General features: G+C 47.6%; 11 protein-coding genes and 1 long non-coding RNA gene across 19 annotated transcripts; 5 read left to right on the top strand and 7 right to left on the bottom strand.

The window, feature by feature from the left end:
- Positions 1 to 10,898: 10,898 nt before the first annotated feature.
- Positions 10,899 to 33,821, top strand: LOC136581162 (inositol-tetrakisphosphate 1-kinase-like). Its single transcript, XM_066582145.1, has 10 exons — positions 10,899 to 11,086; positions 13,520 to 13,544; positions 17,935 to 18,057; positions 18,196 to 18,313; positions 20,093 to 20,188; positions 26,843 to 26,883; positions 31,754 to 31,919; positions 32,163 to 32,230; positions 33,351 to 33,510; positions 33,598 to 33,821. Exons 1-10 carry the CDS (start codon positions 10,992 to 10,994, stop codon positions 33,819 to 33,821), a joined length of 1,116 nt encoding a protein of 371 aa, XP_066438242.1. The 5' UTR covers positions 10,899 to 10,991.
- A 287-nt stretch (positions 33,822 to 34,108) lies between these two features.
- On the bottom strand, positions 34,109 to 49,059 carry CCER2 (coiled-coil glutamate rich protein 2). The gene is made up of 6 exons (XM_066581935.1): positions 48,889 to 49,059; positions 48,023 to 48,069; positions 45,269 to 45,362; positions 44,740 to 44,808; positions 38,135 to 38,892; positions 34,109 to 34,762 (listed from the first exon to the last, which is right to left on the bottom strand). Exons 1-6 carry the CDS (start codon positions 48,932 to 48,934, stop codon positions 34,688 to 34,690), a joined length of 1,089 nt encoding a protein of 362 aa, XP_066438032.1. The 5' UTR covers positions 48,935 to 49,059; the 3' UTR covers positions 34,109 to 34,687.
- A 7,810-nt stretch (positions 49,060 to 56,869) lies between these two features.
- Positions 56,870 to 85,039, bottom strand: SARS2 (seryl-tRNA synthetase 2, mitochondrial). 3 transcript variants are annotated; one of them, XM_066581932.1, is made up of 16 exons: positions 84,794 to 85,039; positions 83,325 to 83,420; positions 82,892 to 82,921; positions 80,612 to 80,752; positions 74,231 to 74,285; positions 71,730 to 71,793; positions 71,217 to 71,322; positions 70,643 to 70,690; positions 65,110 to 65,218; positions 64,952 to 64,997; positions 64,759 to 64,846; positions 64,570 to 64,682; positions 60,662 to 60,755; positions 60,349 to 60,441; positions 59,007 to 59,072; positions 56,870 to 57,073 (listed from the first exon to the last, which is right to left on the bottom strand). In XM_066581932.1, the coding sequence occupies exons 1-16, from the start codon at positions 85,034 to 85,036 to the stop codon at positions 56,945 to 56,947; spliced, it is 1,521 nt and encodes a 506-aa protein (XP_066438029.1). In that variant the 5' UTR covers positions 85,037 to 85,039; the 3' UTR covers positions 56,870 to 56,944. The 3 variants fall into 3 exon arrangements, with proteins under 3 accessions (XP_066438029.1, XP_066438030.1, XP_066438031.1); XM_066581933.1 differs by lacking the exon at positions 70,643 to 70,690; XM_066581934.1 differs by lacking the exon at positions 83,325 to 83,420.
- Positions 85,040 to 85,276: 237 nt separating this feature from the next.
- MRPS12 (mitochondrial ribosomal protein S12) lies at positions 85,277 to 90,276 on the top strand. Its single transcript, XM_066581931.1, has 3 exons — positions 85,277 to 85,348; positions 88,165 to 88,234; positions 89,734 to 90,276. The coding sequence occupies exons 2-3, from the start codon at positions 88,186 to 88,188 to the stop codon at positions 90,111 to 90,113; spliced, it is 429 nt and encodes a 142-aa protein (XP_066438028.1). The 5' UTR covers positions 85,277 to 85,348; positions 88,165 to 88,185; the 3' UTR covers positions 90,114 to 90,276.
- Positions 90,277 to 94,378: 4,102 nt separating this feature from the next.
- Positions 94,379 to 114,828, bottom strand: FBXO27 (F-box protein 27). 4 transcript variants are annotated; one of them, XM_066581929.1, is made up of 7 exons: positions 114,741 to 114,828; positions 109,510 to 109,566; positions 103,566 to 103,964; positions 98,750 to 98,861; positions 98,585 to 98,680; positions 96,800 to 96,938; positions 94,379 to 94,690 (listed from the first exon to the last, which is right to left on the bottom strand). In XM_066581929.1, exons 2-7 carry the CDS (start codon positions 109,511 to 109,513, stop codon positions 94,538 to 94,540), a joined length of 903 nt encoding a protein of 300 aa, XP_066438026.1. In that variant the 5' UTR covers positions 109,514 to 109,566; positions 114,741 to 114,828; the 3' UTR covers positions 94,379 to 94,537. The 4 variants fall into 4 exon arrangements, with proteins under 4 accessions (XP_066438026.1, XP_066438023.1, XP_066438027.1 ...); XM_066581926.1 differs by having other exon boundaries at positions 114,657 to 114,791; XM_066581930.1 differs by lacking the exon at positions 109,510 to 109,566.
- A 2,181-nt stretch (positions 114,829 to 117,009) lies between these two features.
- On the top strand, positions 117,010 to 145,006 carry ACP7 (acid phosphatase 7, tartrate resistant (putative)). Of its 2 annotated transcripts, XM_066581924.1 has the most exons (14): positions 117,010 to 117,108; positions 126,652 to 126,756; positions 128,793 to 128,996; positions 131,562 to 131,744; positions 133,952 to 133,977; positions 134,572 to 134,669; positions 135,889 to 135,951; positions 136,032 to 136,146; positions 137,262 to 137,375; positions 137,903 to 137,960; positions 138,708 to 138,775; positions 139,875 to 139,946; positions 141,110 to 141,247; positions 142,503 to 145,006. In XM_066581924.1, exons 2-14 carry the CDS (start codon positions 126,657 to 126,659, stop codon positions 142,548 to 142,550), a joined length of 1,287 nt encoding a protein of 428 aa, XP_066438021.1. In that variant the 5' UTR covers positions 117,010 to 117,108; positions 126,652 to 126,656; the 3' UTR covers positions 142,551 to 145,006. The 2 variants fall into 2 exon arrangements, with proteins under 2 accessions (XP_066438021.1, XP_066438022.1); XM_066581925.1 differs by lacking the exons at positions 138,708 to 138,775; positions 139,875 to 139,946.
- Positions 145,007 to 147,324: 2,318 nt separating this feature from the next.
- PAK4 (p21 (RAC1) activated kinase 4) lies at positions 147,325 to 187,549 on the top strand. 2 transcript variants are annotated; one of them, XM_066581923.1, is made up of 9 exons: positions 147,325 to 147,476; positions 168,539 to 168,756; positions 171,801 to 172,448; positions 173,620 to 174,042; positions 175,631 to 175,764; positions 176,807 to 176,933; positions 177,028 to 177,153; positions 177,232 to 177,366; positions 184,484 to 187,549. In XM_066581923.1, the coding sequence occupies exons 2-9, from the start codon at positions 168,553 to 168,555 to the stop codon at positions 184,637 to 184,639; spliced, it is 1,953 nt and encodes a 650-aa protein (XP_066438020.1). In that variant the 5' UTR covers positions 147,325 to 147,476; positions 168,539 to 168,552; the 3' UTR covers positions 184,640 to 187,549. The 2 variants fall into 2 exon arrangements, with proteins under 2 accessions (XP_066438020.1, XP_066438019.1); XM_066581922.1 differs by lacking the exon at positions 147,325 to 147,476 and adding an exon at positions 158,818 to 158,977.
- Positions 187,550 to 187,980: 431 nt separating this feature from the next.
- Positions 187,981 to 203,257, bottom strand: LOC136580975 (uncharacterized). The gene is made up of 3 exons (XR_010787038.1): positions 203,185 to 203,257; positions 192,148 to 192,291; positions 187,981 to 190,087 (listed from the first exon to the last, which is right to left on the bottom strand). It is a non-coding gene; the product is annotated as an uncharacterized lncRNA (long non-coding RNA).
- NCCRP1 (NCCRP1, F-box associated domain containing) lies at positions 201,267 to 212,665 on the top strand. Its single transcript, XM_066581921.1, has 6 exons — positions 201,267 to 202,823; positions 203,268 to 203,342; positions 206,587 to 206,683; positions 208,894 to 208,989; positions 209,111 to 209,249; positions 210,297 to 212,665. The coding sequence occupies exons 1-6, from the start codon at positions 201,296 to 201,298 to the stop codon at positions 210,432 to 210,434; spliced, it is 2,073 nt and encodes a 690-aa protein (XP_066438018.1). The 5' UTR covers positions 201,267 to 201,295; the 3' UTR covers positions 210,435 to 212,665.
- A 6,845-nt stretch (positions 212,666 to 219,510) lies between these two features.
- On the bottom strand, positions 219,511 to 219,906 carry LOC136581161 (syncollin-like). The gene has a single exon (XM_066582144.1). It carries the CDS (start codon positions 219,904 to 219,906, stop codon positions 219,511 to 219,513), a length of 396 nt encoding a protein of 131 aa, XP_066438241.1.
- An 8,247-nt stretch (positions 219,907 to 228,153) lies between these two features.
- LOC136579849 (syncollin-like) lies at positions 228,154 to 228,700 on the bottom strand. The gene has a single exon (XM_066579903.1). The coding sequence runs from the start codon at positions 228,697 to 228,699 to the stop codon at positions 228,304 to 228,306; it is 396 nt and encodes a 131-aa protein (XP_066436000.1). The 5' UTR covers position 228,700; the 3' UTR covers positions 228,154 to 228,303.
- Positions 228,701 to 231,621: 2,921 nt separating this feature from the next.
- IFNL2 (interferon lambda 2) lies at positions 231,622 to 251,356 on the bottom strand. The gene is made up of 6 exons (XM_066582143.1): positions 251,251 to 251,356; positions 238,383 to 238,546; positions 236,973 to 237,035; positions 234,189 to 234,323; positions 232,544 to 232,606; positions 231,622 to 231,856 (listed from the first exon to the last, which is right to left on the bottom strand). Exons 1-6 carry the CDS (start codon positions 251,354 to 251,356, stop codon positions 231,650 to 231,652), a joined length of 738 nt encoding a protein of 245 aa, XP_066438240.1. The 3' UTR covers positions 231,622 to 231,649.
- Between the last annotated feature and the right edge of the window lie 1,868 nt (positions 251,357 to 253,224).

Raw genomic sequence — 253,224 nt, 5'->3', positions numbered from 1 at the left:
AGCACTACCACAGAAGATACTTAGTATTACATATCACCCATTTAAATCAATGGGTTACACATGCGGTGCCCTCCGAAGAGGGAAACCCTTTCTTGCAGCCACGCTTCACTCCACTATATTAATGGGAACCATAAACTGGGCTATAGTGCTGTTATGGGACGTGACAAGAGCCGGCTGATGTATTTGTTATACGTACCCCGTCCTGTGATCCAGTTGTGTCCCCCTCTAAAGTCGGCACAGATGTCTAACTCTTGTCAGAGTGCCTGAAGTTATGGCGCAAAACACAATCACATTGGGGGAGTCGCTCATACACTCCACATAGACAGATCCGTGTCCGACAGGTGGAAGGCGGCTTCATCACTAAACACCAAAGATTCCATGAAACCACGTCGCCACGCCGGAGCAGCGGTGGAACCTGCCGACTGTTGTGTTTTTTTCATTCACCGCACTTATAAATTCTTAAACGTTTTTCAGTACATTATATGGTGCAAATAAAAAGTACAACTCATTCCGCAAAATAGAAACCCCATATGGTCGATGGAAAAATAAAAAAGTGATGATTTCTTTGAAGGTGAGGAAGAAAAAATAAAAAACATCCGTGTCTCCAAGGGGTTAAAGTACTAGGAAGGACATTCTGGAAAATCCTGAAACAATCTGCATGAATGTATACATATTACCTAGAGAGGCTACTTGAAGTGCAGTAATGAGGGGGTGATACGTCCAGCAGGGGGAGCTGTGAGATCAGACGATGCCTGGAGTTCTGCAGTTCTAGGTTATATATGTATTAGTCCCTATCTCATACATAATAGCGACCCTTTCTAATAGGCTATTACTTATTAGGTCACCTTGAAGGTTCTGGACCTATTGTGTCATATCCCGCACCAACCGTGTGTCACTCATACAACTGGTTCCTTATAATTAAAGACTTACCTTCACCCCCCTCCATTAATCTAGGTGTGTGTGGCTATAGATCTTGTGAGTACATAATGATAGACATTCCTATGTCATAAATGGAATGATTCCACAGAATCCCACTGTGAGACAGAACGCTACATGATGCCAGCCGCAATGTGTTATAAGAGTTCGGGGAAATCCAATCTGAGGCTTTAGAAATAGAGGGAAACAGAGCGATTATATATAATTGGGTCAATAAACTTGAATTTGAAGTCATAGATAGGTGAGTCATTTACAACAAGTTATGATGGCGTTTCATTGTGCGGACATGTGGGTGTAGTCTATATACTCTTGTAGATATGGATTCCTACAACGGCTGGAATTAAAGGGGATGGCCACTGATACCACTTCAGGTCCATTAGACTGGGCACCTGACGTCTTAAAGGGGTTGTCCCGAGGCAGCAAGTGGGTCTATACACTTCTGCATGGCCATATTAATGCACTTTGTAATGTACATTGTGCATTAATTATGAGCCATACAGAAGTTATAAAAAGTTTTATACTTACCTGCTCCGTTGCTGGCGTCCTCGTCTCCATGGTGCCGACTAATTTTCGCCCTCCGATGGCCAAATTAGCCGCGCTTGCGCAGTCCGGGTCTTCTTCTTTTCTGAATGGGGCTCCGTGTAGCTCCGTGTAGCTCCGCCCCGTCACGTGCCGATTCCAGCCAATCAGGAGGCTGGAATCGGCAATGGACCGCACAGAAGCCCTGCGGTCCATGAAGACAGAGGATCCCGGCGGCCATCTTCAGCAGGTGAGTATGAAGACGCCGGACCGCCGGGATTCAGGTAAGCGCTGTGCGGGTGGTTTTTTTAACCCCTGCATCGGGGTTGTCTCGCGCCGAACGGGGGGGGGGGTTAAAAAAAAAAAAACCCGTTTCGGCGCGGGACAACCCCTTCTTAAAGGGGTTGTCCCGAGGCAGCAAGTGGGTCTATACACTTCTGCATGGCCATAATAATGCACTTTGTAATGTACATTGTGCATTAATTATGAGCCATACAGAAGTTATAAAAAGTTTTATACTTACCTGCTCCGTTGCTGGCGTCCTCGTCTCCATGGTGCCGACTAATTTTCGCCCTCCGATGGCCAAATTAGCCGCGCTTGCGCAGTCCGGGTCTTCTTCTTTTCTGAATGGGGCTCCGTGTAGCTCCATGTAGCTCCGCCCCGTCACGTGCCGATTCCAGCCAATCAGGAGGCTGGAATCGGCAATGGACCGCACAGAAGCCCTGCGGTCCATGAAGACAGAGGATCCCGGCGGCCATCTTCAGCAGGTGAGTATGAAGACGCCGGACCGCCGGGATTCAGGTAAGCGCTGTGCGGGTGGTTTTTTTAACCCCTGCATCGGGGTTGTCTCGCGCCGAACGGGGGGGGGGGTTTAAAAAAAACAAAAACACGTTTCGGCGCGGGACAACCCCTTTAAGGCTCTGTCACATAACCAACCAGTTGGCACATAGCATTGAGGTGCAATAAGTCTAATAGAAGTACCCATAAGGCTTCCTGCCAGTGCATTGTATATGCAGTTGTAACAGGCAATTGGAAAATACATATATACTCTGAGAGACGCCAAAGGTAGTTGTGGTGTACAGCTAAGTAACCATATATACAAATATCCTGTTAGGTGACTGCCAGAAGCAGTACTGTAATAAGCCTGTTCGTGACGCCAAAATTGTACACAGGGCCGAGGGATAAAACTATATACAAATTTTCTTGTTACCTGTAACAGCAGGCAATGATGGGGGTAGCAGTTGTCAGTTCGTGATGCCACCGTTCCATACAGCGGCATTCACACTTGGCGCATTAATGACACTGGGCAAGTGCATAGTACCTCGGGTCCTCAGGAACGGTGGAGGCCCAGGAAAACTTTACTAGTGACTTCTCTTGAAATACAGCAGACTTCAGAATGCAGAGTTTACAGTGCGGGAAAACTTAGTACATATTCAGCAATACTTGACATGAAAGTCAATAGCCACAGAATGGCAGTAACTGTATACACTTCTTGATACTGGCAGGGTAATTACTCACTACGGCTCCCTCTTGTGGTAGGACTTTGTGGGGAAAACATTTAGGCTCACTCACTCCCATGCGCTTCACATACGGTCCGGCGGTCTCTCCTTCTCCTCCATCTTCAGCTGCACAAGGGCTGATGGTGCCCTCATGCCCTCTGTGCTAGCAAACCCTCAGGTGTTAGGTGGGCACTCCGCGGCAGCCTGAAGACAAACTCGACTCTGGAACCCAACCACTCATACTTATAGATTCATGCACACCACGTCACATGACATAGCAATATAGATACACTTAACATGCAACCAAACTCACAGCAATAATTTTAATGTAATTAACCCTTCAGACGCTGCAGCTGTGCAACACACATATAGGAAATAGACATGACAACTTTGTACAGTGCATCCACATAAAACAAACATGTATGACAATTATGGAGGGGTCCAGAATGATGTTCTGGGACACTACAGTACCCCCCTACTTAAAAATAAGCCGAACCCGGCGCCTCTAAAACAGAGTGTATACATCCGGAGACGTGCCATCTTAAGTGTATTACTTCACTAACACTAGAAAGATTCTGCGCAGTCGAGGATTGTGCAAGGCGTAACCTATAAACACAATTTCTATCCTCTGGTTACCACCTATATCTAAGGCTTAACCCACCGCCAGTGTACTAGTGACTAAAGGAAGTGTCATTGTATATTACACATTACCTATATATGACTATACGATACTAAGAATATGTCAATTGACTTTAAGAATAATGACTTTGAGAAAAATTACATTAAGAAAAGTTTACTTTAAGAGAGCACAATAGTTATATAACTTTTTAAACTTTCCCCTTCTTAAACTCCCCCCAGCACACATTCCTAAACGTTGCCTCTCTGTATAATACTTCGCAGTCTCTGGTGCGTTGGAGTCTTTTGTTTAAGTATGGAAAAAACATTGAAAACTATGAAAACACATAAACAGATTGATGTCTCTTACATAAAGAGTCTATTCTTTACTGGGAGCGAAAATCATCATTTAGAAATGTCCTTCTTCCCAACTCATACCACCGGTTCTCCCTGTTTTCCACATCAGCCGCACCTGCTGCAGCACCTCCTGGCAGCAACTCATTGTTGTTTTCCAGCTCTGGAAGACTGGTTGTAGATGAGGTGGAAGTGGTGTCCATACTGACCGCTGGAGACACAGTGGGTTTCCTCCACGATGTCTGAGGAAGTAAACAGCCAGGATTCTGCCTTTCTCCCATGAAGTAAAAACTGAAATTTGCGTCCCGTACATTATAATAAATAGATGCAGCAGTTCTGGAATGTATTCTCTAACAACTCCGTTACTCCGGTGTATCAGGATCCGTACCGGGTGGGATGCCTGAACAGTCACTCCATTGCTTCGGAAAATATGCTGCGTTGGGGCCGGCCCCGTAGAGCCTTCAAAGTCCTCTGCAGCAGCGAGGGTAGGCAGCTTTATCATCTGCAGGTCCTTCTCCCAGTACCCAGGAATCCTCCGAGGAACCGGCTCCACTGTGGCTACTGGAGTCCTGCACAGTCTGTTTAATCTGGATGTGGGTTCCATTTTGTTACTAATCCGTCCGATAATGCTTTGGGCCCAGGAGTCTGCTGCTGCAGTTAACTCCTCCAGAAGTAGGATTCCACCCCCCTACTTTGCGCCAGCCCAGGGCGTTGGCTTTTTGGCGCCAATTGTGTTTGGCGGGAAATTGTTGGCGGGAGTGAGTTTTGGGAGAGCCATAAAGATAAGCGCCATCGTGGTTGCGCCCAATAAAGTTTCTACCTTGCCCTCCGTGAGCCTGAGCCCGATCATCTTCTCCTCCAGTAAGCCTGAGCCCAGTTATCTTGTCCTCCGTGAGCCTGAGCCCAGTCATCTTCTCCTCCAGTAAGCCTGAGCCCGGTCATCTTCCCCTCTGTGAGCCTGAGCCCTGTCATCTTCTCCTCCATGAGTCTGAGCCCGCTCATCTTGTCTTCTGTGAGTCTGAGCCCAGTCATCTTCCCCTCTGTGAGCCTGAGCCCGCTCATCTTGTCCTTCTTGAGCCTGAGGCCGGCCATCTTGCCCTCTGTGAGCCTGAGCCCAGTCATCTTGTCTTCTGTGAGTCTGAGCCCAGTCATCTTCCCCTCTGTGAGCCTGAGCCCGATCATCTTCTCCTCCAGTAAGCCTGAGCCCTGTCATCTTCTCCTCCATGAGCCTGAGCCCGCTCATCTTGCCCTCTGTGAGCCTGAGCCCGCTCATCTTGCCCTCTGTGAGCCTGATGCCGGTCATCTTGCCCTCTGTGAGCCTGATGCCGGTCATCTTGCCCTCTGTGAGCCTGAGCCCGGTCATCTTGCCCTCCAGTGATATAGCGGGTCTTATACAATTCAGGACTTCTCTGTTTGTTACTCTCGCCATCCAGGTCATACGCAGAGGCTTTCTACAGCACCACAGCTCAAACGCATCAATCCTCCTTCTATCGGCTTCCCTCGCAGTCCGACTTTTACATCTATACATGGCTTTGGGGAAATGATGGTTTGCACCATCCTGTGTTTAGTTGCTATGCCGATAGCCCTACTTTACCAGATTTCTCCATGTTTAGCATCGTGCTTCGCCCCAATGCTGTCCTACATTTTATCTCTGGCATAGATTCTCCATCCTGCTCAATTTTTAAACCAAGGAAGATGAAGTCTCGCACGCATTCTATCACCTCGTTGGCACTTTAAATGCACATTATATTGTAGTAGTTCAGATAGCAGACAATGAGCCCATATGTTGTAGGCTTCATTCGTAAACTTTAGACTTTACTCTGCGCTAATAAAATGTCTGGTAATATCCAGTCCTATCCAGTCATTCACTTTACATGGCATCATGTGAACATACTGTTATCAGGGGAATACCTGTCTGCAGCCGGCAATCACTACCCAGCTACACATGGAAATACCGCTGCTGTCTATGTGGGATACTTATGGGAAATGTGTAGGGTGGGGGTTCCCATTAAAGGAAGACACTCTCAGATCAGACCAGATTAAGCCATGGCACAAAAGCTAATTGGCTGTGGTCATTGTTAAGGCCCATTTAGACTCAACAATTATCACTCAAAATTTGTTCAAAAGCCATCTTTTGAGTGATAATCATTGCGTATAAATGTGCCCATCTTTCACTTTTCTGCAGAATGATTAATTTCAGTTTGGTGTGAAATCCATCATTCAGCAGAACAGCTGATAAGACGGACCGCATGCTGTGTTCTGCCCGGGGAACACTGATTACATTGTTTCAGCTGCCAGCCCCGCGGCAGAACAAAGGGAATGTATTCAGAGAACAGCAGGTGGTCTGTTCCCTGATTGCAGCTCCCAGCATCTCACACGCTACTAATTGGTACTAATAGGCATTAGTATCAAGTAGTAGTTTATGCTAGATGATCGCTCAAAAGCCATCTTTTGAGTGATCCTGTTTGAGTGTAAATGCACCTTAGGAGGCACAATATACTTGTTGGTTTCAGTTACACACAAGGTGGCACTATCGCTTAGATGTTGCTAAACCTAATTGAACAGAATACAACACATGTTCTATTCCACTCCACAGGAGCCATACCCAAGGACTGTGTTACTTCATGCAGACCATTACTGCCCAATCACCTTCCACCAAATGGACATTTTTCATAGCCCAGACCTTTTCCTCTAGAGCCATGTTACTTTTTCTCAGGCCCTACCTTCCAGAGTCCCATTCCTCCTAAGACGCTGCTCTGGAGGGTCTATCTCACATTACCGCTCTTTATGGGTAAACCCGTTCAGTCTTGATAAGCTCACAAGTAACCCCAGTAGGTCGCACCTCAGGCCTGCAAGCCTCCACTATAGCTGCTTTGTACTCACCTGTCACCACATATCACAGCCCTGAATGGACCCAATGATAGCCTACCTCAGGTGTGCAATATATGGAGTAACCCTCTGCTCAGCCGTCCTCAGGCCAGCGTTATAGCTAGCAGCCTTCAGTCTACTCCCGATCCTCAGTAGTCAAGCTGTTTCCAGCCTCCGGTCCACCGCCATCCCTACTGTTCAGGTTTGAACCGGCTTCCAGGTGGAACAAGCCTGCAATAGTAATAGGAAAATTGGTGTAAATAACTGTACTCCTTCACTGCCCCACATGTGATAATCATAGCATGATCACTAATGACCCAGGGATGTGTTAAATGTTCTGATCGATGGAGCAAAGCATAATAATAATTGTTAATCATCTTTTACCTATATACCGTGTTTCCCCCAAAATAAGACCCTGTCTTATACTAATTCTTGCCCCAAAAGAGGCACAGGGTCTTATTTTTGGGGGATGTCTTATACTCACCTAGTAGGCTCTGACCAGAATTTGAAAACCCTGCATCTGAGCTCGAGAACCAATCAGAGCTATCTTTTGCTAGGGGCGGGGTTTTCAAACCCAGTTACCAGTAAGCGATGTTCTGTCAGCACTGGCAACTGCACATAAGCCTGCCGAATCGCAGCAGGAGTGACCTGGATGGTGCTTGCTATGTGAGTATTGCTTTTTTTTCTTTTCACATAGTGTAGTTAGGGCTTATTTTCTGGGTAGGGCTTATATTTCAAGCGCATCTCAACCCAGAAAATCAGGGTAGAGTTTATTATTGGGGTAGGACTTACTTTCGGGGAAACGGGGTAGTTACCTTACAAGGGGTTGATCAGGTGAAGACTATTTTTGAAAAATGGATGCAACTGTGTTAAAACAATACAAGCAGCCATGCTCGCCGTTCATCCCCAGTGATCCAGTGCTGTAGATTCAGCGGTTCTCCGTGTTTTTGTTTACAAATGACCCTCAGCTGACCACCGCAGCCAATCAGAGCCCGCAGCGGTCATGTGCCAATCTTCAGTATGTTAGCTGTGATACCAGGAGAATAGTATGTGACCCCTGCAGCCGCAGCTGGTAGCTGTTTGTTGAAAACAGGCCAGGAAGCCTGTGGGAGCTGCAGCACAGGGCCATCGGGGCAACCGATAGGTAGGTACGGCTACTTTAATTGTCTGCACCCATGTTTAAAAAAATCGTCCACACCTGAACAACCCCTTTAAGTGGGCAAATTTACGCAGACTGCAGGAGGAACAGCGGGAATATAAAGTATATGCAGTCTCTGTGTTTGCTAGGGCTCCTTCACATGGGCGTATCTACATGCCCAGTATGCAGAGAAGAGAACCCATTTATTTCAATTGGTTCGTTCACATTTCCATATTTTGAGCGCAGCATGCTCTATTGTGCTGCAGATTTGCACGACCAAAGATCCTCATAGAGGTCAATGGGGCTGCTCAAACATGTGCGCAATACGCAAGGAGATGCATAATACGCTGAAGGAGAGAAGACATCTGCAACTCATTAAACTAATTAGTAGAGATGAGCGAGCATTGCCCTTAGCGAGTACCTGCCCGCTCGAGAGACAAAGTTTGGGTGTCGGCGCGGGGGAGCGGTGAGTTGCGGCAGTCAGCAGGGGGGAGCAGGGGGGAGAGAGAGATCTCCCCTCTGTTCCTCCCCGCTCTCCTCCGCCGCTCCCTGCGCATCGCTGGCACCCGAACCTTGTCTCTCGAGCGGGCAGGTACTCGCTAAGGGCAATGCTCGCTCATCCCTACTAATTAGACATTTCAAGCCGCGCGTCTTTGTTTGCCGCGTTCAAATGAATCTGAATAAAATATGCCGATACGTGCGCAAAAAGGCAAAGTTCGTTCCGCAAATACGTTGCGCTGAGGCGTGCATGACTGCACATACGCTCGTGTGAAGGAGCCTTAATATTCGGCATATAGTTATGCACTTCTGTGTTTTCTGGTATCTTTTCCCTGCTGGTTTCGCAGGGCCGCCTGCTGCCGCTGAGCTACTTATGACAATGCTGTCTGCATGTTGTCTCTGCTAACAATAGCCGTGGCCACAGGGGGCGCTGGACGGAAATGCTACCCAGCGGTTATTTCTCAGTATCTACATTGTGAATACTGGGTGGGCCGCCGCCCCACCTGGCCTTGTGTCATATATTTGCTCTTGATCACCGCATAGAGCCTTTTGTCTGCATCATCCCTTTCGGCTTGATACCTCCTACACAATGACAATAGTCCATGACCTCAGTCATCACAGAAATAAAGCTGCAGTCTTAAAGGGATTGGCCGGCTCAGAAAACAACTTAAATAAAAATGAGAGCCTCCAGCTCGGGATCTCCATCCATCAGCCAGATCAGAGAGGGGTTAGAATAAGCATCACCCACCATGGAGGACTTAGATATCTGTGGAGCAAACAGAGCCCACTGATTACAATGGGACCGTGTAATACTTCATTTGCCCTGTGGTGGTGCTGCAGTGACATTGCACACTTGGCAAAGATTGACATTGTGGATGGGCTGCGGGTGCCCGCATCATCGCCTAGTAAAGAAAATCTGTACTGTGCATGACCGAGGGCGAGCGTCTGCGGTCATCGGCAATACAGAAATAGCAGTTACACCGGGTCACCAGACGGGGTCACAGACAGATTCTGCTACGGGAACCCGCATCTGGATTGTTCGCGTTCAGCCACCCTAAGACTTGTCATCTGCTCTGATGGGATCCACAGCTTTCAATGCCAGCCACAGCAAATGCAACTGCAATCCATGCATGGCTCAGCCCATAGTAAGCAATGTGGCCATTCCTGTCTAGGTTGATGAGACCAAGAACAGTGTTGCTGGATGCCATCCTGCAGGAGGCAGAGGTATCAGTAAGAAGGGGCTAAGGGGCTATTAACTGCTCTGACCTGGGGTTGTTGTGGTGCTACAAGCATTGCACCACCGTGTCTGCAGGGGGATTGAGGTGCGTGCAGATAGTCGTGTGTTTGGTGCCTCTGGTGAGTGTCTGCAGTAAGTGCATGTGAGACCTGCTAAGTGACTGGGTGGGAGGTTTGAGATTAGACAACCCCCGCGGAGCGCACTGTTGGGTTGAAAATGAGAGAGGTGAAAGAAGTGACCGAATCTCCATTTTACCTATGGCAATAAAGGTGCATCACTCACTTTTTCTAGTTAGCACTGCAGGCAAATGGGGTATCGGAGTGTCACACAAGGCACTCAGGGCTCTGATCTTCAATAAGCTCTTTGGACATATTAATATATGTATATTTAAGGTCAGTGGTGAGTTTTTCCAGGACCCAGAAGGTGAGCCGATGCCTATTGTGGCACAGCTGAGCGCTAAAGTTGGAGAGGCAAGATGTGGGAAGCCGATCGTCAACCAACGTGCGTAGAAAGGGCATCGAAGCTTCAGTGCTTCGAAAGAAGACCAGCAGAAAGTAAGACGGGTCCGGGACCTTTAGTCTGGATAGAGAAATGGCTACTGAAGCCACCGATACTGGAGAGATGCCAACTTTCACCCGCGTTGTTCCAGTTTGATAACTGGTGAATAAAGAAGTTTACGTTGTTTTAAAGGAACTTGTGGAGCTTTGGTAATTCTGTCCAGTCGGCCCCTCAACGGCCTCGCAACCGAGTGTTTTTCCAGAACTTCTCCGTGGAACAGAACCCTTGGGCTTGTTCTGACTTTGAAAGAGCCAGAGCAATGGGTAAGCCCAAATAGCCCAGTGTCCCTACAGCCTATGCCTGACAATGGCAGGGCTTGTGCCAACCCTGAACCTGCATCAAATACATTCTTGTCTTCCAGATCAGAAGGGGTTATTTTACAGTAAGTTTTGCTTTCCCCGGGGCCAATAAAATGGAAAGTGCCTTGGTTTAGCCTATAGAGCTACATACTCCTTACATATACATGTAGTCCGTGTGACCACTGTTATGGATCCTATCGCTCAGTCCTTGCTGCTGCTCCTTACAAGGATAGTCCTATACCATATCACTGGTGACTGTGACCTAATCAATGTTGATGTCAGACAGCTGAATGACGCCCGTCCCAAACCTTGTGTACTCTAGTCAGCACTATCTTAGTCATCAATACCGGGGAACCCATCCTACTCGAGCAAGCAGAATGCAGCTATGAGGTCGAAGGTGACTGGAGTAGACGGGTGTTACTTGGGCGAGCGGGTGCACAGCGTAGGGTCTGCTAGCAGGTACGGTGATCATGCCTTCGCTGCACACTACGAAGAGGATTGGGGTCTGTCTGAACGAGAACAAGAAAAGGAAACTTAATTTTCACCTATTTGAAGAACTCTGCAGGTCAGTCCTACTCCATGTAGATTTCATGCTACCTGTTGGTGTTTGTACAGGTGTGCTGCTGGGCTATATACAACCTATGGAGTGATCTCTAACACTATATTACCAGGGTTCTGTATTACGGTTTTCATTCCAATATGTAGCACACGGTACACCCAGTTATAATGTGCAGTCCTATGTAAAATCGCGCACAATGAAATCATATTACGATGAGTAGAGTCACATAGCAATCTGATAATATGTCACTTCCATACATGCCTATTCCATGTGATGTGCGGTATATACATTATACTAAATAGATATAATGTATCCCAGAGTATTGGCTCTTGTACGTTTGGGGTATTCTATAGGTAAAGAAAAACAATTTCCAGATATTTATTGGGGAAGTTTGAATTAATAAAGGGGAGTTTATGGGGTTCTGGAATCTCATCTGTAAAGGGGGTCTCTCACTGTGGAGGACCCGGCGGGCCTATCCATGCATTACACAGACAGACCAATTCAATAAAAGGCCTGTGAGCAGATCATCCTTGGGGGATTCCTCTAACAAAATGAAGTTTTCAAAGTGAACGACCCCTTTAAATATAATATCTTGATAGATCTTCCTTCATCTCAGGATGGGAGTTGAACTCATATATACAAGTAGAGGAGATTCCAAGTAAAGAAGTTTCATTGATGGGTAGCTTAATCTTAGAGCACAAAGTATTGTATGGCAATCCATTATTACACAGCAGGGGTATAGTATCTACTACTTGGTTATGATATTAGTGTGCATGCCCACTTTCTGCCAATGCCAAGACCTGTATTATCCTTTGCAACCTTAACTGCTGCCAATGCCAAGAACTCTATATCCCACCAGCACCTTAATCACTGCCAATGCAAGAGCTATGGTATATCACCCGCGATCACCTTAATCACTGACAACACCGAGTCCTGTATCACGCACCATCAGCTTAAAGCCTGTGGATACTTTGGGCAAATGTTTTTTCACTTAAATGCATGTATAAACATTTGTGCAATAGGGTTTAATTAGAGATGTTGCACCGTTTATCTTCTGCATCTTCTACTTATCACTGTATATAGAAACTGCAATGTAAGTGTCAGTAGGAGATTGGCCAGTGAGGCTGGTGGCTTCGGATACCTTTACACAAGCCGTCCTGACAGCTGTCCTATGGGCTTCCGCCTGACTGTCACTCCTATGCTTTACGCTGGAGCAATAGTCGTTCAGTAAATGGCGGCACAATGGGGGGGGGGATCGTTCCGGCCACACGCCTCCATTCACAATAAGCAGGAGTCGCTCAAACACTGAGCAGCTCCTGTTTACAGAGGCCGATAGTCGCTTGGCTTTTAGCTCTAGTTCTCGCTCAGTTCCCCCGTCGGGGATGATTATCGCCTGAATTTGCTTCAAGCAAGACATCCGGTGATAATCGTCCCGTGTGAATGTACCTTTAGTTTTGCCCCCTCTCTCTCCTCTCCTGCACTCATCATAAACTATTATTGACAACCACAAACATAAACTTTGTTGTGGTCATAAATGAGCTGATAAGAAAGTGCAGGAGAGGAGAGAGCGGAGGAGACTAAGCCGTCAGCCTCACTGGCAGATCTCCTATTGAGACTTAGACTGCGATTTCTATATACAGTGATATGTAGAAGCTGCAGAAGATAAACGTTGCAAACTTTTTAGCTAAACCCTATTGGAGAATTGCTTGCCAGCCCAAAATATACTCATAGAAGTTAAAAACTGCTCTAAGGGTGTCCAAAACCTCTAAGTAATATGTGGCCATCAAAAATTTAAAAAATTGGGGAATTTTTGATACTGAGGAAGTAGGATTGACTGGAACAAGAGCATGTAGTGTCCAAACATCACAATGAGTGAACAGACCTAGTCCTGAGATCATCATGCTACTATACTATCCCCATACCAATCTACTTTATAATCTGACTGTAGATCAAGCACAGGTCAGGCCCCAAAAAGTCAGTCTTCTGGGAAGTACTCTTCAGACTACAACGTCGATTCTTCCTGTTTCGGATTATTTACAACATGGTGCATTGTTTAGTTGATAAACCTTCCTGTCGCTCCATAACTATCTGCATGGAGTCCCCGGACTGATGTGTGCGGCTGCAGAGCTGCGTTACGACTTACATCTCGGTGTCTGGCTCTTTAGCTTTTCAGTTCCTGCGTGACATTACTGGCATCTGTTAATATAAAGTGGCTCTAAGTGCAAACTTCCCATCCATAATCATGTCCGCAGTCACCCATTCAGCAGAACCATCCTTGGGTCATCATCTTGATCCGTTTTGGGTTATCCTGGCCCAAGCATTCTCGTACCCCGTCTATTCATCTATAAGTGCATTGCTATATACTATCATACGGAGGGACTGTTCTGCGCTCTTTGTGTGTCATTTCATCCTGTTTCTTGTTTTGTGTCTGTATTTCAGGAATCATGGATATGATGTAACAGAGGTAAGAGTTCATAGGAATTTCCTCTCTATTATGATATGACATCGCGGCCTTTATTGTGATTCCCACACCCTTCCTCTATGGCAGCTGATAAACCTCAATAATGACCTAATGTGGCTTTGTACAGGACGATAGAGCGAATGTAACAACAATTGTTTGTGTAAACGGGGCGCAAAACAGGTGACAAGCCAGAATTCATTCATTAGTCGCTTTGTTTCTGCTCACCTGATTAATGATCATCTGGTGTAAACAGGTAATTGTTGTCTTTCAACAACTGGCGAATCGCTTTGTAGGGCAGTTTGCGTTTGTTCAGCGGTTGCGTCCCCCCAAATGTTGATTGGCTCCCACCTTTTTTTGAACTCCTATTTTACGCTCGTTGAGCTTTGAAAGCACATAAATATATGGAAGTGATCCTCGATTGGACGATCCCCGCTGGTCTTTGGAAGGACACTCTCAGCTAGGTCTATGACTAGTCTTAGTCTTCAGGTATATACTCCCTGCTGCATCTTCTTGCTGGTTTGACCTTTGATGGAACACAGTGCTGAGGCTTCTGGCAGCAGCGAGTGTTCACTTGTAGACCGATCACATGTATTTATGTGCGTTCAGTGGACTCGGCAACCAATGAGCGTGCGCTGGGGAGAGGTTGGAATCTCAAATACATGTCCACAAAAGAACCTCACGCTCCCCTAACTAGTAACTTCACAACCCCCTAAGTAGTGACCTCACAACCCCCTAACTAGTGACTTCACGGTCCCCTAACTAGTAACTTCACAACTCCCTAACTAGTAACTTCACAACTTCCTAACTAGTAACTTCACACTCCCATAACTAGTAACTTCACAACCCCCTAACTAGTAACTTCACGCTCCCCTAACTAGTAACTTCACAACCCCCTAACTAGTAACATCACGCTCCCCTAACTAGTAACTTCACAACCCCCTAACTAGTAATTTCACACTCCCCTAACTAGTAACTTCACGCTCCCCTAACTAGTAACTTCACACTCCCCTAACTAGTAACTTCACGCTCCTCTAACTAGTAACTTCACGCTCCTCTAACTAGTAACTTAACAACCCCCTAACTAGTAACTTCACGCTCCCCTAACTAGTAACTTCACGCTCCCCTAACTAGTAACTTCACGCTCCCCTAACTAGTAACTTCACAACCCCCTAACTAGTAACTTCACGCTAACCTAACTAGTAACTTCACAACCCCCTAACTAGTAACTTCACACTCCTCTAAGTAGTAACTTCACAACCCCCTAACTAGTAACTTTACGCTCCCCTAACTAGTAACTTCACAACCCCCTAACTAGTAACTTCACGCTCCCCTAGCTAGTAACTTCACGCTCCCCTAACTAGTAACTTCACAACCCCCTAACTAGTAACTTCACAACCCTCTAACTAGTAACTTCACACTCCCGTAACTAGTAACTTCATGCTCCCCTAACTAGTAACTTCACACTCCCCTAACTAGTAACTTCACGCTCCCCTAACTAGTAACTTCACGCTCCCCTAACTAGTAACTTCACAACCTCCTAACTAGTAACTTCACACTCCCCTAACTAGTAACTTCACGCTCCCCTAACTAGTAACTTTACGCTCCCCTAACTAGTAACTTCACAACCTCCTAACTAGTAACTTCACAACCCCCTAACTAGTAACTTCACGCTCCCCTAACTAGTAACTTCACGCTCCCCTAACTAGTAACTTCACAACCCGCTAGCTAGTAACTTCACGCTCCCCTAACTAGTAACTTCACAACCCCCTAACTAGTAACTTCACAACCCCCCTAACTACTAACTTCACGCTCCTCTAACTAGTAACTTCACGCTCCCCTAACTAGTAACTTCACAACCCCCCTAACTAGTAACTTCACGCTCCCCTAACTAGTAACTTCACGCTCCCCTAACTAGTAACTTCACAACCCCCTAACTAGTAACTTCACAACCCCCTAACTAGTAACTTCACACTCCCCTAACTAGTAACTTTACAACCTCCTAACTAGTAACTTCACACTCCCCTAACTAGTAACTTCACGCTCCCCTAACTAGTAACTTCACAACCCCCTAACTAGTAACTTCACGCTCCCCTAACTAGTAACTTCACAACCCCCCTAACTAGTAACTTCACGCTCCCCTAACTAGTAACTTCACGCTCCCCTAACTAGTAACTTCACAACCTCCTAACTAGTAACTTCACACTCCCCTAACTAGTAACTTCACGCTCCCCTAACTAGTAACTTTACGCTCCCCTAACTAGTAACTTCACAACCTCCTAACTAGTAACTTCACAACCCCCTAACTAGTAACTTCACGCTCCCCTAACTAGTAACTTCACGCTCCCCTAACTAGTAACTTCACAACCCGCTAGCTAGTAACTTCACGCTCCCCTAACTAGTAACTTCACAACCCCCTAACTAGTAACTTCACAACCCCCCTAACTACTAACTTCACGCTCCTCTAACTAGTAACTTCACGCTCCCCTAACTAGTAACTTCACAACCCCCCTAACTAGTAACTTCACGCTCCCCTAACTAGTAACTTCACGCTCCCCTAACTAGTAACTTCACAACCCCCTAACTAGTAACTTCACAACCCCCTAACTAGTAACTTCACACTCCCCTAACTAGTAACTTTACAACCTCCTAACTAGTAACTTCACACTCCCCTAACTAGTAACTTCACGCTCCCCTAACTAGTAACTTCACAACCCCCTAACTAGTAACTTCACGCTCCCCTAACTAGTAACTTCACAACCCCCCTAACTAGTAACTTCACGCTCCCCTAACTAGTAACTTCACGCTCCCCTAACTAGTAACTTCACGCTCCCCTAACTAGTAACTTCACAACCCGCTAACTAGTAACTTCACGCTCCCCTAACTAGTAACTTCACAACCCCCTAACTAGTAACTTCACGCTCCCCTAACTAGTAACTTCACGCTCCCCTAACTAGTAACTTCACGCTCCCCTAACTAGTAACTTCACGCTCCTCTAACTAGTAACTTCACAACCCCCTAACTAGTAACTTCACGCTCCCCTAACTAGTAACTTCACGCTCCCCTAACTAGTAACTTCACGCTCCTCTAACTAGTAACTTCACAACCCACTAACTAGTAACTTCACGCTTCCCTAACTAGTAACTTCACAACCCCCCTAACTAGTAACTTCACGCTCCCCTAACTAGTAACTTCACAACCCCCCTAACTAGTAACTTCACGCTCCCCTAACTAGTAACTTCACAACCCCCTAACTAGTAACTTCACAACCCCCTAACTAGTAACTTCACGCTCCCCTAACTGGTAACTTCACAACCCCCTAACTAGTAACTTCACAACCCCCTAACTAGTAACTTCACAACCCCCTAACTAGTAACTTCACGCTCCCCTAACTGGTAACTTCACAACCCCCTAACTAGTAACGTCACGCTCCCCTAACTAGTAACTTCACACTCCCCTAACTAGTAACTTTACAACCTCCTAACTAGTAACTTCACACTCCCCTAACTAGTAACGTCACGCTCCCCTAACTAGTAACTTCACGCTCCCCTAACTAGTAACTTCACGCTCCCCTAACTAGCGCACACATGATATTTCGGTCCGTATAAATGATCCCTACAATTTGCTCAATGCAAGTGAACAGCAATCACTCAGTATAAAAGCGCACAAACAACCGTCGTTCACAACTATTTGGAGTGACTATTCAGACCATAGTTGCCCGTGTAAAGTCACCCTCAGATGGTAAATGAGAGGTGTGAAGGTTCCTGGTTCTACTATGATGAGGCTCCAATTCTCCAATGTCTCGAGCACTGAGGAGATGGAGGCTGATTAATGGAGCCTTTTCTGCCATATTTGTGGCGTAATTTGCGCTAGAATAATGGCTACTATTTTTGCAACATATTTACAACTGAGTTGCACCAAAAGGAATGAAAAGTGATGAATAGCTCAGCTAATTATTCTTTCTTACGAATTCGGGGGTGACCTCTGTGTGTCGGATGTGACGCATTTAAGAAGCTGAATGTCAGAAAACTGGTGCAAAGAGTAAGCACAGATGACTTGGCCCCATAGTGTCTCGTACATAAGATTCGAGATGATCCTTCCCTTTAACGTGTTAATGATACATTCCGTACATCATCTTACTCTCTGAGGTCCGCTCCTCAATGAGAGACGGGCAGTTCAAAGCTTATTTCGAGCTTGTGCATGGATGGCTATAGTTGGAACCTCCATCCACACTCAGGCTATGGCTCTCATTATTTTTCCATCAAGGGTCATTAGGCCAAACATATCCAAGATGGTGAACGAAATTGGAGTGCACATTGTTTATATTATACTCCTCTTCACCTCACCATTACTTCGCAGAACCGTTTCCATAAGGCTCATATTGTGTCCTCTTCAGGTTGACCTCACCAAATGTCTCAATAGCCAAGGACCATTTGATCTTATTATCCACAAGTTGACGGACCTCTTGGTAGAAGCGGGTCAGGATCTGGCGTCCCATCATCTTGTCCAGAGGCTGCAGGTAATACCACAAAAAAGGAGACCTAGGAGTAGTGTAGTCAGGAGCAGGTAACTGAAATCGGAGCATCTAGTAATGGCAGTGGCTTCATCTGGGTGTTGATAATGAGTAAGCAGATTATGTTTAGTTTTTTATCCCAAGGTCTATCTGGACACTCATCCATTCACCATCCTTCTGGACCCCCTCCCGGCTCTGTACACACTACTTGACCGATTCCAGTCACATCACCTTCTACAAAGCCTGGAGACCCGACAGCAAGGTGAAACAAAAAGCTATCAGACATCACATCACATGCAGTGCCCAGTATCCGTCCGTGCAGATTTAGATTATAGGTGATATTACGTTCATGCTATGAAATAGTCAGTCTTGTCTGAAGTCAAACACTATGCAGAACTAGCAGATTGGTCATGTTATGGAAGTAACTCATACATCATACATTTGGGGATATTTGTAGATCCTGAGTCACTGGCGTGGACACATAGTGGCCATAAATCAGCTGATATCTCCTTCCAACACAGTAAGATGGTCCATTCTTGGACTCCTTGAGCAGTAAATACCAAACTGTATAGCAAAGGAAAGGTGGCTGTTCATTACATGACATTTTCCAATATGGACTATTTGGTGCTGTTTCCCCTCCTAATCTAATGACATTTGCTGCAATCCAATTGTCTTCTATTGGGCTGCCTTCTACAGACTTTATACATTGGACTACCCCCATGTTCAGATGTAGGAAGAGTATTGTGAGCAGCAAGGCTAAAGCTATAGTAGCAGATCCTGGTTCCTGAGGAGGCCCAAAGGCTCTTCTGCTACATACGACACCAGTATTACGAGGGTTGCTCTGTCAGAAGCGGATGTTGGCGGTATGGCAGTACGGTATGGCAGTACGGTATGGCAGTATGGTTTGAACCTTCTCCCCAATACCTGATAAATGTTGTTGTTGTGGGACAGATGGCCACAGAAGAGCAGTGACGCCCATCAGTGCTTGCCGAATGTTTAGGGATCCCCAACAGTGAGTGTTAGCTCAGTGAGGCGGTGGTTGGTGCATTCCAACAGCAGTAAATGTGATGTCAAAGATAAGCCACGTTCCAGACCGCCATGCACATCTGTCACACCATCAGAAGAAGAGCATCCAGTCCGCTCATCTGTGTGAATCGGCGGATCATTGTTTCCTACAGATTGAAGCTGATATCCAACATCTTGCACAGTTCTCTGGTCGAAATCTGCCGATTTACGCAGATGAACTAATTGAGACACTCTTAGTTTTGTGGTGGGACAGCTGTGCATGGCCGCTCCAAACATGGGTTGTCTTTCACTCTATTGCCACCGTTGGGACACCCACCACCTCGCTGTGCTACATCCAATGTCTGGGCTCCGTGAGCGTTCAGCGATCATCAGTGAATGTCAATGGGTGCAATTCTTTCTGCCTGGAGGACTTCACTTACACGCTTCTGTTTATACACATTTTATGTCAGATGCTATTCATCAGATTGCCCCTTTGCTGCCATCAGTCGCACAGCAGCAAAATTTACCAGATATTCGCAGGAAGGTTCAAACGTTTTTACCCTACTGCCAACATCCGCCCATGATGTTCTGTGCCAACATAATAAGATAGGAGGCAGCAGTTTTGGAGTGACTCTTGTATATCTGGCACAGGGGAGGTGGGGGAACTTTTACAAAAATTGCATTGGAGCTCAAGAGCTGCAAGATACGGCTCTGAGGACCAATGACACGGCTAAACGTCCGGCGCCCAAGCATTTTAGGAGATTTGGGATCTAGTTAGTTCCTTTGCTGTACATGTGGCACGGCTTCTCCAAATTGAGTATTCTGCATTTAATTTTGCTTAACTTTGATTTAAGATGTCCAGGAGAAGACCAGCGTAAAAAGGGCTTCTCTTCAGTCTTGTTGATGAAGTCCTTGATGAGCTGCTATCTTTTTACATAATCCAGTAAAGGGTAAATCAGGCCAATAATGCAAATCTGGACAGTGCCGTTTGTATTAACTATTAACCAGCCTGCATGCTTCCTGTTTTGTGTTGCAGGGGTCAGTGCCGTGTTCTCCCCTCCATGTGTGCAGCTGATGACCAGACGCAGTGATACGGTGGCTTTGGTCAGAGACCACCTAACCTTCCCTATTAGTAAGCCTATCTATTCATTACAAATGGTCTAGTGCATGGATATAGTTTTCGAGTGAGAACAAAGATTGGTCCTAAAGTTCCACCATTATTTCTGGCTTGTCGGCCACGTTGATGAAGAGCCTCACTGAGTAACAAAATGTAAATGGGCTACTAAAGATAAGCTCCAGAGATAAGGCTCGTGTGGCCCATTTACACGCAAGGATTGTCGCTCAAAATGTGTTCCAATGAACGACAGTGAGCGCCAATCGTTGGGTGTAAACGTGAAGCCATCCTCCACTTTCTCTCCACTTGTCGTTGGCCGCTGAGTTTCAGCCTGCATAAAAATAGTCGCTGGTTTGTTCGCTGGTCGTTATATTTAAACAGCAGTTGTTCAAACAGCTCGGGGGATGGGTGATTGTTTGTCAGGGTCTACTCTCTGCCCCCACCGACTCGCTGCATTCACCGGATCATATTCATGTTTTTATGGGCATTTTAGTTATGTTTGTTACAGTTTTTCGCACAAAAGCGAATACTTCAACAAGTTTTTCTCTTTGCAGTAATTTATTTACGCCCGGCTAAACAAAGTGCCAACCCACCCGCTCTCACAGCAGACAAGGGCTATTTCTTCACACTAATTAATAGACCTCCCACATAGAGATTCTTTCAAAAGCCAATCCACGTATTTGCACAGAACCAAAGTTTTTAATGCGCTATACACCCACCCATCTGAGGATACAATCTCCACTTATCTGTATGTGTAAAAACTACCAAACGGCCCGGCGAAGGAGGGAGATGGCCAGAATGTCAAATGATTATCTTTACGTGTAATCGCTCATCGTTTGAAAGCAAAAAAGTTGTTGAGCCGATCGTTTGATCAAACAACCGTCGTTGCGTGTAAATGGGCCTCCGTATATTGATACCTGTTTACACAGACGATACTAACTTGGTTTTAGGTGAGCTAAAAAACCAAGCGACTCTGACAAGTGAGCAATTCTAGCTCATTTGCCCCGTCGGGTCCATAGCTTACACGGGACGACAGTCGTCCATAATTGCTCTTTTAGGCTATTATTTGGGCAACTATTGGCTCGTGTACAATGACCTTTACCCAAGAGTAAATTGCTAGTAACAGGGTTTTATCCTCGTGCCAAGGTGCAGTAATGCTATGATATCCCTGGTGCCACTAGTGTCCAATATCTAGAGTCATGTGTTCTCCAGCGACTGATTGGTGAAGACCACCATAGATGAAGCCTGAGCAGTGATGGGGTTGGTAGACTTGGGGCTGCCTCAGTCCCCTTCCCCGTTGGCAGGTTAAGCGTCTACCAAGCTCTAACCCTCCACAGACACCACAACATAAGTAAAGAAGGGACATCGAAAATGACCTGAACCGTACACAGCTCTGTAGCTTCTGGGACCCCAATGCAATATCAGCCGCAGGACCCCACAGCTCTGTGTTACTTATAATGCTGTGCCTTCCTACGTGTCAGAGGGACTGTCTGGGCCTCTCAGGTACCAGGGATTGGGCGTGATAGATACCCTTACACCCCTGTAGTTATGCCCCCTGCAGTCCTTCTCTCCTACAAGGATGGAAGTATTCTTATAAACCAGTATGTGGGGGGGTCATGGCATAAACTTTATTTTTGCTATTCCGCCTATTCTCCTCTCTGTGTGGCTCAGAAGAAGACCGTATTTCTCTCTTTGTCATCAGGTGTAGCAAACTTTACCTTAACGTGTTAAATGCACTGTTGTAGCAAACTTCAAGTTGACACAACAACAAAAAAGACATTTAAAAAGTCAAGTTAACGTTTGCTGCATCTGTCGGTGTCTTAGTAGTCTTCCTGTTTTCTTCACAATATTGGTGTAGAGACAATAATAGCCGAACTACAAACATACAAGTACATAACGTTCATCATAAGCTAGACAGGGAAGGGTTAACTCTACGATAATTGAGGAAAGGTCAGATGAGGTAATAAAGCAAACATTGCTGTGCCGGCGGTGACATCTCCTGCCGTCCCCGTGTAACAATGCCTGCCATCTCCCCATAGAGGCTTCTATCATCTGTTACAGACTGGGGACCTTTCATGCCGGATGGAATAGGCTGCACGACGCGCTGCAAACCGCGGGGAATTCCACACCAAAATCCGCAGTTAGACGCGCAAATTGTGATGTGGAATTCTGCAGCTGCGGATTTGGCTGCATCCTGCGGTGTAATGCCTTCCCATGTAAAGGGTTCCTGGTAGTGTTTGCTGTCCTGTGGATACAAGGTGGTGGCTGTCTCCTCCCTAATTGAATTGGTCATTATCTCTTGGCATGGGGTGATTTGTGTCATTCAGCCCGAGGGTGCAAAGTTCTACAGGTGTGGTCCATGCAACCTACTGCTTTTGTCATAGTATCGTAGAATGGTAGAGTTGGAAAGGACCAACAGGGTCATCGGGTCCTCCAGGGTCATCGGGTCCTCCGGGGTCATCGGGTCCTCCAAGGTCATCGGGTCCTCCAAGGTCATCCGGTCCTCCAGGGTCATCGGGTCCAACCCCCTGCTCAGTGCTGGATCACTAAATCATCCCAGACAGATGTTTGTCCAGCCTTTGTTTGAAGAGCATTGAAGGAGAACTCACCACCTCCTGTGGCAACCTGTTCCATGCATTATAGCAGTATAAGGGCTCTTTCACACGAGTGTAGGCATTTTTACAGTTTATCGTCCACGCCGTCTATTGGTGTGGATGGACGTTTTTCCGTGATCACAGCCAGCGTTTTCTCGCCCATTCACACGACCATGAGCGTAGTTTTTAGCAAAAAAATATGCCGCACCCCAGAAAACCCCTCGCTCTGCAAAATGTATTGTGATGCCTTCCCATGCCTATAGAGAGGCACCTGTAAGCTTTTCGCATTGTTGGACGCTGCTAAACTCCCTCCCCCTCCCTTTCTTTGTCCGGCTTCTATAGGAGTCTATGGGAGCCGCCGCCGTATATCGGGCAAATGATAGCTCCAGAACCATGTTCTTGCCCCGCCTCTGTGCGGCGGCGCGTTCTTCAGTTGGTTATGTTCCATTTTTCATGGTTCTATGTTTTTGCGTGCCGTATATTCACCTGTGTGAGCGGATACATTGGAAACCAATGCCTTAGATGGTCGCATATATCAGGCGGGCGTAAACATGTCGCCGTTTATGCGCTCGTGTGAATGAAGCCCAAGGAGCTTTCATACACGGCTAATCCCGCTGCAGGTTGGGATGCAGTTGTTTTATTTAACTAAAGCCAGAAGTGGATCCGGCGGGATGAAGCGTGAGGGGCGGGTTCACACGGGCGATTTTCTTGCGTGAGTTTTGCGTGTTGTGAGACAAAAAAAACAACTTGCACAGAAATTGACCACATTATTTGCATTGGGTGTGATTACAGGGGCGATTTTTCTCCTGATGCTGCGAGATAGCAGAACCGCAGCTCGCTCTATTTTTTGGCAATATCACCAATATTTTTCACGCCTTTTTCAAGCTTTAAAGTACAAGTATTTTACTCTTCAAAACCGCGTCGCTGAAATAAACGTGTAATGATCCCCGGCCCGGAGGAATCCCTCAGTCCTGGGCCCCTGCAGCGCGGGGTTAATCATCCTCCAGGTAGCCGGTATACCCCACAAGCATGGTGGATCCCGGACAAAGAGGGACTTCTACATGCCATCCTGGACCAAGGGTGCCGAAGGGTTGTCGCTGGGTAGGGTTAACCCTTCACCTGCCATGCTCCATATGTTTTGATTGGAGACATCATTGCTTCATCAGGCGCATTCTTACCTTCTGCTTTTCACAATTTTTTCTGTGAGAGGAAACAAATCCCGTAGTCGTGGCGCGGCGTGCGGACGGGACCTTCACGCTGGGGACATACGGTTTATCATTTTTCCTATTGAAACAACATGCAGTTTTCAAACACGTGAAAATCGTATGTACCGCGATGTGATGGGTTTTTCTCGCAAAACACAACGCACTTGAATAGAAAATCGCAGCTTTATGAGCGCAAATTTCTCAGACCGATGTCGCACTCGCCTTCCTTATTCCTTCTGGATCCATTTCTGGCCTTGCCTCATAAATCTGCATCACAAACTGAAGTGACGGCTTTAAAGAAAACAAAACCCCGGGGGCATTCATAAAGGAATTGATGCCAGTCTGTGACCTAAAAAAGTTGCGAAATTTTGCACAAGTCGGATTTGCCCAAAAATTTGCCATTTTTTTGATGTCTGCGCTCCCAACTGCCTGTTTTAAATGGGGGAGTGGCTTGTCAGACATGGCTGCCGCAGACCGACACATTTATGGATAATTGTTCTTTTTAGTGGGGTCATACTCATGAGCGATTGTTCTGCACGTCGCACTGTGATGCGGGTAACAAATCGCGGCATGTCCTATCGTTGATCGCGCCCTCGCAACGCACATTGTTCTTAAAGGGGGCGGCAGCCTAGAAGCTCTAACTCTGCTCCTGTTCATGTGGGGATACAAGTTGCACAGTTGTCAATATTTGTATGCAGATTCCATGGAGATGTTGCTGCCAGGCAGGTACATGTATATATGTCACGTGTGTCACACACAACAGTATACACCTGATGGCAACACAACAGACCGCTATCACATTACAGGATCATTATATCATCAATCCCCAATTTCAGTGACTGTTGGAAACTGCACATTCATTACACACTATCCTACCAAAGGTAGTTGGACACCCGAGAAAGAATCAAAAGTAGCATTCATTTCCATATGTTGATGCCTAGTGGGGCTCATTTGGCCCTAATGACATCGGATACCATCCGTGAGATACTTTCTTCTAACATCTGATACACTTCACTGGTATTTCCCTCCATTCATCCTGCAAACATCTGGTGAGTTCTTTCAAAGAAAAAGGATGCTGTCATTTCCTGACCCGACGTTCTAGTTCATCCTAAAGATGTTCAGTAGGTTCAGGTTGGGACTCTGTGCAGCCGGTCCAGTCATGGAGCATCCATATCCTCAGACCAACATAGAACAGCGTTGGATCTGTGACGAGGCGCATTGTCTGGTTGGAAGTATGGCTGACCATTCCCAGAGTATTACCACATTGTTGGCAGCCCATTACTGTGTAGGATGTCAGGGTCCACCTCCATGGTCATGGTTCTTAGCACTACAACCAACAGACCGAGACCATGCCACGTAACACATCCACAGAACGTCTACTGTACCTCAGGTAAGAGGTGCTCCCCAGACATCAGGGTATGTATAAGAGGCGTGATACTCTGCTACAAGTGGAGGGTTGATACTTTGATATAACAGGGATGATGTAAGTTGGGGGACTGCTAGGACACGGGGTTGTCACATGTAGGAGGACACAGGCCTTGCAACTTACCAAACATGGATCTTTACTTGATGCGGAAAATGGATGTCCGGTAGTCAACTACGCTATTCTATAATACAAGTATAACGGAACTGAACAGAATCCTCGTCAGACACCAAAGGGGTTACTGTTTTACCAATGAAAGTGGACGGTTCGGTTCGGAGGTTTCACTTGGCTGTTTTCAGTATTTTGGTGACGGACTTCTGAGACGGAATCCCATAGTGTGGGAACGCACACTTACTGTGGAGGTGCTTGTTCACTCTTACAATGATACAACACTATAAGAGGAGTGGTACTCTCATATAACAGGGGGGGGGGGGGGGGGTACTGTGCTATACTGTGACATCCAAGCTGGACGCAAAACCCCTCATCCAGATCGGATGTAATATGTGTACATACAGTATACTAATGCAGAGAGCACAAGATATTTAAACTGAAACCCAAAAGTGGGCAACAGGAAATCCGACCCTAACCTACTAATGCGATGAGACCCTACCTAAAAGCGGAGCACCTACCCTGATGAGGGCAACCCCACATCAGGAACCTGAGGCGACCATCACTTTTTCTAATTGGAATCAGGGATAATGCTTGTCACAATAAATAACAATCTAGATGTTTAAACAAACATGCCAGATGAAATACCAATGCAGGGATAGTAATAAGTCAGCAGATAGATGATGCAACACCCCAGATATCTTTAACACCAAACAGACTTATCTCATAATAGAACAAGACAGGAGCTGCCACCTTGACCTGGGACACCTTCCGACTAGAAGTATAACCTCAATGAGGAGGAACTGGAGTAAATGTGTACAGACAAGTGCTGATTGGCCAGCTGGGACACATGCCTCCCAGCCAACCAATCCAACCACACACCAGCAGATAAGTGCTAATGTCAGTGTCCGATGCTGAAATGACAGAGGTGCGTGGATCACGTGGGCTGGGCCAGATGCCATGACGTCACCCTGGTCCTAACTTGACACAGTCAGCGAACCGTGACATATATGTAGCGTCATAGTCTGCTATAAGCTGGTGTGAAACAGGGCAGTATGATAGGACATGCATATTGCCCCATGATACCTGTTATTCTGTAATAACCGGGCTGTTTATGTAGCCTGTTCAATAGTAACAGTTGGTAGATTGTTGGTAAGAACAGTTATGCTGGCCATACTAATCCGCTTCTTAAAGGATTGGACAATCCCTTCTTGTTAGTAGAGCCCCCTGGAGATCCGTTGATTGCAGGTTTCCCTTTTACTTTCTCTGATGCGATTCCTGAGATCAGAAAAAAATGTTATTATCACCTATTAATAATAATGTAATTTTCCTTCCCTTGTAGTTTGCAAAGCTCGGGTGGCTCACGGACTGCGCTCACATGAGGTCTGTCATATGCCGTGTTTGTTAATGTACCATTTATGGTTGTTTAAACATTATGACTCTCTAATCTCTCGAATACAATAAATATATACATTGATACCTATATACAGGGTTAAGAGTGCCTCGGGTTACAAGTAGAGATGAGCGAACGTACTCGGTAAGGCCGATTTCGCAATCGAGCACCATGATTTTCGAGTACTTCACTACTCGGGTGAAAAGTACTCGGGGTCGTCGGGGGGCGGGGCGTGTCAGAGCGGGGGGTAGCAGCGCGGAACAGGGGGGAGCCCTCTCTCTCTCCCTCTCCCCCCCCACTCCCCTCTGCAACCCCCCGCTCACCCACAGCGCACCCGAGTACTTTTCACCCGAGTAGTGAAGTGCTCGATTGCGAAATCGGCCTTACCGAGTACGTTCGCTCATCTCTAGTTACAAGCTTTTTGACTTGAGAGCAGGCTCTCTCCCGAATTTTTGCTCGGATTTAAGAGCAAAAACTTGGGTTAAGAGCCTTGCTCTCAATGGAGCGGCCGCTGCTGCCGGCAACTCCTGCAGTGATTTTCGGGGAAGGGCTTTAAATATAACCCCTTCCCTGAAAACCATCCCTAGCATGTGTAAAAAAATATATACTCACCTGTCCGCTGCTGCCGGATCTCAGGCGTGTCTAGCCGCCGCTTGTTCTCTCTGCATTTTTAACCCTTTCCAATCCAATGTTGGGCCTGCCACGACATCATCATTTCCCTCCACAGCTCCGATGTTGGGGCAGGCCCGACACTGCAGTGCAGGAGTGCATCTGCACCCGATCGTCAGACACATCGGGTGCAGATGCACTCCTGCACTGGTCCTCATCAAGAACCCCCGAGGAGAAGGCAGAAAGGGTTTTTAACCCTTTCTGCCTTCTCCTTTACACATTACATAGCGCTCAATTAGCGCTATGTAATGCACAGAGATTCCGGCCGGCGATCATGTGACCGCCGGTGTTACCTGACCCCCAGCGGTCACATGAACGCCGAGCCGGGAGCCTGCACCATGGGGGCACCTGCTTACCTGTCCGGCATCTTCCGCATTCTCCCTTCTGCCTCCCAGCCCGGCAATCATGTGACCGCTGGGTGCCACCTGACCCCAGCGGTCACATGATCGCCGAGTCGGGAGGCAGAAGGGAGAATGCGGAAGACGCAGGACAGGTAAGCAGGTCCCTCCACGGTGCAGTGAGCACTTGCACCCTCCTGAACACTTTCAGTTCAGGAGGGTGCAGGGAAAATGTATTTTTTCTCATCCATTCTCCCCAGCTCCAATTTATTTGGAGCTGGGGAGAATGGATGAGAAAAAATAGATGGATTGGAAAGGGTTAATCCCTACCTGCTGAAAAGCTTCAGAGCAGTGCAGGGAGAACAAGCATCGGCTAGACACGCCTGAGCCCCGGTAGCGATGGAGAGGTGAGTATATATATTTTGAATTTTTTTACTACAGCTAGGGATGATTTTCAGGGAAGGGCTTCTATTTAAAGACCTTCCCCGAAAATCACTGGAGGGGTTGCCGGCAGACCATTGCAATCAGTGGGAGAGCTTTGTGATCCGGAACGGATTAATGGCTTTTCCATTCATTTCAATGGGGAAACTGGTTTTGAGATAAGAGTGTTTTGGGTTAAGAGCTCCATCACGGAACAAATTAAACTCTTAACCCAAGGCACCACTGTATAAAATAAGCTGCAGGGTCAAAACAATGATGACATGACTAAGGCCATTTCGAATAGAGCACAGTTGAGTCTGAACTGGTTTCCCATTGGTTGCTCACACTGGTGGCAGTAGCTCCCACTGCTTGAACTCCCAGTAATCAGCTGTAAGCTGTTGATGAACCTGAAAAGAAGTGTTCAATTTGCCTGTAGCACCTCAACTGGGGAAATGAAGTCCCCAGACCTGAGAACGGGTGTGGTGGAGGAGAAGGCACTCTTCTCTCTTCACAATGTACCTTCCATGTCATCCCCCCAGTACCCTTCACTCACATTCCTCTCCTCATTTAAGGTCTACCCCCTTAGACTCTTCCATCCATTGTCCTTGTGACTGGTGGTCGTCTACCACCCATGGGTCCTTCCAGCCAGTTTCTGGATCATTTTGCCACCTGGCTTCACCACATCTTATCTTGTGGAATTCCAACTCTCATCCTGGGTGACTTTAACATTTCTATTGATTAATCGATTCCTCTATCCACCTCTCAGCTCCTATAGATAACTTCCTCCCCAGGCCTCTCATAGCTTATAGCCCTATCTAAAACTGAACTTCTTGTGTTTCCGCCATCTACTGACTGACCTAAACCTGATATCTTAATCTGTGGTACCACCATAACTCCTTGGCAGCACACCCACTGTCTTGGGGTCATATTTGATTCCGACCTTTCCTTCACTTCCCATATTCAGTCACTTGCTCCCTCATGTCACCTGCACCTCAAAAACCTCTCCAGAAGCCACCCTTTCTCTTATTGTCGCTATTTTGCACTTTCAGCTTGATTACTGCAACTCGCTACTGATCGGTTTTCCCCTCCCTAAAACTCTCCACTCTCCAATCCATCCCGAATGTAGTAGCCGGGCTTATTATCTTGTCAAGCTGCTACACTGATGCCTCCACCCTGTGCTAGTCATTGTACAGATAGCTCCAACCTGTGCCAGTCACTCTACTGATGCCTCCATTCTGTGTTAAGGCTACTTTAGACGCAACGATAATCGCTCAAAAGATGTCGCTCAAGTGACTTTTGAGCGATCATCGTTGTGTCATTTACAGCTGTTCCCCGCTGCGAGCGCCCAGCTGTTATACAACCTGGCGCTCAGAGTGGAGGATGCAGAAGACAAACGGAGTGTCTCCGCTTCTCTTCTGCATACAGCTGTTCTCCGCTCCGAGCGCGCGGCTGTTATACAGCCGAGCGCTCGGAGCGGAGAATGCAGAAGACAAGCAGGATGTCCCCGCTTGTCTTCTGCATCCAGATGTTTTCTGCACGGAGCGCCTGGCTGTTATACAGCCGAGCGCTCCGTGCCTGGTATGGAGAACAGAGCTGGACCGATCTGTTCTTCATACTCAACCTGTTATCAGGGAGCGGGATACAGCTGAAACAATAGTATCAGCTGTATCTCGTTGTGAATCCTTGATAAGACTCATTGTTGTCTTTCAGGATGCTAAAAGACAACGATGAGCGACGGAATAACGAAAACTGCACGATTTGTGTGCAGTTACACGCAACGATTATCGCTCAAAAGACGTCTTTTGAGCGATAATCGTTATGTCTAAATGGGCCTTTAGTCATTGTACTGATGCCTCCACCCTATGCCAGTCACTGTACTGATGCCTCCACCCTGTGCCATTAGCTGTACTGATGCCTACACCCTATGCCATTTGCTGTACTGATGCCTCTACCCTATGCCAGTCACTGTACTGATGCCTCCACCCTATGCCATTTGCTGTACTGATGCCTCCACCCTGTGCCATTTGCTGTACTGATGCCTCCACCCTATGCCATTTGCTGTACTGATGCCTCCACCCTATGCCAGTCACTGTACTGGTTGGCCGTCAAATATAGAATACAATTTAAAGTCATCAGTCTCATCCATAGAGCTCTCCACAGTGCTGCACTGCCCTATATTTCCTCTCTCTGTCTACCACCCATGCTCTCTGCTCTGCTAATGACCTTAGGCTAAATTCCTCTCTAATCCGAACCTCCCACTCCCATCTACAAGACTTTTCCAAAGCTGCACCAGTCCTCTGGGTTGTGCTTTCCCAGACAATCAGGTTAATTTTGAACGCCCACAACTTTAAGTATGCCCTAAAAACACATCTTTTTAGGCAGGCCTAGCATATTGCTTAATCTAACTCTTCTCCATCTACCCTGCTTCTACACTTCCCCTGGGAAACCTGAGCCCCTTCTTCCCACTGTACTCCCCAACGCACCCCCCCCCCCCCCCCATCCATCACACCTCTTATCTGCTTATTCACAAACATGGCTGGTGATCCCCTCACACAGCTTTATGTATGTATATATGTATATTATCCTATGTGTATACTTCCTGATAGTCTTTAAGCTCTTGCGAGCGGGACCCCCACCCCTCTTATTCACGATGTGCTTTGCTTTATTACTAGATGTTATGACCTAGAAACACTTGATGTAGCCTCGCTGACTAATAGGCTAGGGTCCTGAATGAGATAACCCCTCTATTGATTTAGAAGTCTACCGTGGTATTTGAGAATGAGTTGTGTAAACCAGACAGTTCCTATACGGTATGGCTGCTTTCATAAAAAACAGTGCCACACGTATTCACAGGCTGTATATGGTATTGCAGCTCAGGCCTATTTACTTCAATGGAGCTGAGCTGAAATACCACATACAATCCATATACAAGAATGGCGCCGTATCTAGAGGAAAGTAGTCATGTTTATCTGTACAACCCCCAAATGGGCGCATTATTGCAGGTCCCTGTAGGTAAGTGCTCTCTATACTTTTATTGTGCGGCATTATGCATGATCAGCTTTTTATGACATAGATTACTTGTACAATAAACATGTCTACAAATATGACATATGACACACGGACTTGGAAAAAGTACTATTCTCCTTGGCAAGGTTACCACAGACTTTGGTACTGTCCAATTATGGCTGACAGTTTCAGACTGTGTGGAGACTTCTTATTTACCTGGGAAATAGTAGCGCCCCATTAAAAATGTATCATATATTTCCAGGAGGAATAACAGAGGGACAGTACAGTGCAGCGTTCTAGAAGAAACCATGCTCCAGAATTATTTCATGGAGAATACAAGCATTTAGCAAAGCGAACGTGTCAGGCGAGATGCCTCTGGTTAAACCCATTCTGTAGGTCATCCAATCTCTGCCTTCCTGTATTGCAGATGTCGCTGATATTCAATGAGCAGGCCCTGAAGGACGTGACGCCCCCGTGCCTCCTGCAGAGCTTCATCAACCACAGCGCCACGCTCTATAAGATCTTTGTTGTGGGGGCCCAGCACTTTGTTGTCAAGAGACCATCCATACGGGATTTTCCTCTAGGGGAGACAGGTTGGTTCTAGAACATTCAGCTCTGTCCCCTAGTATTCGGTACAGTAGAGGTCTGATATCCCAATAATTCCAGTCGTCTAAACGGCGGATTATTGGGTTATTGGATTTTCCAGGTTACTAGTTCCCATTTTCCAGGGTGATGTTCCCCAACTGGTGCTGCTCCAATGGTCGCACTATTACCGTTCTCATCCCCCCCGACAGTCTGCAATATTCTTCCAACATCTGTATGTTTTTTACCTACAGACCAAAAGACAATCTTCTTTAACAGCCACGAGGTCTCCAAGGCCGAGTCCTGTTCACACCTGTCCCAAGTGAGTGCAACACTGGGTTCACTTACCTTCATTTTTTACATGTTACTGATAATGTATTAGAACTGGTACCGGGGTTGTAGTGCCATGTAGGGCAGACAGTGGGCATGGCCAGCCTGATCTACTTGTAACCTCGATGATGTTCTTCCTCAGTGTGGCAGCATCTTGGGGAGCTACATGAATCATCCTCCTCCTGGCTCTGTCCGCTCCCCTCTGATGGTCGGAGGTGCTGCTGTCAGCATATCACCGATCGCTCTTGCAACATGTTCTTTTACTTCTACTACTGTATTTATGTTAGGAGCTTGGTTATTGTGTCATATTTATGTTTGAAGCTTTGTTTTGGGGTTGTACTTATGTTATAAGCTTGGTTCTGGTGCTATCTTTATGTTGTGAGCTTGGTTCTGGTACTATATTTATGTTGTGAGCTTGGTTCTGGTACTATATTTATGTTATGAGCTTGGTTCTGGTGTTGTATTTATGTATTAAGCTTGCTTCTGGTACCTTATTTATTGACCGAGATGTTCTGGTGTGGCTATGCTGCCATCTTGCTGCTTTCTCAACAATCACTGCAATATATATGATTTTTTTCTTCTGATTGGGGGGGGGGAACCAAAAGAAAATTCTGCACAGGGTGCCTGTAAGCGGGATCTGCAGACACAAAGCAGATGCCTGTAATCATGCACACAGTAGTGTTAGATATATTCTGCTGTGTACCTGTAGCCATGTAACTATAATAGGCCTAGAGGTTATTGTCATACTTGGCCCAACAGGCCTCTTTGCCCCATATGAGAAGTTTAGTACATTAATGACATGATCGTTGGGGGTTCCAGGGTCTTTAGGTTACACCCCTGTCTACCCATGTGCATTTTATACTGGCGTTACCACATTTCTCCCCATAAATTAATACAGAATCCATTCTGAGGAAACCCCATCTTTAGGCCTCACTAACTGGATAGAGCAGACTGACTGCAGCTCTCTATGGCCCTAGATGTACTCTTCAGTAGTTGAACAGCCACATGCAGAAGAGTTTTGACAATTCTGTTCTTCTAATGTTCTACTACTTTGTCTGTATTGGCAGGGTCTTCACACGACGGGTTCTAAAGATGTTCTTCTCTCTTTCCAGGCTCCTTTGTATCCAGAAGTCCTACCTCCATCAGATGAAGTAGTCAGACAGGTGGTCCAGGGTCTTCAGGAGGCTTTGGGGATGTCTCTTTTTGGTGTGGATTTAATTGTGGACACACAGAGTGGTCGTTGTGCCGTTATTGATGTCAATGCATTTCCAGGTATGTGCTTGTCGCACTCCACTTATACTGTAAATGGTGTTCCTTCTACCCATGGATCCCAACTGCATACATTCCTTCTTTTCTTAGGCTATGAAGGGGTTACTGAATTTTTCCCAGCTTTACTTTCACACGTCAACAAAATACTCAAAAACAACAAAGAATCTACCTCTACCTTGGAAGGTTCCTCTGATGTCCCTACATGTGAAGATCGCAAGATAGACCTAAGATCTCTCCCAGAGCCTTGTAAAAGACAAGCCAGTGGCACGTCTTATTTTACAATGCATACCCCAGCCTATTCTGCTGATCGGTGACATAGGAGATAACCAAACCAATAGACCTTCCTATAGCAAATTAAACCTTGACAATGGCCAACCTTTCATTATAATGAGATGATCGTTACTGGAACCAGATGACATTCTGCAGTCCTGTCTACTATAGTGTAATGACTAGAAGAAGATTGCCTGAGGAACATGGACCTCTAGTAATGAAGACTACCACCAATATCCAGAGGAACATGGACCTCTAGTAATGAGGACTACCACCAATATCCAGAGGAACATGGACCTCTAGTAATGAGGACTACCACCAATATCCAAAGTATATTTATACGTAGACCCTGAATTCGTCATTTTTATTCAGTTCTCACAGCAAAACATGAAAATTATCACAGGACAGACACTGCAATTACATCCATGATCAACGGAAGATGTAGTCGTGTAGATAACTCCCATGCCAACAAGGACCTTCTGTGTTTGCGCACATTCATTGCTTCTCTCGAGTGAATTGTAACTTAATTAATGAAAAAAACATCTCTAAAGTAAAAATCGTAAGATAAAGAAGAGGAACAAGAATATTACTGCTATTATTGACACTCAGTACAATGGAGCAAACCAATTCTCCTTGTTTTTGTTTTGAGGTACCATCACGATGAAAGACAACTCTGGAACATACGGACATATGCAATCTTGTTGACTTCGAAGCCAAGATCGGTTCTGAGCGCATTAACAGGCCAAAGCTTTACTTTATAATATAGCCACAAAAACACCGTCCCGTTCTGAAAAAAACCAGTAGAGAGCCAAGTGTGAAAGAATTGTGTATATACAGGGTACAAGAAGACGTGCAAAGCATTGGCAGGTTAGAGTCTGGAAGACAGAAGATTGGGGCCCACCCTTCTCTCTTAGCCCTGGTGAAGCTCCTGCAGTCGTTCTGCTGCCTTCCTTAGCTCTTCTTCTACTGCTTGGATGTCCTTCTCCTTAAAAATACACACAAAACAGTAATATAAATGAACAATCGATTGGTGTAATACGTTTCTACATTTTTTTCCCATTGAGTAGACTAGAGGCAGCATGTCTGAGTAGCACAGCATCCATCTATAATGGAGGCCATGTACCAAAGAAGTCCAATTGCATCTGAACACAAAGCTAGAACAAACTTTGGGTCGAAATGTCTTTTTCAGTTCATAGTATGCCAATATCTTAGTTCGAGAATGGAATTGGCTCACACATCCAGAGAGCCGCTGCTTCTAATTGCCACATATTTGAATCAAAGTGTATGAACCCATTGCCACAACATGGTAACTTCCTATATTTGGATTCCTACACAAGCATAGAAAGAAGGACTGCTTTAAAATAACATAACATGTCTGCCATGATGCAATACCCAAAGAGGGTCTCTGACTCAACAGCACAGTGGTCCCCTAAAAAAACCCCAAAAATGGGTCTGAGACATATCCTCTGCAGGCACAACCTCACAAGTAACCAATCCACCAAACAGCCCCCTCCTATCCATGTGAACTGATCAAAAGTTCATCTCTCTACTTGCGAGTAAATTGTAATATTTTTAAATGTTTTTAGAATTTGGATGTGTGGAACAGTTTTTTTTTACTTTTTTTTTAGACATAGTTCACAATATGACTATCTTCATGCATGAATAGTGATGAGTGAACAAAATTTCGGTTGAGCTGGTCCAATCAACTCATGCAAAAAGTTCAGTTTGGTTTGAATTAGTCCAAACTGAACCAAAAGTTCCCCCAAACTCCTAAAAGGGGTGTATAACACTGTCTAAGAGCCATAAAGCCCTGTATAATACTCTCAGTGTTATACACCAGTGAACAGGACAAGTGTTGAGCAAACAGAACCAGTAGAACCTTTTCTCAGGTAGAACTTTGCTAAAAGCTCGGTTCAGGTTTCTGTCAAACTAGACTTTTAGCAAAGTTTGACCCGAAACAGGTTTCTACTGGATTGGTTTGCTCAATGTTACCCATGATATATGGTTTCCTCCATTTACGAATGACTAATCCAACACTTGGTATGTAGGGATGCATGTAGACGCCCTCGAATCTTGTCTGGTTCAGGTAACTCTCCTCGGGTAATGTAAAGCTGACTGCAGACTTTGGAATTCAAATAAAATAGCATTTGATAAGTAGTCATAAAACCGGATTACAGCACACAGGCAGCAATATCGCTAACATTGATATTGGTTTTATCTTTGCCCTGTAATAAACCTAAAGGGAGAGAAAGAGAAGTGGGCAAAGCCCTGAGGGAGGGGCACAAGAACACTAAAACAGGGTGCTCCAGAGTCACCGAGCAGAAGAAAGAAGCGGAAGAGGCTAGAACTGCTGTGCAACCCAATGGCGGTGAAATAAGCCCTACAAGGATATCAGTAGTAGAGTATGAATGGACACTTTGTTTAGAACCGTAATGCGTTTCGAGGCATACGCCTCTTCATCAGACAGCTGGACAAAATATTTGGCTGAGAACTGGTCCATCATAGTCCAAACGGCTAAAATAATTCTAACCTGTCATATGCAGCTGTAAACCTTCATGACTATTTCTATTATCCGACCACGGTGAGCAGAGGTGTAACTTGAAGATTCGGAGCCCCAATGCAAAATCTGTAACAGGGCCCCCCAACTATAATGCTTCATTTTTACTACTAGACTCCCTGTACAGGAAAGATAGGCCTTATGGGCCCCCTAAGGGTCCTGGGCCCGGGTACAACAGCACCCCCTATAGCCAAGCCCCTGCTGGTGAGGCTGTGGCCATGCCAGGCCATGCAGATGGAGAGGAAAGAGTGTGAGGCAGACAGAGCAGGAAGGGGAAGCTCTAGGTGGGATATCTGCACGGTCTGACCTGTACCTTGACATGGCCACAGCCTCCCCAGGGTTGGATAATAGATATAGTCATGAAGGTTTACAGCTGCATATGGCAGGTTAGGATTGTTTTAGACATTTGGACTATGATGGATTAGTTCTCAGCCAAATATTTTGTCCAGCTGTCCAATAAAGAGGCGTATGCCTTCGAAAAGCATTACCGCTGGTTCCAAATAAAGTGTCCAGTACGGGTCACCCAGAGGGTAACGTCAGCAGTGCCCTTTCTAATTTGTCCAAATGCGCAAAGCATTTACAACGGCCCCAAATATACACCACGGATATACTCCATGGATACACGGACACAATGCTGCCGTGCAGGCGTCCTCGTAACAAAGGTAGCGTAAGCGCCAAACATGCTGCTCAGGTCTAGGGTGCATTTACACATTGCAATTTCGCAGCCTTTTTTGCTGTGATCATGTGCAAATACACCCAACGAAAAGTGGTATTGTTTTTGAGGCATGACTGAGTAGAGCCGGAGACACACAATAGCCCAGTGTCCACCTCCTCTTCAGGCCCTTTTACATGGAATGATTATCGTCCAGGTAATTGCTGAATAGTGCGGAATGGTAATGGTTCAGTGTAAGCACAGCCGATGATAGAAGGACAAATGCCCATTGCTTCACTTATTTTAACTATAATCGTCCCATGTAAACAGGCAGTTGGTCATCTATGAACGGCTGCCTGTTTACTCCAAATGGAGGTGGGTGGCCGGAAGCGATCCCCGACGCGCTCCACCTCCACTCAGTGAGCAATTATTGCTCTTTTGTGGAAATTCAAGAGTGATATTGTTGGGACAACTGCTGGGCACTTAAGCACTGGACGGTCGTCCCATGTAGGACCCTGATCTCCACTCTTGACTCTGGGGACTACATGGACATGAATTCAGTGTGTGCATGCCTGGTTTCTGAATGTAAGTGTATGGGTGTCTCAGGGTCTCTGTTGCAATACCTGCTGCACATTCCATACTTCGAGGGGTTAACCAGCACTCAACATTTTTTTTAACCTGCTCAGGCTTGTCTTTAAGCATAAAAAAGTTATACTCACCGTATCCGATACCCTACCACTCCCTTTCCACCCTGCTGCTCTCTGCTTCCTGCTACAGCAATGACATTATCTACACCAAAACCATGTGACAGCTGCAGCCAATCACTAGCTCACATGGCCCATTGTTGGGACGCCACTGCAGAAGAGAGTGGAGACCAGTACAGGACTAGGCATGGCAGAGCAGGAGCAGCAGAGATTGGATGAGGTAAGTATGAATTTTTTTTTCTATTTTTCCATACCCATAGCAAGTTTCAAAAAAGCTTTTGGGGCGTTATAGCCCCTTTAAGCTGACTGCATATGTACGGTCCTAAATTACCAGTATTTGCTATTGCCGCCGGGCTGGTGGTCTACTGGCCTGGGGAACACCCTGCACACAGGGCACTACAACCTACAGATGCTATCAGGAGGTGAATGCCCTCATCATCTCACCTTAGCTCTGTGTTCTTCACGTTCTTCCATTTCTTCCAATTCCCTCTCCTCTTCCTCCTCTCTATGATCATGATTTCCAGGCCTTCCATTATAATGGTGCCTATCTCTTCCCATCTCATCTTCTTCTTGACCATAATAGGCCCTCTCTCTGTCCATTTCATCTTCTTCTGGGTGGTGGATATGCCTCTTGTCTTCCCCAGGAAAACCATGCATATGGGTCTTGGCGTTGAAGTATTTCATGCCTCTATCTTCAGACTCAAACTGGGCTGTTTCTTCCTGACTTGGGTCCTCTGCCATCCTTCTTTGTGAAGCTCTTTTTCTTTCTTCCCACTCTTCATGGTTCCTGTGATACCAGCCATTGTTGGCCCCATGGTAGCCCCTTTCATGATCTTGTTCCTCTGAGCTGTCTTCCTCACTCTCATCACTAAAGTGCTTTTTGTCTTTTGTCTTGGTGGCCGCATCGCTTCGCACTTCTTTCCCATCTCTTTTCATCCCAACCTCTCCTTTCTTAGCAGGGACGTCCCTTTTTTCCTCTTCTTCCCGCAGTAGCTTGTGAACCTTCTCCTCAGCGGATGTGCCATGTTCCTTCTCCTTCACCTGCACCTTCTCTATTTTCTCAATCTCTTTGGATTCCTCATTCTCAGATCCTCTTTTGGACTCAACATTTCTTTTGGGAGGAGGGACAGGAGTTTCACTGGTTCTCTTTTTAAGCTCCTCTTCCTCGATACTGTTCCTTTCTGCATTTAGCCGTGACTTTTCTAAGGACACAATGTATGCAAACATGTTAACTTGTGCATTACTCATGCAAACATATCCTGATTGAAGCCATGCAATAGTACGATGCATACAGATATACCCAACTACAGCCCGTGCCAACCATGGGGTCGGGTGGGTATTTGATCACTGGATATAGCCTTGAAGATTCCAGAATTCTGACAGTCTGCCTTAATAAAAGGCTATGCAACCAACAACATATCTATACATGGGCAGACATACTGAAGGAACCGAGCCTCAATGGTGGGGAGCCAGATGAGTGGAGTGAAGAATGAGGAAGTATTGACATAGTGAATAGCATGGAGATAACGAAGCAGAAGGAAAGAATGATAAATGGGTAGAGCATTAACATTAGGGCAGACCAGAAACAAAAGTCATAGTAACACAGTCAACAGTACAGCGGAGAAAGGAGACAGCAATGATTGATCGGGTGACACAATATATGTAAGTTACCTTCGCTCAGAAAAGTTGTTGAAGCGTGCGAACGGCAGTCCTTCATTTGCTTTCATGCAGAGCGATGATTGTTCATTAGTTGTTTGCCAACATATCATTCATAGGGGCATCTCCAGGCAAAGATGTTCACAAGACATTCTAATACGAATGACTGTGACTTTACACCAGAGAACTTTTTGATCACCTTATCACGGGTCCCCTACTGGTTGTCGTGGTTACACTAAACAACTATAGTTTGAATTTGCTCTTTCGAGTGATTATTTGGCCGATATTTGCCCCATGTAAAGGTACCTTAAGAGACTCTGTGCACAAACATATCAGACTAGACCAAATAACATCAGCATATGTCTCTAGCATTCAACCGGCCCACCAGAGATCCCGAGGGTCCTCCACTGGTCGATGACACAATAATGGGCCCAGGAGCCCAGCGGAAGACAACTCTACTTGTTGTGAAGAGAACTTTGTGATAGCAAATACAAACCGCAACCACGGGGAAGTTGTGTTGGCGTTTGCTGCAACAACCAATGGCGTGCATAATAGAGATAGGGCCCCATAGCAAAGAGTTAAATAGACCCCCCCATTACAGGGTAGCATTTTTCCACCCAGGACAAAAGTGCCTGGTGCTTATATCCCATTCTCTAACACTGGGCCCATTATACTACCTCCTGGTCCCTCTTTGGAGGAAGCTTATATATATTCTCACTATCCAGTAGCGGAGGATGCCATCAGGGCAGGGCCCGCTCTTTCCAACGGCCCTATAGCGGTTGAGTAGTCTGCCTCTATGGTATTGCACACTTGGCAGCGACATACAGTTATGCCCAAATTATTCTTCTGCTGGTATTGGGCCACTAACAGTCTGTGGTGAGATGATTGTAACTTGATCAGCCGTTCATCAATCATGGCGCTTACAGAAAAAGTATGTTAAACTACATAAAGAGTACATAAAGTACTCTTGCATTGAGGATTGATGAGGAGGGAAGCTATATCGCAGTAAGGCCGAATGCACACGGCCGGGTTGGATCCCGCAGTAGAATCTGACCCGGTGCCCAGCCGCTGACCGCTGCGTACCTGCCGGATTCTTCAGAATCTATATTGCGGATGTGCCGGCCAGCGCACGTATCGTACAGATTATGCTGCACCATTGCTAGGTGATGACGCAGATTTAGCGACAGGCAGTAGATCAGACAGCTTCCATTGACTTCAATGGAAGCCGTCCATGCGGAATCCACACTGAAATAAAACATACTGCGATTTGCCCTCCGCTTGCGGACATTGAAAAGCGATTTTTTTTTAACAGTATGTTTATGGCCAGGATTTGCTGCGATCCGGATTCCGCAATGTAAATACGCCCGTGTGCATTGGGCCCGATGCAAATAAAAGAGCTCTTACCCACTTGTGTTTTTTAACGCTGTGATATTGCCGCGTTTTTTTACGCAATTGTCAATGGGACTTTCTAATGTTAAAAACTCATCACAAGTCGGAGCTTCTGCAATTTTTGTGCGATGCGTTTTTAACATTAGAAAGTCCCATTGACAATCGTGTATGACGGCTTCAACTTGGGGGACGAGTTGGCGTTTTTATTTGTAGCATTTCATTCTCTTGTGAGGCAGGATGATCCGAATCAGTCAGTTTGGGATTGTCTGCGGTTTTTAAAATAAAACCAAACCAAAAAAAAAAACAAAAACGAATTCGCCGTCCCGGATAAGTCACACGATCATTTTACAGTCCAGGGTATTATCTAACATTGTCAGTTCATCCCTGACATACAACCATCGGCAACCTATGATCAGGTCGAGCAAGTGCCGATGCGGAGAAAGAAGGAGCCCTCTCCGAACCCTCTAGATGCTGCGGTCTACAAAGACAGTGGCATCTAAAGGGTTAAGTCGCTGGGCTCGGAGCTAAGCTCCATTCTGAGGTTGCAGTGGGACCCTGACTTCACGTTGCAGCTGTGATCCCGCTCTGATTACTTGGGGCTCAGCTACTGATTGTACACGTGCGATGCGGGAACTGCTGGCCCAACATGCCATACATATACGGCGCCTGTTAGGAAGGGGTTAAAGGGCTCTACCTCCTTGGATCATCACTGCTCAGTAGAAATGTTACCTGCTGGAACCCTAAAGGCCCATTTAGACACAACAATTATCGCTCAAAATTTGCTCAAAAGCCGTCTTTTGAGCGATAATCGTTGTGTCTAAACGGTCGGCCATCCTGCACTGTTCGTTTATCGCTGATATCTAGCAAGCTAAAAATCAGTGATGCACTTAATCAGCACCGTACCCCGAGTGCTCAGCGGGATACCAGCTAATAGCATTCTTTCAGCTGGTATCCCGCACGGAGCTCTCAGGGATAGCTCAGAGAACAAAGCAGCTGTATGCAGAAGACAGCGCTCCCGCTGTCTTCTGCATACAGGAGGAGCCTTCATTTACACACTAATTAGCTACTTAAGAGCTATGCCAAGTGATAGCTTAAAACTGTCAATTTTGAGCGATCATCTTGCTATGTAAATGCACCTTAAGGCTGCGGTCACATGGGGTGTAAATCCTGAGGAACTCTTGCGGAATGACCGCAGCGGGACCGCATGGAAATTCCGCAAGATTTTCGCAGCAGAAAGACAGCCTCAATAACCGCGGGTTTTGAAGTGGCTTTGCCGCCTGTATTCTGCTGCAGCCATCTTTCCCCATAGAGAGTAGAGATGGCCACAGTGGAAACAGCGATACAATTGACATGCTGCGGCTTTGAATTCCGTGCGGCAGGTCAGTTTCAGCGCAGCTTGGCCGCAACGGCTTTTCCACAGCGTGTGGATGAGATTTCTGCAAATCTCATCCACTTTGTGGCTAAGGCTCAAATTTAAGATTGCCGGAGGAATTTCCATCCGGAAAGTCCGCATGGAAATTCTGCGGCAATTTCGCCCCATGTGAACCCAGCCTAAGTGGTCAGCTATAATCTGTTGGGAAACCTGCTAGGTGTCCACTTTCCCTACAGCGCCACCACAGGGGAAACTAAGCATTACACAGTGCCCCTTCATATCAATAGGTTTTCTAAGCAATGCAGGACACCACAGGTCCTCCAGAGCGACAGATGCTCTTTGTAATGTCTTTCCACTCGGGCCAAGAGAAGAGGAACCTAAACAGAACCCCCCCCCTTTATTAATGCAGAATTCCTGCATAATTAGTATGAAAATGTGTGTTTTAAAGTAGACGACCCCTTAAAGACCCTCCTAGATGCTGATAAATGTAATTCATGAAACTGAAGACACAGGAGGAGGACTCATTGGTGCTGGTTATTGGTTACACTTACTGGTTATCTATAAGCGAAGCAATCCTCCATGTCGAGCAGCCATTGTAAATGTTAGGTCATAAACAGGAGATTAAGATCTGTGATTCTACGGTTATTATATCGCCCTGCCATAAATTCTTATCTCATCTTGAATATGGGATGCAGTTAGGAAATGCAATAAAATGACAGTTATTTTATAATATTCCTCTAACTAAACCACAAAACATCGATTTTAGTAAATACGACTTTCGAAGGGGGATCTCATCTGACACACTTCTAGCAAATTCACAGGATATGCCATATGTGCTCGATAGATATGGGGCCCAGCTTGAATATCCTAATCTATATGGAGGATGGGGTGTCCGGTGACCCCTTATTTGTCAACTCTTGGCTGCTGCATTCTCCACTAAGTTCCATGGAGAAGTGGCGGTGTGCCACCATAACTCCCACATACTTCAATAGAGAGAGCCACCCTGGCAATGAGCTAGGCATAGCGTGTGTGCGGGGTCATCGGGCTCCCTACTCCTGATAGTTGAGATCCCCAGAGGTGATTAAAACAACCCTCTGGTTTGGGGACAAAATTCTGTTCCGGGGCCGGAGGACAATTCGCTGGTTACGGGCCCCATTTTCAGCTCTTTTAAGACGGCTGCCGAAATTTTTCAACTACCTTATCATTGTGCGCTGCTCTGTCATTTGCCAGCACTGATCACGTGAGCAGTGATGGCCAATTAGAGAGCAGGTACAGTGCTTTGATGGTCAAACACTAGCAATGCACTGTGGGGATTAGGTAGTCTGAAGATTGCATCGGCCATCTTGGATGGCCAAAAATGGGACCCGTAACTGGTGCATCAAAGGGGCAGCAGAAAAGGACAACATATACCCTCTCCCAAAACCAGTGGATAAACATCCCTTTTATGCCTGGGGCATGACCCTGTACACTAGCTTCTATGTGATATGTAAGTGATAATGTGAAGTTATGGCATGGCAGTTGGATATAATGTGGTTCATTGTTATATTGGAAGAGCAAATTGCGTAGACAGGATGAAGGACATCGAATTTAGATACCATCTTGGCTCGCAGTGCAAGAGCCACAACCTGATTCCTGCAAACAGTAAATGAGCCGGAGGGTAAATCTTCTTGCGCTGTGATACAATGGAGGATGGTGAGAGAAGTCATATATTGTATAGAGGAAGCAGCAGGTACAAAATAACATCTTTTGTTGGTTTATACTACTCTATTATGAGTGTCAGGAGAGAATCCCTGTGCAAAGGCTGTACGGAGGACCTCAGCTCTCCGCAGCCAGTCCCACCATCCCTACTTAGGTCAGCAGAGCTTCTTCACACTTCAGTTCTATACAAAAGTAAGTGGCAACCCCTCGAGGTTCAATAGGGTTTGGTTGTCAACTTTTTAAGGGCTCCCTGTTCTGTAAGCCCAAACCATTAATAGAATCAGTTCTGTGGGTTGGAAGTGTTATCTAGACTAAAAGGGCTATCCAGGACTTTTACTATTAATGACTTGTCCTCAGGATAGGCCATCAATAGTCGATAGGCGAAGGTCTGCCGTTCAAGATCCTAAGTGATCGCCAGGCCCACTGTTAGTGCAGTCAGCTCTGAAGGCAGATAGGGCTGTCTGTATCAATGCAGCCCAGTTGGGTACAGCAGGCATTGAATTCAATAGGAGCTGTACCTGTAATACCAAACCAGGCCGCTGCAATGTTAACCAAGCTACCGACTTCCAGCATGGTCTACAATGACAGTGGGCCTGGAGATCAGCTGGTTGGTAGGATCCTGAGCGACAACCCCGTTGATCGACTATTGATGACCTATCCTGAAGATAGGTGATCAATAATAAAAGTCCCAAAAGTCCAAGACAACCCCTTTGAGATGAGGAGTCCCTTATTCAGGACCGTCAAGGTCTGATCACTAGCCCATCCTAGTCTAAAATGTAAAACCTAAACCCAGTATGAATTAATTCCTACTAAAGTCCTACAGTCCAGAATGATTTGTAATCGGCCAACATTTTGCTGATTTGCTTAAGAAATTTCTAGCGTCATCAGTAAGAATTATTTTCATATTTCCTTTCGACTGGCACTAATCAGTTACCTTTATGAGTCAGATCCTCCAGTTCTCTGAGTAAATGTTGGTGCCGCAGCATGGAGATCAGCCGCTCATCTGCAAAAACCCAAACATCCTGCCTTTAACAGAAGGTCCATAGATGTCCGCAGAACAGCCACATTCACAGCATGCTCTTTGTAAGTCACAGCCACATTAAGACATGTTATTCCTCCTTGACTTACTTAAAGGAACAGTTTCCCTGAACTACAGATCCTACAAGTTTGCAAACATCAGGAGGGTAACTCTAGGGGATGCAGATGAACCAAGCCCTGATTATTGAGGGAGCCCAAAGGTTACTCTATCAGATAAGAAGACACTAGTATTATAAATGGCGCACGCTTGTTGGAGGGTCCTGCCACAGATTCTGCATTGTCGCCCAGAATCTTCAAGACACAGCTCTGGGAAACATACAATTGAAGACCCTTACTAAGAGAGTCTGAGGAGGATATCACAGGGCAATCAACATGGATCAACAGGGAAAATAGAAGAGCAGGAATTCTAAGAGATAGCTCCCCACCTTCTTTAAGTATTCGGATGCAGCCACTGCTGACCCTTTCTGGCCCAGATGAAGACAATGATTCTGCTAGGACCTCCATGATACATCTTGTGACCTAGAGAAACAAAAGGGCATCATGAATCTAGAGACATAGTCCAATTTACAGTCATTACTGTGTTCTGTTGATCCAGAAGAAGACAATAACAACACCCTAGTGATTAATGGTCAAAGAGCAACTCCAGTTACAGATGAAAATCTGTTCCAATGCATATTGTGATCCTTGAGGGTGGGATTATAGTTCAAGATATTCTTAGTTGGTCAGGCCAGTGGCTTTATGGTCTTAAAGGGGTTGTTCAGGGTTGGATAAAACATGGCTACTTTCTTCCCAAACCAGTGCCACTCTTGTCCACAGGTTGTGTGTGGTATTGCATCTCAGATGATTCACTTCAATAGAGCTGAGCTGCAATACCAGAGACGACCAATGGACAGGTGTGGCCTTGCTTTTTGAAGTAAGCAGCCACGTTTTTCTAATCCTGGACAACCCCTTTAAAGGGCTTATCCAAGATTCGAAAACAGGAATTTTTTTCCAGTAACAGGGCCATTCCCGCCGATAGGTTGCATCTGGTACTGCAGCTCAGTTTAATTCCCTTGAATGGAGCAAAATTTTAGATGCAAAAATTCTGCCAAATGAGAAGAAACCTTTAAAGGGTTAATCCGGGATTTTAAAAAATTCTGGTCACTCTTTTTTTCCCACCAGAAACAGCGCCACTCTTGTCCATAGGCTGTGTCTGGTATTACGACTAATCACTATTTATGTGAATGAGGTTGAGTTACAATACCAGACACGGCCAATGGACGAGAGTGGCGCTATTGGTAGAAAAAAAAACCTTTAACTGCGCAGTTATGTAATATTGTAAGTGTAACCAATATAGGAAACAATGCTAATCTATCTGAAAGCTCCCCTCGGGGTCGGCTAAAGAGCTCCCGCTCACACAGCACTCGTCATACGTCAATATGTCAGACTGTTCGCGGTCTACAGAAGGATTACGTTACTAATTAAGCCGGAGTAAATCGTGTTGCCTCGGCTCTGAGAGTTCCTCTTATCGATAATATTGAACAGCGACCTTCTGTTTGATTTCAGGGAGCTCAACGACCTTTTTTCGATTGTGACAACCCAACAGGAGTAAGATGATTAATTAGGGTAGTTGACAGCACAGAGAAATGCAAACACCAGAATGTGGGAGAAAAAGCTTCCTGGACCCTGAAGATCTGTTAATGAACTAGACACTAAAGGCGGGGTACAAGATTCCAGAAGCAGCGCCATAGCTGTCCATTGGGTTGTGCAGCAGACCCAACCTGTGGCACCATTTGTGTAAGCTAATAGCCATGATTGTCTAATCCTGTACAACTCCTAAGTGAAGGCTATCCCCATTGGATACAAAAGGTTTTGCACACGGGGGGGGGGGGGGGGGGGGTAATTACCTGCTTTCCAGATCCCTCTCCCTGGGAAAGCACATATTGATATTTAACATTCCCAATTCTTCTTTCCCCCTATGTTTGGCATGAGAGGAATGTTGGGTCACCACTAGACCAACAATTACCTTATGTCTATGGGTAGTTTTATTCTTTGTTCAGCCAGTAGACCATCGGCCAGTAACGACATGAAATAAAATAGTAGTCACCCAGAAAGCAACCAAGTGGTCACTAAATGACCTGACCTAACCCACTAGTCATGACACAATGCCACCATCCTTACCTTTCTTCGGAGTTCGAAATATCCGGAGATGAATGGTGCAAGATGACCAACTGAGAAGAAAAATGACTTTGCATTCTTCTGCTTTCCTGACATAGTAACATGAAATCATTTTTTTTGTCTAAGTTGGTCATCTTGCACCACTCATCTCGGGATATGTCAAACCAAGAGGACAGCTAAGATTGGACTCATCTGGAAAATGAAGATCAGTAGAGTGGATTAGACTATATTCTAGATGGAAACTAGGGGTTGGATCGCTAGAGAAGACTTCATTGACTGCTGCGATGTAACGTGAGGTCATACCCATCCTGGTTTATCAACCCAAGGCAACATTAGGACCAGATGTGACCAATGTATTAGGAGATATCGAGCAGTTCTGATGATCACAGACTTCTATAACATGAAGGAAAATCTGTGAAAACCCTTCCATTTCTCAAAGCGTAGCGAAGTATGGATCTCATCATGCTTCAGTAGGGGTCCGGGGTCTGGGCACTTGTGGGGTCTTATATGGCTGCCCTAAGGCGTATCATGTTGACATTTCTATATAATGGCATTCCACAGAGATTGACTACTTGCATTAATTATTTTATTGTAATGTTTAATGCTCAAATGGGAGAAAATAAAAAAACAGTGGTTACCCATCATAGAGAAGTCCGAATTCCTTTTCCAACCTGCGCTAGAAGTGAAACTTGAGACACCTAAGCTTTATGAGATATTACATGTAGAGTAGTTCTGTAGATCAATAATCTCCAACCTCTAGTTCTCCAGTTGTTCGGAAACTACAACTCTGAGTATACCCTGACAGCCTCAGGCCAGGAGTTGTTGCTTCCTAACAGTAACAGGTTAGATAGTGTCCATACTTTACACATATATTAACCCCTTTAGTGGCACGCCCGGAAAAGCGCCTAAAAATCAGTGTTAAAATGTGCTGAAGACCACCTAAACCTGCCACTGAAGGGGTTAAATGAGACATGTATAACCAGACCATGCATGTATAGCATATATGCATCCAATGCCCTCACCTTTTCTTCTTCTTCGGACAGCTGGCTGGACAGGGGCATGGTGGAAACTAAGAGATAAAAGGCAAAGATGAATTCTTTAAAGTAGATGACACTTTTGACTCTTCATAGAGCGCCCAACAGCAGCGACCAGTCGGGAGACCCAGTCATTAGTCTTCAATAAAGGAGATGATGTGTGACCACATCAACCTGAAGCCACCATAAATGACCAGTCTGAAGTTTATCTTCTATCGCCTGAAGACTCACAACTCATAACAAAAGGTAAATCTACAGAGAACTGCTTAAAGGGAAGAATCAGAGAAAAGACAACAAGATGGATGGAAACAATCACAAGTACCAAGAACACGGCACCGAGAAGACCCCAACACTGATATGGTCACCAGACGTTGGGGACACCATAATAATGAATGTGTTATTAGAAAAGCAATGGTTCCTGATCTCTTAGGAAAGTACAACTCTCAGCATTGTCTGCATTAGGGCATTAGAGCTGTAGCCACCGCCTCAAACCCCTACTGTAAGATCAACTTCTAATATAAGGTATCGATGGCGGCATTCACCTCATGTGACATTTGGTGGTAATAACCTAATTAGCGGTGTGAAAGACGATAACTCCAGGGATTATAATGACATTATCGGACTAGATCATGTATAATTTATGACTTTGAATGAGATCTAGTAATAGGATTGATGTCCCTGGTGAACGTCACGTATTTGGAGTTGGACTGCAGACTGATTTGGTATAGAAGGCATCGATAACTTCTTATTGATCAGGATCCGTCTTGTCATGTAGGATTGCAGATCCGGCTCTCACCTTGGAGGGGTCTCCACTGACAGCACAGGAATAACACTTGGCAGACTGCAGATCTTACCTTGCATGCAGACAGCTGCAAGCAGTAAACACTTCACAGGACCCATTGTGGATGTGCTGATGATGATGATGGTGGTTGTAGCAATCCTCCAGCCCCGGCTCTGATGAGGCAGATACAGGAAGGATGCAGATAACCTGAGCCCCAGGCTGGACCACAATTTGCACAGTCTGTCTGTAGCTGCAGAATATATAGCTGGCAGAGTGCACGGGGAATGTCGTCACATTGACACCCCCTCCATCTGCCTGCTCTTTACCTGTGGCTCGGCTTACACCCCCACCCATGCAGGTGGCTCCATCCAGCAATCCCTTTAGGAATATGGATTATATAAGCCTTCTAGCGTAGCGACTGCAGGAAGATACGTAGTATGACATGTAATATATAGATCAGCTACATTATTAATCTATAGGAAATAAGCAAAGCTGTAGAAATACATAAAGTTACATTAAAAGGGAAACTCCGCTAACATACTCCTTCTGTAATCATTCATTAGGAAGTTATATTTGTAGCCGCGTAACTTGAAGCTCCTGCAAAATTGTATCAAGGGAATTAACTAGCATGTGCCATTTATATGGTAGTGGTGTCCTCGTTAGTGGTGCCTGTAGCCGCCAGGGCCTGGGTGCCACTGCTACTTCTGCACCCCCTATAGCTAGACCATTTGCTTAGCAACAATCATAAAGTGGCCCATGGGAGACAATCTCGTTAGTCTTGTGCAGATCCAACATTGTCACTCCACACACTAGCAGTAAGGCACCGCTGAAGGTCTTCATGCCTGAGCTCCAACACGTAGACCTCAATGGACTCATTGCCTATGAGGATTGGGCTAAGATTCCTCAGGAAGCGGACTGGCTATACATCATGTTTACAGCAGGTCGTAACAGCAAAGGGCCGGGGCATAAGTATATGGGGGGCACCAGGCCCAGAGCTCTAGGGGGCCCCATAAAGTCTCTCTTCCCCACGCTGCAAACCAATGCCGTCTCTGAAGCTTTATAGTTGGGCGCCCAGTTCCAGATTCTGCACTGGTGCCCGGCGGCTGCAGGTTACGCCTCTGGTAGAAGGTGATCTACTAAAGTACTGAAGACTCTTGCCAGGAGGGGTGAATAGTTCTGAGACTGCAGTAGATGTTAGAAGTGACATGAAGAAGCCGCTCGTCATATTAGTTGGGTTCCGCTATTTAAATTGCAGGTTTTTTAAAACATTTAGTTTGCAAAATAGGCAAATTAACCTAAAATGCGATGGTGGTTGAATAATTCTCACTGGAGCGGTAGAGCGAGTATGACGGCTACTCTGAGCTCAGTCATTGGCGTCTTTACCCCCTTCCCTATGTGTGCCCGCTTATGGAGTCGGCTCAGGAGCAAAGTCCGCTATACATATACACGCAGCGGGTGTTGGCCATCCATCAGAGCTGACATCCACCCGCAACGCCCACGATCGGAGATAACTCCGACAGCCGTTAACCCTTTAAATGCCACTGTCAAGTCTGAGAACAGCATTTAATTAAATGTCCTAAAGCCCCCCCCCCAACAATGAGATCTAAAGGCCCCCCATCGCTGCCATGAATAATAGTCTATAAGAAGTGCCTGTGGCGCATTGTGATCGATCGCCTGCCAGAATACAGTTAAACAATACGATGGTCGTCGAATCAAAGAAATAAAAAGACTTAAAAAGAAAATAAATTGGCATCGCTGCATCTGCCAAACATCACATGATGAATGCCAAACGGCGAACGCCATCAGGAAAATAGATGCGATCTAGAATGCGCTTTTTTCTTTTTGTCCACGCTGCAACCAAGGGAAAATCGAATGAAAAGCGATTGAACAGTCATATGTATCCCAAAACGGTACTAACAACTATGGCTCCGCCCACTTGTGTTATTTTAATGCGATTGTCAATGGGACTTTCTAATGTTAAAACTGCATCGCCCAAAAATCACAGAAGCGCGAACTGCGATGCGTTTTAACATTAAAAAGTCCCATTGACAATCGCGTTAAAAAAACGTAAGTGGGTGCGAGCCGCTACAGGTCACCGCGCAAAAGATGAGCTCTCCAAAAAAATGGTGCAGTTGCAGTTTTCTCCATTTCTCGATATTGAGTCTTTCAGCACATTATATAAGTGCAATAAATGATAAACAATCATACAGCGAAACATAAAAGCGACGGCAAAACGAAAAAGGGCCGCAGCGGGAGGGGTTAATGATCCAGCTGGAATGGACACCGCTCCAGAAAACCTGATAAGATGCCCCCCAAACACAACAGGGACCCACCCGAGCCTCCAGACAAACACCTACCTGCCGGCTCCTCTGTATTGGGTCTTAACTCCATTGTGGTAAATCTCCCTTCACCCCTCAGGGTTACATGTTGTTGGGGCGGCTGGCAGGATTACAGCTCCGTACACCGATAACAGAATAGGCCCCTCGCACCCGGCGTTGGGGTCAGCTCAGGGTTTCCTTCTCTCTGCTCCATTTTTGGATGCCAGAAACTGAAACCAATGGAGAAAAAAAAATAATGTTTTTTTTCTCTATTGGTTTCAATGGAGTTTAAAAATTACGGAAAGGCTTCCATTTTGTCAGGTTTCTATTTTTTTGGGATGGAAAATGGAGGCTGCAGACTGCGCCACTTTCCTGTCCCAAAAACCGGAAGCCTAAATAGAAACAACCTGAAGCCTTTCCATATTTTTTAAGTGAATGGGGAAACAAACAGATCCGTTTTATTTCAGTTTCTCTCCTCCAAAAAAGGCGCAAAGAGACAGAAATCCTGAACGGACGCCAACGCAGGTGTGAGAGCGGCCGTGCAGCCATTTATGTCCGTCTCTAATTTCATATGAATCCAACAGAAAAATGGTGGAATGTTCCATCGGATGGATTTCGGTTCTATGCTTCTAGGAAAGAATAGCTTGTTTTTATGGACAGCGCCCCGCGGAGCCTCGCGTCTACCGAATTGCGGTTTTCTTGCGTGTGGAAAAAATAAAAATAAAAAAAACACAAGAGCTTTCAATAGTTTCAATGGTGATAAAAAAAAAAGAAAATCCCATTAGCGTTGCAGTTGTACGGCGAGTGCAATGCATTTTTTAACGCTCCCATAGAAACGTATGGGCGATTCCTTGCGCGTCGTTTTCACGTGTCGGATTGTAATATGGATGGAACGCGCTGGTGACAATCTGTGCGTGAATCCAGCCTAATAGAGACACCAATGGAGAACAAAGCAGGAGGACCGCCGGCAGGGCCACATCGCTGCGGCCGTGACGAGTCATTACGTTAGATCGCCTTCGCGTTGAATCGCTGGATCGTCCCTTTAAAGGGGCTTCTGGGACTTGAAGAAAAACGAACCTTAAAATATCATAGAATAAAGAAGCATATATACTTCTATACTCCAGCGGCCGCCCCTCCAGGGCGGGAAGCCCTTGAAACCCACCGGCCAGTTAGATGCCATACATTGTACATGTGACCGCTCAGCCAATCCCAGGATTCCGCGGCCATTGAAGAATCCCCCCTGGAGCTTGGGATTGGCTGAGGGGTCCCACACACAATAAACTGCACATGACCGTCCACCGGTCCCTACAAGGGGAGCAGACCAGACCTCCATCACTGGATGGGGAGCCGCTGGAGGAGGAGAGTATCTTTATTCTTCTTTATTTCACGCCCCTTTAAGCTTCTTGTGTTTAAAGGGGTTTTCAGGATTTAAAAAAGTCAGTTTCTATAAAGATGTTTCAATAGTGTAGAAAAAAAAAGATGTTTTCTATAAACAGCACCCCTCTTGTGCAGAGGTGGCGTCTGGTACTGCAGGTCAGCCGGACACCAATCTGATAAAACTCCCTTAAAGTCCGTTTTACACCAATTATTGTTCAAAAACTTGTTTAGGCGATGAAAAGGACCGGTAATAATTCAGAGAAAACGCAGAAATGATCAAATGGCGAACCATAAATCATTCGCTAATCGTCGGTTTAAATAGCGATCATTCAGTCGTTCTCATTTCCTTATACAGTGAATGTGAACGACTGAATGATTGAGTGACCGGGCCAACCATGTATCTGCCTGTATAGACAGGCTGACGGGCGAACATGGTCGTCATTCGCTTGTTCAAGCGCTAAGTGGATAGGTGTAAAATCCGTAAGTCAGGCTCGCACATCCCGTCCGTGCTGGGGGGGGGGGGGGGGGGGGCGAGGTCCATGATCATTCGTTTAAAGTGATCGGTTCCATAACCTTTTCCGTTGCCAGGCATACGCTGCCTCACAATGGCGCTGATATTGTGCGAGGCACCAAGGGTAATAATACGGGAGAGAATTAATGGTGTTCGTGGCAGACCTGCAGTTATTGTATAAACAGTCGCTGCTCCATCCGCCTCTTACTATTGTTCCCCGCAGATCCCTGGCAGGTGTCCTCCTCGCCATTGTGTCCGCCTTTGTTTGTAGAGTGCTAGCTGCAGGGGCCGCTGCCTGCCACCTGCTTGGGGATGGAAACAAGCCTGGAGCCACTACAAGTGTGGAGACGGAGGGTTAGAGAGCGGCACAAGCCATTTACTAAGGAACCTTATTGTAAGGCTTCCAATGATATGACATTATGTAGCTGTAGGAGCGATTAGCCCCGGCTGATTACCCTCCCTGCACAAGGACCACACATGCCAATCAGTCCTGCCAGGAGTACATGCTAACAGAGCCAGGACTGGCCGGTGCCCGCCCACGGCTGGAGAGTCCGTTGTCCAGATTGTCATCCTCATACATGTTACTGAAGATATACCTTCTATTTATCCCTCCGCTTAAATCCTCTGTGCTGCTTGCTTGCTGTGAATTGGGTATTTTGCAGTTCATCTGTTTGCATTGGTACGTTCATCTATTGCTAAATGAAACTTTACTTTTAGTCACCTCTGCCATCCACCTCCCCCAAATGGCATCTTTCACCCATCCTTGTTGAGATGCTTGTCTTATCTAAGGAGCGCAATAAATCCCCCCCCTCCCTTGCGGTCATTAGGTTTGCAATGCTAACGTCAGCTGGCCAGTCAATTGGAACCTGATTAGCCACTCCCAGCTGTTTCCTAGTTGTATCTTTTAACTTTCACTGTAATATCAGTGTAAGCATGCATGCCACGCAAATATAAGCTGTATTAAGTATGGCTGGATGAAGTATGATGCGCTTTGACCATGGCAGTTCATCAGGGTAGGAGACAGGTAGGCCACAAACTCTACCTAAAGGCTTTACACTTTAAAGCTATCGCTAATGCTGTCACCTCTGTTCTCATTCTTGCTCTCAGTTTCAGAACTTCTTTCACGTGCCCACCTCTGGGGCACTCTATTCACATTAGCCCCTCTCTCCTGTCCTCCCCTACGCACAGCTCGCATGCACTCTTTACCTTCTTGCTTAGCCTCAAACCCCCTAATGCCACTAACAAAAATAACAGTTGCCCCCATAAATCTCCTAACCATCTGCTCACCTTTGCTATCCTGCTGCTACTAGCTGCTGGGGATATCTCTCCGAATCCTTGCCCACCCTCCACTGCTCCTAGCTATTACCCCCTACCTGACTCACTACTAAAATCCCCAAGCCCAACAGCTAGCCCATGCATAGCCTCCCCTGACTCCTTTAAATGTGCCCTCTGGAACTGCCAGTCAGCATGTAATAAACTCCCCACCATCCACGACTTTTTTACTGCTAAATCCCTAAATCTGCTCGCTCTCACAGAAACATGGATCCAGCAGTCTGACACGGCCTCCCCTGCTGCACTGTCCTACAATGGCCTGCAGTTCTCCCATACCCCGAGATCAGATGACAGGTGAAGGGGAGGAGTAGGTGTGCTTCTCTCCCCGAAATGCACCTACCAGGTCATCCCCCCTGTACCCTCACTCACTTTTCCATCATTTGAGGTACATATGCTACGGCTTTTCCGCCCGCTGTCCATGCGACTAGCAGTTATCTACCGCCCCCCAGGTGCTGCTCGCCTGTTTTTGGAACACTTTGCTGCCTGGCTCCCCCACTTCCTATCCTGTGAAATTCCAACCCTCATCTTAGGTGATTTTAACATCCCCACTAATGACCCCAACTCCCCATCTGCCTCTCAGCTTCTATTGCTCACCTCCTCCCTTGGTCTCTCACAACTCACAGCCTCCCCCACTCACAGGGATGGCAATACTCTGGATCTGGTCTTCCTCCGTCTCGGCTCTGCTGCCAACTTCACTAACCCCCCTCTCCCGGATCATAACCTCCTCTCTTTCTCAGTCACGCTCCCTAACATCTCTCCAGACCCACCTACCTACCGCACTTACAGGAAACCTTCAGGCCATTCACACCCAGGACTTTGCTGAATCCCTACAGTCCTCTCTGTCCCCCATCTCTCTCCTCTTCTGCCCCCACCTAGCTGCCGCTCACTACAACACCGCTCTCAAACATGCCCTGGATGAAGCGGCGCCCCCAGGACCCGAGCCATCCGATGTAGAACGCGGCAACCCTGGCTCACGCCTCAAACGTGCTTCATCCGGCGGTGCTCTAGAAGTGCTGAACGGCTGTGGAGGAAATCACAAACGTCCGCAGACTTCCTCCACTACAAATTCATGCTCAGAACCTACAACCTCGCCCTCCACCGCGCCAAACAAGTCTACTTCACCTCTCTAGTCTCCTCCTTACATTCATGTAAGTGAAAAGAAAGCCTACCCTCCAAAAAGAGGTCCAGAACCTTTAAAAGGGGTTTCCGGGTTCTTGTAAATTAAACTTAATCCACATTTAGATGGTCATAATGTGTAATTATGACCAACAGACCCAAGACTCCTGCAGCTCAAGTACACTGTCAAAAAAGAAAAAGCAAGCACCTAAAAGTTGTCTTTTTGCTACAAAATTTGGCATGCAGCTCCATCCCAGGCAGATCTGTAAATGAGAGCTGTGGTGATTAGATGAACAGTTTTGCCACCTGATGCCCTAAATATGGTTCCCCCCTTGTCCTATAAGAGGCTCCTTGTGTGTAGTGACCTCTTCTTCCCTTTCTGTAGAGCTTGTTGACCACTAGACGCCTCTACGACACAGTGGAAGAGATTTCACCCCGTTACCAGAGGGGGGCGCATTATTGGGATGGGAGAAGCTGGATGGTCGTATCGATGAATTGTCCCCCACCGGGCCGCTCTGATCAAACTGTTAGGAGGTGCTCGGACCAGTGGATTGGGGCACACAAGGTGACGAGGCTCAGGCCGCCCCCTACAGACCACCAGTAGAGAGGAGCGTCTGACCAGACTGTTAGGGGGGGGGGGGGTTTGGACCAGTGGATGGGGGCACACAAGGTGACCGGTCTCAGGACGCCCCCTACAGACCACCGGAAGGGAGGAACGTCTGACAATGAGTGTAAATCGAAGTTTGATTACCTGAATACCCAGTGGTGAGCTACGTTTGGTGGCCTGAGTAGGGGGAATGTGGTGGCTGCGATATAAATGGCAAAATGCAGCTCCATCCCGGCTGTCTGAGTGTAGGCTAAATGTGTGTTTAATTAACAGTTCTGAAGCTTCCTAATATATTCGCACTTACATTTTTTCTAATGTTCAATTTCTCTTCTTACTGTTGGTAATAGGAAAGCCTCCTCAGATCTGGACATTTCCTACAATGTATTTTGTCTAGGCGATCCTCAGTAAGCTAAACATGTTACTACAGCAGACTTTGGATTAAGACTGATGTCTGAAACACGAATCTTAGTAAATCTCCCCCATTGTCCACCACTACGTTTTTAGGTCCACAATTTTGTTTGCATCGTCATAATACAGTAAATCTGGAGTTAGGCCTTGGTAAAAAGATTTAATGTTGGCTGCTTACAGCCACCACTAGGTGGAGCTAAGCACATATGGATTTATACAGCTAGCTGCATTCAATGGTAGCTGTATACATATGTATGCAGAGAGCTCCCCCAGTGGTGGCTGCAGGTAGATACTATGACAGTGCATGAAGCAGCAGCTCAGCGTGGGGCATCTTGCACTTGCCTCCCTGGTAGGTTTGCCACTGATTAAGCCTTCTGAGGACACATAATTTATTAGGATTTATTTACAAAACATAAGATGTAATGAAGGAAGGTTCTCAGAGTTCACTATTCATCCCGGCTTACGGCTTCGTGGTTGGTTTCTTTTTTTGGTTTGGTCCGATATATTTCTGCGGAGTGTATGGTGGTTTTTCTATGACATCAGCGCCCATGAATGGCTGTAAGACCTCAGGAATACGGACGCGGCCATCCTAAGGAGAAAAACCATAGGAGAGAAAATACAGCATGCGGTTAATGAAGGTATCTGCACATGGAAAGGACTACAGCCCTCATCATAGACACAGCTTTACACTCATGCCTCCATAGGAGATGCAGACTCTGCATGCTAGAGAGTCACTGAACGGAGAACTCTTCCTTCACCACCAATTTGGGCCGTAAGGAGTTCAGTGGAGGATCTGCTAAGCCGCCCCCTTGCTGGTCATAGACTTACATAGATTCCCTTACAGTTTAGATGTATATGACATCAGTCTCATAACTATAGAGACAACCTGGCTGTACCCTCATGAGATTAGGCATGCACGAGTCGCACAGGGCACCGGCCACCAGCTTGTAGAGGAGGGGGGCACCGAGTGCCTGTAGACTGTGGCCGATCACCTCCTTTAAGTCCGCCTGGTCAGATCTTCTTCCTCTGTGCAGCAGCATCTCGTGGAGCTCTGCGAGTCAACCTCCTCCTGGCTCGGTCTCTTCCCCTCTGATGTTCCAAGTCATCGCTGTCAGCCCATCGGCACCCTGACAACGCCAATCGCTTAGTCCTTCCACTGTAGTGATAATCTTGGGCAGGGCTGCATTACAGTTGTGGCCAAAAGTTTTGAGACTGACACAAGTTTTAATTTTCCCAGTTTGCTTCTTTAGGCCTCATGTCCACGGGGAAAATCAGATCCGCTGCAGATTCTCCATGTAGAATCTGCAGCGGGTCCCTCCTGCCCCGCGGACATGAGCGCTGAAAATAGCAATTTAAAAGCATTTACCTATCCGTAGCGGCCGGCGAAGCTCTGCTCTTCCTCACGGCCGGATCTTCATTTTCGGCCGGCGGATGAATTCCTGTCGACGTGCCGCGCGCATGCGCCGGGCACATCCGCCGAGCCGAAGCAAGGGAGATGCGGCCGTGAGGAAGAGCAGAGCTTCGCGGCCTGCTGCGGGTGAGTAAATGCTTTAAATTCCTATTTTAGGTCTCCCGCGGATCCGGACGGCTTCCATAGGCTTCAATAGAAGCCCGCGGGAGCCGTCCCCGCGGGAGACCCGCACGAAAATGGAGCATGGTCCGGATTTTTTCATGCTCCATTTTTTTTTAAATCGCTTTTATTGACGATCCGCGGGTATTTATCTACCCGCAGGTGGTCAATGCATCCCTATGGGGTGCGGATCCGCGCGCGGGAGATCCGCTGCGGATTTTAAATCTCATTTTGCCCGTGGACATGAGCCCTTAGTGTTTTTAGATGTTTCAGTCTGATGTTTCTACAGTTCCTCAAGTTCAATCAGCAGCATTTCATCTGGTTTTTAAACTTATTTGTAAATAAGTCACATTTAGGCAAAGACTCAATATTTATAGTTAACCCCCCCTAAAGGCTTCTGCAATTCACACCGGCATGATTGATATCAGCTTCTGGGCCAAATCCTGATGGCAACCCAATTTTTGCCTAACCAGCACTTGGGAGTTCATCATAATTTGTATTTTTGTCTGTTCACCACAGGTTTTCTTTATAAAATTAAAAGACCCAAAGACACAAGGCTCCACTTCCCTCTTCTGTTCCCCTTGCAGCTCCATCCGCCCGTCTCCACTCCCTTCTGGTTATTGCCAAGACCTGTGAGTGCTGCAGCCGATGACTGGGATCAGCCACAGCGGTCAGGGGCTTAGAAGGCACACAGGAGCAGTCGTTGGGAATCGAGCGCAGACCGGGGGGGGGGGTCTAGAGGGACGGCAGCCAGAGCGGTAGAAATATGAATCCATGTGAGTGCTGCTGTTGCCTTTATTATTCATTGGCAACCAGAGCGGTGACCGCTGTGAAGGAGGAGTCTACAGGCGATATTTTACAATGGTTTCCCACTTTAAATGGACGGCACAGGATTAGAAAAACATGGCCGCTCTGGAACACAGAAGGAGGGGACCAAACTGTCAGAACTCACCTTTAACTGGTTGGATTCCAGGATGGCAATAATGAGTCGAGGGACGGCACAAGCGGTGCCATTAATCTGCAAGTACAAAGAGACAAAGTATGTAGGGCCACAGTACAGGCGGGGGCCAAGATATGTGAGCGCAGGACCAGCAGGCTGGATATTGGTCCCCGCCATCCTTTCTTGTCAGGTGATCATAATTTGTGTCACCGCAAGGGGTGGATTAGTTTACTGACTGCCTCTTACTGCAACTGCTGATGAGCCGACTATGCAGGAGGGGGTGACGTAACGCACCGTCTTCACCCAAGGAGCTGGAATAGCTGTATGATGAAATACAAACGCCAGCCCCTTGCCATTTACTGCTGCCATCTCCTCCGCTCTTGAGGTCACACGGAGTCCTGCTTGGAGGGCAAGATGGAGAGATCAGGAGGGCAGGAGATGGCAGCAGCCCAGGAGAAGTACAAGAAAGGACGCTTGGGCTTGAAGTCTTTCATTGTGCGCTGAACGACTAAAGACCCATTTACATGGGACGATTATCGTTGTGGTTGTTCAAAACGTTGCACTACCGTGTCGTCGTCCTGTGTAAATGCGTGCAGAGACTGAACAACTGAGCCAGAGTTGCTCAGTCGTTCGGGTTTCAGCATGCTTGAAAACAGGATAACAAGCCGTCCAGTACGGAATCACTGTCTGCTTACAGTGAATGGAGAGGGACTATCCTCACTCTCCTCCAGCCACCCCGCCTTCCTGCTCACCGCGCTATGAGCAATCCAGTGATACTCTCGCCTCTGTAACAGCATGGGAGCGAGTCTACATGTGGATGAGTGGCAGGCATCGTTTGCCCGACATTCGTCCCGTGTAAAAGGGCCTTAAGTGTCACCTCCAAACTGCAAGTATATCAGTGGCATGGGTGCAGGCGTGCTGTCAGAGCTGGAGACAGATAGCGCTGTCTGTATTGCTGCAGCCGGGTTTGGTAGTGCAGGTTTTGAGCTCAATGGGAGCTGTGCCTGTAATACCAAATTGGGCCACTGCAGTGTTAGCAGTGCCATCTGCTTCCAGCACTGTCCACACTGGCCGGAGGATCAGCCGATTGCCTGGGATCCTGAGTGGCAGTCCCCCACTGATCGACCATTGATGACCTATTAACAGGACAGGTTATCAATAGCAAAAACCCAGGAAACTCCTTTAAAGACTCAAATCCAACATGTGACCCCATTCATAAAAACTACTGGAAAATCAGTGTTGCCCGCAGAATCCTAATTGATTCCAGATGCATCTCCAGATTCCCATTACAACATCGAGCAGACAACTAACTGGATATAGTGGCACTAGCAGTTCTTTGGCCTGATATACTCACGGTGTGGGCATGACGCAGCTCACCATCAGGTCTCTGGTACATGATGCTCAGCCTTCGGCTCTGGAAGTCGGTGCAGTTTGATGCACTAGAAATCTTGGGAAGAGAAAAAAGAAATATTATTATTATTAATAATAAAAATACTATTATATTATATTATACACTAAATGGGAATAAAGTACATTGTACGGCACCCTCTGCTGGCCAGGCTCTGGTACAACATGGACAGGCTGATCAGACCCGAGTTCTACATGTAAAGACGTTCCCCATGAATGCTGCACCACAACTATAGTAAGTATTATTGTGGGGGGTGTACCTCTCCGTAGGTCCCTCGTCCGGGCATCCAGGCCTCTAGGTCACATTTCCTGTAAGCAGGGAGTCCAAGTTCCTCACTTGGCATTTCCAAAACACTGGAAGACAGAATCACCATCAGAAGAACGCTTCTCTTCACATACAGATCTGTGTATTGTGTCACCCACTAATTTACAGGATACGGCAGTCTTTGCTAAAGTGAAGGGGCATACAGAATAAGGAGACCTCCGGCCATACAGGGTGTGATGGATCCAGGCTCAGGACATTTAAAGGAACGCTCCAGACAACAGCCATACACTTGTGTTATGCCTAATGCTCCCTGATGGGGCGGCACAGGACACAGAGGTTCAAAAGGCACCAAAGAGAATCCCCAAGCCCTAGACATAAGGGCCAATTCACACCGGCGTATTTCCGAGTCAAGCCCAACCCAATATTGTTTACACCAGTTGTGTTCCTTTAAACCCTTCCTGCTGCAGCGCTTCTTGTTTTTGTCATTTTCAATTCATTTGTAAAAATCATACATTTTTTTAGACGTTTTCCAGCGACACGAGGGCTGATGTTTCAGTGGTGCCGTTTACATATAATGTGTTGGACATTAAAAATGTCTAATTTGGGCAAGAATGGAAAAAAAACGCAAGTGCAGTAAAAAGGACCTTATTTTGTGGGTCAGCGGGCGCTTTACATTTATTTATTTTACTTTTTAATGATGGCGGTTAAACCTTTGATTTAGCTTCTTCTGTATAGGGCCGGGCTCACACGGACGGAAGCGTAAAACACCGAGCGAGTCACGCAGCGTCTTACCGCTGTGCAGCTGCTGGTGACCCGGCCTATTGTCCCGTATGGCGGCATCTCTCACTCATCTCACACACGCCGCCATGCGCAGGCCATCGCTTTATTTACTTTTTGTTTACATTTGCCACGCTGACGCTTCGCCATGGCACGAATACGCTCAGCACGTATGCAATGTAATTGTGTATGGGGAGTGTTCATTAAGTGCCTATGGAGTACATTGGGCGGTCGTGTGTAATATGCAGCAGAATAGAACATGCTGCCGTTTTTTTGCGCTAGCATATTACGAAATTCCTACGTGAATGGGACTGCATATGGCAGCGTGTTTGACTGGCTGTGAATTACAGGGTTATCCTACGTTCGTGTCGGCCCGGCCTAAAAATAAGAAAAAAAAAAAACAGACACACCCACACACTTTATAACTTGAACTTCAATCATTTGAGCGCTCATACAGAATAGCGCAATACTACTGAACGGCGCCTCGCGATCATCGCAGAAAGGCCAATCGGAACCTTGTAAAACCTACTGAGGGATTTAAATGCCTACATGAGCCGCCGATCCCCTCCATACCAACCCGAACGCACAGGATGTAAATGTACGACTGGCGTTATCTCTGATAGTAACTGCTGCAGGTGGGTGTTGGCTGTCAAAGATGGCCGTCATCCATAGTGTAAATAGTGGGCTTAGCTCCTGAGCCATACACAGACACGCAATGTGCGCCATATATGTACGGCGCATGTCGGGAAGGGGTTAAGGAACATCATGGAGTATTGAATTAGCAGCCATCTCCCTATATTATTACGTCGTCCTCGTCATCATCCCCCGGCAGGCAGGAGGTGGGCCGTGCTCGGTGAGTGGAGCAGGTGGAGTCGCTGCCAGGATGTGGTTCTTGGCACGGACTAGTCACAGGAGGACTAGCTGCAGGGAACGTGATCGCTCCTACAGTCCTAGGCTAATTGTTGCAGTTGCTCCGGTGTGTAAAGGGATAACAGATAACATTAAAGCAATGCCTATGAGGCAGAAGGGAATATGCCGCTGCCAGAAGCCTCTGCTAGTAGTTCGTCTCCGGCAGGAACGCAGCTTCGGGCATCTTCAGATTGAACGTGGTGGATCCTTCTTCCTCCGACATTTATCAATGGAGACAATATTACACCATCCTGCCAAACGTATCTGGACATGAGAAGGCATTGTGATGGACGCTTGTGTGCAGCGGCATACCCCGTATATAGGATGGCCCGAAGTTCCCGTTGCACGGTGCTGCCAAGGACTTGGTTTCCGCTTGCTTGCAGATTCTCAGTGCGCTCCTGGATAGCGGCAGTGAGCGCCGCCATCAATCCCTCCCAGCGGCCATTAGGCCCTCTCTGTTAATATTTTAGGTCGTCCGGTTCTTGGTTGATGCGCGGTACGTTCCCTTCTCCACCTTGTGATCTCGTCACTCAGTTGATTTGGTGACTTGGGCTTTAGCAGAATGTCACAAACCGATAGTCCACTAATGTGACAACCAGCAATGATATTATGGGTAAAGGCTAAGCTCAACGGACGAGCCACGCTGAGCGCAACAAACCCCTCTGAGGGTCGGCATCTTGGGTAGCATGGTTCAGGACAGATAAGATGCCAATAAGACAACCCCCTCTAGTGTTACGGGGCTCCAGATACTGTTGGTAGGATAGTAGAACTCTGTACAGCTAGTCACAGTTTAAGGCTTCATTCCCACGAGCGTATAATCGGCCGCGCTTTTCACGCCCGCTGATATACGCTGCCCATCTGATGCATTGGTTTACAATGCATCAGTTCAGATGGGCGTGTTCTTGCGGCGTAAAAGCTCCCGGCCAACCAAGATAGCACAGAGGAGCGCATTACAGCCGGGCGCTTTTACACCGGCCAAGAAAGATAGTTTAGGAAGTACCTCCCTGGCTGGAATATGGGAGCTTATGGGAGCTGCCGGAGAAGGGAGGTGGGAGGGAGTCTAGCAGCGTGTCTACTAAACTCCCCCTCCCTCCTCCTCCCCCTCCTCTCCGCCGCCTGTTTGCAATGGGAGGGGGCGGGAGCTAGTTGCTAAGCTCCCGCCCCATCCCATTGCTAACAGCCAAGGGGCAGAGAGGGGGTAGGAGCTTAGCACACTAGGTCCCGCCCACTCCCCTTGCCGAGTGTCGGTGAGGGACGGAAAGGTGGAGGCAGTTTAGCATAACTAAGCTGTCTGCACCCAACCGATGGCATTCCGGGCTTGGCGTATATGCGCCGGACCCAGGCCGTCTGAACGGGCGCACAAACGCCAGATTTGTGCGCCCGTTCATGTGATTTTCGGTCGCGCTGTGGTTGTAACATGGCCGACCAAAAATCACTTCGCTTGTGTGAAAGAGCCGAACGCAGTTCATTTAATTCAATGCAGTTTTCTGCAAGTTCAGTCCTTCTTGGTGGAAATGCGGTGCAGAGCGTCCGCCGTACAACAACTTGCAGCGCCACACGTGTTAACGAGATCCTGATCTTAGGGAGCTTTTAGACGGAACGATTAGCTTTCAAAAAAAATAGACCAAAGCTCCCCGGATCACATGACTGATCGATAATGGTTCCATCGTCGGCCATGTTTACCGCTGAACGATATTGGTTTGCTTATTGTTCATTTCATGCAGGCGTGACAATCAGGGTCGACTCGTTCGCTAATCATTCAGTTTAAACACCGATCATTCAGTTGTTCTTACTCACCGATACAGAAAATGTGAACGACCTGCGAGCGAACTACTAGTTATCTGCGTGTCTAAACAGGCGGCATGACCCAACGCCATCATTGTTCGCTCGTGCAGACGATAAATCGCTCATTCTGAATGCGCCCCTAGGGTCTGTCCTATTACCATCTACCCCGATCTTCTCAGGCCATGTTCACACCTGCACCGCCTCTTCCAGCAGGGGGCTCCACAGTGGATTCTGTCACTTAGGATGCACCATGTTTGCCATCAACACAGAAATCCTAATGAATCTCCAATTCCCCTTGGGGTCCACAGAAAGTTGTTTGGATCAGTCGTATGATGAATTCGGCACTCTAAGTGAGCTTAACCTAAACCTTCCCCTTCTGATACCCCTCTGCTCTCCGCAGTGATAGTCCGGGATCTAGAAGGATCTACTTACTGAAAGTGTAACCCCAGATCTGAGAAGATCTCCTTCTGCAGGTCCATAAACTCCTGGAGCATCTCCTGGCTCTCCTTACCGGTCTCATTAGCGGTGACTCCAAACATCTCCACCTGCAGAAGGAACATGGCGATGGTCAGCAGCGCTCTGCACATGGGACGGTGGCCCGCCCTGGGAAAGACATCGCACCTTGGTAAAATGGTGAACTCGGTAGAGACCCCACGTTTCCCGGACGTTATCAGTTTCTGCTCGGTAACACGTGCTGCAGCAAACGGTCCTGCCAAAGAAGACATCAGATTATAGAGAGGAAGCGGAAGATCACACGGAGAAGAAAAGCAGATGCCGATAACACTACGATGTTCTGATTGGAGGGGAGACTCACCTAATGGGGAGGTCTGACAACTGCACTACATGATCCATAAAATACCCTAAAAATGAAGGACAGGCTGTAAAAACAAATGTGACCAGTGATCACCTGCAGAACAGAATCTACTGGAGGGTTCAGGATGGCGCTGACAATGCAGTATAATGTGGCTTTACCTGCGATGCCAACCTCGGAGGTCCCAGCTAGATGCAGGTCGGGGTGTGCAGATGGATCCAGGCTGTAGACCTGCGAGCTGTGTGCAGTCGGCTGCATGCCACAACCTTCCTGGGACATGGAGGGAGCAGACAGGTCAGGTAGAGGCAGACGAGCAACAGCGTTATGAAAACAGCAGAATGACGAGAAACGCTGCAGACAGAGGAGACTAAAGCCTCATATACTACATACCTGCAGGGTGCAACGGGAGGCAGGCCTGACCGCAGGGTGCAACGGGAGGCAGGCCTGACCGCAGGGTGCAACGGGAGGCAGGCCTGACCGCAGGGTGCAACGGGAGGCAGGCCTGACCGCAGGGTGCAACGGGAGGCAGGCCTGACCGCAGGGTGCAACGGGAGGCAGGCCTGACCGCAGGGTGCAACGGGAGGCAGGCCTGACCGCAGGGTGCAACGGGAGGCAGGCCTGACCGCAGGGTGCAACGGGAGGCAGGCCTGACCGCAGGGTGCAACGGGAGGCAGGCCTGACCGCAGGGTGCAACGGGAGGCAGGCCTGACCGCAGGGTGCAACGGGAGGCAGGCCTGACCGCAGGGTGCAACGGGAGGCAGGCCTGACCGCAGGGTGCAACGGGAGGCAGGCCTGACCGCAGGGTGCAACGGGAGGCAGGCCTGACCGCAGGGTGCAACGGGAGGCAGGCCTGACCGCAGGGTGCAACGGGAGGCAGGCCTGACCGCAGGGTGCAACGGGCCGCAGGCCTGACCGCAGGGTGCAACGGGCCGCAGGCCTGACCGCAGGGTGCAACGGGCCGCAGGCCTGACCGCAGGGTGCAACGGGCCGCAGGCCTGACCGCAGGGTGCAACGGGCCGCAGGCCTGACCGCAGGGTGCAACGGGAGGCAGGCCTGACCGCAGGGTGCAACGGGAGGCAGGCCTGACCGCAGGGTGCAACGGGAGGCAGGCCTGACCGCAGGGTGCAACGGGAGGCAGGCCTGACCGCAGGGTGCAACGGGAGGCAGGCCTGACCGCAGGGTGCAACGGGAGGCAGGCCTGACCGCAGGGTGCAACGGGAGGCAGGCCTGACCGCAGGGTGCAACGGGAGGCAGGCCTGACCGCAGGGTGCAACGGGAGGCAGGCCTGACCGCAGGGTGCAACGGGAGGCAGGCCTGACCGCAGGGTGCAACGGGAGGCAGGCCTGACCGCAGGGTGCAACGGGAGGCAGGCCTGACCGCAGGGTGCAACGGGAGGCAGGCCTGACCGCAGGGTGCAACGGGAGGCAGGCCTGACCGCAGGGTGCAACGGGAGGCAGGCCTGACCGCAGGGTGCAACGGGAGGCAGGCCTGACCGCAGGGTGCAACGGGAGGCAGGCCTGACCGCAGGGTGCAACGGGAGGCAGGCCTGACCGCAGGGTGCAACGGGCCGCAGGCCTGACCGCAGGGTGCAACGGGCGGCAGGCCTGACCGCAGGGTGCAACGGGAGGCAGGCCTGACCGCAGGGTGCAACGGGAGGCAGGCCTGACCGCAGGGTGCAACGGGAGGCAGGCCTGACCGCAGGGTGCAACGGGAGGCAGGCCTGACCGCAGGGTGCAACGGGAGGCAGGCCTGACCGCAGGGTGCAACGGGAGGCAGGCCTGACCGCAGGGTGCAACGGGAGGCAGGCCTGACCGCAGGGTGCAACGGGAGGCAGGCCTGACCGCAGGGTGCAACGGGAGGCAGGCCTGACCGCAGGGTGCAACGGGAGGCAGGCCTGACCGCAGGGTGCAACGGGAGGCAGGCCTGACCGCAGGGTGCAACGGGAGGCAGGCCTGACCGCAGGGTGCAACGGGAGGCAGGCCTGACCGCAGGGTGCAACGGGAGGCAGGCCTGACCGCAGGGTGCAACGGGAGGCAGGCCTGACCGCAGGGTGCAACGGGAGGCAGGCCTGACCGCAGGGTGCAACGGGAGGCAGGCCTGACCGCAGGGTGCAACGGGAGGCAGGCCTGACCGCAGGGTGCAACGGGAGGCAGGCCTGACCGCAGGGTGCAACGGGAGGCAGGCCTGACCGCAGGGTGCAACGGGAGGCAGGCCTGACCGCAGGGTGCAACGGGAGGCAGGCCTGACCGCAGGGTGCAACGGGAGGCAGGCCTGACCGCAGGGTGCAACGGGAGGCAGGCCTGACCGCAGGGTGCAACGGGCCGCAGGCCTGACCGCAGGGTGCAACGGGCCGCAGGCCTGACCGCAGGGTGCAACGGGCCGCAGGCCTGACCGCAGGGTGCAACGGGCCGCAGGCCTGACCGCAGGGTGCAACGGGAGGCAGGCCTGACCGCAGGGTGCAACGGGAGGCAGGCCTGACCGCAGGGTGCAACGGGAGGCAGGCCTGACCGCAGGGTGCAACGGGAGGCAGGCCTGACCGCAGGGTGCAACGGGAGGCAGGCCTGACCGCAGGGTGCAACGGGAGGCAGGCCTGACCGCAGGGTGCAACGGGAGGCAGGCCTGACCGCAGGGTGCAACGGGAGGCAGGCCTGACCGCAGGGTGCAACGGGAGGCAGGCCTGACCGCAGGGTGCAACGGGAGGCAGGCCTGACCGCAGGGTGCAACGGGAGGCAGGCCTGACCGCAGGGTGCAACGGGAGGCAGGCCTGACCGCAGGGTGCAACGGGAGGCAGGCCTGACCGCAGGGTGCAACGGGAGGCAGGCCTGACCGCAGGGTGCAACGGGAGGCAGGCCTGACCGCAGGGTGCAACGGGAGGCAGGCCTGACCGCAGGGTGCAACGGGAGGCAGGCCTGACCGCAGGGTGCAACGGGAGGCAGGCCTGACCGCAGGGTGCAACGGGAGGCAGGCCTGACCGCAGGGTGCAACGGGAGGCAGGCCTGACCGCAGGGTGCAACGGGAGGCAGGCCTGACCGCAGGGTGCAACGGGAGGCAGGCCTGACCGCAGGGTGCAACGGGAGGCAGGCCTGACCGCAGGGTGCAACGGGAGGCAGGCCTGACCGCAGGGTGCAACGGGAGGCAGGCCTGACCGCAGGGTGCAACGGGAGGCAGGCCTGACCGCAGGGTGCAACGGGAGGCAGGCCTGACCGCAGGGTGCAACGGGAGGCAGGCCTGACCGCAGGGTGCAACGGGAGGCAGGCCTGACCGCAGGGTGCAACGGGAGGCAGGCCTGACCGCAGGGTGCAACGGGAGGCAGGCCTGACCGCAGGGTGCAACGGGAGGCAGGCCTGACCGCAGGGTGCAACGGGAGGCAGGCCTGACCGCAGGGTGCAACGGGAGGCAGGCCTGACCGCAGGGTGCAACGGGAGGCAGGCCTGACCGCAGGGTGCAACGGGAGGCAGGCCTGACCGCAGGGTGCAACGGGAGGCAGGCCTGACCGCAGGGTGCAACGGGAGGCAGGCCTGACCGCAGGGTGCAACGGGAGGCAGGCCTGACCGCAGGGTGCAACGGGAGGCAGGCCTGACCGCAGGGTGCAACGGGAGGCAGGCCTGACCGCAGGGTGCAACGGGACGCAGGCCTGACCGCAGGGTGCAACGGGACGCAGGCCTGACCGCAGGGTGCAACGGGACGCAGGCCTGACCGCAGGGTGCAACGGGACGCAGGCCTGACCGCAGGGTGCAACGGGACGCAGGCCTGACCGCAGGGTGCAACGGGACGCAGGCCTGACCGCAGGGTGCAACGGGACGCAGGCCTGACCGCAGGGTGCAACGGGACGCAGGCCTGACCGCAGGGTGCAACGGGACGCAGGCCTGACCGCAGGGTGCAACGGGACGCAGGCCTGACCGCAGGGTGCAACGGGACGCAGGCCTGATCGCAGGGTGCAATGGATCCCGCAATCCCCAACAATCTCCCCCAAAGACCTAATAGAGCAGGGTCAGCTCCCTTCAGCTAATCAGTAGCGTCACGACACCAGGGCTCATGTCATGTGACACGGAGGCGATCGCAGGGATGGACTTATTTTCACTACCTCAATCCTACACTTGTTGCAAAATGGGGCATAAATCCCACCCCAACGTGGTCCTGACCCCCCCAAAATGCTCAGTACCAGCGCTGACTGTTATACTGTGAGGCACTGTACCCACACTGGATGCATTAAAGTCTGCACCGGCCCCCATCCTGGAAATCTAGACCGCATGGATGAGCCATAACGTTAGTTAGTACTTTCAGTTCATCTCCTGGTGGTCCGGAGACGGCATCAGGCCGCTGTGTATCTGCTAACACAATAGGGGGCTTACAGAAGCAGACTATGCCAACAGACCATCCTGGTTCGCAGGAAAGGGACAATGGAAGCGAAGTCACCTATTCAGGACTTGGCCAGGAAACTAAGGACTATAAAACATACCTCAAGCCGCATTCAGGATGTAACCAAGAACTCAATAAATATTAACGAACCTCAGAGACCGGATGGGCAACGCCATATCATACCAATGTCATCATACCCCCATAAGAGGCCGGAGGGGTGGGTCCCATCATACGTCCATGCCAGTAGCAGCAAGAGGGGCCAAGCTCCATGACCAGGAGAGGGTTAACGGTTCCTGATGACATAGTAGTCGAAGGGGCAGGAAACTGCCTCACGTGCACCTATTAACCCCTTAAGGACCAGACACTTTTTAGGGATGTTACCCATGTGGCGGTTTTACTGCCCTTTTTTTTCCCTTCAGCGACCACAATTATTTTTGCTGACATAAGGGGCGATTTGTTCAATATCTTTTTCACTGACTTTTTTCCCCCATTTTTTTAGTTTTATTGGGGGTGAAAAGCTAAAAAAAAAAAAAAAGAAAGGGATTTAACATTTGGAGTCTTTTTCTTAATTAGTATATTTATGCTACAATGATACGGGCTCCTCTATTTGTTTTGGACGGTTTGATATATATGGTTTGGGATTACAGGGCGCGGCTTTTTCTCTTATGTATATATTGTTGTTTTAATCTGTAATTCTGTTTTTTACTATCTGTGTCCCTCATGACCTCATATAAGACCTCTGGGGGACAGTCACAGTTTGTTTTATTTGACACTTTCCCACTGTATCTGGGGCATCCATAGGCGTCGCAACCATAGGAGCCTCAGTTACAGGGGAAACATTCCCTGTAGTGGAAGTTAAACTTCTGCTGTGTGATAACAATAATAATAATAATAATCAACTTTATTCGTATAGCGCCAACATATTCCGCAGCGCTTGTACTCGGAGAAGGAAAAGGCAGAAAGGGTCAAAAACCCCTCCTGCCTTCTCCTCTGGGTTATCAGCTGTCACTAAGAGCTGACAATCCATTCCAGCCTCTGATTGATTGCAGAGACAGGAGGCTTAAATCCCTGCCATCATTTTACTATCGGTGGGGCTTTAAGCCCAGGACCAGCCGCTGTATATACCGGTCCTGGTCCTTAATGGGTTAAATGCATCCTAAAAAGGACATTTACCCTCTTTCTTGGTTAATCGGAATATGCAATACCAGAGGTCATGTTACTATTTCCGAGACTTGGCCATGACTGTCAGACACCTGAGAAGTATGCTTGGCCATACAGAGTTGTGTCTGGTAATACCGCCCCGGGCAGGAAAAGAAGTGCAATGAGTAGACTCACAAATACGGCTCCTCTCAGCATGTCCGGCACAGACAGTGCAAGAAACCCCTGCAGCGGGAAGAAGGGAAAAAGAAGAGGGTTGTCAAGAAACAAAAAACAAGAACACACATGGTTGCCTTCTTCCAGAAATCATGCTGACCCGTCCGTGGGCTGTGTCTGGCGATGCAGCTCAGGTTCACTACAATACATAGAACTAAGCAGGACCTGTGACCGGTGTGGCACTAGATCTGGGACTGCCAGAGATGGTAAAGTTCAAGCCCTCTCATCTGCGACAGCCCCAGTGCAATGAATCACGTGGTGGTGAGCATGTGTGACCACTCCATTCATTTGGGGACCCCCCATTTTCATGAATAGTGGGGATCCCAGCTGTTGGACCCCCTGCTGATCAGATCATTGTCTCCTATCCTGTAAGTAAATGATAACTGTTTTATGGCACAACCCCTTTATGAGTCCAGACAACGGATTTCATAGTGTTGTCCTATCTGGACATCATAAAGGGGGTCCGCCGTCCTCTGTGTGTTACACTGCAGAACCAGGGCTCCATTAAATACAACAGGCCGGAGCTCTCCGTTACCTTTTTCACAAGTTTGGTGATTGTAAAGTTCACCAGTGCGTGCTGCAACATGGCGCCGGCTCCACGTAGGTAATAACAGCGGTTACCGGAGATGTGGGCGAGACGTCTGAAGGAAGACAGAACATATGTCAGATACACGGTCATCAGCAGGAGAGGATTCTCCACATATACAGTACACGTCCCTCCTGTGACCGCACAAAGCTTTACCCCAAGGCCACACGCCTCGTCCCCATCTGTGAGTAATTATCTGTAATTGGCGTGAAGACCGTAAAGGCCATAGACGCCGTGGCAACAATAAATAAAGCTGCCATCAATTCCTGACAGACAGGATCCCCCCACATTATATACAGACAACGCAGGAGCGGAGGATGGAAAGTGCCTCGGGCCAATGGGAGAGGTGTAGCGTGCGAGCGGCTGCTATACAGTGCTGCGGTCATACAGGAGTGAAGCCAGTGCATCAGGGAAAGACAGGGACGGCAGAAGAGACAGGACCCTACGGGACCACATCGGTACCTCTGTCGGATGATATCCAGCTCCTCCCCGATTTCCAGGTGACCCAGAACATTAAAGTCAAAATCTGGATGCAGAACAAAATCAGTAGAAAACAGAAAGTTAGTTTAGATTTTTCCATGTATTACCAGGACATATTGGGCACAGAGGCACAGGGGCACAAATCACATGCCAGTCAGGAGGCCAGAAGAGGCAACTATGGAGGACGGCCTCTTCCCATTTCTTAAAGGTTGTATCGTGATTAAAGGGGTTTTCTGGGACTAACAACTATTAATGACCTAGTCTCAGGATGTCATCCACAGTTGATCACTAGGGGTCTGCTGCTTGGAATCCCCACCGATCAGCTGAACGAACCATCAATGATGGAGTGAGCGCCGCGGACACTTGTGTCATATCTGGTGCAGAAGATCAATCCCATTCACCTGAAGGTGTCAGAGCGGCTCTTGGGCCACAAGTGATAAATGGGACTTCACAGGCCTGAAAAAAGGGCTTAGCACTCATGAAAGTTCCACTAACTCTTCATACAGCTGATCGTCAAGGATCCTGAGCAGAGGACCCCCAAAGATCAACTACTGATGAAAGGTAGTTTAGTCCTGGGAAATCCCTTTAAATATGATATTCTAAAACTAAGATTCTATTTTTAACCCCTTCCTATGTGTAGATGGTGCCAGTACATACTTGTTATGGCGCCCTCTGGTGTCCTTTCGATTCCCCCTTAGAACGTCCAACTAATATTTCCAGTGCTGGTGGTCTCAGTAGCCAAGTTCTACCAGCTGGACCCTCTTGTACACGGGTGGTGGAGTGCAAATAATAATCAGCGCACTAGAAGCAGCTTCTTCGCACCGACACTGGAGACATCAGGTGGATGTTCTGAAAGAGTATCAGAAGAACACCAGGGGGCATCACAACAAGAACAGTAAGATCTACAGAGGGGCCCGTTCTTTAATTATTCCAAGAATCAGGGCCCATTCATAATTCGTCAAGGCCTCCTTTGCTGGGTTCTGTCAAGCTCTCGAGCAGGAAGCAATTTTCTGTCATCCAAACTGCAAACTGTGATGGAAGCCAGAGATGTGGGTCGTGACAAGGTGTGAACGTGTCCTCATGTTTTGCACGATCACAATTAAATCATAGGACAAACCTTTTAGGCCCCTTCACACAGGCGATGTCGTCATGCGATTTTCTTGTGATGCGACAGTGCTACAAACCGCATCTATGTGAAGCCCATGCTTTCCTATGGGTTCCTTCACATTACTGATGTTTTGTAGCATGAGATATTGCGGTTCGGAGTATACATCACCTTAGAAGGGCTGTCCGGGGCTCCACTGCAGCTTCTTCCAGGTCCCTGGCACTGCTCTTCTTCATATCTTCTGGCTGGGAATTAAAAAATCCCCACCTCCTGGGAGTGCTGCCTCTGATTGGTTCATCATCGAGTGCTGACTCAGATTGGCTAAGCTTCAGCCAATCAGAGGCAGTGCTTCCAGGAGGCGGGAGTTTTTCAATCCAGAAGAGATGAAGAACAGTGCCGGGCACTGGGAGGAAGCTACAGCAGAGCTGGACTGCGCTTCTAGGTGATGTATACTCGCCTTCATGCTGCAGTGCTTTCAGCAGTGCCAGCGATATGCACCCCTGTGTAACATGTAACAGCACAGGGGCAAGCTTCACTGGGACGAGTGTCGGGCTCATCCCGTCTGGAGACAGAACTCAGCCTGTGTAACTCTGTGCATGAGCGCTAACGGCTTAGCGATGATGTCAGCGCTCATGCAGTGGTTTACCCAACTGTTGTCTGTGCTGGGATGACGGCGCAGGTGCCTACAGAAAGGGCTCCCAGTGCCCCCTCGGGCACGCATGCCATAGGTTCGCCACCGCTGTCCTAGAGAGACTTTGGTCATTTTGTCCTGACTCATTAAAGCGACCCTCCAGTTTCGGGGCAAACTTCTGTCTCAGGACAAGAGGAAGAGGGTATTTTAGTAGATTTGAGGGCTGGCGGAGAAGAACTCCACATAATATTTTTTGGGCCCCGTTTTCGACTGTCCAAAATGGCTGCAGCAATTTTAATATTCCACTAATGCACAGTGCACTGCTGATTGGCTACTGCTAATCAATGAAAAGGCCTGCGGCCAATGAAAGACTAGCAATGCTCTTACACTACCAATGCGCTGTGGGAATTAGCCAGTCTGAAGACTGCATCAGCCATCTTGGAGGGATGGAAATGGGAAAGCAGCTGGAGAGATAGAGAAGAACACCTGACGGTAAGAAACCCCTGACCCCACCAGTCCTAGGACAGAGTCGCCTCAATGTATCTCTGATGCCCGAGATCATATGTTCACCCAGGGGTGCAGACGAAATCACAGGCCTCTGGGACAGAAGAGGAGCTTTAACAAACAAGTTGCATCAGCTTCTCCGACTGCGAGTTTCTATCGTACTTTTTGGTGTGTTTTTAACCACTTCATGGCCGGGGTATTCTCAACCATCTGTGAATCAATCCATAGAACTAGATTCCTTACCAGGCTTCTCTCCAACAACCTCCAGCACCCGAGCGTGGCTTTCATCCCCAATAGGCTGTAGAGGAAACGAGAGAATGTGAGCGACCAAACGTTATGTCCCCATCAGACAGCTGTATATGCAGGCCGGGTGCCGTCTGTATTCCGCGGACAGCGCATCGCCTCATAATGGGCCATGATGCAGAATCAACACAGACCGATGCAGCAGGTTTTCCTGTTACACACGGCCATGTCCGATTCTCATCTGTGAAGAGTACAGAAGGACATGCAACGTGCAGAGACTACGGAGATCAGACTGATGTCCACGGCCGTCCGCTACAACCTACACGCCAGCTTCCCGGGCGCAGCAAGCATATGGCGGTGTGGATCCAGCCTCCGGTCGCTGTCAGACTAGCAGATCTCACTCCATATTTGGTCCGTGTTCCGCTGACCGTAATATGGAGCCGATATAAATCTATTAACATGGCCGTATTATTCACAGTCCCGGCCGTGCGGCGTCGGCGGTTTCTGCCTCAGTATTCGCATTTGTTGGTATTACTTTCTACTGGGGAAAACAAGATTTTGTAAGAACTTACCGTAAAATCTCTTTCTCGTCTTGTTCATTGGGGGACACAGCTCTGACCTTGGGTACAGCTTCTGCCACTAGGAGGCGACACCAAGCACAAAAGTGTTAACTCCTCCCATTAGCTATACCCCTCCTGCAGGCATAAGCTAGCTCAGTTTGTATGCAGGCAGTAGGAGAGGCCAGTAGGATACAACATAGATAATAAATAACAATACTCACGAACTGTAACTCATTCCAACCCGTGTGTGACTGCACCGCGGACCCTCCCCCAGGGAGTATACGTCACAGCTCCGATACCAGACTGGGTGGGTGCTGGGTCCCCCAATGAACAAGACGAGAAAGATTTTACGGTAAGTTCTAACAAAATCTTGTTTTCTCGTCTGTTATCATTGGGGGACACAGCTCTGACCTTGGGACGTTCTAGAGCAGTACCCAAGGGGGCGGGAAAATATAAGAAGCCGCGTGTGTAAGGAAGCAATCTGTCCTTCAACTGCGACCAGCGTTAATGGATGGCTAGGTATCCCGCATGCTCAGACCGAGCCTAAAGGGGCCTAAATAACAGCCCCATCCACCAACTGAGGGAAGAAAAAAACAGAACCCAGACAAGGAGCTTCCGACGGGGCACACGGCTTCCAAATAATATGGCCTGAGAATATGACCTTGCTGGCATAGTAACCCTGAATTGCTGCAAGGCAGAGTCATTGTAAGGAGTCCACTCTGGAAACGCAGGGATCCAGTCGGAGTTGTCAGGATTACCGGCAGCGCGCCAGCGTGACTGAAGCGTGCCACCTGCACGAGATACTCTGGCGTAGTCAACCGAGAAACCTGCCCTGGAGCGTTCCTTGGGACTACCGAGAAGGTGCCCACCGATACCTCACCGAAGTGGATCCTGATACCGGCGGTAGGCCATACGGCGGGTAGATAACAACCATTTCCTGTACCATCCGCACAAAATAGGCATCCGAAGATGGAGCTGTGGAGCCATAGGCACCAAACATGAGGGTTGTGGGCCTTCTGCCAGGCGACTTAGTTGTAAGTCAGGTCCCGTATACCTCCAGGTATTCGATCTCACCTACATCATCCCTCCGTCATGAAGGGACATTCGACTCCAGACGCCAGTGGAGAAACGACCTGTTCAGATATGCAACCGTCTGATGCTGGAGTCCCGTGTTGCCCACGGTTGGAAGGCCTGCCGTATGACCTTGATGCTGTATATGCTGACAGCCTCCGTCCATGGCGTCGGCTGTCTGATTAGCTGTAACTTGAAAAAGGGTCGTGAGAGGAAAAAGTTTGGTTCCATGATTCTGCAACAATGCCCACGGCGTCCACCTCTGCATGGCCCCATGGGCATCCGAGGACATCTGCCCATTTCATGATCAACTAGGGCTGGCCTGGTGCTGGGATGCCATGTAACCGTGTGACTCCACTGGGTACAGAAAACGTGACCGCACAAGGCAGCAAGGGTACACTGGTCCGAGACTCACTGATCCCTTTGAGGAAACCTCCACAGTAGGGCTGGAGGAACCCTAAAATTGCCGACAGTACAAGTATGGACTGTCTTACACTGTCCTGCAAGTCATAATGCAGGGAGAGCAATGCAGGAGGATCGCAGCGAGTCGCTGGATCTGTCCGCCTTAACCCCATTGGATGTTTTACCTTCCTATACAATCAGTCTCGCAAGCGACTAGGAGGGCCTAGTTTGCTGAGGATCAGGGCCCTACACCTGAACCGACACTAGCGACAGTTTAGAATACCGAGCACTCCTACGGTCAGTCTCCCCATCCCCAATGGGAGGAACGTGGCCTGTTCTGCACCCCACCAGGGTCCGCAGGAGCTCTGTCTCCTGCAGAGAGCTATCCACGTCCTGGTGACACGGCTGTAGAGCTAGCAGTCCATCATTCCTAGAGAGTACACATGCCTTGTAGTTCAGAGAACGCCCAAAAGAAACGAACTCGGCATTACAAAGCGCCGCCGGAGGGACGCTCTGCGCCACTTCCGTCTGTGGCGGGGGCATAAAAAGTATGCGGCTCTCCTGTCATCGTAGATCGCCCTAGGTTGCCTGTAGGAAGCTGCAGGTGGGAACTCCAGGGAGGCTAGCCGTTAGGAAAATGTCTGGAGCGTAAGCTTCTGTGGGGTGGAGGCGAATACCACGTGTTCATAGAGCTCCTGAGAATAGTATATAGCTCAGAAGGGTACCACAAGACTTAGCCAGACCGAAGGAAGCCCAACGGCTGTTCAAACTCCTTAAGGGTTTTGGGCTGCATACTGCTGCCTTAACACCCGGCTCTACACAAGGCCCAATACATGTTGTCCATAAGGTGACTAATTTTTGGGGGAATGCTACTCTCGTACAATAGCAAGACCCCATACCGATGTGGTACTAGCCGGGCCCTGTGCGTGCAATCCCGGCATCGGACATAGCCGTCTGGTTGCCTGCAGGGAAAAGCGGGGGGCTAGCTAAGGCCAGGGCAACCCGGTCAGGCCTAACATCAAGGCCGGGGTACCGCTGATAATCAGCATGTAGACCAGCAGATAGCGCACTTGATATGCGGCTCTGTCCCGAACTGCAACTCAGGGTGCAGGAAACTACTGAGGGGACAAAGCTGACCCCTGCTCAAACCAGTGAATGCGCTGCTTCGGGCATGGAAGTACCACCGGTCTCAGCCGCCTGGGGTACCGCTGACAAGCAGCTTGAACCCTGTTGTACGTAAGGCAAGATATTCTCCGGCTGGATGCAGTCTCGTTCCTTAACGAGCGCGCACATAGTATGTGACCCTTGCCGGCCGCTGTCATCGTGTCCTCCTGGACCCGGACACTGTGGTGCGATTGTCTGTAGAGGAGTTCAACCGGATTCAGGACAGACGTGAGGAAAAATGAGTCCAGAGCCTCCTGTGCGAGTACTGACGAGATCGCATACTGTTATCTGTAAGACGAGATTCTCTCCGCTTAATCCCGAACTACAGCGCGGGCGCACCTGGTATGTGGCTCTGGCCGCCCCGCCTGCATGTCCTCCTGGACGCGGACACTGTGGTACATGTGACCGTGGGGGGAACCACAGGGGAGCTGCCGACATGTAAGGCTTAACCCGGTGCGGAGCCGACATGGGGAACGATGAATCCAGTCAGCGAGCCCAGAGTAATGCTGACCAGAGTTCACACGCTGCTGTCAGTATATATAGAGCTGTAGCAAGAGCACATCTGGCATGGGGCTCTGGCTGACCTGTCCGCGTGTCATCCTGGAATTAGACACCACGGTGCTGATTGCTGCAGGGAACTGCAGGGGGGCAATGGGGGAGCTTCCGTCAGGCACTGCTCAACCCGGTCCGGAGCAGATATGGGTAGCTGTGCGGTACTCCTTCTGTATGGACGGGGTAATAGGGGCACTATCAGCGACCAGGGAGCCACCGATAGCCTGTGTGTAGTACGGAAGGGGTCCCAGGATTGCGCATGGAGTGGTCAGCTGCTGCCTGCGGGCAAAGCGGGTTGCACAGTAGCATTATACGCCAGCCTATGGTAATCAAAAGCTCGAACGTCGCGAGCTACGCAATCTGTTCAGCAGCAAGGCAATGGTGGCCGTGCGACACGGTTATCCACCACCCGTCCTGACCGGCAGCAACGCATGCAGGAAACGTGCTGTAGGGGGCGGTGCTGGTGCACAACCTCTAAAAATCGCGGCCGGGAAGAGAGTAAGGCATACCCGTGTGCCGGCATAATGGACGCTGGGTGGCCTCCAATCCCTAGCGCGAGGGAGCAGTAGGAGGCATACACGCGTGGCGCCGAGAGCGTGGCCGCTTGGAGGTGATTTTAAAATGTCCCTGCGCAGACACGTGGAGTGGGGCCAGCAAACCGGCTGTGCGGCGCTACAGAAAGAGGGATGCGGGGCGCCACAGGGTAGTTGCCCGTTTGGCGAGAAATCCAAGCGCCCGCTAGGCGGGAATAAATTCAAACGCCCGCTAGGCGGGAATAAATTCAAACGCCCGCTAGGCGGGAAAATACATACGCCCGCTAGGCGGGAAAAATTCCACTACGCCCGCTAGGCGGAAAAATGCAAACGCCCGCTTGGCAGGAAAATGCAAACGCCCGCCTGGCGGGAAAATTCAAACGCCCGCCTGGCATCTGCATGCCTGGCCGACGGCGCAAGGAGCCCCTGCACGAAACGAGCAGCAGGCATGCATCGGGTCCGCGGCAACCTCAGCCGCGGACAGCCGGCAGCGCAAGCCGCGGCCAACAAAAAACAGCCGTGGGGAGGCCGTGCCATCAGCCGCGCATCAATGATGCGCGGCCGTCACCCACAGGCGCGGGCGGCAGATCAGCCGCGGCCGCATAAACAAGTAGCCGCGGTCGCTCACAGCAGCCGCAGGGGGAGACATCGCGGGCGGCCAGTGGCACATCAGCTGCGGCCGCCTAAAAAGTAGCGCAACGCACATCGGCGGCAACAACAAAACAAACCCACATACTTACCTCCTTCCTGAGGTAGGGTGGCTCCCGGGCTCCCGCAGAGCTTCTCCCCATCATCGCCTGCCTTTGGTGGGGCAGTGGATGCCGGACCATAAATAAGGGGGGCTCTATGGCTGGCGGGTCACACTCAGTTTGGTGGCCGAGTGTGCCTCCTTTTCTTCAGAGGGGGCCTGGCAGACAACAGAGGGCTACATATCACCTCTGTTCGCCGCCCTCGGTGGGTTAACGGGGGGAGTCCTGCCTCCTCATTATGCCCTGGCCTTCCGGAGAGAAAACTGATAAAAATAAATAAAAAGTAGTCTCAGCAGGAGAGACCGTCCTGCAGGAGGGGTATAGCTAGGGGGAGGAGTTAACACTTTTGTGCTTAGTGTCGCCTCCTAGTGGCAGAAGCTATACCCCAAGGTCAGAGCTGTGTCCCCCAATGATAACAGACGAGTAATACAGATCCCTATAGATCCGGTAGAAAATAAAGCCGATCGCAGCAAATATGGAGGCAAAGAGACGAAATCGTGACGAACGGCTGCTGACTGATGGCTGCCAGGTCAACTAGCACATCCGTATTACGGACCGGTACTACAAAGGTGTGACCGAGCGCCTTACGTGAAACTGGCCTGATGCCGAATACTGAAGGCATCACAGAGGCTCACATTCCATTCAGCTGGAAATAACATGGCGGAGGGTCTTTTACGCGGGACGACCGGCGCCGGATCACGAGGATGTGAGCGATTTGTCTGGCCCAAGTAATGATTGATGTTCAGGTAATCTGCTGGTTCAGCTGACATGTACCCGAAGTGTAAAGCCAAGGGGTAGTAGAGGATTAGGAAAACATGGCCGCCTTATCAAAACAGCGGCATACAGGTTGTGTGCGGTACTGCAGCTCAGCCCCATCCACCTCAAATGAAGCAGGGCTGCGAAACCGGCCGTGTCTTATAAGGTGCGACGCTTGCAGCCGTCGCGTCCGGTATCGCAGCCGTCGCGTCCGGTATCGCAGCCGTCGCGTCCGGTATCGCAGCCGTCGCGTCCGGTATCGCAGCCGTCGCGTCCGGTATCGCAGCCGTCGCGTCCGGTATCGCAGCCGTCGCGTCCGGTATCGCAGCCGTCGCGTCCGGTATCGCAGCCGTCGCGTCCGGTATCGCAGCCGTCGCGTCCGGTATCGCAGCCGTCGCGTCCGGTATCGCAGCCGTCGCGTCCGGTATCGCAGCCGTCGCGTCCGGTATCGCAGCCGTCGCGTCCGGTATCGCAGCCGTCGCGTCCGGTATCGCAGCCGTCGCGTCCGGTATCGCAGCTTAGCTCCATTCACTGGCACAAGTAAAGGAAGGAGGGAAGCTTCTCCAATCCCAGAGGTATTCCCTTACTACTCACGGTGTCCGGATGGGTTCTGTTAGGCAACTTAAACGCTCGAATGTAGAAAGCTTTTTCTAGCTCGGTCTCCTGTTGGTAGAGCGGAGTCACCCGGTGACGGATCTCCTTTCCTCTGGTCCTTAGTTTCAGGTACCTGGGGATCTAGATCACATGGATAGGACCGGTAAGAGAGGGAAATAGGACCACAGATACAAAATATCCATTACGGGGATAACAGCCCACCTAGATGTGTCCCAGATGACACTTGTGCCAGCTGTAGGACTACTGGCTGCAGCAGGAGCCCGCTGCCACTGCCCGGCTATAGCAGATCATTAACCCCTCGGCCATCGCATTGGGCCCGATTCACATGGAAGATTGTTTTCACCTACTTGAGCAAATTGGGACAGAGCTCTCACCAATCTCAGGAAGCCGTCCCCGCGACCATCCTGTCTGCACCACATGTGGCATGAAGCGGGACAGATCTGCACATGCAGAGGCATACCTGTTATTCTCAAATGCTGTGGCAGCTCGGAATAAACACACTTTAACCCTTTCCAATCCTCTGTCTGACGTCTTCCTACACTCTGATTGAAGCTTGTACAGCTCCAATGTCAGAAGACGTCCGACAGGGTATTCTTACCGTCTATTGCCAGCCACTCCTCTGTCGGAGCCGGACACACACACAGACACACACACGGACACACTTTAGCCAGCAGATGGCACCGTTGTATAACAGCAAAAAGAGAAAGCCTTTTAGGAAACCCTGAATCCAAAATTGGATTGGAAAGGGTTAAAGTTGGACTTCAGAGCTCTGTGCAGAGGCGGGCCGTGCCGGCTTCTCCCTGACCGCAGCGTGCCGATTGACTGTTCCTCCCCATGCTTGTGTACAGGAAGAGTTGTCAGCATGCGGCAGGCGCGGATAGACCGGCAAGGCCCGCCTCCTTGACTCCAGAGCTCCGTCCCAAGTCAAACTTTAACAAGTGTGTTTATTCTGAAACGCTGTAGTATTTGAGAAAAGCACATCCACGGGGGTCGCGGGCAGATCGGCCCAGAGTCCTGCTGCCTGTAGAGCGGGACACATGGACCAGGTGACAGGTTGCTTTTAAAACTAATGGGACTTTTCAGACAAGTGATCCATCGCACGGACTGATCGTCCATGTGAAAGAAATCCAAGTAGGTCCTAATGTAATTCATTTTCATGGACAAGAACAATCCATGCAACATGTGGAGTCTGAGCAGCGGGGACGGCACACCGGCATGGGGTACTATTGTATCTTGACGCCACCAGGAAGTCCTGGCGGAGTAAAGAGTGACAGCTGGGTGATGCCCCCAGTAGCTGATTGGCTGTAAAGAAGGCTCCGCTGCAGGTCCTGCCAGGCCACTTACCTTCTCATGTCCTGGCTCCCGGCCCAGAATCAAGGTTCTCGCTGCTGTCGTCATTCTGCCCGGCTCGCCAGATGTGTCTTTCCGGAACACGGCCCCTCTCCTCCACTCCCTGCTACTGCAGGTTCATTCCCCGCCGGCTGTGCCGTCCTACCTCCGCTCCTTGGATGTGCGGTGCTGTCGGGGGTGCGTCTCCTCATGCGAGGCAGCACAGAGAGCCTGCGGTCGGCACATCTCTGCGCTCCTACCATCCCAGCGGCTCGTGAAGCACAGTGGGAGAAGGCAGCAGAGAGACCCGGCGGTCCCAACATGTCACCGCTACTTACCGCCGCTGGCCCGCGCACACCTCTCTGAGCCGCTGCGGTGGGCTGCATAGGGGAGGACATGGTGAGCGGCGGTGGGGTGGCTAAAGCAGTGGCAGAGAAGCCAACAGCCAGACCCGGCGGACCATGTCGGCGCTGGGGAGAGCCGCTGCAGTTGCCGGCCGCAGAGTACTGCTGGAGGAGGACAGCGGGGAAGCCATACAGTGCAGGAGGACAGTCACTCAGTGCCGCAGGGAGGCCACAGAGGCTGGGAACAGTTACTGACAGCCGCCGGTGTCTGACAAAAATGCATCCAATGACCTTCCAGGACTTTAAATTCTTGCACCAATTGGGAGCTAGGGGTGTGACAGGGGCATTCCTCCATGGAAGTCCTGTCAAACCCCTAGCTTCCGGTGGTGACAAGATACAATAATACCCTGGCGTGGTGGGTGGGCGCTCTTTGATGCAACATGTAGCCGCAAACCTCGAATGCAAGTCGCACTTGGACGTCTAAATGCAGTATTGGTGTCCCTTCATTACTCTTGTAGCATTAAAGATAGTTTTCCCATCCCAGCAAAAACAGAATATTCCAAGAGGAAACACGGGAGATACTTACAGACTGCAGCACCTGCTGATCGTGCGTCAGCTGGGGGGGACAAAAATGCAGGATGAGTAAAACAGCAAGAGGTTGATAGCAGCCCATCCTCCCTCTAGATTACGTCCCCGACCCCCCTGCATTGTATAACTGCCTTGGGTGTGCCAGTCCAAATATCATAAGAGCGACACTTTCTTTGCAACATGTATGACTCTCTCTGCAGTGACTGCCCCCTAGTGGTGGGGTAGGCAGTCAGACTTTGAATGGTGCAGCGGTTGAGCATGTGCGCTGCTGCTTCTGAGACTAATAGACAGCCAAGTAGTGATCAGCTGTTTCTGTCAGAGCTTGAATGTGGGACCCCCGTTCCAGTGACCATGGGGGTCCTAGTGACCTGGTACTAATCCTGTGGACAGCTGATAGGTGTGAAGGGCGTCTCATACAAGCCGATGCTCACCGTCAGCTCCTTGACTTCATTGGCCACTTGTGACTTCTCCTCCTCCAGGCTGTGGATTTCTTGCCTTAGCGCCTGCAGTTCTCCCCAGAGGCTGACCTGTGACGGCATCAGAGCTGCGGTTACATGCGGACCCCCGTAGGACAGACTTGTGAACAGGCAACATCCATATGTGCAATCTGCAGCCCGGATCCGCGGTAAGAGATGACAGGTGACTTTTTGCAACTCCAATTTCAAGTCCCAAACACACGGAGGGGGCACAGACGGGGCGCACTCTAACGGGGCGCAGAGTGCCAGCGGTATGGTCTATCGCAACGGGGAGGTCACAAGAAATGGAGTCAGTTATCTGATCAATGGGGGTCTGCCTGCTGGGACCCCAACAATCCTGAGAACGGGGGCCCAAAACACTCTGAATGAATGAAGCAGTGGTCACACATGCAGACCATCAATCCATTCATTTGGGGACCCTACAGCAGCGCCCCCAACAGGTCGTGAGGGGTCCCTCAGGACTGGAGATGAGGCACACTGCTTACAGGACCCCCGTTCTCTAGAGCGGAGGAGACCCCATCGATCACATAGTAAGCCCATATCCCGTAGATGGGTGATCAATTCATGCTGCGGACCCCCTAAAGAGGCCCAACACCTAATCAAAGGAAAATAGCCCAATTCAAGATCTCTGCTTATTGTCAGTGAACAGATGCACCTTAAATTCTGTACAGACCTAATTGTACTCGCTGAGCTGAGGGTTTGTTACAATGCATCAGTCGGTCTTCTCTGAAGTGGTTTATTTTCCATCCTGGACTCGGGGCTGAGAAGTTTCAGGGCAACTTCAAACGTTGCATTTACTGCAGCCATTTTTGTTTTTTGCAATCGGTTGCTTAAAGCCCACAAATACCGGGAGAGATACGGACTATGGGGTTTACCTGGAAGCACACCGGCCGCAGGTTCAAGCAACCAGCCGGCCAAATCTATAAATCCACCCCTCTCTGCACCATAAGGGGGTCCTATAGACCTGTTAGAGGGGTCTCCCTGCATGGGAAAGGGATTAACTAGCTGATCGGTGGGGGTCCCAGCTGTCGGACCTAAATCAATCATGAGGGGTCCCGTCTGCCCCACTTCTAGTTGCTTCTGCAGGGCAGCTCCAACTGGAGTGATGGCCATTTCCGTCAGCTGCATTGATATGAATGAAGCGGCACTGGGCCAGCGGTCAATTCACTCCAGTCGGGGCAGCGATACTGCTGTGACCACCAGGGGGAGGCAGTGAGGAGCTCTGTGTATATATGGGACATGATGGGATCACACGTGATGATGAGATATTAGGAGCAGATCTGGAGTCTAACCATTATTAGTGTTTCATTGCTGCACTGTCCCTTTAAATCAGCTATTGCCAGACGCAACAGCGACACCTGCTGGTCACATGGTAGCACTACACCACTGGTGAGCTGGAACGCCAGCTACGTCTGTTCTCTCACCAGCGCCCGCAGTTCTCCCTCCTGCGGTCTCCCCGGTCTCCTTTCCGACAGTTCCCGCTCCGCAGCATCTATATCCCGGCTCAGGGCCTCCATGTCCAGCTGCGACCAGCTAAGATTCCCCTCCCGCATACACTCATACAGCCGGCTGGGGGGCGCCGACTCCCCGGTGCAGAGAGCTCGCGTCCCTGACAACCCCCGGCATATAGAACGGACACATAACCGGAGCAGCATGCGAGCCGCCATCTTCCCCAGTTGTAAATCGAGCAAGCCAATCACAAAGCAGAACGGAGACACATTTAGGGCAACTGACCAACCAGAAGACCGGATGATGCTAGAGTATCTAGCATTGACCAATCATCAGACTAGATGAGACTTCTGCAACAGGAAATGACCAATCGTGAGCCAATACCATTAAAAGCAACCAATGAAAACACAAGAACGAGCTGCTGTCACTGGAATTGACCAATCAGAGCTAGAGGCGAGGTTACAGGCGATCAGTGTATGACCCGGAAGTGGCTGCACGTGCGGCAGTGTGCATCATCCGGGCTACTCAAGGTGAGTGAGGATCTGCAGCAGGTTATGCTGGGACTAGTGGTTCTACAGTGCAGTGATGTAGTTCAGGATGCAGCACGCTGTGTAGCTGATAACTACACAACCCTCGGGCTGGAGTGCTGGGAATTAAAATATCCACTTTTCCCCCCAAAATGTTCTCAATTATTGATTTTAATATTAATTTTCTTGTTAGTTTTTTTACATAAGAGAATTTCTGGGTGTTCTGATCATCAGCAGAACCCGGCGAAGTGCTGTCCGTGCGCCAATGCCGGTGACTGCTGCCGCTCGGAGGTCACAATGCTGCTTTTGGCGCCCGTGACGTCCGCGCCAAACTGAACCTAAAGCCCCGGGAACGCTCCCAACGTTCACCTGTAGGCAATTGGTGCAGCAAAAAACACATCAAACTCCGCAGCAGATGTCGCCCCTTTAGTGAAAAGAGTGAATCTGCTGCAGATCCACGGCGAAAACCGCGGCAGGATCCCCCAGATGGCGCGAATACACCGCGCAAAATATGCTGCGGATTGACATCCAAATCCGCTACTTGTGAGCGCATCGTCACTGCGCGGGCCGCTTACCGTGTATACAAAAGAATGGAGGTCAAAGTAAGGTACTACCCCTCCCCCAACTTATCAACCCCCCCCCTCAGACATCATAACCCCCCTGCGGGGTCTCTCCTGCATCCTGTCCATAGTATGCCCCTCCCCCGCAGCAGTAATATCGTCCGCAGTGCCCCCACAGCAGTGGCATTGACACCGTGCTGTAGAGCTGGATGGCCAGGATTCGGCCAATCAGCAATCAGCTTCCTTGCAGCACTGTGTCCCGACTCATCCTGCACCGTTCCCTCGGCCTAATATTAACCCCACCAATAGGGGGCGGGCTAATAGCGATTTCACAATTCAGAGAAACATCTGAATCTGCGGCCTTAAAGCGGCAAATTAATTCAGTGACTCGCCCGACACTGCGCTACGCTGTCAGAAGTAATTGGTGCCAGAGCAAGAATCAGAAGTGGTACTTATCTCCTCATGTTAATACGTAGTGGCGCCTCCTTCAGCCCTAATGACATAGGATACCCTCTGTGACATACTTTCTAACACCTGATACAATTCAGCTGGTATTTCCCTCCATTCATCCTGCAAATGTCTGATAAGTTCTCTCAAAGAAGATGCATCAGCCCTTGAAGAGTGTTGTAAGGAGCGTTGTCATTGGACAGTTCAGCAATGGAAGAACGTTCTGTGGTGTGACGAATCACACTACTCCATCTTCACATCACATGGACGTACCTGGGGGTGGAGGAACCTGGGGAACACCTACCTGAGTGTGTTGTGCCAACAGGTAAGTATGATGGAGGTTCTGTTACAGTCTGGGGATGTGTTACGTGGCATGGTCTCGGTCCGTAGGTTGTAGTGGCAAGAACCATGAGCACGGAGGTGACCCTGACATTGTAGACAGTAATGTGCAGCCGACAATGTGGCAATACTCTGGGAATGGTCGGCCATACTTCCAACCAGACAACGCGCCTCGTCACACATCCAACGCTGGTTTATGTTGGTTTGAGGATATGGATGCTCCATGATTGGACCGGCTGCACAGAGTCCTGAACCTACTGAACATCTTTGGGACAAACTAGAATGTCTGGTTAAGAAATATAAACCGTGTCCATCTTCTTTACGAGAACTCACCAGACGTTTGCAGGATGAATGAAGGGAAATGCCAGCTGAAGTGTATCAGACGTTGGTAGAAAGTATCCCACAGAGGGTATCTGATGTCATTAGGGCTGAGTGAGGCTCCGCTAAGTATTAGTATATGGAAATAACTATTACTTGTGCTTCTTCCCAAGTGTCCGATTCCTTCTCCTACATCGTTCTTATTGCCCCGGGGGAATGTTTAACTACTGGAAGAGGGCGGTGACCTTTCTTTTCCCCAGATGCAGGAAAGTTTGTAACAATATACATATAAGACCCGTTCTCAACAAGCGTATCATGGGCGCATGTCCTGGTCTGACCGCCGGTCTACTGACACATCATATAGGACACTTGTCCATATTACGCTCATCTCAAAGTGGCCTAGCTTGTGTTCGAGCCGCTGTTAGATTTCACAACAGACCTGTACGCAAGAAGGACCCCCGACGGACCCCGTAAGTCATTGAGGTCTGGTGAGATCTGTCATATGACAAATCCAGCGCCTTTTACTGGTTTCTCTAATGATTTGCGGACATAGATCATTGCCGTCCTTCTAGTGTTACCAGTAATTATTAGGACATTATAGTCCCAGTGTTTCTGGTGGCACATCACTCACAGCAGCTTGATTACTACACAAGAGACACACAGCTTGGCTCCTCCCACAGCAGTGACATCAGCGCAGGTCCTTCAGCCCACGGGATCTCTGGGGTGGTGGTAGGTCGGTGTCTCCTGTCAGGGCTGCTGAGTTGTGTTTTCTGAGATAATAACGGCTTAGTTGTATTCTTAGTGTGTTATTTTTGTCCTCCCCTTCCAACTGTGTTGTTCTTCTGTGTTTTATATATGTTGTAGGACCTTCGATGGCGTCACCAGGGGGCGGAGCATGAGAAGCACTCACACACAAACATACAGACAAGTGGTCGTTAGTAGTTTGATTAACAACTGCACAATATAAAAGCTGCTGTGAAATTGTGTTTCGGTCGGTTTCTCACATATATAATGTCCATAAAGCAAACATCACATCTTACATGATGGGAAGATTACCGGGCGTTCCGGTCAGATAGTGATGTCCTCATATATGTCTGTATGTATGTGTGTGATGGTCTACAGAAGGACACTCACAGGAGTTTCTCTCTCTTGCAGGTGATGACTGTCTGATCCACGATGTCCTTTGCAGGGATTCGGAGCCTTGTCTCCTTGCCTTGGAGATGGGGTAGGTAGACTTTTTTGTTTTTTCTACGTCCAACACTGCTTTGAACTGCGCCTCAGGCCGGGCTCACACGACCGGATGGTAATACGCTGCGTTTTACTGGCATGCGGAACTGTGTGTTTTTGTGTTTGAATAAGGACAGAAAATGCACCCGTGTGAATGGGCCCTGAGGGCGTCCTCCCAGGGGCGTCACTTGGTCCCATTATGTGGCCTTGATAATCACGGCAGTATATGGGGACGAAACAAAACCGCGGTATTAGTACGGGTGAGAAGAGGTAGGACGTACCCTATCTTGCTCTAGTATTACCTCCGTGCAGGTGAGACAGTGCAGGACCGATCTTCCCGTTGTTTTATTCAAACATGTGCACTATAGCGCGGAGTTTTATTACTCCGAGGGGGAAAAAAACCTGTTCATGCGCCACTATGTTCCGTAGCAGTGAGCGTAGTTGCGGACGGACTTTTTTTTCGCTCTAAGGGTGGTTTTACATGGGACAGCTGTTGTCCGACTAGTCGCTGGATAGAGTTAACGTAAGTGACAGTTTTACTGTGTAAGTGCGGCCACCAACCAGATGATAAGCGAGAATTCATTCCCTAGTTGCTGGTCTGTTTGTTTCAGCTCTTCTAGAAATTAGTTGCTGGTTGATTGTCTGGTGTAAACAGGTAATTGCTATCCTTCCAACAACTAGCCAATAAGCTTCGCAGGGAGGTGTGCGCTACTTCGGCGTGCACCGCTTACCAATATGCTGATTGCCTCCCATTTTATTTTTTTACATTTAGCTCTCCCACTTAATGCTCATTGCTTCCCGAAAACACATAAATATGTGACCCTCGACTGGGCAGTCCCTACTGCTCTCTGAAGGAACACTGGTAACAAAAAGTCCTTGCGGGTGAGAAGAACGAGAGGCCGGTCCGACCCGCGAGAGGATTTTCCAAATGTATTTATGTGCATCCAGTGGACTCGGCCACCAATGAACGTGTTTTGGGAAGGGGCTGTATTTTTTAGCCCCACTGCAACTTCATTGTAGCAATTGATAGCGGGCACAGCGGCCATGCTGTGGCAGACCCGGCATTGATGCAGTATACCACCAATGTCTACAATGAGATAAGCTCTTTAAAAGGTTGTTCTCACCTTTGCTTTTCATAGCCTAGATGGGAAGCTGCTGCCGTGCTTAGCAGCCACCAAGCAGAGCCTATGGAAAGAGCTGATTGCGGAGCTCTCATTGAAGTGAATAGGAACTACGTAAACGGCGTAGCACAGCATACTACACTGCAACGCCCTGTTATGGAAGCAGCATGCTGTGCTATTCTGTTTTTGTAGTTTCCATTCACTTCAGTGAGAGCTATGGGAACAGCCCTTGGTTGAAGCTCTTGGGTTTTTCCAACAGGTGGTCTTCACAGAGCTCAAGGTCTTCTCATGAAAGGCCAAGAATGGAATACCCCTTTAATTATGTGCAATATGTTCTGAATGGACTCCCTGTCTGTCCTGTCGTCTTTTGTTTTAGGTTCTTCACTTTTCCGTACTTCTGTTCCTTCACTGGTGGATTCTTGTAGTATGGCTACATTGAATCAGATGCACCGATCAGGCCCACCCAAGAAAAAAATACGCAAACCGGGACCTTTGGATGGCAACCCTCAACTCAAGGGTGTTGTTTTGAAGACCATGATCCGTAAACCTAAGAAGCCCAACTCTGCCAACCGTAAGTGTGCCCGTGTGCGGCTCAGCAATGGCAAGGAGGTTGTGTGCTTTATACCAGGGGAAGGCCACAATCTGCAGGAACATAACATTGTCCTGGTGGAGGGCGGCCGCACGCAGGATCTCCCTGGGCTCAAGCTGAAAATAGTCCGTGGAAAGTATGACTGTGCCCATGTGAAGAAGAAATGATAGCATGGCTTGTGTGCACTCCCAAGGCCAGCAGCAGACTGCACCCCGGGGGCCGGTCGTGGCCCGATGATGTACCGTTATCGTCTCACCTTGAGACTCATTCCTGCTTTCATGGAAACTTGATGCTTTTTATTTCTTATTTGCCATTAAAAAAATAAACTTGTGGTTTGTATATTAATTAGGAATCTACATGAAATAATGCTGCCACATCTACTGCAGGGCCTTTTCTTAGAAACCTCATTTAGCCTTCATCACTGCAGTAATTCATCATGGGGGAGAAATCACTCTACAGGAATACCGGCCCCTGCGGACAGGAAGCTTCTTGTAGTTGCCTCAAATGATATGGTGTTGCTGACAGGAAGGGGTCAGCGATTCATGCTGCTTGCACCAAATTCTGACCTCCCGTCAGTACGGTGCAACAGAAATGTGGATTCATCAAACCAGATTATATTTTTCTTAAACTGTTCACTGATCCACTTTTGCACTTGCCTGCAGGGTCGATGCATCAGAATGATTCTGGACGTCCTTGGACCCCTTTCATTGACAGTAAATGTATGAACAAACAGTGAGGGCCTTTAATACTGAAGGCAGAATAGATAAAGCAATGAGTTTGGAATAGAAGTGACATTTATCCTTTCGTATCCGGGGGTGTGGAAGGGCAGTGCTGTTAGGTAAAGATCCCCTCCTCAGATCCAGGCAGATATTCAATGAGAAACTGCAGAACCGAGTAACCAGCACTCCTTCCAATAAACCTGATCTCTTGATGTGTTTTGGGGATGTTACAAAGTATCCCCTTCATCAGGAACCAACAACATACCGTATATATTCGAGTATAAGCCGACTTTTTCAGCACATTTTTCTGTGCTGAGAAAGCCCCCCTTGGCTTATACTCGAGTGAATACGGTGCCAACCATGCTGCTTACCTATTCACCGGTCTCTCCCGTTCGTCTGGGTGTGCCTGCAGCCTCTGTGTGTGGTGGGATGATATCGCCGTTCTTCATTTCTTCTGCACGCCGGCCACCGCTGTGTTGTCCGTGCCGGAAGTGGTGTGTGTAGCCAGGTGACGCCCCCAGTGGCTGATTAGCTGCACTCACCACCCCAGCGCTGCAGAGACTTCTTCCTTTGTGGCTGTGGTAAGCTTCTGCGCCTTTGCTGCTCTGTCCCCTGAGGCGTGCAGGGCCTCCCGTGTGGTGGCACTCCCATCCTGTTTCTTCCGTCGGCACGGGCCCTGAGGAGGCAGGGGCAGCGACGATGCAGTTTGGGGTGGGATGGAGGGGCGGTGACAATGCAGTTTGGGGTGGGATGGAGGGGCGGCGACGATGCAGTTTCACCTGAGCCCTGACAGCGGCAGAGAGGTGAGTATTTTTGTTATTTTTTTACGCCTTAGGGATGATTTTCAGGAAAGGGCTTATATTTAAAGCCCTTCCCCAAAAATCACTGCACGCATCCCATTGCTTTCAATGGGCCCACCGGCAGCAGCAGCGGCCCCATTAAAAGCAATAATGCACAGACCTCACTTGAGTATAAACCCACCCTAGGCTTATACTTCAAGTTTTTTGGGGGGGGTAAAACTTGGTGCCTCGGCTTATACTCGAGTAAATACGGTAAGTTGTGTCTTTTCAGGTTACTAACATTTATAGTTGTAGCAAAGTTTCATGTGCCACTCGGCGGCTCCGCGATGACTGTCCGGCAGAAGATTCCATCAGAACCTGGAAGTAGTCATAATAGGAAGTCAACCCTGCTGGAAGTAGTTGGGCGATGGACAGATAGAACGCATAGAGAAGAGGGGGCTCAGACCGCCCCCCTCATGGAGTAAAGCATCGGACACGGGCGCCTCTCCTCTATCAGACAGTAGCAGTATGATTCCTCCAAACAATAGCTACCACCTAAACTGACGCCGGGCGTTATATGTATACTGAGAAGTAGCTCTGATCATGGCTCACAGATGACTGAAATACAAAAAGTCTGGATCGATAAGAGGCGCTCCCAGAATATAATGACCGAAAGAGAAGGGAAAAGGTTAAAAATACTATAAAAAGATAAAAAATACTCAATGCAGAATCGAGGATCAATAACTGCTGCAGATGTAGGAGAGCGAGCCGAATAACGAGGGCTGACGCCTTATGTATTAGTCAAAGCCAGGAGTGGAACCTACAGGAAGTACGAGGGAAAGCCTCGCATCGGCTCACAAATAATAATGAAGAATACTGACCGATGACTGCGGTGTTAATGAGGCCCGAGACCTCCTGTGCGGATCGGACTCGGTACGCGGGAGCTCGCAGCTGGATCAGACCCTGTCCGCGGCTGACGACACTGATTACCTGCGTCTTCTATTTTCTTCACTGCCGATGGGTGTGGAAGCGCCGACCGCGGAGTGGAGTTTTTTTTTTATTTTTAAACTCCTGCTTTCCTGCGTAATCTGCAATTCATTTGCGTACGAGCCGCTGATTGACTTCAATGGAAGCCGTCCGTGCAGGAACTGCACTGAAGTGGAGCATGCTGACATTTGTTTTCCAGACCAAAAGGTCCGCAAAACACATCCGCATGCTTTATTTCATGTGCGGACGCGCATGCTTCCCTATGGGCGGCTTAATGCACGGGTGACCTGTGCGGATTCCGCAAAGCAGATCTATCCACTGGATCACCTTTCACTGCAGGTTTATTTTTGATCACACCATATACTCCCCACAGCGCTGCATGAGACACCCCTACAAGGTGTGCAGGGAGATCCTCGCCCCGGCTAGTCTAGCACCGATGGCCGGGCCGTGCTGCAAGTCATTCAGATATCTGGATTTTCCATCTAATGTGGATTCACACTGAAACTGATCTGAAGAAAACTTGACACATGATTTAATGCTGCATAAACAATGGCCAATCAGCTGATCGCTCAGTGTTAATAGCGGCCGTTCAGTACTGAACGCCGCTGTGTTATGTCAATGGAGAGGGGTGGGGGAGCAAGAGGAGAGAAATCTCCTGCAGCCTCCCCACTGAGACCCAATGCAGGTGCATGGGAGCTAGTATGTACGGGGACGTAGTTTGCCCGACACTCGTCCTGCCTAAACCAGCCTTTAATCCAACATGCCAATTGCTTCATGGGCATGTCCAACTATTAACCCCTTAGTGACCATCCTATAGTGTTTTTACGTCCTGCAGCTGCAGGACGTGTATGGAGGGAGGTAGCACCGCTATCTCCCTCCATACAGTGCGGGCGTCAGCTGTTTATTACAGCTGACACCCGCGGGCAATAACCCGCAAAGTAGTGCATTATTTTTCCTGCACGGTGAACGTCGTCCGAAAAAAAAAAAAAAAGAATGCCAGAAATACACTTTTTTAGTTACCCTGTCTTCCAGAAAAAATGCAATAAAAAGCGATCAAAAAGTTGTATGTATTCCAAATTAATACTATCGGAAACCACAGGACATCCCGCAAAAATTGAGCCCTTGCACAACTACGTCGACAGAAAAATAAAAAAGTTATTGTGCGCACAAAATGACGGCAGAAAATAATTGAAAAAAAATCTAAAAAAAAAAAATACAAGAACTACAGCAAAAAAAATAACTATCTAAGTTTGGTATCGTAGTAATCGTACCGACCCAGAGAATAAAAATATCAGGTCATTTTTGTTGCAGTTTGTGCGTCGTAGAAACAGGACGCACCGAAAGATGGTGGAATGTCGTTTTCTTTTTCCATTTCTCTCCGCTAAGAATTTTTAAAACGTTTTTCAGTACATTATATGGTGCAATAAATAGTGCCATCGAAAAATACAACTCGTCCCGCAAAAAACAAGCCCTCATACAGCGACGGCGATGGATAAATAAAGGAGCTACGATTTTTTAAAAGGGAGTAGGAAAAAACAAAAATGGAAAAAAGCTCCGTCGCTAAGGGGTTAAACACACTATAAGCTACCTAATAAGTTGAATACTTATCTTGGACCGATCCTGCGTTACAACCTGTATTAATACTCCAGAGCTGCATTCACAATTCTGCTGTCATTTGAAACAGTCAACGAGCTTGTTGGCAAATATCCCTCACCACTTTAGCTGAGCTCCTATAATGGACGGGGACGGTTCTAGGACAAACTATCAGATTACTGTGCAGCGCCTCATGGAATGATGACAATCCTAGAATGTAGGTCACTAGAACAGGAAATGCTGGAAGATTGCAGCTCTGGTAGGCAGGATCACCTACCTATACACTGTACGAATATCAAGGTTATTCTAAATGGATGATTTTAGAACCCGTCCAATAACCGCATCGACACAATCTTTATAGTCCGACTGATCTGTTCTTTTATTTCCATAATGCAGGAATATAGAATTATAAATTATTACACATATGTAGCGCGATAAATGTCCTCAGGGCCGGCGTAGTCGGCAGGTGTAGCAGAAGCATCCGCCGGCTCACGCTGGTATGTTAGGAGGTCTTCAGCACGGCTCGAGGTTCTTACACTCCACGATGACAGATGAACCCGAGATGCGGGCACCGTACCATCCCTTCCAGAACTGCGTGTCTCTTCCTTTATGAACAAAAGTCACATATCGTACACCAGGGCCATAGTGGCAGAATTCATGATAAACCTGAACAAACAGTAAGATGACAAGTCAGCGGTCATTTCTAAAACAGGAGATAAGAAGCCACACAGAGGATGACCCAACAAGGGGCCTGAAGTTGGACAAATGCATTTTCATGATGGTACCTTTAAAAAGCTTGTGTCCCCCCCTCCCCCCATCCAATTTCGGCACGTCTTGGTAGGATATGCCATTATGAATAGTGGGTGCCCCGCCTGATGAAAGAACCTAAGAGGAGTGCAGGGAGAAGACGGCTACACGCGGCTGAGCCCCGACAGCGGCGGATGGGGGAGTATATATATTTTCTTATTTTTTACACTTGATATGGATAATTTTCAGGGAAAGGCTTATATTTAAAGCCCTTCCCAAAAAAAAAAAAAATCACTGTGCGCTCCGTGTGGGGTAGGCAGAATACAGCTGGACCGCTCTGTTCTTCATACCCCGCCTGTCATCAGGGAGCGGGATACAGCTGAGTGCTCGGAGCGGGGTACAGCTGAAACAATAGTATCAGTTGTATCCCGCTGTGAGCTCCTGATAAGGCTGATCATCAGCATGCTGGAAGAGAACGATGAGCGATGGCTTAACGAAAACTGCGCGATATCAGTGCAGTTACACACAACGATTATCACTCAAAAGACAACTGCTGTACTGCGCATGCGCCAGCCCTCCATGAGGATCTGGAGTGGTAAGTTTGGGGGGGGGGGGGGGGGGGAGCGCCGTGGCAGACTCCGCTGCGATCTTTTGCTGGCAGAGTCCGCCACGGCTGTGGGCATGAGCCCTTATACTGTATGATGAATGCTGTTACAAAAACAAACAAACAAGCTAGAATTGTAGATTTTGGTAATCTTGTCACTAGGCAAAAATGGAATAAAAAGCAATCAAAACGTTATATGTTCCCAAAAACTGGATAAATGAAGACTAGAGTTCATCCCGCAACAAAACCAGGCTCTTATAGAGCTCCGGCGATGGAAAAATCAAAATGCTACGGCTCTTGGAATGCAGCGACACGAAAGGAAGTCCTTAAAAAAGGATTATGTGTACAGAAAAAAAAAAAAAAAAAAAAAAAAAAGAGTAGAACATAACCCCCCCACCCAAAAAAAACCTATAAACTTGGTATCGCCAGGATCGGGCTGACCCAGAGGATAATGTTCTCATTTATTTTGCACACTGATTGCTGTAAAAATAAAATCCAATAGACAAATCGTCCTACAAAATAAATAAATAAATAAATAAATAATAAACGCTAACAGGACATTATATGTACCCAAAAATATATAAAAAATAAATAAATGAGTCGGTCATTAAGGCACAAAGCGGCTTTGTCATTAAGGGGTTAAGGTGCATGTCCTGCTTCAGCAGTCCAAGATGGCTGATGCAATCTTCAGACTACTTAAAGGGGTTGTCCCGCGCCGAAACTGGTTTTTTTTTTCAATAGCCCCCCCCGTTCGGCGCGAGACAAACCCGATGCATGTTATACAAAAAAAAAAAAACGTCCAGTACTTACCCGAATCCCCGCGCTCCGGCGACTTCTTACTTACCTTAGTAAGATGGCCGCCGGGATCTTCACCCACGATGCACCGCGGGTCTTCTCCCATGGTGCACCGTGGGCTCTGTGCGCTCCATTGCCGATTCCAGCCTCCTGATTGGCTGGAATCGGCACGTGACGGGGCAGAGCTACAAGGAGCAGCTCTCCGGCACGAGCGGCCCCATTCGGAAGGGAGAAGACCGGACTGCGCAAGCGCGTCTAATCGGGCGATTAGACGCTGAAATTAGACGGCACCATGGAGACGAGGACGCCAGCAACGGAACAGGTAAGTGAATAACTTCTGTATGGCTCATATTTAATGCACGATGTACATTACAAAGTGCATTAATATGGCCATACAGAAGTGCTGAACCCCACTTGCTGCCGCGGGACAACCCCTTTAATCCCCATATTGCATTAGTAATGTCAGACTACCAATGCAATATACGGGCTCTCTAACTGGCCAGAAGCGCTCGAACAGTGCAGTGTATTGGGCAGTTAGGATAGTGCTGCAGCCATCTTGGAAAGCCAAAAACAGGGCCTGGATTGGAGGGGTGACTCCAGGTAATGTATGTATACAGATGGTATCGTACCTGGAGATAACGCGCGTCGTTCCATTGGGGGATGGGATCGGGGGTCATGGTAAACTCCTTTATTACAGTTTTCTTATCAGCAGCCAAGAGCTGAACTTTTATTTGGTACTGACATCCACAGTCATTGCGCCCAGCGTACCTACGAGACAGGATTCGGACCGCGGTAATTACACTTACAATGGTTTCCCACCCTATATATACACACAACATTAGGCCTCATTCAAACGGCCATAACCTGGCCCATAGTCCTAGCCCAACAGCAGCTATACAGCCGGCCAAGGGAGTGTGGGGTTTAGGGGGAAAGGGGACGCGAGTCAAAGTAAGCCAACCCATTGGTGGTGTAAAGTGAGACAAAAAGTGTCTTCAAGAGTTGAGAAAGGTGCCTCAAATTTATCATCCCGCGTGAAGCACTATGATGAACTTGGCGCACCTTTTGACTGCTTGGTCCAAGCTTACACTGCCTAAGTGCCGGAGCTGCTCTGGATCGCTGTGGGATGAGCCGATCAGCAGGGCTGCTGTTATTGTTTTAACACAATTTGAGGCATTTTTAAAATATTGTCTACAAGGAGAGACCTATCAATAAAGCCAAGCTGGCCAGGAAGAAGGGGGGAGGGGGAATTGGTTAGTGAACATTTCTCATGCTGCAGTCTTTAGCTTAATGCAGCAGGAAAAGTATAAAGCTTCCCATTAGGATGAATGAGAGTAGACTTCGTAATTCCCAGTCAAGGGCGATTTATAGAATTGCTTTTAAAATTCCTCTTCCAATTTACCATTACCCTATTCTGCCAGGGTGTCTCATGTTCAAGGGTAGCTACAAAGAGCATCTCTCACTTTGGGGGACTGTACGGACAGCTTTAATGAGCAGTGTGTAATACCTCATTTCTCCTGCGGGGTTGCTACAGGGAGATTAAACACTTGCTGGTTTTCCAACAAGATGAAAAATTCCTAAAGGAATGTGCAGCAGGACACCTTTTACCAAAAAGGGATTTTAAGCCCTTTAATAATGGCTTATTAGCTCCTTAAGGACAAGGGTGTTTTGGTCCTAAAGGACCAGATGCTTTTTGGTGATTTTACCCAAGCGGTGGCTTCACTGATCTATATTTTCCTTCACCTACCAAAACCATTTTTGCTGCCTTTTTCCCCCTGGGCTATTTTTTTTATAATTCTTTTTTCACTGACTTATTTCTGTTTTCTTTAGTTCTATTTGGTCACTTATCTTTATACCATTTTTTAAAACTTATTTTAGCGATTTTGTTTTTTAACATTTATGTTCCTCATGAAGTCAAATAATACCTCCGGGGGTCATTCACAGTCTTTTTATTTCATACTTTTCCACTGTAGCTGGGGTGTTCATAGGAACCCCAGTTACAGGGGGAAACATCCCCATGTAGTGACAGTAGTCGCTAACAGAGCTGATCAGGGTCTGCTAGGACCCTGCAGCTCTGCTATGCTATGCTAGGGGGCACCTGGAGGTCATGTGATCCCCAGTCAAATAGCGGAAGCAACATTTCCGCTTTTTCCCTTCACTACATAGCACTCATTGAGCGCGATGCAGCCTGCAAAAGAAAAGGCAGAAGTGGTTAAAAACTACTTCTCCTCAGGGTCCTTGGCTGTGACTAACAGCTGAGGACCTGACCTGCTTTGGTTATAATGCAGGATCATGAGCTCTAATCCTGCACCGTATTGCTGCTATCGGTTGTAATTAAAGCCCAGAACCAAGCGCCATAAATTTACTGGTCCTTGAGGGGTTAAACCTCTGTACATAAAGCTAACATAACAACCCACCAATCAGATATGCAGATTACAGGCTGGTGGACGTCCAGAAAATGCTCCCACAGTCCTTCCTGTAGAAGGTCTATGACTTGACTCTTCTCACACCACCTGTAGAGAGGCAGAGGGTTAGTAAGGTCGGACACAGAATGAGCAGCACTCTGCCTACTGGTGACTTACTCGAATGAGGTGACAAAGCAGGTCTGGCTCTCCGCACCTTCTAAGACCGAGTGATTGTCCTCCACCCTCCATCCGTCCCCTCCGTGTACAGCGCTCCAGTGATCAAGTTGTTCTGGAAGAAATCATCAAGTTTACTCAACAAGCATTGACGAACCAATCCTCCAATCCCGCCTGACGTCACCGCCAGCTCATTGGCTCGCATGCAGCCCGTTTAGACAGGCAGATCTATTGTTGGCTCGTTAAAACGAGAATCACTCAGTCTTTCACATTTGCTGTACAAGCCAATAGCAGCACTGAACGAGGATTTTTTTCATGCCTGAATGAAAAGTGAACAATTCTAGTTCGGCGTTCACTCATTGGCTCGCGGTTAGACCGAACAATTATTGTCCACTTTTGCTCGTTTGAACGATAATTGTTACATCTAAAAGCACCCTTACTCAGACACCGGGCCAATGATGACTTCCTTGCTCTGCCACCAGGGTGCATTCTGGGCAGAGCCAACAGAAGATGCCTTCAATAAGTTGCCATGACCTTCACCTTAGAATCCAAATTATATTTGGGGGTCTAATAAAAGTCATATGCACTTACTTGGGAACGAAGAGCATTTGTTTGGGGTCGTTGTTCATATAAAGCAAGTATACATAAAAATGATGTGCTCCAACTGCAGTGGACTCTCCGGGAAACAGACCGGGTCAGATGTATAAAATAATGCAGTGTGACAGTGCAGTTAGCAGAATGACCAGCAGAGGGCTCCAAAACAGTCATTCTGCTAAAGGGATGAGAGAGAACCCCTGTGTGGGTGTGGCAGGAAGGGGAAAAAAAAGCCTTGGTTCCTGCCACACTCAGGGCTCCTGAGTTTTTCTCAAGGTTGGAGAAGACTGCTCTCTCTGGGATGAGGGCATGTTAGATCCCAGGGAGAAGCATATAGAGACCTGCTGCCCCGAGATAACTCCTGGAAAGGATAATGATAGACTGTGCATAACGTGCATGCTAGGAGGGTAACAATAGCATGAAGCCTGTACTGGTACCGCTCTTATGTTCACAATAAATGGACTTTGTTTTCACCACAAACTGGCACAGATGGGGGTTTTTTTTGAGTGCTGCCAACTGTCTCAGGGTGGAAGACAGCGGTCCTGAGCAGTGATAATCCCCCAGGTCATCACAGCAGATAAAGTCCTGCCGGACGTTTTAAAGCGCTGCAGAATAAGTTGGCACCATACAAATACAGATTATTATTATTCTCCTCACTGATCTTCTCCTGTCTCCTGCAGTCCCCCGGGGTCACATCACCTCCAGCCAGCCGAATCCTCTTGTTTTGGAGCGTCCATTCTCTGCAGTCTCCTTCCAGCAGGTCAGTGTAGGTTATGTCACTAGTGACATAGCAATCACAGCCTAGCAGGGAATGCTGAGCTATTGCAGAGACTGCGCATGCGTGCTATCTCACGGCAATACAACGCCCATGCGCAGTCTCGGCAATAGCTCGGCATTCCCTGCTAGGCTGTGAATGTTACGTCACTAGTGACATAACCTACACTGACCTGCCGGAAGGAGGCTGCCAAGAATGGACGCTTCGTCACCAGAAGAGGAGGATCTGGCTGGCTGGAGGTGATGTGACCCCCGGGGACTGCAGGAGACAGGGGACGGGAATAATAATCATCTTTATTTGTATAGCGCCAACTTATTCTGCAGCGCTTTAGGGTGAATGCACACAGGCGGAAATTCCGTGTCGAGATTTCCCGCAGAATTTTCGCCTGTGCCCGCTGCCATAGGATTGCATTGGTTTATGTAATCCCATGCAGACAGACGCAATTTGATCGTGTGAAATCTTGCACGGTAAACAAATCGTGACGTGTCCCATTTCTGAGCGAGCCTCGCAGAAGCCCAGCCAGCACATCGCAGAGCAGAGAGAAGACGCCGGAGGAGGTGGGCAGCGGGTCGCATCCTGCTGCGAGTATTCTCGCAGTGAGGTCCGACCCGGCCGTCTGCATTCACCTGGTGAGAAGGCTGACGGGGGAGGAACAGGTAAGTTTTGATTTGTTTAATGACAGAACTCCTTTAAAGCCTATGCTCCAGGAGCGGCTCGGGTTGTCAGCTGTTATGCCCAATGTCCACGGGCGGATTTGAATGCGGGAGATCAAGCCGCCCATAGGGATTCGCCTCCGCAAAGCAGCTAAAAACATGCAGATATGATTTTTCCCCCTGGTGTGCGGATCGCACGTGCGGGAAGAGATCGCAGCATGCTCAGCTTTCCTGCGGATCACGCAGGGATGGCTTCCATTGAAGTTAATAGAAGCCGTCTGATCCGCGGCCCGGCCGCAGCCGACACTGCAGGCATGCCGTGGATCTGGGAAAAAGCAGGAGAGTCAAAAAAAAAAAAGGTACTGCACGTGTGTGTGGACACATCTGCCATGCTGAAGAAAGAAGATCCGGCCACTACGGAGGAGACCCGCGCTGGATCCGGAGAGGTAAGAAACTGTCTTTTTCTCTGTTCATAGTTTTTCTCAAGCGCCGCGTCTCAGCCAATCAGAGCAATTGCTTGCTGGAGGCGGGGTTTTCAAACCCCATTACCAGCAAGTGAACTTCTGTTGGTGCAGAGAAGCCTGCTGGAACTCTGGAGATATGCACGGAAGCCTGCCGGATATGTGAAGACCAACGAGCGGGACCCGGACGGCGCCTGCTAGGTATGTATTATAAGGCATCCCCTGAAAATAAGACCCTGTGCCTCTTTTGGGGCAAAAAACTAATATAAGACAGGGTCTTATTTTCAGGGAAACACTGTACTACTATGGCTACTATGAGGGGCGCTTTTACTACTGGGGCCACTATGAAAGCACTATTACTCTACAGTCTTACAATCGGCCCTTTGAAGGCAACCATAAGGCTGATGTGGCCCTCGGTGAAATGGAGTTTTTTACATCCCTGTACTAGGAGACTTGAACCTACAATTGTTTGATCGCTTTTTACAATATACTACAATACTTCAGTATTGCAGTATATTGTATTTTTCACATTCACATATTAAGTCCTGCCATAGGCTTAAAGGGAACCGGTCATGTCTGATAGGCGCCATGAATGAAGTTGCGGTGCTTATAAGACAGGGAAAGTGTACTTGTACTTACCCAGCTCCCTGTTCCCTTGCTGTCACCCCTGGAAGTCGGCACTCAGTCTGCGAGCATGCCCCCCCCCCCCCCCCCACACTCCATTTTCTAAGTGAGTTCACATGCACTGACTGAAGAAATAAGTCGTGCTCACAGACCAAGTGCCGATTTCCCGGAGTGACTAAAAGGGAACAGGGAGCTGGGTAAGTACAAGCACACCACCCGTCCTCGATGTTCTCTGTCCTAGAAGCACCGTAACTTAATTTGGTGCGGATTATACTTGACGAATTTTATGTTAATGTTTTAATACACGTCAGCACTGCAAGCTTTCACTAGACCCAGGGCTACCATGGCAACCATCGGCACCCCCAATGACATCACAGGAGGACCAATGGTAAGTTGGAGGGGGTACACCCACCCCTCCTGGTTGACAGTTTACATCCCATGGTCAGGATTGAGCTGGTTCTGACCGCGGCTGTTTGCAGCAGGTGTCAGCTGTCAGAAACAGCTGGCACCCACTATATATGCTTCGTATCCACCGGCACCTCTGTGATGTACATGCATGTCACAGAGGGGGAAGGGGTTAAATGGTCACTTACTTTTGAAACAATTTGTGCTTATATGATAGCCAGTGTGATAAATAAAGTGATTTGTCATTTTGCTAGTTATCTAAAATTAATGTAAGGTGCTGGCCACTAGGGGTCTCCCTTCTTTCTAATTTGTTGGCCACTCATGCAGCCCATAGTAGTCTATTGAAAGAAGAGGGAAGGAACCAGAGACTCACACAGATGTGGCTGCTGCAGCTAATGTTCAGTGATTTGCTGCCTTACAGCTACTGGAATCACATCTACACTGCTCAGCACTTCTCTACCGTCCTTCACGATACAGTTATTTCTCTGTGTGTGCTACAGAGAGTTAGGGAACATAATCTGCTGCTTTCTCCATGAGCCGTGTATAAAGACATCACAGCAGCAGTCTCCACCCACAAGCTCAGAGAAAAGTGAGAATGAGAGATTGAGCTTGCAGAGAGTAAAACCGGTAATAAATGCAGAATACAAATCCTATACTGCCCAATATGGTGTCATTTCTCATGTTCGCACACCTCAGCTTATTCAGAAAAGTCATGCGCACTTTTAAACAGGATTTGCACTGAACAGACAACAAAGGTTGATTGCAACCAAACCTGGAGCAGTCATGTGGCATAAATATGTCCTAGCAACATGCAATATAGGCAGACAGTTCTGGGGTTCTTTAACAGACCCCAGACTGTCCATTCATACTAGTCATGGATGTTAATTCCATCATATAGATTACCTGTGACATGATCAAAGGGACATTCCCCCAGTTTCTCCCTTTCAATTAGTGTTGATCACAGCACTCAAGGGGTTAAATGGTGGAAATCAGAGGTTCCTCTGATCTCTACTCTTAGATGATGGCTGTGCATTACAGCACTGGTCAGCTTCTGATCATACATGCCCGATGGTAGAAGCTTCACGAGGAGGAGGAGTATGCGCATCATCACACAGCAACTGCCTGCATGCGCATCATCACACAGCAACTGCCTGCATGCTCATCATCACACAGCAACTGCCTGCATGCTCATCGGCGGTCCTGAAGGGGTTACAAGTGTGATTCCAGTATAAGCCCCCCATTAGAAAAATACTGAACGATGGTGAATTACTAACAGTGGCGCCGCTCTCCAAGTCCTATGCCCTCACCGGTGCCACACGGATTACGCAGCAGGTTCCGAGAAAATGGCTTCTTCAGATAAACTTTGGGCCAGGAGAAGTCCTGGCACATTTCAGCAGCGCGGAGCATCTCTCTCCGATGTTCTCGCTCACACTTGATCCTCCATAGTGAGGGGGAGTCGACCAGACGCTTCCATCGCTGGCTCACGCGCCTGCAGCGGAGGAGCAGGTCTCGTGCCGGTACAAAGCTGAGGATCAAGAGGTGAATCTCATCTGGGAATGGCTCCAGGTCCATAAAGAAATAAACCTGTCTTAAGGAAGGTAAAGAGTGCTGGGATGTTCTTGGTCTTAAGTCCCGGGCTGATGTGGGACGTGGTGATGGCGGTGACTTCTGGGAACCCCCCTGACCCATTTTAAGGTCATCAAAGTCTACAAGAAATAGAAGAAAAAAATATCATAAGCCCAGAAAGTAAACCAGAGTACAATATTTAGGCAACGTATTTAAAGGGGTTGTCCCGCGGCAGCAAGTGGGTCTATACACTTCTGTATGGCCATATTAATGCACTTTGTAATATACATCGTGCATTAATTATGAGCCATACAGAAGTTATAAAAAGTTTTATACTTACCTGCTCCGTTGCTGGCGTCCTCGTCTCCATGGTGCCGACTAATTTTCGCCCTCCGATGGCCAAATTAGCCGCGCTTGCGCAGTCCGGGTCTTCTCCTGTTCTCTTTGGGGCTCCGTGTAGCTCCGCCCCGTCACGTGCCGATTCCAGCCAATCAGGAGGCTGGAATCGGCAATGGACCGCACAGAAGAGCTGCGGTCCACGGAGGAAGAGGATCCTGGTGGCCATCTTCACCGGTAAGTAAAGCTTTCTTTAGGTCCCTGCATCGGGGTTGTCTCGCACTGAACGGGGGGGGGGGGGGGGTTGAAAAAAAAAACAAACCCGTTTCGGCGCGGGACAACCCCTTTAATTTAGTGTCTGCTGCCCAGAATCGGGCTGCTGCTGATCACAAGGTTTAATCATCATGCGTATGCAGAGACTCGTGCCCTGTACAGGATCCTAGGCAGACTGGACCTGACTGCTAGCAGGCAACAGGAGCTAAAGGCTCCTCGGGGGCTGTCCTCCAACAATTAGGTACGGGTGAGCCTGGCAGCAAGTGTTCAACTTCTCCACAGCACCACCAGAGGAGTAATGGAGTATTACATGGTTCCAAATGAAACCCATCACTGTTAATGGGGTTTCCCTAGGAAACACACTTATCTTCTAGGGTTCCACCTCTGGGACCTTCAGCGATCCCAACATCTGCACATCCGAATGCCCTATGTGAATGGAGTAGCAGGACGCATACTTTACCACTGGCTTCATTCATTTTTATAGGACGGATGAAGATTACCAAGCACAATGATCTCCCTCCATCCCACAGAAGTGGCCTGCTGCTCTCTTCACATGGGGCATTTGTAGTGCCAGATCTCAGGGTTCCTGGAGGTCCCAGTGGTCAGACTCGCGGTAAACAGACATTTATCCGCTATCCTGTCGACAAGGGATAAACGCTGATATTCGGAAAAACCTTAACCGCAGACGTTTTCACAAAAAACTCCATAAGATTCCGGATGTTCATCTAATAATATGCCCGCCATAGATGCCCTCATACGTAACCCAGTTGTACCCCTATCCTTCTTGCATCAGCAGGGGCTGAGATGTGGAATGTCATTTGGAACTTGTCTTTTTAGGACTTCTGCATCTGGAATGGTGACGGGACTCAGGAGGTGCGTCTGCCCTTCTGTATGAGATACCCCCAGTTCCAGAAGCATAAGATCTCCATGAAGGAGGGCGATCTTTAATGTCCACATGCCCCTGACAGAGCTATGAGCCTACCTTACCTGTGAACATGTTCTGTACCCCCAGGTTTCTCCAGAAGATCGGAGATGACTTCACGGATGCTACATGGGTAGATTGCAGGCTTTCGGATCAGAGAAGTGGCAGAACCTCATCAAGAGCCTGATCAATCTTTTTTTAACTTTGTTTTATTTAACAAAATACAGAATCACGGTACATAGCATATTTGCATGAAGAAAATATTATACATGACATTGATTGTATTTGTACAAATATCGTATATATACGTAAAAGTACATTTAATGCTGAACTGCACCTGTATAAATTGGTCAATAAAAAAAAAGGGGAGAAACAATGCTTTTTGTTTTGTTTTGCTTAGTTTCAAGTCAAACAGTTGAACAACAGTAAAAAAAAGGGGGGAGAGAGTGCCGGGCAGCCGCTCAGTACCTGGCAGAAAAATGGGAAATGCATTAAAGATGCGGGTGGGATGTAGGGAGAGATGAGGGAAATATGAGATCCCCAAGAGGGAGGGAAGGGGTGGGAGCCCGGATAGAACTCACATTGATGATAAAGTTTGTCGGTTGATGAGCCAGAGGCCCCAAATCTCCTGAAACCTTCCCGGGCATCCTCTATTCTTATAGATGATTTTTTCATATGGAGTGACATCGTTTATTAGTTTTATCCATTGTGATAGTAGGGGTGGGTCTGCAGCCATCCAGTGCAGTACCACCACTTTGCGGGCCAGAAACAGTATTTTCTTGAGGAAGGTGCGTGTGTATTTGGGCCATTGATCTTCTGGCAGTAGGCTGAATAAAATTACTTTGGGATCCATTGATATGTTAAATGGAGGTAGTAAAAGTGCGTTTGTAAAGGCTGCAATGTCGGACCAGAAATTGTTTACTGGTGGACAGTCCCAGATTAAGTGCCAGAAGTTCGCCCCAGGTTGATGGCATCTGTGGCATGAATTTGATGGGGCGTTACCCATTTGGTATAGTCGGTTAGGGGTGAGATAAGCTTGATGGATTATATAAAGTTGAATCAATTTATTATTCACGGCGGGCGAGACAGACAAATGGGATTCCATGATGTCTGTCCAATCATCAGTTGTGAGAGAAGGGATGGAGAGCGCCCATTTATTAAAGACTGGAAGTGGGTGGAGGTTTATTTTGGCTGAAAGTAAGTGTGTATAAAGTGCCGAGATCAAGCCCCTGGGTCCTTGGGATTTAAGGATTCCGATGGTAGGGAAGTTGGATATCTGAGTAGAGTTGGGGGGAAACTGGGTGGTCAGTGCGTGCCTAAGTTGAAAAAACCTGAACAGTTGGAGGTGCGGGGATTGTAACAGATCGCGCAGTTGAGTGAATGTAGGGAATACACCGTCCTTGTATATATCTTTGAGTGAGGTGACCCCCAAATTCCTCCAGTATTGGGGGTCTGGGACTGTCTGCAGAGCCGTCAGGCCTGGGTTATCCCAGAGAGGAAGATCGGATACTGTATCGTCAAAGCTCTGGATAGATTTTGTCTCTCTCCACACACTCAGCGCCAATCTGTGGAGTGGTAGTAAATCTGAGGGGTTTGAACATTCGGGGAACTCCAAGTACACCAACAGATTGTTGCCTTTCACTTGATGTTCCAGGTATTGATCTGTGATGGGTTTTACTGTGTTTTGGAACCACGGACGAATATTGCGGAGTTGACCAGCTAGATAATATAATCTGAGGTCTGGGAGGGACATACCCGCCTGATTTTTGGGTCTCTGTAATGACATTAAACTTAGTTTGTGTCTCGATGAGCCCCATATAAATGAGGAGATGTGGGAGTTTAGGGATTGGAAATACCGTTTGGGGACGATCATAGGCATGTGCTGTAGTATATATAAACATTTCGGTTGTATAGCCATTTTGACTAGGTTTATGCGACCTGCAACTGATAGGGGCAACCTGGACCATTGTTTAAGTTTGTGTCTTATGGTCTCAAATAGAGGGTCAATATTTTCTTCTAGGGCTCTATTGTGGTTTCGGGTTATGTTTATCCCTAGGTATTTGAACGTTGATACCACCGCCAGGCCATATCTAGCCACTGAGGGGTCTGTCACAGGGTTATGGTCCATGTATAGGATCGTGGATTTGGACCAATTTACTTGTAGGCCTGAGTACTGGGCAAATTTATCAATGTGTTGTAGGGCCTGGGGGAAAGAGGTTTCTGGATTTGACAAGAACAGGATCGTATCATCCGCGTAAAGGCCCACCTTGCTCTCCAGGCCTCCCCACTTGATTCCGGCTACGGCCGGAGTGGCTCTCAAACGGATCGCCAGCGCCTCTATGGCTATGGCGAATAAAGCCGGGGATAGTGGGCAGCCCTGGCGGGTGCCCCTGGTCAATGAGAAGTCGGCTGATGGAATACCGTTTAGTTACATTGGCGCTTGGGGATTTGTATATTATTTTGATCCAGTGTATAAACTGGGGACCGAAACCGAAGCGAAGAAGGCATGCCTCTAGAAAGCTCCACTCCAGGGAGTCGAAGGCTTTCATCATGTCCAGTGATGCGAGGGCCCAGGGCATATTAAATTTGGTACCAATCTGAATGGCGGTTTGGACTTTTCTTATATTGATCGTTGTGGATTTCCCTGGCATGAAGCCGGTCTGGTCTGGATGTATAATAGAAAGGATGACTTGGTTTAATCTGGTTGCTAGGACTTTGGTTAGGATTTTGTAGTCTGCATTGACTAGCGAAATGGGTCGATAGGAGCTACAGTCCAACGGGTTTTTATTGGGCTTTAGTAAGACGATTATGGTGGCTTTATAAAATGAGGGGGGAAGGGAGTTACCTATTTGGGCTTGAAGTAGTGTTTCGTGCAGTAGTGGGGTGAGGTGTTCACTATATTTTTGGTATACTTCAATGGGGAGGCCATCTGGGCCTGGGGATTTATTCAGTGCCATATCTTGGATGGTTTGCTGAACCTCCTCTAGGGAAATAGGGGCTTCTAGAAGCGCTATCTGTTCGGCCTCGAGTGTTGGGAATATCAGATCCTGGAGGTAGTTGAGGGTGTCTGAAGTGGTTTTGTTAGTAGAGGAGCTGTAGAGATTGGCATAGAATTCTCTAAATCGTTCTGTGATGGACTGGGCATCGGTTAGCGTCTCGCCTTGTGTGTTTTGAATTTTGAGGATAGTATTAGAGTGGCTCTCCCGCCTGATGAGATTAGCCAGAAGATGGCTGGATTGGTTCCCCAGTTCGAAGTAATATTGTTTGGTGAAGAATAATTTACGTTTGGTTTTTTCATGGATTTGAATTTTATGCAGGCGGGACATGCCAAGCCATGCCACTTTGTTGGAGATGTATAGTTTTTCCGCCTCCGTAGCTCGGGCCTCAATGTCGCGGTCAGACTGGGATGTGGATTTTTTAATGTGAGTGATGGTGGATTTAAGACAGCCTCTGAGGTAAGCCTTGAGGGTATCCCATTTCAGGGCATAGTGGGTGTTGTTGTTGTGGACGTCTAGAAAGGTTGATATGTGGGCGGGTGTTTGGTCGTCGGTATCAATAAGTTTAAGCCAGAATGGATGTATTTTCCAGTTGGGGATGATTTTATTTTGGGGGAATTTTAAGGTTAATAGAATCGGGCAATGGTCCGAGACGCCCCGTGGGCAGTGTGTTATATTGGAGAGATAGATTGCTAGAGATGGGGAGCCGAATATGTAGTCGATTCTGGACAGGGTGTTATGTCCCTGGGAATGGCAGGTGTATTCCTGGGTAGTGGGGTGACTGATGCGCCAGAAATCCACCCATCCCACGCTGTCAGTAAGCTGTTGCAGAGAGGATTTAGCAGTGGTAGGGGCTGTGGATGGTGTATGGAACCTATCTATATTTAAATCCATTACTTGGTTAAAGTCCCCCATACAGATGACGCTTGCTAGGGGGTATTGGTGGGCAAACGCGATGGCCGCTTGTACGGGATATTGGTTGTTATGGGGTGGGTTGTATATACATAAGATGGTATAGGGTTTAGAGTCTATTTCAGCATATGTAAAAATGAATCTCCCTTCAGGGTCTCTACGGGTGCTAATTGGGTTCCATCTTACTGCTTTGTGAATAAGGAGTGAGACTCCCCTGGAGGAGGAGGTGTGATAGGAGTGGCTTACCCATTGGACCCACGGTTTTTTGAGTAGTTCGGCCTTTTCTGAGGTGAGATGAGTTTCCTGTAAACATACAATGACAGGATTAAATTGTTTAATGCATGAAAACACAGCCTTGCGCTTGGCGGTGGTACCCAAACCTCTCACATTCCAACTAAAACATGTTAACGCCATTTAAGTGGTAAAAAGACCCGGTAGTTCACGGGTAGGGCGTTTAAGAGCGGCGGCAATTTGCGTGTATTAATGGGATAGTAGCACCGGCACGGACTCTCCGGGGATTTAACAAGAACTGAACTATAATCACATAAACAGTCAACATGTAACATTCCGTTTAACAATTATAACGGAAATGTCAAGAGGAAATCTTAAAGTTACGCTCTATCAAGAGAGTAACGGTTGTTGCCAATAGGGGAAATTCCTGTGGCCTTAAGGGAAGTGGTGGCCTCGACTGAGACTAGTAGGTTTTGTGTCTTGAGGTCCCAATGAGGGGCTTATTGAATATTAATTGCCCATTGTTCCCAGTAGGCCAGGGGAATTACAGAGTAACATTACACATAAGATTTAGAGTATAGCTACGGCGTGTTCAGGATCCAGCGTCCGCGGATGGTGTAGGATGCATCTGGAGCCATTCCATGGCTTCGGCTGGTGATTGCATGAAGAGGGCTTTCCCGTCCGCTACAATGCGCAGGCGGGCTGGGTAGGCCATGGAGTAAGGGATATTCCTGTCCTTGAATTTTTTCTTGACCTCTATGAAGGTGGCTCTCTGCTTCTGTAAATCCGCGGAAAAATCAGGAAAAATGGAGATTAGCGAATTGTTGTATTTAAGTGGGCCTTTAATTCTGGCTTGACGCAGTGCGGTGTCACGGTCTCTGCAATTTAGAATCCTTGCCAGAAGGGGGCGCGGGGGGGCACCCGGGGGTGGAGGTCTAGTCGGGACACGATGGGCTCTCTCTACGGTGAAGGAGGCTGAGAAAATGTCGTTCCCCAGTATAGACTTTAGCCAGTTCTCCGTGAAAGACTCCGGATGGGAGCCTTCTGCTCGCTCCGGCAAGCCGATTATCCGTAGGTTGTTACGGCGGAGGCGATTTTCCAAGTCATCCATCTTGGACTGGCAGAATTCTGATTGTTTGGTAACTTTGTGTATTGCTGCCGGGAGTGGTTTCAGGGAGTCTTCAATGCTGGAAACGCGGTCTTCCATCTCACTCATTCTGCCTCGCATGTTTTGTAAGTCCTGTCTTAGCAGGGAGACATCTGCTTTGATTTCGTCTATTTTGCCCGTGAGGGAGGATTTGCAGATATTAATGGCTTCAAGAAGTTGCCGCATAGTGGGTTCCGGGGGTTGCCCCGGGTCTGTCTCGCTCTCTCTCGCCTGGGTGGTACGTGCAGGCCGTGGTGTGTGTTCAGGTGTCTCTGTCCTAGAGAATTCTTTAAGTTTTTCGGCCGCAGTGCCACCCTTGGCTCGGGTACTCATGTTGAACAAATATTAAGCGGGGAGGATGATTGGAGCTGTCGGAGTATATCTCCGCGATGTTATTGAGAGAGAATGTATAAAGCTGAAGAAAGGCCTTGCTCGTGTTGTTAGTGGAGCTGGGTGTCTTGAAGCGCTCAGCGGTGTTAGCTGGACACAGCCGGCCGTTAGGAATGTAGGCCCTTGAACGTTGTGTAGGGGCCTGGACTGCAGACCAGTCGGTCTAGCAGGAGATGGTAATTGGAGAAGGCGTGAGGACTAGGCCTCAGGGATTTAATGTGGGTCCTGTAGTGGCTCCTGGGGAATAGCCCTTGGGTCCCAAACAGATAGATGATTTAATGGGCTTGTTGTTTCGGCTGCCTTCACAAGCGCCGCTTGTCGGAGGTTATCCCGGGTGCACGGGTTTGTGAGGGGTTGCGGTGCTGTCTCTATTTTCCTTTATGGAGTGTCCTGCTAAGGGCCTTATCTGGGGGTGCTCCCAGTATTGGGCGACCCCCTCCTCGGGCGCAGCTTATGGGATGTCAATCTCCCGGGCAGTGACCCCCCCCTGACTTTACTCACAGTTCGTGGTCCCTCAGAGCAGGGGCCCAGCGGTGGATGAGCTCCGCCACGGATCTTATATGTCGGCAGGCAGGTCGGTATAATGCAGCAGCGCTGCAGCTCCGGTCGGCGTGCCGCCGCTCTAAAGGGTCCCGTCCGGCAGGAGAAGAAGGCCAGCCCGTGACGCGCTCAGGGCCTGCAGGGAGCGGGTTCGTCCGGGGCTCGGGCGCCTCCGCTGAAGTGTCTTGGCGGTGACCGGGAGATGGCCCCTCCGGGGGCACGTGTGTCTGCACCGCTCGCGGGGGGGGGGGGGGGGGGGCCGAGCGATATGATGCAGCGCGGCCGCTTGCGCGGCCGATGGTCCCGAGCCGCTGCACCGCTGGCTTCAGGTGCCGGGAGCCGGTCCCTCTGGTGTGTCGGGGCTAAATACGCCCGGAGGTTCTGTCGCACGGCGCCGCCGGGTCGCGGCCGAGAGTGCCAGCAGGGCGCTGGCAGGTGGTCGCCTCGCGCTCCGTTCCGAGTCTCCCGCCGTCCAGCGGGAACCCAGAAGCGCCGCTGTTTCTTGTTCCGTTGCTGCAGCAGGGTAAGTAGGTCCCGTCGGTGCCTCAGGGAGGTAAGTGGAGTACTTTAGGCCAGGATCGTTACAGGATAATAAAAATCCCCTGGGGAGCTACACCTAAGTGCGACCGGCCATCTTGGTCGCAGGCCGATGAAGTAGCCTGATCAATCTTGTCCGAGAGGTTCCTCAATAGGACTGTGAACTGGACAGGTAAGGTGGTGGTGGCAGCAGGTGCAGGGGGAGGGGCGAGAGGTGTGGGACTGGATCAGGTGTACAGCCACACAATGATAAACACTGCCAGGGACAGATAAAAGGGTTCTCCGGGCTTCAAAGGGAACCCATGACCTCCGAACAGCATCCTAAACTAAGGTATAGTGCTGTTCAGAGAGTAGACAGTCCAGGCACGGTCTGAAATCAGACTGCTGTGTGCACACACCTCCATAGGACAAAAAGTAATCTGAGTGGCCCTTTAAAAGAAAAAAAAAACATATAAAAACCACTTTCTTTCTTGTCCACACTAGGGGGCATTGATACCTAGAAGGGCGGCTTCAGACAACCGTATATTGGCTGGGTTTTCACACCCGGCCGATATACGGTGTCCTTGTCTGCAGGGGGAGGAGGCTGGAAGAGCCAGGAGCAGGAACTGAGTCCTGTACTCACCTCTCCTGCACCGCCGCTCCTGTTTGTTTATAGGCTGCAGTCCCGCCTGTTTACAGGACGCCACAGGCTGCTGCAGCCAATGATCACCGAGCTATGCCATTGGCTGCAGCAGCCTGTGGCGTCCTGTAAACATGAGGTCATGGGCAGATCTGCAGCGGCAGCACGAGGCACAGTGGGGAGAGGAGATTATATTTTGTGTTTTATGGCTGGGGGAGCCGGATTTTATACGTAAAAAAACAAAACCCTTTTCACAGCTGCAATACGATTAATCTCCAATCGTGCCATGTGTGCAGCCAGGCTCTCTGCATACCCCCTGCCACGGGGAAGGGGTTAATAATGGGGGCCTATCCTTAGGATAGATCATCGATATCAGAAAGGAGGTCCACAGCCCCTTCAATAAGCTGATCGGTGGGGGGGGCACGACCCCAATAATCAGATATCGATGACCTATTGTACAGACTGGCACCAATATCACAGTCCCAGAACAGTCCTTTAAAGATGGCCCATCCCGGCTCCTGACAGCTCTGTTCTAGAGCAGCTCTTCTTGGAGCTCTTTATCTGCTGCCCCTCTGTTACTCTTCCTGGAAATGTATGAATAAGTTGACAACTGGGGGTTACCAATCCCCTGGTCAATAGGGTGTGTCCTGAAACAGTTGGGCACTGCCAGCTCTCTTATCAAGGAGGTGTGTGCTGACATTGTCCAAGGGGAGCGGAAACACCCTGTTGTCAGTTTATTCATACGTTGTCAGGAGGAACAACAGGAAGAACGGCACATCGCAGGGTTTCAAGAAAAGACTCATCTGGAAATGTAAGTATTTGCTTAAAGTCTTCTACATATTCTGTTCAACCATTCGGTGGGTTTATCCTCTCCTGGGAAAGCTGGGTGACGATACAGTCACTACAACTGCCACAGCGGGCATCACCCAACGGTTCTATATGGTATACCTGCCAGGTTATGGCGGCAGCTGGCAACGCATCAGTGCATTAAGAGGCAGAGGCGTCATTCAGGACTTCGGGAAAGTTGGGTGATGCCACCGGGAAGGGGGGGGGGGGGGGGGGGGGGGGAGGAAGCCATTGTTATCAAGTAACTTTGATCTGGTGCATTCAATGGCACCGCTGTGAAGATCAAGGACTGTCAGGGCAAAGTACGCTGACCGCGGTACGTAACACCTGCGGGGCGCCCGGCTGGACACTATGGCTGTCCTTATAGGGGCACGGACAGCTTATAAGGCCGCCCTCACACGGCCATGTAGAAAAGTTGGGTTGTTTACGCAGCGTTTTATTGCGTGCAGAGCTGCGGTTTTAACTGCAGTACGATGTCACAACTCCCCCCCCCCCCCGCTCCTGTTGACATAGCAACCTGCGCAAAAAAATGAAGAAAAATTACGTATTCAATTGCGTATTTCCTACATTTTTTACAGACCCGATACATTTTAATGGGTGATTTATACGCGCGAAAACGCAGCAAATAGGACACGCTGCGTGCGTAAAATACATGGAGGAACGACGCTAGCGGCCCTACTGAATCCCCGGGGGGTTTAGGCGTATAGCGCGCAGCAAAGAAACGCTGGTGTGAGTGGCCCGAGGGCCGGCTAATGGGCAGCACACAGCTCCTACAGAACCTCGCAGAGCGCAATTTTTAAATAAAACGTCCCCCTGGTCTTATAGTGAGCGGTGAGCGCCGTATTAACGTGCGGACGTTTCCCCATTTTTTACAGGAGTCATCGTAACGAATCTAACAAACTTTACGTAATCCAGCTATACGTATGGCGCCAATATATGATGGCACAAAGGTCGCCGCGCACCAGTCGCTAATCTATACAGTCCGCGACGGCAGCGAGCGAGGGCGCCGCGGCGCTAAATTGTCAGAGCAAAACACGTCAAATGTGGAGCAGAGGAGCAACAAAAACATCCCTTTCTATTTACCATGGAAACTCCTGCAGCTGTGTGGCGTGGTTACCATGGTAACAGCTGTCATGGCGGCAGGAGCAGCTCCAATGTGGGCATTACCTGCATAGAAGAAGCAAGGAGGCCGCCGGGGTCTCTCCAACCAGTAGGGGCATCAGCTGACCTCCTAGGAAAGGAAACTAGGCTGACGTCATGTAACCACGCCTATATATGGGCGGGACACAGCGGGTGATTTTTATAAGCAGGAAGTGTAGGAATTCTGGGAGTTGTAGTTTTTAGACTGAACTACAGGGGGGATATAAACCGAGAGATGCCCTCTATAGATGAGAGGGAGGAGTCTGAACTTGTGCTCATAAGTCCTGACACGCCTCCCAGCTTCTGAACCATGAACAGTAACATACATACATACTGCGCCCCTGTGAAACTAAATGACCCCCCTTCTGTCCCTGCACATTGGGGCCACTTTCAAACAAGTGTATTTTTTACTCCATATATAGTCTGTGCCGCACATACCGTAATACGGAGCGAATGTAAATCCACGCATCTATTCACACGGACGTCGTTTTTTACATGCGCTAATTTTGTCCATATTTGCATTCATAGGTATTATTGTCTGTTGGGCAAATCCAGATCTTTATTACGGGTGTGATATCACGCTCATCTGATATTGGCCTAAGGTTGGTTCACACAAGCATATTCTAGTCGCATTTCTGCGTTCAGCCCAACCACGGGGTTTACAGACCCAAATTTGGATCACACGTCTGTATCATGGACACAGAGATGCCGCTGTAATACATCCATGTGAAACCAGCCTAATAGTGCCCACTAGTGACCCCTCAGAATAACAGTGCCCCTCCGTGACCCCTTTCACAATAATAGCCCCCCACAGAGCAGGGGTATACCTTTAAATAATGGTGAGACACCATTTCTACACAGTGATAGTGATTAGAGTGCAGTTACCCCCAGTGAACACAGGGGACATCTACTCTGGTAAAAGTCATCCATCTTTGTTTTTCTTCTCTATCCGGGCCCAGACCACCATGATGACTTCCTTCAGCAACGACTCCGCACACTCTCTCCATTCTGCTGCTATCCTCTGCTCCTCTCAGTAGCCACCTTAGTAATAGTCCCTCCTCTGTGACCCGCATTGGCTTGTCCTATTTCTCATCCATGACATGGACAGGCATCGGACATACAATGTGTGTTACCAGGCAGACCATGAAGAAACGGCCATGTGTATAGGGATTACACGGACAGCGCAGACTGTTTATGGTACGGACGCACCTTCCGAATTATCGGATGTGTAAAGCGGATCCAGAAAGGGTTTCAGTTACAGATGTCGGGCCCCCAGCACGTTATTTGTCACAAGCCACCATCTGCCTTGATGCACTCCTGTTAAAATGCCTATTCTGCCACCAGCAGTACCCACAGGTTCGAACTCGGAGTCTTCTGTAGTCGCCAGCCCTCCAGCTCCATACCTGCCGGAGGACCCGACCTCCACCTAGGGGCCCCTTTCACCAGGACTGAAAGGAGGAGGATTTCTATTGGCTAATGTTGTACCCTTCCAGGTTCAGCTGCTGATGCCCTTATTTTCGGGGCCACATGGATTCGTAGACTACCTGGGCACTCATGGTACATCCGTAGTCTTGGACATTGCATACTGATCTGATTAACCCCTGCTGTCCACATGAGCAGTGCTGGCCAATCAGGAAGCAGCGTGTCCGACTATGGATGACCATGGCATTAAGAAGTGGCAGGAGTGCTGTGGTCATGATAGGCGTATGAAGAAGGGCCCCAGGAATAGGCGGATTGGCGATGGGACCGGGAGAAGGTCGTTATTGGGTAACACATTCCTCCAGTCCCTGGATGAGACGTTGCTTTAACTAATGAAGAATGCCATCTTATCAGGATGGCTAAAGGTAAGTCCTAAACACCAAGGCTGTTCCAACCACAAGGGACTCCGACCCGGCATCCTCTCATCCAAGGTCAGACACCATTAGGCCACACAGTCTAACACTGCGGCTGTGAACATCTTGGGAGGCTTACAAGGGTCTCTGCAAGCTGCACTGAAGTCCCAAGAAAAAAAAATCAATATTTACAAGTCCCTAAATATCCATCTTCTTACAAGAATGACGGCTTTTGAAAATGTTCAGCAAATCTAAGTGGGATTGTCTAGAATTGCTTTAAAAACATAAAAAATGTGCTGTAGAGTATGCATTTTTGGCGCAAGTTGTGCTAGAATTCCGGCTGCTTGGGCTTAGTGAATCTCTGCACCATGATTGGTTTTGCAGTGATGCCTTACAGGTTTTGACCACAAGGGGGCAGTTGTACTGCGCACAGGATGCTCCTTTCAAGACGCCCCTTTTGTTTTGTTTTGTTTCCGGCTTTTCCGTGTGTTCAGCAGAAGATTCAGCGGCTGTTTGCTGACTTACCTCCAACTGCGCTAGAAGCGGTTGTTTTGACTTCTTAGGTAAGTTCTACGTTCTCCTTATAGCGTGTCTATAGATGCAATTCCGTGACAACTTCTTATATTCCTACAATAAACAGGCTACAGGTTGTAGCTACAAATATAACGACGCCCAATAACGTTCAGAGAAATCACATTATTAGTACATGCAGTATCCAGGATATATATATACCATAGTGTGGACCGTAAAGGGGTTGTACCAAGAAACACTAATTCACAGGACAGGTGACAAAAGCCTGATTGGTGGGGGTCTCACCACTGACCGCTCCGCACAGTGCCGCTCTATTCATTTTCAATGGGACTACTGGAGATAGCGCTGGGCTATTTCCATCAACTACATTGAAGTGAAAGCATCCCCCCAGTGACGAGAAAAGGAGGACACAGGACCCCTCGTTTTTCAGGATTAGTGGTGGTCTCAGCACAGATCAGACTTAGATCACCAATCCCATAGAGAGGTGTAAAAGTGTATTTTGGTACGGCCCATTTAAAAGTAAACTGTCAAGTACTTTATGCTGCCAATGCTGAGGGCAGCATGAAGAAGTGACAGACATGCTAATCACAGCGATCGGTTATTTATGGGGTAAGGTTTAGAAGCTTCCGAGCACTTATATAGCATATTGGCCGATATACCTGGCTTCGCCCGAGTTAATTTGGTCCAGGTGTTTGCCTGTTGTTCACCTGGAAAATTTTATGAAGTCAAGGTTACTTCAGAGTAACCGAGGAATAAAAAATGTATCCACATAGAGGAGCGTGCACTGCTAGCTGATCGGTAAATACAAGCCAACCTAAAAATCGTCCTGTGGTCTTATCAGGAGTTCTCCGCGGGTAGTGCTGATAGCATTGTTTCAGCTATTTAACCCGTCAGAGAACAAAGGAGCTGAAAGTAGATAAGAGCCCTCCTGCTATTAACTGCAGTCCGCTAAGGCTTCATTTGCAGACATAATTGCTGTTAAGTAGCTGAGTAGCTACTTAATAGTTATGCAAAATGCTCGCTCAAAGCTGTCACTCAAACTGTCGTTTGAGCGATTTTTGAGCTATTATCGCTGCGTGTAAATGGGCCTTAAGATTGTCCTCAGTATATACACATAGAGGTGAGGTAGATTCTCCTCAGTATATACACATAGAGGAGCATCAGATTCCCCTCAGTATATACCCATAGAGGTGAGGTAGATTCTCCTCAGTATATACACATAGAGGTGAGTTAGATTCTCCTCAGTATATACACATAGAGGTGAGTTAGATTCTCCTCAGTATATACACATAGAGGCGAGGTAGATTCTCCTCAGTATATACACATAGAGGCGACGTAGATTCTCCTCAGTATATACACATAGAGGCGAGGTAGATTCTCCTCAGTATATACACATAGAGGCGAGGTAGATTCTCCTCTGTATATACACATAGAGATGAGGTAGATTCTCCTCAGTATATACACATAGAGGTGAGGTAGATTCTCCTCAGTATATACACATAGAGGTGAGGTAGATTCTCCTCAGTATATACACACAGAGGTGAGGTAGATTCTCCTCAGTATATACACACAGAGGTGAGGTAGATTCTCCTCAGTATATACACACAGAGGTGAGGTAGATTCTCCTCAGTATATACACACAGAGGTGAGGTAGATTCTCCTCAGTATATACACACAGAGGTGAGGTAGATTCTCCTCAGTATATACACACAGAGGTGAGGTAGATTCTCCTCAGTATATACACATAGAGGTGAGGTAGATTCTCCTCAGTATATACACATAGAGGTGAGGTAGATTCTCCTCAGTATATACACATAGAGGGGAGGTAGATTCTCCTCAGTATATACACATAGAGGGGAGGTAGATTCTCCTCAGTATATACACATAGAGGGGAGGTAGATTCTCCTCAGTATATACACATAGAGGGGAGGTAGATTCTCCTCAGTATATACACATAGAGGGGAGGTAGATTCTCCTCAGTATATACACATAGAGGGGAGGTAGATTCTCCTCAGTATATACACATAGAGGGGAGGTAGATTCTGCTCAGTATATACACACAGAGGTGAGGTAGATTCTCCTCAGTATATACACACAGAGGTGAGGTAGATTCTCCTCAGTATATACACATAGAGGGGAGGTAGATTCTCCTCAGTATATACACATAGAGGGGAGGTAGATTCTCCTCAGTATATACACATAGAGGGGAGGTAGATTCTCCTCAGTATATACACATAGAGGGGAGGTAGATTCTCCTCAGTATATACACATAGAGGGGAGGTAGATTCTCCTCAGTATATACACATGGAGGGGAGGTAGATTCTCCTCAGTATATACACATAGAGGGGAGGTAGATTCTCCTCAGTATATACACATAGAGGGGAGGTAGATTCTCCTCAGTATATACACATAGAGGGGAGGTAGATTCTCCTCAGTATATACACATAGAGGGGAGGTAGATTCTCCTTAGTATATACACATAGAGGGGAGGTAGATTCTCCTCAGTATATACACATAGAGGGGAGGTAGATTCTCCTCAGTATATACACATAGAGGGGAGGTAGATTCTCCTCAGTATATACACATAGAGGTGAGGTAGATTCTCCTCTGTATATACACATAGAGATGAGGTAGATTCTCCTCAGTATATACACATAGAGGGGAGGTAGATTCTCCTCAGTATATACACATAGAGGCGAGGTAGATTCTCCTCAGTATATACACACAGAGGTGGGGTAAATTATTCTCAGTATATACACATAGTGGTGAGGTAGATTCTCCTCAGTATATACACATAGAGGTGAGGTAGATTCTCCTCAGTATATACACATAGAGGTGAGGTAGATTCTCCTGAGTATATACACATAGAGGTGAGGTAGATTCTCCTCAGTATATACACAATGAGGGGAGGTAGATCCTCAGTATATACACACAGAGGTGGGGTAAATTATTCTCAGTATATACACATAGAGGTGAGGTAGATACTCCTCAGTATATACACATAGAGGGGAGGTAGATTCTCCTCAGTATATACACATAGAGGTGAGGTAGATTCTCTTCAGTATATACACATAGAGGTGAGGTAGATTCTCCTCAGTATATACACATAGAGGTGAGGTAGATTCTCCTCAGTATATACACACAGAGGTGAGGTAGATTCTCCTCAGTATATACACACAGAGGTGAGGTAGATTCTCCTCAGTATATACACATAGAGGTGAGGTAGATTCTCCTCAGTATATACACATAGAGGTGAGGTAGATTCTCCTCAGTATATACACACAGAGGTGAGGTAGATTCTTCTCAGTATATACACATAGAGGTGAGGTAGATTCTCCTCAGTATATACACACAGAGGTGAGGTAGATTCTCCTCAGTATATACACACAGAGGTGAGGTAGATTCTCCTCAGTATATACACACAGAGGTGAGGTAGATTCTCCTCAGTATATACACATAGAGGTGAGGTAGATTCTCCTCAGTATATACACACAGAGGTGAGGTAGATTCTCCTCAGTATAAACACATAGTACCGACCCACAGAAAAAAAGTATTGTGTCATTTGTGCTGCATGATTAACACAAAAAAAACCCACAAAAAACAATGGCAGAATTGATGCGTTTTCTCTCCCTGCGATCATAAAAAAATTATAAAAGTTTTACAATATAGTCTATGCACCCCAAAAATGGCACCAATAAAAACCACTGTTTGCCACACAAAAAACAAGCCCTCATACGGCTGTAGAACGTTTGTAGAACACAGGAAAGTTAGAGAATTAGTGATGAGTCAGTCAGTTAATCAGTGAGTCAGTAAGGGCTTTCGCCTTTATATATAGAAGCTGCTACGCCTGGTGAGAGAGGAGTCCAAATTATTAATGAGATGCCATTAACCCCATGTGATTGATACTTTTCTCAGTATGTAGGGTAACTGCTAGAAAAGTGTCAAAAACATCAGATTGGCGTGGTTAGCGGTGCCTCCTGAATAATCTGTACGCACCTCTCACCGGACACAGCGACTTCACTATGTAAGTGCTCAGAAGCTACTAAACATTACCCCATAAGTGGCAGACCACTGAGATCCGTGTGTCTGTTACTACTTTATGCTGCCCTCGTTAAGGCAGTATTCCTAACGTTACCATTTATGTCTAATAGCTGCAAGTCCCAGCGGTGGGATCCATCTGAAAAAGTGGACTCCATGCCAGCTCACCTTCTCCTGCCTAAGGTGGCGGAGCCGAACTGGTCCTTCTTTGCTGTTTCTTCACTTCCAGCCACTGGTGACCACGGTGTATGGGCTGCTGGGCCCATCTCAGCCAGCTGGTCCCATCTCAGGTTTGCTGAGTTGCTGGTACTCCTTTCAGGTTCATAATAGGACAGTTCATATGACCCATCCCCTAAGTTACCATAAACCTGTTCTGGTCCCCCATCTGCACAAGCACCACAACCCCCAGCAACCAATGGAGAACTGACCCTATCTCTTTGGTCCTGCCAAGTTCATCTCCTAGAAGGGAGGAAGAGTTTTATGAAAAGAGGGGGGTTTGGTACTGTGTTAGCCAGTAGAGCAAAGCCTGATGAAGGATCGATAGAAGAACCCAAAAGCTCGCTGTAACATCATGTCTTTTTGTTGGCCATTAAAAGGTCTCATATCTACAAGATGACTTGGTTTGTCTTACTAGGAACAATCCCACCGAGCTTTATGAAGAACATACTACAGGAGTATCTCGTGTCCTGAGAGGGCTGTGGTGGCATTGTAATTTTTGCTTTGAGGTCCCCTTTCTTCAGTGTAGACAGGTTACTAGTGACCCTAATAGTGTGGATGTAATTGTCTATATATCTGTAGGAGATCCGCAGGGATGGACCTTCATATGTCCATCGCATTAGGACTAATAATGCTGAATACTGAACTTCTAGAAAACAAATCCTCTTTCCATTATTCATCGTTCCTCTAACCCGAACCACCAACCACTTCGCGGTGTCAGGATTCCTCTCTATGACCCAGATGGTGACTTAAATACAGTGTAGGATGTGGAAACTGATGGAACAGGGATCATGGAGTGGGCTTCAAGGGGATGTGTCATCACAAAATGAGGATTATACAAGTCACATTTTTGTGCTAAACCGATTTCTTAAGAACATTTTTTTAGTATTTTCAGCCACAATCTGTATTTAAAAAAAAAAACTAAAACCCTGCATTTCTCACACTGCCCACAGAGCCTAATACTAGCCTGTCACTTCCTGATCTGTGGAGACAAGTAGTCAGCAGTCATCTCCCTAACATCACAGGCTGGATTACACGCAGGGGTAACACCTATATGTAGAGAGCATGGGCTCCACCAGTCTCAATAAGTATAAGCTGTGACTATCTAACCTCCTCCCTGCAAAGTGACCTCGGCACAGGCCGCAGAGCATATCTAGAACAGTCTCCATAGAAGTCAATGGGTCAGCTCCCTAATTAATACAGAAAAAAACCTTTGGTGATCCAGTCCCTTTAAATACTTGTTAACAGATCCCACTGATTTTATCAGGATCCAGTCACCAACAGTCCATTGTAGATGGGGCAGCGGACTGTTCCGGACAACAGGGAGACACAAAGGTCGGACATCATGGATGTTAACCTGTCTGATCTTCTGTTGTCCCATGAAGTGTCTGTTATCTGCATCCAGCTATTACATTAATCAGCATGCAGCCAGAATGTGCATGTTTGTAGGTCAGTTATGGAGATGGCGTTTTGATTACACAGGCCATAGACACTAAATATTTGTAGAAGGGCCCACTTACATTTCATGGGATCTGGTGAATATCTATTGTCTGTGGTGGGCCATAAATATGAGGTTACTAGCCAAAAGAGCTGGATCGGATACTAAATAGCTATAGACTTGCCATATGCATCAAAAGAGTTGTGCCAAGTTAACTTCTATCCACAGGATAGGGAATAGCTTTATAACTGCTGGGGTTCTGAATGCTGGATCCCCACCATTCCTGAGAGTGGGGGTCTGGTCTGTCCCCAGTGAATGGAGCAGAGCTTGTGCAGGTGCGCTAGTACTCCGTTCTCTGCAATGACAGCAATGGAGGTTGGTAATCTCAGGCGCTGTCTTTGAGGTGAATGGAGCAGCGGTGCCCCTGTGGGACCTGCACTCCTTTATTCACAGCCGTTCTCGGGATCGGTTGGGTTCCCAGTAGTTGGACTCACCAATCATGAAGTTCTCTCCTATTCTGTGGACAGGGGATATTTTTATAGCTTGGCTCAACCCCTTTAATAATATTCTTTATATAGTGCCAATATATTCTGCAGCACTTGACAACTCAGGGGGTACATGGCTAAATAAAAGACTTTAGAGAGCAACAAACTAAAGACCCTTTTAGACAGAACGATATGGTTTAAAAAACTTATTTAAACAAGCCAAAGTGAACGATAATCAGTCATTTTTAGTTTTTTTAGGCTTAAAAATTACCGTTGGGTCGTTCATTTATCATTCGGTTTAGATACCAATCGTTCAGTTGTGTCATTCACTTATACGGTGAATGTGAGTGACTGAATGATTTCTTGTTTGTACGAACCAGTGATGTATCTGCCTGTATTAACAGGCCGCTCAAGCAGACTCTGACATCGCTCACTTGTGCAAACGATAAGGGTCTGTTTTGACGAATCGACTTATAAACCATTCAAACAATAACAGTGAGGGTCCTGATCACAAGAGCTTACAATCTAAACAGAGGGTCCTTCTCTATGGAGTGAGGGGGTCCATCACATACAACAGTCGGCCCCCCCCTATTAGTTGTACGAGGGACAATGACAGCTCAACGATATGTTCAGGACATTCTGCAGCCACGTGTGTTCCTCTCATGGTGGAGCTTCCAAGAGGTAACAACAGGGTACTAGAGCCTCCATGCCTGCCTGTATCACATCTTATATCCAAGCTAGAGGTGGTACAACAGGGTACTAGAGCCTCCATGCCCGCCGTATCACATCTTGTATCCAAGCTAGAGGTGGTACAACAGGGTACTAGAGCCTCCATGCCTGCCTGTATCACATCTTGTATCCAAGCTAGAGGTGGTACAACAGGGTACTAGAGCCTCCATGCCCGCCTGTATCACATCTTGTATCCAAGCTAGAGGTGGTACAACAGGGTACTAGAGCCTCCATGTCCGCCCGTATCACATCTTGTATCCAAAGTAGAGGCGGTACAACAGGGTACTAGAGCCTCCATGCCTGCCTGTATCACATCTTATATCCAAGCTAGAGGAGGTACAACAGGGTACTAGAGCCTCCATGCCCGCCCGTATCACATCTTGTATCCAAAGTAGAGGCGGTACAACAGGGTACTAGAGCCTCCATGCCTGCCTGTATCACATCTTATATCCAAGCTAGAGGAGGTACAACAGGGTACTAGAGCCCCCATGCCCGCCCGTATCACATCTTGTATCCAAAGTAGAGGCGGTACAACAGGGTACTAGAGCCTCCATGCCCACCAGTATCACATCTTATATCCAAGCTAGAGGCGGTACAACAGGGTACTAGAGCCTCCATGCCCACCCGTAACACATCTTGTATCCAAGCTAGAGGAGGTACAACAGGGTACTAGAGCCTCCATGCCCGCCGTATCACATCTTGTATCCAAGCTAGAGGTGGTACAACAGGGTACTAGAGCCTCCATGCCTTTCTGTATAACATCTTGTATCCAAGCTAGAGGCGGTACAACAGGGTACTAGAGCCTCCATGCCCCCCATATCACATCTTGTATCCAAGCTAGAGGCGGTACAACAGGGTACTAGAGCCTCCATGCCCGCCCGTATCACATCTTGTATCCAAGCTAGAGGCGGTACAACAGGGTACTAGAGCCTCCATGCCCACCCGTATCACATCTTATATCCAAGCTAGAGGCGGTACAACAGGGTACTAGAACCTCCATGCCCACCCGTATCACATCTTATATCCAAGCTAGAGGCGGTACAACAGGGTACTAGAGCCTCCATGCCCGCCCGTATCACATCTTATATCCAAGCTAGAGGCGGTACAACAGGGTACTAGAGCCTCCATGCCCACCCGTATCACATCTTATATCCAAGCTAGAGGCGGTACAACAGGGTACTAGAGCCTCCATGCCCACCCGTATCACATCTTATATCCAAGCTAGAGGCAGTACAACAGGGTACTAGAGCCTCCATGCCCGCCCGTATCACATCTTATATCCAAGCTAGAGGCGGTACAACAGGGTACTAGAGCCTCCATGCCCACCCGTATCACATCTTATATCCAAGCTAGAGGCGGTACAACAGCGTACTAGAGCCTCCATGCCCACCCGTATCACATCTTATATCCAAGCTAGAGGCGGTACAACAGGGTACTAGAGCCTCCATGCCCACCCGTATCACATCTTATATCCAAGCTAGAGGCAGTACAACAGGGTACTAGAGCCTCCATGCCCGCCCGTATCACATCTTATATCCAAGCTAGAGGCGGTACAACAGGGTACTAGAGCCTCCATGCCCACCCGTATCACATCTTATATCCAAGCTAGAGGCGGTACAACAGCGTACTAGAGCCTCCATGCCCACCCGTATCACATCTTATATCCAAGCTAGAGGCGGTACAACAGCGTACTAGAGCCTCCATGCCCACCCGTATCACATCTTATATCCAAGCTAGAGGCGGTACAACAGGGGTCTAGAGCCTCGCTACAAGGGGTCAGTTTTCCACAATAAATTCCCCTTTTGCTCTGATATTGTAACCACTGGCTTATAACAATGTTACAATCGCACATAGAAGTATCATTTGATTCTGACGGCTCCTCCTAGGGGAGGGATTTGTTTTTTAGTTTCAAATAACTTTTATTAAATAAGCATATAGTGAAAAGTATATCCTTTTACAGCGAAGATCCCCTCGCAGGGGGCATAACTTTTAGGGCTTATTTAGACTAACGTATATCGGCTTGGTTTTCACGCTGTCCTTGTCTGCAGGAGGGGGTGAGACGGGGGCGGAGCTCCGCCCCTGTCCCGCCCCTCCCATTGCAAATAGTGGTGAGGGGCTCAGTTCCTGCTCCTGGCTCTTCCATCCTCCTCCCCCTGCAGACAAGGACACCGTATATCGGCCGATATACGGTCGTCTAAATAAGCCCTTAAGGTTACATTCGGTATGGCAACAAAACACTTATACATATATTTTAGATAAACCGAATCTCTTGTAATCTCCTTCTTCTTTATTAGTTTCAGGATTTATTTGTTTTTTCCAGAGATTTAAATATTTACTGTATTTACCTTTTTCAGTAGTAACAATAAAGAAAACAGAAACATTAAACCAAAGTCCCACAAGGTCGTCTTTTTCTTAGAACTCTTTTCTCGTGAAATTCATTAGTTTCCTTCATTCGGCGTATCTTTATTTTGGGATTAGTTTCCTACAATGAGCGTACCCTCCCACAATCTCATGGACATTGCAGAGAAGGCTACATAATGCTCTCCTGCAGCGGGTGTTGGTCTGTTGGTGGGGGTTCTATCAGGAGCCAATGTGGTTTTTGTGAAGTGTAATTGTATAATTTGGGGAATGTGGTATGTTTGCTATAATGATCTGTCCCTCTCCATCAGGCAGGATGTGGGGGTCTACTCTCCCCCTGTGTGTGATCATCATGTCTGTAAGCAGCGCCAACATTGCTTGGCAGCAACCTGAGCAGGTGCATCTCTCCTATACAGGTAAGCCCCCCACCACAAATGGCCAGTAAATTCTTATCCATATGGAATGCTTTCATGCAAATGTTACTTCGGAAACTGCGTATATTTTGCACTAATTCACATAAAATCTCGCAGAATCCACAGATGTGATCCAGATTTCACCAATGCTGATTGGACTGTATGGAGATACCTGTGCAGTGCCGTCTCTGGCCTCAGGGAGATGCTCTTAGGACCTTTAACACGTGCGGAGTATTTCAGCAGTACGCACTGAAAGAGACCGCTTAATCTGCGCCTGCGGGTTTCCGCTCCATAATATACACATGCAGCTTATGGAGCGGACGATGAAGCTGCATCTTTAGGTGCGCTCTGCTGAAATATTCCACAGCTGTGAAAGGTCCCTTATAGTAATCTCATTGCCAATATCAGGACATTAGGCAATGACTGCAGACCTACCAGTCAGGAAGGGTGAAATGTCAATGTGAGCTTGCCAAAGGAAACCCCCCACCCCCACACCAACCAGGTAACGAGGGTCCCCATTATGGAACAATTTTCATTAGAAAGTATCTTAAATGAAAGAGCGGGCGCTGCTGGGAAGCGTGAGAACTAGAATAATGTGCAAACTAAGCCAAATAGTGGAAAAATTAGAGAAAAGTGTGTAAAGATGCACCAACTTTATCATCTCTCATGAGAGCCTGTGAGAAATGTGGCTTTGTCTAAGTTTACACTGTAACTATTAGAAAAGATTAGTACATCTGCCCCATTGTTCCTTTGCATAGGACTGCATGAACATTCTTGTCCTAGGCCGCTCTCACACAAGCGTTTTTTTGCTGCCCACTGAAATTAATGGGCTGTGAAACTCCCCAATTGCACGCATAATACTGCATTTTTACGCATGTTGCAATGTCACCGGGAGGAAAAAAAAACTTGTGACACCAGCGTGCTTGCAGAGAAACGCAGCGTAAAAAATTCAGCGTTTTTACATACGGCCGTGTCAGAGCGGCCTTATAGTTTAATACTTGGTTAATGACTACTTTTCCAGAAAATGTGGAATCATAACTAGTCATTCTATTACCATAGACCTCCTGACAGCCGATCACTACTTGCTGGAAGGGCCCCTTGACAATAGGTTGCTCACTACCTTCAGCGATCAGATGTAATCTGTGGGGAAAACTGACAGCAAGGGCTTATTCACAAGTCAGGAATGCAAATCTTCCATAATACTTTCCCTCTGCACGTTCCACTCCTGATTTTGGCTTACAAAGTACTGATAAAAAATACTGGCATGTGAATAAGCCCCGAGTGTTCAGTTTTCCTGCAGCGCCATCACAGGAGAAACTAAGTACTACACAGTGCTGATTCATATCCCTGTGTCGTCTGTCAATACAGGACAAGCCAGGTCCTCCAGAGGAAGAGATGCTCTTTGTTACCACTTTCCACTCCAGCCAAGAGATTTGCATCCTGAATAGGGGAACCTCTCTCCCCATTAACACCGCGTTCATTAATACGGCAGAAGAGAATGGCTTAAAGGGAACCTGCCTAAAGCACCATAAACTAACTTATGGCTGCTAGGCGAGGTGACGGGGAGTCAGGTGGTGTATTTTTTTTTATAGTCACCGATTTTCTGGTTTCAGCCGCTGAAGTCCACGTGCCGCACGAAAACATGACTCTTGTCGGAGTCCTGTGTGTGCACTCACCCATAGACTTGTATAGGAGAGTGCGTGCATGGGACTCTAAAAAGAGTCCGATTTTTGTCCGGCGGACGGACTTCAGCAGTGGACACTCCGGGAAACAGGAAGCAGTTGAGTATAAAAAATACAGTACAATACCCAGCTCCCTGTTACATCGACTTTAGGGAGGTTCCCTTTAAGCCATGCAATTTGCACCAAAGTCAGGTTATCCTCTCCTCTATGGACCTTCCAACATATCATGTGGCACACATGGTTGCCCTCAGTTCCTGCTGCTGCTGGGTGAATCCATCCCTGATTGTCATTCTATCCACCTAGGAAAATGTCTAGCACAGAATTAAATATTATTTATAAATGTAATTTGTCAATCAGGTCGTCCGGCAACTATGACAGTGACATGGACTACCTTCAGCTGGACCCCATCTGTAGTGGAATACAGTCCTCTGCCCGGACCCCCGTCCTTCAACCTTACCGCTTACGGCAGTGCCACCCTCTTTGTCGATGGAGGACCAAAACATAGAAGGATGTTTATCCATCGGGTTACTCTGGAGAATCTAAATCCTGGTCAGAGATATGGTAAGACAAGATGAAGGATAAAATAAAGTCTTCAAGAAAGGCAGGTTGGTCAGATTGGGCTTTCCCCATATTTTTAACCATCCTCTTATACGACTTATTTGTATGCATTTTGGGCTATTACTTTATGTTGTATATGGACTTTGGTTAGCCATATAGTTAAATACTATTATATACACACATATATTTACAGTTGCAATCAAAATTATTTAACCTCAGTTGCAAATTATGTTTATTTGTCAAATTTACAAACTTTGAGCTGTTTGCGAAAAAACAATCAACAATTTTAAATAGATCAACACAACTAATATAATAAGTGGTTTCTCCAAATTCAAGACAAAATGCTACTTTTAATGACTACTGCAGTCTCAGAATTATTCCATACCCTGAATAGAAGCTCTGATAAAAGTACACATTTTCAAATCAGGTGTTGCCTCAAGCACACCTGATGCAACTAATCAAGGGCTTCATTAGTTGTACCGGGTGTGCTTGAGATAAAACACACTGAATACCTGGACTGGTGAGGGCTTCATTTTCTGGATATTTAATTACGTTAGAAATATGGCTAAGTCAAGAGGATGGTTCAAGAGATCATTGTATTGTAGTAGCAAGGAAAAGGATAGAAAAAGATATCAGAGGTGCTGAATGTTCCCAGAGATCCAGTTGGAAGCATAGTTTGCAAGTTCATAGTTAAAGGAACACTGGCTACATTACCTCAACCCAGCAGAAAGTGGAAGCTATCACTGACTACTACGAGATCTCCAAGGATGCAGATAGTCAATAACCCTTTGGCAGCAGACACTGAGGTTTCCGTTTCCCCAGTAAGTCCGAATTCACATTAATATATTTGCGCAGCGTATTATGCATAAATAATTTACAAAATGGATTCAATCAAATATCAGGAAATCCTAGGGGAAAACATCATGTCTTCTGTGAGGATGTTGACGCTTCATTGGAGCCTCATTAAGGCAGCAGAAATGCAGTCCTAAGCTCTCGCTCGCGACCTGAAGGTTGGGAGTTCAATCCCCGTGTGGTTCAGGTAGCTGGCTCAAGGTTGACTCAGCCTTCCATCCTTCCGAGGTCGGTATAATGAGTACCCAGCTTGGTGGGGGGTAATAAATAAATGACCGGAAAGCCCTGCGGAATAAGTTGGTGCTATACAACTAGCAAGATTGGACCTTTCAGCGGGACGATGATCACAAACATACTTCATGCTCCAGCGAGGCTTGGTGTCAGAATAAGTCCTAGAAGATTTTGGAGTGGCATGACAGGCACTTGACTTGAATCCCAAGGAAAATCTTTTCTAGGATGTGAAGTAGGAGGTTGCAGCACACAAACCCAATGGGGGCCATTGCCTATGAGGAATGGGCTAAGATTCCTCAGGAATCTGTCAGAAGCTGCTGTCTGGCTATGCATCACATTGGCAGCAGGTCATAACAGCAAAAGGTGATTACTGAGTATTAGAGACTCTCGTCATGAAGAGGTGAAGAACTCTGAGACTGCAGTAGTTGGTAAAAGTGGCACTTTGTGTAGAACTTGGAGAAACTTCTTGTTAATGGGGTTGTGTTGTGCTATTTAAATTGTTTTTGCTTGATTGTTTCTTGCAAACATCTGAAGGTTTGTACATTTGGTAAATAAACCTGCTTTTCTCCGGGGGTTGATTGCAACTGTATAATTTGATGGCGACTGTATAGGTAACAGATTTCATTATTATACAGTTGTTGAGGCTCCAGTCTACTACATTATCTCAACTCAGTGGGATATCAACCCATAAAGAAACACTTCAAAGACAAGTTCAGCTCGGTGACATCTGTACTTGGGATTATATTCTTTAGTGTTGAAGGCTTAAACTGAGCAAGACAAGCTGTTCCCCTCTTCAGTTCCTCGTTGCCTTTTACTAATCTGTAATCTTTTTATCGTATTCATTTTTTTGCTTTAAGCCTCTTCTGGTGGCATTTTTGATTGTGTAAATCCCATCAGCCAGATGTTAATAATATCTGACTTTCCAAGTCTACGGAGTTTCTTCAATTCAGCAGAATCTTAGGTATTATACATCTTAGGCACAAAGTCAGTTCATTACGTGTTTGACCTACAAGTCCCTTTGCCATCAGCGTTAGAAGTCACATCTATTGCAAGACGTTCACATTGGATGATGGGCTAAAAGGCCAACTTTAGATGCCCTGTGGCAGCCTGTCCTTCTGTACGTAGTAAACTTGGGCACTACCGGCTGGCATACATTTATTGGGGTATTTATGACTGTGGTTGTCTCCTATGCAAGAGGATTTCCCAATCATGCATGCAGTAAGTCGACCTTTTCCTTATATGCCATTAGAGCATATAGAAGACATATAGGGGGCCATCACTAGGGTCCTCCCGTTTATGAGAGCTGTTGAGTTTCAGCAGATCCCGCTCTAGTGGACATTCGTATACTGCATGGACAAATATTATAGACGGAAGTTCTAGACATTATATGGTCAGTAGAACCACAACTGCACACGTCAGTGTTTTACCTTGTATGTATCGCTGTTGTCCTGCTTCTCTCTCATGTTCACAATTCTTGTCCTTCAGTTTATCACTGCGGCAGTGTTCTTGGTTGGAGCCCCCAGTTCTACTTTCGTGCACTGCAGGTGGGCTCATCCTGGGGGCCACGCTTGGCTGTATTTGGAGACATGGGAAACGAGAACCCTCAGTCCTTATCAAGGCTCCAGAAGGAAACACAAATGGAAATGTATGATGCCATATTTCATGTCGGTACGTACTGACACATTGGAGCTAAAATTATTAGGGAGTTGCAATAAATAACAATTCCCCCCCAAATGATCAGAATTATCATATTTAACTTATGTTATTCATGTACTGAGGGGCATCTGGGTAAATCTCAGAATACCCCTTATCTTCCCTGTATCAGCAGACTGATTTATAACAGTCTGTAATCTGGCTTGTCTTCACAGATTGTAGACTGCTGTAAACAGCCATTGGTTATGTGTAGTCTGCCATATATCCATAATGTGATTAGGATACGGAGAGGATCATGGCAATGGATGGTGCAGTCTTTGGTTCCTCACTTTGTGAGCACAATCTCTTCCTATTCTCCACAGAACGGTCACCCATAGTGCTCCATACAGTAATAATACTCCTTTTGACCCCATACAGCTTTATTACTCCTGTTTTGTGCCCCACACCAGTACCTGAGCTCCCCTTATTGCATGATGCAGTTATAGTGCCCCAACACAGTAAGAATCCCCCTTCTGTGCTCTTTATACAGTAATGCCTTTGTGTCCCTTTTGTGCACCAATGCAATAGTCATCTCTTCTTTGTGTCTGCACATAGTAGCAATGTTTCCACTTTGTGCCCCAAACAACAGTGGTCCTCTTCTGTTTGCCCCATATAGTATATGTTCAGCCCTCTTAATGCCCGTTTACATTAAGAAAAACAAAAAATGGAAACCCCCTAAACCCATGTCCATGACGAGTGGCTAGGTCCTTTCTTGCTGTCTGTAGCAGGTGGCTGGATACAAAGGGGTCATTGTGCCATCTGTGCAGGACGCTAATATCCTCAACATGCTGCGGATCTCTTGTAAGTTACAGACCTAAAGCAGCCTGTGGTGTGCAAGAGTTAGTGGTGAAGCAGGGATAACTTTGTCCCCTGCCATAATTGTCAACTGGAACCATGCCCTGACATGCGGATACATTTAAAAATGGCACTTGCCTGGGCATTAAGGGCTCTGGTCTTGGTTACCACCCCTGATCATGATTGTTACACTACTGAGTCTCATGAAGACAATCCATATATATATATATATATATATATAGACTATCATTGGCAAGAGTTTGTTCCTTTTGGCATACATTTAGTCAGTATAAGGCCGAAAATAAAAAAAGGAGTTTTTTGCAATTGCAAGACGCGCAGACCTTGTGTGTTGTAATAACCCACTATTTTCAATTGGTTCAGTGCGAAGAAAAGCCATAGCCTTCTGCCGCATGAACAAAAAAGTAGTCATTGTGTTTAGCATAGCAAACATGTGTGATTGTTCTCAGTGCAAGAAACCAAGTAATCTTGTAGATATGATACCTTTTAATGGTTTAATCGTAAATCAGTCCACTGAGCTCAGGACAGTTTTATGATGTGTCTTATCTCTCCTTTAAGAATGGAATGAACCTCAGCCCGGCATTCTTGCATAAGTGGAAATTATAAAAGGTCTGAAGGATGTCAAGCGTGATGTCCTCCTCTGAATCATAAAACTTTATTTTATTATTTTTTTTTCCTTTTGCTTTAAAACTTCATAAAAATTCAGAGCTTGCCTTGTAATAATGTTGCCATCCAATAGGTGGTGCTGCATCTCCTTCCATGTGCAGGTTGAAGGAGAGATAAGACACATCATAAAACTGTCCTGAGCTCAGTGGACTGATTTACGATATATGTCTCCACTCTGTTTGTTTGTTGTTTAAAGTTTTGAGTGCAAGTCTCAAACTTCTGTGTGTGAACATTTATTTAGATCAATAGGAATGTCGCCCCCCCCCCCCCCTGCATCTGTATGTTATAATTATGTGCCATCCAAAGTAGTTTCATTCAATAGCCTGACGAAGGGGGCGATATCCCCGAAAGCTCGCTGTAACATCATGTATTTTTGTTGGCCATTAAAAGGTCTCATATCTACAAGATTACTTGGTTTCTCTCACTGAGAACAATCACATTTTGCTCTACTGAAAGACGAAACGACTGAACAAATGTCATTTAAAGTAAACAAGAAGCGAACAAACTAATGTAGGCTGTAACTCAGCGATAAATGACAAGTGAGTGAATGGTGCATGATGGCTGCGCCTTCACACATAATGATCATCGCTCACTTTAACTCCTTTGAATGAATTTTTCAGTGATAATTGTGACGTGTAAACGGGCCTTATAGCCCGAAGGTCTCCAGAACACAGTTAAGTCTTTTTTGTTCCTTTTTCTTACAGGTGATTTTGCGTATGACATGGATGAGGTAAAGGATTGCTAACACCTCTTACTAGCTCTAGTTCTAGAGATTGATGCATATTCAACACATTATTAAAGGGGTTGTGTAGGATTAGAGAAACATGGCAGCTTTCTACTAGAAACAGCGCCCCTCTTGTCCATAGATGGAATTACAACTCAGCCCCACTGTAATGATTCCTTTGTGAAGCTAAACATTCTAGACCTTATCTACTGTGATACAATGTAGCAATCTCCCAGGAGAGGAAATAGAGCTAGTGGCTATTGGGAACACAGAGGATAGGGTGGATTACATAGAATTGTAGCAAACCCTTGAGAAATATTAGTTCTGGACAGGATTTATATCCACTAGTAACACGCAGAGATCTTCAGAATGCTGAGGAATTGAAAGACAAAAGTACATTAGAAAGTTGCAAAAATGTTAGAATACAGCGATTACTAGAATATCCGGTGATTTATTAGCATTCGCTAGAAACCAGAGATCTGTACCGATCGTGTCTTATATACAACAGTGTCAGTGCTAGATGAGACATTGGTGTTCAGTAAGGCAGAGGGGGTTTACTTGTTATTTCAAGGTCAAACCCTTACCTTTCCGTTCTTCCAGGATGACGCTCAAGTTGGTGATGAGTTTATGCGCCAGATCGAGTCGGTGGCGGCCTATGTTCCATATATGACGTGTCCTGGAAACCACGAGGAGGCATAGTGAGTTGTAGAATACATACAGGGTAGATTTTCCACAGTAAGTCCACTTGGAGTTCCGCAGTGACAAATGGACACAATTATGCAAATTGTGCCGCTGCAGATTGGGATCCCCCGACCCCTTCCCCCCCCCATTACTCTTAACTTCTACCTCTTCTCCCCACTTCCTCTGGTTTTGCTTGCTCCTCTGTCGGTCTCTCCGACTGATTCGACTCTTGCAGCCAATCGGTTGAGATGGCAAAAGAGAGCAGCGGGGGAGCAGGCAAGACTCTTCAGCGGAGTGGGAAGCAGATGCAGAAGGTGAGTATAATGTTCTTTTTTCTAAATTTCCACAGTTGGTGATTCCACTAACAAATATGCACTAAAACGGTGTGGATTTTTCGCTGTGGAAATTCAGGCAAATTTTCCATAGAACATCTGCCCAGTGCACGGGTGAACATACAGTAGAGGCAGACCATGCAACTGTAACGGGGCCCTAGGAGAGAGGGGGCCCCAGCTATGTTTGCACCATCCCTTTTTCTACTGAGTAGCAGGATCTTTCTCCAAAGGGGATACTGCATTGTTAATAAACAGGGTGGAGAATTTGCTCAAAGGACATTTTAAAGGTCATGGAACAGAAATCCAACCCTGGACCCTCTGGCCCTGGGTGGCGAAACTAGACGTCATAATGGGGGCCTCATCACTTCTATATACGCCACTGCTCCTATGAACCTACACTAAGGTGGGTTAGGAGCTCCGAACCCTCTAAAGTTATTTCTATGTGCTTAGTTTGCCATTATTCCAGCAGCACCATAAGTATTATGTGGTTGCCAGGCTGTATAATGTCACCTATCTGGCTTTACATGTTGTTTGGGCTTATTCAGACTGGTGGTTTTCATGTCCAGCGGACTTCACACAAACACTACATAGACCCATTATATTCATTGTAGCTATTCAGGCATGTGTGTTTTCACACACATGATGGTCAGAGCAGCGGATTCCATCATGGTCCGTTCTCACGGACGGAATAGCCGATGCAATGTTAAGAGTCCATGTGCTGTCTGATGTTTGTGCGGCTGATTTTGCCGTCAGCACTTGGCCTCATCCATGTGAAGAAGTCCTTATTTTTACAAGCATTTGACTTTTAGACGAGGTTTTTAGGACTTCTGCCATCTCATTATGAAGACTTGGTTGTACTAAACATCCCACATTGTTGCACCCTCTCCCCACTCTTGTGTTTTAGTAACTTCTCTAATTACCGAAATCGGTTTTCCATGCCGGGGAATACAGAAGGCTTGTGGTACAGGTGAGCTGACAATCGTGATGCCGTCACAAACATCCATGGTGGGATGTGAGACATTAAATATTAATGTGTTGCTTTAACAGCTGGGACCTGGGACCGGCTCACATCATCTCCTTCTCCACCGAAGTGTATTTCTACCTGAAGTACGGCCTGGAGCTGGTGGCAGAGCAATATCTTTGGCTGCAGAAGGATCTTCAGGTCAGATGCAAAATGTAATCCTCCTTCAATAGTTAATATAATCAATTTTAACTTTCAGGGGTCTCTAAAGGCCCCCAGACTCATACGCGAAAAGTCAGCCCAATCTACCAATTTTGGAGCAACCAGCGGACCATGGTAAGTGTATGAGAGCTCCTTGATTCTCCCCTGATCAGGCGTGTTGACTTTTAGAGCCCAATTCTTTTGTTTTTAGGGGAAGTAAGTCGCCACCATAGTGGAGCTGCGTGGTCCGCTCTCGCAGAGCATGCATTTATATGGGGGGAGTTGGTTGTAAGGAATAGCTGTCGGTTGACAGCTGTTGGAGGTGTACAGGCCTCTTAGAATAGTTTTCCCAGAAAATCCCTTTAAGGCCAGGTAGAAGGCTAAATAAAAAAAAAGCGGAGCTGTACCCACATATTAAAGGGCCCCCTAGTTTAGTACAGCTGTTTCTGTCCTGGAAGCTCTTGCAATGGTCACATGCTTATCACTGTTCATGTGACTGCTGCCGCCAATCACTGACTTCAGTGTTCTTGTTGTTGCATTTAAGCCACACCCCCTTGTCAAACAAGGTGCAGTAAATTATTCTTTTTGGTGGATTTGTTTCATAAACAGGTCTGAAACTTGAAGCAACATTGAAGAGAATTATCAAAGGCTGTGTGGTGGCTTTCTGACAAAAAGTTGCATATTTTTGTGCAAGTGGGGTTTTGCCCAAAAAATGTGCAACTTTTTGCTATTTTCTTCTTCTCTTTAACCATTCTCCAAAGAAACTTAAAAGAAGGGTGTTTGGTTTGTGCAGCGTGAGGCTTTCATCCAGATTTAAGAATTGTAATTCTTTAAAATGTTGCAAAATCTGTGACAATCTCATTCCAGGTGACGTTAAAAATCATTCCACCTCTCTAGACATATTTAAAAATGTGACTGATTTGTCATCAGCGTATGACCCTGTGATTTATCGCAAATAAGGGTGTTGCCTCCTTCCAAATGTACTTTGAAAAAAAACCCAAACATAATAAGTTTGGCAGTCATATGCTAGAAATGCGCCAACGTCTCTGGCTGACCCACAATGGCTCTTGAATGATTGCATAGAAGGTCTATTATCGGTTTTGTAATGTCCACAGAAGGCCACAAGTCGGGATCATCGTTCTGAGCAGCCATGGATCATCACAATGGCTCATCGTCCCATGTACTGTACCAACTTCGACGGTGATGACTGTAGCAAACCTGATAGTACGGTGAGGACAACCTGTGCAGAATCTTGCAGAATGGGGATAATTTGGTTGTTGAGGAAAGGGGTTCTACTGAGGAACTAAGAAGAAGTTAGAAAGCATAGAAGGAAAGAAGGCATGTGATGGTGGGCAGAGGATGGGGACGGTGGGAATCGCTGGCAATTACGGGATGTATTCTTCTTTTTATTATGGTGGTCTGGACTGGAGAGCACAAAGTTGGTGTAGGGAATCTTATAGACCAAGCAGAGCTTCCTGGGAAAAAAGGTATGCAAATTAGACTCCTTCCAGGAAGAAAAAAAAGCTGTATCTCTAATGTTGCTGATTTCATTAGACAAGTTATACATGTCCTAATGAAATCAGAAACACTTGAAGTCCTCCCAGACAGAACTCATTCTTGGTCTGACCACTGTTTTGGGATATTTTTACCATATTTTTTGATCTTTAGCTACATGTTCTAGGATGAAGGGGAAAGACAGACGTCTTCCATGCATCTTGGACATATTTACTAACGTATTATTCTGTCTGTTCTGCAGATACGAACTGGACTACCTGGTGGACAATATGCTTTGGAGGACTTGTTCTACAAATACGGTATGGTCATAGATGTCAAGGATGACCCATTTCCTTCATATAATTCTCAATTTACTGAGCGAATTCAGTTCTTAGATGTCTGTTACCATTGTCGGGAATGTTGTATGAATGAGAGGGCTACAAAAACATAGAGCCAAAAACTTTAGAAGCTGAAACCACATCTGTTTAAAAGACGAAAAGGCTGCCATTTAATATTTCAGTGGCGGCCACAGGGGAAATGCAAACAAAATCAGCTGATCGCTGCGATTGTACTGATGAGACAACTTCTTAATGTAATTAAAGGGGTCGCCCCACCAAAAGTTAGCCCTTAGTAACAAGATAGAAGCTAACTAGCTGATTGTTGGTCATCCGACCGCTAGGACTTCTATTGATCATAAAAAAGGGGGTCACAAGGTGCCTGTATGAACTGAGCAGTGATCATGCCTGGGCGCCACCAATCTGCTGGAGATAGCCAAGCTCCTGAGCGAGGCAATGTCCAGCACTTACATTGAAATGAATAGGGTGGTGCTTCATTCCATTGAATACTTTCTGGATCCTTGTTTTCATGATCAGTGGCGTCCCAGCAGGCAGACCTCCACCGATCAGGTCGTTAACCCTTTTCCTGTGGATAAGTTCTTTCGGTGGGACAACTCCTTTGCATTTGTTATCGGTTATCTGGGCCCCTTTGTCCTGCTCTACTCATGCCAAAAACAGACCATAACTAATGGCACAGCATTTATAATCCTGTTTTACATCCATATGTTCTAGGGGTAGACTTGGAGATCTGGGCACATGAGCATTCCTATGAGCGGCTGTGGCCTGTATATAACTGTACGGTGAGTAGATTACACATTCTAGTATATTCTGCCGTATTACTGGTACCAGAGGTAGACGATGCAGAAGTGCAACCTGGGACCCACTGCTATTGATAGTCCAAGGAAAATAATAGTGGTTCCTACTGTCTATAAGGTGACGGGTAAGGGGCTCCTAGATAACATGTAAGGGGCTCCTAGATAACATGTAAGGGGCTCCTAGATAACATGTAAGGGGCTCCTGGGTAACATGTAAGGGGCTCCTGGGTAACATGTAAGGGGCTCCTAGATAACATGTAAGGGGCTCCTAGATAACATGTAAGGGGCTCCTAGATAACATGTAAGGGGCTCCTAGGTAACATGTAAGGGGCTCCTAGGTAACATGTAAGGGGCTCCTGGGTAACATGTAAGGGGCTCCTGGGTAACATGTAAGGGGCTCCTAGCTAACATGTAAGGGGCTCCTAGGTAACATGTAAGGGGCTCCTAAATAACATGTAAGGGGCTCCTAAATAACATGTAAGGGGCTCCTAAATAACATGTAAGGGGCTCCTGGGTAACATGTAAGGTGCTCCTAGGTAACATGTAAGGGGCACCTAGGTAACATGTAAGGGGCACCTAGGTAACATGTAAGGGGCTCCTAAATAACATGTAAGGGGCTCCTAGATAACATGTAAGGGGCTCCTAGATAACATGTAAGGGGCTCCTAGATAACATGTAAGGGGCTCCTAGGTAACATGTAAGGGGCTCCTAAATAACATGTAAGGGGCTCCTAGAGGTTTTGAAGAGGTAACATGCAGTGACATCACAAATGTGTATTACCTGGGACATCAGGTAGGATGATGTGATATCATAAGAGTCTACTAGTCAGGTGATCCCAAGGAGGACATGCCATAAGTATCATGAAATATCCTGTTCCTGCACGGGGGTCTTGTTGGCGTCGGCCCCCAAGCATTGCATTATCTGAACTCTTCTCATTACATCTTTACCAGTTTAGTTCATGAGAAGTTAATATTTGTAGACGTGACCCCTGAGAGACCCCATCAGACAGTAATGAGGTTTGACGAGACGGTGCTATTTGTTCAGCTGGGTCAAGGTTCCTCATCCAGACCTCTGCTCATTACAGGTTTATAAGGGATCCCCCCAGGCTCCTTATACAGATCCCACGGCTCCTGTCCACATAACCACTGGCTCTGCGGTGAGTGATACCCGGGATGAGGTCGGCTAGATGTATATTGCTATTATTATACCGCCACATGCATAGACATTACAAGGTGTAGATGCACTAGGTCTGCCATCTGTAGCTCCGCCGTAATATGCACATTATTCTGTAATATTCCCATTGTTTGATATGCGCAGTCACATTTGTATAGAGTTATCCCACTACAAGACGCTATCCCCTATCCATCAGACAGGAATAACTGGCTGATCAGTGGCAGTCCGACCGCTGGGACCCCGGGATGAATGAGTGGCGGTCCGACCGCTGGGACCCCGGGATCAATGAGCATGCATACTGCAGTTGTGTTCATTTAATTGGGACTACAGGGGATAGGGGGGCTTGATATCTCCAGCACTCCTATTGAAATGAGCCAAGAGGCAGCGTTCATGCGTGACCATTGCGCCAATCATTCGGGGACCTGCGATCAGACACCCACTAATTAGATACGGATCCCTTATCTTGTACATAGGGGATAACTGTTTTGGTGGGATAACCCCTCATCTATAAGGCTGTAGGAAGGGAAGCAGGAGATGTGGAACCTTGTATCAGTGAAGTGAAGCTACAGACCTGATAAAGAAGTACTATACTAGAACATTAACACAGACTTTTAGAGAAGACCCTCCTGTTTCGGGGAGAATTCTGTCCCAGGACCCAGAAGGATGGGGGTATATTACCTGCAGTTGTTCTTCTCTGCTGGCCCTGCAATTTGTTGGTTCCGGGTCATGTTTTTGGCCATCCAAGGTGTTCAATGTAATCTTCAGACTACTTGATCCCTACAGTGTATTGGTAGCGTTAGACTAGCAATGCATTATACCTGCTCTCTGATTGGTCAGTTCTGCTCATATGATCCGTGTTGCCCAATCAGAGAACAGTGCACAGTGTAAGTAGAAAATTGTGGTGGCCATCTTGGACAGTCAAAAATGGGACCCAAAACAGGTGGTAGCGGGTGGTTTGGAGGGATGGCAGAGAAGAACAACCTCAGGTACTATACCCCTCCCTCTCTGCTCCCGAGATAGAATTTGTCTCAAACCTGGAGGGTCCCTTTAAGAATATGTTGTGAAAAGATAGATATTCTGAAAGTAATATTTTTTAGTAACCTCAACTACATAAAAAAGTCTTTCCAACATATATTTTTCTGCCAGGGATGCCGGGAGAGGCTGGATCCTTTCTTTCCACTGCATCGAGAATGGAGCGCAGTAAGGATCGAAGATTATGGCTACACACGTATCCACATAGCCAACAAGACTCACATACACATCCAGCAGGTGTCGGACGACCTGGTGAGTGCAGGTCACCGCATGTACACTGTGGCACACGGTGCTGACATGTTGGGGGTCATACTGTAGCTTCTATATGGAAGTATACGTCGCCATGGTTACAGACTACAAACCAACCTCTGGTAGTCTGATTCTGCAGTGCCGTGTTGTGTAAGGCTAGAGCTGTAAGGTGACTTTGGCCGTTCACAAATTGCATACCCAAAAATCAGCGTCACCCTGCCTCAATTGCAACTAATGAAAGTGGATGAGGTAACACTGCAATCTGAAGGCTGGCGTGACGACCACACCGCCGCTGCCATATTCCCTCTCATTAGCGGTAATGCAGGCCGGCTGGCACTGTGGGCTTTTGCTGTGTGATGTGGTGCAGTGTGGCCCTAACCTAACACATGACTGCAGGATCGGGCAACACAGGGTTTGTAACTATGTAGACATATAGGCGTCCATAGGAACTGCATACATAAAACGGTAGGAAACTTTAAATGTCTTTATAAGATTGGGAGTTAGAGGGCTACTCCAGCAAAATTATATTTTTCCATCCACCCCCCCTCACCTGATTGTCACACTCTGGCTATCTCCTATGTACATTGCAGTCACTTCCATGCAGTGCAGCCTCTTGCCTGATGCTTATCAGACACCATCTGAATGCTGAGATGTTTCCCTGTTTTCTCTTTCACTATTCGGTGCTATCAATCACATGATGCATCAGCACAGCATCACATGACCAGCTAGAGACTGAATAATCTCTGCCTGCAGGGAGGCCACTAGTATTACCATCTGTATTCTGCAGTATTACCATGCAAATAAGCTACAAACCAAGATATCACATGACCCAACTGAAGAGAACAACTCCGGGAAATTTCAGATAGGAATAACTAGAGGTATGTTCACATCTGTGTTCAGAGCCTCCGATTGGAAGTTCCATCGCCAGACCAAAAACCGTCTGTATGTAGGACTTTTTTGTTCTTCATAATGCTGGGTGAATGAAGGGAAACAATCAGACCTCATTATAGACGATGGAGTTCGTTTGGCGCCGTTCAGTTTCATCACATAATGGATCCGTTTGGTCGGGGGATTCCCCTTTTCTGCTCTGATGATGGAACAGGAAAGCGAAAACCCAAAACGCAGATGTGAATTTAGCCTAAACAGGGCAACACGAGCCGGGATATGTATCTGAGGGCCACTTACATAATGAATGGATACTATGTTCAGGCTCTTCATACTCCATGTTGTGAAATATCTGTGATGTGTTTCTCCGCAGGGTGGAGAGATCGTGGATGACATATGGCTGATTAAGGACAAGCGGTGAATACGGAAGTCTATATTTCTGGATAAGATTTAATCTCCTATTAATTGTTGGACTCCAAGTGATCTCCAGAATGATGTCCTTCATAGATCTCAGGAACGAGGCCTCTGATTCTGCTGCTTACCTCTTGGACTTAATGAGCTAAATGAATGTATAAGTTGGAATGCGGCACGCACAAAGCACTTTATATCATGGACTAGTAATTATTAGGAAATTATAGTGCCAGTGTTTCTGGTGGTGCAATGTGCCACACAGCTCTGCTACAGGCACGTCCTACACGCACGTCCCACACGCGGCCCTGCTACACGCACGTCACACACGCGGCCCTGCTACACGCACGTCACACACGCGGCCCTGCTACACCCACGTCACACACGCGGCCCTGCTACACGCACGTCACACACGCGGCCCTGCTACACGCACGTCACACACGCGGCCCTGCTACTCGCACGTCACACACGCGGCCCTGCTACTCGCACGTCACACACGCGGCCCTGCTACACGCACGTCACACACGCGGCCCTGCTACACGCACGTCACACACGCGGCCCTGCTACACGCACGTCACACACGCGGCCCTGCTACACGCACGTCACACACGCGGCCCTGCTACATAGATTGTTCATCCCATACAACACGGATCAGAAGCAGCGCAGCACTGGAGATGAAGGACCTGTGATGGCGTCACCGTCATGCTCCGCCCCTGATCACATGACGGCGACACTTATCTTGATTAAATGACTTACATGCTCCGCCCCTGATCACATATCTAAAGCCCATCCCGCTAGTCGGAGGACATGACAGCTGCTTTTTAAGTTATCAAACTACTAATGACGACCTGTCCGTCTGTGCGTGAGTGGGTTTGTGAGTGACTTACATGCTCCGCCCCTGATCACATGACGGTGACATCATCAAAAGGTCCTGCACCCTTGTGCATATTACAGGAGGACTACAAAACCCCTGCGGCCTCAATTGCTATGGACTACTAACGAACATTTAGCAGCCGTGTGCATACAGGACCTGTGTTGATGTCACAGTCATGTGATCAGGGGTGGAGCATGCAACACCCCCCCCCCCGCATATATCTATATTACGCTCAATTGCGGCACTAACAACCAATCAAGTTAAATCAGGGAACCCAAACAACCAATGAGGTTGAATCAGATAAGCTAAACAACCAATGAGATGGCTGGAATTGTGAATCAGAACCAATGAGGTTGCTGGAATTGCTCCATAGTGCCGAACTTGAGTGTAATCTAGATATATGACTCCCTCACTGGGGATGATGGACCTTTGCTGACATCACCATCATGTGACCAGGGGCGGAGCTTGTAAGTCACTCACAAACCCACTCACGCACGAACTGACAGGTCATTAGTAGTTTGTTACCTTAACAGGCAGCTGTCATGTCCTCCTACTAGTGGGATGGGCTTTACCTCTACTGGCGCATCTCCGCTGATTCCTCCGGTGTCTTTGATTTGGTTGTAGCTCGCTATTCGCCATGAATGAACAATGCGGAGGAGCAGCCGAGCGTTAAAAGGGGTTTACCAAGATATAAAGTTATCCATTATCCGCAGAATAAAGGTGCTTTAAGACGGAATGAAAATCGTTCAAACAAGCGAAAGTGGACGGTCATCATTCAATCTAAACGTGAGCCAATGACGAACGCTAAGCGGTCACTTTTCGTTTGGCGTTCATTTTCTGCAGGCATAAAAATTATCGTTGGCTCATTCACTTACCGTTCGGTTTAAGCAGCGCTCGTTCAGTCCTTCTCATTCACTTACACTGGGACTGGACGAGCCAACGATGTGTCTGCCGGTATAGACAGGCTGCACGGGAGCGAATGAGCTACCGGTGACGTCACCCGCTCGTTCAAACGATATTCGGCTCGTCTAAAAGGACTTTAAGGGGTAACTTTATAATCGTTGGGGTCCAACTACTGGGGCTCCACCAATCCGGAGAACGGCAGTCCCCCACATGAATGGAGTGGAGGACACACATGCGGGGCACTGCTTCATTCCATTCATTCCAACGGGGGCGCCAGAGATTGCACAACACTCATATTCAGCAATATCCAGCACTCCCATTGAAAAAATGGAGTTGCGCATTATATGGGTGTTTTTTCGCTCTGTCCTTGTGGGGTCCTTCAGGGCCCCAACCTCAGGATCAGTGGGGATCCCAGCGGTCAGTCTCAGAAGGTTCATAAAGTTATCCCTTCTTCTGTGCATAGGAAACCACTTTCTATCTTGGCACACCTCCTTGGCGTGACGAGCGCCGGTGGCCTCCGCCACACAATGTGCCCTAATTATGAACTACTAACTGCACCTAGAAGAAACGTGTTTACTTTTCTAGTAAATGCCTTGTAATTATCTGCCCCCGATCCTGGTGGGGAAAGTCATCATTAAAGGAAACGACACCTGAAGGCTTCATCTACACAAGTCATTAAAAGTTACTCCTGAGTTTCTTTCTTTTTCCGGAAGCATCGATTCTTATCGACCTTGCTGCTACGGTAATGGCTGCACTGACGATCTCCAGCCGCTACGCCTCGTGGGAACGCGCTCCACGGCTGTTTTCACACGGCCGAGAAAAAATCGTACACGATTTGTGAGTTGTGAGATGCACAGAACTCACAATCTTTTTTAAACAAGGGTCATACACGTGAGCAATTTAAAAAAAAAAAATTAACGGTGATGCGATGTGGGTAACGAATGGCGGCCCACTCTATCTTTGGGCGCACTTTTGCTTCGCTTCTCCCATTGTTTTCAGTGGGGCTGGCGGTAGCATTGTCAGCCGTGGCAAAGGATCGCTGCTTCCCCAAAGTGATGAGAGGAGGTTTTTAAGATAAAAACACCTTGCATCCATTGGGGAAATCTCATGTTGGCGAGCGCGATATCCGGCCGTGAGTCACGGCATCGCAGTCACCTGTGTGAAGTTAGCCTTAGCCCTCCCTCACACAGGCGTTTGCAGAAACGCAGCATGTTTAACATTTTTCCATCATCTGTTTACACCCAGGACTGTAACAAGGGGACATCCGCTACGTCTAGAGGAAAGAAGGTTTCATCACCGACATAGAAGGGGGTTCTTTACTGTAAGAGCAGTGAGACTGTGGAACTCTCTGCCTGAGGATGTGGTGATGGTGAACTCACTAACAGAGTACAGGGGGGGCCGCACGCCTTTAATGAGTGTAATAATATTACATGTTATAGTTACTGACTACTTCAGACGGGTCGGTGGTCCGGGGATTATTCTCATTGCCAGATTGGAGTCGGGAAGGAATTTTTTCCCTTAAATGGGGAAAATTGGCTTCTACCTCATTGGGGCTTTAGTCTTCCACTGGATCAACATTGGGGGGTAAGAGGCTGAACTGGATGGACACGTAGGGGGCAGATCCTAAACGGTATGGCTAATAATGCCGCGGGTATCAACCTTTGTATGTCAGACAGATCAGTTGTCCCAATCTGCACCATAGATGGACCTGATATGGATTTAGAATCCCCGCTATAGTTCACATTCATTGCGGATTCTGGGCAGAATTTTTCTGCTCCGTATGGACAAAAATGTTAACATTTCCAGGAGCAGCACCACCTCTGCCCATAGGTAGTATCTGGTACTGCAGCTCACCCCCATTGAAATGAATGATCCTCAGCTGCAATACTGACCACAACCCACGGACAGGAGTGGCGCTGTTTCTGAAAGAAAGCAGCCATGTTTTTCTAACCTGATACTCCCTCATTAAAGGGGTATTCCAGGACTTTCACTATTGACGACCTGTCCTTGGGATGCCATCAATAGTTGATCAGCTGGGGTCGACACCCTCAGGATGCCCGCCAATCAGCAGATCATGCAGCCCGCTGTCAGTGCGGCGGGTCGGACATCATCATCATCGTTGGTCGGGCCAGATGTGTAACAGGAGGCATCATTCCTATTGATCTCTATGGGAGTATAGCCGGCCGTTACACTTCCTACACGGACCACCGATGATGACGTCCGACCCACCGCACTGACAGCGGGCTGGATGATCGATTGGCATACTGAGTGGCAGATCCCAGCTGATCAACTAGTGTGACCATCCCAAGAACTGGTCACCAATAGTAAAAGTCCCAGAACACCCCTTTAAGAGTGGAGCCACACGGAGCAGCCCTGACACCACCGGTTTGTGGCCAAAAACTATATTGATTGTACAGTGGCTGGATCTCGCCAGAAAACGGACTGTTTCACCCACAAAATGCAGTAAGTTTGGTTTTTTGGGGTGAAACATCTATTTACAGACAACTATTAAACAATTGAAAAACCACATGACTATATGTGACGCACGTCTTACATGCAAACAAAAAGGTTTCCATTCAGTGACAGCAAGCAGATGAGTAGGTGAAACTCACTATACATTATAAAGTATCAGCTAGCAGATTACCTAACTTCCCCTATTTATACCCATGCACTTCTCAGGCTCCATCACAGCATCTTATAGCGACTTCCAGCATCCACATTTTACAATGAAACTGTGCTTCACCTAAAAAAAACCCCATGGTAACCTCCGCCATTTTCCTGAGGCCCAAGAAGCACACAGGCTCCAGCAATATGTCTCCTGCGCTGCAGACACGTGACAGTCACGCACATCACCCCCTACTGTTGAGGCAACCACAACAAACGTGCGGGATAAGAATACCCTTCCAGCCAATCAGCGGGCTCCATCCACCTGACTGACATTTGTCTACTACATCCAATCAAAAAGCTCTAAAATGAAGAGTGAAAGCTGTTCTGACCAATCAAGGCACGCTTCCTCACTCAGCAGGCGGGACCGCTTGAGGCGTACGGCGTTGCTGGGCAGCCAGCGCCGTGGGAGCCAGAAGTCCCCGGATGTTGGAGCTCGCAGGACAATATGGCGCCCGGGGCCGGAGGACAGTGAGGAGAGCGCAGCCTGCGGTTGAGGTAAGTACGGAGGAGGCGGGACATGATACAAAGTACTTTCTGAGGGTGGTTGGAGTAGTATTGGACGCGTCTCCTCTAGTTCTGCGGTGACGGGTGTGTTATGTGCGGCGTACGATCTTAGTCGCCCGATGTGATTGAGCTTGTGAGGCAGCTGTCAGAGAGGGTTGTGCTGGGTGCCTCAGTGTCGCCCCCTGGGAGGTGACAACTGCGCTGACCTGGGTTGTTCTAGAAGTTGTCGGGCTTCAGCTTCATTCATCATTAGCCCGTGTAGCTGCGTGTTCTGCCGCCCCCTACAGGTAGGAGCGCGCAGTGACAGCTGAGTGCAGGTGTTTTAACCCCTTCGTGGCCTGTTAGGTCTTACTGACCAGCTGCGTGTTTACTTTTCCTAATCGGTTTTTGCGCTGTGGCGCCCCCCGCAGACGCGGCTCCTTTAAGGCTGGGCGCCGCGGGCGGACCAGGATAGTGGATTCCATCTGCGGGCGTTGAAGGGCGGGCGTTTTCACTTTTTTGTTCACACTCATGGATACAAATTGCGGATTCCACGAGGGGAAGAGAAATCGCAACACGCTGTATTTTAGTGCAGATTCCGTGCGGTCGGCCGCGGTGAGGTCGGAGCGTTATGTCACGCAGACGCGATTATTATTGTATAGGAGCGGCGGAAACACAACTTCAAAGGAAAATAGATAAATGGCGCCTGGAGGGGAGGTGTAAGCCACGCCCCAAATCCTCGTGCCCGCGATATTCCGCGATTTTTTTGTAATTACGTCCGTGACTGATCGCAGACTCCGCCCCCTTCGTGTGCGCCCGCCCTAATCCTCCTGCTGTTGGGTCACGCCGGTGTGTTCTCTGTTGGTTTGCTGTCCGTATTTCTTGCGGACCGACTGCGGATGGCGCCCGGCCCCGGTAAGCTACAGGTTACTATATATATACACCACGCAGCGCCCGGCCCCGGTAAGCTACAGGTTACTATATATATACACCACGCAGCGCCCGGCCCCGGTAAGCTACAGGTTACTATATATATACCACGCAGCGCCCGGCCCCGGTAAGCTACAGGTTACTATATATATACCACGCAGCGCCCGGCCCCGGTAAGCTACAGGTTTATATATATACACCCCGCAGCGCCCGGCCCCGGTAAGCTACAGGTTACTATATATATACCACGCAGCGCCCGGCCCCGGTAAGCTACAGGTTACTATATACACCACGCAGCGCCCGGCCCCGGTAAGCTACAGGTTTATATATATACCACGCAGCGCCCGGCCCCGGTAAGCTACAGGTTACTATATACACCACGCAGCGCCCGGCCCCGGTAAGCTACAGGTTTATATATATACACCCCGCAGCGCCCGGCCCCGGTAAGCTACAGGTTACTATATATATACCACGCAGCGCCCGGCCCCGGTAAGCTACAGGTTACTATATATATACCACGCAGCGCCCGGCCCCGGTAAGCTACAGGTTACTATATACACCACGCAGCGCCCGGCCCCGGTAAGCTACAGGTTACTATATACACCCCGCAGCGCCCGGCCCCGGTAAGCTACAGGTTACTATATACACCACGCAGCGCCCGGCCCCGGTAAGCTACAGGTTACTATATACACCACGCAGCGCCCGGCCCCGGTAAGCTACAGGTTACTATATATATACCACGCAGCGCCCGGCCCCGGTAAGGTACAGGTTACTATATACACCCCGCAGCGCCCGGCCCCGGTAAGGTACAGGTTACTATATACACCACGCAGCGCCTGGCCCCGGTAAGGTACAGGTTACTATATACACCCCGCAGCGCCCGGCCCCGGTAAGGTACAGGTTACTATATACACCCCGCAGCGCCCGGCCCCGGTAAGGTACAGGTTACTATATACACCACGCAGCGCCTGGCCCCGGTAAGGTACAGGTTACTATATACACCACGCAGCGCCCGGCCCCGGTAAGCTACAGGTTACTATATACACCACGCAGCGCCCGGCCCCGGTAAGCTACAGGTTTATATATATACCACGCAGCGTCCGGCCCCAGTAAGCTACAGGTTACTATATACACCACGCAGCGCCCGGCCCCGGTAAGGTACAGGTTACTATATACACCACGCAGCGTCCGGCCCCGGTAAGCTACAGGTTTATATATATACACCCCGCAGCGCCCGGCCCCGGTAAGCTACAGGTTACTATATATATACCACGCAGCGCCCGGCCCCGGTAAGCTACAGGTTACTATATACACCACGCAGCGCCCGGCCCCGGTAAGCTACAGGTTACTATATACACCACGCAGAGCCCGGCCCCGGTAAGCTACAGGTTACTATATACACCACGCAGCGCCCGGCCCCGGTAAGCTACAGGTTACTATATACACCACGCAGCGCCCGGCCCCGGTAAGCTACAGGTTACTATATATACACCACGCAGCGCCCGGCCCCGGTAAGCTACAGGTTACTATATACACCACGCAGCGCCCGGCCCCGGTAAGCTACAGGTTACTATATATACCACGCAGCCCCCGGCCCCGGTAAGCTACAGGTTACTATATACACCACGCAGCGCCCGGCCCCGGTAAGCTACAGGTTACTATATACACCACGCAGCGCCCGGCCCCGGTAAGCTACAGGTTACTATATACACCACGCAGCGCCCGGCCCCGGTAAGCTACAGGTTTATATATATACCACGCAGCGTCCGGCCCCGGTAAGCTACAGGTTACTATATATATACCACGCAGCGCCCGGCCCCGGTAAGCTACAGGTTACTATATATACACCACGCAGCGCCTGGCCCCGGTAAGCTACAGGTTACTATATATACACCCCGCAGCGCCCGGCCCCGGTAAGCTACAGGTTACTATATACACCACGCAGCGCCCGGCCCCGGTAAGCTACAGGTTACTATATACACCACGCAGCGTCCGGCCCCGGTAAGCTACAGGTTTATATATATACCACGCAGCGTCCGGCCCCGGTAAGCTACAGGTTACTATATACACCACGCAGCGCCCGGCCCCGGTAAGCTACAGGTTACTATATATACACCCCGCAGCGCCCGGCCCCGGTAAGCTACAGGTTACTATATATACACCCCGCAGCGCCCGGCCCCGGTAAGCTACAGGTTTATATATATACACCACGCAGCGCTCGGCTCGGTAAGCTACAGGTTACTATATACACCACGCAGCGCACGGCTCGGTAAGCTACAGGTTTATATATATACACCCCACAGCGCCCGGCCCCGGTAAGCTACAGGTTACTATATATACACCCCACAGCGCCCGGCCCCGGTAAGCTACAGGTTACTATATATACACCCCACAGCGCCCGGCCCCGGTAAGCTACAGGTTACTATATATACACCCCACAGCGCTCGGCCGCCGACACTCGGATGCGAAAATGAGATTTTGATGGAAACAGGAACTCAAAAAGTTTTGTTGTATAACTTCAGCAGAGTTTTTCCCCTCGGGGGGGCAGTGAGATTTTCTCAGAAATCTCATCCACACGGGAGGGCGAATCCACCGCGGCAGAAGCCGGCGCTACGGTGTGGATTTGCCGTCCGCAGCACGTTCATTTTTTTTCTCTTCCGCTGCGCCCGCGTTCTCCTCTATGGGAGCGCCGATCGCAGCTGAAGAGCGCGCAGCCGGGCAACTTCAAGACCCGCGACTAAGTGCTGCGGGGTTTGAAACAGCGGATTCCTGGCGGAAATCTTGCAGTTTTTCTCTGCGGCCAAACCGCGAGATTTCCGCCCAGTGACCCCAGCCTAAATGGTTTCAGTTGGTCGTGGACCGATAGCGGGTCACACCGAGGGGGGAGAAGCCTGAAATGATTCCCCTTTGTCACATTCTTCACCATGGCATCTAACGGGTGCGGACTTTGTACCCACGATGCTACATGATGATCAGGGGGTCCCGAGTAGAGCACATGGACGGGGGTCGTCTTCGCTCTACGGGCGGTCTGATCGCCGGCCTTCGCGGCGGCGTCTCTCTCCTGCCTCGCTTGTGAAGGGAGTAACTTGTCGTACAGGAGAGCAGCTGCGGGTCGGACCGCATGCCCTGCAGCTATTGGGATGCCACAGATGCCCCTGTTCTGTAGCGATGGGCATTGTGATATGTGAGCGCTCACAATAACGCCCGCAACTTCACATTGTTAAAGCGGTCACATGCAAAGTTCAGTGTATTAAACGAAGAGGGGGAGGAGCTCCGGGTGCGGTACTTGTACGCAGGAGAGCCAATCGGAGCGCTCCTTACTGCGTCTATGGTAGGCCGCCACAAAAAATTAGGCAGTAATGTAAATGTATCCCCAAATGTCTCGCCGCGGTTATGGCTGTGGAATGCAGAGAGGAAATAAGAATAGGTTTTAGTTGGTCATAAATCAGTAGTAATGAAGATAAGACATTTTGGGACACAACTTGCCTCTTTCTCCACATATCTGCCTCCTTCTCTGAATTTATTAATAAAATCAATCACTGAGAGATCAGGTTACAGCTGCTGCCCATAGACGTCTATGGAGAGGGCGCCGCTGAGCAGAGAGCTGTTGGCTCAGTAAGGTTTCTGTCGCCCCTGACTGGATCCCCAGCTACCGTATAATCTCCTCCATGCTGCTGGGGGTTTGCTACAGAGAGCTCGGGGAGCAGCATCTGGTGCGCACCTACCGCAGGTTAGTCTCCACCCACCAGCTCAGGGAAGACGCAGCATTAGAGATGGAGCTTTGCAGAGGGGTAAAGCCATAGAATGGCCATAAACAGTGATGTTCGGCTTGTATGCAGACGGCAGCTTGTTCTAAAATGTTGGCTGAAAGTTTATAGATGCCTTCGTAAGCAAGCCTGATCATTAAGGGGTTAACGGTCTATATAACGAGGTGTGTGACCACAGCGGTGACTACATGGTGGTGGACTGCTGGTAACATAATATATTTGTAATATTTCAAGGAGGAGAAATAGTCGTTGCTGTGTGAGTAGCTGCAGGTTTCGGGGTGGGCGGCACTATCGCCTCTGACCAGTGAGTGGCACTACATTGTGCTGGGCGAGTCCGCTGACTGTTATTGTGGACATTCCTGTCCTGCTCGATGGAGAAGGGTTAAAGCAATAGTCGCTGGTGGGCCGAGGTGCGGCGGCTCTGCGGTGTGGGTGGGTGAGGTTTGGGCGCGGTGCTCTGAATAGGACAATAAGTCGGGGCTTCTACTTTTCTGGATTTGGCTGCTAACGGCCCCTTAGACCCCGCTGTTTGCTGCTGCAGCCTGGAGGAGCCTTCTGGGTGTTTTGCAGCATTACAGTAATTTACTTGTGTGGTCAGGTAATTAATACACGGGCAGAATGAGGTGATGTCTGTAGGGGCACCTGATGCCCCCTGTTTTGCAGGTACAGCAGAGCTCTAGCAGAGGTACCTGTGACAGGTGTAGCATCAGTCTGCAGGTGCGCTGTCCCTACCCTAGGAGGCAAGCTGAGACCTGCTGGAGGAACAAGTGTATCCTCATCCACACCTGTCATTACCTGCACTCCAGCTAGTCTGCCAGCGCTGCTTCGGCTATATACAGCAAGGGGAAAATGCAGAAGACTTCAGCAGACTGAGAGTTGTAGTTCCACATTAGCTTGCATGGATTCAAATGGCTCCCCAATCATGTTGTCCTTGTCGAGCCCCCCCCCCATTGCTATATAGCCTCAAGGTAGAAATTTATCTCCTTTGCTCTAGACTAGAGCCTAATGGGTGGGGGAGAGCTCCCCGTGCTGTAGGCGCTTTGGCCGAAAGGGTGGGTGGGGGAAGAGGTCCCCACACTCTACCACCTTGGCTGGGGACGACAACAAAGAGAGCTCCCCATCCTCTAGCGCTGTGGCCAGGAGTAGAGGAGTTCCCCGTGGTCTTGCACCTTGGGTAGGGGAGAGGTCCCCGTGGTCTAGCGCTTTGGCTGGGAGGGTGGGGGGAGGTCCCCGTGCTCTAGCGCCTTGGCCGGAAGGGTGGGTGGGGGGAGGTCCCCGTGGTGTAGCGCCTTGGGTAGGGGAGAGGTCCCCGTGGTCTAGCGCTTTGGCCGGGAGGGTAGGGGGGGGGAGGTCCCCGTGCTCTAGCGCCGAGGGTAGGGAGGGAGCTCCCCGTGCTCTAGCGCCTTGGCCGGGAGGGTAGGGGGGGAGGTCCCCGTGGTGTAGCGCCTTCGGAGGGGAGAGATCTGGGTATGCTTTGTTTCATAAGATGTTGCTCCTGTTGCCCCAGCTCCTGATAATGCGATCCCACGCCTTCGACTGTATTGTGCTACTAATTATCCAAGTCTAATTGAGCGATAGACGGAGCACAAAGTAGAAATTCACATTATGTAATGCAGTGCGCCGCAACTAATGAATCATGTGGAACTCTCTTCTGCGTCTCGGTGACATTGATTCTGGCCAACTAAACATTATTGAGGCTGTCAGAATGATTAAAGAACCCGTCACTCCAAGACCTTCTAAAGATGGCGGCCTGTACCTGTATAATAGTAGAACCGCCGGATTTAGCAAACCTCCCTGATACCGCCGCTGGGAAAAAACATCCGCCAGCGGTCCTAGTGTTAAACCGTATGAGAAGCTATGGTGCAGTAGGCTGAATACAACGTGGGGCCGCGGTGCCCGTCTGGGCTGTTAAACCCGTTGTGTGTGCGGCCGAGCATTATCCTGATGGGAGCCGCCATGAGAGGAACACGTGGCTGCAGGACGTCCTGAACATATCGCTGTCATTGTCCCTCGTACCACTATTTGGGGGGGACCGGCTGTTGTGTGCGATGTACCCTCAGACCATCACGCCAGCAGGGGGCAGGATTGAGGCGTCACCCCGAAGGTCTCCAGACACAAACACGGCCATCGTCAGCGCCCAAACTAAAAGGATTCATCACTGAAGAAAACCTGATTCCATTCTGTAGCATCCAACTTCATCATTCACAACAACGCTGCAGACAGAGGTGACGGTGGGGGTCAATGACAGTAAGTGTAATGGGCACCGGGACACCAAATGTACTTCAGCAAACCGCCTGGAAATGGTTCCCACAGACACAGTAATGATGGCGCCACCTGTCTCTGGATGGCAGATATGAAACCGTTGGAGCTGCTTGTTGTAAAATCAGATGATCCTCTCTACTGGTGGTCTGTAGGGTGCGTCCTGAGCCCGGTCACCTTGTGTGCCCCCATCCACTGGACCAACACCTCCTAACAGTCTGGTCAGACGATCCTCTCTACTGGTGGTCTGTAGGGGGCGTCCTGAGCCCAGTCACCTTGTGTGCCCTCATCCACTGGTCCCAACACCTCCTAACAGTCTGGTCAAAACGGCCCGGTGGGCGGTAACTCATCGATACGATCATCCAGCTTCTCACATCCCAATAATGCCCCCTCTGGTAACTGGGTGAAATCTCTTCTCTGCATCGTAGAGGCGTCTAGTGGTCAACAAGCTCTACACAAGCGGAAGAAGAGGTCACTACACACAAGGAGCCTCCGAGAGCCTCTTATAGGCCAAGGGGGGAACCACAGTTAGGGCCTCCGGTGAGAAGACTGTTAAAGGCCAGCATGGATTCTCCAGCCACATGTAGCCATGAAAAGGGGGCGGAGGCTCTGCCCTGTGTAGTAAAGCAGGCCTATCCGCAGTGGTGACAGATCCATGTAAGTAGTGCTAGCTTTATGTGCAGTCCTCAGCGGGATAGACATCAGCGAACAATAACCGTGTGTGAACGAGGCTTACTGCTCATGAACCAGGAGGATCAGGATGACTGGGGGAGACGCAGAACAAACGAGCTGGATGCAAACTATGCTTGTGTTGTACGGGGCCTCCTGCAGGATCCCATGGCAGGCCGTGCCACAGCTGTAGGTGAGGACGCCGGCTGTGCCAGTGTGGGGGCGGCTGGTGCGTTGGACGCTCTCCAGGCTTCATTCCTGGGAGCTGATAACTCTCCCAGACTTTGCAGTATTTGGATTGTATGACCGTCTAATCGCCCCTGTCCCCCCAGCACTTGTCTCTCCATCTACTAGTTGTGTATTGTTAGCTGCAGCTGTCTTGGATAACAAGTGTAGGCAACATCTTGGAAAGGGTAGCGCCACGTGCACGGCTGGCACACTCGCTGTGCCCGGATTGTGTTGCAGAGCTGACCGGGTAACAAAAAAATGCACGGTGCAACATAATGCTTTGTGACAAAAGGGCTTTCCAGGAAGGATGTCACCCTTTGATGTCACACGTGGTTAGCATTACACGCCGCAGGAAGGAGCACAATCAGTTGGCATGAGTGGAGCGCCAGGCTCCGCAGGCATTGTAGAGGTCATGTTACTGCTAAGCACTAGACCCCGGCATGTGTCTGGTGATCCGGGGGCTGCCTGGAGATGGGCTCCTTCTACATTCCTCACATAGCTGTCCCATCCCCCTTGTCAGTAACCCCTTCACCCCAAGCAGGTCTTAGGAATCCCTACATGCCGTGTGCTGTGTCTCATATGGTGTATGGGTACAAGCGGCCGCCGCTACGGGCTGCAGATGCACAATATTGCCTGCTGGTACTCCACGGTGTAAAATACTCCTACATGCAGTCTGCTTTACGTGGCAGCGACCGCACCGATGCCCCATCCACGGGGGGCTAATACAGATCCATACCACCACCGGTCAGCCATGCCATACTGTCAGTGGGGGGTAACTTGTAATTCTGGTACAACCCTTTTAACTTGGGGATGCACAAAACCCCGTTCTCATGGTTGGTGGGGATCCCACCGGCTGGACCCTTCACTGATCATGTGGGTATCCCCCACCCTATAGATTGGGGATAACTTCTAATCCTGACACAAATCCTTTAATGCACTGGCAAAAGGTGTTCAATCCTGTATCTGAAAGCCCCGTGTGATCGACACGTCCTATAAGCACCATCATCTGTTATGCTTTATAGGACTGGGAACGAGGAGTTCGGGGTGTGCCTGTCGCCATGCTGTCAGCACTTGGTCAGTTAGGCTCTTTTCTGCAGGCTGTGAGCATGCATGCCCATAGAGAACAGTGCGAGGGCACACATGAAGCAGTCCTACTGACGGAGCGCCACCTTCCACGGGCGACCGTACAGGAATGGAGAATGCAATAAGTATGAAAGGCACGTCCCCAAACTCCACGTCGTACCCCAATCTATAGACACCATAGCTTAGTTTATGCTGTTAATAGGACAAGATGGGTTCCCTTTAACACTGGGGAAGGTTGTGGCCAGCCAAATGAATAGTGGGTCCAGTCTGCCAGTGGGTGCCAGTGACACTTGGGTGCCTTCATTCTGGTTTTTGTATAACTTCTGCAGTTACTAATGGTGATATATAGAAGACTGTAATTGTCACGCACTCCCCACAGCCGGCCATCACAGCGCCCATGTGCAGGAGTCTGGTTCTTCTTCAGGACTTGCAGTTATGTGCAGGTCAGGACTTTTGACCTCTTATTAGTCATTAAACTATCTCCTGCTTTTCATCCCTCTGTGCTGCTCCTGAAAGTGTTCTGTGAGGCCTCGGACACCAGATAATTGTTGGCTGACCTATAAGAATCACTATTTCCAGACCCCCGGAGATCGCTGTGCCGGGTCACCTATGTTTGTGATCTTATCTGACCTCTTTACTCTCCATTGGTGCGGTAGAGGGCCACAACACTGCAGCATCCGAACCTCTGCTTGGAGAGAGTGTTGGGCCTTCACTTTGAAGAGGGTTAACAGTTCTTGCATCTCCCAAAGCGTGTTCTACTGCTAGCACCATCTGTGGAGGAATCCAACAAGTGTTCCGTTTCCCAACAGCTCCTCCGCAGGGAAGATCAAGCATTACACCAATCGTCTCTGTGTAAATGTATAGATGTCACTTATTTTGTAACTGCTCTGCACTCGGCTCCAATAAATGAGTTTACAGAAAGGCAGACCCGTCCTTTAGGAGAGAATTCCCCAGATGGGATGCTTGAAAAGTAGTTTTTAAACCCCTGTAAAAGTCCCCGTTTGGCGCTAGTTTCAGTATCTTAAAGGGGTTCTCTGTGACTTTTAGTATTGATGACCAATCCGCAGAATAAGTCATCAGTAGTTGATCAGTGGGGTCTGCTACTCCAACATCCCTGCTGATCAGCTACTCCCTGCTTCTGCTATGTGTGAACAGCACTGGGAACTGATAGTTGGACCTGTGCCTGCAGTACCAGACTGGGCCACTACACTATGGACAACGCTGTTTGCTTCCAGCACTGTTCACGCTGACAACAGGCCAAGGGATTAGCTGATTGGTCGGGATCCTGAGCGGTAGCCCCCCTCCAATTCATGATCTATCCTGAGGATGGGTCATCGATGGTAACAGTCCTGGAGAATCCCTTTAAACCTTCTAATTCACAGGGGTGCAGGGAGTTTGGTGTCGGGTTATCGCAGTTGCTGTACATTTTCTTGTCACATCCCATCACTTTAGGTATCGAATCTGATAAAACTTTGTGGTCTTAACCCATTGTTGGCTCACAAGCAGAGTATGGCTGGGTCTGTTGGAGCGTGATAGAGGCTTATGTAATACCGGGCCGCTCTGCTTGTGACTCCCTGCGAGGCCGGTCAGATGAGCCGGGTCACGGCCTCCAGGATCCTGCTGCTTGTAAGTCTCTGTAATCCTTTGTGTGAGTGTGAGCAGTGAAAGCAGACATACATCCACATGTGCAGCGTGCCTCCCCATTAACCCCCGCCACAACAGCCGTACAGAACTCGCTCGGCCTGTATTTCCAGAAGTCTGACGCTTATCTGCCAGAACCAAAATCATGGCTGCATTACTGAGGGCCAATCGCACCCGGCTGTACTGGGGACACATAGCTGCAGCCAGCAGACGCCCGCCCCTCGCCCGCCGCACTTTGTGGCTCATTGGACCCTTTTTGAGAAGTGGCTTCGTGGAGTTGTACAATGCCTGTTTGTCTGAGTGTTGTCAGGTTGTCGCCGGCCGCCTTGTTCTGTTCTTATGTACAAGATTGTGAAAAATTTGAGCTGCTTTCCTTTAAAGAAACGTCCGCACTTTTTTCTTGGGGCTTGTTCACATCAGTGCGTTATCATTTACTTCTATGAAGCTCAGCTGCAATACCACACACAACCCGATGGACAAGGGTGGCGCTATGTTTGGAAGAAAGCAGTTTTTTTTTCCCCTTTAACCCATGTACAATGCATGGGGCAGGATTGGGAGAGGATCCATGCCAGAAACCTGCATTGCCGTCTGCTAAGGAAGGTATTGGATGACGAGGGGACGGGATCCTGTGTGTGGTCACTACATAAGATCAAGGCTGGAGTTATTGTGCCGATCTGGTGGGATCTCCCCATCTCAGACCTGGCACATTGGTTCCTGTGTATTGTGATCCTTCCCACTCCTGGGATCCCTCTTGTCTTTTCCTCTCCCCTTCCCTCCTCCGTAGGCCGGGGAGGAGCTGATCCTTCACGTCATGAAACTGGCTGGGACAGTCAGAGGGCCTGAAACTTCCCATCAACAGCTCCAGGATCTCTCCCGCAGCCCGTGCCCGCTCCTCCCGGGTCTCTATGGTGTCTGGAGCCCAAAGCCATGCCAAGGGTGAGTCCTTTACATTGTAACTGGCCCTAGTGCCCTGCCCAGGACATTAGTGAGGCACTGCCTCACCCGCTGTTACAGGAGATCCACCTGCGAAGGAGAGGCAGCCTTCCTGCAAGCCCTACAGTCAGGTCGTCGTTAACCCCTTAATATCTGACACTTACTGTTGGCCACACAGATTCTTCTTCCTTTTGAAGAAAGTTGAACCTGATTGACAAATCTTTTCTAATGCAATAGCGAGATAGACCCTGAGGGACCTTGTATGGCAGCGGTGGTCCCGGGGAGAGGGTCCCATCACCCCCCAGGGGTCTAGAGAGTAACGGGCTGACTATAGCGGAGGGGGGATGTGACTAAGAGCCCTCTTCTTCTCTACCTCCAGCGCTTCCCATAGAGAGAGCATGCTGTGCAGCAAGCGTATTAAAGGGTTAAATGCAATCACTCGTTAGCATTATCAACCTAACCTTTTCTCCTTGGCTCTCTTGTTACACTGTAGCTGGTGATGGGCGCAGGTCAAGGCTTCCTACTTGGTGCAGCACCATGTATAATCCAGGTTTTGGTACCGCGGGTGATGAATATTTGAGTAGAGGACGTCGTCTTGTTCTTCTGCTCCAGCAAATTATTAATGTGCCCAGCTAGTTCTCCTGCACCCCCTTGTATTATTAATGATGGCGAGAAGGGAAAGTGAGACTATATAGGACTGCGTAGTGTAGGCTGCACCATTATATCATGTAGGGATGAATGAAGTCCCATCCAGAGGAGGACAGGCGATGGGGAGGGGGGGGGGGGGGGTGCATATGGCCAATCGCATCATATGAATTATGATATCGCTACCACTGGTGCAATAAGATTGTATGGCGGTACTTTGTGGGATAATTGGGGTACGCACTTAAGGGCTCCTTTTCATAGGGTGCCAATCAACCTGTTCGTATGGTTTTGGAGTGTCTGAGACAAGGCGCCTCCCACAGGTAGAACAGAGAAACTTCATGCACATGTGGCCTTAGGTCAGATACAACCCCGGCCCCCCACATCCCCCGCCCCCCCACATCCCCCGCCCCCCCACATCCCCCGCCCCCCCACATCCCCCGCCCCCCCACATCCCCCGCCCCCCCCACATCCCCGCCCCCCCACATCCCCCGCCCCATGCTCTAGCGCTCTCCCTAAAGTCTGTGGAATTATTTCAAATATTCAAAGTTTATAAAAAAAAAATCTTTTCCCGGTCGTATCTTACAAAAAAGAAATAATAAATCCATAAATTGGTAACCGTAAAGGTCCATTTATAAAAACCACATTATTACCCCAGCATGATTACCTGTCAGAAGAAACCCCCCACCATTGGGCGGACCCCTGCTTGTTTATGGTCATTCTGGCTCCAAGAAAAAAATGGAATAAAAAGATATCAAAAAGTATTTTTTTTTTTTTGTTTTTTTTTGTTCAGAGCCTAGGTCAGGTGACCCGCGGTCAGGCCGGGACACTCGTCCGTATTACAGACGCAGAAAGGTGGCCCCAATGTGCGCATCTATCCCCAACCTTGCAGTCGCGTTTTTCAGTTTTCTAGATTAATATTAGAGTAGATGTTGGACCTCCTTGGCCATTCGAACAGCGTTCCCTTTTTAACAAGTGATGGCATGTTGCCAGGGGGTCTGATGTTTGGGCCCCCATGGATCACGAATTTGAATGGGGCCATGTTGTGGTTCTCTGTATAGCCGGGTGGCTGGGGCGCCACTGTACAGGAAAACTTAGAGGGGGCTGCAGCACAAAACGGCGCATGGGCCTTGATGGGGGTCCTGAGGGTCAGACCCTCACGGATGATCACTAATGACACATTCTAGAGATCTGCTATCAGTTTGTAAGATGAGAATGACTCTAAGTAGGCATTGTGATTGGTGCCCATTGTGATTGGTGCCCATTGTGATTGGTGCCCATTGTGATTGGTGCCCATTGTGATTGGTGCCGTATGTCAGCACTGTATAGGCAAGAGAAATTAGAGAGTGACCCCGTCTAATGATAGATGCCGGAGAGCGATCCCCCCACGGGATATATACCGGGTGATGGATGCTCTGCGGGAGCACAGCTGTGCCATGGGGGGGTATATGTGCTGCCACCAGCTTGTCACCCAGCTTTCCCAGACTCATGAAGGCCAGTGTCCCTAGTTGTGTAGAAGGCTGGGTACCGGCTGCTCCAGTTGCCAGAAATGGATCTGACCGATGAAATTAACTAAACGGCACTTCAGCGAACAGACGGCACAACCCAAGAAGGTATTTACTGGACTGGAGACAAGGAATGACAACATGACGGAGGGTGTGGGAACCTGTCAGCAGTTGGCTCCGCTTCACCCCTGTAGGAACTAATGATCTAATATCGCTGCGATATCATCTGGCCTTTGCACAACATTTAGTCACCCAAGTCAGCTCTGAGAACATTTATTAGAAATCCCATGCATCTGCGCCTTCATGCAACCTTTGTATAACACCTTCCCAGATGGGTGCAGTATCTTGCCTATGGGACCTAACGAATCAGTGATCTGCACCCTGTGAAGTCCATGCTGGGAGTTGTAGTTCCTCAGTGGCTCTGCAGTGTATTCCTCCATGCATCCTGCTGAGCCGGTGTTTTGCCTCTGGCTTGGTCTGCAGGAAGGAAGCAGCGGTGCGCTCTGTGTATACAGATTGTTCTGTTGGCTTTAATCACTTTCTATTTTCTTTAAGTAACCAAATAAATAAATGAACCTAGGGGGGCTCCGGGTGGGCTGGGGTGGAAGGGGGTGAGGATGAGCTATGCTGGCAGTGGAACATAATGTACTTACTATATAATACACTTTTTGCTTTGGCAGGAAGAAAGCCAAGTCCTCCGAATACATATCTGAGATTCTGCTTAGCTCGACGCTTTCTGGTAGATTTGGCTCCTTGGTTGCTGGATTCAGTATTGTCCTGATTTGCCCCCAGTCGGTGTATCGGGAGGGGCAGCTCTGCAGGTGACATTGATGCCACCACACTTTATCTCCTGTCACATCCCCGTTTTCTTGGCGGCTGTGTGGTTAGTCGGGGGCGACCATAGCTATCAGCCCCCAAGGCGTTATATTCTTGTCCAGAGGCCCTCCATGGCTGGATCAAGGCCTGGTCCGGTCCCAGACGCAACCTGATGATAGAATTTGCTCACACGTTACACGCCGTACACACAACCGAACGTTTATCCACTATTGATGGACCCTGTAGGTTCATCCTGTTCTTCCTGGTTCACGAACAGAATGCAGGATTTCAATGAAATCTGACAACCTCTTATGGAGAAAACCTGAACATAATCCAAGTAGTGCGCACTGAGCACCGCTTCTTTCTGCTGCGGCCACGGTCATTAGGGTGGCATACCCTAGTGATATATCACCCGGGGGTGCTGGATCCTCTTACTCCACTTACAGCAGGTGAGAGGTGCTCATCTGCATCAGAGGTCCCATTCTTCTCAGATTTCTGTTAAAGCCCAGCACAGATTAGCATTGCCGCAGTGCGATTTAATCCATAACTGAATTGGACGGCCCCCATTATAGCCAACGAAGTCTGTCTGGTGCCCTGTGGGTCTGGCATGTGCCCCGTCCGGCGTTTCCAGTTTTGCAGTTGTTTGGCCTCTGGGACAATGGAATCACACAGTGCAAGTGTGAATGAGCCCCAATCAAGGTGCGCCTCCTGCATCCGGGTGGGAAATACCTGCTTTGTTACACGTGTATCTTACATGTAATATGGAGTAAATGGCACCGATTCACGCCAATGCGTTTGTTTACATGTACGGATTTTTAATGCGATTCTCGGTTGCATGAAAAATAACGCAGCCTGTCCTAGATTGGCCCGAATTACCAACCAGATCCTCGCATGTAATCAGTGGCCTTGCTGGCATTTTTTCCCCCACATGTAAATAAGGGTGTACATGCAAAAAATGCATATGTAAGCGCCACGTTTTTGCGCCGTGAACGTCAGTCTTTTGCTTGCATTTTTTCGCATTTTGCTGTACTTTTTTCCCACAGGAGGCGCCCCTCCTCCGAGAGTTCAGAAGATATTTAGCCTAATTAGTTCCAGATGTGTTTCCCCACAAAACTGCGCAGCCTAATGTGCGATTACGCAGGTGTCGGTGCACATTTGCGCGCCTCCTATAGACTCCTATGGGACATTAGGTGCACGAATCCGCACTAACGTAGAGCGTGCAAAGATGAAGGTGAGAATGAAATCGATGGGTTCTATTCTCTGCGTATTGCATGCGCAAAACAGCGCAACCAGATCCACGTACACATGGGATAGGCAGTGAAAGGTCCATGAATGCACTTGGTATTTACGGATATCTGCATCCGCCCGCGTGAACGAGCCGCTGATGACTTGTCGTCCTGAAATAAAGTTCTCACAACCCGGTCTGTAATGTTGACCACCGGTCGGGAAGGTCGTAGCGAGCTCCCTGAACATTGGCGCTGAAGTGAAATGTACAAACGCTGTATATTCTCTCTCCGTATGGATGTGCTTCATGTACACGACACAACGCACGGAGATTGGCGCGCATTGACCTGTCTGGGGATACAGCGATGCAGAACGACCCTACTACTCCCACAGCCTGCTGCAGCCCCCGGGTAGGCTCCGCTGCGCATCCCATGCTGTAGGACGGTGAATGCGCTGGCTGTAAGTGAGCCTGCTGAGTTCTGCATGACTGATCGCCTTCTCCGTTAATGAGTTACTAATTAGGAGGGGAGCAGTTCCAGGCGTTGGGCTCTGTGGAGGGAATGTGGGAGTTCTCCTCTGTTCTTCCGTCTGACCAGTTAACCCTGCGAAGAGCAAAGCTGCATGTTCTTCAGCTTAGCATGGAGCCCCGGAGGTACAATGGATGGGTGACGCTCCCAAACACGCACTCCACCCTACTGATAAGATTTCGTATGGGATTGACCTGTACGTACGCCAGCATGTATTTACTGTATATACCCCGGGCAGTATGGGAGCCTCACGGGACAAGCTGTTCCTCAAACTTCTCATCACCCCTGAAGGAAACGATGCCTTACATAGGTGCACGGCGGCGGTCACCCTATAGACAAGCGCACGGTTGTATTTCTGGGTCCTGTGCCAGCTCTATGTACAGCTTACTCTTTTAGATCCTCATTAGCATTTGGTCAATTTGTAGTACGCTTTTATTTTGCAGGGCAGAAAATACATTTATACATGGAAACCATCAACAAGCAGGCATACAGCTACAGAGGGGTCTTATGGGGTTGTTTTCCTTGTAGCTGTGGCTTGTTTAACTACCCAGAGCAGCTCCATTCATAACCCAATGCCCACCATGGTCGTTCATGTTGGCTAATTGGCATGGGAATGCCCAGTAATTGTTAGTATGGGTGAGCACCCACCATTGGATACTAAGAGGATTATGCCCACCGCACCCACTTGACCTAGATGGGCTGTTCCGCTAATGTATTGTGGGGCCTCCGACCCTTCCACGATGACAGATGTGGGGGGGGGATGATGAGCAGGTAGTTGGATCTCACATGGAGCAAGTCTCCATTGACGTTTATGGGGAAAGCAGCCCGTGGCGTTGGAGTCGGACCCCCCACTATTGGGCCTGTTTGGCATATTCTGTTCTGCTGTAGATTTTGCCATGGGAGACGGCCTCATGGCAGCACACGATTACCCGCTCAATGTACTAACTAGAACAGATCTGTTAACAGCAGCTTGTTGATGGTTTCCATTTAGCAACAGGAGGTTTTCCTTCCTAGATTTAGCATTTTAATATAAAACTCATTAAAAACAGAAAAAAGTTCTTAAGTTTTACAAAGATGCTGCGGTCTGTGTTATCGGCCTTGGCCCCGTTCACATCAGCACCAGATACTGTTGGGGATCTCTGCGCCATTCTCCCTTTCAGTTGGAGGGGTGTAGTCTGCTGCGGATGCCAGCCGGTGGCGCGGACGTACATGTTCATGTGTATAATGTATTACAGTGCCGGCCAGTGGATGATGTGCAGCGTGAACTGACCTGCGGTGGGTACCTAGTGCCCGCTGAGGGTCTCTACCCCATAGGCCAGCACTGTTATAATGTCCAAAATATAGTCAGCGACAAGTGGAAAATGTAGGGCAGCAAGACCTTCTGTGGTGTCAGGCGGCAGCTGAAAGCAGCCTTGTTTTTATCTTTGCCCTGTCTGCCTTCTGTATCCTTGTGCCACGTGGCGCCTTCCTACACTGCACTTTGGTATAAAGTCGCTGGGTCTCCCAGAACCTCCACAAAGTGATTTTGCTGCGGCAGGAACCGTTTTTCCCGGGAAGTAGTCCATCATCCGCCTGCCCCTGCATGGTGATGGTACAGTCTGTATGGGATGGGCATTGGTCTGCTTGCTCCTGTGTGCCCTTGTCCATGTGGCCGTGCATCACCTGGGTGCATCTGTCATGTGACCGCGAGTGGGCGACCAGCGTGCGCTGCGTTACGTAATGCTGTTTACCGGCCGGCCCCCATGCACATCCTATATTGATCACATAGAGTATCCCTTTTAAATGCCAGTATTTATGTAAAGCATCGCTCCGGCTTCTCTGCCCCATGACCGGGGTGGAGGGGTATTTTACCTGTACTTCATCTTCTCTGCCCGGCCCTTCAGTCTGCCCGTTCTGCTTCCGTTTCAGGCTGCCACTATCTCTAGACTACCGGCGCAGCCATAGTGTAATGCACAGCAGCTGTTCTGTGATTGGCCAGCGCTGCTCACATGATCATACTACTTCCCACTAGCCATGTGAGATGATGGGCATCCTGTTGTCACACGGTTGGCATTATGCATTCACCCTAGCCATGGGCGGTGTACTATTCAGGTTCATGAAGAATAGAAGGACTTCTTTTTCTAGAAGAATCTCTGAATTTAGTGTTTTATATAGAAGATGACGGAGTCTGCCGGTTATTTTCTGGCAGCTCTTATGGTGAATCGCCAGCAGCAAAATGATAGAGGGCGAAACCTCAATGAGCGAAGATACAGGAAAGAAATGTATGCAAATGACTACCAGCAATCGTATCCTCTGCTGGTGGCACCCTCCCATCTGCTGCCGGCGCTGTGCCCGCCTGCTGCCCGCCTGCCCGCCTGCCTGCTTTCCTTCCTTTTTTTGCTTGATTATTTTTGATTTCTTGCATAAGTGAGATCTGCAAACTTCCCTTTTTCTTTCTGTCACAGAAGTTGTGTTTTCATGCGGCTCTTCTGGAGATCATTTATTAGAGATGGATAGGAATCCAAGCATCATAGGAAGGTCCTTCCCTGCAGACATGAGGAAGGGCACCGGGTGCGGCTGAACACCCACCAAGTGAATATTTATCGCTCCACTTCATCCTTATCTGTTCATGACTGCTTCACCCCCTAGATGCTGTGTTCAGTACCACCCGCGGCATCTAAGAGGTTGGCTGGAGGGACCTTCCCTTGTTGCCCCATTGGTTATGATTCTTATGTCTGCATAAAATGAACAATAAGCAAAGGATTTATCATTCATCATTCAGTCGTTGGCCATTTTTCACTGAATGATTATTATTCATTTTTACATGAGTCAGCAATTATTTGAACGATAACCATTAGTATAAAAGGGCCCTTCTCGTCACTGCGGGCCCGCTGCAGTACGGCTAGTGAGAGGCCTGTGAGATGGGTCCGTAGGGGTAACATCACTCCTTAGGGAGAGCACCAAGAAAGTGAGTGAGGAGACTTATAAGGCCATCCATGCAAATAAGGGAGATGGGACAATCCCCAGCTGCGCCACCTATTGGATGGCAGCATTCCTGCAAACAAATGCCTGACCCTCTAGAATGGTCTGTAGAGCAAAATTGGGAAAAGCAAGCCAGAATCCATACACAGACAGCTGTTTTGGGTTTTTTGCCCCTCGTCAGTGTCTATGGGGTTCTGGCGTGGCTGGTGAATGGAGTGGTGGTTATGTATGCCCTGACCACCACTCCATTCAGTCTCCTCACTGCAGAGGAACAGCAAGCCTGCAGTGAAGAGAAGGGTGAAAACAGGAGCCCCGTTGTTGTGATTGGTGGGTGTCTCTGAGACCACCGCTGGTTAGACTTATCACTTATCCTACAGATAGGTGGTGAAAGGTCTTTCTTGGGATAATACTTTAAAGGGGTTTCCAGTGGGGGGGGGGGGGGGAGAGATTAGGCCGCATTACAATAATAAACCTTTGTGTCCTATTGAAGTCGTAGGTCCAAGAGTTCCCTTCCGGCTCCGTCTGCTTCTGGGTTGCATTGTCACGGATCATCTAAGTAGGTTTCCATTGCGGCCAATCACTGGCTTCCGCTTTGGTAAACTTTTCTAGATATGCAGAGGTATTTGATAGGGAGACAGAACTAAAAAGGCTGGTGAATAGGCGCAACACTCCAAACTCAGTAGAGATTGGAGGTCATGGGTGAAGTAGGGAAATGGGCAACATGTACAGCCAGAATGTGAGAACGCAATTCCGGGTCGCACCCTTTCATCTGTTCGGCTGATTGGAGACCTGGAGTGAGAAAGTTGCAAGAGTTTGTGGGGATCCCAGACGTCCTGTAAGGAGCAGGTTAACCAGGCAGAAGTGAGAGCCATTAGACGGACTGGCACATCGTTGCTCAGCGTACCTTGATTCTATGACTGGCACACAAGTAGTGACCGCAGTGTTGGAGATGCCAAGTTGTACATATATTTATTGATTCTGTAATGGTGGTTTCACATCTGCGCTGCCGATTCCGGTTCCCTGCTCCGTTCTGGCTGAATGGTTGTCTGTGGGCGGAGCTAAGAAGCGCCGGGCAGGCCCCATTGCCTATAATTGGTCTGCCTGCTTTCCGCCCAGCTGCCCTGTTTTGGAAGGTGAGCCCTTTTTATTCCGGTATTTGAGGCTGGGCCTGTCCCGGCGCCTCTATCCGGCGCTTCAGACGCAGATGTGAAACCAGCCTTCGTCTACTTTTGATCTGAGACGTTTTCAGAGGAGCTCGAACAAGTGTCCGGTTACTATGGAAACGTCTTCTGTAATCCGCAGAAATACTCTGTAGTGGAAATGAAATGCTTCTTGTGGGATGTCGCTCTGCATTGTGGGGATTGTGCCCCATTGGAGCATGAACAGTTGTAGACCTGCATACGGATTACACATTGACCAGTGCTGTAGGCTCTTTTACACGGAAAAGTTATTGTTCAAACAAGCTAAAATGAATGATAATTGTTCGGTGGAAACGCAGCCAACAATCGAATGACCAATCGTGCAGGACTGAAAGCCATCGTTGGCTCGTTCGGTAATCGTTCGGTTTACGTACCTGATTGTCCATCCCTCTCAGTCACAGCAAATGTGAATAATTAACAATTCCTCGTTGGAACGAGCCGGCGATGTATCTGCCTGTATGAACTCGCTCGTTAAGAAATTGGCTCCTCTAAACGGTTTCTAAGTGGCCGTCATTATAGAGCCGCTCTTCACGTCCTCAGATCACCAATCTCGGTGAAGAGGAATTTCTCTGTGTGCCAACTGTGCCACAATGCTGGTGGGCAGTGAGGCTGTATTGGGCAGACTGGTATGAGTTTATTCCCTCCGTACTCGGCTTGATGACTTACTCTCTTGTGTTTGCTTCTCCCCAGGTCAGCTAGCTGCCATGTTCAGTAAGAAAAAGAAACGCATTGAGATTTCGGCCCCATCTAACTTTGAACATCGGGTGCACACTGGCTTCGACGAGCAGGAGCAGAAGTTCACGGGGCTCCCACGACAATGGCAGAGCCTCATCGAAGAGTCTGCCAAGAGGCCCAAACCACTGGTGGACCCAGGATGTATAACGACCATCCGGCATGGGCCACAAAAGGTGAGTAGCCCAACCCAAGATGGGCTTTGAAAGATTTGGCATTCAAGAAGGGTACAATGGGGAAAGGTTACAAACTAGACAAGGAATGGCCATTAATTTGGTTTAGGCTATATTCACACGGGGCAGCTGAGATACGGTAAAAATAACTGCAAAAACTGCCCTGGCACAAAGGCTGCATGTCCGCTGCACACATGGTAAAGACTGCATTCCGTTTTGCTGGTGATGTTTTTACTGCACATCATCCACCACGGGTGAATACCGCCTTGGGCCGTGTTTTGCCGGGCGGATTTGCTGTGGATTTTCAGTACAGAAAATCCACAACACAGTAGCAGCAATATAGATGAACTTTTCAAAATCTGGTCCTCCTGCTATGGAAAAAATACGCACTAAATCGGTGCCTAAATGGACCTGCAGTGCAGAATTAAATAATTATAATCTGTATTTGTATTCCGCCAACACTTACAATACAGGGGAAATAAAACAATGGTTACATAGACAGGGGGAATACAGAAAGACAAAAGTACAAACATGTAAAAAAAAAGTACTCACCTCTTCGCTCACACGCGCCCTCCAGCTGACTCCCCGACACTGCTATCCAGTTATAGCTAAGATAGTGCTGTTCATTCATGAATAGCTAAGCACTAGCTGTAATTGGCTGAGCGTTCAGCCAATCTGCACAGCCCTTTCTGGAGGCGGGGATTTTTAAATCCCCGCCTGCTGAAAGTGCTGGATGGCCGTGTCGGGGAGCCAGCCGGAGGACGCGTGTGAGCGTCGGAGAGATGAGTACTTTTTTTTTCTTTTTTAACCACTTATTGATGTTTTTCAGGGAAGGTCCTTCCCCGAAAATCATACTGCAGGGTATGCCAAAAACCACTGCTTTCAATGGGACCGGCAGCAGCGCCGACCCCCATTAAAAGCAATGGGATAGCCTGCTGCACTTCTGTCACAGCTGTGACAGAAGATTCCTTCATCCCCGTGGGGATGAAGGAAACTCCTGACACAGCTGTGGTAGAAGTCCGCGGCATTCTCCATATCTTTTCAATGGGGCTAGCACTGCTGCCGCTGGCCCCATTAAAGAGACTGGCGATATCCTGGTCTCATTCCGGCATCTTTCTTGCGCTCCGAGGCGAGTGTTTTTCACTTGCTCTTGCAGCGCAAGATAGAAAATCTCGCCGGTGGGTGTCCGCCCTCAGCAGTGATCCTTCCATTGAGTGAGTTGCATCAGGTGTTTGCAGTCCTTGTCATGGGCCGTGGGTATGGATCGCATGTGTTATACATAAGCCACTCCTCCTCACATTGTATCACCTCTTGGTAAGGGTTCTCCACGTCTTCTGCATCTCCTATAATTAGCTGATGTGATATTGACATAATTATCTGCCGCGTTACTGAACTAATGTTAGTGAAGAGAGCAAAACGCATGAACACGTGTGCAGTAATGATAAATGTGTGTTTACAAGCCGTGGAACGTGGATGCTGATGTAGCATGTGTAATATATATATAATGTATACATACACTAGTGTTCTAACGCTTTGGCTCTGTTTATTCACTATCATGGGGTTCATTATTGTGAGGGATTTACATGAATATACCCTCTATAGTAACGGCAGATCGCGCCAATGTTAATCATACGCCATTGGTGTCGTCATCACGCTCGCTGCAGCCCTCATGGTTTCCTCCTTGTATGGTGTTTGTCGTTTTGTAAGTGGTGACCTTACTTGTCTCTGAGACCATTATGGGCCTTCCGGCTCGTCCTTTTCTTAGATTCTGCGATGGGAACATCTTGGTAATGAGGCATGCACCTCGCTGGCCCCCTTTCATGGCCGTCACATCAATTGCATGTGCACGTATAATATTAATGGATTAGGTTCTCTAGTAGCAACGTCCCAGTTGCCATGGTAACAAACGTGCACAGTGTACATTTTACCTGCTGACAGGTGAGATGGGGACGTATCTTGATGACCCTGAGGGTTGCGCTGGCCGCGCTCTGCGATTGCCCCAGCATCGACATTTTAATTGGCGGTTGGCTGGCGCAACAGTATTGGTGAGTGATTGTTAGCGTTGCAATAGGGCGGACTTAATATTCTAGAGGAATGGCTGTTCCTCACAAGTTACCTCGTTTTCATTGAGAAACGTGATCTGATTAGATGATGCAGAGTGGGTAGTGATGTCACCAGAGCTTATAGGGTGAACTCAATACTATGTGTGATTGGCTGCTCCTCACAAGTTACATTGGTCTTTATTGGCTCGCTGATTGGAGGATGCAGGTTATGTTATCAGAGGCCATAGGGTGAGCTCAATATTACGGAGGATTGGCTGTTCCTCACAAGTTATATCAGTCCTTATTGGCTCGTTGAGAAGCTGGGTTGGATTGGAGCATGCAGGTCGATGAGGCTATAAATTATCCGTCACCCCATCAGACTCCCATTACCCCAAATCCCTGATGATGTCACTGAGGGGTCAGACAGGTTGGAGGCAGTTTAGTGCTTTTTAATTTCTGTAAACTCCATAATTGCTGCTAGGGCACAATAATAGTTGGGATTAATCCTTTATATACCTATGTATATATGGAATATACCAAGTATCTGTAGCCAATAGCAGCATGTGGAAGATACTGGGCTGCATACTCTTTATTAAAGGGATACCATAATTTGGGTGCCTCGGGAAAATTGTGTAGGATCTGACTCTGCACCGCTGCCAATCGCATTAAGTGGCTGTGCTTGGTATTGCAGCTCAGTTCTATTCAAGGGAATATATTACTCTACACAGCGACTACTGGAAGTATGGCGCTGTGCCTGGTGAGCCATGAAGCGGCGTTGCGCTGGAGCAGCTTCAATCAGCTGATCGGCTGCAGAGCCAAGAGTTGGACTCCAGCAGATCTAGTAATTTTGCAGTCCTGAATAAGCCTGTATGAGCGCAGAGTGCATTATATGATGCAGACCTGATTGTCAGTTCTTGCGCACATATTTTATACCTGTAGCATTTTTGCGTGATCGTAACTATATCTGTTTTCCATTTTGAAATTCTGCCTTTTTCTCCACCTCAGACAATCGTCCGTGGAAACAAGATGGCGCGAGACGGGTCACTAACTTGGCTCCTGGATGAGTTTGAGAACATGTCCGTCTGTCGCTCTAACTCCTTGCGCAGAGACAGTCCTCCGTGTCCCCCAAAGGAGCAACGTGTCCCTTTGGAAAACGGTGTGACCGACGGCCGTGTCCGGAAAGTACGTGAAGATGGAGTTAGAGGCCCAGAGAGAAGCAGGACAGAGCATGCAAGGGACAGACCAAGAGAAGAGCAGCGAGCGGCCCCCCAACAGCCACGTGGACAGGAGCCAAACAGTAAACATCGGCTGCCACCTCCAGATTACCCCAGGGCATCAGAGAACAGATCCACGCGTTCTCACGAGAGGGTGGATGGAAGGAGAGACCATCCTGTGATGGACGGAGACTACAGCGAACCTGCTGACAGGGTAGTGAGGAGGGAGAAAGAAGACAGAAGGCCAAAATCGTCATACACTGGAGGACCGGGCAGCCCACAGTCACCCCGAGACAAAAGACCACTCTCTGGGCCCAATATCCGAACCCCAGGTCATCCTGCGGCAGACGGAGCAGGGAAACCAACGCAACAGGCAGGACGACCGTTCAATACTTACCCCCGTGCAGACACAGATCCCGGCAGGGGGGCACCTCCACAGGTGAGCACAGATACTAGAGTATGAAACTTGGTGAACGCTGTAGACTGAAATGGTGCAAAAAAGTAATCCCTGTGAAAGAAAGTTTCACATTCATGGAAGATTCAGAGTAGTTAAAGTACCTGTACACTGACATGCCAAAAGTCATGGGATAGCAGGATATAAATAGATTATGAAGTGGAGTTACCTGAGATAATGCCTTGGGAACGCCCACACCTGTATAACTTGTGAGGTGTCATCTTGTGAGTGAAGTTGAACATTGGCGGGGCGCTCATGGCAGGGGGACGTGAACTATCAGAGTTCAAATGAGGCGTGATAGTGGGAGGCAGACGGATGGGACATCCCATTTCTGAAGCTGTGCGGGCATCTAACATACACGTGACACTGTGGATTGATTGATATCGGGAATAGATCCTAAAAGGCATCGCCACCCACCACCATACCCGAGTGTCCAATGATCATGACCGGTGGCGTCTTGCTAGAATGGTTTATGCGAAAAGACAAGCGACTGACAGAAATCACATCTATACTCCATACACGACACTGGGCTCGTGAGGTTGTTAATTTGACCCTAGAGGACTGGCAGCATGTGGCGTGGTCTGCTTAGTCACAGTACCAGTTATTTCAGGCTGGGGCGTAGACCCCATGAAGACATGGATCTAAGCTGTCATCAAAGGCTGGTGGTGGTTCCATACTGGCGTGGAATGAGTTCTCATGGCATGGGTGAGGTCCTCTAGACCGCCCAAACACATCATTGACCCGTGCCTGCTTTATTTCACTGCTTGGTGACCATTTACAGCCCTTCGTGGACTTCGTGTGCCCCCTCAATGATGTATTATTCCAGCAGGATAATGCACCATGTCTTTGTGTCCACGTTGTCTAGAATTGGCCCGAAGAGCATTCTGGAGAGTTCTTACGAATGGGCTGCATGTTCACCCGACATGGACCCAGATGGCGTGACTCAACACCCCTCCAGACGTCTTCTATCTACTTGTGGAATAAATGCCACTAGAGCTGATGCTATGGGATATTGGTTCCTGTCCCATTACTTTTGGCACGTCTGTGTACGCAGGTGTAATATGCTTATATTCACACCTACCTGACATTGAGTAGCAGGTCTATATGTGCATGCATTTTCACTTATTGTCATATTAATCTTTGTTGGTTTTTACAGATACCGGATTCTCGTTCGGCCAACCCTCTCGACCCCAAAAATGCATCTGCCAAAAGCAGTTCTCGGCCGCCACCACCACCACTCCATCCCAAACCTAAACTCCCAGAAAAGCCATCTCCAGCCAGCCTCCCCCAGCACAGCTCCGACCCCCAGCTCTCTCGCCCACCACAGACGCAGCAACCTCCCCAGCCTCGCTCCCCACAAACGGAGCCTCAGCGGGTGTCACATGAGCAGTTTCGGGCAGCCCTGCAGATGGTGGTGGATCCAGGTGACCCCAGATCTTACCTAGACAATTTCATCAAAATCGGCGAGGGATCTACAGGGATCGTTTGCATCGCCACCGTCAAGAGTTCTGGGAAACTCGTCGCCGTCAAAAAGATGGATCTCCGCAAGCAGCAGAGGAGGGAGCTTCTGTTCAATGAGGTAAGGCTGGACAAAAAGGGTTTTAACCCCTTAACGACTGACTACGTCTTTTGACTGCTCTGCATCAGAAGCCTGGCACTGGTCTCCTGTGCCAGGAAGAGCGGGTGCGTGACTGCTGGATGACAGCACGGTACCTTCTCTAACAGAGGGGACAGAAGAAACTACGGATCCCCTCTGGTTTAATCCTTTACATGCTGCAATCAGTGCGACCGTGGCATGTAAAACTCTGACAGAAAGAGGGGGCTCCTTCTCTCACCCATTGGACTCCCCCCTTCCCGTGCGATGTGATCGCAGGTTGCCAATGGGTTGCTATGGCACCCGGAGGCTTGAATATGGCCTCCAGGTCTGCCAGCTATGGTGGCCAATGAGCCTTAGCCTCTGGCTGAGCTCCATAGACTTTCTAATACACTACTATACTGAATTATAGAATGATAAATCAGGGGGATTTTCAAGTTCCCTAGTGGGATCTAAATTAAAAGTAAATGTCAAAACTGGACCTTTTCCCCTTTTATTATTCAAAAAAATCACCCGTTGTATCACAGCGTTTGTAATGACCCAGGGAAAATAGTACGTTGTTTAACCTGCGCAATGCATGTCATGGAAAGAATACAAAAAAACATGGCGAAAATAGCTAGTTTTGCTTATCTCCCCTTAAAAAAACGGAATAGAAAGTGATCAAAATGTGTCGTGGATCAACGAATCGTACCATTAAAAAGTGTAAATGTTCTGCATAAACCAAGTGGATACATGCTACCATAAAGCCACACTGGACTTGTAGGCAGTGATGATAGCCAGGCTCTCATAGAGCCGCTCGCTCTGGTCACATGACGCTGGCCTGTAGTCCGGTAACGGATGTGGTACAGCTGGTGATATGCCTGCTGCAGGAGCACCGCAGGTAGTCTCTCTTCACTGCAGTCCCAACCGGGGAATCTCCCAACATCACGCCAGAAGTCCTTGGAACTGAGATCCTCCAATCCTCACATTCTTTGTCTTTCTTTGAATTTTCGTGAACGCTGAGTTACATATATACCGATGCTTTATTTGTGTTTGGCTGTGTCCGTCGTTCGGAACTCAATAATGAAAATGCCAAACCCCCCACATCAACACATGCTGGACATGACTGGCACAGACATACCCCACTGGCCATATTGGGGTTTATCCTGCTTTTTCCATTCTGACTGTCATTTTCCCATATGCTATGCTACTGTGTCTGGGATTGTGTGCCATGGATCTGCAGCAGAGACCCTAGACGGATGTGAATATGCCATAATATGAGAAAACTAAGTGAGGGCATGGTATATAAAATATACCGGTTTATAGCCCTGGTGACAGTGACCTCTAGTGCTGGAATTTGGAACTACAGTGCAGTGTCAGTATTTCTCAGCCATATGGCAGTCACTGTAATCCTAAGTGTTTTTAATTTCTTAGCTCATTGATTATATTAAAAAGCTGTATATTGTATAAAATGTTTAATATCGCATGCATTCGTGCAGATGTTTATTTTGATATATACTTAAGCTTTGTGCCTTCCACCTCTCTGTTGCTCTAGTTTCCCCTTGAGGTCTATACTTCTTCTTGTGTTGTTCAGGTGGTGATCATGCGGGACTACCAGCACGAGAATGTGGTGGAGATGTACAACAGTTACCTGGTCGGAGATGAGTTGTGGGTTGTGATGGAATTTCTGGAAGGAGGAGCCTTGACGGACATTGTGACACACACCAGGTAAGCGTCGGGAACAGATGAAGGGTTTTCTCTTCCTTTTGAGCTACTTTTGTCCTCTGTTCTCTTTTGTTTTTAAAGGGGTTTGTAAAGTTATCCCTATCCACAGGGTAGGGAATAGCTTTATGACTGGTGGAACTCCTACGGATCCCAACAACTGGGAGCTTATTGTATATTGAGCTTTGTAGCCACAGACCAGTCAGAGTGCCCCTGCTGACCCCTGCCACAGTGGGCAAGCAAGTATCCGAACTGGACCATGGGGCAATAGAAGAAGAGGGCTTGGTCTGATGAATCGCGTCGTCTTTTACATCAAGTGCACATTGCTGTCTGGGGATGTCCTGAAACACAAGTCCGATCCACCCCACAAGTAAAAAATCAGCTGCTAATGTCATAGAGGCAGGTAACACAGGACCCCCATCAGTAATCTAATAGATTACATAGTGTAATGGGTCGGAACTGAAGAGGAGCTACGCAATATTAGTAATGTGGTTTGAATCTTCTGGTTGATCGGCGTACCCATAATGGTACAATAGGGAATATGCCGTTTATTTAAATCCATATTTGTTATAAGAATAGATCTTAATAAGAGGTAATAAAGCCATAATAGTGCGGATAACCCATGAGAATAGTCACTATCGAGCCTGTGTCTGATGAATACAGGCTGCTGGAAAGGTTGGCTTGTCTTTGGATGGTCGCTCTCCAAGTAGGCAGAGTTTGTCTTCCCTGCCGCTGTCTTGCGTTACAATCGAATAGCTCCCAACAGGATACTCCCAACAACTCTGTACTTACATATGTGTACATACAGACATGTATATAATAGAATCTACTGTATATGCCGAGGATGACCCCGCGCTGTGCAGACGTTACATTATTGCCCATTTACTAGTCAATGATTCGTGGTCTTCAGCAGGTTTTCCATCAGATCCATCCAGCGTCTTGTTTTCTAGTCGTTCCTTTCGTTGGTCACATTTGTCAGATTTCTGACGGTTTTATTTAGACTTCTCTTCAGACTTGTCATTAATAACGTTACGGTGTTCTCTTTCAGGATGAATGAGGAGCAGATTGCTGCGGTGTGTGTATCTGTACTGCGAGCGCTGTCAGTGCTTCACGCCCAGGGAGTCATTCACCGGGACATTAAGAGCGACTCTATCCTGCTGACCCACGATGGACGGGTAATGACCTGTTGTAGCACATAAAGTACAAGTTTGCCATGATGTTTCTCTAATCTACGACTATATAGTGCTGGTAACATGCTTTTGTTTGCAGGTGAAGCTGTCAGACTTTGGGTTCTGTGCCCAGGTAAACAAAGATGTTCCTCGTCGCAAGTCTCTAGTAGGCACTCCTTACTGGATGGCCCCAGAACTCATCTCGAGGTTACCCTACGGTCCGGAGGTGAGGTGTTATTCCTGACTTGGTGATTAATTTTAGGGGCTTCCTTGTGTGATTTGCATTGTGTTTCCTCTGTCTCAGGTGGATATCTGGTCCCTGGGTATCATGGTGATAGAGATGGTAGACGGAGAACCTCCCTATTTTAACGAGCCTCCATTAAAGGCTATGAAGATGATTAGGGACAATCTGCCACCAAAACTGAAAAATGTGCAAAAGGTAAGAGCAATAGAGGGTGACGGTACATTTTTTGCATTAACCCCTTAATACTACACATGCCTTGGGCACTTGAACCCCTAATGCTATAGAACGTACAGTTACGTCCTGCAGCTTTGGAGTATGTAAGTAGGTGGATCTTGGGGCGATCGCGCTCCATACATCGCGGCTGCTGGCAATAATGGTACCAACGGAAACTACAGGACGTCCCGCACAAAGTGAGCCCCTCGCACAAGTATGTCAACAGGAAAATAAAAATTATTGCGGTCAGAAGATGGCGGCAGAAAATAATGTATAAAAAAGGTTAAATATCATAAAAAAATTAAAGTAGTACAGCAAAAAAAAGTGCTATATAAGTCTGGTATGTTAGTTATCGTACGACCCATAGAATTAAGTTGTCATTTCTGTTGCAGTGTGTACGCTAGAAACAAGACGCGCTCGGAGAGGGCGAAATTTAGGTTTTCTCCCATTTCACTCCACTTAGAATTTTTTAAAAGCTTTTCAGTGCATTATGTAGCACATTAAATCATACTATTAAAAGATACAACCCGTCCCGCAAAAACAACAAGCCTCAGACGGCGACGGCGATGGAAAAATAAGAGTTATGGGGTTATAAGGGGGGAGGAAAAAACAAAAATGGGGAAAAAAAAGGGCCATGTCCTTAAGGGGTTAATGATTTCCTGCTCTTGTTGGATAAACAGATATGTAGGCTTTATTTTTGTGCTTTACCTATCAGCAGCCCAAGTTAGAAAGAAAACATGGCCCTATGTTACAGTGGTCCAATTGGCGCAGTGCTGGACGCAGACCATCCGCTTTGTCCTGGTGATCAGCAGTGTATTAAGCATTCTGTATGCAGGGATTGATGATGAGACCTGAGATGCCTGCCTCTCCGATCGCCCTGCAAACAACCTGGGACTTTACGATCCTCCGTGCGGCCCTTATTCTCCCGGAATGTGTTGAGCGCTGCTGCAGAATAAAGCCCCTTAACAGCTGAACGCTGTCCTCTGACGGCGGATGGGGCACGTCGTCTGCCAGCGGTGATGCCATGTGAAGCGCTTCTGCTCTTGGAATGAGCTGGAACTAACCAGTTCTTACAGAACACAATACTGCAGAGGTCGACGTTTGACCTTTTGATTGCCACGGTATTTGATCTTGGCCTTATCAGAGGGGATTCAAGGGGTAACCTGGGGACCTAGAAGAGACCCCAGGGCTGTTTCGTTCCATAAGCCTACTGTTAGTGTGACATTTAGGGTGCCCAACAGCCTGTGACAAATAGATCTTGTTATTAAGGGGTTAATGAGGAATTAAAGGGGTTGTTAAGAGGCATTAAAGCGCCCGGTATCGGCCCATATTTGGGAGGTATTGAATGGTTCTGATCCTGACTACTAAAGATCACAAAGATTTCCAGACTTTATAGAAGTAAAAGGTCAAAATCCATGAAATGTCCGAGTGGTTGATAGCTGCTGATACACTGTAGCGGTTATCATGGTGACTGCTGGTTGACATGACTTTAGGTTCCCCTGTGAGCAGCGGGTAGTCCGAACCCTCCGGACTCACCTCTGGGCAGTAGACTGGTGTTCATAGGATGAAATGTGCTTCAGCCCCTTCACAACCTCTGCTGGCCGTGTAAAAGGGATGTCACATTACTGATCCCGGAGCCGAGCAGCGGGCGCCGTGTAAAAGGGATGTCACGTTACTGATCCCGGAGCCGAGCAGCGGGCGCCGTGTAAAAGGGATGTCACATTACTGATCCTGGAGCCGAGCAGCGGGCGCCGTGTAAAAGGGATGTCACATTACTGATCCTGGAGCCGAGCAGCGGGCGCCGTGTACAAGGGATGTCACATTACTGATCCCGGAGCCGAGCAGCGGGCGCCGTGTACAAGGGATGTCACATTACTGATCCTGGAGCCGAGCAGCGGGCGCCGTGTACAAGGGATGTCACATTACTGATCCTGGAGCCGAGCAGCGGGCGCCGTGTACAAGGGATGTCACATTACTGATCCCGGAGCCGAGCAGCGGGCGCCGTGTACAAGGGATGTCACGTTACTGATCCTGGAGCCGAGCAGCGGGCGCCGTGTACAAGGGATGTCACGTTACTGATCCCGGAGCCGAGCAGCGGGCACCGTGTACAAGGGATGCCACCTTACTGATCCTGGAGCCGAGCAGCGGGCGCCGTGTACAAGGGATGTCACATTACTGATCCCGGAGCCGAGCAGCGGGCGCCGTGTACAAGGGATGTCACGTTACTGATCCTGGAGCCGAGCAGCGGGCGCCGTGTACAAGGGATGTCACGTTACTGATCCCGGAGCCGAGCAGCGGGCACCGTGTACAAGGGATGCCACCTTACTGATCCTGGAGCCGAGCAGCGGGCGCCGTGTACAAGGGATGTCACATTACTGATCCCGGAGCCGAGCAGCGGGCACCGTGTACAAGGGATGCCACCTTACTGATCCTGGAGCCGAGCAGCGGGCGCCGTGTACAAGGGATGTCACATTACTGATCCTGGAGCCGAGCAGCGGGCGCCGTGTACAAGGGATGCCACCTTACTGATCCTGGAGCCGAGCAGCGGGCGCCGTGTACAAGGGATGTCACATTACTGATCCCGGAGCCGAGCAGCGGGCACCGTGTACAAGGGATGCCACCTTACTGATCCTGGAGCCGAGCAGTGGGCGCCGTGTACAAGGGATGTCACGTTACTGATCCCGGAGCCGAGCAGCGGGCGCCGTGTACAAGGGATGTCACGTTACTGATCCTGGAGCCGAGCAGCGGGCGCCGTGTAAAAGGGATGTCACGTTACTGATCCCGGAGCCGAGCAGCGGGCGCCGTGTACAAGGGATGTCACATTACTGATCCTGGAGCCGAGCAGCGGGCGCCGTGTACAAGGGATGTCACATTACTGATCCCGGAGCCGAGCAGCTACTGATCCCGGAGCCGAGCAGCGGGCGCCGTGTACAAGGGATGTCCCATTACTGATCCCGGAGCCGAGCAGCGGGCGCCGTGTACAAGGGATGTCAAGTTACTGATCCCGGAGCCGAGCAGCGGGCGCCGTGTACAAGGGATGTCACATTACTGATCCCGGAGCCGAGCAGCGGGCGCCGTGTACAAGGGATGTCACATTACTGATCCCGGAGCCAAGCAGCGGGCGCCGTGTACAAGGGATGTCACATTACTGATCCTGGAGCCGAGCAGCGGGCGCCGTGTAAAAGGGATGTCACGTTACTGATCCCGGAGCCGAGCAGCGGGCACCGTGTAAAAGGGATGTCACGTTACTGATCCCGGAGCCGAGCAGCGGGCACCGTGTAAAAGGGATGTCACGTTACTGATCCCGGAGCCGAGCAGCGGGCGCCGTGTAAAAGGGATGTCACGTTACTGATCCCGGAGCCGAGCAGCGGGCGCCGTGTAAAAGGGATGTCACGTTACTGATCCCGGAGCCGAGCAGCGGGCGCCGTGTACAAGGGATGTCAAGTTACCGATCCCGGAGCCGAGCAGCGGGCGCCGTGTACAAGGGATGTCACGTTACCGATCCCGGAGCCGAGCAGCGGGCGCCGTGTACAAGGGATGTCACGTTACCGATCCCGGAGCCGAGCAGCGGGCGCCGTGTAAAAGGGATGTCACATTACCGATCCCGGAGCCGAGCAGCGGGCGCCGTGTACAAGGGATGTCACGTTACTGATGCGGGCGCGGGCTGTAAAATACAGCTGATACTCGGCTGCAATCTGAGAACGCTGATCCTGCGAGTTTAACCATTTCAAGACCGCAGTCCGTTAAATGTCCTGACAGAAGGAATGGACTTCCTCTGTCCACCTATCATTCCCGATAAGACCACCGGTGCCATGGCAGCCTGCGGCCTCGTGAAGCCTCCCAGGCCTGCCGTGGATTGCTTTCTTACCATATAATCCCTGAGGATCATCAATATTAGAGTTCCAGAAAACCTGTTTGAACCCCGTTCCAGGGCTGAATGGGATGCATTAAATATTCAATGTACTGCAATACTACATTGCAGTACATTGTACAAGTGATCCCACCATCGCTAGTTCAAGGTCCCTATGGGGATGAAAGAAAAATGTCAACATAAGGTGCTGAAAAAAAATGCCCCCCTTAATATTTTACAAGAAAAACATTAGCTTTTTTTATGTTAATAAAATTAGAAAAACGCAATTGTCATTTCTGCACCTGTGAGTCCGTGGGCGGATTGGTGGGCGGATTGGTGGGCGGATTGGTGGCTTTTTTTTGTCACTGTCTCCAATAAAAAATTGAATAAATAGCAACCAAATAGACGCGTGTATCCCGAACTACAGTCCGACCTGCGTATAACAAGTCCTCGCACGTCGCAAATAGAAAAGGTTATGAAGTTATGGGTGTCTGAATGCGGCTATATGTATGTATATATAATATATAGTGTGTGTGTGTATATAATATATAGTGTGTGTGTGTGTGTGTGTGTATATAATATATAGTGTGTGTGTGTGTGTGTGTATATAATATATAGTGTGTGTGTGTATATAATATATAGTGTGTGTGTGTATATAATATATAGTGTGTGTGTGTATATAATATATAGTGTGTGTGTGTGTGTGTGTGTATATAATATATAGTGTGTGTGTGTGTGTGTGTGTGTGTGTGTGTGTGTGTGTGTGTGTGTGTGTGTGTGTGTGTGTGTGTCTGTCTGTCTGTCTGTCTGTCTGTCTATCTGTCTATATATTTTAAAGCCGTACATCCTAAAACCTATTTACATTCGGTCTCCTCACGATTGCATTGACCCAGAGGATACTGTTACCTCGTCTAATTTCCCGCGCTGTGAGTGCTGTAGGAACAAAAAGTCCCCTGAAAATAGCGCACTTTTCCCCCCTTTTCACCGCACCTTAGAAAGCGTAAAATATTTTTCAGTCTTCTGTAGTACATTAATGGGGCATTCTGCAGAAGGGCGTTGTTTTCTAGTTTTCATCCATTCCAGTGGATCGGTGAAAACTGCAGACCACCGAAGCCTCCTCTCCGGATCCCCCCTACTGGTACCATTGACAAATTAAAATCCGTCCTGCATAAACAAGGTCTTGCGGCCACGCTGATGGAAAACCGGAGCCGCCGCTCAGCGCACCACTGCAGAGCCATCACTGGATCCCATAAACCGTGCAGAAGACTCTTTGGGATGTCTTATTGGGGCTCTTCAGGTTTATGTACCTGGCAGAGTATACAGGACATGAGTAAGACCTGGTTTATGGGCGTGTACCCGCGGACCGGCACACGTGATGCTGCAGAGGAATCCCGTCTGTTCGGCTCTCATCACCAACCTGTATTTTGCTTGACATTCACTTTGGCAATGACGTTTTACTCAGATTACTCAGCTGACTCTGCAGAATACAACAACTGGTCCAACAAGATCTCGTCCGCATCATATTCAGATGTAGCAGAGCTGACTTGGTCGTCTGCTAACATATTACCACATTTATTTGCAGTGTGACTCCTGTGGGTTCTGCTGAAACTAGGGAACCCCTGTTAGAGAGCGGCAGACACAAACCTGTGACATACAGTCCAAGTATGAAACAATAACCACTTATGATATTTACAGAACTATTAATGGGAAGGTTGAGGTTAAAGGCGATCGGTGCCGCTGGTGGGAGCCGACCCCAGTAACCCACTGATCAGCCCTGATGAGCCGTCCTCCTTCAGCAGGTCCCGCATCGCCTTTGTTTGTACTTTTAGTAGTGCCTGGCATGACACATTCAATGTAAATGAGCTTTAATGCCCCACAGCCACTACTTAAAGTACACAGCTGGCCTGGTAAACAAGGAGGGGTACTTGCCGAAATGTCATGGCCCTTTCGTAGTGCTGATGAGAGTCGGACACCCATCTGATATTGATGACCCATCGTAAGGATAAGGTAGTGTGATTTATATCAGCCAGTAGAGTTATTATAATATATGTAGCCCATAACCCCCCTCGCCTCGTAGGTTACCGGCTCTGATGTGCGTCAGGCCTTACGATCTGCCTGTTCATCACCGCTATCTACCTGTCCTCATAGTAACATGGGATTGTTGAGGGAAGGCCCGGTGTGACCAGTTATCCTTTACTGTTAATTATCCCCGACACAACCTGACTCATCTGTTGCTCTGTCTGCCTTTATTACCTTCCTATGCAATAACAGCCGGCATCTTCAGATCCATGTGAGAACTCGCATCCCCATAGAAGCTAATCCCATAGGACCAGCCCCTCCTCTGTTATGCCGGTTTTCTTTAAAGGGGTTGTACCAAGATAGATTTTTATCGCCTATCCAATTCTGATGGTGGGGGGGGGGGCTCACCGCTGAGACCCCCTCTGGTCCGGTGACCCCCTTCTCCTGTCCCTGTAGAGATGCTTCTCCCACCTGTAGTAACATCAGTCTGAATGCAGAGATGCCCGCGCATGCCCAGCTAGCTGCCACTCCATTCATTTCTATGGAGCTAATGGAAACAGCCAAGTACAAGTGTTTGACCATCTCTGGCAGTCCCATTGAAAATGACTGGAGCTGCACTGCCCATGCACGACCATCGCTGTATTCCATCCCCTCCTCACTGCGGGGGTTATAGCTAGCCCACAGGTAGGAGCAGGGCGGATGTGGGACCTCCATACAAAGGATCAGTGGGGGATTTCAGACTTTTACCCCCTACCCCATGGATAGGTGATAAAGCATTGCATCAAGTTTACTTCTAACATACACCAAGATGGCATCCCTTATGTTACCCACAAGTTAAACTCGCAGCTACCTTGGTCACTTTTACGTCCCTTTCTGGAGGAGAGCTAATTTGCATACTCCTTCCCAAGCAGCATCTCTGCAAGTAGAAGCAGTACCTTACAAAAGCAGCAGCTAATATGGGTATTTTTTTAGAGATTTGTTACCTGTTGAATTGTGGAATCTTCCCTGTTAGGTTTACGTTAAGCGACGATGGAACTCACTTTAATAGAACTGTGATTTGTTCTACAAGTTCCAACCTGCAGATTGAGTCTCTACTGGAGGATGAAGTGAATCCAAGAATGCGGACTGGTGGAGCAACGAATGCGTCTGTGCATATTGGGTCCCTAATATGGCTACAATGATGGGGAGTAGTTGAGGATATGAATCTAACCTTTGCTCTATGTCTTTTAGGTATCTCCCTTACTGAAGGGATTCATTGACCGGCTTCTCGTGAGAGACCCAAGCCAACGAGCCACTGCTACCGAGCTGCTGAAACATCCCTTCCTGACCAAGGCTGGGCTTCCATCCTGCATCGTACCGCTGATGAGGCAGAACCGCATGAGATGAGCTACAGACACCGGGAAATGTGTATCCCTTCATGCAGCCCACCAAAGACTGACAAAACTGGGGGGGGGGGGGGGGGAGAACAGAAAGGTGGCACCCTGCCATCTGTTCAGTATTGTACCAGGCTCCCTGGGTAAAGACTACTGACTGACCCCTCTCCCGGAAGCCCCTCAAGATTGTTTTCTCTCTTTCTGCACTCTTCCATTCCTTGAGAGGCGCTGACCGCAGCGCTCCCCTCTACCCATGGTAACCCTCAATCATCTCGCCAGCCTTAGAGTGCTCAGGTAATTTATTTCTAACAATGCACAATACTGGACCTTAAGAAATGGAGAGCAATCCAGAGTAACGCTGGGGGGAACCTGGCCATGTGCTGCGCTCTTCTTGGATGACCAATAAGCACTTGGACAGACACAAGACGTGCCCCTCCTTTCTTAACTGGGACTTAACACTGGAAAACTGACATACCTAGACAGTGGTCAGGGACAACTGGAATAACGTAGGATGGGCCAAGTCTGGGAAATGGGCTGAATATCTCTTGTGTTCTTACAGGGAGCTCTTCCAGAACATGTTATCGCCCCATCGCCTGCTCCTACCTTAGTTAATGCCTACTCATTTTTAAGCATTTTGTTATTGTTCAAGGGGCAGAGGAAGGTCGGGTCTAAGAAAGTGGCTTCCCTTTTAGTTTCCGAACATTTCTGTATGGTTTGCACTGTACATTCAGAAATCCCAGAGGCTCTGCGGGGTATGACACCAAAACCAGATGCATCTTCAGTAGGTAGATGTAGAACTCTTACAAGACTTGTCACCTTCGTAGACTTCAGCTCTTCCTATGAAGTATCTCGATTTGCACCCTGTTCATATCTTATTCCCCACATCCACTCACATTCATAGTGTGCGAATACCTGCTAGATGTTTAGTCATCCATCATCTGAGAGACCATATCCTACTATATAACATTACAGTTGCTCCTTATGGATTTATAGAGCAGCTTTATATATGACTCTTACATCTCCGTATTCTTCTTGGAATGAAGAACACCTAAAGGTCATACATATTCAGTAGCTGTTGGCCAAACGCTCTTTTGACCGCCAGGTATTCCTCCCAACCCCGCCATACACATGTCCACTCGGATCGCTGGAGTGTGCACGTGTTCTGCATGGGGAAAAGGGAATAAGCTGCTGCCAGAATCATCTTGTGGCTTATCTCCCGTGAGAACAAAAGAACGGTGGTTGGAGAAGAGTTTGTAGGGCCCCATATTCATTAGATAATTGGCCAGCCCTGCCAGAATAGTCGGGTTTAGCTGACTTTTCTTAAATGTATGGTGGCCTTAAAGGAACCTGTTACCAAATAACAGTAGCATGACCCCGAGACGGGTATGTACACTGTGTCCGTATGTGTGTTATTCTGAAATGTGGCAATTTTTAAAAACATACTTTGAAGCTTGATTCAAAATGTTGCTCCAAATCCTGGGGTCAGGACCGTACTGACCTCTCCCTGTCCAGAACACCTAGAGTGATCGCTCGCTCCCTATACACCAGCCGGGAGAGAGTTGGCACTCTAGATGAAGCAAGCAGGGAGAGGCCAGTGTGGCATCACCCACGTGACTCGGAGATCCATTTAGAATGGCGGCGCTTCAAGGCATGTTTTATTCGGAAACCCTGCTGTGTTTCAGAACAGACATGCATGGGCACAGGGTACATAACTGTTCAGGCTGCCTGTGGTTTGGGCAACGTGAACCTGGTGATGGGTTAAAACAAAATTGTCACCTCGGATTGTCACCGGACTGTCTTGCTGGTAGCAGTGATTTTGGATGATAGTGGGCCCATGGACACAGCCACTGACCGTCAATGAGTGAGAAATCGCTTACTTGTCAGAGTCTCTCTTGGTTTTTAGCTCACCTAGTATAAACAGGCAATCATTCATCCTTGAACGACTGCTTGTTTACAGTGAATGGAGGTGGCTAAAGGAGATCTCCGATGCACTCCATTCACTGAACCATTATCCCTCCTGCACAGGAGCAATAGCCGCCCCAGTGACCCAGCACCTATGTAGTGCTTGTGCTCCCAACAGTTGTCTCGTGTAAGGGTACCTTGAGTAATGGTTGTGTTCCGGAAGGTGACGGGGGGGATGTGACTTGTTCTTTTCCTAACCGCACCCTAGTGCCCGCATTCTCCACCGGTGAAGATGGTGCGCGGTCTGAACACCTGCCTCTTCTCAGACTGCACATGCACAGTGGTCTGAAAAACATCAGATTTTCAGACCGCGGTTGATCTTCACAGTGTTAACAACATGAGATCGAGGGAGCAAGTGAGTGTAAAAATGACATCCCTTGGCTTACTTCTGCCTGCCAGAACAGACCATAGCTCAGTTTATAGTGCTGCTCCAGGTGACAGCTTCCCCTTTAAGGACACTAAATACAATATATGACTAATATAGATTACCTGTAGAGTTGCCTGCCCCCCTGCTGTCTTTCCTTTCTCTGGGGCCATTAGATGTGTCCATTACAATAGTGCCTTACTCCATAGATTCCCATCGTTACCTCATGGCCCCTCCATGCGACAATCAGCCGCCCTCAGCTCTGCATTCGCCACAGGTTGAGAAAGCAATACTGGTAGCATCGGGAGAGCGACCCGCGGACCCCTCTGCCCCGCCCCCATCCCTACATGAGTGACTACTGGTTATAGTTTTATATATAAATATATATTTATAAAGTATGTTTTGAACACTGCAGTATTCCTGCGTCTGACCTGGAGACAGAATATGCTGTGACATTGAGGGACTTGAAAACGTCAAAAAAGGAACTCTGCTTTTCAGTTAATTTGTACAAATGAATACAACTGTATTTTGCATCTTTTGGTTTGAACAGAGCGAAATAGAGGAATTACTAGTTTTACAAATACAGTTTTGGACAAAAAAAAATGGCTGGTTGAATTCTTTCATTTCGTCACAGAAGCTAAACATGGCGGCGGATCCACAACTGCCGAAGTACCCGGAGTTCTAGATGGAAATACCGTATATACTCGAGTATAAGCCGAGAATTTCAGTACCAAAAAATGTGCTAAAAAAGCCCCCCTCGGCTTATACTCGAGTGAGGTAAAAAAAACCTCAATACTCGCCTATCAGCCGGCGGCTTCTCCTGTCCCCAGCATCTTCTCCCTGGCTTGCCTTTGAAATCTCCGCTGTCAGCACTGTGATTGGATCGAGTGCCGGCCAATCAAAGCCAGCGCTTGATAAACCAATCACAGTCATTCAGTGATGTCATTCTCAATGGCTGTGATTGGTTTATCAAGTGCCAGCTGTGATTGACCGACGCTCGATCCAATCACAGCGCTGATGGCGGGGATTTCAAAAGCAAGCCAGGGAGAAGACTGCAGCAGCTGGCCGTACCGCTGGGGAGAGCATTGTGCCCAGGACAGAGACGCCGGCTGATAGGTGAGTATTGCTTTTTTTTTTTACCTACTATATACTCGAGTATAGCTCTGCTTATACTCCAGTTGTGGTAAAGCTTATTGATTCGGCTTATACTCGGGTCGGCTAATACTTGAGTATATACGGTAAGTTTTATTGTTTAATAAAGTTCTAAAACTTTTGCATAGAATTTTTGTATCGATGCCTCACAATTTTCAAGATGTCTGTTTGCTGTCAGTGAATTGAATGATTCTTGGCTACATTAAGAGGCTGGAAGAAAAGAATGACCCTCTGTGGGCAGGGCATGATCGGGGCGAGTTCTAAAGTCACATCTTTTCTGTCACTGACTGCAAGCAGGGATCTTGGAAACGGGTGAAGGATTGAAACACAAGTTACATTAGGAGCTGCAGACGTTTCATTAAACTTCACCCTTTTTATCATCCTGTCATTTCTAGGTCCAAGTTTCTGTGCTGATTATTATCTTCACGGGTGAATGCAGTTTTGGGGGAAAAGCTGTTTTTTGGCGTGTATGTTGCATGCGTTTTTGATGCATGTGCGCCTTTTTTGCATCCGTATTCATTGCATTTTTCATGCGTGCAAAAAAACCCCTGAAAACACAATGACCCAATTGATGTCACTCTTTTCCCAACTGTCTCCTGACAACATGCGGGAACAAACCCCATGAGCACGCATACATCTGCGCCTCTGCACAATTCCATTGGCTTTGATGGGCGATTTTCAGTCTATAAAAACAGACAAAAATAGAACCTACTGTTTTTTTTATATGCGTAAAATGCCGACATCTGAGCCCAGTAATCCTTATGGCTGCTGTTATATATGCTGCCAAACTGTAGCAAACCGTCATGGGTGCACAGCCGCCCCAGGCTGCACATCTATTGCTTCTCAGCATTATATATTTTAACCATGAGCATAAGATTCTTGGTTATTTTGTATAAGCCCCCCAGCCGCGTCACAGTGACTTCTTTTAGTTGGTCCGTACACCACGGGGCGCCACACAGCATGGTGACCCCTGCCAGCACGACACAGCCCCCGCAGAGGGAGCTGCCCAGCTGGCCAACACCCGCTCTGCTGCCAGGCTCAGGGTTACACCACCCCACAATAATCTGCGAACAGGCCGCTAGAGCTGACCTGTCCATATGATTGCAGAAACTGTCTGAGAACCAAGTAGGCAGTCGCAGTTTTTGCAGACTTATACAATTAACCTCGTTTAATATATTGCAGAGATCGGTGTATAACATGGGGATGTGCGCCCAGAGCGCTTTCCCTACAGTTCGCTGAATGCTGTTGTCTGTTGTGCGATTTCATTCATTAAACAATACTTTATATGACGGACAATACGCCCTGAAAGCTGCGACCACTAGAAAGATATACGTTTACGGATCCAGAGCGCTAAATCCCTTGATGGACACAGCATGTAAAGGGAGTCTATCAGCAGTTCATATTCTATATGCAGCTGCCACTAGAGGGCGCTTGCTACATATCGTTATAGACTTGCCAATGCAAAACTGCTGGCAGCTATGTTGGGTGGCAGAGTAGGGTGCAGTCATACCTGTCAGTGTTTGTACCATCCGTTACACAGAAAATCTGCCTGGAAATGCTTTGGTGCTACTGGCACAAATACCCTGCGGATGGGGACCGCTGGGCCTGTTGAGCTTTTCCATGGAATCGGATTGAGCGCTCTTGGTTGGACATTACGGTCAATCAGAGCTGTGAGCCGCTCCATGGACAGTGCGAAGAGCGCTTCACAGACCATTCCCATCGCCAATGTGCTTGCGACAGCTACACCCCTGCAACTTTAAAAGTTATTCTCAGAGTAGCTGATGGAAGTAGTGGCGCAGGTATGAGGACACCTCGCCCCACCTCTCCATAGTGCGGTCAGCAGGTTTGCACGATGCTCCCTCTAGTGGTAGATGCAGCCTGAATGTTCTCGCCAAATTTCGGTGTCTATGCATGAGGTTTGGAGCTCTGTATCAGAAAAACCTCCGACTGCTACAAAGATGGGGAGACGGAGAGCGTGAAGACCTGGGGAAGATAACTGGTATAAATTAGGTACAGCTGTGTGGAAGGTAAACATTTTGTAACAATTGTTTGTTTTAATAGAAATGTATCAAAGTACAAGCTACAGAACAGCTGTTCTATAAGGCCTCCTTCACACGGGCTACAGGCGTGCGATTGTTGCGTTGCCACAATGCTACAAATCGCATATATGCGAATCCCGTACTTTCCTATGGGTTAATTCACACATGCGAGGCTTTGTAGCATGTGACATCCCAACACAAACCTCGTGAGTCTGGCGATATGCACATAGCCTTTTTTTTTGTAGCTCATGTTTCCCTATGGAGCCTTCCTCTGTGTTGCATTGCACAAAAATGCGATTTTCTTGCGGTGCAACTTTGATAGTAGGAAACCCCACTGTCAAAGCCATAACTAAAGCCCTAACTGCATGCAAACCCCCCCCCCCCCACCAAAAAAAACACTATACGTCACCTTAGAAGTGCTGTCGGCCTGGACGCATCTTGTCCCCCGCACCATTCTTCATCTCTTCGGGCTGGGGATTCCCCCCACCCCCCTCCCTCCTGGAAGTGCTGCCTTGGATTGGCTAACTCTTAGCCAATCACAGCCATTCATTGAGCACTGACTCTGATTCACGGCTGCTTGGCCAAATCATACCCAGCGCTTTCAGGAGGTGGGAATTTTTCAATCCCTGGTCAGAAGAGATGGAGACCAGGGCTGAGCACCGGGGCAGAAGCTGCTGCAGCGCCAGACAGCGCTTCTAAGGTGATGTATAACAGTGTTCCCCATCTCCAGTCTGCAGCGACCGCTAACAGGTCATGTTTTCAGGATTTCCTCAGTATTGCACAGGTGCTGTAATTATGGTCGGTGCCTCAGACATTACCATAGGATATCCTGAAAACATGACTTACTGGGGCTCTTGAGGGCCGGAGTTGGGGAACACTGATGTATACTTTTCTTTAAATCTCTTTGTTGTAGCTAGGGCTTATTTTCAGGGCAGGGCTTATATTTCAAGCCTCCCCTGTCTTCCCCTCCCCCCCCCCCACCCCCAAAAAAGAATTCCTCACAAGGGCTGCTAAAAAGTTGCGCGACCAGCTATTTTAAATAATGATGTGGAGAAGAGGAAAGCAAGCGAGGGGGTGAGGTGTGGATAGAAAGAGTGCACTAGCCATAAAGTAGACTTTAACCATTAGAAATATAGACAAAGCAGCCATAATATATCAGCGTAGCGCTAATGATGCGTCGGATAGGAAAATAATTTAGGTAGTACTTCCAAGTTGCATTGAATGAGTAAAACGTGTTCCTTCTCAGCTAAAGCATAAATTCCTAAAGCCCTGTACTGCTTCCCTGCTAATGTACATTGCAGGAACAAATGGTTAGAGAGGGAGCTAAAATACCTTGGAGATCTGACTCATACAGGGATTTACAAGCGGTTGGTCTGTAAAGGGAACTTTATTAGTGAAAAGGTCCTGTGCTTACAGCAGCCTCTGCGCAGATGGTAGTAATGTACGAATAGCAGAAGGTGGAGGAGGGGTAATTGAAATAACAGGCCTTAAGGGACGGTGCCCAGTACCGGACTGTATCTGCGCCTTGGCAGACATTAACACCTTCCTGTTAGTGAATTGGCCTACAGTACAAGTGGCTGAGCTGAAGGGTAAAAGCTGCGGCAGTCCCTTATGTGAGGCTGTAAGATCGTGACGTTCTCATTTTTCACCGGAGATAGACTTTTAAGTAACAGAAACCGTATCACATTCCATATTTTTGGGCGTTCTCCGGAGACAAGCTCCTGTATGTGAGGCCCAATAAACCCCATAATTCTGCAAGGATTCCTCGGAGACGTCTTGAAGATGCAGTGTAATGTCATTTTATAACGGCAGATATGTGGTTGCTATGGATACACCGCTGCTTCTATTACCCTCATTTGTAAATGTCCAGATTGAATTGGCGCTGATAATACGACAGTATCCTCCGTAATGATAAATGTTATATACACCACGGCCCGCCAGAGCGTTGGGAAATGTCGTCTTCATCATCCTCGCCATGGCAGGCAAAGCGTAAATGCAGTTTACCTCAATTGAACAAGACAGTTGCTGCTGTAAATGACGTCTTGAGGATGTTTCCTGTAATATCCTATCTTCCGCTTGATGACTCCTCGGATGCACGCGGACAGGACGTTCCGAGGAGACGGGGATCGGTACACAACACTCATCCCTCTGGAAGCAGATGCAATGATCTCTTGTAAACATACGCTGTGCAATGTCTGGGCTAATTGGCCCGTAATGTTAATTACAGACTCTGTGTAGTAACTAACGGGATAAAGCACTTGAGCATTGTCTCTGGTATGCCTGGATCCCGCTTAGTAGTAGCGCTGAGGCCAGAGCTACACAAAGAGGAGATTAGGCCCGTGTAGAGATCAGCAAAGCGGGATTTGTGGTCCTATATAAAGGCAGCTTTAGCTCTGCAGATGGCAAAAGGAATCCTGCCGGGCCGCTCCGCCAACACATGCTGTGGCATTAAACATAGGGCAAATCCTGGTGCTGCAGCGGGCAGACCCAGGGCACCAGTGGGGCTATACAGCTCAGACCGTTATGGACGGTTTGGGAAATACAACCCCAATTCCAAAAAGTTGGGATGTTGTGTAAAATGTAAAGGAAACAAAGATTGCAAAGATTTGGAAATCTCACAGAACTGGATTGTTGTCACATCAGAAGGGAAAAGGGAGACCGATTTCATGTTATTTTCAAAAAATTAACCGCTTTAGAAATTGATGGCAGCAACATATCTCACAAAAGGGACAGGGGTAATAAAAGGCTGGAAACATGAGGGGTACTGCTGGAAAACCACTGGAGGGTCACATGACTTAGTAAAAAGAGCACATTAGAGTCTATCAGAAGCAAAGAGGGCCAGAGGTTCACCAATCTGAAAAACTGCACCTAAAAATTGTGCAACTTCAGAAAAACGTTCAACATAGTATGTAAGGCCGAAAAAAGCATATGTCCATCCAGTTCAGCCTATTACCCCCCAATGTTGATCCAGAAGAAGGGGGAAAAAACTCCAATGAGGTTGAAGCCAATTTTCCCCATTTAAGAGGAAAAAAAAAATCCATCATGACTCCAATCTGGCAATGTTTACAATGGGAGGGGTGGGGGTGGAGCTAAGCTCTGCCCCTCCCATTGCTGGCTGTGGACGTGGGGCGGGGCTTAGCTCCACCCCCTCCCATTGCAAACAGTCAGAGAGAGGAGGTGAGCCCGGGAGGGATGGGGAAGACTGCTTAGCAGAGCTCAGCTGTCTCCCCCTGCCCGACGGCATATACACCGAGCCCGTGCATCACACAGTAGCATATATCGGCCGGCTGATATACGCTTGTGTGAATAAGCCCTCAGGTAGAGCCTTTCACAGTCTCACTGCTCTTACAGTAAAGAAGCCCCTATTATGTTGGTGATGAAACCTTCTTTCCTGTAGACATAAAGGGCGCCCCCTTGTTACAGTCACAGTCCTGGGTATAATAGATGATGGCAGAGATCTCTGTACTGACCCCTGATATATTATACATAGTTATTAGAGCGCCCCCTTGTTACAGTCCTGGGTATAACAGATGATGGCAGAGATCTCTGTACTGACCCCTGATATAATATACATAGTTATTAGAGCACCCCCTTGTTACAGTCCTGGGTATAACAGATGATGGCAGAGATCTCTGTACTGACCCCTGATATATTATACATAGTTATTAGAGCGCCCACTTGTTACAGTCCTGGTATAATAGATGATGGGAGAGATCTCTGTACTGACCCCTGATATAATATACATAGTTATTAGAGCGCCCCCTTGTTACAGTCCTGGGTATAATAGATGATGGGAGAGATGTCTGTACTGACCCCTGATATATTATACATAGTTATTAGAGCGCCCCCTTGTTACAGTCCTGGGTATAATAGATGACAGGAGAGATCTCTGTACTGGCCCCTGATATATCTATACATAGTTATTAGAGCGCCCCCTTGTTACAGTCCTGGGTATAATAGATGATGGGAGAGATCTCTGTACTGACCCCTGATATATCTATGCATAGTTATTAGAGCGCCCTCTTGTTACAGTCCTGAGTATAATAGATGATGGGAGAGATCTCTGTACTGACCCCTGATATAATATACATAGTTATTAGAGCGCCCCCTTGTTACAGTCCTGGGTATAATAGATGATGGGAGAGATCTCTGTACTGACCCCTGATATATCTATGCATAGTTATTAGAGCGCCCCCTTGTTACAGTCCTGGGTATAATAGATGATGGGAGAGATCTCTGTACTGACCCCTGATATATCTATACATAGTTATTAGAGCGCCCCCTTGTTACAGTCCTGGGTATAATAGATGATGGGAGAGATCTCTGTACTGACCCCTGATATATCTATGCATAGTTATTAGAGCGCCCCCTTGTTACAGTCCTGGGTATAATAGATGATGGGAGAGATCTCTGTACTGACCCCTGATATATCTATACATAGTTATTAGAGCGCCCCCTTGTTACAGTCCTGGGTATAATAGATGATGGGAGAGATATCTGTACTGACCTCTAATATCATATACATAGTTATTAGAGCGCCCCCTTGTTACAGTCCTGGGTATAATAGATGATGGGAGAGATCTCTGTACTGACCCCTTATATATTATACATAGTTATTACGTCGTTCCTCAGCTGTTTTTTTTCTTAACTTAATAACCCCACCTTTGATAACCTCTCTGGGTATTGTAGTCTGCCCATTCCATTTATTACTTTAGTAGCCCACCTCTGTACCTGTTCAAGCCCTGATATGTCCTCCTTGAGTACCGGTGCCAAAAACTGTCCACAATATTCCATGTGTGGTCTGACCAGTGACTTATAAAGAGGAAGAACATGTGCCCTAGATCTCTTGTGATGCCCTCATGATCCTACTTGCCTTGGCAGCAGCTGCCTGACACTGGTTGCTCCAGTTAAGCTTACAGGTAACTAAAGTCCCCAGGTCCTTTCCCATGTCGGTGTTCCCCATGGTTTCCTCTTTAGTATGTAATGGTGACACGTATTTCCTCTGCCCATGGGCAGAACCTTACATTTATCAGTGCTAAACCTCATTTTGCCACTTTTCTGACCAAGCCCCCAACTTTTCCAGATTCTCTTGCAACCGCCTTCTGTCCTTTCTTGTCTTAATTACTTTACATTGTTTTGTGTCAAGAAATTAACAGAAGAGAAGGATGCAAGGAGATTGCAAGAGGTCCTGGATAAGTCAGGGCTCGCATATAGAGATGAGCGAGCGTACTCGGCCACGCCCTTTTTCCGCCCGAGTACCGCGATTTTCGAGTACTTCCGTACTCGGGCGAAAAGATTCGGGGGGCGCCGTGGGTGAGTGGGGGGTTGCAGTGGGGAGTGGGGGGGAGAGGGAGAGAGAGAGGGCTCCCCCCTGTTCCCCGCTGCTACTCTCCGCTCCGCCACGCACCCCCCAAATCTTTTCACCCGAGTACGGAAGTACTCGAAAATCGCGGTGCTTGATCGAGTAATTACTCGAAATGAGTAGGTTCGCTCATCTCTACTCGCATAACATTGAGAATACTTTGAATATCCCACCATAAACAGGACCCCCTGGGGGATGGGGCGTTACTAGTACCGGCTTCTGTTGCTGGGTGAACGTCTGCGGATCCCTTCTGAGGCGGCACACCAGCCGGCGTTGCTGGTGAAGGCTGCGTTTGGCTCAAATGATTTTTTTTCCCAACACGGTCAGTTTTTCGCCTATTTTGTGATACAAACAACGGGCAGCTGGGAAATTTTGTTTCCTTTTTTCCTGCTTGAAGTACTGGTAAAAAAAAAAAGTTGCATGGAGCAAAAAATTGGTTACCACTCAGCAGTGTGTGGGCAACCAGGTGACTGGTTCTTCCAGCATGACAACGGCACGTGCACATTTTTACGAGTACTTTGAGCACTTGGAAAGGCAACAACATAACCAGCTGCATGTTGTATGAATCAGTCATCAGAAAATGAGCGAAAAACTGAGCAACCTTCCCCAACAACGTCAGAACGGTCCTGTGGATACTTACCTAGTCACAGAAGCCGCTACTAGTAACGCCCCGCCCACCAGAAGAAGATTCCTGAATATCTGGTGCACTTGCCCTTTAAATGTAACACCGCAATCGATCAACAAAATGAAACAAAAGATAGAATAGCCGCTTCAATGAATTCAGCTGAACAATGAAGGAAGGATACAGACCATGGAATAACGGATGATGGACAGATGGTAACAAAAGCCTCAGTAGAATGGGTGCCGGGCGATGACCATTACATACTGGATCAGCCTGTCTTTCTGCAGGCATGTGTCATAGAACTATCATAACAACAGAAGATAACAAAATATCTTCCTTGTGATTCACAGATGTGCTGAGAAGAGAATGAAAACACAATTGAATTTAGAGAGAACAGTTGGTGAAGCCTTGTATCACGGACTGCAGCCGAGGTCCACGATGCAATCTGACAATGTGTGGAATTTACAGAGCCACCCTCCCATTAGATTGGTTTCAAGCACAACATACTAGTTGCAGAATTTGCACAAAAATTCCACAACTAAATACAGTGCGATCTTATTGTATAAGGTTGAAACAAACCTAATTCACCGGAAATAATCCACTGCATATTAGAGTCATGTTGCAAATGTTCAAATCTGCAGCAGTGGATGGGCAAGGGTTAATCCCTGATCTACAGTGGCCAACCCTGGCTAAGGTGGAGAACCTGCCCTGAAAAAAGTAACCCTACGACAGGAATCTGGAGAGCTTCTCTGCACGTCCCTAGATGGACCGAATACACTAAACGACAGACACAAGAAGAAGGAGACAACACTCCGAACAGGGAGGATAATCTGACACAAGTGAGAGCTACAACAGTACGACAAACACAAAAAAGGGCAAATACTGTGCAGAACGGTAGTATTAGGAGAACCAAAGCAGTAGAACCTCTGCAAGAAATAGAACACTTGCTGTCAAATTTCTCCACAGATTACAGTTTACTGCTGGGGATCATCTTATCACCAGGGACAAGAGATGAGCGAGTGAGTATCGTCCTTTTCGAGTAACTGCCTGCTCGTCAGAAAAGATTCGGGTGCCAGTGGGGGGCAGCGGGGGTGAATGGGGGGGGATCTCTCAACCCCCCCCCCCGCAATCCACCTTTCACCCCCGCCGGCACCCAAATATTTTCTGACGAGCAGGCAGGTACTCGAAAAGGACGATACTCACTCAAGTATTGTCCCTTAATGAGTATGCTCGCTGATCTTTACCACGGACCCTTCTAACAAAAAGTGTCCAAAGCAGACAATCGCTCTAATAAGGCCCGTCTCACATCGTCTGATCCGGGGTAACATGCAGTTCAATCAAATGCATTCGTTTACACAATTCTGCTCACATTACGGGTTGGAATTGCGTGATCTGCCCACAGAAAATAAAACGCAGCATGTTCTATTTTACTGCGTGACATAGAGCCCATTGTGCCTTATGGTGGCGGATATATCTGCAGTTACATTGTGTACGGGCTGTGGGTGCTCCATGGGCTGTGGGTGCTCCATGGGCTGTGGGTGCTCCATCAGCACTAAGCGACGGCATGGGGGAAAAAAAGAATAAAAGCTGTACTGCGCCTGACCGCCTGCGTGAGTACGCGATCATACACAATACAATTACGCGGTGTCCGCAGGGGCACCGGCCGCACTCACAGCCGGAGTGTTACATAAAGTATCCTGCTAAGCTGATTGGACGTCACGTCGGCTCTTGGCCTTTATCTTGCAGGAAGGTTTATTGCATTTTCCAATAGTTTATGGATTTAGCAGGAGCTGCGGTGCAGATAAATCACCCAGCAGCCCAGTGACAGGACGGGGGCAGCCGACGCCTGACAAGAGGCCATGTATCTGATGCCCCATCCAGACAGGTAAGTGTCCTTAGAGAAATCGTCGCTCCCCTTCTGAACAGATCATGCAGCTCAGAGAGGAGGGATGATTGCTTCTGAGTAGTGATAAGTGAACTTTTGGGAAGTTTTTGGTTCGGTTGGCTCACCACATTTTGGCTAAATATTTAGTTTGGTGCGAATTAGTTTGCACCTTCCCGGAACTTTACCGATACTCCTAAAACTGGTGTACAACACGGTCTAAGAAAGAAGACCTGTATGACACTCACTGATCACCCAGGATTGGATCTCAGGACTTTTGAGTCGTTTTAAAGGCAAAGTTAATGAAAAAAGAAGGAAAAAACTTATGTTTTTTCTTCTTGTTTTTTTCCAGCTCCTTCTTTTTCATTTGTTTCCTTCTTCTCCCTTTTCCTCCGTCTTTCAGCTCGTTCAGCCAAGATGAACCGCCCAAGGTGCAAGTACTCGCTGAACCAAACTTTCAGAAAAGTTCAACCCAAAGCAGGGTTCTACAGTTGACTGTTAATGCAACTCTGGAGATTTATCTTGAGTTTATATTCATCTTGACTCAATATGTTGCCCCATTAAATTGGGCAGAAATCATAGAGCACCTTTGCCAGTTTTAGTCAGCAGGTGGCGATATTGAGCACAGGAGCGCTTACTATTGCAGCCCCCTTTAAGCTGCAGCATCAAGTGAATGAAATAGTTGATTGATAAGTACAATAAGCCCCAGAAGGTAAGGGCACCATTTGGAAATGACAATATTTGGATTATTCACACTCTTCTGTATGCACTTCCTGGCCTGAAAGAAGAGTCCAGTGAGAAGAACTAGAGTGGGAAGGCATGCATGTACAGTACATAGCCGGCTCTATGAGTGCACAGTATCAGTGAGTCACCAGGGAGGGGACATTAGTTACAATCTTTGGAACTGTGAACACAAACACAGCTCACACCTGTCTGTATACAACCAAGCACAGCTACTAAGGGCTTCCTCATAAAGAGACGGCCTTATCGCAAACACTTTTTATAGGGTGGCTAATCTCAGTTTTGCACAATATGTGTTAACCCACGGGACAACCTGTCATCTTTATGCAAAATATAGACTCAAAACGTCAGTCAAATGGTGAAATAAATCAAGAATCTCACAAAACTATTTATGTACTAATGTGCAATAGCAGGTCCTATTATATCTGCCTAGTAGCCTTCTCAAAGAACGGTCCCAACAAGTGAGGAGCAAACTGAAACACTCAAACCCTGTGGGGGTTAAACTTTGCTAAAAGTTCTGTTCTGCACAAACTTGAACCCGTGTCTGACAAACCGACTAAAGTTCCTTCTCAAATGTGGCTCAGTGGTTGGTACTGGTGCTTGTAGCACTGGGGTCCGAGCTTCACATCTGACCAAGACCAACATCTGCACAGAGTTTGTATGATGTTTGTGGAAATCCAGACAGATGTCCTTTTCATCACGGACCGCGGCGTTGGAAGGCAGCAGTGAAACCATCGAGCAGAGAAGTTTCATTGCTCTAAGAGCTCAGTTCCTGCTCCTGGCTCTTCCATCCCCTCCCCCATGCGTGAAACCCACCCGATATACGGTCGTCTAAATAAGCCCTTAGACAGTTTTATACGGCAGGTTTACGGGTATCGGTGAAGTTCCAGTTCAGTTTGAACTATTTCAGACCAAACTTTTTGCCGAACTATCTGAACTGAACTTTTCAAAGGTTCGCTCATCACTAGTCGGGACTCCACTAAGGGACAGAACTTGTATTGCTACTTAGGATACATGCCCATTCTTGTCCATGGACTGATATGCAGCTTGTCTTCATACATTCCAGATGGCACATGGACGAGCGCTGCACCACTTGTGGTAAAAAAAGCCGACCTCTTCTTTATAATCCTCCAAAACCATCTCCAAATGTTCATGCGCAAGGGCCACCATTTTGGTCAGTGAAGAACTAACAGTTTTCCGTGCACGTTTTAATCTGCTCTGCGCTTCCCGATTCTTTCTTTCATGCGGTCCCCTTATGTACTGCTGTTAAAAGCGCATCACACTCGCTGCCAAAGTGCTTGTTTGTGGCTGCAATGCATTTCTCTAACACTTAGGGCTTCTTCACGCGGCCGTATTTGCATGAGTTTTTGCACGCAGAGAAAGCGCTGCACGCAATACGCAGATCATAAACCTGTCGGTATCAATGCGCTTATTTTCATTTCAGTAGGACCTGCTCTATTTTGTGTGCATTTGTGCACCAGAGAGGCCCATAGAAGTCTATGGGAGCTGCACAAACGCTCTCACATATATATATGCTGTGCAGACCTGCGCCCCGGAACCTCCTTCGGCCTAATAGCCATTAAAATTCGGCCAGGGTGATTCCCCCGCCCATGTGACCTAGCGGTGCCTGTAAAAATACGTACAGTATTGTGCACAGAGTACCCTCATTCACTGCATAAGAAAGTTGCGCAAGAGCAAGAAGCCCCAATACAGAAACTAATGGGCGATTCTTGAAGAAACACAAGAGTAGCGCAGGCACCGATCTGCTTACTCGGACTATCGGAGCGAAGAATCGCTCGTATGAATTAACCGATCCAAATGGATGTTTTATCTTCTGTGTGAGTCCGGTCTCGGAATCAGATAGAAGTCGCCGTGTGACCACGCTCTGAGGACCCCTCCACATGGCGCGGTTTCTGCCCGGATTATGCCCATGTTTTCACGGACAACATATGACGCCATTGATCCTTATTGATTTATTCAGATGAGCGGTTTTTTCTCGGACTGATCATTCACGTAAAAAGAGCGCAGTCCTATTTTCATCCGTATTTACGCACAGAGATCACCCTTAAAGTCTATGGGAACGTGTAAAACACGGCTAATGTACAGCTGCATGCTTATTCGCTGTGTTTTTAACACATGTTGTTGGGACAGAGTAGTTAAAAAAAAAGGGTCATTAAATGGGCCTTCTGGCGATTTTTTAATTTTTTTTTTGCACACATGAAAAACGCCATGAATACGGATGTAAAAAATGTGCACACGCATCAAAAACACCTGCAACACACATGCAGACCATAATTGCATCTGCCCGTGTGAATGAGCCCTTAGATGAATTAGCCCAGGATCTCTGGAGGAGTCCCCGCTGTCACCTGCCCTCGTACGGGCTCTAGAGTCGCTCTAAACACAATGACATGCCTGTTCTGCAGCCGTCTGGGCTGGCACTCCCTCTTTTCTGCACTACTCATCGTTTTACACACCTACACTCTCTGGGAAGGAGGAGCTGCACCTTAAAAACACCTGGAAGAAGAGACGGAGAGCACAGGTGACAATGAGTGACTGCTCACAGCAAGAGGCTGGAGGTGGGAGCCTGTGCAGAGACGGCCCGAGGGTTGATTCCCATGGCTCAGCACGAGAGTCTCATGGTGCTAGAGTGGAAGAAGCCAAGTCGGTCAAGAAGAGTCAATTTAAAGAAGATACGAGAGTTAATGTAAGTGTTACCAAAGATGTAGAAGAAAGCAAAAAGGTGGAGATTACAACCCAGAAGACAGACAGTAATGCTGCCCTGACAGAAGCTACAAAGACACTGAAGAAGGAGGACCAGAAAGAGAACAAACAAAATCTAAAAAATGAGACTCAGGAACATGGAAAGAACCAAGAGACAGCCGAGACACTTGTAAAACGAGAGGAAGACAAAAAGGAAGATGAGGACAAAGCAAAACCTGACAAACAAGGGAAACGCAAGAAGACACCTGAGGAGCAAGAAACACCTGAGCAAGAGCAAAGAGGTATGAAAGCAGCTGAGAAACAGGACCATAACGAGACGGCGAAGGAGCATGAGAAGCCTAACATGACAGCTCAGGTACAAGAGAAGACTAAAGTGACAATTCAGGAACAGGAGAAGCCTATAATGACTGCTCAAGAAGAAGAAAAGTCAAAAGTGACAGCTCAAGTACAAGACAAGCCTAATGTGACAGCTCTGGAATTGGATAAGCCCATTGTGACAATTCAGGAACAGGAGAAGCCTAAAGTGACAGCTCAGGTACAAGAGAAGCCTCGTATGACAGCTCCGGAATTGGAGAAGTCTAAAGTGACAACACAGGAACATGAGAAGCCCAAAGTAACTGCTGAGGAACAAGAAAAGCCAAAAGTGACAGCTCAGGTGCAAGAGAAGCCAAATGTGACAGCTCCAGAATTGGAGAAGTCTAAAGTGACAACACAGGAACATGAGAAGCCCAAAGTAACTGCTCAAGATCAGGAGAAGTCTAAGGAACATGAAATGCCAAAAATGGCAGATCAGAAACAAGAGAAGCCTGAAGTGAAGCCCAGAAGGATAATTCCGGAGCAAGAGAAGTCTAAAGAGGCAGCTCAGGTACAAGAGAAGCCTAATGTGACAGTTCCAAAATTGGAAAAGCCCAAAGCAACATCTCAGGAACAGGAGAAGTCTACTGGGACAACTCAGGAACAAGAGAAACCAAAAATGTCATCTCAGGAACAGGAGAAATCCGAACCAACAGCTCAGGAACTAGAAAAACCTATAACACCAGTCCAGGAACACGATCAGCTCACAATGACAGTATTCGAACAGGAAAAGCACACAGAGACAAGTCTGAGACCAAAACCGCCCAAATTCAAAAAATCAACACAGGAGCCACAAAGAAACCCAGTTCACAACTTTATAGATCTTACTCCACCAGTGGAGAAAGAACCAGAGACGGCTCAGGGCTGGTTGGAATTGTTCGAGAAGGAGTGGGGTCTCAGGGGGAGGGCAATTATCCTGCCAGACAATGCCAACTGGAAGGAGATCTACAAGAAGAAACCTTTTGGAAGGAACCTCCTGAAAAGCCCAAATCCAGAAGGTATAGTATGATTTGTTCTCTTCATCTGCCAGTTCAATGTTGTATTTATGGATTATGCATAGAATATAATGCGTTGGGGCAAAGAAGTCTCTTGATGCTGATCTATGTTCCCCACAGGAGGACACGGTGCCAAATCCTAACTCTGTTCTTGTGGTCGTCCCTTTCTGTGTTTGCTAATATTACAGCACTCATCTCATAGAGGAAGGGGAAGCCTTGCAGCGGTCCATACTATGCATGCCCTATGCTGGCCCCTTCTTCATGGTCTATATGGAAGCTATATGATACTTCCCTAGAATATTGCTAATTCTTAAGGACATTGTACTGATGGGCAGCTGTATATTGTGACTCTTGGCCTACTTACTTTTCTCTTCTTCTCTCTTCTCATGTTCTCTAGCAGTAAGACAAGCTGCATCCTGTATATTCATGCGTGTGTTATCTTTTTAGGTTTATCCACCACACAGCCTCCTCCAAAAGAAGAATTTGACCCACCCCCCGAGAAGAAGCCCCTGGAGACATTAGGTCTGTATCTGAAAGTCATGTTATTCTTCTTTTACTATGCTGCAACTCTGATCAAGTTTGTACCTGCTTTGTGGCCTATACTGTAGTTCCTTTATTCCAAGGTTACACCCATTGTACCTCTCCCATAATTTCCACGTTTTCCTTATGCAACATGCAAAACTCCCTAAAATTTCTCATATACATTAGAGTTCTGTGGACATATCTGAATGTTTTGGGGAGATTCTACCCTCAATCTGATGTCTATGGCCTATTTTCCATCCAATGGAAGTTGCTCTATGGGATTTTTTTGTCTAGAACTCTTTTAATTCTTCTTGGGAATGAGCAAACTCAGAGGTTGGAGTAATAACTGCCGGCGCAAAAAGATTTCGTAAGCAGGTATCTACTACGTGCTTCCTTTAGGTACAGGAGTAATCACACAACAGCCTTGCATGATAGTCTCACAAACTTCAGAGCAGACATAGGTTAAATAAATCTGGTTATTTGTATAGCGCCCATTTATTCCGCAGCGCTTCAGGTAATTTTTATTTATTACCCCCCACTAAGCTGGGCGCTCATTTTACCGGCCAAGAAGGCTGAGTCAACCTTGAGCTACCTGAACTAAGCGGGGGTAACACTAGCAACCTTCAGGTTGTGAGCGAGAGCTTAGGACTGCAAACTGCTGCCTTAACACTCCGCGCCACACGAGGCTCTTTTTAGGTTCTTCTAGTTAGTAGAGCACTTTGCAATTTAAGATGACTTCAAGAGGAGAACCATGAGGAACATGACCTTGTAGTTAAGGTGAGCTAATATACTAAGAATGGCATTTTCGGGCTTCGGCTTGTTCAAGGTTCTTACATATTGGATGGTGCACTATGGAAACCTAGTTGACATTGGAGAGGCTCCCAATCACTCTACTGTCCCAGCTTCGGCTTCCAGGAGACGATGACAAGCTTAAGAAGCACATTCTAGATATCCTTTGATTTCTGACCCCAGTAAAGGCTCTCCTTTCTTATTAGCTATTTCATCAAGAACAATGTACTAAAGCATGGAGATGCTCCTTGATGGAACCGTCACTGGGAGCAATCCCCTAACTTGTATAACCAGTAATATTTCGTTATTGGTTCTTACTAGTACTTTCCCTCAAGGATAGGTTTTCCGTTTCTTAGTGAACTTGATAACATGCGTTATCTAACTATATGTCAGAGGCGGCTTACTACTTATCTTGGAGGTTCAGGGTATAGGCCAGGGAATGGGGACAACAGTCCAGGTGGCAGGGACACATTCAGGGGTGCACCCAGCTGGGCAGACCTCCGGTTGAAGGCTCCCCTGATATACAGGACATGTAACAGTGAGGTTATAGGACACACAGGATGGGACCACATCACTCCAAATGATGATGCTCCAAAAGGGACTGCAATAAACAAGCTAACCTCGGAAAACAGTAATGCTTGGCGTAATGAGGCAGCGAAATTGGAAACACCCAGTAGCCATATTAAACACCTCCTTTCCTGTGACCCCCACCACCTCCTCAGTGTAGCCAACCAGCGGGATTGCAGATTCGTTTTCCTGCACTCCCCTGTCTTATATTGGCCCTGGTGGGCAGGCTCTATGGCATGTTACCCCAGTGTCTGCACTCCCTACCACACCTCTCTTATATCAACTTCTGCCTATTCTCATGAGATTTTGCAGGCTAAGTGGGAATCATAAATCGGCTCCTCACTGTACCCATTAAGGGCCAGTATTCATAAACACTATATAGTAAAACAACACAAAACCACCAGAATATCTCCAAATTCTAGTAAAAGGGCGGCCCGCCTCATATACTTACTGCTTAGGAGCCACAATAATATAAGGAAGGTACGTAAGGGTGCAGGAAGATAGAGGCAGCCTCCTGTACAGTCCTGCTTGTCCTGAGGAATCACCGAGGGCAGCACAGCATCCTCGCAGAAAACGTTCCCTAAGACCGGATTCGTGTATCTTCAGAAGGAGCGATGCTTTTTTGCAAGCACATCAGCACAGGGCATCTTCATTGGTGTTCAGCAGACAAATAGCCACCCATTGAAATGGCTAATTAGTCTAATGAGTTGCAGATACACAATGCCCATTGCACAAATACACAGCGTCTATGTGCCACCGGCCTTGATCTGTGCCTGAGAGGTCATGTAGGACTGTGCTTCCCAGCCAGGGCTCCTCACTATGTAATCATCTTTGCCACTTGGTCCAAATTCTCCGATGTCAACTTTGATTAAAGGGAATTATCGTAAAAGCATGTGGTGGGTTTAGATAAATCTCGAGCTGCATGTAGTGTTCAGTCTGAACACCCTGCATGGATCTACATGGGTGAGAGTAAAGGTTTGGTCAGTGGCTCCCTCATGGTGAAGAATGGACTAGATTGCAGTGTTTGGCGGTCTTGTTGGGTAGGACTCCCACCACGGCTCACATCTCCCACCTTTCCTCCACAGCAGATCTATAGTTTCCTTTGACTTCACCCCCTCATATGAAGAAGTGACTCCGCACCGCATATCCATCGCAGCTAGAGATGAGCGAGCATACTCGCTAAGGACAATTACTCGATTGAGCATTGTCCTTAGCGAGTATCTCCCCGCTCGGGAGAAAATGATCGGCTGCCGGCGCGGGTGTCAGGTGAGTTGCGGCCATGAGCAGGAGGGGGGTGAGGGGGAGAGAGAGATCTCCCCTCCGTTCCTCCCCGCTCTCCCCGCCAGCCGCCGGCAGCCGAGTCTTTGCTCTCGAGCGGGCAGGTACTTGCTAAGGGCAATGCTCGATCGAGTAATTGCCCTTAGCGAGTATGCTCGCTCATCTCTAATCGCAGCTAATAGACATGCTGTGGATTTTAATCCCGTATGGCACAGACTTTGGGTGGATTTACACGCTGCGGACCTTCTGTGCGGACGGTCTGCATGGAAAATCAGCGACAAATCTTCCCTGTGTGAAAATACCCTAAAAGTAGGAGAAACTGGAAAGCCAAAGACTTATATCCCCACACCTGTTACAGCTGCACAGTTGTGACAACTTGTAGCAAAGGTACCCAGCTGCTGGAGATAAGTGGCATCAGTTCTATATGGCAGCTGCTTTTCTCTCCCCGTCTCATCTCTCCATCCCTGGCCGTGGCTAACATGTGAAACTCTTCTGCAATTGCTAGAAATCCCCACAACCAATAGTGTACAGCATGTGACAATACAAGGGGAAGACTAGATGGCCTCTGATGGCTTCCAGAGATGCTCACTGCACACCTTTATCTTCTCAGGTGATTTCAGCGGATGGCAAATAAGTACTGAAGACATCCCCGTGGACAGAAGTAATGTCCCTCCAGGTGTGGTGGTCTGTTATCTGCCCGAGTACAGGTGGGTGACCGCTCAGTTATTCCTGCGCTACTCTTACCATATTTCCGGACTTCCAAGATCTGGGCCAAGGGCTCATGTACCCTACCGTGTTATAGCTGGTATGATGCATGGGCATCACTCCCCACAAATGTCCTCTGGTCTCTTAAGAAGCCCATCAATGCAACACAAACCTCCAGGGGCATTGCTAGAAGCCAAAAAGATTAGGCAGAGGCTAAATGTAAGGGGCCCCAATGCAAAATCTGTAACATGGCCCCTCGACCATCCAGCCCTTGGGCCCCCAAGAGAAAGAACTAGCCCCCACTGCCCCCCAGTGTGTTTAGCTCTGACCATCCTAGGCGTGTTTGGCCCCCTGAGCAGCACGGTGGCTCGGTGCCGCCTATCAGTCCTGCTTTTGTATCTTTGCATGTAGTTTATAATTGTCCTCCATGCATTTCCTCAGATCTCTTCCAACAGGACAACAAGTTGTTTTATGGCTTTCTCTATATAACATTGGGGTCCCCTAAATGCTGATTTTCCCCCTAAATAATACGGACTTGTACAATATTTTATATTCCATATTTTAGCATCAGCTCCAGCTATACAGATACAGGAAGGAAGCGCAGAAATAAATCTCAATGCTACATATCACCACCTGTTGGTTATAAGTGGTACTGCACCCTGAACTACATTGGTATGGTCAATGTGCTGGCAAGTGCTAAAGAGCATGTATTACCTGGGTTTTTCTCACCTGTTGTTACTGTCTATAGGTCATGTTATTCTATTGTCTGTACATGACGATCGGCGGCAGCTGTCTTGTCTGAGCTGCTGGTAACAAAATTAAAAGATTTGCTCTACAGTTCTCCCATGGGACATAGAAGCCTATAGTCTGGACATGACTTCTATGGGAGAGTGTTGTGGGCATGTTCTGTGCAGGGAGGGGGAGGAGGTGATTTGTGATCATCACCTATTGTGAACAGTACTTAGTAGAGATGAGCGAACGTGCTCGGCCACGCCCCTTTTTCGCCCGAGTACCGCGATTTTTCGAGTACTTCCGTACTCGGGCGAAAAAATTCGGGGGGCGCCGTGGCGGCACGGGGGTTAGCAGTGGGGAGTGGGGGGGGAGAGGGAGAGAGAGAGGGCTCCCCCCTGTTCCCCGCTGCTACCCCCGCGCCGCCACGCCTCTCCCTCCCCCCCGGCGCCCCCCGAATCTTTTCATCCGAGTACTGAAGTACTCGAAAATGGCGGTACTCGTCCGAGTAATTACTCGAAACGAGTACGTTCGCTCATCTCTAGTACTTAGCCAAACGCTGGGTAGAAGTATGTAGGAAATATCCCAGCTCGTCCAATACTTGGAAAAAGGGAAATTTACCTAAACCAAAAACTTTATCAAAGAACCATTAAAAATATATGGTGGAATAAAGAAAGATGACCATGACATGAAAAATATGTCGTTAGTGCTGATCACACATTTCTAGAATCATCCAGCACAGATTCTAGCAAATAAATTAAAAACAACACAAAATACTTAAATGCATAAAGGCACCTGAAACCACTGATTGTAAATCACACGGTCAAAATAAGAATCACGTGATCCGAACGCATTACTTGTTTGGTCCGCTGTGTTTGCCTTAAATTAGGTTTGTTTGTATAATTGGGCATTCTGCTCTGTTTCCTATTATATCATCATGTATATAGCATATGATCTAATATGTTCTGATCGGAGTACCCCGGTATCCATCACGTGTTGTGGCCATTTGATAATGCGTTCGGATCACGTGATTCTTATTTTGACCGTGGGATTTATAGTCAGTGGTTTCAGGTGCCTTTATGCTTTTAAGTATCTTGTGTTGTTTTTAGTTTATTTGCTAAGACTCAGGCTTCTTTCCCGAGAGCGAATATCGTCCGTCTGCTTTCGCCGCCGGACTGCAGGAGGAGGTAGGGGACACCGCCATTACTAGCAGCTATAATACTTAGCATATAATCTTGCTTTAAACAATAGTTCATTTTAGACCCCACCGATCACACATTTATGGCACCCTCTGTGGATGCTAACCCTAACTGCTAATTCTGTATATCAGCTACATATCCTCTACCAATGTCGATACTCGTACATCCACAAGATTCCAGTCCTGAGATTCTGCATCACAAAATACCTTTGTTGAGAACATATAAGCGATATGGTAACATATGGCACCACATGCAGTGGCGTAATGTCTACTTGGTATTTGCAGTTGGTGTGTGAAGGAGCAGCTGTTGGATCTGAGCTCTGAAGGTCTTTGGCCCGAGTTGCTGGACTCCTATCAGCCGGATATCTATGTTCTGGACTGGTGAGTTGATGATACAGGGGTATTAGAAGCTCCCAATGACTGGACAGATTTGTAGAAATGCCCTAATATTCTGTATGTAGAAGGAAGGTTCCTTGTCTCATATCATTTGCATGTTATACAGGTATGAAGACAGTAAACTCCACAAATATGTATATGAGCTTCATGTCAAGTTACTGGCGGACGACAAAAAAACGATATTAGCTCAACTGGACCTGACCCCAGAAAATGCCATGAGTGGAGAACCAAAAGGATGGAACATGGTGAGTATCATGAAGGCGAGAAAGAACTTAGAAAAGGGGATGATCCTACTAAATTATTCACTTGTGAGTCTTTAACGGGGTTTCCTATGTCAGACAGGATGTGTCATCAATGTCTTATAGGGGGTCCCTGTAGGAGACCACCATAATCCTGGCATGCAGGATCCAGAGATGGGACCCCCAGATATTGGAGATTTATGACATTTCCTGTTTGGTTTATGTTTAAGGGTTGTTTTTACACGGTGCAACTATTGTCTTAATAGTCGTTCGATAGAGCGAATGTAAGTGACAATCGTTCCGTGTCGTTGGTTGATTAATGACCGTCTGGTACGAAAAAGCAATCATTGTCTTTCAGTGACTATCCAACAACTTTGCAGTTCGGGGTGCGCCTCCCACTGAATGCTGATTGGCCCTTTTTTAATATTTCACCCTCCCCCTTATCGTTCACTGGTTCACAAAAACAAATAAATACATGTGAATGGTCCTCGACTGAACAGTCCCTGCTGGTCTCCAACAGAACGCTCTCTACTACCGTCTCTGGCTGGCTTTCCTCGGAGTAGCGATTGTTCACTCGAAGACCGCTCACATGTATTGATGTGCGTTCAGCGGACTCCGCATCCAATGAGCGTGTGCTGGGGAGGGGGTAACATTCCAAATACACTCCCACCAAGAACCTCACGCCCCCAACTAGTTGATGAACAATATTTTGGTGCCCTATAAAAGCTCCCAACGATTCATTCAGCGATAACGAAGTTGGACAACAACCCTCCGTATAGAAGCTCACAGTCATTCACACACTTCAGCAACTATTTCAAGCGACTATCCAGATGATAGTTGTCCCGTGTAAAGCCGGCCTTAGCTGCATAGCTACATTATGAGCTGACTTCATTCCAATGGAGTGGATGCCTCCTGAAAAGGGCCTTCAGAAGTCCTAGAGTCTTGGGCGCTCCCACCCAGCTGTCCATGCATTACATGGATGATTATGGAGCAAGGAGATGACTACTTTCCCAGCGCCCCTCTCATTCATTTGATGACCCTTCTATGTTTCAGGTTTCCCATATATTCAAGTCTTATGGATCCGGTCTTCGCTATATTCACTTTTTGCACAAGAGTAAAGACTTGTCAGTCCTGGGATTCCACCGGACGCGAGTGGCGGACAGCACGTTATTTGCTCAGCTTCGAGGGTGAATCCAAATATTGGTGAAGACCGAATGAAACCTCATGAGAACCTCTGACTCTTTCCCAATGCCTCTCATCTTTATCAATCTCTTCTCTGATCCAGCATATAGTCCGCGCCATACTAGTCTGCCATTGGTTGGGTGGTCAAACCTATTGTATATTATATACAGCATTTATAAAACACGAGTATAATGGGAAGTGGAGGTGTTGTCTGCAGTTTTCAGATTGCATTGCCCCTTCAACTAGCTTTAAACTTTTCATGGAGGCCTATAATAAAACCATAGAGGAGAAAGAAGCCGCGACCATCGATGTGATCAGGAACGGGAGGGCGGAATTTATATTACCTGGTGCCATTCTGTTCCCAGCTACGACGCCAATCTGCCTTTTGCAATGCCCAAAATGGCTACATAGTGCATCAGTAGTCACGCAGTGGATGCTGCATCCTGATTGGCCAGCATTGCTCACATGAACAATGCTGTCCAATCAAAGCATTGTGTGATGTCTTAGACTACTAATACACTACCAGTGCTCAGTGTGCTTTGGGTAGTCTAAGGATATGTTCACACAGATGATTTCACCACGGAGTTTCAGTGCAGAGTCCGCCTGTAAAACCATTGCAGAAGGCTTTTTGTCATGGAGCTGCTTACAGATTCAGCTCTGTCAACGGACAAAATCCATGTGCGGAATTTCGAATGTGTTTTTGCACAAATCTGTATGAAGAAGTGACATGACACGTCCTTCAGATCCATGCAGAAACGTATTTGAAATTCCGCGCACACATGTTGCCCATTGAGGTTGTGTTCACAAGTTCGATTCCCCTGCGGAACTTTCCATGCAGAATCTGCAAAAATGCAACAACAACCTGCATCTATCCTGTCTGCAGCCGTGACGTGTCGCTTCCTAACGCCGATCCGCATGGAAAGGCATTTGAGATTCTGCAAGCAGATTTTGCCCATCGAGTGAAATCCCTCTGTGGATCTGCAGCAAAAACCGTCACCGTATCGCTGCCGATTTCTGCCGAGGCTTTACAGATGGATTTGCATGGAAACTTCAACAGTGGAACGCCCCAAGAATCAGCGGCCATCTTGGATGTAAAAAACGGCCCCAAGATCAGGTGGATGGGTCACTAAAGAGTAAAAAATGATGGAACGAGGTAATATAACGTTTCCTATCAGATTCGTGGCACATTTTGGCGTGGGACTGGAGGGTCAGTGTAACGAAGGAGATCCCTCATTTATAACCTTAATTCAGCGGACAGAAGCTACTAAAAGAGCTGCAGGACATGGCACACCTGGGTATCACATGGTCACCCCGGTAAAGGTGTGCCAAGTTATAAAGTGATCCCCCATCCACAGGATCAGGAATAGCTTTATGATTGGGGGGTCCGACTGCTGGGATCTTCACTGATCATGAGGATTGGGGTCTGGTTGGTCCCTGAGTAAATGGAGCAGCTGCTGCATTCCCTTCATTGACAGCGCTGGAGATTACCAAGCTCAAGCACTTTAGCAATCACCAGCTCGGTCATTGAAGGGAATAGGGCGGCAGCGCAACGGCACGACCTCCACTCCATTGACTCGGGGACTGATTGGACCCCATTCTTAGGATCAGTGGGGTCTCAGAGGTCATAAACCCCCCAATCATAAAGTTATCATAAGACCGGGACTCATTAACTGCTGTGGGCAGCACCTCCACTTTTGAACTCCACTATGAATTGATGAACTCTTCCTACAGACGCTGTGGAATCTTGAAAATATCTGTGTAGATTTAGCGCTAAGATAAAAGCAGATGTTGATCATCACAACCAGTAGACTCTCCATTGAAGGGCTTGCATGGCTGCTTTCTTCCACAAACAGCACCACTCTTGCCCACAGGTTGTGTGTGGTATTGCAGCTCAGCCTCATTCACTTCAAAGGAGTTGAGTTGCAATAGCAGACACAACCTGTGGACAAGAGTGGCGCTGTTTCCACAGCTGAAGAAAGCTACCATGTTTTTCTAATACTGTCCGACCGCTTTAATTATGTCCTAACAGGAAATGCAGAATTCCAATCTTATCAGTTCTTGCAGACAACTCCTTATGTCCTCCTCTAGTCGGGTCTCATAAGATGTTTCAGATCTGTAGGTGTTCAAAGATTTGGGCAGAAAGTTGTACCCCCCCCCCGCCCTCTAAAAACCCCTATTGCACCTTGTATAGTAAATGTCGAACATTTGTTAATATTGAGAATAAAAGTAAAATCTGACTATTTCTGAGCAGGTCGTCGTGTGTTCACAATGTTGGAGCGCATTCACACGGGGTATTTGGGCAGCATATCACACACGTAACATGGAGGGGATAGAGCGCATTGATTCCAATGGGTTAGCTCATGCATGCAGATTTTTTCACGAAATCAATGGGTGTGCGTAAATGTGCGTGACGTACGCAGAAAACCTGCAGATTCACTGCGCAAATACTCACAAAATCAATGATTGTGCGGATTACATTGTGTATGCAAACATGCAGTGCATTTGTGCACACAAAAACATGCCAGAGCGAGCAAAATACGCGGCCGTTAGTGCATTCCGGTCACACAAACACGGGGCAGAAGTAAGAAAAACCCAGAGCACATATGTGAGCTTCACGGAACCGCACATGGGTGGGAAAGCATCCATCTCTTGTGGATGCAGCATGGACATGTTCCCTCCGCTGTTGTGGACCTCGCCCAAGTCTCACGCAGGCAGCCAATGTTAGCAGAACCCAAGAATCTCGGCACAACTTGCATCGGACAGCGCTCGCACCCATTCAGGTGCCGTCTGACCTCCGGCAGTCATCGCATGTCTTATTCCCGTCCGTGAGAACAGGACATGCAGCAATCTCTTTCACACAGTCCATGGGAAGAAGCGCTTGTGTGTCCGGCCTCGCAGGCTATAACGGGTTCGTGGGCCGTCCATGAAATAGACGGAAAGTACAGCCGTCTTCATGAGATTGGCCATGTGGGCAGCAGTCTTAGAGATAGGCCCTCACTGCCATTTTGCCGTTGTCACTTATTTTCTTGCCTCTTATTATTCTTTGTGGTGTAGAAAAAAATGTCTCCATAGAAACTGTCAGCAAGTTATTCTTCATAGGTCTCTTTATTTAAAGGGATTTTCTCATCTGAGACTTTTATGGCTTATCCACAAGATGTACCGTGATAGTCTGACAGACGCCGCTCCCACTTCAGCTGAGTGCAGTATGTGGTGTCCAGGGGTGGTCGGACTTATGGAAACAGTCAATCAGGCTGCACTATGGTGTTTCCATAACTCCCCTAGTGGTCACAGGAAGAGAGTACAGCAGCGAGCTTCACTGTTTTCGCAGCTCCACAGTAAAGGAGGTTTTTGGCATTTACCATTGATGACATATTTAGGATAGGTCATGAGTAGGTAATCGGCCGGGGTCTACCGCTTGGGACCCCCACAATTCATCTGATTCCCTGGCTGGCCCCCTGTCAGTGCAACTATATGGGACGTTCACATAGGGTTCGGAGACGGAAGTATAGCAGAAGGCTTTGCTCCCATTAAAATCAACGATGCCTTCTATTATACTTTCATCTGCGATCCAATGCGGGCGTCCGACGCGGTTGTATTGACAGCAGACGGATCCTGAGTGTTAGACCCCCACGATCAACTATTCATGACCAATCATGGGTCATCAATCGTAAAGGCTTGAAAAACCCTTTTAAAGAAGCAGCGTATCTCGCTGTGTTACACTGTCACAATAACTCCCACAGACTCCTAAGAGAGATGCGGAAACAGAGTAGCGTGGCCCACCCAACAGTCTATCTATCTATCTATCTATCTATCTATCTATCTATCTATCTATCTATCTATCTATCTATCTATCTATGTATCTATCTATCTATCCTATATCTATCTATCTATCTATCCATCTATCCCATATCTATCTATCTCATATCTATCTATCTATCTATCTATCTATCTATCTATATATCTATCCATCTATCCCATATCTATCTATCTATCTATCTATCTCATATCTATCTCATATCTATCTCCTATCTATCTATCTATCTCCTATCTATCTATCTATCTATCTATCTATCTATCTATCTCATATCTATCTATCTATCTCCTATCTATCTATCTATCTATGTATCTATCTATCCCATATCTATCTCCTATCTATCTATCTATCTATCTATCTATCTATCTATCTATCTATCTATCTATCTCCTATCTATCTATCTATCTATCTCATATCTATCTATCTATCTATCTATCTATCTATCTATCTATCTATCTATCTCATATCTATCTATCTCATATCTATCTATCTCCTATCTATATATCTATCTATCCATCTCATATCTCTCTATCTATCTATCTCATATCTATCTATCTCATATCTATCTATCTATCTCATATCTATCTATCTATCTCCTATCTATCTATCTCCCATCTATCTATCTCCTATCTATCTATCTATCTATCTATCTATCTCATATCTATCTATCATCTATCTATCTCACATCTATCTATCTCCTATCTATCGATCTCCTATCTATCTATCTATCTATCTATCTATCTATCTCCTATCTATCTATCTATCTATCTATCTATCTATCTCATATCTATCTATGTATCTATCTATCTATCTATCTATCCCATATCTATCTCCTATCTATCTATCTATCTATCTATCTATCTATCTATCTATCTATCTATCTATCTATCTCCTATCTATCTATCTCATATCTATCTATCTATCTATCTATCTATCTATCTCCTATCTATCTATCTATCTATCTCTCTATCTCATATCTATTTATCTATCTATCTATCTATCTATCTATCATCTATCTATCTCATATCTATCTATCTATCTATCTATCTATCTATCTATCTATCTATCTCTTATCTATCTATTCATCTATCCCATATCTATCTCATATCTATCTATCTATCTCTCTATCTCATATCTATCTATCTATCTATCTATCTATCTATCTATCTATCTATCTATCTATCTATCTATCTATCATCTATCTATCTCATATCTATCTATCTATCTCTTATCTATCTATTCATCTATCCCATATCTATCTCCTATCTATCTATCTATCTATCTCATATCTATCTACCTATCTCCTATCTATCTATCTATCTATCTATCTATCTCCTATCTATCTATCTATCTCCTATCTATCTATCTATCTATCTATCTATCTATCTATCTATCTCCTATCTATCTATCTATCTATCTATCTATCTATCTATCTATCTATCTATCTATCTCCTATCTATCTATCTATCTATCTATCTCCCATCTATCTATCTATCTATCTATCTATCTATCTATCTCCTATCTATCTATCTATCTATCTATCTATCTATCTATCTCCTATCTATCTATCTATCTATCTATCTATCTATCTATCTCCTATCTATCTATCTATCTATCTATCTATCATCTATCTATCTCATATCTATCTATCTATCTCTTATCTATCTATTCATCTATCCCATATCTATCTCCTATCTATCTATCTATCTATCTATCTCATATCTATCTACCTATGTCCTATCTATCTATCTATCTCCTATCTATCTATCTATCTATCTATCTATCTCCTATCTATCTATCTCCTATCTATCTCCTATCTATCTATCTATCTATCTATCTATCATCTATCTATCTCATATCTATCTATCTATCTATCTATCTCTTATCTATCTATTCATCTATCCCATATCTATCTCCTATCTATCTATCTCATATCTATCTATCTATCTCCTATCTATCTATCTATCTCCTATCTATCTATCTATCTATCTATCTATCTATCTATCTCCTATCTATCTATCTATCTATCTATCTATCTATCTATCTATCTATCTATCTCCTATCTATCTATCTCCTATCTATCTATCTATCTATCTATCTATCTATCTATCTATCTATCTATCTATCTATCTATCTCCTATCTATCTATCTATCTCCTATCTATCTATCTATCTATCTATCTATCTCCTATCTATCTATCTATCTATCTATCTCCTATCTATCTATCTCCTATCTATCTATCTATCTATCTATCTATCTATCTCCTATATATCTATCTATCTCATATCTATCTATCTATCTCTCTATCTCATATCTATCTATCTATCTATCTATCTATCTATCATCTATCTATCTCATATCTATCTATCTATCTCTTATCTATCTATTCATCTATCCCATATCTATCTCCTATCTATCTATCTATCTATCTCATATCTATCTACCTATCTCCTATCTATCTATCTATCTATCTATCTATCTCCTATCTATCTATCTATCTATCTCCTATCTATCTATCTATCTATCTATCTATCTATCTATCTATCTCCTATCTATCTATCTATCTATCTATCTCCTATCTATCTATCTATCTATCTATCTATCTATCTATCTATCTATCTCCCATCTATCTATCTATCTATCTATCTATCTATCTATCTATCTCCTATCTATCTATCTATCTATCTATCTATCTATCTATCTATCTATCTATCTATCTCCTATCTATCTATCTATCTATCTATCTATCTATCTATCTCCTATCTATCTATCTATCTATCTATCTATCTATCATCTATCTATCTCATATCTATCTATCTATCTCTTATCTATCTATTCATCTATCCCATATCTATCTCCTATCTATCTATCTATCTATCTATCTATCTATCTATCTATCTATCTATCTATCTATCTATCTATCTATCTCATATCTATCTACCTATGTCCTATCTATCTATCTATCTCCTATCTATCTATCTATCTATCTATCTATCTATCTCCTATCTATCTATCTCCTATCTATCTCCTATCTATCTATCTATCTATCTATCTATCTATCTATCATCTATCTATCTCATATCTATCTATCTATCTATCTCTTATCTATCTATTCATCTATCCCATATCTATCTCCTATCTATCTATCTCATATCTATCTATCTATCTCCTATCTATCTATCTATCTCCTATCTATCTATCTATCTATCTATCTATCTATCTATCTATCTATCTATCTCCTATCTATCTATCTATCTATCTATCTATCTCCTATCTATCTATCTCCTATCTATCTATCTATCTATCTATCTATCTATCTATCTATCTATCTATCTATCTATCTATCTATCTATCTATCTCCTATCTATCTATCTATCTCCTATCTATCTATCTATCTATCTCCTATCTATCTAATCTAATCTCCAATAACTATCCATTCACTTTAGTGAGTGCTGCAATACTAGTCTCAGACAATGGACAAGAGTGGTGCTGTTTCTGGAAAAATCAAGCAGCCTCTTTTACTTTCCTCGTTCCCTCCAACCTTTCCTGTCCGTCTAGCAGAACTTCTCATAGGATCAGGTGACTCCCCGTCTTACAGTCACATCTTGTACTATCTTAAGCCTTCGCAGCAGTTGATAGCCGGTACTACATTGAGAGTCGCTGGACGCCCGCTGCTCTGCAGATTCTCTGCTTGCTGTATTGGATGCGTTCCTCTAATCGATGGCTCTAAATCATAAGACTAACAGGTTTAACAGCCGACAAACTTCCGTCTGATCTAATTTTTAATAAAAACTATTTGCAAAGTTGCTTCTTTTATTTATTGTTGATGCATTAGAGCAATAACAAGATTTGCAAAAGTATTCCCACCCTTTTAAGGGGTTGTCCAGTTATAAACTACTGATAGCCTATCCTCATGATGGGTTATCAATGGTAGATTGGTGCAGGTCAGTTGCCGGAGACTCCAGTCAATCAGCTGTTCCTTGGTCCAATGCGTTTGTGCACCAAGCTGATTTCTACAGGAAGCCCGCGGTGGCCATACTTGGTATTGCAGGCTAAGTTCTCATTCATTTCAATTGGAACTTTCCAGGCAATACCAAGTGAGGCCACTACAGTGTGAACAGAGCTGTCTGTTTCCTGCAGAAATCAGCTCAGTGCACCAGCTTGGCTAACACCTGAACGGTGGGGGTCTTGGGTGACAACTGGACAACCCCTTAATGCTATTTAATAGTATATTTTGAGGTAATATCATTGATTTCTAACAAACCAGTAAACGGTTCCAAACTGGAGTTCCACTTTAATTATCATTTTAGATAACAGTATAAGCCCTGGAGTGTAGCTATAGGTATGCAAGGTAGCAGTGGAACTGGGACACTAGTGCGTAATAGACCCAAAAGCTGCTCTTCACTTTGGAACACACCAGTATATAAAGGCACATAGTAGTCCTGCACTGGGGCATCGGAGCTTCAAGTTACACCAGTGCTTATGCCATAAATACGTGATATTGGGACCCCACTTCTAGGACCTCTAAATATCAGCAGAACAAGAGTCCCAATGACACATTCAGCCAGTTGAGGCAGTTGGTGATAGGGTAGAGTATTACTCTAAAGGACTGCGAACCCCAATACCAGCCCCTCATATGTGAACATTTTGCATCTACTCAAACCGACCCTCTGGTCCCGGGCAAACAAAGATGGCCGCACCGCTTCTTTGACTACTTGATGCACACTGCGCATTATTATACATAATTAGTCCAAGACACTGCACACTGATTTTGATTGGCTAGTGCTGCCCACATGAGCCTGTAGCGTCTTAGACTTCCGATGCATACTAGTACACAGTGTGCATCAGGTAGTCAAAGAAGCGGTGCGGCCATCTTTGTTTCTCCAGAAATGAAGGGCTGCTTTAAAATTCAATAATTAACCCTCTCTAGTCTGAAATAAATAACAGGGAATAACAGACTGACTTCAGCTCTACAGCAAAGGGGATGGAATAAAATGAGGTTTACTGGCCCTTTAAAGAGAGACAATGCAGTTTTGAGCTTCTCATGCACACTCACCCGCTCACATTCTGCCAAGCTCTGGTAGTAAGACCAACAAACCAAAACATTTTGGTAGACTTTAATCGTAGAAGATTAGACCCTCCAACAAAAGAGGACCACCAAACAATGACAGTTTGGAGAAGAAGTGTCTTCAGTCATCACATCTTCTCAGTCATCACCTCTTCTCAATTTCTCAGCAGACACAAGGATAGTCAGTCTTCTATTTCTCCGACTCAGTTACATTTGCAGTAATAGGAGGAAATTACATTATCCCAGTCTCCCAAAAGTCCTCTCTTGACCTCCACCAGTCTTGGCTGAGCCCCAGCGGTAAACTTCTTGGTGTTGCCTTCCTTTGGTTTCTTTGACCAGACGGTGAGTTCACATCGGGTGCCGACCGCCAACGAAGAGATGTGATTGTTCCACTTCAGTGGGACGTAAGGTACGTCATCTCCTGACTTCACATCCAAGAAGTCTCCAGCACAGCACTCATCATAATATGGGCTGTCGTCGGCATATAGACGGGCACACAGCTTGTTGCCATCAGCATCCTTGACATCAGCAGGTGCGGGGCAAAGCCCCATGGCCAGGGTAGCCAGCAGTGGCAAGATACAAAGACTCAGGGCTCTCATGGTTGAATAGTTAAAGAAAGCTTTCGCAGGAGGCTTTATGTATCATTTTGGAGATGAGGTAGGTGGGTTTTGGCATAGAGAAGGCCAACCTGCTGCAGGTCACCCACAGACTCTCACAGCTGCAGTGAAGGTCACTTCTTAATCATGCCACCTTGTAGATATGAGGGTACAGGTGTTATGGGACTCAGCATGTGGTGTAACACATAGAGAAAGCTGAAGGGCCTCAGAATTACATCATTTTATGTCATTATCTTCGGTTCCAACAATCTAGAATAATGATATTTTTTCTTGAATCTCTGCATTCTGCCATTCCCTTTATTGCTGCGGCAGGTCTATGAATAGATTGACAGCCGGATAAGATTGACAACCCAAAGTTGTAAGAAAGGATATCCCAAAGTTGTTATTTCATGGGGAATGCAAGTAGTTACTAAAACAGACATGTCAGGAAAGCTGACAGCTCCACTTTAAGTCATTCACACCAGGAAATATTGAAAATGTTGTGGAATACCATTCACTAGAGACAGAGCCTTTAGGAAGATATGGCTTCTTCACGGCCAACCGGGAGCGTTAACACCTCCAGCACAAATCAAGATAATACTCCCAGAATGGGAGGGCCACTCTGTTTTTATACATACAGTCTTCATTATACATCAAGTCCTCATCCTGATTGGATGTTTAAGATTTGCAAATTAATTCTATTGGTTGCGTTCACACATGCAGACGCGGTCTGTTACTTTTGACCTTCATACAATCAACAACAGACTATCAGGATAAAACAAGTCTTGTCTGGTCAGAGTTTATTTATGACCACTCATTAGTCTGTGACTAACCCCACCACTGGAATGTAGCCAAGGGTCTATAAATTGAGAAAGCAGTGAATAGCAAAAACAGGGGGCTTTTAATTATAACTTTTCTCCTTATTCCCATTACAGACAATCTAATTGTGCTCATCATCATTAGCTGAGACAAGGGAACAGCAAGAGTCTCCGATCGCTGCACAGACCCCTTCTTGAGACGTAACATATCCAGAACAGATCGCTTCTGCATAGCGGTACCATAACCAGTTCTTACCGCGGTGAAGCAGCAGGGGGTCACTGGTCATTTGTACATCCGTAGTCGCAGTTTTCTGTTGGAACTCTCTCTCCCGGTAACTCTCTCTCTCATCTGTCAGTCTCTCACTTGTTCCTCGCTCTCTGGCGGTTTCTCTCTCTCTCTGGACACGCGGTTCTTGTGCGGCTTTTCCCTTGTCCCTCATGCACTCCTTGTGGCTAGTAGATATGGGGAGTATCTCAGGAAAGGATAGGCCCAAGTGGGAATAGTGGAGCACCCTTCGGCCTCCTCCATGTCTCTCTCCTCTCACTAGCTCTCTTCTACCTAGATTTCTAGACCTAGACCAGACTTCTAACATAGACATGGACCACTCTTTTATACTGCACACAGGACAAAATGATACATTTTCCAGACATTAACCCTTTCATGCCTGCAAACTTCCAACACTCTGATGCATTTAAGACAGGTACACTAGACAGACACAAATCATGCATTCAGAGGTGCATGATTTCTGCAAATCCAATGCGCCCGGGGAGATGAGGGCTTACCTCCGCTCTCCATGCTGCCAATATTAAATATTGTTCTTCACTTTTTCTTATTTGTTCTTCTGTTTTTGTTGTATTAATGAGGTCTTTCATGATATACTACGTGTCCAGCACTCTCTGTCCGCCATGGAGGCAGCACAGCTTCTCTCTATTATTACATGCCATGTCTACTAATACTTCTTCCTTAAATGCTAAGGGTCTGAACAGCCCACTTAAATGCATTTCACAATGGCGCGGCCCTCAAGCTTCACGCTGACGTATTTTTCGCCCATAAAACACATTTTATAAAGGATAGACATCCTAAGTGCTCTCGTCCTAAATTTCTACATCTTTTTCTTGTCTCAAACCCTGATATTAAGAAACAAGGAGTATTAATTGCAATCAGTAATTCGGTATCATTTTCTCAGCAGGGCTCGCACCCAGATCCTTTGGGTTGCCTCATAATACTTTTTTGTGAAATGAATAATGCCCCTTTCACTTTGATGAATGTATATTTCCCACTCAAGTGACAAGTTAGATTTTTCTCACATGTTCTAAAAGAAATTGCTAAGATACGAAGGGACACTTTGATAATGGGGGGTGATTTCAATTCAGCTATTGATGCATCCCTAGGTTCCCCTTCTAGATATAGATTACCTTTCCCTGTAGTCCCACTTTGATGTTTGGCGCTGCCTTCATGGCTCCGAGATAAACTATACCCCTTTGTCTTTGCCTTATTCTTCTTACTTTGTTTCTCCTGGATGTCTGGGGATTGGGGGAGGTTATACAGACCAAGATGGAACCATCGCCTGGTCGGATCCTGCCCCAGTGTCTTTGTCATCATGTGAGAAGTTTCCTTATTCTCCCTCCTTCCCTTGGAGACTTAAAGAATAGATTATTTGTCACCCGGAATATGAATCTAATCTGAAATCCGAATTACAAATGTTTTTCCCCATGAACGTCTTCTCAGTGTGGAACGCCCATAAGCCCATCTCAGAGGTCTATTTCTAACATTTTGTTCTAGGGTTAAAAGGAAGAGAGAAGGAGATTTAGCTTCCCTAACCGCTCAAATTAAAACCATTGATTCCTTAAACAAGGCTAATCCCACGCCTCATAGAACTGAAGAGATATTTAAATTGCGTGCCAAACGTCAGCCTTTTAGCGGTAAAATATGATATTGTTTTTCAGAAGATGAACATGCAGTTTTACGCCCACGATAACCGTACCGGGGGGATGTTGGCCAACAATTTAAGAGGATTAGATACCTTCTAGATGCTGCGGGGCATAAAATCACTCATCCCCAATATTGTCAATGCATTTGCCTCGTATTATTCTTCCCTTTATAACTTGAAAGAAGATAGAAATGAGCATCAACCTCAATCGAAAGGCATTTCAAACCTCCTTCAGAATATTAATCTCCCCGGCTCGTCATCTGACCGATCAGCCTCTTTTTCTACACTGATCGGTGTCGGTAGTTTTAGAAGCCTCTTAAACCCCTCAAATCTCCGGGTCTGGATGGTTTCTTCAATGGTTATTCCTTTCCTTCAGAAATGTTAGAGGCCCTTATTGTTATCTTACCTAAACCCACTGAAGAAACTCCTTCCCCAGCTAAGATCTGTCCTATCTGCTCTTATTGAATACGGATGTTAAACTCTATGCTAAGATCCTCAGCTTCTGACTCTTCTCTATTCTCCCAACGTTGGTTGCTGCAGATCATGTAGGTTTTGTTCCACAAAGACAGGCTCCCAATGGAACCCGCCAGTTCCTAAATCTCATTGCAATCACTGAGCTACACCCTATATCCTCTCTATTCTTGGTTTTGGATGCAGAGCAGGCATTTGACCAGATTCAACGGGGGTACTTAGAGGCTACCTTAGGAAAATTGAGTTTCTTTGGCTCTATTAAATCTCTGATTTCGTCATTATACTCAGCCCAATCTGCACGGGTTTTTTCATCTGGATGTATTTCCCCTTTATTTACAATGTCCAATGGCACTCAACAAGGTTGCCGCCCTTCACTTCTCATCTTTGACCTTTTCATGGAACCTCTAGACAAGCAAATCAGAACCAAAAATAACATCAAAGGAATTACGTTGGAGCATCAGAAACACACAATAGGATTACATGCTGATGATGTCATTTTAACTTAACGGACCCTATCTCTTCTTTAAGGAAGGCCCATCTGTACTTTTTCACTTTGGGATAATTGTATACTACAGCGTAAATAATACTAAATCCCAACTGTTGGATGTTGGGATTGATGATACAACTAGAAGACAGATTGATTCCTTCCCATATGTATGAATAACCATTCCATACTTTACTTGGGAATTCATTTAACAAGCCTTAACTCCTATACATCTTCCAATAATGATTTGCCCATGCTTAGCTACATCAAAAGATAACGTCAGACAATCATTTAATATTTGTCCGATTATATTTTGTTTTTAAAAAGAAGTACAGCAAAAATAATTCAAAATTGTATCATTGCAATAGAACCCACCCTTAGGGCGCCCACCCACTGGCGATTTTTTTTTCTTTGCGTTTTGCGTTTTTTCTCAAGAGCAATTAGAATTGAATGTACTCCTGTCCACTGGCGTTTTTTTTTGCGGTGCGTTGCGATTTTTAACATAGGAACTGTCAGTTGCATATGTGTCCTTATTTTTCTCCTAATGCACCCATGAATGTCAATGGAAATTAATGGAAAAGGCGCGAAAAAGCCGCGAAAACGCAGCGAAAAACGTGCCGAAAACGCTGCGTTTTTCACGCACGAAAATCGCAAACGCCAGTGGGTGGGCGCCCTTAGAATAAAGTGATCATGCCATTCTTGCTGCAGTATGTACACTGTAAAAACAAGGCCTGCCCAAAGAGCGCAGAATTGTCTTATTTTTGTTCCATTTCACTCCACTTAGAAATTTGTCAACGTTTTTCTGTACATTATATGGTATATTAAATAGTGATATTAAAAAATACAAGTCGTTCTGCAAAAAACAAGCCCTCAACTGCCACCCACTTGTTATCTTCTTGATCTTTAGCTATAATCTTCATATAGACCTCATTGTTACGTTCGTCCTGGACTGCCAACGAAACCCAGAGACCACTTGGTACTATGGCAGCCAGGACAGATATTCAAGCTTGCCATACTGGTGGCTAGATGCAGGAGCAGACAGAAATAAGAAGAACTAGCGTCTGCCTACCAATGGACAAAGGGGACAGTATAAGACTCAGGTGGCCGACCACCAATGGACGTGTAGGACAAACAAATAAGAAACGGGCGTCCAACAACAAATGGATGGATCAAACATAGAATGGAATACAGACATAAAACAGCAACTCACAAACACCCAAAACACTCACCTAACATACCTGCACACATAGACAGATGTAATAGATACAATACGAGGTATTGGTCTGTATTTTGTCGAAGACACTTTAGCCCATGATTCCACAACAAGGGTCCTCGTTGTCTCATCAGTCCGTACTCTCACAAGACAACTTACCCCAAGAGTCCTGCCTGCAAGCAGGGCGATCATCCAAATAGGGACGACCCCACACTGGAACCTCAGGACCTAACTAGCCCTAGATGGTAAACAATCCGAGCAGCACAGGGCACAGTTCACACCAACACACCAGGGAATGCACACCATGCAGAACAGGACTGCTAATACCACGTGTCCAGCCGCCTGCCGAGACCGAACACATCACTGTTTACACCATACCAAACACCATGCCTGTAAGCAGCCAGAGGTGTTGGTATATATGTGCAGCAGACCAGTGGGGATTGGTTGGCTGGAGAACTCTACACTGAGCCAACTCAATTATCCCACACCTGTGAAGGTGTGCTCCTGGAAACCCATAGAACTACAGGTCCCAGGAGCACAACCTAACACTCATTTAGTCCTTTAGGATATACATTTATGTTACTTTAATGGATAGCTAGGGATCACATAAGATCTCCTGGTCAAAAAGTATGAACAAAACCTCCTGCATCTGATTTTGACCCTTCAGATTTTCCAGGTGATTGAGGCTGCAAATAGACTGCCAGGACCTTCTTACTTATACAGGTAAATATCACCCTCATGTCAGTATTTGCCTCCCACCAGTAACGTATCCATAGATTCTTCTGTGCCTGAACTGGTGGAAGTCACCAATGGAAACTCAGATATCTCCTCGAAGTGCTCCTAAAAATCTTATTGATAACCTCTCTTAAAGTTTGGTCCATAATTCAGCTGAAGGGCAGCCTGAAAAGCAATTGCACAGTTTTTATAGAGGTGGTCATACGCCCACGACTCCAACACTGTACTCTAGGTAGACATGTTGTTGCCTTATCCCTATGACCTCTATTCTGCCCACTTGGGACAATTGACCTCTATGATTTTCCCCAATATTGTGGTTCTATAGATTGAAGTCCATGTAATGCACTTGACATGAGATTATATTAATGTTTTTGGTGGGCAGGTCCCCACTGCGGCCTCCATAGAGGGCAGTCATTAGTTTTTTCTTATTGTTCTGTATGTCCTTCTCCTCCTCTCCTATCTGCCTCTAGAAAGTGCTGAGATGAACTAATATCAGGGGGATTTACGCTTCCTTCAGCAGGCGGAGTATGCGCCCCATTTGTTGTGCAGTCACTATCACTAGATACTTGCTTACCTGCTCTCAGAACTTCACGGTATGTAAGGATTTTGTGGTTTGGAGGAGGTGGGTGATGGAGATACAGGAGGATTTAGCTTCTCCTCAGCTGTAACCTGAAGATGTAGCTTCACCATAAGGGCCTTTTATCCTTTGATAAATTCTTCAGATTCCCGCGATCCGTTTTTTGTTCAGTGTAAACGCAGGCCCCAACTGAATGACAAATGAGAGTTTGTTCGCTTCTCATTCATCATTCAATGTATGTGCGCACAAAACTGAATGACGGATCGGCCCATGTAAACAAACAATCGTTCATTTAGGAACAACTGGCTGCTTACAGTGAATGGAGGTGGGCAGCCCAGAACGACCCCCGTCCGCTCTGCAACCATTCACTGAGTGATGATCGTTCCCCTGTAAAAGCACTGGGACGACCTAAAGGGCATCTGCGCCTGCCAAGTCATCCTGTGTGATAGAACCCTAAGGGCTCCTGCATGCAGACGAGAGCGCAATGCATTTACACTATGAACGAGGTTGATTTGGGGTGTATTGGCGCATTTTATTATGCTTTTTGTGCCGACAGGACATGTTCACTTGCATGCAGCAGACAATAAATGCCCTGATTTAAATGGCTATTGAGCCTTATGAGGTCCAAATGTGTCTTTTTCCAGCGTATTGCGTATTTATGCGTTCATTTACATGAGAAATGTGCCTGCAAAATCGGGAAAAGAGAACAAACCCATTGAAATCAGCGGCTTCTAGTCTCTGCGTATTGTGTGCGCAAATGTTGTGTGAAGAAGCCATTAGTCTGTAAGTGGTTTAAATGAACGTGAGAAGATCCTCCTGCTTCTGAGCAGCAAACAGGAAGATGATGTTCCCTCACTCCGTTCCTTATACCACCTCTGTCTGCTTTACCTTCAGGATATTCCGGACATCTAATGGAGTCGACTTGATGTTTAGTTGTTACAATATTTAGTCACAAAGCAGATGAATAAATGATGCGACTGAAGGTCACAAACACTCCAATGGAGGTAACAGTCCGCCTGAGAGTGGTACTAAAATAATCACCGGTACGGCGCCCCCTACTGACTGAACTGTGGTGGCCACTGGGAAAACTGTGCGACAGACTTGAGCAAAGCCAAGTATCTGCTTACCTGTAGGTTTGCACAGGCCGGCACTGCTGAGATTTTGCAGATGATCGTACTGCCAGCAAGTTGGGTTCGAAATCATGGATCATGTCAAGAGGTCAACAAGAAATGTTGGGGAACTCCAAGATAAAGTTTATTCACGGTCAACCGGGAGCGTTAACACCTCCAGCACAAATCAGGATAATACTCCCAGAATGGGAGGGCCACTCGGTCTTCATACATATACAGTCTTCATTATACATCAAGTCCTCAACCGCATTGGATGTTTTACATCTGCAAATCAATTCTATTGGATGCGTTCACACATGCAGACGCGGTCTGTTAGTTTTACCCTTCATACAGGCAGCAACTGACTATCAGGATAAAACGAGTCTTGTCTGGTCAGAGTTCATTTACGGCCCCTGAGTGAGTGTGTGGCTAAGCCCCACCGTTAGAATGTGGCCAATGGTCTGTAAACTGTAACAATATAGCAAAACAAGGGACTTTTACGTCTACTTTTCTATATCTAAGGGCCTTTTTACATAGGATGACTTGTTGGGCACGATTGCCCGACAAACCATCCCAACAATAAATGTTCCTTAGCTTTTACACAGAAACGATCATTGCTGCATGAATGGAGGCAGAGCGGACCAGAGGTCGTTCTGTACGGACCGCCTCCATTCACAGTAAACAGGTAATCATTCACAGATGAGCGACTGCCTGTTTACACGGCCCGATTCGTCATTCAGCTTTTCTGTATGCATAAACTGAATGACGATGAAATGGTTAGAAATTAGGTTTACTGCCCCTTTAAGGGAGTACAATGTCATTTCGAGCTTCTAAAAGTTCTCTTATTCTCATACACACTCACCCATTCACATTCTTCCATTCTGTGATTCTATAGTAAGACCAATCAACAAACACATTTTACAGACTTTAATTGCAGAAGGTTAGACCAGCCGTATAAAAGATGTCCAAAAGATGACAGTTTGGAGAATAAGTGTCTTCAGTCATCACGTCTTCTCAGTTTCTCAGGAGACACAAGGATAGTCAGTCGTCTCCATCTTCACCTCAGTTACATTTACAGTAATAGGAGGAAATTACATTATCCCAGTTTCCCAAAAGTCCTCTCTTGACCTCCACCAGCCTTGGCTGAGCCCCGGCAGTAAACTTCTTGGTGTCGCCTGCCTTTGGTCTTTTTGACCAGACGGTGAGTTCACATTTGGTGCCGACCACCAATGAAGAGATGCGATTGGTCCACCTCAGCAAGACGTAAGGTATATCGTCTCCTGGCTTCACATCCAAGGAGGCTCCAGCACAGCACTCATCATAATATGGGCTGTCATCAGCATATAGACGGGCACACAGCCTGTTGCCATCAGCATCCTTGACATCAGCAGGTGCGGGGCAAAGCCCCATGGCCAGGGTAGCCAGCAGTGGCAAGATGCAAAGACTCAGGGCTCTCATGGTTGAATGGTCAAAGGAAGCTTTCACAAGACGCTTTATGTATTATGTTGGGGTTTAAGTAGGTGGGTTTTGGCATAGAGAAGGCCAACCTGCTGCAGGTCACCCACAGACTCTCACAGCTGCAGTGAAGGTCACTTCTTAATCATGCCACCTTGTAGATATGAGGGTACAGGTGTTATGGGACTCAGCATGTGGTGTAACACATAGAGAAGGCTGAAGGGCCTCAGAATTACATCATTTTATGTCATTACCTTCGGTTCCAACAATCTAGAATAATGATATTTGTTCTTGAACCTCTGCATTCGGCCATTTGCTTTATTCCTCCTGCAAACTTATGAGCAGACTGACAACCCAAAGTTGTAAGAAAGGATGGCCCAAAATTATAGATACACTTTAAAGCAACCCTCCGGTTTCAAGACAAAATTCTGTCCTGGGACTGGAGGGGTCATGAGGAATATTACATCTACTTGTTCTTCTCTGCAGTCCGCCCAATCTGACAGCTCCGGGTTTCAGCCATACTAGATGGTCACTTCAATTTTCCATCTAGCTAATGCATACTGCATACTGATCACGTGAGCAGTACTGGCCAATCAGGTGCTGACCTACCAGAGCAGGTATAGTGCATTGGTAGCCTGATATTATCAATGCACTATGGGGATTGGGTAGTCTGAAAATTGCATCAGCCATCTTGAACAGCCAAAAATGGGACGGAAAACAGTGGATCAGATGGATGGCAGAGAAGAACAAGTGCAAGTAATATACCCCCGGCTTCATCTGATCCTAGGACAGAATCTTACCTCGAAACCAGAGTGTCACTTTAATGGGAACCTTTCAGGTCCATAATGGTGCCCGGGCTGCAGGCGCTACAGTATAATGACAGACGCACAGATTTTAGGGGTTTGTTACTTATACTAATTGGTTTTGAAAACATACTCTTCAAGGTTTGCAGCTCTCTGCAGAGATGAGTGTGGTGCGGATCAGATCTGCTGAACCTGCCAATTTGGTGGGCCGGGCTGATCATCTAAGGGTGCATTGACACTGCAAAGATGACTGCTCAGAAGATGGCTGATCGATCATTTTGCATAAACTACTACTTGGCACTAAAGGCCCATTTACACAGGACGAATGTCAGGCAAACGATGCCCAACACTCGTCCCTGTGTTTCCTTGCTCCCGTGCTCCTGCACCTGAGCTAGCAGAGCTGTCTCGGTCACAGTGCGGCCAGCAGGGGGCGGGGCAGTGCAGGAGATTTCTCTCCTCTCGCTCCCCCGCCCTCTCCATTAAGATAACACAGCGGCTGTTCACTACTGAACGGCGGCTGTTTAAACTGCATGATGAGCTTCATCACTCATCTTTTATGCAGCATAAAAGATCAGCGATGAAGTTTAAACAGCCGCCGTTCAGTAGCAAACGGCCGCTGTGTTATGTGAATGGAGAGAGGTGGGGGAGCGAGAGGAGAGAAATCTCCTGCACTGCCCCGCACCCCTGCTGGCCGCACTGTGAACCAGCCTGCTCTGCTAGCTTACGTGCAGGAGCACGGGAGTGCAGAGAAACAGGGACGAGTGTCAGGCATCGTTTGTCCCACATTCATCCTGTGTAAAAAGGCCTTAATGCCTATTAATAACAAGTCAGAGGTCTGTTTACTGATTACAACTCCCAGTGGCTCACAGGTTGGTGAGCCACTGGGAGTTGTAATCCCAGCCACTGTGAGCCACTGGGAGTTGTAATCAGTAAACAGACCTCTGACTGTTTCCTGATTACTTTTGTTTTGATCTGCTGGTGGGGCTGACAGCTGAGAACAGCTGATACAATGTTATCAGCTGTAATCAGCTCTCCGCAGGCAGAGCACAGCGTGCAGTCCTGCTTATCAGCTGTTCTGCTGAAAGATGTTTTTCAAGCAGAACTGAAAACCGTTGGCCAGCAGAAAAGTGAAAGATGGGCACATTTAGACACAACGATTATTGCTCGAAAGATGGCTTTTGAGCGAATTTTGAGCGATAATCATTGTGTCTAAATGGGTCTTAGTATGTATAGCCCGGCCTCCAGACTCTTCTTCGATGGCAGTGATCATTTTGCTTTTGGGAACAGCTGGCAGCAGCCTTCACCCCTCTCTCCATTCAGGGGGAAAGTGAGACCAGCGTTTATCTGACCGGGTATCTAAAATATATGGGCAGCCTAAGGCAGAATGGGGCAGGGGGGCAATATGAGAAGTTGAGGGGTTTATGGGAGGCATTTTGTGCCATTGCTCATGAATCTCTGCCAACGAGCCCCATTTTTTATTTCTGCCCGCAGACACGCTGCGCTCCAATGCAGCTCCTTCTATCCCAGACATCAGCACCTCATTCATACCTCTTAATCTTCTCTCTATGCTAATCCAGAACGCTGCGTAGGAGGTAATTACAGTTTATCCGCGAGTCCTCTCTTTAGTTGTAATGAAAGCTCTACCTGATGATCTCTCTCTTCCAATTGTCAGAAAACTGCTGAACTTTTCACAGCACAAACATTTACAAAATGTACGGCTCAATTTCCATCTCTGGGATCGAGTCTAACAGCCGCGTAAATATTCTAATAATTACACTTTATTCATAGAGATCTATAAAAATATAAATACAGGGTGTCCGCGGCGCGGGGAATGTCGCGGCTCCGCCATTAACGCCACTAATAAATTATTACAGAAATAAATACATAGATAATTACAGCATAAAAGTCACCGAATAAAATACGGCGTCCGTTCACAGCGGGATAGCGGGCGGCCCGCAGGAGGGTCATCAGACATCTTCTTCATTCATTCTCAATGGTCCGGATGTTTTGTGGATTGTCAGCTCATGGATGACATAGAAAGATGAACAGTCACCAAAAGCAACAAAATCCATTAAAAAGTAGTAGAGTAACTGGATTTTGTTCACTATGATAACTGGGACGTTCTTATTTTTGACTGTTTTGAGATGTTTTTAGTTGGCATTCTTTTTATTTTTCTTGCTTTTCTTCCTCTTTTTGCCCCTATTCTTCTTTGCAGCCAGTGGTTCGGTGGTGACAGGAAGTTCCATCTTCTCCTTTCCTTCCGCACTTTGCTCCCCATAAATCAAGTACCCCAAATCTTCAGTTAGAAGCCAAACCAGGCTCAGAAGGACATCATTTTCCAGACACTCTTTGGTCACCTGAAGGAATTGGAAAATAAATAATCTGTCCACATGATGATCTCACATAGTTTTTTCATCATAGTCTATTTCACGAACAGAATACAGCTGATGGCGGCGGCTTGGAGCGCATCACTGGACTGTGTGGTTAGTGACTGACCACCTATCACATGGCCGTCACTGCTAACCAAGGAGAGGTGAGGAGAGGACAGGTAGGCAATCCCCAACCATCAACGGCGGAGTGATACGCTCCATGCTGCCACTATCGGCTGCATTATTTTCAAGATACAGACGATAGAACATTTTTGCTATTTCCAAATAGACTCCAAGCTGTCTTGTCCATTTATTCGTTTATGTATATGTCATAATGAGGTTCACTGACATATTTAAGGGGATCTCAGCTTAAGCCCCTCTGTTGGGTCCAATGTTGAAAGCACCAAGACGAGAGTAATTGACCATGGTGGGCAATCAAGATGGTGACATCGTATGATCTTATTTCATTAGGGAGAAGGAAATCGATGGCTACCAGAAAACTCTGGCACCACTTGACACCAAGAAGTCAATAGGATAGGATGAGTATCTGTCAGATCCTTGTCCCCTCCGGGACATCCCATAAGTAGAATTGGAAGGATCTGTAGAGGAACTTCTTAGATATATGGCCATGGTCAATTAAATCCATATCTTCCATTCCTGTCACTAAATATTTACCTTATCTCTGTATTGGTTGAGGTGATGCTGACAATTTTTTAATTCGGGGGATTTTGCCCCTTCCTGGAAGAGAATGAAGGTGATAAATGTAGTACTTTCTCAAAAATAACATGGACATAATGTCACTGAAAAGCCTCGTCAAACCAGAGACTGAGTAACCACAACACTAAACACTATGGATGGAGAACTAAAACATTGGACTCTAAGCACTTCATCCCTAATCAACTAGATACAGAGACTGAGCCACCACAGCAGAGGACACCAGGGAATGGAGCACGGAAATGCTAAAGGTACCCATACACAATGGGCTGAAACTGACACAAATGGGAGGATTACAACCATAAAGAACATTTGTAAGGTGGACTTTAACAACAAACTATTATGTTAGCCAGCTGATGACACAAGGTCACCATCTGGAATGAAGCCGGCCGTGTTTGATATTTTTGTCATGAACAGTCATATAGATCTTTAGTCTAGTGAAAGCTGGTCCTGCCTTCACCTGGGGTCAATGAACATGTGTGGCCACATTGAATGACTATAACGGCCAATATGTCTACGGTTATGTTCGCTAGAGCAATTCAATGGTCGTTCCATCATTAAACTTACGCAAAGTCTATCTAATCTGAATGGCCACCTTGATCACAAATACCCCAGACACCAGAGATCAGGCCACCACGTCAACTGACACCAGGGACCAGGGCATTAAAGAACTGGGCACTATGCAGTAGAGCAGCAACACACTGGATACCATAAGACAACATGGATTGGTGTACCACAACACTTAACACAACAGGGACTGGGGCTTAAAAAACACGGGCCACCAAAGACTGGGACATTAATCCACTGGACACCTCAAACTGGTCCACACCATCACCAGGGACTGAACATCAAGGATTGGGCACCAGTCCACTAGGGCATTAAAACACTACAAACTATCAACTGTAGCCCTAATGCATTGAGTAACAGACGGCAGATCAGTGCAACTCTAGACATGAGGAACTAGGACATTACAAACACCAGACGCTACTGACTAGAGCATCCAGATACCAGAAACTGGGTTACCACAATACTAGACAACAGCGACTAAGGCATTAAAAACATGACCATTATCGAGAACCCTGGATACCAGAAACTGTGCCACACCAACACTAGACACCAGAGATTGAGGAAGAGGAAGAGGTGTGTGTGTGTGTGTGTGTGTGTGTGGGGGGGGGGGGGGGGGGGGTGCAGGGGGGGGGGGGGTGCAGGGGGGAGGGGGGGTAAAATGATTATGTTTGAAAAAAATGCAATAAAAAAAATATTCAAACAAAAAAATACACCTAAAATAGGAGCACAAAAACACTAAGCACCAGGGATGTATCATGTATACACTAGTGTGTCACAACACTGGACACCAGGGATATTAGGGCGGTTAAAGACTGCACACTATGGAATGCAGCACAAGACACCAGTGGATAAGCCATGAAAACAATAGACACAAGGGACTGCAGCCGTAACCCTCAGGACACCAGGGACCGGGCCGCTGAACCACGACTACATGCTCCAAATGCAGCATTGTTCACCAGCTTGTCCGCACGGCTTATTCTAGCATTTTATGGACTGTCCATACATAGGAGATATTATATATATATAGTTGTAAACTTACACAATTCATCAGGTCTGCTTGGAGAATGGAGAACGCTTCCAGATTTTGTATGACAAGCTTAGTCTGGTTCATATCTTCCAGGACGCTGATGGCAAGTGATAGTCTATGTAAAGTGAGCATCAGTCTTTCTTTCCCCTGCAGAGATAAAGGCCAAGTCTAAGACGGAGTAAGGAGTATTTAGTACTTTCTTAAGGATCCTAATAAAGATCCCAAAAGCTGAGATATTAAACTCGCTCGGCTTCCACTAGAGAGTCTTTTTGGGAAGGATACTTTGTATAATCTTCTGTGGCTTCACAATGGAGATTCTCCGCACCTCCTGCACAAGCCGAGCCTTTGTTACCTCCAGTATAACAACTGCAGTCAATTCACCGGAGGCAGGTTTAGTCTGTAACAATGGTGTATGAACAAGCACATGGCAGCCGGCTGGGCAATCTCACTAATGTGCCCATCATTTGTACAGCGAGGATGCAGTGAAGCTTGGGCTTTACACTTGCTCATGTCATTTCAGGTAATCGCCAGGAAGATGCATAAAGACATGTACAGGAAAAAGCCACAGACCTAAAGCAGACATGTAACATTCATGAAGCTGCCTCGATGGAGGGACAGGATTTGGGATGACAGAGCGCCACAGCTTAGGTCCCTGTCACATTTTAGGACCCTTTGGCCATGGCAATTTTTTTTAACTGCAGTTTCCAGCACTGTTGGCAAGCAGAGGTGGATGGAAGGGTGTACGCGCCTGTGTACAGGCAGCTGTAATTAACATGATTAAACCCCCATTAAATGAGGTTTGTCAGATTTACAAACTTTCAGCTTGTTGCAAAAATACTAATTAAACAAAACAATTTAAATGGCTCAATACAACTCTGGCCGCCTGCACAGGCGCAGCAGAATCGGGCCCTGACCGCGTCCGGCGTCCGCCTGTCTTCTTTCGTTTTCATCTGTACTGCGGATGGTCTGGCGACTCACCGTCGGTCATGCACAGTACAGATTTTTTTTAATGTTTGTTTTTCCCGTGCCGTCGCTAGGTGATGACGCGGGTACCTGCAACCTATCCGCAATGTTAATTGCAGATGGGCCTCGGTCAAACAGCTTCCATTAACTTCAGTGGACGCCGTCCATGCGGAATCCACACTAAAATAATAATCTTTATTTATATAGCGCCAGCATATTCCGCAGCGCTTAGGACATGCCGTGATTTTACCTCCGCTCGCAGAAATCACAATTGGTTTCTGTGAGTGTGCAGGAAGAAGCGTTTTTCCAAAGCATGTTATGAACGGTATTTGCTGTGGATCCGCGGTGCGGACACTGACAGCGGATTGCACAATGCAAATCTGTTCGTGTGCAGGCGGCCTAATATCACAAGTGTTTTCTCCAAATTCAACACAAAATGCCGCTGCAGTCTCAGTCTGATTCAAACCCCTGAATAGAATCCATCATGACAGCACACATTTACAAATCAGGTGTTGTCTCAAGCACACCTGATGCAACTAATCGAGGGCTTCATTAGTTGTACCAGGTGTGCTTCAGATAAAAAAGATCAAATACCTGGACTGGCTAAGGCCCCCTGTCCACGGCGTGAATCGCGGTGTCTCAAGCTTTCCATTGCATTGCTATGGAAAGCGCCGGCCCCATGTCCGCATGCTGCAAATTGCCCCGATTCTCCGAGGTCAGCCTATCTATTAGATTAGGCTGACCGTCGGAGATTCGTCTGCGGCTCCCGCAACGCCCGTGGACAGGGGGCCTCAGTCTCTGTTGACTGTGACATTTGATAGCATGTTAGAATTATGATGAAGTCAAAAGAGTAGTTCAAAAAGTTCACATCATGTTTATGGCCTCTGTTTATTGTATACGTCAGAACATATATGTAAAACAGATGTCAGAGAGTCATTCCACACAGTGTGCCATCTAATCTAGGGCCAGCTCTGAGAGGCAGTGCCAGGTATCAGACCCCTGCGGATAACATATGACTAGGGATGGTAAAACTTGGGAAAAAAATGAAAAATTGGGAAAAAAACTGTTTTCCTGCTTTTTTCCTAAGCCATTTCTTTCCAGAAAAATTGAAAGAAAAAAATGTGTAGAATATGTTGTTTTCCAATGATAAATAATGCGGTATTCAACCTATAACAAAATGATGGCTTTGAAAAACACCTGTTGTTTCCCAATTTTTCAGTTTTTTTCCAGGCCTTCCCATCCTTATATCTGACCAATATGTAATAAAAAACTCATAGAATGCCCTTTAAATGGTTCTTCCATTTTGCCATGTGGTGTAAATGGCACATGCAATGTACAGTATTGTCCGGATCATTCCCATTTTGGCAATAGCGAGTATATATGTTGTTTTTTTTGCAGTTTTTCTGGAAAAGACTTTTTATTTTCACTTCTGCAGCTTTACTGACAATCATTACTTCTACTAGATAACGCATTGGAATACCTACAATATGTGTATTATATAAGCCTGTTGGGCACTTACTGTTAGTGATGACAGTCCTGGGGTGTTATGTAAGCATACAGTCACAGATAGCCATTGTCACAGGCTCCCCGGGAATGCTGGGAGTTGTAGTCTCCCAAGAGTTGGAAACAGAGGAGTAACTTGAAGCATGTAGGCCCCAATGCAATATCTGTAAAAGGTCCCCATCTACCATGTGCCATTTATAATACTGGTGACTTCTTAAGAGACAGAAGGTCCTTCGAGTCTCATCGGCTCCACGGCGTGGGTGCAACTGATACTTCTGTCCCTCCTATAGCTACAGCACTGGTTGGAAAACCATAAGTACGAGCACTTACCTTTAAGTCACAGTCTGTAAAGTTTCGCAGACGTAGTCCGAGGTGACATGAACGTCTCCTTCGCTGCAGATAAAGGGATGAATGAGGGACATTACTAAAGATCATATAACATCCCAATATATATATATCCAAATAGATTCTTTGTATCTTTCAAGCTTCTTACACTCAGAATCAGATGGACGTCGTCTGAGATCATTAAACACGGGATGATTTAATGTGATGGGAAGGATTTAAGGAAAGGTTCCCATTGCAACAGAATAAATCCCTTTCCTGCCCCAAATAGGATTAGGATGATGGACATCAGATCTAAAATTAGGACCCATGCTTCTGTGAGATTCCACGGGTATACTGCTGCAGATGGGGTTGTCCCTCATCGCCTCTCTGTCAGATGGGTGATGTCTGATGCTCTGCCCCTTACATGTGTGGATGTTTAAACTATGTTTTGGTGTATGTATACAAGCATGAGGTTCTGCGTGGGATTTAACTATGTCTGTAGGTGCGCAAACACCTGGTGTGAACTATGACCTGTTCAGTGTCTGTCCGTTGGTGTGCAGTCACCTGGTGTGTATTATGTGCTATTTTGGTGTTCCCCCATGTCTGTAGATGTGCAGATGCTAGTTGTGTATTATGTCCTATTTTGGTGTTCCTGCCTATACCTATCTAGGGTGAGACAGGTGGTCTCTAGGTTCCAGCGTGGGGCCGTCCTTATTGGGACGATCACCCCGCTTGTAAGCAGGATTTCCTTTCCTGCTTTAGCTGTCTTGTTAGTGTAGGGACTCACAAGACAACTAGGACCCTTGACATGGGCATATCAGCTTATGTAGTTTGGCCAAAATACTATCTAATACCTCATACTTGGCCACTTGATGTTATTGTAGCATTTATGTTCCTGTTTTCCCTTTGTTGTTTGGATGTTCAGTTTGTGTGGTGTGAACGGTGTCTGCTCGTGTGTATATACCCTATTTCCTTTCCCTCCAACCTTAAATATGTTGCGCTCCGTGGAGGCAAGGTGAATAAGACCTGCGCATGAACGTAACAATTCTAGTATGAAATGACGCCATTTCATATGTGTATTAATGGATGCACCAGTTTGCTTGTTAGCGCTTCTAACTCTGGCTCATAGAGGAGGGTCATGAGTGAGAGACCGCATGCTATGTTATCCATACGCCCTACAGGCGCATATAAGAAGGGGTTGCAAGATGAAACAATCTCTCCCTTCACTGGTTCCTCCGGTTCATTTAAAAAGAAGTGAGTTCACAGAGGATGTCAGCATTCGCTTGCTGCTTTAAAGCCCCTCTACACGGTATGGTCAGGACATAGCAGTCACATGGGACGATGGTGCTGGATATACGTTCTCTATACCTCGCTAGGCCAACATGTCCATTTTTTTGCCATTTGATCTCTACCTACCTGCAGGTCCTGCAGCTCTCGGGCTATGGACATAACACTCGGTTTTGTGTTTTTATATTTAGAGATATGGCACTGCTTCTGGATGGGATGCCCCTTGGCTGGCGTCTGCAGCCACACACCATATAGCGCAAGAAGAGCCAAAATTCTGATACTGGTTGCCATATCTGCAAAGCAACAGAAGAAAATAAGCAAAACCTAAATTTCGATGTGACCTTGCAGGAGGTCAGTGCATTATTATATGTGCGGACCCCTCACCTGGTCTTTATGGTGCAGCTGGCTGGGAGATCTGATGTGGGATACTCCATGCTTCTTTTATATCGCCGTCTCCAGCAGAAAAATAAATTCACTTTCCTGATATCTTCCATGTTTCTTTGATCATGAGATTTTAAGGAGAATGGGAACTGCATCTTTAGGAAACTTCTACCCGGGTTTCACTTTCCTATACAGGTGACGTCAGGTGTGTCAGTCAAAACTTCCGCCGGCCACAGACCAAACTCCTCCTCTTGTTACCTAAGCAAAGCTCTTCGTATAACTCTTGCACATATTTGCTGCTGTTACGGGTCACATTCCAGGGATGAGCTATTATAGCAAACACCACACCAGAGCTTCATGGGATAGCAGTCCTGTAGCAACACGGGGGCGGGGAAGGAAATCAATCACCCCGCTGTAATAGCTATACAGGTGAATTCCTAAAAATAGTGTTACAAGTGTTACCCCCCTATGGTTACCCCTGACTTCTTCTACCGGATCAGAACACAAATTGCTGTGAGGACCGGGTAGAAAGTGGTGCTCAGGGCTTCTGTCTATGGAATAACACAAATAGGACTTCAGGACCGGCTGGTGCAGGTGCAATGGGCAAATAATATGTTGTATAGATGGAGAACAATTCTGCATGGTTGGATGTGGGCAGATGTTAAGAAACAGAGGTATGTGTTGAGCTGCCTGAACTCCTGTTTGCATGCCCCGTACGTAAATGGAGCAACTGACCATGCTGTTATATCTCCAACACTTTAGTAAGAAAGTAATCATGCATACAGCCAAGGCTTTACCCATTGGCCAAGAAGTGCTTCATTTACCGTTATGGGTAGTGGAGTCTGGAAGGGTATCGTTTCTCCTTAAGGAGAGCAGCTAGAGGTAAGACTATGCTCCTCTGGGAAATATGCAAATGAAAGATGGAACAATCCCTCTGCAGCACCACCTATAGGATTTGGCTTACAATTTCCTGTCATTTAGGTTGCTACCCTTTTTTATCACTACACAGGGGTCAGGGCAGCGTCTCTCCTCAGACCCCGGTGTATCCTGGCGGGCTCTGCGGGTGGGCCTTGTATTTGACATCTGTGGAATATTGGCTCCTCTTCATTGCTTACCAAGCTCTGCTCCGTACAGCCGCTACAAGATATCCTGAACTAAGCCTGGGAAAAAATGAAAGGGAACCAAGACCTTAGTGGAGCACCAAGACCTCTTCTGTCAGCTGACTGGTGGTAATGGCGGGAGTCGAACCGAAACTGATCTGATAGTTCTACTGTTATCTCAGAAGTCTATAGGCATCTGGTTTAATCATATATTTTGCCATTAGTGCTAGAAATGCCATTCCGTACTCCAAGGGTTAGTCTATGTAGGTAGGGACCAGCAAAGTTTATATAGTGCCACCAGCGGCCGGCCCCAAACATATATCTCAGCCCCCTCTTTCCAAGGACCCCCATGACCTACCTCTACGGTATGTACAATCTGTTATAGCAACAATCTCTGCAATCGATGTATTTACCAGGAACAACAATATGGTGAAGTATCGGAACTTGTAGTCAAAAGCTTTGCCAGTCAGTCCCTGTATGGATGCTTGGCATTGCTGGCAGGTTATATATAATCACTGCATAATCCGTGACACATTCATTAAGGAGTTAATTCAGAAAGGTCGGAGCAGATGCAGAAGGATGAAGTTACGGGGAATCCCAAAAGCCAAAGTCTGAAATCCCCTAATATGTGAGGCACTTTCACTTCCGTGCCATGCAGGCTTATAATATACCAGATGTTGGTGCTGCCCTGCTGGAATATACTGGCCCCTTCTATCATATTTGGATGGTCTTGCCCATTAGACTGTGACGGGTATTACAAATGGCGGATTGGATCACCATTATTTGCGCATTTGATCCGCCTGGACATATTTTTTGGCATGTGATTTGGTTTGGACACTGGAACATTCAGCATTGTGCTCATTTCTCTTCCCTGCAAACCTGAATTTATAACGGACCCTTCAACAAGGCGCATCTACTAAATGCTTAAAGTGAAGCTTCAGCCTTTTACATCTTGTTGTTTTCCAATCAAACATTCCTTTACGAGTCAGAGTTTTTCTGATACAAAGCTCCAAATCCCCTGCGCAGACAGTGTTAGAAGACAGAAGGTGAACTAAGGAGTTTACTGTATACCGTGGTATTACTGAGTTCAATGTACAGACGGTATACAGCAAGCACCCCCTAGTGGTGGCTGAAAACTGGGAGAGTTTTATCATTTAACTATATGGTTTTGCACAGGATTTGGGTCTCAGTATCAGAAAGATGTAACTCCAAACACAGAATTTTGGACCTAAAAAAGCTAAAAAGTAGCTCAGGGCTGATCATTCACTTTGCTGCTATATCCACTGAGCATCCTCCTACAGTCTCTACAGGAACTTGTGGTAACATGTGACCACGGTATATTGGGATTAAGTACTATGTGACAACATCATGCTGGTGTTATTTGGTCACTGTATGGTAGTATTATCTGACTACTGTATGGTGGTATTATTTGAGTACTGTAGGTATTGATATTCCTTGGTACTCTTGAGTACTGCATGGTCGCATTATGTGACTACTGTATGTTGGTATTATTTGAGCACTGTATGGTAGTATTATCTGACTACTGTATGGTGGTATTATTTGAGTACTGTATGTGTTTGTTGATATTCCTTGGTACTCTTGAGTACTGCATGGTCGCATTATGTGACTAGTGTATGTTGGTATTATTTGAGCATTGTATGATGGCATTTACTTGTATGGCACTGCACAAGATATTGTGTCTATACTACATGATGTTGGCGAAGGGCAGAAGCCCCTGAGCGTGTTTATCTTCCCTTATACTGTCGTGATAATCACAGCCACATAACCGGACAAAACTAAACCGCTGATCAATAATAGTTCAATGGTTTTGTTTTCACTGCTGGGATTTCTTGACCGTGAATACTATGTCCGAGAAAAGATTGGACCTGCCCTACCTTCTGCGCACGCAGTGAACACATTGTGGGGGGGATCGGGCAGCACCTATCTCCCCGCTGTTTTTCTCAGACTCCTGCACTCTGGCGTGGAGTTTGAAACGCCGGCGAGGGAGAAGAAATTTCCCTTGTTCAGGTGCAACTACGCTCCGTACCGGGGAGTGCAGCCGCTCCCACCGCAGTTTGTTTGAGCCCTTAGGCTGATGTGGCCCTCAGTGAAAAATGAGTTTGACATCCCTGCCATACCCATTGGAGCACCACAGCCCATCCAGACTGCTGATCGGTGGCGGTGCCGTGCGTTGAAACCCCACCGATCTGATATTGATGACCAGTGGCCTAGCTATAGGGGCCACAGTGGTTGCAGTTGTGACTTGGTCCATAAACCATGGGAGCTCAGAGGACCTCCTTACCACAATGGCAGCCAGGGCTGCTGTCACTTTGCCTCCTGCCTCTGAAACTCCAGTGTGCACTGGATGCACCTTACTACCTACTCCTACTGCCGCCTGACAGGTAGCAGAGTGTGTACAGCTCAGCCCAAGATCTCCAGCAGTCTCCTTGCTCTCGAGTCCTTCATAAGCACCAGACACTGCGGTAAGAGCCAGGCCATGCTATACTATACATGGTGTGACCCATCAGACGGCGGTGTAAGTAAGGCTAGTTTCACCGCAATAAACTCGCAGCAAAATTGCGTCTTTGTACCCGTGATTTTTGAGCATCAACAATGCTTTTTTTTTAGAATAATCTCGCATCGTGTCGCTCGTGATAAAATCTGGCGGGTTTTTATCGCTAAAGTCAAGAGGGCATTCTAAGGTTAAAATTGCAACGTGCGTTTGTTGCGTTACAATGTGATAAAAAGGGAAACGTGGGAGCTAAATAGATCACACATCGCAGATAGAACAGTGAAAGCATCGCAGATGGGAAGGAAGCCATTGTACATCAGTGGTTTCATAGTCAGCTGTTATGGTGGGGGGAGGGCAGATTATGAGGAAGTGGGAATACAGAGGGCAAATTCTGAGCATGCAGGGGCACAGAAGGCAGTCTGTGAGCATGTGTGGGTGAAGAGGGCAGACTATGAGGCTTTGGTGGTGCACAGGGTGGATTTTGAGGATGCGGGGGTACAGAGGAGGCCCTTTGATAATATGAAGGCTCAGAGGGGGGCATAAATGCTGTGTTTCCCAGAAAATAAGACACTGTCTTATATTAATTTTTGCTGCAAAAGAGGCACGGTTTCTCATTTTAAGGGGGGCTTATACTCACCTGGTCCGCGGTGTCCCGGTGCCTCGTGCTGCTGGTCTCTGGCGGCGATGTGGCAGTCTGCAGTGTCCTCAGCGCTGAGATATCCTCTTTTTTCTGGTGATGGGGCTTTGAATACCCCGCCTCCAGCAAAGTGAGCGCTATGATTGGGTTGAGCGCCAGCCAATCAGTGCCGGTGCTCGATGAACCAATCGCAGCCATTCAGTGATGTTATTCACTGGATGGCTGTGAATGATAGAGCATTGGCTCTGATTGGCTGGCGCTCGATCCAATCACAGTGCTTGCTTTGCTGGAGGTGAGGTATTCAAAGCCCCATTACCAGGAAGAAGAGGATATCTCAGCACGGAGGACAAGGTAGCTTGCTGCAGCGCCGGGGACCATCGCAAGGGACTCAGACACAGCAGGCCATGTGAGTATTGATGCTTTTTTTCATGTACTTTAGCTAGGGCTTGGTTTTGGGGAGGGCTTATATTTCAAGTCTCCCTTGAAAACCAGGGTAGGTCTTACTTTTGGGGGAAAATGGTACTATTGAGGACATTGAGTACAACTGCAGATAACGACGGCATGTGGAGAGTGTGCAGAGACAAGTCATTGGTGGAAGTAGTATTCACAGCGGCCTCTATCTGAATACATAAGGCAAGGGAAAGGACAGTGCTAATTGGGGAAGACATCAGCTGTGATCACTAGAGGTAACTGCACTGCAATCACTATCACTATTATATGGTGACTGTAATATTGGGATGTCCTGTGTACTACCATACATAGCCTTGAGTCAGGGGACGGAGGCTCACGCTAACCTTTAGCCTCAGTCCTGTGAACCTTCAGCTCTGCCGCTGTGATGATTTATCGTACGGATAAGCCATCGATATCAAACGCCTGGAAAACACTTCGGTTCAGAAATGTCTAAACAGGTTGATGTGACACAAGATGGCAGAAGAGGACCCGCTGCGCTCTAACAATATGTGAGCGGATTTACGTACCGCGCAGGTGTGTAATACACAGGACTGGCGCAATATACTGGTATCCCGCAGGAAGGTGTCCCTTGTATCACATCTGGATAATTGTACGCTATTACATGCACATCAGACATATTACATGGGCTGGATATTACCACTGGCATCATCGTCATGGCGAGCAGAAAGATGTCCATGGAAGGAAAGGGAGCGGAAAATCATATATAAAACACTAAATCTGTTTGTGTCGTGTACAGTCCACAGATCTGGACCGATTTGAGTGATATTCTGCAGAGCGTTCTTCAGCAGCGGCGGCGAATACTGGGGGGATTAAGAATCAAAAACTCACCAACTTCCCCTGTAATTTTTGTTGCCAATAACAACCAATCACAGCTCAGCTTTCATTTCTTATACTGCTGAGGTCAAATTAAACCTGCGCTGTGATTGGTTGTTGTTATATATTATACCACTGAGGTAACATGAAAGCTGCGCTGTGATTGGTTGTTATATATTATACTGCTGAGGTAACATGAAAGCTGTGCTGTGATTGGTTGTTATATATTATACCACTGAGGTAACATGAAAGCTGTGCTGTGATTGGTTGTTATATATTATACTGCTGAGGTAACATGAAAGCTGTGCTGTGATTGGTTGTTATATATTATACCGCTGAGGTAACATGAAAGCTGCGCTGTGATTGGTTGTTATATATTATACTGAGGTAACATGAAAGCTGTGCTGTGATTGGTTGTTATATATTATACTGCTGAGGTAACATGAAAGCTGTGCTGTGATTGGGTGTTATATATTATACTGAGGTAACATGAAAGCTGCGCTGTGATTGGTTGTTATATATTATACTGCTGAGGTAACATGAAAGCTGCGCTGTGATTGGTTGTTATATATTATACTGCTGAGGTAACATGAAAGCTGCGCTGTGATTGGTTGTTATATATTATACTGAGGTAACATGAAAGCTGCGCTGTGATTGGTTGTTATATATTATACTGCTGAGGTAACATGAAAGCTGTGCTGTGATTGGTTGTTATATATTATACCACTGAGGTAACATGAAAGCTGCGCTGTGATTGGTTGTTATATATTATACTGAGGTAACATGAAAGCTGCGCTGTGATTGGTTGTTATATATTATACTGAGGTAACATGAAAGCTGCGCTGTGATTGGTTGTTATTAGAGATGAGCGAGCACCAAAATGCGAGATTGTCAGGGTAAAATTCTAAGTACAGCACCAATCAGGCCCACCCCACTTGCCCCGCTGCCGGCGGAAAGAAGAAAACACCACACGGTGGTCTGGTATAGTTTCTCACACGGGGACATGACTGCGCTGCCCGCTTTATTACAGATTACATGAGATCTTATACCCTTTGGTCTCATCACCAGGAATGGGTGATTAGCTCATAACCATGTATGGGAAGTCCGGATTTCCGGCCTGAGACAGTGAAAGTTCAGATGCATAGTTGAACAGTTGTTATCTTGCTACGGCGCCTCTGGAAAAACAGCCAAGTACGCGTCCTTGTGTCTGGTTCTTCCTTTGCTGCGTTTTAAGATACATTTTGTCTTCGCCTGGCAAGGCCTTTGGCATATCTGATGTAAGGCGACAGATTAAGTTTTTTCTCATTTGGAATTGAATAGAACTTGCATATAGGTATAAAGCATAAAAAACATATGGCAATATATACATATACCGTTACACTCGGGTGCTCGTTACTCAAGTCGAACTTCCCGCGATGCTCGAGGGTTCGTTTCGAATAACGAACCCCATTGAAGTCAATGGGCGACCCGAGCATTTTTGTATTTCGCCGATGCTCGCTAAGGTTTTCATGTGTGAAAATCTGGGCAATTCAAGAAAGTGATGGGAACGACACAGCAACGGATAGGGCAGGCGAGGGGCTACATGTTGGGCTGCATCTCAAGTTCCCAGGTCCCACTATTAAGCCACAATAGCGGCAAGAGCGCCCCCCCCCCCCAACAATTTTTACTTCGGACAAACCCTCATTAGCAATGCATACCTTAGCTAAGCACCACACTACCTCCAACAAAGCACAAGCTCTGCCTGCATGACACTCCGCTGCCACTTCTCCTGGGTTACATGCTGCCCAACCCCCCACACAACCCAGCGTCCAATGGGGACTCCATGTGTCCACACACTACTCATTCTGTTTGGGTGTCGGATACCTCATCGACAACGCAAGGGGTAAACCATCTGCACTCTGCACCCTACCCAAGTCTGTCAGTGTTTTGGGGACAGACAGATAAAACACCTCAATGGGAAGTCTGTGTGCACCCACAGCATGGGTGGCTAGCAGGAACACACAGACGGTACAGAAAGAAATCCCTTTGCAGAGCCCCGGATAGCTGAGGTAACGTGAGAGGAAATACATGTTGGCTGCAGCCCACACGCCATGCCCTGGACATTCGTGGTTCACAGATAGACAACTGTGTCTCATCGTCATCGTCCTCCTCACCCACTGAAAGCTCTTGAGACAGTTGCCGGAAGTCCCCAGCCTCATCACCCGGACCCTGGGAACTTTCCAAAGGTTGGGCATCGGTCATGACAAACTCCTCAGGTGGGAGAGGAACCATTTTTTCCCAATCAGCGCTGTGGCCCGAGAACAGTTCCGGGAAGTCTGCCTGCTCCTCAGAATGTGTCATTTTCATGGAGTGAGGAGGCTGGGAGGAAGGAGGAGCAGCAGCCAGAGGATTCAGAGTTGCAGCAGTGGACGGCGTAGAAGACTGGGTGGTCGATAGATTGCTGGAGGCACTTTCTGCGATCCACGACAGGACCTGCTCACACTGCTCATTTTGTAATAAAGGTCTACCACGTGGACCCAAAAATTGTGATATGAAGCTGGGGACCCCAGAAACTGTCCTCTCTCCTAATCCCACAACAGCCGGCTGTGATTCACCTGGACCAGGAACTCGGCCTGTGCCCACACCCTCACTTGGACCTCTGCGTCCTCGCCCGCGTCCACGTCCTCTAGGCCTACCCCTACCCTTCAGCATGGTGGATTACCACTAGAGCAGACACAGAGCGGTCTGAATAATTATGCAATTAGTGGCGTGCAGTTGGAGGGTCACAGCGGTTATGTTACGCACACTGCAGTCCGCCAAAAATTATACGCTAGGCTGCAAAAAGGCCTAGCTGGTTAATAGTGAGCCACTACAACAGTAATGCACACGCTCACAGGTAGTCCTAAGGAGGAGTGTTTTTTCAGGTTTCTTTTTAAAAAAAAAACCAGCAGCCTAGATAGCGTGCATACGTCTTTCCCTCTATCAGGGGCTGTCGCCGCACGCTGTGCGTGAAGTTGATGGGACGCACAGAGCGGTGTAAAAAATTTGGCAATTATTGGCCTGCAGTTGGAGGGTCACAGCGGTTATGTAACGCACACTGTAGGCTGAAAAAATTATACGCTGGGCTGCAGAAAGGCCTAGCTGGCTAATAGTGAGCCACTACAACAGTAATGCACACGCTCACAGGTAGCCCTAGGGAGGAGCTTTTTGGGGGTACTTGTTGACAGGATTCTACACTACCACTGTCCCTGCCTGACCAGTACTGCCCCTATACTCTGTATAATTGGCTGCAGACTGACAACGCAATAGTCTGCAGAGCCCAAGATGAAAAAAAAAATTGTGCAAAACTGCTCCCAGCAGCCACAACAGTAATGCACACAGTCAGATGTGGCCCTAAGAAGGACCGTTGGGGTTCTTGAGGACGCCAACACTCTCCCTATAGCAGGAACAGCACTCTCCCTAATCTCTGCCAGCGTGTGTCTGAGGCGAGCAGCGGGCGGGACCACTTTATATACTCGGCGGTCACTTGATCTCACCAGCCACTTACTGCAGGGGGGTGGGATAGGGCTGGAACGTCACAGGAGGAAGTTGTAATGCCTTCCCTGCATGTCTATTGGCTAGAAAATGGCGCAAAACATGCAGGGAAGGAAATGGAATTGACTTGAGTACTGCGTGGTGCTCGCCTCTAGTAACGAGCATCTCGAGTACCCTAATACTGGAATGAGCATCAAGCTCGGACCAGTGTGCTCGCTCATGTCTAGTTGTTATATATTATACTGAGGTAACATAAAAACTGCACTGTGATTGGTTGCTACGGGTAACACAGATTGTCTTTTGGACTGCTGCCATAACAGTGCGGTGCTCGGCTCATTTTTGTGGCCACTTTGTATATTCCAGGACCGCTATTCATAAACTCTTATACATTTTTGATGAATGAATGATTTGGGACTGATGTAATATGGCGTAGTAACATTACTTATTATGTAGGAGACTAAAATAACTTTGAAACCTAATTTTCAATAACCAATCCTTGCGCTTATAGCACCATGCAACGCACGGATATATCACCTAGTAGTATAAACGTATGGAAGGAGGGCTGTACATAAACTGGATTGTCACAATAGAAGTAATATGGCATCAGCTTGGGGTGAATATTTGGGACAGTAAATTATTGGGTTAGCAGCCAATGGCATCTCCCATCCTTCTGTCTCCTACTAATTGCTAACCAACTGAATGTAGTCTTCGGAATCAGAATACACAGGATTGTTTGTAGGGGAGCAGTCTGTTACGATCGTCAGGAATCAACCTGCCGTTTCATCTGACAGGTGACCCATTACAGTGAGTCAGCTAACCACACTGCTACAGCCCAGAGCCGTTTGGAGACACGCTCCTGATTGGTTATTCAATCTTTAAATATTCCGGCTTCTGCAATGTGTTGCTGGTTATGGTGTAATCTATGTGTGTTTTAATCCAGTAATCCTTGTATGCTTCTAGTATTTTATTGTTTGTTGTTTCGTTTTTTCCTGTTTGTATTTTTCTTAGTTGGGTTCTGTTCAGTTAGTTTTTCTTGTCTCTGGATCCCTCTAATTGTTTGTCAGGGTCAGATATAGGATTTCTATTAGGGATACTCAGGGACAGTGGTGTCTGGGGTTAGGGTCAGACGGAGGGATAGCTGTACTGTTTCTTTAAACTGAGAGGTTGTGTGTAGGGATGATGGGTAGACGGAAACAGAAGTGGCCTAAGGCTAGAGTAACAAGTTGCAAACTGTGATTGAAGACACTTCTTCAAGAATGCTTTGTGGACATTCCGCTTCGAAATTCGAGTGCCTGCCTAGGACTCCATATGGGACTGTGTCTGGATCAAACTTCTTCTGAGGAAGGAGCGCCACTCACAAACTGATTGAACATGAGTCCAAGATCTGTATTATCTCCTGCTGCAGGAGCGAGACGCTGCCAGTTGAACAGCACAACCTTGTCCAGTCGCACACATTGCATCAGTGGCGAGCGCTTAACTTTTTCTGCAAGTGTTACGAGCTTGCTATTAAACTTTGAGCAAGAACTATCTGTGAGTTTACCAACATGTGGTAGTACCCAATTACAACTGCTCTGTATGTCCCATGTCTGGTGGTAAACGGGAATGACCACACCTATGCTCCGGTCTACCTGCCTCTGCTGGACTACCCAGTGCTCCCTGGTCGCATGAACCGGTCTGCTGCAGGTTCCTGGACCCATCTGCCCATCCGGCTGAACCTGATTCAACTCTCCAGCATCATCTGAGTACCATCACCATTCTGTTCATGTCATCTATTGGTGAGTTTCCATTCATGCATGTTTCTTATTTCTTATGATACATGCTTCATATTATGGCTCATTCACCTGTCCGGTTGTTACATAATTTGGCCTTATGCCGGTTGCACACGACCGTGTCAGATTCCGAAGCGTAATCCAGCTTTAACCGTGGCCGACAACCTTGCGTACCTGTTGTCTTCTGTATTGCGTATGATCGTGGCTGCTTGCTGTTGGTCATGCGCAGTACAGGGTACCAACAGCCTATCCTCAATTTTAAATCCGCTCGGGGAAATCGCAGTCGCTGTCCGCTTATGTGAGCGAACATCAGAATATTCTATGTGTGTGGAATGTCGTGTATCGTCCACATGGGTGACGATCGCAGATTCCACAACTCAAATCCAGCCGTGTGCCACCGGCCTTACTGTAACGCCTGGGGGGTATTTCAGTACTAGGAGGCGTAACTATAGAGGGTGCAGGGGATGCGGTTGCACTCGGGCCCAGGAGCCTTAGGGGGCCCATAAGGCCTCTCTTCTCCATATAGGGAGCCCAGTACTATGAGTAAAGCATTATAGTTGGGGGCCCTTTTACAGGTTTTGCATTGGGGCCCAGAAGCTTCAAGTTATGTCTCTGTGCAGCATGGTTTAGATATGGGTACTGATACAGATAGAGGGGGGGGGGGGGGCAGTTCACCTTTTGCATCAGGGCCCCTGAGCCTTTACTTACGCTCCTGGGAGACACCACTGGTGCCTGAGGAAGGTAACTGCTATAGGTCAACTCCACTTGTAGTATTTTGCGACCTGTCAATGTTGTTACAGAGAGCCATTGCTTTGCATTTGAGCTGTATACAAACATGGCTGTTTGCAGAGTTTTGTGTTTTCTATTTTTATGCATTGGGGCAATAAAAGTGCTTCACACATTAATATAAAAAGTGGTTTGAAGTGTCGGTGATTTATTACTATTCTTAAAATGAGGTCATCAGGAAATTGTGAAGAACATCCAGCGAAGACGCCAGAAGGCCACTGTTGGGAGTTCCCAGGAGCACGTCTTCTTGTCCCTCTCCTCTGTCTCCTGAGCTTCACGGTTCCCTTTTATCTCTGCTGTAATTGAGGTAACGACTTCTTAGCTCTTTACGAGGCAGTCCTCCGCTGAGCGGGACCAGGTGGAGTGCTTTCGGGCTTATTTGAGAAAGCAACTGGAAAAGCAAAATGCAAACAGTGGATTCTTGCTCTCAGCAGCATACATAATTCAATAATTGCAGCGTTAGGAAGTTTATTAGTTTATTAAATATCCTGAGCACTTCTGCTCCGATGGCAAATAATGTCAAGTTTAATTTGGCATTTTGACTATCTCCGTTCTCGATATTGTTTGGAATGATGCGCGCTGATTTGGTGGATTCAATTCATTGGAGCCTATAAAACGAATAAAAATAATTGCAGTAAGAAACGATTACATTCTGTTGTTATAAGTTATGACTATAATGCGCCTTTTAGTTCCACCTATATAACGTAGTCCATAAAATTAAAGGGGTTTTCCTAGATTAAAAAAATATATATTCTATCGCTGTAGAATGGTGTGAAGTATTAAGGCCTACTTATGTTCTTCAATGGCTCCCCATCCGGCACCGGAGCCCCGATCCCTTTCACTCTGCACTTGAAAGAAGCCAACTGCAGTCGGCCGTAGGGCTCTAGTGCCACATCAGGCCTTCGTACATATTGGAACTTTGTGGAGCCAACAGATCACATGATATTCATTGTACACGTGAAAGGAGGGGCCCCAGGACAGGGTTAGGGCCCTCCTGAGGAACAGGCATTCCTACCTCGGCATGGCATTGGTCTGGCAGGTGCAGCTAAAGTCAGCAAAGCGGAATCCTCCTCCCAAGGAGTCATCTCTGGAGCTGCAATGCAAGTCTCCACAGGCTCCATGATCAGAAACAGCAGCCGGTGTTTAAACGTGACGCGTTTGGATGCTGCTTAAACTTTTTATTGAACAGTAAGGCTGGGTCACACAGGGCGGATTTGCTGCGGAAATTCCATGCGGAATTTCGCTGCGGCAGATCAGTCCGTGTCCACTAATCTGGAAATAAGCCAGTCATGTGGACAAGATTTGTCAAAAATCTCATCCACACGGGATGGCTAATCTGTCACGGCAAAGCTGGAAGAAGCCAGCGCTGCGGCGCAGAATCCCGGCCACAGCATGCATTTTTTTTTAGTTTTACGTTGCAGCTGCGCTGCTCTCTATGGGAGCGCCAGCCGCAACGGAAAAGCATGTGGCCAAGCTGCTCCAAGACCTCGCGATTTTTCGCTGCGGCAAAACCGTGAGATTTCCGGTGGGATTCTGCCCTGTGAGAACCCAGCCTAACTTATTTACACGAGCATATATATGGGCCGGCGTTTTCACGGCTGCCCAATATACGCTTCCATCTGAGCATCCTCCCCTCCCTCCCCCCCCCCGAGTGGTTTGCTAAGGGAGTTGGCGGGACAGGGCGGAGCCAAGCTCCCACCCCCGCCCCTTGTACATAGCCAGCAATGGTAGTGGGCGGGACAGAGCAGAAGCTTAGCCCCGCCCTCCCCCTCCCATTTCAAACGCCGGAGTGGAGGAGAGAGGCAGAAAGCTGGTGAGGGGGAAACTGCTTAGATGGAAGCGTAAGTTGGCCAGGCGTGAAAACGCCGTCCGATATACGCTCGTGCAAATAAGCCCTAAGGCTTAGATTCACTTTGGAGGCACCTACACTGATGGCTAAGCGACAAAACCACTGCGGACCGTACTTTTAAGGCCATGTCGGACACATGGCCACAACCAGCTTCATCAGAGTTTAGAGAGGTATGGACTGGGGCTCCAGTGCCGTACGGGAAAAAGGGCCACTGAAAAAAGTAAGTATGACTTTTTCTTTATTTCCCACTATTCCATGATGATAGAACTTCTTTTTTGCGTCTTGGAAAACTCCTTTGATGTTTCATTTACACGGCTTGGCACTATGAAGTCATAGGCACTGAAGGGGCCACCACATGGCGCCTCTATATTATAACGTTATTGTCTGGAGGTACCGTAGGGCTCTAGCCCCACATCAGGCCTTTGTACATATTGGAACTTTGTGGAGCCAACATTCTCCTAACGGGGAAATCCCACCAAATTGTTTTCTTTGGAGCAGATCAGAGTTCCCTATCTCTTGTAGCTTGAAAACCACATGAAAGGGGTTCTAATCTTCGGATAACTCCTTTTTGTTAGAAAGTTCCCCTAAAAATAAACGAATCCCATGGTATCTTGCTGCTTGGGCTGCTAACAATCAGCTATAATGTGCAGAGGCATCACGCAGTACATGTTCAATTTCCCTGCAATGCATGTCCTGCTGTAAATTCCTGTTAGTCCCTGCAGGGATTTAGGGAACCCTCGGAGAGTCCCCTCATCCCTGCGGGGGCTAACAGGAGACTGCTTCTGGGCAGCATGTTTTAAATGTCCGGCTGTAAGCAGCGGGGAATTCCTTTCGTCAGCAGAAATCCTTCTAATGAGATTTGTAATCTCATTTTCCTGCGCAGGAGTTTCCATAGACTCCTGCCCCCATAGGAGTCTATGGAAACTCCTGCACATCGCACACTAAAGACCGGTCAGGTCCTATCTGTTCACGCAGCACGGACCTTAGATGTGAGCATTGTGGCCACGCATGTCCTGTCTTTTATTGGTGCGAGTATTTAGTGCGTCTAAAATTCCTTTATGCGAACGTCTCTATAGGAAACCACAGGTTCTTATAGAAGCGGCCTTTTCACGCACTGGTAATGCACAAAAATAGCGCTTC

The sequence above is a fragment of the Eleutherodactylus coqui genome, chromosome 10 (assembly GCF_035609145.1).
Source record: "Eleutherodactylus coqui strain aEleCoq1 chromosome 10, aEleCoq1.hap1, whole genome shotgun sequence".
Lineage (NCBI taxonomy): Eukaryota > Metazoa > Chordata > Amphibia > Anura > Eleutherodactylidae > Eleutherodactylus > Eleutherodactylus coqui.
This window is presented reverse-complemented; position numbering and strand designations above follow the sequence as displayed.

Excerpts from the sequence above, each read along its gene's own strand:
- LOC136581162 (XM_066582145.1), top strand. The coding sequence starts at position 10,992 with ATGCCTTCGCTGCACACTACGAAGAGGATTGGGGTCTGTCTGAACGAG. Across the intron at positions 18,058-18,195 it reads ATCTTGTCCAGAGGCTGCAG|GTCTATCTGGACACTCATCC; the intron begins GTAATACCACAA and ends TTTTATCCCAAG. Across the intron at positions 18,314-20,092 it reads CCTGGAGACCCGACAGCAAG|GGGTCAGTGCCGTGTTCTCC; the intron begins GTGAAACAAAAA and ends TTTGTGTTGCAG.
- LOC136579849 (XM_066579903.1), bottom strand. The coding sequence starts at position 228,699 with ATGAGAGCCCTGAGTCTTTGCATCTTGCCACTGCTGGCTACCCTGGCC.
- CCER2 (XM_066581935.1), bottom strand. The coding sequence starts at position 48,934 with ATGGGTCCTGTGAAGTGTTTACTGCTTGCAGCTGTCTGCATGCAAG. Across the intron at positions 44,809-45,268 it reads CATCCGAATACTTAAAGAAG|ATGAGCGGCTGATCTCCATG; the intron begins GTGGGGAGCTAT and ends GGGTTTTTGCAG. Across the intron at positions 38,893-44,739 it reads GGAGGATCTGACTCATAAAG|AAAAGTCACGGCTAAATGCA; the intron begins GTAACTGATTAG and ends TTGTGTCCTTAG.
- PAK4 (XM_066581922.1), top strand. The coding sequence starts at position 158,947 with ATGGTGTCTGGAGCCCAAAGCCATGCCAAGG. Across the intron at positions 177,154-177,231 it reads GGTTACCCTACGGTCCGGAG|GTGGATATCTGGTCCCTGGG; the intron begins GTGAGGTGTTAT and ends CCTCTGTCTCAG. Across the intron at positions 177,367-184,483 it reads AACTGAAAAATGTGCAAAAG|GTATCTCCCTTACTGAAGGG; the intron begins GTAAGAGCAATA and ends TATGTCTTTTAG.
- SARS2 (XM_066581932.1), bottom strand. The coding sequence starts at position 85,036 with ATGGCGGCTCGCATGCTGCTCCGGTTATGTGTCCGTTCTATATGCCGG. Across the intron at positions 71,323-71,729 it reads CTGGATATCATCCGACAGAG|ACGTCTCGCCCACATCTCCG; the intron begins GTACCGATGTGG and ends GTCTTCCTTCAG. Across the intron at positions 64,683-64,758 it reads GAGTTCACCATTTTACCAAG|GTGGAGATGTTTGGAGTCAC; the intron begins GTGCGATGTCTT and ends TTCCTTCTGCAG.
- FBXO27 (XM_066581926.1), bottom strand. The coding sequence starts at position 114,708 with ATGACAGCTGTTACCATGGTAACCACGCCACACAGCTGCAGGAGTTTC. Across the intron at positions 103,965-109,509 it reads AAAAACCGTGGGTCCAATGG|ACTTTGATGACCTTAAAATG; the intron begins GTAAGCCACTCC and ends TATTTCTTGTAG. Across the intron at positions 98,862-103,565 it reads GCGTAATCCGTGTGGCACCG|AACAACTTGATCACTGGAGC; the intron begins GTGAGGGCATAG and ends GATTTCTTCCAG.
- IFNL2 (XM_066582143.1), bottom strand. The coding sequence starts at position 251,356 with ATGGAGCCTGTGGAGACTTGCATTGCAGCTCCAGAGATGACTCCTTGG. Across the intron at positions 238,547-251,250 it reads CAGACCAATGCCATGCCGAG|ATATGGCAACCAGTATCAGA; the intron begins GTAGGAATGCCT and ends GTTGCTTTGCAG. Across the intron at positions 232,607-234,188 it reads AAGCAGACCTGATGAATTGT|GAAGGGGCAAAATCCCCCGA; the intron begins GTAAGTTTACAA and ends ATTCTCTTCCAG.
- ACP7 (XM_066581924.1), top strand. The coding sequence starts at position 126,657 with ATGTGGGGGTCTACTCTCCCCCTGTGTGTGATCATCATGTCTGTAAGC. Across the intron at positions 126,757-128,792 it reads GGTGCATCTCTCCTATACAG|GTCGTCCGGCAACTATGACA; the intron begins GTAAGCCCCCCA and ends TTTGTCAATCAG. Across the intron at positions 134,670-135,888 it reads GGAAACCACGAGGAGGCATA|TAACTTCTCTAATTACCGAA; the intron begins GTGAGTTGTAGA and ends CTTGTGTTTTAG.
- MRPS12 (XM_066581931.1), top strand. The coding sequence starts at position 88,186 with ATGTCCTTTGCAGGGATTCGGAGCCTTGTCTCCTTGCCTTGGAGATGG. Across the intron at positions 88,235-89,733 it reads CTCCTTGCCTTGGAGATGGG|GTTCTTCACTTTTCCGTACT; the intron begins GTAGGTAGACTT and ends CTTTTGTTTTAG.
- NCCRP1 (XM_066581921.1), top strand. The coding sequence starts at position 201,296 with ATGAGTGACTGCTCACAGCAAGAGGCTGGAGGTGGGAGCCTGTGCAGA. Across the intron at positions 202,824-203,267 it reads GAAAAGCCCAAATCCAGAAG|GTTTATCCACCACACAGCCT; the intron begins GTATAGTATGAT and ends TTATCTTTTTAG. Across the intron at positions 209,250-210,296 it reads AACCAAAAGGATGGAACATG|GTTTCCCATATATTCAAGTC; the intron begins GTGAGTATCATG and ends TCTATGTTTCAG.
- LOC136581161 (XM_066582144.1), bottom strand. The coding sequence starts at position 219,906 with ATGAGAGCCCTGAGTCTTTGTATCTTGCCACTGCTGGCTACCCTGGCC.